General features: G+C 35.1%; 6 protein-coding genes and 3 pseudogenes across 35 annotated transcripts; 4 read left to right on the plus strand and 5 right to left on the minus strand.

Moving 5' to 3' along the window:
* Window positions 1-2,364: 2,364 nt before the first annotated feature.
* On the minus strand, window positions 2,365-78,228 carry BDP1 (B double prime 1, subunit of RNA polymerase III transcription initiation factor IIIB). 9 transcript variants are annotated; one of them, XR_004952410.1, is made up of 41 exons: window positions 77,793-78,227; window positions 75,414-75,690; window positions 73,839-73,948; window positions 72,915-72,974; window positions 71,419-71,547; window positions 70,185-70,318; window positions 69,146-69,240; window positions 63,526-63,580; window positions 60,642-60,782; window positions 58,147-58,425; window positions 56,516-56,663; window positions 53,315-53,473; window positions 50,934-51,093; window positions 49,349-49,440; window positions 48,579-48,762; window positions 47,687-47,820; window positions 42,816-44,160; window positions 41,922-42,106; window positions 41,249-41,471; window positions 39,902-40,080; window positions 38,938-39,148; window positions 37,959-38,086; window positions 34,492-34,690; window positions 33,999-34,189; window positions 32,952-33,339; window positions 29,517-29,639; window positions 22,382-22,418; window positions 21,570-21,662; window positions 20,338-20,563; window positions 19,712-19,863; window positions 18,190-18,340; window positions 17,763-17,943; window positions 15,578-15,641; window positions 15,026-15,212; window positions 14,070-14,274; window positions 11,608-11,647; window positions 10,727-10,994; window positions 8,278-8,521; window positions 4,957-5,089; window positions 3,157-3,227; window positions 2,365-2,922 (listed from the first exon to the last, which is right to left on the minus strand). XR_004952410.1 is itself a non-coding variant. In XM_036225404.1 (40 exons), the coding sequence occupies exons 1-39, from the start codon at window positions 78,002-78,004 to the stop codon at window positions 4,958-4,960; spliced, it is 7,521 nt and encodes a 2,506-aa protein (XP_036081297.1). In that variant the 5' UTR covers window positions 78,005-78,227; the 3' UTR covers window positions 2,365-3,227; window position 4,957. The 9 variants fall into 9 exon arrangements, 7 of the variants coding, with proteins under 7 accessions (XP_036081297.1, XP_036081296.1, XP_036081300.1 ...); XR_004952409.1 differs by having other exon boundaries at window positions 3,157-5,089; XM_036225404.1 differs by having other exon boundaries at window positions 2,365-3,227.
* Window positions 78,229-82,093: 3,865 nt separating this feature from the next.
* On the plus strand, window positions 82,094-86,898 carry SERF1A (small EDRK-rich factor 1A). Its single transcript, XM_016122147.2, has 3 exons — window positions 82,094-82,255; window positions 83,029-83,137; window positions 85,422-86,898. The coding sequence occupies exons 1-3, from the start codon at window positions 82,249-82,251 to the stop codon at window positions 85,492-85,494; spliced, it is 189 nt and encodes a 62-aa protein (XP_015977633.1). The 5' UTR covers window positions 82,094-82,248; the 3' UTR covers window positions 85,495-86,898.
* A 5,432-nt stretch (window positions 86,899-92,330) lies between these two features.
* Window positions 92,331-133,128, plus strand: LOC107498710 (survival motor neuron protein). Of its 4 annotated transcripts, none has more exons than XM_036226220.1 (10): window positions 92,331-92,508; window positions 102,224-102,295; window positions 103,700-103,819; window positions 104,706-104,906; window positions 105,048-105,203; window positions 106,782-106,880; window positions 107,778-107,888; window positions 114,956-115,006; window positions 117,702-117,727; window positions 122,603-133,128. In XM_036226220.1, exons 1-8 carry the CDS (start codon window positions 92,428-92,430, stop codon window positions 115,001-115,003), a joined length of 888 nt encoding a protein of 295 aa, XP_036082113.1. In that variant the 5' UTR covers window positions 92,331-92,427; the 3' UTR covers window positions 115,004-115,006; window positions 117,702-117,727; window positions 122,603-133,128. The 4 variants fall into 4 exon arrangements, with proteins under 4 accessions (XP_036082113.1, XP_015977632.1, XP_015977631.1 ...); XM_016122146.2 differs by lacking the exon at window positions 122,603-133,128 and adding an exon at window positions 119,904-122,072; XM_016122145.2 differs by lacking the exon at window positions 122,603-133,128 and adding an exon at window positions 121,735-122,070.
* Window positions 120,412-164,474, minus strand: LOC107498708 (NLR family apoptosis inhibitory protein). Of its 13 annotated transcripts, none has more exons than XM_016122131.2 (15): window positions 162,835-164,474; window positions 160,472-160,669; window positions 151,732-152,302; window positions 150,585-150,684; window positions 146,543-146,624; window positions 145,566-145,617; window positions 141,133-141,232; window positions 137,808-137,889; window positions 136,791-136,848; window positions 134,575-136,683; window positions 132,312-132,476; window positions 131,005-131,157; window positions 130,581-130,667; window positions 128,544-128,708; window positions 120,412-127,289 (listed from the first exon to the last, which is right to left on the minus strand). In XM_016122131.2, the coding sequence occupies exons 2-15, from the start codon at window positions 160,475-160,477 to the stop codon at window positions 126,925-126,927; spliced, it is 4,095 nt and encodes a 1,364-aa protein (XP_015977617.2). In that variant the 5' UTR covers window positions 160,478-160,669; window positions 162,835-164,474; the 3' UTR covers window positions 120,412-126,924. The 13 variants fall into 13 exon arrangements, with proteins under 13 accessions (XP_015977617.2, XP_036082111.1, XP_015977618.2 ...); XM_036226218.1 differs by adding an exon at window positions 154,222-158,033 and having other exon boundaries at window positions 160,472-164,473; XM_016122132.2 differs by lacking the exons at window positions 160,472-160,669; window positions 162,835-164,474 and adding an exon at window positions 154,222-158,124.
* Window positions 164,413-164,531, plus strand: LOC118607151 (annotated as a pseudogene).
* Window positions 164,532-166,244: 1,713 nt separating this feature from the next.
* LOC107498713 (general transcription factor IIH subunit 2) lies at window positions 166,245-183,945 on the minus strand. 4 transcript variants are annotated; one of them, XM_016122153.2, is made up of 16 exons: window positions 183,862-183,945; window positions 182,224-182,311; window positions 181,542-181,619; window positions 181,174-181,210; window positions 180,878-180,964; window positions 179,769-179,819; window positions 179,388-179,442; window positions 176,255-176,360; window positions 174,985-175,075; window positions 174,735-174,822; window positions 174,159-174,266; window positions 172,320-172,383; window positions 170,597-170,700; window positions 169,957-170,059; window positions 167,889-167,928; window positions 166,245-166,677 (listed from the first exon to the last, which is right to left on the minus strand). In XM_016122153.2, exons 2-16 carry the CDS (start codon window positions 182,277-182,279, stop codon window positions 166,558-166,560), a joined length of 1,188 nt encoding a protein of 395 aa, XP_015977639.2. In that variant the 5' UTR covers window positions 182,280-182,311; window positions 183,862-183,945; the 3' UTR covers window positions 166,245-166,557. The 4 variants fall into 4 exon arrangements, with proteins under 4 accessions (XP_015977639.2, XP_015977641.2, XP_015977640.2 ...); XM_016122155.2 differs by lacking the exon at window positions 183,862-183,945 and adding an exon at window positions 183,464-183,848; XM_016122154.2 differs by lacking the exon at window positions 183,862-183,945 and adding an exon at window positions 183,267-183,848.
* A 5,622-nt stretch (window positions 183,946-189,567) lies between these two features.
* On the minus strand, window positions 189,568-230,498 carry OCLN (occludin). Of its 4 annotated transcripts, none has more exons than XM_016122149.2 (9): window positions 230,274-230,498; window positions 224,310-224,426; window positions 221,771-222,431; window positions 218,914-219,075; window positions 201,083-201,228; window positions 195,265-195,480; window positions 193,412-193,583; window positions 191,041-191,082; window positions 189,568-190,099 (listed from the first exon to the last, which is right to left on the minus strand). In XM_016122149.2, exons 2-9 carry the CDS (start codon window positions 224,357-224,359, stop codon window positions 189,998-190,000), a joined length of 1,551 nt encoding a protein of 516 aa, XP_015977635.1. In that variant the 5' UTR covers window positions 224,360-224,426; window positions 230,274-230,498; the 3' UTR covers window positions 189,568-189,997. The 4 variants fall into 4 exon arrangements, with proteins under 4 accessions (XP_015977635.1, XP_015977636.1, XP_036082114.1 ...); XM_016122150.2 differs by lacking the exon at window positions 230,274-230,498 and adding an exon at window positions 230,102-230,195; XM_036226221.1 differs by lacking the exon at window positions 230,274-230,498 and adding an exon at window positions 230,042-230,064.
* On the minus strand, window positions 200,414-200,532 carry LOC118607353 (annotated as a pseudogene).
* On the plus strand, window positions 203,849-203,962 carry LOC118607174 (annotated as a pseudogene).
* Window positions 230,499-250,916: the final 20,418 nt, after the last annotated feature.

A 250,916-nucleotide genomic window follows, 5' to 3' on the forward strand; every position in this document is an offset into this window, starting at 1 on the left:
TACAACTTAGAGATACGATTATAATGTACTTAAATAACTTTGCCTCTAACAAATCTAGGCTTCCTCACAATCCCTCACTCACTGGACAATGAGGAAAAAAATGAACTTTATCTAGTCCATTTGTCTTTGATCCATTTTGAGTTAATTTTTGTATTTTTATAAGGGTCCAACTTTATTCTTTTGTATGTGGACAGCCGATTCCCTTAACAATCGTTGAGAAGACTGTCCTTTCCCCATTGAAGTGTCTTTGCACCCTTGTCAAAAATCATTGGACCATAGTATATGCAACAGTTTATTTCTGGGCTCTCTAGTCTATTCCATCAGTCCATGTCTGTCTTTACCAGTACCACAGTTTCGATTACTGTAGTTGTGTAGTAAGTTTTAAAATCAGTGTGTTTTCCAACTTGATTCTTCTTTTTTGAGTGTTTTGTTTTGTTTTTGGCTATTCAGTGTGCTTTGAGATTCCACATTAATTTTAGGGTGGGTTTTTCTATTTCTGCAAAAAAAGTTGTTAGAAAGCTAAAATTCTTATGTACCATAACAATAAGTCAATAATGTCATGACATTCATTAATTAGAGATAGAATACAGTATTTAGAAAAATGTAATACCAGAAGAAACTTGACTTTTTAAGCCATATGTAATACTTAATTTTTAAAAACATGAAACAATGCATACAAAGAGGTTAGTACAGTGCCTAGCATAATAAACGGTAGCTTGTTGTTTTAAAGTGACAGGTTTTTAAATATCTGGGCAGGGGGAATGAAGGTAAAATAATAAAGTCAGCGTGATTTTAGTACCTGAAATGTGTCATATGAAGTATTTTACCATGCTACAGGTTGGCCTGTCGGGAGCCATTTTGAGGCACTTTAGAAGTCCCGTAGCTGACAGCCATGGAGCAGCTGCTGAGACTGCTTAAACAATGGTTCTAGGAAGCAGGGTGTGGAGTTAAACATTACTGATCCTGGCGGGGAGGTTAGCCTCCTAAAGAAATCTTCCTAAAATAGTGGAATGTTTTACAGCCCAGAAAAGAATAGGAACTTATGTAAATGTGAGCATTCCTATGGTAATGTACATTGTGCTTTGCCATTGTACTCTGTACCTTATTATTGTACCCTGTGCTTTGCTATTGTATCCAAAAACTTATATAAAGGCTGTGCTAAATAAAGACGGGGCTGCAGCAATGACTGTATGCTCTCCCGAAGCGCTTTCCTATCTTCTTTTTTCTTAGGCTTCACCCCGCTCTTTCAGGTACTGATTAACTTTAGCCGGCTGGCTCCGGCATTGGCCCCAAATTAAGCTTTGCACTGCAAAAGAAAACTTGAGTCACACAGCCTATATAAAAAAATTGAACAGAAGCCCAATTATTCCTGGCACTGAGGCAAAACAGAAATATCTACTATAGATTCCTCTAAGTAAGATACTGAACGGCACAATAATATGTACAACTATAGCAAAATAAACAATTTCTTTAGGCTTTTAGACTATTTTAATAATGTTCCTAAACATGAGCAGACAAAACAATGTAACCCATATTCATAGCTTTCTAATGATCTGACAAATCCAAGAAATGACTAGAGTACCCTTTAGTAAAGTTTCCAGAAGTATTTTTCTCAGCTAAATTTTTTGACTGAGATTTTGCCAATATCCACTTCAGAAGTCTAAGTTTACATTATCTAGGACTAAAGTTTCCCATTTCCTCTACAGAAAAAATAAAGTGGGAAGAAAGCAAAAGAGGTTGCATTCTTATATCCAAAAATTCATTCCATAAGGAATAAAAAAAAAAAGTAAACAACTCTTCACATGTCCCAAATGTGGGGGAAAGTTTATTCTTTATTCAAAAACATATCCTTCACAGCATGCATATAAGAAAAAAGATTACTTCTCCCAGTTATACACTCAGCCCTTAGTATCCACAGATTCCATCTCTGCAGATTCAACCAACCTCAGATTCAAGCAACTGTGAATGCAATATATTTGAAAAAAAAATTATGTTGTTGCTGATGTGTAGTACGTAGTTAGGCCTAAAATGGTTGCATTGTATTGAACATGTACAATTTTTCTTGTCATTACTCCCTAAGCAATATAGTATAACAACTATTTACATAGTATTTACTATGCATTAAAAATTATAAGTAATCTAGAAATGATTTAAAGTGTATAGGAGGATGTACATAGGTTATATGCAAATACTATGTGATTTTATATTAAGACTTGAGCATCTTCAAATATTGGTACCCGCAGGTGGTTCTGAAAGATTCCAAAGGATGAGTCTCATATGTTTTTAAGGAAGGAAGAAAGTAAGTAAAAGCTGTAGTTGAAAAATTATTAGTTTTGCTTAAATAACATTGAGGACACACGAAAATAATATAAAATAACTTTTATTTACATAATTTTTATCTATAGAACATAACTGCTTTCTTTAGAACAAGAAAAGTTACAAATGACAGATATTGCTTTTTAGTCACAGACTTCTTCAAGCAAGATAGTATACATGGTCACTTCTATTTCAAATAACATGGTGATAAACAGTGGATATTCATATTTTTATCTGTGCCTCAATCATTTACTAATAATTAAGCTTTTAAACCATCATGTTGATATTTGCTAAGATATAAGCATTTAGGAGGAAAAGTCAAGAAAAGACAAAGACCTCTGATCATCTCTCCTTTTAAGATTTATATAATACAAATTCTTCTCAACATCATCATTACATAAATTAGATTAAATACAGATGTGACAAAATCTTTCCACCTTGTAAGGTAAATACACTGATTATGTTTTTCTTTTCCCAAGATCAGTTTTAAGGATATAACAGTAGGGTCATTTAGCTGGATGACTTGATTCTCTAATACAATGAATGCCCAAAGATAAAATTATTCTTTATACAATAAGAAGTTACATCTTCCGTAAAATTAATTCACTGTAGATGAACAAGAGACAGACGTTAATGAAGTTAAAAAATATTATACAGGAACAAAACAATAGTTTAATTGTGGCAACCTAACATTCAAATTAACATTAATCAAATAAAAGAAACCTTTTTAGAATACGCGATCTTTAAAATTTTATAAAAACGGCATTAAAATAGCAATGTGATTTATGATTTACTACCATGATTTTTGTATTATGTTAATCACATGAAATAAATACATACCTATAGAGAATTTCTGCTCAGATTTATAGATCCTCCTTATGACAAAAAAATTAAACTGTAAATTTCAGTTTCTGTAAGGAAATGAAGAAGTGCTCTAATATCAATTGTTTTAATAAATTAGGATTACTGCTGTACTTCTTCCTGATTCATATCCTATTTTACTAATGAACTTGAAAACTGGCCACCATTTTTTTCTCTTACAGAAACACAATTATCTAGCCATTAAAATATTTCCCCAACTGAAACACTGATCCTTTCATAATATAATTAACACAGTTTTTAATTGTGAGGCACAACTTATAACTTCAATGACAAATATCTCATAGATAAAGACATCAGCACCGTAAGGTAAAAAAAAGTATTGTCTAATGTAGGGGTCAAACTAAAAGCTCAATCTGACCGTGCCCATCATTTAGGTATCACCTGTGGCTGTTTTCAACTGTAATGGCAAATAAAGTATTTATTGCCACAGAGGCCATCTGTCTCACAAACTCAAAAATATTTTGTGGAAAATGTTTCTGACTCCCAACCTACTATATTATCAACCCAGGAGGCTTTTCAAGTACAAGAATAAATCTCTGTGACAAGTTTAATTTGAACCACCAAAGATTTCCTTGGGTGGGTAACAGAATTACACATACAAATCACAATATCAAAAACAACTCTTAAATTCATATTGATAACTGACTTAATAAGTTCTTATTATCTTATTTTCTATTTTTAACATCACAATTATATTCTGTGCTTAAAGGCCTAAGTGTTCCTCAAGTAGAATTTAATAGAGGGAAAAGCTATCAAGATATTTTGCATTTTAAAAAAGGAATGTGTATGTATGAGTATGTATATGTCTGTGTTAAAAGAGAAAGAGTTTTGTATGGAAATGTGTCTCTTAAATGAAGTTAAGGGTTTTTTTCCCATACAAATAAATCCTGAGATTATTATCCAAGAAATAAGAAAAAAATTTCACAGTACAAAATCAATATACTAAACTATGAGAAAAAGTATTCAAAACACATACACTATCCAAATGCTTTCAGTTATATCAATTTAAATATCTTTAAAATTAAAGAGGGAAAGGAGACAAATTTGTTAATGCCTTCTTTACCTATAATTTGAGGGATGAAATAATTAAAACTGAATATTCTTTTAAATAAAAAATTTAAAAATAAATAGCTTCTTGATGTTTTATCTTTATAAATAATAAGTTTAAATACTAGTTCTTCAATTAGGACTAATGTTACATCAACATGAAATAGAAAAATACATATTTTTCACTCAAACAGCTGATAGAAAAGTTTTTAACTTTTACTAACTTTTTCTAAAGTGGAGTTTCACAATTTGCTTTCATATACTTTAAAGGCAACTGAAAAGGCCTTAACCATCAAAAACAAAATCCAAACAAATAGAAAAAAACCCTCACAAAAGTAGATCACTAAATGTTAAATACAATCCATCTCCAAATGTATCGGCACTATGATTTATAAAGACATTTATCCACACACAACGTTCCAAAATGTCCACCTGTGTTCAGCACAAGAAGAGTCAAAATGTAAACAAGAGTTGCTATTTCTGTCTGAGAAAGCAGTCTTAATTGCTTGTATCTCCAAAATGCTGAATTAGCCAGAATGAAAGGAATCTCAGTAATATTTTCCACTGATTATAAAAGCTTCAAACCAAGCTCATTAAATAACTGAAATCGACCTAAAAAAAAAATAGACAGTGATGCTTTTTTCTTAATACTGTTTTGTTAATATAATCTACTCTGGAAATCCTGGACTTAACAAAGGAAAGAAAAAAGACCTTATTTTGTTTCATCTACTTCGATGAAGATATCACTAAAGAAGTATTCAGAGACTGTGGTTGGCTCCTCTTCAAGTACCTGGTTTTGAACATTTCTACATTCTTCTTTCGGGAAGGAACAATCACAAGAAACCTAAAAAGGTAATAAAAATAAGTGTGCAATATAACATTTATAAATTTGGTAACATTTATAAATTTGGTGGTGGCAGTCTAAATTGATATCTGTCTGAGAAGCAACATAGCCTAAATATTAAGAGCTTTAAATATGTTCATACCCAATAATTTCATTTCTGTGCTATTATAGTAAGGAAATACTCCTAAACATAATAAGTTTTATAAATAAGAAAACCTTTGTAGCATTAGTTACAATAATAAAATTGGAATAAACAAATATATACTAGACATGATCAGGTTAATTACACATACAAATTAGGTATATATATATGATCTATTACATCACCTAAATTTCCATGAAATTTTAATAAAACAATACATGAAAACATTAATAACAAATATAAAAAGACAGACCCATGAGACAGAACAGTACCCAAAGGAAACATTATAAATGAAAACAATCCTATCAAAAATTAGCACACATAAATCTTCAAAAAAAATTAAGATAGCACGGTATTGGCACAGGAACAGACACACATATGTATCAATGAAACAGAAGATTAGAAATAGCCCCAACACACATGTATCTGATGAAAGTGACGTTTCAAAAAGAAAATGAGAAAAGTTGGATTATTCAGTAAATGATGTTGGACAACTCAGTACAACCATCTCAGAAAAAAAAAGTCAGACCTGTACCTCACCAAAATAAATTACAGGTAAATCAAAAGATTAAAATTCAAAATATTTTTAAGAAATCTACTATAAAATACTATGGGAACATTTTTATAACCCTGGAGTAGGAGTGTCTTTTTAAATGGCACGAAAGCCAGAAGCCATAAAAGAAAAGGTTGGTATGTTCATCTAAGTAAAAATAAAAAACTGGTCCATACAAAATTAAAGACAAATGACATACAGGGAAAAAATATTTGCAACCTAGATTAAAAAGGGTTTTCTTTAATGAGTTTCTATAAATCAATATGAAAAAAGATAATAACCCAATTTTTTAAAAAATCCAATGATATGAAAAGATAGTTCACAGAAAAAGTATAAATGATTCAAATACATTGACATAGCATATAAAAAGGAATAACCGAAATGCCTACCAATGTGAGACCAGTATCACTTAATGGTACATCCTTAATAGTACATCCAAACAATGAAATATTATGTCATCATTAAAAATAAAGATGGTGCTCTTGGACACGCCTGTACACAAATATTCACAGCAGCTTTATTCACAATAACCAAAAATTCAAAACAACTCAGATGTCCTTCAATGGGTAATGGATAAACAAAACTGGTACATCGATACTATGGAATACTATTCAGCAATAAAAAGAAATAAACCATACAATTCTCTAGGGAACTATGTTGAGTGAAAAGAAGCCAATTCTGAATGTATGATTCCATTTACACAACTGTATATAAAACGCCATCTACATCACTTTCTTGGAATGACAAATTTAATGGGAGAACAGGTTGCCAGAAGTGAAGGAGATATTGGGGATGAGAGGGAAGTGGGGGTGTCTACAGAAGCGCAACACAAAGGATCCCATGGTGACAGAACTGTTCTGTATCTTTACTGTAGCAATGTCAGTAACCTGATTGTGATGTTGTTCCATAGGTTTACAAGATACTACCATTGGGGAAAACTGTATAAAGGATGCAGCACAAGGATTTCTCTGAATTGTTTCTAACAATTGCATGCGAATCTACAATGATCTCAAAATAAAGTTTAATATAAATTTAAAAAGAAAAAAAGCAAGAGAGAGAAGCAGGAAGCTCTTTGTCTACTGTTCTGCAAAGATCTCTGAAACATACTCTCAGATGAAAAAGCATGGAAGAGAATAGTATGCTTGTTATTGATACGTAAAAAAGAAGAAAAATGTTTGTATTTGTGTATACATAACATATGTCTGGAAAAGTAAACCAAAGACTGATAATACTATAAACCTGTGGAAAGGAAGAACTAGGAAGCTAAAAAACGGATGTGGGAAGCTTTTTACTGTAAACTCTTTTTTATAGATTATGAATTTTAAAATGTAGAATATATTATTCAAAAACTAACAATTTGAGAATAACATTTAGCTTAGATTCTTGCCTCACACTATATACCAAAGTCAATAACTATGAACAGAATGAATTTTAAAACTGATTACTAAAAATTTTATGCTTCTGGAGAAAAACTTCATAATCATAAAAGCAATTTAAGAAATTACAAAGAAAAAAGTAATAAATTAGACTAAACATTTAAAATGCATGCATATCACAAAATCTCCAAAATTTTAAAAAGTAAATAAACTTAGAAAAATGACTTGAAGCAAAAAAAGAAAGGCATTTTTTTAACAAAGATCTCATACAAATTAGCAAGAAAACACAAAATCAGCAAAAGATAGGAACAAAAAAGGAAAAAACCAAGTCTCTAATAACTAAAGAAATGCAAATTTAACAAATAAAAATGACATATCTACCCTCTACCATTATACCAAACAAGAAAAGATTTACTTTGAAGAGTTAATATCTAATGCTGGCAAGGATGTGATTAAAGTGGCACTGCAACACAGCTAGTAATTACAACACTGTCCTCCAAAGTAAGCTAGCAATAATAACAGACTCATAAAATATTGGTCTCAGAAGATAATACTAAAACATAATTTAAATATTTTTAAAATTCTAAAAATAAATTTTAAAAGAGTTCTCCTTCAAGTCTCATGCTACCCAATAGAGGGTCACCAGCCTTTTCTTTGTTAAGCTCATAAGCCTCCCCAATATTATTCTTAAGTTTTTGAAACAGGTTCACAGATTTTTCCATACCGGTACTTTTTACACAGACAGCTTCAGAATGCAGAGAAATAAAACATGCAAACTAATTCTAATTTTATTGTTCCTTGAATTCTTATGGGGGTCAGGCCATTTCTCCTAAAGCAGGTCCTGCTTTGTTTTGCTTCCAGGTCAAAAGGGTCTTTGCTTCATAGAAATGGCAATTAAGTGTCATATCACTTAAGGGTAGTTCAATGGCTTTGTACTAAACTAGTTGTAACTTTCTAATTCAACACTATTTTCTTCCAGCATGGTGAGCTATGATGGAGAGGACATGGATAGTTGCTCTGCAATAATTCCTGACATCCAAATGCCATGTTCTTTCTAGTTGAGTCTCATATCTAACCCCTTCTATAACAAATAATAAAATAACTAGTTATCACATACCTGAGCTGAACTGTCAATATTCTCAGAATGAGTATTAACAACACTTGGAGATGGAAGTAGATCAGAGGACTCTTGAAATTTTTTATGGCTTGCATAGGGTAGACCAGATCTTTTCAAATTCTGTCTTGATACAGATAAAAGAGGTTTTACGCGTTTCTTACTATGAACTGGAATAGGTTCATCAGACTCCAAAGTATTCTTTGAGCATATCAAAGACAAAAACCCCAGGGGTCTTCTGCCAGGTCTAGAAATGCAAACATAAAGATAATCAAAAATATCCAAGGAAGACACTTCTTTTTTAAAAATTATTAGTTTTTAAAATTACAGTCAACATACCATGTTTCAGGTGTTACAGCATAGTCATTACACATTTATATAACTTACAAAGTGATCTCCACAATAAGTCTAGTACCCACCTGACACCATACAGTTATTACAATATTGACTCTATTCTCTATGCTACACTTTACATTCCTATGACTATTTTGTACCTGTCAATGTGTACTTCTTAATCTCATCCCCTTTTTTACCACCCCCCAACTCCCCTCTCATCTGACAACCATCAGTTTGTTCTCTGTATCTGTGAGTCTCTTTCTGTTTTGTCTATTCATTTATTTTGTTCTTCGGATTCCATAGAGAGGTGAAATTATATATGGTATTTGTCTTTCTCTGTCTTACTTCATCTAGTATAATACCCTCTAGGTCCATCCATGTTGTCACAAATGGTAGATTCCATTTTTTATGGCCAAGAAATATTCCATTGAATACATGTACCACATCTTTATCCAAACATCTATCAATAGACACTTAGGTTGCTTCCATATCTTGGCTATTGTAAATAATGCTGCAATGAACATAGGGATGCATCTATCTTTTCAAATTAGTGTTTTGAATTTCTTCGAATAAATACCCAGAAACAGAATTGCTGGTTCACAAAGTAGTTCTATTTTTAATTTTTTAAGGAACCACCATACTGTTTTCCATAGTGGCTACACAAACAGTACACAACGGTTCCCTTTTAGGAAGACACATTCTTAAAACCAATTTCTCTCCATTAACCCTAAAATGGCACGCATGATGTCACATTATTGGTATCAGCACATGTACTAAATACTGATACCACTATGCCATGACATATATTTGTGATCTAAGTCAAAGCTTACACTAAAGCAGTACTTCTCAAGCTTAAAAGTGCACAGAGATCACAGGGAAGCTTATTAAAATGATGATTCTGACTGGGTGTGAGTGGGGCCTGCATTCTATAACAAGTTCTTAATGATGTCCATGCTGTTGCTCCAAGGACTTTGAATGGCAAGGTTCTAAAGCAGAGTTCAGTAAACTATGGTCTATAGATTAAATGCAATCCATCCCGATTCCATAAACAGGTTTCATTGGAATACAACCATTCTCATCTGTTTAAATATGATTGCTTCTGCACAAAAAAATGCAGTGTTGAGTAGTTCCAACGGAGACATACGGGCCAAAAAATCTAAAATATGATCTTTCACCAAAACATTTGCGGACTGTTGTTCTAAAACACTGCTTCCCAAACAGTTTTAACCCAAAACTCCATGATGTTTCCCTCGTTGTATTTTTAGCGCATCTTTAGACCAAAAAAGATATTGCTGAGCTTTATTTTCAGTAATTTATATAATAAAAACAGGTTTATTAAATATGCTTTTCCAAGGTACACATGTCCTTGCCCTACTTTCCTCTGAGTGGAGGTTAGTGCATGTTCTCCCCTTCTTAAATCACCAACACCATGTTAATGATTTAAATGTTGCTAACAATAATTATCTATAACCCAGAGGCTTGCTTCTGGAATATGAGGAAAATGATGTGCGAGAAGCTGGCTTTGGGCTCAAATTCCACATTTACTCTAATAGAAAGAAAGCCATGGTTTACCTCTTTGGTATGCCACAAGGGAGAAAAATGCACATATTAATTGGGACTTCAATAAAACAACATCCAGGGCTACTTCTGAATATTAGCCCTATGTCAAACTATCTACATCTGCACTGGCAGCTACTGTATGGGAGAATAAATAATTACCAAAATAATATCCATGGACAATCTGAAAAGGAAAGTATACATTACTAAATTCTAAAGATATTCAATCTAAAAAGTCAAAGTTTCAGTACTTAAAGTTAAGCTCTTATATGGAATGTGTATTTATCTGGAACAGTCCTACAGAAGTGTCGGCCATTATTCTATTTCTCCACCTTTACATTAACAACAGAGAGAAATGTTTCTAAAATGTCATCCTTAGTACCGAATAAGTTATTTTATATATATATATTATATTTTATATGTACATATACACACTATATTATATATACACACACATATATATACATGTGTGTGTATATATATATATGTCCCACATAGGTTATATTCATCTACTGAGAGAGAAATAGATAGAGAAACATTAAAGATTTTCTCATGATACCTGGAGAGAGGAGTTTTTGAAGATGAAGTGATGCTATCCATCTGTTCAGCCTTAGAAGCTGCACAAGTTCTTTCTTCCGTATCAGACATAATCATCTCATCCTGAGGTAACTGAGGTGTATTCTTTTCTATATGTGTATCTATTATTTTATCAAGAGATTTAGATCCTATACTCTGAAGAATTGGTGCAAGTTGCTCTTTCTGAGGTTCTGAAGTTATATGTGTGCTTTCTGAGGTAGGGAAGATATCTTGTCCCTTGTAAGACTTCCCTTAAAAAAAAAAAAAAAAGAAAATGAATGATAAGCACACAAACCAAAATTAACACATCCAATTGTACTGCAATATTTGAAGGAAAAAGCCCACAATACTATCATAAACATGCCCTAATAACAGGAAGTTAAATTATAAAAAAGTTACCTAGACCCTTAAAAATATTATAACCGCTTAAAAGCTATAACAGCTTCTGCATTCAGATACAAAATAGTTATATCAGTATATTTTCACCTAAAAAATCTTTCTCTATAAATATTTCTTCAACTAACAAAATGAAAGAGTGATCACTTTCTAATTTCAGGGTACCACTAAGGACCTATAAAAACTCCTTTACACCCAGCGTTCTATTTCCTAAAATGTAGCTATTGAGCTTTTATAGGAAATCTTGTTGACATATAGTGTTCTATTAATTACAGGAAGAAAGTAGCATCTATGGCTCCCAAAGTGCTAAATCCAAGATGTCAGCAAGGAAGAAAAATAATAATAAAAGCATGATTCTTAGAGAAAAGTGAACAAGATTCTACTTCAATCCCAAATTTAAACAAAATGCATAAAAATTATCAAGGGTACTCAGGAAAATGTAATCACATGAAAATGTACTTCACTCACCTCTTTCCTCAAAAACCTTTATTAATTCCTTTGAACATACCTGTTTTAAGGAAATTTACAAAAAAAAAATTAGAAATTCATTTATCTAATAAAATTAATTTTATTTCCTTTCTTTTTTAAGTAAAGAAAACATGTATTTTCCAGGAAGCTCTGGGGTCAGACATGTCTTACGGGAATTCTACCAAACATTTATAGAAAAGACATTGTTACCATTATTTAAACTATTTTAGAACAAAAGACAGAAAGCTTCCAAATACCTTTTATAAATCAAGCCTAAAACTGATACCAACTGAACAGTCTCACACCAGTACAAAAAATATCAAATGAAATACTAAAGGCATAACTTAGCAGTACATCAAAAGACTAATATATCATGATCCAGTAGAGTTTGATTCAGGAATGCAAAATGATTCAATATTATAAAATCTACCAATATAATTCAATAGATCTGAAAAGAAAATTGCCTTCTATTTCCAGGAAAAGTGTACAATAATATTCATTCTTGAAAAAACTTAAAATTGGCTAGACAGACATTTTCTTAAAACCATAAAATATAACTACTGTAAACCAAAAGCCAGCAACCCACTTCAAAAACACTAGAAATATTCCCATTAAAGTCAAGAGTAAGACTATTTTCTGACATTTTTTTGAGTTACATTAGTCAATATAATTAGAAAAAAAGAAATAAAAGGTATAAAAACAAGAAGAGAAAAATTAAAATTTTTGCATATGATTGTTTAAATAAACCAAGACAATCAACTGAAGAATTACTGCACATGAGGAAAATTCAGTAAGCTCTCTAGATAGAAAAGAAATGACAATAGCAACAACAAAAAAAACATAAAGTTCATATAATAAACTAATAAGAAATGTACCAGATTTATATAAAGAACAGCTTAAAATACCACTGAGACACACAGAAGACTTAGACAAATGGAAAGACACACCATGTTTTTGGATAATAAAATTCAACCTCACAATTATGGCACCAATTTTCCCTATGTTAGTCTGTCAAGTAGTATGCTCCTAATACAAATACCAACAGGATTTTTTTTTTAAGTTCAGGAGCTAATTCTAAAATTGATATGACCTTTAGAACATATAAGCAATTAGGAGAAATTTCAAAAGAGAAGAAAATTGTATGGGGGGTGAGACTATCAAAGACATTAAAGTATTTAAAAGCTACAATTAAAACAATGCAATACTGACTCCAGAATAAATAGGTAAATTAGTGTAGGAGAAATTAAAGTTCAGAAATATACCCAAATACATATGGGAATTTAATATCTGATAAAACTGAAGTTTTAAATGCATGAGGAAAAGTTGAATTATTCAATAAATGGTACTAGGACAACTACATAGGCATCTGGGGAAAATTAAGTTGGTTCTACTCTTCCTAACACCAAAATATATTATAAACAAAGCAGTAATGCCATCTAGAAGAATTTATATTAAATCTCGATGCAGATTTTCAATGTATAACATCACCAGAAGCCATACATACAAAGACTGATAAATCTGATCACAGGAAAACAAAAAAATGTTTGCATGTCTATCTGAATGCAGTACATGTGCATACTAGAATTTAAAATTATAACTAACATTTCTAAGCAATTTTTAGTTAAAATATGAAAACAAGGTTTAGAAAACAAAATCACAAATAAGCCCAGCAGACATTATACTTTTTGTATATATATTTAGTCACACTGATGTGTATCATTTTTTAAATGATATATTAAAAACTGATGACCTAATTTACATATAGTAATGTACTATGATCTTTTTTCCATGTCATTAAATGTTTTTAAAACAAAACAATGTCTGCATGGAATGCTAATAAATTGTTGAAACTGGGAGATTAGTACATAGGGATACATTATACTACCTCTTTAAATGTTTGAAAATGTTCATATTAAAAAGTTAACAAAGCATGAGAAAATCACATAAAGTAGAGCCAAAAGACAAATAACCAACTGGGAAAAAAATATTTGCAACTCACATTACATACATACAGGATAAGACCAGAGACAGAAACGAGCCAAATAAATCGAGGGCCTCAGAGGTTCTGGTTTTATTCCTTGTAGCAATGAGAAGCTTTAAGCATTACGGTAATGGTGGTGGTGATATTACTATCACCATTTTATACAACAGGACACTCAATCAGAGAGGTAAAGTATCTTGCATAAGGGCCCACAGCAGTTAAGTGGTACAGGCCAAGATCCAGATTTGTATGATGTGTTCAGTCTTATTTTTAGCTAATGACATAGAGCTGGGAATGAGTTTCCTGATTAATGTCCATCAATTTCACCAAGAACAGGTAGAAGTAGAAATATAAAAAGTTTAACCTGGATTATCTATGGTGAAAAGTGCCAGTACTAGCTTTATATAAAGAATCTAAAGGAAATCCCAGAAAATAGATCTGTTGTAATATATCCATCTTACTTGCTAAATGAGTCTCTTACCTCAGAGATGTATTTTTGACAATTTTCTCTTGAAGTGAGTGAACTTTTTTTGGCAGAAGGACCATGGTCACTTCCGTCAAGCCTACAATGAAATCTCTTCCTAGATATAAGATCCAAATTAGCAGGAGGCTTTTCAGAATCATCTCTTCCAGAATTAGATAAACACACAGCATCCTGACCAACTGAAGTTACTGGAAAACTCGTACTGCATAGAAAATACATACATATTAAATCAGTAGATTAGAAGTTACCTAATGAGGTTAAAGATTCACTTATTCCAATGAATACTACCAAAAAAACTGAAAGTAACATATACATGGCCATGGCCACAAAAAATGTTAGTTTTGACCTCCATTCATACTTAAAGACTCACAATTTCCCTAATACTGAATTAAATCTGAAGTATAAAAAATGTTTTCCTTGTTTGCAAAGTTAAATTTTGATCTAAAACGTCTTCCTAATATAAAAGGCTTTAATTTCTAAAGCTGTTTAATAGACAATTAAGCATCTTAACCAATGACTGTTAAAATTCAGCTTGAGAATTCTACAGTAAATAATTAAAATGAGTATCAAGAATATGCAGAAATGTTACCTCTCTGTACTATTTTTGCAACTTTCTGTGAATGTATATTCATTTCAGAATTTTAAATATATATATCAGTGTTTACAAAGTAACCATACTGTTAATAGATGTCATTTTGTGATCCAGATTGCTAAGTTTTCTCAGATTGCAAAATACTTAATATACAAGTTTCATACAAAAGTATAACACTATACATTTAAATAGCATCTTTATCACATAAAAAATAAACAACTTTTTCTCTAATTTACCATATAATTATTACATATCTCCAGGACAATTACAAATAATGTCGGCTAATGCCTCCTTCAATCGGTACTATTAGATTTATAAGGCACCTTTCCTCCTAGCAAAAATAGTTGAGCTCATTCATTACCTCATGTCACCCTTTTCTTCTGTATTCACTGATTTGACCAATATGGGTGCTGGCAGTAAAGGGTTTGGTATTAACTGTGTAACGGTATCAGTAAATTCTTCCACTGCATTGGTTGGAATTTCCACCAGAGTTAAAATGAATGCTTGTTCATCCTCACCATCATGATGTACATTAGCAACTAGATTCACTATCAAAGTTTAAAAGTTAGTAATGAAAAGCTGAACCATGAAAAAACAAAAATCATTCATTTATTTCATTTCTTAAAAGTCTCATGACAACTTATCACCAATAAAAACCTGAATTACAGCAGAAAGAAAAGTAATTTCATAAAGGATAATGATGATTCACTATGAAGATTTATAATTTTGAGGAACAAAATTTACACATTAAATACTTCAAATTCTTATTAACTTAAGGGCATCACAGACCCCACCCCAAAATAAAACTATTTTTGTTTTTCCCAATCAAATGGCAGGGGAAGGGAGGGGAGTAAAAACCATACTATTAGGTTCTATGATACTTTACATACTTTATTGAAGCAGATTATCATACCTGTTAAATCTTGAGGATTGATTACATTCTCTTGTTGGACTTCTGGAATACTAGCTGGTGTACACTGCCATAAAAAAATTAAAATGAAAGAGTGAGGTTGACCAAATCTCACTTTTAAAAAGGTTTCCTGACAAATTGACACAGTGCTTCAAAAGTCAACAATTTATGTAAGCACATGCAATTTTTCAAGTGTTCTGAAAAACTTCTGGTGGCACAAAATTTGTTATTAAATAAACACAAACAGGAATTCAAACTAACTTCTTCAATATGTGCAGTCTATGAAATTATTTTTGAAGTAACAAAAAAGAGAGATCCAAACCCCTCAATCTTCTCTCTATCCTCATCATAGCAGCCATTGTACTATTAGTGGTGACGTCTGAATGGAGGCAAACTGGTCTCCTTACCTCCAGCATGGCTCCTTTCAATCTGTTTTCCATAAAACCATAAACACTGTTTTCTCTAAAATACAATTCTGATTATGATTCTCTACTGTTTATGATCTTAAAACTTCCATTTTGCAACCAACAATGATTTACTCAGTCAAAAACATCATGAATGCATACTAAAACTACCAGGTACAAGGCTGCTAGGTCTCATTTAATGAAGTTACTGAATGGAAAAGATGCTGTTATAATGGAGGTATTATCCTAGCCAAGTGATCAGTCAGAATCATCAATAATGGGACAAATTGCTATTATGTGTTTCCTGATATAAAATGTGATGAATAAACACCGCCACGTATATAGTAATCTTGCCAAAAAAATGTTTTACCTGAATCTAATAATGAGGAAACATTTAAAAAATCCAGATTATGACTAGCCTGGACTCTTAAAATGTCAAGTTTACAAAAGAGGAAAAAGGGCAAGAGAACTACCCTAGATTAAAAAAGAGTAAGAAGAAATGGCAACTAAATGCAATAGAAGTGTTGACTGAAACTGTATTATTATATAATACTATTAAGTCAATGTTAGTATAATAACACTAAGTGTGACAAGAGTACTGCCATTTCTCTGTATGAGAACATCCTTGTTTTTATCAGATACAAGCTGGAGTATTTGTGGATGAAAGCTCACATCTGTAACTTGACGTTCAAATGGTTTAGTTTTTAAAAAGTATCTAACTATACATATGGAGAGCAAGAGAGACAGAGACCAGGAGTGGAAAATATAAGCAAATGAGGCAAAATTCATGTAAAAGATATATCAGAGTTCTATGTAAGATTCCTGCAACTTTTCCCCAAGTTTGTAATTATTTCAAAATAAAAAGCAAAAATAAAGGTTAGGGGTTGGGGAAAATGCCATAACTTTGGATATTGTCCAAACACTTCGGTGAGTCATAAAAATTCGTTTTATGATCTGTCTCCAGGCTACCTATCTAACTTCATATTTAACCAATTTCTCCAATTATATTCCATTCATACCTACCTGTAGTCCCTGAACATGTCATGTTGTTTCATACTTGTTCTTAATACATGTTCCTCTCTCTTTTAAAAAAAATATTAATGCCTGGATCCTAGTCCTTTCAGAGACTGATTTCACTGAATTAATTGCATTGAGGACCACTCCTTGAGTCCTGTGAAACTTTTTTAAATTAATTTATTTATTTTAATTAGTTTCAAGTATGTGAAACTCTCTTTTATAGTGCCTATCAGGCTGAGTTTAACCATTCATGTATTCATCTGTTTCTCACAACTTTGATTCCATATCTCACAGTGTTGAATATGTAGTAATAACATCTCAACAAACATTTGCTCTGTGAATTAATTTCTTAGATCCAGGGGCTGAGAAGCAAGAGGGAAAATCTCTGTGTACAAAACACTTCCTTTTTCAAAGTTTTTACAACAAAGCTAGGTATTGGCTATATTATCTCTATGCTCCAGAAACTAAAAACTCAATAGAAATTCTACCACAGTACATTCTCACAAAGGCAAAACTATAAAGGTTAAAAACAGATCCATGGTTGCCAGGGGTTGGAGGTGGGAAGAGGGGGTGACTTAAAAGGGGCACTGAAGAATTCTGGAGGTGATGGAACAGTTCATGTATTAGTTACATGACAGTACATGTTTCTCAAAACTTGCAGAATCGTATATTAAAATGGGTGAAGTTTACACTTTATATTATACCTTACTTTTTAAAAAATAAGGAACAAACACCTAGTCGCCACTTGCTATATTTTATTCTTTTACCTCTGGCACATAAAGGGTAAGCACACTGTCTCCATTAGAGTCCTTTCTCAGGGGCTCTCCAACAGAACTCTCACCAAGACCCGTATCCAAACCTAGTGTGTGGGGCCTTATCTCGGAGGAAACAATTGGAGCAACTGACAACAGCTGAACCTCTTGAGATTCCCTTTCTTGATCTTTCTTTCTGAAAAAGAAATTAGTATGTATTAGTTTTAGCATGTATATGAAATCAAGCGGACAACCACAGAATCAGTGTTTAGAGCTAGATATGTCAAAGTTCATCTAAAGTTCAACTAATTCAATGTTTTTTTTTTAAGTTTTATGTTGTATTTAATGCAACAGAACCTGTTTTTCTATCAAATTCTTACAGCTTATGGTTATAGTTGAAACTAAATAGAAACCAAATCCCAGAATTGCTTTCCTCTTTTACCTTTCAGTTAGGCTTGCTTCCTGCAAAGAAATACAGGTCTCTTCAATACCATGTACATATGCCGATCTGCTCCGCTCTGTATTCTCTGCTGTTGTAACTGATCCAGGGTTTTTATCTTCTAATTCTGTTGCTTCAGAAGCATTTTTTGTTTCTAAAATAAAAAACGCATTTAAGATACAGTACAGCTAAAATCTCCACATTAGAAACACCTTCTCTGTTCAAAGATCACTATTTAGTGGCTCTTCCAAATCTTTCTTAATCCCAAAAGCGAGCCTACCCACAGGGCAAAAGGGTGGCCCTGGCCAATGAGATTTCTGAATAGTAAAACAGATGACTAATGAATCCTGCACTGTTCATGTTTCACTCTCAGCTGTCACAATAACTGTATCTCCACTTTGTGGTAATAGCAACATAATTAGCAACCCACATACAAAAAAAGTTTTAGGGGTGAGTACACATGAGGTCTGGCTAATTCCACCTTGGGAAAAGTGTCAGGGAGGAGCTGTTCTATAAAGAATGATGTCAGAAAGGGGAAGAAAATGACTTCTATTTGGAAAAAGTAACTTAAGCCTGAATAATGAGAGAGCTTCTGGAGTAGTGCTCAAACCAGAGTAGGTAATGAATTAACTAACTGAACGAAAGGCTGGTTGAAAGAGAAATCCCAGAAAATAAGAATCCCCAAACAGAGAAAAGAAGATGCTAACTATCCAGGTCTTCTACACATAGGGTTTAATACAATCTTGGTGAGTACACTAAACACCAGTGAAGTGTACACTTTAAAATGGTGAACTGTCTTTGGGTGGTAAACACACAATAGAATGTTAAATTATAATGTACACCTGAAAATTATATAATTGTATTAACCAATGTTACCCCAATAAACTTAAAATAAATACATAAATAATAAAATAAAATGGGTGAATCGTATGGTATATGAATTATCTCACTAAAACATTTTTAAAAGTGCTGAACTGTTTATAGTATGCATATATTATTTCTTTCTGAAAGGAATATACATGCATGTATATATATACATATGTAGATAAACACACACATATACCCTTATTTACACGTTTATATGTATAATACATTTCTAGATGTCTATAACAAAAACTGTTAAGAGCAGTTTACCACTAGAGGTGGGATTAGGGGGCTGAGAGGGAAGAAGTGACTTTTTAAAATTTCATGCCTTTTGGGTACTGTCTTATTTTTTGCCACATGCATGTATGCCTAAGAGATATGTGCTTGAGTAATCATGTTTATCCACAGACACACACAGAGAAAAATATCTATGAAAAGAAAGTCTGATCAAGTAAATATAGCAAAATGGTAGTAATCACTGAAACCAGTTGGTGAATTTTTATAGGTATTTATTTTATAGCTTATTCTACTTTTCATATGTTTGAAATTTTTTAATAGTAAATTAAAATAAGTTTAGCAACTGAATATTCCATTTGAAGTGCTAATGCACTTTCCTGTGTCAAAGTAATTTTGTATCTTGCAAGGCAATAATAAAATTTACCTCTTTGAATTTCTACTTCTTCTTTAGTTACAAAGAAACTGGGAACTTCCTGATGAGCATCGAAGCTGTTGGTCTCTAAAATCTTCCTAAGATTTGGCTTAGGCTTGGCAAATCTATTTCCCAAATTATTGGTCACTTCACAAGTTGTATTTCTGCAAATAGAGAGAATGAAAAAAGAGAAATTTGTCAGCCTGTAAGAATCCTCTCTCACACTGATTCATTCTGTCTAGCAGTGACAGAGTTATGTCACCACAGGTGCCATGCTGAGCTCATTTCTAAATGCTAAAATTACATAGTAGTAACTTTATTAAGTCTTGAAAAAGGAAGAGAATCTGGACCATGTTTTTAAAACAAAGGCAACATTTACATAAAACTATTTCAATAAAACTTCAAAGACATATATATTGCATAATTTTAATATGCAAACCATTAACTAAAATCGAAATTAGCCAATCATTACATTAAAGGGTGAGAAATCAGCACTGTCTACTTTACATTTATATAAGCATTATGTAAAGCTATCAACTATGTTGATGGTTGGTTTAAATACATTTATTAACTGAATACTGTACTTTAGTTTTTAGTAAAACTCAAAAGAAATAATAGTTTAATAAAGCAAAATAAACCTGGTTGATACAGTGTTTCCCTTTACTTTCTCCTTTAAACCAATTTCTTCTTTAGGACTCTGCTCCTCCAATACAATCTTGTTTTCTTCTAATGATGGAGGTGTACTACTGTCAAGCGAAGAAAGCTCCTGACTTTCATGAACAATTTTATAATTTACATCATCTGGGCTAAAAGGAATATGGCTTTTATCCTCTGAAGGAACATCAGGAAATACACATACTGCTACTGTAGAAAAAAATGGAAAATTAAAATTGACCAAATACAGATGTCCAAATAAAATAAATCTTTTAACATTCAGCTATTATAAAATTATATATTGTTTTTAAAGTTTGCCCCTTTTTGGCTCCAAATTTAATTTTGTGATCTCGTATTTCATGCCAGCGATTTGACTCTATTCTAAGCTTACTAATTCTTACTGATTGAAATTTTTGTGCTATTATAAGTAAAAATAAATCTTTTTATTTTCGGTAACTACATAACCTCAAATGAATTTCAAGATAGGATTGCCTTCATTTACAGTTTTTAAAATCTAGAGGTTTGTGACAGGCTCCAATGCAACATTCTGCCATTGAGAAAGGAGCCCCATAGAGAAGATAAATCAGAGTTTCCTAATAAATATATAGTTATAGGCCTGAAAGTCTAACACCTATAATAAATGGCAGGCCAATTCATCACCAGTCAAAATAATTAACAGAAATATACTTAACATAATTATGCATTTACTATACTTAAAGTAGACGTTACTTAGATAGTAAAAACCATAGCTTCTCTTGAAAATTAAAACTCTGGGTTAACACATCTTTTGGCTTAGTCCATACTAACAGTACTGTCTAAAGCAAATGATCTTAATGACTGCTATTGCCCCTTCATACTGTCTATGTCATGTAACTGTGTTGCTAAAGAAACATATATAAAGTCATCAGTGACCAATGAGCTTAGTTAACCAATGATGTTTATGATGACAAAGGTAAAGGAATCACTAGATTAACTATTCCACAAACACAAGTTATTCTTTATAAAACAAGTACACTATCTTGAAATGGTGGCCACTACATCTAAAGGGGCTAAGTTGGATAAATCAACACAAACATATTATCTTTTCTGGAAAAACGACAAAGTGATACAATCTTCAAATGTAAAAGACAGGTATTATTACTAAAATGTGGATATAATTTCTTCAAAGTTAGATTTTAAAAGTTTCTTTTCCTGAAGACTTATCTTGCATTCTTACCATCACTTTGTTCTGAACTGATCTCTGACTGTAACACTAGATCTCCCATTGTAAGTAAAGTTATGGCAGCTTCTGTGCTTCCGTCATTGGTACCTTGTGAGAAAATATATTAACATTAAAACAGTAGAGTGAATCTGGAAATTTAAGTTTGTTTACATAGAAAAGGTTTTTAATTCAAGTACTTATTCTCTTGCAACAAGTTTCAATATCCTCTGTACACTAATCTCTTACAAAGGTAATGTTTTATTCAGCTTACATACTACGAATAAAGAAATAATGACCTATTGGCTTTTATTCACTGAAAATGCCTCCATCCCATTTAAATAACTTACTACCTGCAAAGAAAAATGCGTCTGTGTAGATCGGAGAAAAAAATACTTTATATTAAACATTTAACTCATTTTATTTTTAATTTTTATTGTCTTGATTCACTTTCTAAAGTAACATTTCAGGAGGAGGTAGATGAGATAAAAGGGGTCAAATATGTGGTGACAGAAAGGAATCTAACTATGGGCAGTGAACACACAATGCAACAATATATACATAACTTTCTGTTGAACTGTACACTTGAAATTTACTGGATTTCATTAACCAATGTCACCATAATAAATAAAGAAATAATAAATAATAAAATAAACAAAAAATAAAGTAACATTCCCAGAACCCACATTTCTCCTAGAGATCACATTCACAGTTCAATCTTTTTGGGTCAACTCTCCAGCAAAATGACTCATTTACTAACTACCACCACTACTAAGACATCATGCTAGTGTTAACCAAGTAGTTTTAACAGTGTCCCTATTAACAGTTACCTGTTTCATCACGGGATTGTTCACCTGTGGTCATCTCCTGAAAGAGTTGAAAAGCAATATATTACATATTTCCCCAAATACATATTCTGTAGCTCAAAAGGCACTGTTTCACAGGTCTTTTTATGCTTTTGATTACAATGAAGTGGAAACTGGTTTTTTCCCCCTTAAATTACAATTATTCATAAAATTTTATAAACAAGGACAGAAACAATTTAAAGCCAAATTCTTTTGTCTCTTGGTTCATTTTTTTAACTTTGCCTTGTATTATATGCAAATTTTACCTCCGATCACATTGCAATGCATATACCATTGTCACTTTACTTCTGTATTTTCATAATTCAACTTCAGTCGTATCTGCCACTAGTTCCAACCCAGTGTAAACCAAAGTCTAAAGACTACCACAAAGTTTTTATACTACTAGGAGGCTTAAAACTTAAATGAATTTTAATAAATTAAGAAATTACAGGATCAGTGTCTAGCCTGACAGCATGAGGCGTTCTGCTGACCCTCTCCCCACTGAAACTGGTAAAATTTATTTAAAAATAACTATTTAAGCTTCTGGAAACAGCCCTAAGGGCAAATGAGTAAGAAACATCTATTTAGAAAACCAATGAAAACTCAAGAACAAAGGTAAAAGTCCGTGGTATTTGAACTAACACTTCTCCTCCTTCCTCCCAGCTCAGCAAGGCAGAGACTCCACCTCAAACTGCTACAACCAAGAAAACAGGGCCTCTTCTCCCTGCAGGTCTCAGTTGGAGGGCTTTCTTCCTAGGAGGACCAAGATTTCAGCTACTGACACAAGAACCTGGTATCATATTCATAATAAATAACAGACCAATATCTATTATGAATATGAACACAAAAAATCAATAAAATACTATCAAATCAAATCCAGTAACAAATAAAATTACATATCAGTAAGATTTATCCCAGGGATGCAATTTTTTGGTTTAACATCCAAAATTTAAGTAATTTAATACATCATATCAATAAAAAACCAAAAATCACATGATTATCTCAACAGATGCAGAAAAAGCATGAGACAAATTTCAATACCCTTTCATGACAAAATACACAAACTAGAAACAGAATGGAACTTTTGTGATCTGATAAAGGGCATCTATGAAAAAATCATAGCTAACATCAAACTTACATCAAGCTAACATCAAGACTGAATGCTTTCCCCTAAGACCAGGAATGAGACAAGAATGTCCACTCTTGTCACTTGTATTAAACACTGTACTGGAAGGTCTAGGCAGGATAATTAGGCAAGCAAATGAAATAAAGGCTATCCAGACTGGAAAGTGTTACAAATGGAATTGTGACCCCTAGAAAGATGTGTTGAAGTCTTAACCCCCAGTGCCATGAACGTGACATAGGGTCTTTGTCAACATAATCAAATTAAGATGAAGCCTTATAGGATTAGGGTTGACCCCAATCCAGTATGACTCATGTCCATATAAGAGGAAAAGAAACTAAAACATACAAACAGGGAGAACACCATGTGGTAATGGAGGCAAAGGTTGGAATTGTGCTGCCAAAACCCAAGGAATGACAAGGACTGCCAGCAACTGCCAGAAGGTAAGAGAAAGGAATAGGATGGTTTCTTCCTCAAGCCTCCATGAGGAGCCATCACTGATGGCACCTTAATTTTAGAATTCTGGCCTCTAGAAATGAAAGAATAACTTTCTGTGGTTTTAAGCCACCCAGTTTGTAGTACTTTGGTACAGCAGCCCTAGGAAACTTAACCAAAAAAACAGAAGTAGCTCTATTCACATATGCCATGAGCATATATGTAGAAAAACCTAAGGAATCCACTAAAAAGCTAATTAGTTCAGTTATCAGAACTAATAATTGAATTCAGTAAAGTTGCAGTATATAACACAATTATACTAAATTCAATTGTATTGCTATACACTTGTAAAACAATCCAAAAATGAAATTAAGAAAACAGTTCCATTCATAATAGCATCAAAAACAATGTACTTGAAAATAAATGTAATAAAGAAATTGAAAGCCTTATAGTCTGAAAACTACAAAACATTGTTGAAAGAAATCAAAGATCTAAATAAATGGGAAAATATTCCATGTGCATGGATTGGAAGACTCAACAATAAGATGGCAATAGATACTCCCCAGCCCCTCAAAAAAACAAAAAAAACCCTGACCTACAGATTCAGTAAAATCCCAAACAGAATTCTAGTTGCTGTCTTTATAGAAATTGACATACTGATTTAAAAATGCATATGAAATTGCAAGGGATCCACAATAACCAAAACAATTCTGTAAACAAGTATAAAGTAAGATGACTTACACTTCCCAATTCCAAAACTTACTACAAAGTAACAGTAATCAAAAGAGCATCACCAGCACAAAGATAGATACATAAATCAATGGAATAGAACTGAGAATCCAGAAATAAATACATACATCTGCGGCCAACTGATTTTCAACAAGAATACAAGACCATTCAGTGGAGAAAGAATAGTCTTTTCGAAGGTGTGACAATTGGATAGTCATATGCAAAAGAATGAAGTAGAACTCTAACCTTAGAACATATATAAAAATTTACTTACAATGGATTGAAGACCGAAATGTAAAACTATAGTTAAAACTACAAAACTTTTATAAGAAAAATAGAAGTAAATTTTTAGAATCTTGACTTTGACAAAGAAGGCTTTGTATCAAGAAAATGAACAACCCACAGGATGGAGAAGTATTTACAATTCATATATCTGAAAGGGACTTGTATCAGAATACAGTAGTCTCCACTTATCCACAATTTAACTTTCCATGGTTTCAGTTTCCTGTGGTCAACGGCAGTCCAAAAATATTAAATGGAAAATTCCGGAAATAAACAATTCATAAGTTTTAAATTGCACCTCATTCTCTGTAACATAATGAACTCTTAAGCTATCTTGACTCTAACCTACCTAGTACATAAATCATCATTTTGTCTAGTAGTACATCCACACTGTACATACAGTACAATAAGATATTCTGAAAGATACCACAAATAACTTTTATTACAGTAAACTGCCATAATTGTCCTACTTTATTATTGTTGCTGTTAATCTCTTATTATGTCTAATTTATAAATCAAATTTTACCATAGGTATGTACATATAGACACAAATATGGTATTTATAGGGTTTGGTAGTAATAATGGTTTCAGGCATCAAGTGGAGGAGGGGGTCCTGGAATGCATCCTCTGTATATAAGAGGGGACTACTGTATATCAAAAAAATTCATACAACTCAATAATAAAAAGACACACACCAATAATTTTGTTTTTAATTGGCAAAGGCTCTGAATAGAAATTTCTCCAAAGATTTAACCCATTTCCTGTTTGTCCCAAGAATGCTTGCCAGCGGCGTTTGTGGCTATAGCATTTACCCTGATATAAATCGCAGACTACAATCCTAACATTACCCCAAAAGTTTGCCACAAAATATCTTGCTTTATTATTTTCATATTGCTCTATTATATCAATAGTCTTTGGAAACAAATCACACCATTCTATTTATAGCATTCTGTTTTTAGTAGTGGTATTTTCATTTACAAAATAGAGTAATCCTTGATCGCTAAAAATGTCAAATCCTAGATGTTCCGCTTTCTGTTGTTCCATGCTTTGAAATTTAACCACATGAAGATAAATTATGAACTAGAGATCATCATATATATTTCTGTTACACTAGGATTAGAGACAAGTTGTTTAAGAATTACTCCAAAAACAGTTTTTATATTTTCTTTTCACACTGAAAATCATAAGATTTGCTTCAGCCTCAAAGAGCATGTTTACGTAAAATTAACGTTTGCAGCAAGCTGCACTTTTTTAATAAATGGGTTAACAATGTCCAATAAGTATATGAAAAGATGCTTGACATCATTAATCATTAGGGAATACAAAGCAAAACCATAATGAAGTACCTTTTCACATCCACTAGAATGGTCAGATCCAAAAAGTCAAGTAACAAATGTTGGCATGTGAAGAAACTGGAACCCTCTCATACACTGCTGGTGGGAATGTAAAATGCTGTAGCAGCTTTGGAAAAGTTTACTAGTTCCTCAAATGATTAAACACAGAGTCATCATATGACACAGCAATTGCACTCCTAGGAATGTACCCAAGAGAAATGAAAACATATGTCCGTACAGAAACTTGTGTACAAATGTTTATAGTAGCATCAAGTACAATAGTCAAAAGATGGAAACGACCTAAACATCCATGAACAAGTGAACAAAATGTGGTCTATCCATATGTACTATTATTTGTTCACAAAAAAGAATGAAGTACTGATACATGCCACAAGATGAACCTTGAAAACATTACGCAAAAAGGCAAACAAAAAAGACCGTATCACATGAGTCCATTTAGATTAAATGTCCAGAATAGACAAATCTATAAAGACAGAAAGTAGACTATTGGTTGGCTAGGCATGCGGAGAGTTAGAAGGGAATGGAGAGCAACAGCTGAACTGCTAATGGGCATGTTTCTTTTTGAGGTAATAAAAAGAACTGTGATGATGTTTGCACATATCTGTAAATATACTAAAAACCATTTAATTGTACACTTTTAATGCATTAATTTTAAGGTGCGTGACTTGTATCTTAATAAAGCTATTCTAAAAATGTTGTAAAAATAAATACCAATCAAATAAGGAAGAATATCAAGTAAAATATAACTAAATATATTCCAAAAAATTTATATTAGTTAATGCAACAGAATTTTAACATGTCCCTGAGGATAAAGACAGAGACACACACACACACACACACACAAATCAATTCTTTTCAAGTCAAATATAAAACCTATAGATTATTCATTAGTTTCTATTATTCACTCTTACAGCTTCTGACATGATAGAAATTAGCTAAGAACTGCTTGTTAACCTCAAGCTTTCAAAATAAACACCATCCTTTGAAACTAAGTAAAAAATTAAAACTAGAACATATATGCAGGAGTTTATTTCTGGGCTCTCAATTCGGTTCCATTTGTCTGTGTCTGTTTTTCTACCAATACCATGCTATTTTGATAATTATTGCTTTGTAGTATAATTTGAAGTCAGGCAGTATGCTACCTCCAGCCTTGTTCTTTTTTCTCAAGATTGCTTTGGCTATTTGGGGTCTTCTGTGATTCCATACAACTCTGATGATTTTTTGTTGTTGTTGTTCTATTTCTTTAAAAAATTCCATTGGGATTTTGATGGAGACTGCATTAAATCCACATATTGCTTCAGATAATATGGCCATTTTAATTACTATATTCAGTCTTCCATGAACATAGATATCTTTCCATTTCTTTATGTCTTTTTTAATTCCTTTTAAATAGTTTTCAGTATATAGGTCCTTCACATGCTTTGTTAAGTTTATTCCTAGGTATTTTATTCTTTTTGTTGCAATTGAAAAATTGCTTTTTTCATTTTTCTGGAATTCCATTGTTAGTGTATAGGAACGCTATGGATTTTTGTATGTTGATTTTGTATCTACAACTTTACTGTATTTGTTTATTGTTTCCAATAGTTTTTTGGTGAAGTCTTAGGGTTTTCTATATAGAGAATCATGTCGACTTTTTCATTCCCAATTTGGATACCTTTTCTTTCTTTTTCTTGCCTGATGCTCTAAGCTAGGACTTCTAACACTATATTGAATAAGAGTGGTGAGAGTGGACAACCTTGTCTTGTTCCTGATCTTACAGGGAAGGTTTCTAGTTTTTCACTATTACGTACAATATCAGCTGAGGGTTTGTCAAATACAGTCTTTATGTTGTTGAGGTACTTTCCTTCTATACTCATTTTAAGTATTTTAATCATAAATAGAAGCTATATCTTGTCAAATGTTTTTTCTGCATCTATTGATATATGATTTTTACCCTTTATTTTGTGTATGTGGTATATTGCATTAATTGATTTGTGTATGTTGGACCATCCTTTGTGCCTCTGAAACAAGCCCCACTTGACTGTGATGTACAATATTTTTAATGTATTCAATTTACTAGTATTTTGTTTAGGATTTTTACAACTGTATTCATCAGAGATACTGGTCTATGGTTTTCTTTTTTTTGTGCTATCCTTAGCAGGTTTTGGGATTAGGGTAATGTTGGCCTCATAAAATGAGTTAAGAGTATTGTCTCTTTTTCAATTTCTTGGAAGAGTTTGAGAACAGGTATTAAATCACCTCTGGACGTTTGGTAGAATGCACTAGTAAAGCCATCTAGTCCTGGACTTTTACTTTTGGGGAGGTTTTTGATGGTCGTTTCAATTTCCTTACTATTGATCAGTCTATTTAGACTTTCCAGTTCCTCATGATTCAGTCTAGGAAGGATATATATTTCTAAGAACTTGTCCACTGTAAGAATGGGTATTATCAACAAAAGAAGTAATAACAAGTGTTGGAGAGGTTGTGGGCAAAAAGGAACCTTCATCCACTGCTGGTAGAAATGTAAATTAGTACAGCCACTATGGAAAACAGTATGGAAGTTCCTCAAAAAATTAAGAATAGATTTACCATATGACCCAGCAATCCCTCTTCCAGATATCTACCCCCCAAATTTGAAAACATTTATTCGGAAAGATATATAAACCCCCATGTCCACTGCAACATTATTCTTGGTTGCCAAGACATGGAAACCAAAATGCCCTTCAATCGATGACTGGATAAAAAAAAGATGTAGTATATCTATACAATGAAATATTACTCAGCCATAAGGAAAGATGAAATATTGCCATTTGCAATAATATGAATCTTGAGATTCTCTTGCTAAACGAAATAAGTCAGAGAGAAAAAGTTGAGAACAATATGATTTCCCTTATATGTAGGGTATAAAACTGAAAGCAACAAATTAACAAGACAAACAGACTCATGAACACGGACAACAGTTTTAGTGGTTACCAGAGGGAAAGGGGGGAGGAGGAAGGTAAATAAGGGTAAAGGGGGCCAACTATATGGTGATGAAAGGAGATTCAACTTTGGGTGGTGAACACACAGTGCAGTATACAGATATTGAACTGTATACTTGAAACCTATAATTTTATTAACCAATATCACCCCCAGATATAATTTAAAAGAAAAAAAAATACCAAAAACCAGCAAAGATCCATTTATTTAAAAAAAAAAAATTAAAATGGATACTTACAACTGATAATGCATTCAAATTTTCTTCTTGTTTCATTTCCTGAGTGGTCACATCTGTGTTTGAGAACTGATGTTCATCAACAGTTATAAATCCTATATCTGGGACATTCACAGTTATTTCAAGCTGTCAAAATAAGAAATCTCATTTCATTTTGGCATACTACATACAGCAAAACAAGTAAAATAAAATGTTCAACTGAAGAAATAATCCATTCATACACGATTGAATAACTGAAATAGTTATTCTTAAATTGATTTGACATCGATTTGGCAAAAGTAAAACATTTAAGGTTTTTCAGGGATCTATGATTCTTATAACCAGTAAGCAAAATTTCCAAGGCTAATATTCTTAGTACCTAGCTTTTCACTTTCCATTATTCACACTTTTATCCCTACTTTCCCATAATTTCTCTTATCAGTCTGTTAACATTTATGGAGTACTTCTTAAAAACTAAAGGGCTACAGGTTCAAGGATACAAAGCTAAATGAGACAAGTTTGGTCTGTGCCCTCAAGGGACTCACAATCTAAGAAAAACAGATATATAATCAACTAATTATAAATTGTCCTAAGTACTATACTAGAGATGAGTTAAAAACATTTAAACAGATTATATGTACACCCCCACCACGGTCAGGGAAATGGTTCTGTAATTAGTGGTCCTCATTAAAACTGACTGGAGTGGGATTTCAACATATTTCCACTTTACATGGACTGTGTTTCCTCAGTTTGCATGAAGTCCAGAAGAGAAAAGAAAAATGAAGATTATATATTGATACTTAATGCCAATCACATCTTTTTAAATCTTCTCTCCTTTAATTTAAAAATTACTGTTATTTTGAAAATTATCCCTTTAGTCCAGGATTCTATACTTATTGTTGTTCACAGGGAAAAATACTGACTTTCATTGATCAGGGGAATAAATATTTCTAGAGGGTGGCCAAACTGGGACATGACACCTACTGTTGATTATTTTAAATGAGAACTGTTATAGCTAAGTAGTACATAAACGAATACAGAACGCCTAATGTGTACTGTTGTTTTATTCTTTGACTTTACATTTCTGTTACTTCTTTTTTAAGTTGGTTCACTGAGCACCATACAGTTTCAAAGCTTTATTTTTAAACAGCATTACTGAGACAGAATTTACATATCATAAAATGCACTCATTTAATGTAATTCAATGCTTTTTAGATTATGCACAAATATGTACAACCATCACCAGACACTTTTAGAACATTTTCATCACTTCAAAAAATGACACTCATACCCATTAGTTACACACACTCAACCCTTCATCTCTAAATCCCTGAGTAACCACTAATCTACTTTCTATCTCCAGAGATTGTCTTATTTTGGTCATTTCATATGAATAGAATCACATAATATGTGATTTTTCCTAACTGGCTTCTTTCACTTAGCACAATGTTTTCAAAGTTTCAAGGTCAATAATTTATATCAATAATTTTATCAATAATTTATATCCCTTTATCATTTAATAATATACCATTGTATTTCAATGCTTTGTAAAGGGAACATCTTCTAACATATAAATAATTTCTCTGCCTTAGTACTCTGGCTATAAGAAATATAATTTAAGTTTTCCTTACTCAATTATTATGATTAACGCTCTTTAAGAAGGCATTCTGTTAATTCAGGAATAAATCCTGAAACTCGATTTTCAGAAAATTCTGATATTAGTTTTCACTACCAATCTGCCTTTCGCCCAAAGAAATTTGTAAAATAAAAACATATAGCTAAATGAACTCACATGCAGTGTTAACGAGCTGTCTTTGCACAAAATTAATTTTCCTTCTGCATTTTTAATTTTAACTAAAATGCAAATTCACTATAATTACTTTGAACTTCTGATTACAAGAAACAACTTCATTTTGCATCATATTTACGTAGCTTCAACACTTCTAACTCATTAACTTTAAAATATCTAGCATGTTGTTAACAGTGAATAACTAAGGGTGTGTATGGCCAGTCATTCATAAATGTGAATTTACAGATCCAGTAATCTGTTAATTCTGGATTAACTTGATATTACTTAAATTGTTTTATGTTTCTTACTTATTTTATTATTATCATCAATACCATCTCAGTTAACCCCTAATTCTATTTCAAATGACTCAGAAACTATTATGAAGTTTGCAGTAAAAACTGATTATACTATTCTATAAGCCAAGTAAATTACTGAAAACTGATGCTGAGCAGAGAACTTTAAAGTTACAAAGTTGGAATACCAGACTAAGAGACAAAAGAGTAAGAAGTTTTATAATAAAGTAAGTTGAAGTAATATGTTCCTCTACCACACATCCATTAGGATGGCTATTTTTTAGATTAAAAAAAAAAAAAAACAGGAAAAAAAAAGAAAGAAAGAGACAAGTGTGGGTGAAGATGTGAAGAAATTAGAACCCTTGTACATATTATTGATGGGAATGTACATTGCAGCTGATAATGGGAAACAGTATGGCAGTTACAGAAAAAAATTATAAATAGATTCATAATTTACCATATGACCCAGCAATGCCACTTCTAAGTATACCCCCCAAAAAAATAAAAACAGGAGTTAGAAGAGATATTTGCACACCCATGTTCACAGCAACATTCTTTCCAATAGCCCAAAGGTGGCTGCAACCCATCTATCTATTGACAGAAGAATAAACAAAATGTAGTATGTATACACAAAGGAATATTATTCAGCCTTTAAAAAGGACATTCTGACACATGCGACAATATAGATGAACCTTGAAAACATTATGTGAAGTAAAATAAACTCGTCACAGAAAGAACATATACTATATACTTCTATTTACATGAAGTACCTAAAGGCATAGAGACAAAAGTAGAATGGTGGTTGCACAGCCTAGAGGGGAAGAGATAACAATGGGTACAGAGTTTTAGTTTTGCAAAATGAAGGAAGTTTTGTGGATGGATGGTGATGATGGCATAGCACGACAATATGAATGTACTAAATGTCACTGAACTATACACTTAAATATGGTTAAGATTGTAAATTTTGTTAATTATGTTTCACCATAATTTTTTAAATGTCCCATTTACCTTCTCTACCAACTAGAGATCAACTTCAGCCTACCACAAAGTTACTAGAAAACACCTGCCAAATTTTTTTAATTGATCATAAAGTAGACTAAGCAGCCTCCAGATACAAGTGAAGTCAGATTTCTATCATTATTGTTATACTGCTAACCTTGTGCTGGGTATGGGCCGTATGGGCTAAGTCATTACAATAGATCACACAAGCCTATTTCTACTGGTTCCTTTGGCTATCCACCAGGCCCCAAACAAATTACATTTGGTAGAGATTATTTAGAAAATGAACTCTACAAATTCTAATTACCAAAAGGAGAAAAAATGATCCACTAAAAGAAAAGACAAGATAAAGTTCCAAACATTTCAAAAACAAACTACCTCTTCCATAGTTTCCTCGATCTGAGCAGGAACAGGTTCAGGAGATCTGAGACCCACAGGTACAAACACTGGAGCTTTGTTTACTTCCTCTGGAGCAAGATGATAGCTTTCTTCTTCATAGACAGACTCAAAATCTTCAGCATCATCTTCGTCCTCTTCCTGTGAAGCCCGAAGCGTCACCAGGATGGCCTTGGAAGCTTTAGGTTCCTTCTTAGAGGTCTTACTCCGAATTCGTTTGGATCCACGCCCTTTGGTGACATGTGGTTTGATCTTTCGATACATTCTCTTTTCACTATGATCTATCTCACACCCAGGGGCAGAAGAGACAGCTGTTCTTCGACTCAAAGCAATTTTAGAGTAATTTGATTCTTTTAACAGTTGTGTACAGCTGGATGTTTAATCAAAATAACAATACAGTCACTACATGCACAAAGATATATTTAATGAAAATTAAACTTTCAGAGTAAATATCAGTTCAAGCCATTAAAACAAAAATTCCCACTACTCATTCTGTCAAAAACTTACATTATGAAGAAAAGATAGGAACTTACTATTAGTTTCTCATTCAGAGCTAATTCTTAGTTATCTAGCTACGAATTTTCCATACCAAATTTTTATTTCTGGGTCATTCTTCCCCTTATTATTTAAGTGGAAATGAAATACAGAACTAGAACATTGTTGTTTTTTAGAACTTAGGTTCCCTTCTGCTTTCCTTGAAAACTATGGAAGAAGCGTACCCTTCACTTGTATTTGTGACCCCATTTAAATCAGCACCCTAATTATTTAGGCACTACATATAACTCTTTCGTCAGGCTCATGTCTAATATACTCAGCACTCAGAAATTTTAAATATAGAGAAAAATAATATTCCTAAGATTAAAAAATTAACTTTAGTAAATAAAAATCAAAAGGGGAAAGAAATCTTTCGATAAAAAACAATCTACACAAGCCATCTTTTATTCTATCCGTAAATTAAGTAAGGTAGGACATCCAAAAAGAGTAAGTTTTTATTTCCTATTCTAAAGTATTTGTTACATAAACCTTTACCTTGTTAGTTTACTGAGATACTGCTCTTCAACAACTGAAGACACAGAATTATCCCCTATAGTCTTCTGTCCAACACTTCCTGATGGTCCAACTTCTGACTGAGCACCTTTTTTGGCCAAACCAGCTTCTTTGGAACCTACAAAATCTTTTCTTGCTGAAATCTCAGTAGATGTCAGAAAGTCATCTTTTTCCTTAAATTTAAAAAGAAAAAGCTAATATTACCATGGAAACAACCTCTATAGTAATTCAATTTGGCCATTTAGCCTAAAGCTCTAAGCTTACACACACACACACACACACACACACGCACGCACACACAACTGGTTTCTAAAGTTCTATAATACTGGAAAGTCACTAAATTTTCAGTAATAATACAAAAAACTAATAAAACAAAAAGCAAAACTACATAAAAACTACATTATTTTTTAATGTTCTCCTTCATAATCTTGACAAAATACAGCCCACTGATAAAAATTATATTTTTCAAACTTACTTTATGAAGGAGCTGGGTGTCAGAATCTCCTTTCTGCAGCAAAGTATCTTCTGGCTTCCTTGCCTCGCTCTTATCTATTCCGTCTTTTTCTATACTTGATTCTGCTTTTTTACCATGTGCTCTTCTCAAATTTGGATCAGCTTTTTGGAACTGCCTTTGGAATTGTGCTGGACTAGGAACACACATTTTATGTTCATGTCTAGAATGAAGTATAAATCATGCGGAGAACAAAATTCATAATTCCTTTTTAATGTAACAGCTGTTAAATCAAGTAATTTTTGACACAAACCAATTCTATGTTCAAAGGACTACATATAAATTGGCTATAAAACCAAGCATATAAAATGAAAGCACAAACGCTGATATGAAAGGAAAAACATAAAAGCTTTTATAATTTCCAATTTCTGTACAGCCTGGGGAATAGTTTTACAATAATGTTTTTTACTTTTATTCATTTATTCTGGTTTGTAGTTTCATGCTATTTTAAGTAATTTTCAGAGTAATAACTAGAAACAAACAAACAAAATGCCAGCAGTTGGAAAATGGATTTCCTAATGGCACTCTAAACAAATGCTTCAACTGGGCTCTGAAGCATGAACAAAATATACAATGGTCACAACAAGCATGGTCCTACTGGTTCAAGAGAGGGGTTTACTGACAGCTAGTGTAATAAGGATTTCAATATAGCCCATGTATAGCTGCAAAATCAGAGAAAGACAATGTTTTAACATTGAAGAGAACAGTCATAGCTTCCAAGGCAACCTGAACAGCTGTGATAAGATTTCTTGGGAAGAATAATCAACAAAAATCTGAATTCTGAATTAGGAAGTTTATAACTAATAGGAATCTAGATATTTATGAAGAATAACTGGGTATATAAATATTTATCATGAATTCTCTGAAAGATCTGTATTAAAGACTAATATTAAGTAATATTTCTAATAAATTACCCAGAAGAGAAAGTACTTAGTTACATTTTCAAATGTTCCAACCTGACTAAGCTATCCTGGCAGTGAAACAACAAGGAAGTTCACAGAAATTCTAACAAGGTTATGATGTTAATAGGTACCAGTGTAGGCTAACATATGGGCAGACAAATTATATTTAAGTAGAAGCTATTTACAATCAAGTGTGATTCTACAAAGGTATTAAAGAATAAAATATATTCTTAAGCAGCAATGTGCTACTGAAATCAAAAGGGGAAAGAAAATACTGAATATAAGAGTAAGCTAACTTAAAAACTATACAAAATATAATACTCTAAAGAAAGTATCAGTCATGATACACAAGAATAAATGTCATAAACAGAAAAGGTTGAAAAATGGGTGAGGTGTATTTCCATGTATTAAAGTTAGATCTCTCTCCTTAAAAAATGCAAAGGCTGAGCATAAAATCGTTTGACATATATAAAATTTCTTTCAGAAGCTCTGCCTATATAACTATAGGAATCTGCTAGTCTGAAAATCATAAATCCTGAAAACTTAAATTTAAAATACTAAATTGCTGGACATGGTTCCATAGTGTAGCAGTCAGCACATCTGCTTTACACGCAGAAGGTCACACCCCAGTGGAGCCACAGTCCATGGTCTATGGCCATGCCACCCTGAACAAGCCCAATGTCCAATCTTGGAAGCTAAGCTGGGTTGGGCCTGGTTAGTATTTGGATGGGAGACCACCCAGGAAGCCAGGTGCTGTGAGCATAAATAATAATAAATAATAAAAAATAAAATCTATAAAATACTAAATTGCCAATGTCACTGTGAGCAAGCCATTTAAATCCTCTAAGTCTATTTAGTCAATTATAGATGAGGGCATTATGAAAGGCGGGCCTTGAAGGTTACTGGTCTTTAAAAGCTCACTTAGAGTAAAAAACAAAATCCTTATAAGGGTCCTACTCAGCCTTTAACCTTTCCTTCACCTACTACCCTTCCTTCCTTGTTCCTTCTTTCCCCAGACATCCCCTTGTCTTGTTCCTTCACTTCTTTTACATCTTCTCCCTACTAGTACCCTTTCAATGAACCATTCTCTCATTAAAAAGTAAATACCAGTAAGTAGAGCACAGAGTATTTTTAGGGTAGTAAAAAAAAAAAAAGTAAATACCCAATCATGATACTCTCTACTCCCCCACTTGCTTTATTCTTCTTAACATATTTATTACTGATTTATTCAACTTATTTGTTTATAATCTGTTTCATCAATTAGAATATAACCTCCATAAGAACAAGATGTTTTTTTTTCCCTATACTGTACTATATTGTCAACACCTAGAACAATGCCTGGCACATAGGAAACAATAAAATGTTTGTTAAATGAATGACTATATAAGGTTCTTTTTGGTGGCAATTATGGAATTCTGTAAGGCCAAAAAGAGATTAAATTCTAAATGGACAATAAATCCATAAATAGTAATTAGGAAAAGCCAGAGAGATGGAAATATGTTCACCTTAAATGTTTGGGATTAATGCCTCAGAAAGTGTTCTCTAGAATCATTTTTAGAGATGAATTAGTCAATGGAATCAATCATCAATCTAATCAAATACAGCATTTGTAATACAAACGTACCTATAATGATTCTAGTGAAAATATTTCTAAGCACCAATCACTTTACTTAAACATCCAGTTTAAAGAAATAAAGAAATGGCTTAGTAAGAAAACCTGAAATTAATGTAAAGAAAAATTGGGCCTGTCTTAAAATAAAAACAATATGAATGGCTTTTACATACACACACACACAGAAACAAATGAAATGAGAAATTCAAACTAAAATAATAACCTGGTTACAAAGACAGTGTAGTAAATTAGATGTAGTAAATTAGATGAACTATATCCAGAAAAAAAGAGATTATTTTTTTTAACCTGCCTTATATTATAAAAAAGAATCTATCACATCTTGCTTTAACATCGGTAACAATAAAGCAGATTGCAAGTAATAAAAATGGTAAGGCTGATATACCTTCACTCTTTTAGCATATCCCATTTAAAAGATATCATTCCTACCATTTTGTTTGGGACACAGCTCCAAATAAAGCATATAGTAAGTACTTCACAGCAATTCTTATTTATAAATTTTAGTCAGCGGGTTATAAATTTCTAAAGATATGAAGAACTTATGAACCTCTGTCACCATAAAAGTCTAGTTTTAAAATAAAAATGAGGATAGGATGCTTGCCAAACTTTTCAGAAAATTCACAATTAAGAGATCAGTCATGCAATTCATACAGTATTTGAAGAAGCAGATTTAAAATAGTTTAGTAATTATCCTATCATAAAATTTTCAAGATGTAAAGTTATATAAAATTAATTATGTAAAAACCCAACCTTTATCTTTGGGAAGTTTAATGCTTTTCTGTTTTAAAAGCAAACTCACTTTACCCGAAACTAATATAAAATAATACTGAATGTGAACTTTAATTGAAAAACAAAAATTAGAATAAAAAATAAAACTTTTAAAACGAAAGCAAACTCACCTTATCTTTTCATCTAATACATTAGTTTTGTTAACATGAAGGTTATCTACAAGAACCACATCACTCTGATTTTCATACATTCTGCCTTCTGAACTTTTGGAGAATATAACTTCAGTTTCGGTTCCTGGCTGAAATGACAAAACCATACTAGTATATGTTTTTTAATATTTAAAATATTTCAATCGTTAAAAAAGGTATTTTAAAATTAAAGTTTTTAAAAATGAAGACTCACACTTTGTACGCAACGTTCATGCTCTGTTGTTCAAAGCAAAATTGTCTAATTCAGAAAGTTTCAAAGATTATCACAGTAATAATGTTTAGATAATTCTTTAAAAACTACAATAACCATCTGTTGTAAATCCCAAAAAAGAAAGTCTAATAATTTTTTTTAAAAAAAGGGGGTTTCAAATAATTACTATCATTATAAATCCAGATTTTCATTTGAAAGGACAGAAAAACAGAACTGTTGAAATGGGCATTACATTACTTAACATTTGTTTCTAACATCAAAAGATCAGTAAAAGACTAAATTGTCATTCAAAAGAGAATGTTATGAAGCAATTAAAAATAATGTATCTCTGTATTCTTGTCACTTATTAAGTGATTTTACAAGATAACATGTATAGGATGATTTTAGTATTTAAATTTACTCAAGTATGCACACATGCATGCATGGAGATATATCTGATACGTCAAAAAGGTTTTCAGTGGTTATCTCAGTATAGTGAGATTTGGGGTGGTTATATCATTTTGTACTGATTAAAAATTTTCACAATGAATAGTTTCATTAGTTAGGCAAATATAAATCTATATTCATTTTTTTAAAAATTTAGAATGGTAAATCTGAATCAAAACCAGATACATTCTGTATTCACTGAGTAGAATGTCAGATGTCTATACATTAAGCCAAGTCTGAGCTACCTTCTGATATTTTAATATGCATTAAAAGGCTTGATTTAATTACATAACAATAACTTACCAAAGTCAGGAATTTCTTTTTAGTTTCATCTTTTTGTAGTATTGCTCTTTCTTTCTTAATTATGCCTCTGGTTTCACCTTTTTCTATGATTTGCCTCTGTCCAGTCTTTCTAATATTTGGTCTGGGTCTCTGAAGTCGTCCCTTTACTGGTCGAGCAGTCTGGATAACACTTTCCTTCATCTCTTGTTGAAAAGTGTGTACATTATGAGTCCTAAAAGGGGGGACAGGGAAAAAGAGTTCAGGAAGCTTAACTGTAATAAGATGAAAACTCTGTAAAAATACAAAATTTGAATCTCCTCTCATAAACTCTCCATAAAAATATTTTATACTATTAAAGGAAAACTAATTACTTTCTGATTATAAATATATCTTGTTTTATAAAACAACATAGGTATTTCGATTCTTTAAAGGTAATGAACTTATATGAGGTACCCAAAATATTAAATCCATAAAAAAAAAAAAAAAGTCCAACCATGGGTGCCAGAAACTGGAGGAAGGGGGGAACAAGGAGTTATTGTTTAATGGGTACAGAGTTTCAGTTTGGGGAGATAAAAGTTCTCGAGATGGATGGTGGTGATGGATGCACAACAATGTGAATATACTTAATGCCACTGGACCATACACTTAAAAAATGTTTAAAATGGTAAATTTTATATGTATTTTACAATTTTTAAAAAGGTAAATAATATATATCTCATAAATATGCATTATGTATATTTTAAATGCACTGCTTTGAGTAAGAGCTTAAGAAGCAAACAGTGAATATAAGTAGGCAAGTATTAAAAGGTGTTGAATACAATCTGGTTTTCAATTTTAGGCAGTCTGCCATATGAATGAAAATAAACCAAATACAGTATTCTTTATATTCACCTTTAAAATACATTACCACATCTTAATAAGAATGAAAAATATTTGAAAGAACTCTTGTCTTATTTTATATAATCAAAGGACTATCACTGTTTACCCCATAGAAACAATTAATTCTTTTTCTTGGACTTGTGTAGACTGAGACTCCTCTTTAGATTCACAAGAACTTGAAGGTGAAAAATCCTTTTCAGTCTGTACACATGGTAATATCACAGCCTCCTTCTGCCTGAGACCTGATTTGTCCTCTTCTCTTGATGTCATTAGGGAAGTCACATGCTAGAAGATAGATAAAAAAATTTCATTGATGGTTGATACAAGCATAAGGAAATAGGAACGTTCATATACTATTAGAAGCATAAATGAGCATAGTTTGTAGGGGACAACAGGACAGATCTATTAAAATTTTTAATTCCCAGCAATTCTACTTCTAGAAATGTATCATAAAAATACTCCATAAGTATCTAGAAAATTATATACAATATTATTTATTATAGCAATATTACTGCCTCCTAAAAAAAAAAAGCAAGAAAAGAAAAAACAAAAAGTTGGAAAAAGACAAATAAATTATAATTTCCTTATAATGCAACAGTACAAAGCCAAGATAAATTTCTATATACTGATCCAAAAAGATGTTCACAATATCGTGTTAAGTGAAGAAATGAGAAGATATGTCATTTTTGTAAAATCATGTAAATACTCTCACATTATAATTTTTACAAATAGATATCTATACAGGAAAGTCTATGTGGATATATTCAAAACTGCTCCATGATTAACTTGGAAGGGAGACATGGGACCTTATAAAGGATTTTCCCTTTTTAGATTATATAATTTTTCCGATTCAAAATTTTTATAATCAGAAAAAATAATCAATAAAAAGTGATTTACCTTTCTTAAATATAAGATTAGGAGAAAAAAGTACATTGTTCAAGCACAATAAGAACTCAACTTTTTTAAGATATAAATTTTAATTCAAAAAAGTACTTTATATGTTTAGAACACTCAATTTATGAGTGTTATTAGTGTTAACATTTTATTTCAACACTTTTGACGCTACATCACACAATCTTAATCTGTTATGGACCAAATAAATAAAATATTCCTTTAAATCATATAAACCTTTTTATTTCATCTTCACAATAGAGTGAAATAAAAAAGACTGTCACTCTCGTTTTTCCTATAAAGTAACTGGCTGCATCATTTGGCTATGGTCACATAGCAAATAAACCAGAACCCAGGCCTCTTAAATTTCTTCCCATGACACACTTGCCCATCAAGAGAGATGTAAGATTCTTACACATGGTACAATGAGGCACATTAAGTACAGCTGCAACAATATCACATGCAATAAAAATTATATGAAGAAATAGTTGTGAAATATTAATTCTAGGTATTTAAGTAAAAATAACTAAAATAAAAAACTTCCTTCTTAAATATTACTCACATGCTGATACGGAAGAGTATTCATTTGTTCATCATCCTGTTGTATCACAATAGTCTCTGTTTTATCCATTTCCAATTTCTTCCCAGATACGTAGTTTTCTGCTTCCATGGTCTCTCTCTTTAAAGCTGCTCTTGATAAGTTTGGCTTTGGTCTTTTTAATCGACTTCTCACAAAAGGTGCTGGCTTAACTTCAAATAGCTTCTGTTCTTGAGGAAGACATGTGCTTTTGGAACAAGGATTATCGAGCTTTAGAATGAGCTGAAGGGGCAGTGAGAGCAGTCTTGTGACAACCTTAGAAATTAGCAGTAAACATTTAATTCTAATTCTTAAAAGGAAAACAAATCAGACTACTTGGTAGATCCTGAAAAACATTAGTACAATCCAGATATAAGCCTAGAAATTATGTCATCTTTGCACAAAGAATACACAGGTCTGTCAAACCTGTATCGACTTAGAGGAGTTTGTGTTACATATAATTCTGTATGTTAGCAGCTCTCACAATCGACTGTCGGAATAACCTCTATCCTCTCTCCCAGTCTTCTCAAAACCAGCTTAAAATCTCTAACATTATGCTATTGACATTACGTCTTAAAACCTCACTTAATTCAACATAATCTGCAAATATAACTTCATATGCCTTTTCTTTAAAGCGCACAGACCTATATACTTGTACCTTAAATTCACATCTGAAAATTGCTCTGGAACATCTGGCGATCGTGTCCCCTGGTCTTCTGTTTTATCATGCTCAGAAGTCTGAGAAGTCTTCAAAAGACTCAACTGACTTGATACTTCCTTTTCAGAATTTCTTTTTACTTCTACAAATGTATGCACCATGGAAAGTCCTTCACTGCTAATGTTCTGGAAGAACAGTCACAATAAATCAGCACATATATGAGATTCCTTAAGCATTTTTATCTACTGCAAACAAAACCTACTACATTCTAAATATGTTTCCTTAAAAATCTGGAAGTTTTTTAATTTTAAAATAAAATAAAATTTAATTAAATAAAATTTAATTTTAAACATTAAAACACAAAATTCAAGAAACTTTTTATCAAACCACAAATGCCATGATCGCCTTTCCAAAGGAAAAAAAAATTAGAATAAAAAAGTCCCTGAAAATGTTAGAATAGCATGACTTCAAGTAACTGAAAACTTTTTATAAAAAGAACTTTTAAAAGTGGAGTAAAGTGGGGTGGGGCAGGAAAAAAAAGAGAAAAACCAGTAGACATGGTCAAAAAAATAATACCAAATATATATTCATACTATAGTAAGCATAAATCAGTTCAATTTTCTATATTCCCTTTATCTAACAAAATAACTTCAAATTGACAGTAAAAATAGTAACTTTTCCACAATAAGAAAATTTTTTTAATTATTATTATTATTTTTAATATATAGTTTCTTTAAGGTCCTGAAACACAGAATTTAGGGCTGGGTAAGAATTTAGGCTTTACAGATTTTAAACACCATTGGAAGACTTAAGGGCAATAATCATGGAATTATTCTGATAATGTTTCTCTGAAGGAATATTCAAAAAAATGTTAAAGGACAAAAAAATACATACTTTAATATTTAGTGAAGGCATAGTGCTGCAGTCGCCACTATCGCTCTGCATTAAATCTGTCATAGTTTGTCTTGAGGTCTCTGTCTCCTTTGGTACATTTTCCCTTACAGAAATGTCATGTTTTCTGGTGTTCTTCAAATCTGCTACCATTTTCTCCGTAGCATTCATCTCTTCTGATCCACTTTTCAAGGAAATTTTTCTTCCGGTTTCTTTCAAATCTGCCTTCGTTTCCTCAACGACTGTCATCTTCCCTGATACCTTTTCCATCAGGGAAATGTCTATTTTCCCAATTTCTTTCAAATTAATCTCACTTTCTCCTAAGGCACGGATCCCCACTAGTACTTTTTCCCTTGGAGAAATTTCTTTTTCAATTTTTTTCAAATCTGTCTCTGTTTTACTTACAGTTTTAACCTCTGGGGCCTTTTCTTGTGTGGATATTTTTCTTCTTTCAGTTTCTTCCAAATTTGTCTCTCTTTCCTCAGTAGCATCAGTCACCTCTGGTATCTTCTCCTTTGGAGAAACCTCCCTTCCAGTTTCTTTCAAACCTAGCTCCAAGTCTTCTACGGTGTTGACCCCCTCTGGAGCATTTTTCTGTAGAGATATTTCTCTTCTCGTTTCTTCCAAATTTGCCTCTCTTTCCTCAGTAGCATCGGTCACCTCTAGTAACTTCTCCCTTGGAGAAACCTCCCTTCCAGTTTTGTTCAAACCTAGCTCCAAGTCTCCTACAGTGTTGACCTCCTCTAGGGCATTTTTTTGTAGGGATATTTCTCTTCTGGTTTCTTCCAAATCTATTTCTCTTTCCTCGGTGGCATTAGTCACCTGTGATATCTTCTCCCTTGGGGAAATTCCCCTTCTCGTTTCTTTCAAATCTATCTCCAAGTCACTTACAGTGTTGACCTCCTCTGGGGCATTTTTTTGTAGGGATATTTCTTTTCTTCTGGTTTCTTCCAAATTTGCCTCTCTTTCCTCAGTGGCATGAGATACCTCTAAAATCTTCTCCCTTGGGGAAATCTCTCTTCCAGGTTCCTTCAAATCTGTCTCCATTTCCACAGTGATGTCCATCATTTCTAGTACCTTCTCCTTAGGAGAGATGTCTCTTCTTCCTGTTTCCTTTAACTCTGACACCATTTCCTTAGTAGTATTAGGCTCTACTAGTACCTTCTCCTTTAGTGAGGATTCCAGTCTTGCTGCTGTCTCTTCCCCAGAGGCAAGAATCTCCTCTGGTACATCTTCATTTGAAAAAATGTCTTTTCTTCCAGGTTCTCTTCCTATATTTGGCTTTAGTTTCTGAAATTGATTCTTTAGAACTGGAACTTGTTTATCTGTTTTATTATCCTTTTGAATACTATTTTTAAAAAAAGAAAGACACAATTAAAATTTAAACCGGACTGTTAGAGATGATTGGGCAATCACTCCTAAAACACCAGAAACAAACAAACAAACAAACAAACAAAGGGTGCCCCAGGAATATCAGGGCAAAATTTAAAAATTAAAAGAGAGAAAAAAAAATTCATCTTTTGTAATTATGGTAAAATTTTAAAACAATTAAATATATCTATTTATATAGAGACATGTTTAAAGAGAAACCGATCAGTAAGGTCAATTAGAGTAGCCGCCAACTGATCCTGAATAGTTTCTTCCTAACTGTCATCTACACCATCCTTGACAAATAATGGCTGAGAAAGACTCTAGTCCTTTACATTGGAGCTGTCCCAATTTGTGTATACTATTTCTATACCTTGTTCCTACTATCCTTTACAAAGACGTATATACCTCGCCATAAGGGTTAAGGAACTCATTTATGTGGCCAGGTTTGATTGGCATCTCAAACAGCTGGATGGAGGCATGATCTGAATAAGATAGAGCCTTATGACTAAGAACTAGGTCCATGCCTCCTCACTTTTTGAAAACAATTAAAAATGAGATTTCCTATCTAGACATTCTAAGAGCTGTGATTTCATAATACAAATTGGGAATAAAAGGAAAGATTAAATAAACAGTATTTCACAGTTTCCTAAATATTATTAGGCACACAACAATCACATCTAGAATAAGCACATCATTCTCCAGAAAAACAGCAGCACTTAGTGTTTTATCACAGTACAAGATGGCAAAACCGATAAAAATACATAAATGAATGAAAGAACTATTAGTAATTGGTTAAGAATGGTCATTAATCTCAGGCAAAAGCTAGATCAAATGAAACACTAGATTTATTCAGCAATATTAGTCTAAAGAAGTGTATACACTTAAAAGCTTTTTAAAAAAAAAGATCAAAAACTATGCTATTGCTTGTTTGAACTTGTCTATCTTTCTTCATTGAACCAAGTTTTTCATAATGCAATTTTTGATAATACAAAGCAGGTCCTTAGCAACAAGACTGCTTTTCAAAATGTATTTGTTTATATAACTGAGGTGTTTTATATCTATCAGTAATTGATAATGTTCAATGTAAAATCAATAAAGGAAATTTAATTTGATTAGTCATCAGTGGATTTCATTGTTTTCTGACTTATGATACTTTTCATCTCTATCCAAAAATATCTAGCTTTTAGTGAGGTTTCTGTGCTAGCAATATTGGTTTGATTATCACGGGAAATAAAAGGTCTTTATAAAGCCACATTTTAAACACTATTCTTAAAACATACAAATGTTTTAATCAAAGGCTTTATTAATAATTTTGTTATTTCAATATCAATTCAGATTTTAAGACACAGATATGCAATGTTATAATTATATTCTATGTGCTTAGATTGTCTCTAAGTAACAAAAGGACTTTGACAAGTTTAACTTTTACAAAGAAATAATAAACACATTAAACTTAGAGTTCATGAAAAATCAATCAACAAATAGTTCAAATCACCTATTACATGTCAAGAAGGCATATGCTAGGAACTGGGAATACAATGAACAAGACAGCTTCTCACAGAGCTTTTATCAGCTGCATAATTACCTGAAATTATCTGAGATTAGAAATCAGATATCTAATTGAACTAGATTATTTCTCAACTTAAAACACGTAATAGATCCATAACTCTCTTCTCAGATCACAGAATTTAAGGAAAAAAGCAAAGAAAAAAAGATCACAATTGGAGAAGACAGGAGCAGGTATCTATGTGCACAAAACTATAAATTTTCACCCTGGTCCACACATGTGTTTTCCTAAAATATAGTTAAAGTATGAAATAAAATATTTATAAATCTCCATAAAATAATTCACTCATCATGACACTAACCTCAAAATATTTATATGAAGGACAAAGGATGCAAAATTAGCCTACAGGGTTAAGCTTCAAAACATATTTGCTAATTTAATCAAGTAAGATGTTTAAGCATTCTTTATCTGAGTCTCTTTATTTTCTCTTCACTTACACAGCTTCATGAACAGTTCACAATGGAAAGAGGGGAAAACTGCCTATTAGATATAAAAAGGCGTATGATATGACAAAACACAGAATCTTAGAATCGTTTTGAAGAATGTTAGAGATTCAAAGACCAGAAAGATCACATGATAAAACAGAAAGGACAATGCCTTGGAAAGGAAAAGTTGTTGAGATCAAACTGGTTATTAGTTATAAACAACATCCTCGGGATTTTAAAACCCAATGACCACTTAGGGAAAGTGCTGATTTTCTACCAAGCCACATGAACTATTAAATGGAGTCTGGCTTAAACTGAAAAATATATATATAAACAAAAAACCCAAACTGTCACATATCTGTAACTAATATCTGTATTAGAAATGTGTAACAAGTAATGTTGTATAGGATTCTACTCAGAGATTCTGTGGCAGAACAGTAAAATAGTTTGGGGATGGGGAAAGTGGGTGTATGGAGGAAAGTAAGAAGCAAAAGAACAGAGCAATAAATAAAGGAATTTTTCTGTCTTCTAATAAAGATCTTTAAAATAGTTTAGAAAGCCTAGATTTCACTCTCAGGTTAGGTACTATTTAAACAGCCTAATACAGCTGTAAGAAAGTACAGACTAAGCCAGATTCTAAATGTAAAGACTGAAAAAATATTGGGGTAGCTCCATAATGTAGTGGTTAGCATATCTGCTTCACACGCAGAAGGTCCTGGGTTCGCGCCCCAGGTGAAGCCATGGACCATATGCTGGAGGTGCCAGGCCCCCCGAGTGCACCGGGGATGCCAGGCCCCAGTTGTCCCCGGTGCACCCCGTGAGCATGTGGGAGCAGACGCCTGCCTTCAGAGATCCAGTTCTTAAAAAAAGGGAAATGGCAACATCCATAGGTCAGAGCTGGAAGTGAGGTAAGGGGATTAAAGAGGGGGAAAATATATATATATATTAATAATTGCTGAAACAAGACAATAGGTATATGGGAATCCATTATTCTGTTTAAATGTACTTTTGTATGTATTAAATATTCCCAAAAGAAAAAAAACTTTTAAGTATACTAATAATTTCATTACTCTAGTTTGGTACCCTCCACAGGGGAAATAACAAATATGAAGAGCTTTGGCCATGAGAAGTATGGATTTTTATATATGCGTTTTACAAAAAATTTATGTAAACCTTGAATACAGGCAATATGTTAGCAATCTAATCCCAAAGAAACAAATAATAAATAGTGTTTTCAAATCTGGACACAGACATCTAATTTAATATGCATGTTAAGTGATAATGCAATCCATGTTAACTCAAGGTCTATGAGTAGCTCTTCAATTCACCCATAACTGAGAAATTATCATTAAGGCTATGAGATAATCACCTTGAAAAATGAAATTATTTTTATAAATATTACATAACTTGATATACAGAAAACAGATCAATTCTGACTTTTTTAAATGACTGACAATTTTTAAAACTTCATATAAAATTCAAAAATTATATAATCAGTGAGGCTTACTTACCTTAGACATTCATTAAGAGTGTTGGGCTCATCCGCCTGCACATTTTGGAAAAAAGTATCTTTTTTTTCAGATTGTGATGTGATATCTCCACACTCAAAATTTTTACACGACTGATCTTCTACTTGTTCAGAAGTCTTAATAACAAACATATTTTTAAAAGTTTTAAGTTTCAAAATGAAACAACCATTTGTAAAAGATTTCATTTTGTCCAATTTGAGTGGTAAGAAAATAAACATTTCAAAATTATAAAATGATATTCAAGGCACATTAAAAATTTTTTAGTTATCTTTGAAAATTTCACAAGCCACTACACATTTAACCTCATCTTAAAGCCTCCATCCATATTCTTCCCAATTAGAAAACAAGTAATTGCTTCAATCTCATCTGTAAGAGTAATCCCCTAGGTGCTATCTTTCTGAATCTTCTTATTATAACAACATTATAGACCTTGGGAACTATAACAAAAAAATTCAAATCTCAAATTATGCCAACTTATCACGGAGATTAGTTATTATGTAAATAATCTAAAATCCATAATCTTTGTTCTGAGAATTATATTTTAGTAAGGCGTTGTTAACATTTTATGTAAGCCAGTATAAAAATTCACAGTTATTATTTTCAAAAGGGAAGTGTAATTCAAACGCCTGCTGAGTAATGAGGGGAAAGAAAGTCCAAATATGAGGGAAGAATGAAGGTAAAAACTGATGATTCATCACATAAATGCTCAAAATACAGAGAGCTGAGAGTTAAATGGCTTTACAATTAGCAAAGCTGCTGGCTATGAGAGATCTTGGCCTTATATTTAATGAACAATGTTCAAAACTGTATAGTACTACTGTTTAAAAAGGAGTTTTATGTACTTAAAAAAAAATTGGGAGGAATCGGTACTTACACAGAATTCATTTTCATCCTTTTCAACATTGGCCCCAATTTCTTCCTGTGATGTAAGAATTTCTCTTCTTTCAGCAGTTTTACCTACATTTGGCTTTGGCCTTTGAAATCGGCCCCTCATTAGTCGTGCAGATCTGAAAGCCTTTGGTTGATCATCTTCCTGCAGACATATTTTTTCACTCAAACTAGAACAATTACAAAGGGTAAAACTGATGGTTATTCTGAATCACATACTTACTTGTTTTCAATATTCCCTTCTCCCAGGTAGGAATAAGAAAACCATTTATAACAAAATAATTCACAAGTGTCCTCAAGAACCTCTTCTAAGATAATCATAGTTCTATACCTTAATTCTTTGGAACAGACATAAACCTGGAGGCCTGAGTATAAAAAAATTTTTTTAAATCAAATTTTCATCACAAAATTGGAAATATCTGCAAGTGACAAGCATGTAATACTATTCCCCATTCAAGATACTACTGTGTAATATACACCTCCAGGGGATGGAAACAGATTATGGCATAAATGCACTGTGCAAAACCACTGGTTCAGATTCATACTGAACCAAGACCTATTCTAGATCTCCACTGAAAGTTAAATATCCCATTTTGAAACCCCTTGCTATGAATAAAATTATCCAGAAAAATTTAGCTTAACCATAAATTTATCTCAGAAGACTTTGCTAACAAGCTGAAGGAGAAATATAATTGCTAACTCAATTGCTAACTAATTCCCCTAAGAATCACTATTTTTATTCTACTTGCTACTTACTTAGATACAGAATTAGCTTCTGAGTGCTCTCTCTGTGTATTCTCCATTCCAGAAACATCAAATGTATTCACTTTATCCTTTTCCATGTGAGTCTATGAATTCAATTTTTCACATTTAATCTACTTAACATAAAAAAGTTCAAACTTTGTAATAATCAATGAAAATTAAAACAATAAAATCTTTTGTACTTTCAAGTAGAAGAGAATTTTTAAATCATACATACAGATGAAAGTATTCTAAAACATATAATCTCATAGATTACTGACAACAACACAAATAGGTATATCCTTTCTGGAAAGCCTTTTGCCAATATGAATTAAGAGCCTTAAAAATGTTCATATTCTTTGATCCAGTAAGATGATTTCTAAGTCTCTACTCTAAGAAAATATCTAGGCAAAGATTTAAGTACAATGATGTCCACTGAAACTTTATGTAAAATAGCAAACACTGTAAACAGACAAAATATTCAATAATTAGTAAATGGTACAATAAATTCAGTTAAACTCATTGACAGAATATTATAGTCTCTAAAAACCATGTTTTCCAAAAATGTTAAGTACCAAAGAAAGATAAAACTGACGACTAAATCTTGTAAAAGCTAAAAGGATTATATGTAAAAATGCTGACTGCATCTGGATAATGAAATTATAAGCAGTTTTTTTAATTTTTACTTGAATCTTGTATTTTCCCAACTTTCTAGTAAGATTAAAATACTCTAATTATACAAAGTATGATAAAAACATACTTCACATAAGAAAAAAGGCAGGTTAACATTTTTAAAAAATATTTTAGCAAAAGTTAAAAATTTATAATACTGTTGTCCTGGTAGGAATATAAGGAAACATGAAGATTCATTTAATGCTGTAGCAGTGCAAAGAAATTCATTTTTTTGACTGTCAGTTTGACAGTGTTTAACAAGAGCCATAAAAATATTAAAAATACCTTGATCGATTCCACCACCTCTGAAAATTTATCCTTTGCCTTATCATCAAGAAAACCCTATTTACAAAATTGTTTGCTTTTATTTCAAGAGTTAAAAAAAAAAAAAAAAGGAAATAACCTAAATATCCACCACTGGAAAAATGGTGAGGTTAAAAAATTAACAATATGTTAACCTGATGCAACAATTAAAAAAGATCAACTAACCCCCAAAAAGTATAAATGAATAGAGAAAGAAGTTTTAAATTTTATATGTTATGATTAAAATGACACAATGTTTACATATATAAAAAGAAAATTTATAAATGACAAACAGAGGAATGTGAGTATCTGTGCTTAAATGAAAGAACTGTGGATAAAATTTTATGTATAGCTAATTTAAAAAATATTTTAAATAAAAATTTTACATATTTAAAGAAGAGATAGATATGTCATTACCAAGTATGTTTGAAATTTGTCCTATGTCCTAAAAAACTGCATAAACAAGAGACTAGTAAGACAAATTTAATATTAATGTGTATGTTCCTATATCTTTGGTTTTAGTATTGATAACATTACTTGGTAATTAAAGCTAAGCATTTTTATTCCCAACTATTTAGGGAAAATTTTTAAAATTTTAATTTCCATAAAGTCTCTTACTACATACCTTTTCAACTGAAGTTTCTAGATGTAAACTCTTGCTCTCTGCACATGCTTTAGCTTGTGGAAGTACTGATTTCTTCCCAAGAGCCCTTGATAAATTGGGTTTAGGCCTCTGGAGTCGTCCTCTCACCATTGGTTTAATATTTTCTGTTTGATCGGTTTCCCTAAAAAATTAGCATTATTTAAATTGCACCATCATGAAGGCATATTAAATTAAATGTGGAAAAATTCTTTAAAAATCCACTTGGAGCCAGAAAAGAACTCTTAAGTTTACTTATGATAGGTAAGAGTAGCAAAGAAAAGTGAAAAAGAACAATGAGAGGGTAATTAACTCGTTCTATCATATATTAAAAATATAGTACTTAACATCAATAATTAAACACTGTAGTATTGATATAAGCATATAAATGAACACAAAGGAAAACTGAGAAATAGACACGATTTTAGTATACAACAAAGGTAACATTACAAAACAATGAGGATGAAATACAAAATGATAGTCTTAAAAATAAATATTAAATAAATGGTGATGAAAAAACTGGTAATAATGTGGAATTTGCTCCATTCCTTGCACTATACTCAAAATATATTCCAAATAAATAAGATTTAAATTAAACCGTAAAGAAATCATGTATGTATTATTTTATAATCTTGAAGCGGATAAGACCTTCTAAAATTTGACTAAAAGCTCAGGAGCCATAAAAGAAAAGAAAAAAACTGAGAAAACTAACAACGTAAAAATTTTACATAACCAAAACCTAGCTAAGTCAGTAGTTAACTGCAAACCAAGAAAGCATGTTTTGCAACTCATACAACAGCCTAACCTCCCTAAAATATAAAGAACTCCTACAAAATATCATTAATAACTCATTAAAAAACTGGATAAAGGATATGTACGACTCAAAATAAATAAATAAAAACAGGTTTAAATGTCAAGAGATGCTCAATTTCATTCCTAATAAGTACAAATTAAAATTAGAGAAGAGATAGTGCAAGACATTAAGAATCAGAGAATCTAAGTAAAAATTATATACAGCTATTCGGTTCTATTCTTTTTACTTTTCTTTAGATTAGAAAATATTAAAATAAAAAACTAAACAAAATAAAAGAATTATATACTCCTGCCAAAAACGGAGGAATGCTATACTGATACGTTATTTTCTAATCTATCAAGAACTGGCAAAATTCCAAGTGTGGTAACACTGTTGGTAAGGGAGACAGGTGCTTTCTTACATTGTTGGTGGGAACATAAACTAGTATAACTTTATGGAGAGTATTTTGGTAGTATTTATCAAAATCATAAATGTATAAATGTATACACACTCATACACATACATATATATCCTTGAAGCAAGTATTTCCATTTTTAGGAACTTACCCTACAAATATACTCGCATACTGATGAAAGGATGGAGGTGTAAGATTTAAGTATTGTTTGTAAAAACAACCTATATAGCCATCAATAGGTCACTGAGGATATAAACTGTGATTCTTCCATACAACAGAACACTATGCAGCTATAAAATGAATAAGGTCTTTATGTAAAGATATGAAGACATAAAACAAAAAAGTGCAAAATGATATGAATAGGATGCAACCATTAGGTATTTAAAAGAACAAAAACCTAAATATATGTTTACATTAGCTTTAAAATTCTTTTTAAAAATCTATAAAAGAACATAAAAAATATCACCGGTTACTGGTTAGAGTGAATGGAGACATAGTAGGAGTGATACTTCACTCAATATCTTTTTATACTTTTAGACATTTGAACCATAAAAATGTTGCCTAGTCCAAAAACTAATGTAAATTTTTATTTAAAAAATAAGGCGGACTCTCAATGCGACTTTGCTTATTGGAAAATAAATAATAATTCATAAACTGAAGTTTTTAAGCCAAATGTGGAATTATAAGAGAGACAAAAAAGAAGTCTAAATTTTTGAGATATCTCTTCAAAAGGAAATTCTTGCGGTCCTTTTATTCGGTTTTCAGTGAAGGTATTAATTTAACCACTATCTGCATGCTAAAAAACATAATAATTTCTTAAAAGTCATCAATATCAAAATCTACTGCTTTGACAACAGGCATGAAAAATAACTCAAACCAAGTAAAAATAAAATCTTATAGAAAGTATTTAGGCTTCTAAATTATTTTAGAATTTCATAAGTTACCACTTTGCTAAAACTCCTATCACTATCATACATCTGATATGAAAGAGACTCTTTATGTACTGTGGTCACATTCAAACCACAATACAATTACATATTAAATGGTCTACAGCTCCTTTCTAATCCCTAAAGGAAGCAATGTTATTATCATTTCTTAATAAGAAATTACTGACATTTTAAAAATAAATTTTAAAATCCTACCATGTTAAATACTTACAGTGATTTAGTTTTTAAGTCAACAGTTCTTTCTTCTGTGCAACTAGTCTCAGCATTATTCACCTCACACAATGCTCTAATTCCGACTTCCGATGAATGCAAATCCGAAGTGCTTGATTCTGAAATCTCAGTTGCTACTGACATGGCATCTAGCTGACTACTAAGGAAATGAAAACATATCAGGGAAAATGAATTCTTAATAATGCATATTTTATACTAATTATTTTAAAAGACTTTTAAATACTGTATACAAAATGAACACGTTGGAATATAATCCTTCATATCATGGAATAATCGAAATGGATATTTTAGCTTTTCTATGATCCTTCTTATACAATGTTATTAAAAACTGTTCCTTCAAAGAAAGTAGCCACCACAAATTAACAAGCTTAGGAAAGTGCTCGAAAAGTCACTAAAGAAAAAACTCTTAATTATATGGGGTTCACAAATCAAATATATGTGTAAAATCATAATATTTAAGAATTATCTTTCATTAAGATGTTATACAGGCAGTCCTTGCTTTGCATAGATGTTTACTATGTAAACTAAAAGTTCTGTACATCGAGGACATCATTCCAATAGGCACAAGTTTCAGCTAGCACAGTACCATGCAAAGAGAGAACTGTTGTATTATGAAGTATTTCAACTAGCAATAATATAAACTATGGCCATCTACCAACTAACATTCAGTTTCAACACATATTCACATTTAGCAAACTTTTTTTTTCCACTCATTTTTTTCTACTGAATTTCCCCAACTGATTAGTAAGAGCTCTTTGTTCTTTTTTGGTTAGATGTTACTTTCTTTATGGAATCTTTTATCAATGGAAGTATTTAGTTTTACTGCAAATTTATTAATTTTATCTTTTAAAGTCTGTGCTTCTTGTGTCTTAAAAAATTCCTGACATTGCGAAGATATTTTCACACATTTTCTTCTGGAAGTTTTAAAGATTTGTTTTATACAAATGTAATCTTTAATCTATCAGGAAGTTGGTGTATGGGGTGAAATAGGGATCTAACATTATATTTTTCATATCTCAGTACCATTTAATGAATAGGTAGTTCAGTCTTCGCCCACTAATTTCTAATGCTATCTCTGCCATATATCAAATTTCAAATCTCTTCTTACACTTTGCATTCAGTTTCTCTGAGTCAACTTATCTGTCCCTGTACCAGTACCATACTGCTTTAAGTTACTTCAGCTTTAGAAGTCGTAATACATTTCTTCTCCAGAGTTGTTTTTCAAAATTGTCTTTGCCATTAACAATCCCTTGCTCTTGTTTATACAACTTTAAAATAGAATCAGCTTGCTGTTTTATAAAACCGGTTGAGATTTCAACTGTCATTACAGGGTTCTTTCCCTCAAATTAGAAAAAGTAATCAGTATTGTTTTGTGTGTAATTTATGAAATGAGTTTTATCTCTGAAGTCACAATTTAGAAGTCTGCCACCTAGGAAGTTAAAATTTGGACATCCATAGCTCAGCTTCAAAGAAAATATAAACATTCTGAACTGTATGAATAAATTGGCACATGTGTATATGTATATTGTTCTACATGAGACTAAATAACTAGCTTATAACCCAGTAATTCCATTTCTGGGTATTTATCGGAAAAAAACCAAAACACTAATTCGAAAAGATATATGCACCCTTATGTTCACTGCAGCGTGCAGCGCTATTTATAATAGCCAAGATAATGGGAGCAACCTAAACATCTATCAATAGATGACTGGATAAAGATGATGTGGTACATATGTACAGTGAAATATTATTCAGCTATAAAAAAATGAAATATTACCACTTGCAATGACATGGATGGACTAACTGAAGTAAGTCAGACAGAGAAAAACATACTATATGATTTCACTTGTATGTAGAATCTAAGGAACAAAATAAATGAATAAAAATGAAAACAGATTCACAGATACAGAGAATGAACTGGTGACTGGCAGAGTGGGAGGACAGGGTTGAAAAAGGTAAAGGGATTGAGAAGCACAAATTGGTAGTTACAAAATAGTCATGGGGAAGTGAAGTACTGCACGGAAAATAGTCAATAATACTGTAATAACTATGTATGGTGTCAGATGGGTACTAGACTAATCGAGGATTACTTCATAAATTATATAAATATCTAATCACTATGCTGTATACCTGTAAACTAATTTAAATTAATACTGTCAACTCTACTTGAAAAATAAAAAATTTTAAAAAGTGATATATACGTAGAATGGAATATTGTTCATCCATTAAAAAAGAGGAGGACATAGTTCCATAGTGTAGCAGTTAACACGTCTGCTTTACAAGCAGAAGGTCCCGGGTTCACGCCCCAGTGGAGCCATGGTCCACGATCTAAGACCATGCCACCCTGAACGAGCCCGATGTCTGATCTCAGAAGCTAATAAGCAGTGTCGGGCCTGGTTAGTACTTGAATAGAAGACCACCTAGGAAGACCAGGTGCTGTAGACATAAATAATAATAACTTTAAAAAAAGAGAGAGAAGGAAATCCTGTCATATGCTACATGGATGAACCTTAAAAACATTAGAATAGGTGAAATAAACCAGTTACAGAGAGACAAATATTGCATGATTCCACTTATATGAGGTGGCTAAAGTAATCAAATCATAGAAACAAAGTATAATGGTGGTTGCCAGGGGCTGAGCTAAGAAGAAAACAAGGAGTTGCTCTTCAATGGATACAGAATTTTAGTCACCCAATATGAAAAAACTCTAGATAGCTGCTGTACAATGTTGTGCTTATAGTTAACAATACTGTACTGTATATTTGAAAATGTGTTAGGAGAGATCTCATGTTACATATTTTTCACAATTTAAAAAGAACAACCAAAAAAACTCAGCAGGATATATAGCACACTCAAAATGCTAAAAACTGACAGCAAAGAGAAAATCTTTAAAGAAAATGATAAACCCATGCAAACACTATCACAAGAAAGCTGTAGTGGCAAAGTAAGCATCAGAACAAAGGGCAATACCAGAATATCACACAAATGATAAAAGAGTGATTTCATCAAGATACAACAATCTTAGATATGAAAGCACCTAACAGAGCTTGAAAATACATAAGGAAAAACAAATGTAACTGAAAAGAGAAACAAGCCAATTCACAATTACAGTTGAAGACTTGACACTCCTCTCTCAGTAACTGACAGCAGATGCAGACAAGTCAGGACAGACATAAAATACCTTGATGAAAAGATAGGGTCAGTTTTTTCCTCAACTTCATCACTAGATGATAAATCCTCAATGTCACGTATATTCTGTACATTGGAAAGCTTCTGTTCCTTATTACCTTCATCTTTATTTATCTCTGGCCTTGAAGACTGACAATTATCTATGAACACAAAATGCATATTATTCTAAAAAGTGATAGCTAAAACATCTATATTTTAAATCAAAAATGAATTTACATAACACTATCTTTTTTTATAAATCAGTAATCCATTCAACATTCAAGTTCCTATAGGTAAGGGGCAGTTATTTTTAGAACAGTAACGAAAAATCAACTTACAACCGTATTTTGAGGATCAGCCAAATTTTCTGAGTTTGTAGCATCCTCCTTTTATCTTGCTTAAATTTAAGTGATTAAATCAACTTGTATATATGTCTAGTTAGGAAACTTAAAATGCATTTGGCTATTCTTCTCCTTCAGAAGTGTCATAATTAATAACACAGTACTAGCTATGATTTATTGAGTACACATTAAGTGACAGAAACTCTGTCCATCAGATGAACATCTAATTTAATACTCAAAACAAGGCTATTAAAAGGTAATATTAACCTCATCACATAGAAAAAGAATCTGAGTTCAGAGATCTTAAGTGACTTGCCCAAGGCTATACTTAGCAAATTAAGAGATGGAATCTAAACCAAAGTCTGCTTGACTTCCAATTTCTTAATTATTGAGCAAATCTGCTTAAATGTAATGTTTTTAATAACAAGCCCAAAAGAGCATAATATTGTGATGCCTATATATTATACTATTCTACCTACCAAGACTCATTTATTAAAGTGATATTGGTGAAGCTGAACTATATGAAATTTAAATTCTATAAAAAGGCTGTTCTGGTCTGCTACTATCCTTTTCTCCTCTCTTAACTTGAGTATCTGCTTTAAGTCATCTATATATGAACTCTAAAAGAAAGAGACCAAGACTTTCCTAAACTCTTAGCCCTCTTTCCCTAGCAACTCATAAGTATCAATATGTTTGCATTCTAAGTTTAAAAAATGAAAAATAGGAGGAATACTTAATCCAGGAACTCTTTTATAGAAATTAAACAACTTATGTGAGTTCCCAAAGGTGCTCTGAAAAGGTAACAATAAAACCTGTGATTTCATAACAGATATAAGCAATATACAGTTAACTACACTAAGTACCCACTTAACATTGACAGGTTCTTGGAACTTAGGTGAAATGACATAACGAAATCAATTTTACCACAGGCTAATTGATATAAACAAAAGTTAAGCTCCTACAGCACCTCATCACTTTATAACAAAATGTTGAATGAAATGTTATTCAAGAACCTGCAGCATACAGATGTGACTTCTAATCATTGTTAATGGGAGTACAAAGGAGGTAACACATCTTAAAGACAAACTTCTGAAAAAATTTCCCCATTTCACTGTTTCTTTTACAATAAACACCCTTTTCTACTAATTAAAAATAAAAGGGTTAACACAGTACGTAAATACAGAATCAATAAAAAAGCATTATTAATTGCTACTATCCAGAAGGTAGGTATTTGTCACACACCATATTATTATATATATTTTCTCAGTAATACAGGGACTATTAAAATATGTAAGAAACTCACTTTTCTGTTTTTCTCCTTTAGAAGCACCTGGTTGAACAACTGCATTTTCAGGAAGATTTTTTACTTCTTGTTTACCAGCTTCATCCTGATTCTTCCTTCTCCTCTTCTTTTGAGTTAGGTCTGGTTCTAATGCAATCTGTTCTGAATCCTGTCCTGATAAAGTCAGAGACTGTTGTTCAACTGTCTGAGCATCCTTTTGAGTTTCTTCTGTGTCTGAAATTTTAGCACTCATAGACTCATCTGGATCATCACTCACTCCTTCACTGGCAACTTTTTTCACTGAAAAATTACAGAAATAGTTATAAACATATAAAAAAACTTTCAGAAAAATTTTTAAACATTGAGAAGATAAATACTCGAGGATGTCCTCTGTAGCATTACTTATATGAGCAAAATTTTGAAGACAGCATAAAATGTCCAAAAGAGAAAAACTAAGTTATGCTATAAAAAATTCATGCAGTAAATAACAAGGCAGACTTATATGTAGTGATGTAACAGATTCCAAAAAATATTGTTGCGTAAAAAAAAAAAAATTGAGTTGCAGAAAATATATAGTATAATTTTATTTTTATAAAATAAAAACAAGTACATGCACACACGCGCACGTGCACACATGCATGCAAGCATAGAAAGACATTTAGTAATAGTCATCCCCAGGAAATCTGAAGATTTTGATTTGAAAACAGGGTAAGTGAGGGGGTCCAAGAATTTCACTTCCTATATCATTTGTTTTTCAATAAACAATCTTTTAACAAATATTTTAAAACAATTTTTAGTGCCTTTTCTTTAAAGCTGTATTGAGTCAACTCTATCAAAAGATAAAAACAAAAACAGAGATTACCATGGAAAGAGCATCCAATCCAAAAGCAAACTTAACTTCATACCCATGGTTGATTAGATATCTCTAAAAATAACTAATCTTTAAAAATAATAAAAATGTCCTTTACTTTTGTTTAAAAAAAAAAGTCAAAACAAGATTTTAAAACTGAGAAAATACTATTTATTCTCTACTGAATAATCATCAGTAATTTTTAAATTCTGAGACTTGTAATCATATATTTAAAAATTTCTCACATACAATAGTGAGTTACTTGTGCTATCACTTATAACATGATAATCACAAGATTAATATATCAATTTTAATCTCTTAGGGTTATGTATAGTAGGTATAAAAAAGTTGATTCAAGAGTAGAGTAATTTTTCAGTTACAAATACTACTTTTAAAAAGATATAGATACCATACTCCAGGAAATTCTAGATTGGCTCTGTACAGAGTGAGTTAACATAATACAGACTGTCCTTTGAAAGGTCTGCTTTAAAAAGCTGGCCCTTTGGCTGTGTCTGGGAACTCGGGTTTGGAGAGAGTTCTAATCAGTCTGACAAAAATGGCTCACTGTACCTAAATGGTACAATGTGGTTTATGCTGAATAACAGCTTTCCTTCTGGGAGTCTTAAATTCTAGTACATGCCAGGCAGAGGGTGTCTACATGACTAGCCACCTTGGGCACTGAGTTTCTAACAAGCTTCCCTAGTAGACAACTTTTTACATATCTCATCACAACTTTGTGATGGCAAGCACATTCTCTGTGACTCCAATGGGAAAACTCATAAAAGCTTGTCCTGGGTTCCTCTAGACTTATACCCATGTGCCTTTCCCCTTTGCTGATTTTGCTTTGTATCCTTTCACTGTAATAAATCTCAGCTGATATTACAACTGTATGCCAAATCCTTTAAGTCCTCCTAGCAAATAATCGAACCTAGGGCTGGTCTTATGGACCCACAACACAGGCTCTCCTTGTCCTAGATTTGAGTCCTGCCTCTGCCACTACTAACACTGTGAGACCTTAGGAAGAGAATTAAGATCTGCAGGGATATTTCTGGGTGATTAAAACAAACAGACAGGGGCTGGGATGTAGACTAGCTAACATATAAGGATCCCTGTAGTTTCCAGAATCTTTACATTATGTGATTATAGCTAAACATTGTCCTGATAAATTAAAAGAGTTCAAATAGTCAAGAAAATATAAGCCTAAAAATAGAAATACCTATATATCAATAATTTTCTTCCTCATACAAGTCAACATTTAACCTTCAGAAATAAGTTATGCTCAAGCAATACAATTTAGTCACAACTTCAAAGTATTAGATTCCTTCCGTTTTCTTAAATATTAAAAATTTGCGCCAGATTTTTACAGATAAAAATAATAGTAAGTAACCAAACATGACATTCCAAAATTCTGATGTTCTTTTATTAGCTACAACTATGTTCTAGATGCAAGAGACTTGTCAAATAGCCCAGCCACAACAATTATAAAATTTAAAAGGGAGCTGATGTTTTATGTCAGATAACTGGAAGATTAAAGAAAAATCAATTCCTTCCAACTTGATGGCCCGATGATTTCAACTATCTGAACTACACATGAATGCTCAAATACTTGAGACAATATTAATATTGCAAGTCTATCAAGTAAGATAAAACACTTTAAAATAAATACCTTTTACATTTTTCTGTGGTTTAGAGGATTTCTCCTTTAAAATCTGATTTTTAATGGATTTTTGTTTTCTTTTCTCTTCTTCAGCAAGAACTTTCTGAAGCAAATGAGCAAAAAAATCGAAGTCAAAAGGGCGCTTTTCCTCTGTTTAAAAAAAAAAAAGAACCTTCAAATTTTTATTTTAAAAAAGGACAAAACTTTCAAGCTTTTTAAAAAAAGTATCATAACATCAAAAGCAAGTGGGCATATCAGCAGAATGGATAAACAGCTCTAGTAACTATAGTACAGTCATACAAGTACAGTCATACAATAGACAACTGAGCAATAAGAAGAAACAAACTATTTTAGTCTTTAAAAAAAGGAACTACTGATAAAAGCAACAATACAGGTGAAATCTCAAAAACACAATGAATAAAAGAAGCCAGACACAAAAGAGTACATACTGTATGATTCCATGAATAAGACATTCTGAAAGAAGCTAATCTACAATGATTCAAATAAAAACAATGGTGGTCCTGGGTCAGAAAGGGAAATAATGGGCCTTTCTGGAATGATGAAAATGTTCCATATCTTGTTTAGGGTAATCGTTACACCACTGTTGTTAAAAGTCAAACTACAAATTACACTGTGTGTAAACTATAAACCAACTTTTAAAAAAGCTTAGGACCAAGAACTCCTCAAAAGCCTCTGTACCGCCATATGCTCTCTCTTTACCACAACCCTTTCATTATTAACTCTACTCTTCCAAATAGCAGCAAAGAGGGAAGCAAATGAGTATTAATCAGGACCACTCTCACTAAACACCCATCAAGAACACTATTATCAGAAAGAGCAATCTGTGAACAAATCAGGAACAAAACCACTACAGGACTTAAATCCTTGCCTAAAGTCTACTCTAAAATATAGTGAATAAATACAAACGGTGCTCTATATACATAAGCTCCAAGATGGTTTGATTACAGGATGATCACAAGAAGGCCTCAAAAAAGAGGTATATGCCAAAACAAAAACAAATCAGCCTTAAGAAACCCTGCCCAAATCTGGGATTCCTAAAGGCCATTTGATTGTAGACCCAGCCTTTATCTGTTCTGACCCTCCACAATGATGATTCTAAAACACACAGCACTAAAATAATCTGTAAAAGGTTCTCAGAGGGATTCAAAATTTAAGTTCTAAAAAACACCATTTAGGTCTTTTTTTTTTTTTTACTTTTCACTACTACAAAGCACTAAAATCAATTAATTTTAAAGGTATCTACTATAATGGTTTTAACAATGGTTCTGCACCCCACAAAGATGGTTTACAGATTTATAAATTCTTTTCTGATTATAATGAGTAAAATATAATGAAAAATTTCAGGACACAACTCTAAAATGGAGAAGGTTGAGAACCACAATCTTCCAGATCTTCCAAGAGCCATTTCTGGAAGTGGTTTCCTTGAGGACTCAATATAACATTGGGTATAGAGTCCACTCATCTACCTTAGCGTTTACTCAGAAAATAAACATATATGCTAAACGACCTAAATCCTCTTTTCAGATTTTTTTTTTTTGTCTACATCTGCACTACCCTGAACAGAAGCTAAGCAGGGTCGGGCCTGGTTAGTACTTGGATGGGAAACCACCTAGGAAGATTAGGTTCTGTAGGTGTAAAAAATAAAAAAAATAAGGGATTGTAAGATGACAAGATTCTTGCAATCTGTGAGGTCAATCAAGGGTTGCCTCACCTAAAAATTTTATAAGAAATAAAAATATAAACAGATGTTCTTTTTCTAAGATTAGTACTATGACAAATAGACAGTGAATATATGTTAATCATGAAACATTGATAATTATCTTCCAAACACATAGTAACTACTTTAAACAGGACATTTAATTCTGTTTTTCTTTACAGATACCTTGATGTCTTTCTCTGAACTTGAGAAGAAAAAAAATGTTAATTTTAATGAGGTTATCAGAACCTGAAAGGTATACACCATTCCTTCAAATCAGGTCTAAATTCAAATGTCATCTCTTCAGACAGGACTTCCCTGACCACCCAATCTAAATATGTCCACCTAACTCCCTCTTTTTTCTTTTTCTGAAAAATTAATCACTATCTGAAATTATCATGCTTACAAACCATATTCGCTCCCCCACCCAATTAGACTCAAGGCTCTAAAAGCAAGATTCTCATCTGATCTGTTCACTATTATATCCTCAATGCCTAAACAGTGACTAACACATTGCAGGTGCTTAGTAATATTGATTAAATAACTGAATGACGACTGGAAGTAATCATCTATAGCAGAGGTCCTGAACTCCCAGGCCGTGGACTGGTAGCAGCAGTCCACGACCTGTTAGGAACCGGAATGCACAGCAGGAGGTGAGCAGGAGGTGAGCATCAGGTGAGCAAGTGAAGCTTCATCTGTATTAGCAGCCACTCCCCAACTCTACATCACTGCCCTCAGCTCCACCTCAGATCATCAGGCATTAGATTCTCATTGGAGCACCACTCCCTAGTGCCAGATAGGTTGGGGACTGCTGATCTATAGTGCCAGATAGGTTGGGGACTGCTGATCTATAGTGTATCTTCCAGCAACAATTAACTTCTTCTTGAATACAGTTCCCTCAGAATGATGAGCACTTAGAAATGGTATGTTTATCCATCTGTAACTTCTTGGACTCAGAACTCGGCTCACTTGCTTCTTACTGTTTTAGCTAATCCCTGACTATAAATCTGTATCAGCTGCCAGACCCACAAGGCTAAAAAAAGTTTCCAATCTTATTCTTCCTGAGATAATATAAAGGCAAAACAAATCTAAAACACGATGAAACCAAAGACAGAAGATTAGTAACTTTTTAGGATCTCTAAATGATCTGCTGTAAAAAAAGCTCTTAATACTTACGGAATGCTTTGTCTATTCTCCATCCATTTGTTTTCTCTTCCCGTTTAAATTTATTCTGTTAACAAAACAGAAAAACTTATAGTAATTTTCTCCCATTAAACAAGTGAGGATTATGTTTAAAAAAAAAAAAAAAGCATTAAAATGAACCTCTTATAGTAACATCATTCCCAAATAAATGTCTTTGCCAATAGGTAAGTTACTTTCATTTTTAGCTTTTTAAAAATAGGCATGAAAGATTTATACAGAGCTTCCTGATCCTCTCTGTGATTAATAACATGAATCGGCAACAGAAATTGGATTTACAAAGGACAGAAAAAATAAAGTCCACTAGCATGGAAATACAACAAACCTATAGTTAATTACGCTGACCAGTATTAACTCTCTAACAACTTACATATTCATACCAAGTTCAATCTCTTACATTATTATTCTAATTTGTTTTAATGACATGAAGATGAGACTGAAATGGAACAACTAAGCAAAATTTTGAAGCAGGATAAGTTTATCTTGGGAACCTTCTTTACATTAAGGTACATTTCTTCATACCCCATTCCCAGTTCCACTCCAGATTAATGCCATTACGATGGAGATACCAGGATTTTAAGATTCAATCCATCCTAAGGTCATAAAGATATCTGAAGGCATAAGTTTGTCTAATTATGTATATACCTCTAGGAGAGGGAAAAATCAGTTAATCTCTCCCTTCTACAGATCAGTGGTCTAAAGCTTTTATTAAGAACATAAAAATTAAACTTTTTATTGAATAGGAAAAAGCACATAAAAGAAAGGAACTAAGTAGTTACTTCATGGCCCCCTTCTTTCCTCCACAAGAACCTAACCTTGAATTTTAAAGCAATTATTTTCTTATATTTCCTTACTGTTTATCATTCAAGGGTATGTCCTTAGGCTTTGTAGTTTACGCTTGCCCATTTTTAAAAAATTTCATATGACTTTAACATCTTTTAAACTACAGATTACTCCTCATTTTCATTCATTTTTCTTCATAAAACTTATCACCAAGTAATACAAAATTTCAAGGATAACCATCTTTCTCTCTTAAAAGACCATATTATTCTTTAAACATCTCAGAAGTTAACAAAAGTTACATCCATAAAAAGTGACAGGCTATAATCACTAAATTAAACATCCTGAGAGAAATGCCAATAGGCTTTATGCATCATCCAGTTGTAAAATATTGCCACATCATATCTTACCTAACCAGGAATAGAATTCAGAACAATTTAAACGTTTGTTGAGGAATGTTTATTACATTAGGTAACTGTAAGTCAAATTTCATGATCACAAATTAAATACTATATTCTCAACCTTTCACCCTGACAACGTTAACTGGTTACGGGTTTGTCCCACATAATCCAACCACACTGTAAATTAACAGTGAACAAAAGAAACGCATCGACTATTTCCAAGCACTGGACAATAGGCTGAACAAGATGGACTATAAGCCCACAATTCCAGAGAGAAGGGAAACAAACAAGATGTACCATCATCCACCCTGGCTCTTTGCCAGAGCTAAATTTCCTAACCAATGAAAGGGAGACCAAGGCCAAAGAGAATACAGAGATCCTACTGAGCTTAGGAGCAGAGAATCCACAGGGGCAGGGTACTAAAGAGAAGACAGCTATTTAAAAGGGAGCCTCACAAGCCTAGTGGAAGCACCCCATGGCTTGGTCTATAAAGTACCTAATTGCATATGCCCAGAGTATGAGGCCTAGTAAAGAATAGTTACCACAGGAGCAAAAGCAGAAGGAAGATACTAGAAGTCACAAAACACAGTAGGATGACAGATTTCTAGCCTACGTGAATGAAAAGACTTTGTTAAATAAAAACTCAGACATTTACCAGACATCAGTAAAGCCATCACTTAGAAATACAGACCACACACAAGAATGAACTTTCTCAATCAAGGTTCTAGCATGAGAATTAAGCCCTAAGGGCCTAAGGCACCCACTATATGTAATCAATTACCTTCTCCAAGGAAGGTCATATTAGTACATGATCATCCTTGGAGAAACTAGAAAACAGCAACTCCATTTATTTTCTGTTGTTCAGATGAGAAATGCAGAGTACGGATCAGTCTAGATCTGCCTTAATGAAGCTTAAAACCAAGCCTTGAGAGGAATGAGGAGAGTTAGCAGTGCATTCACTGCCTTCTATAACAAAAGTCAACACTCTTTAAAGAAAAAAACAAAACATAATCCAGACACTGTACACACATCATCTATAATGGCCAACACACACACACACACACACACGAAAAGATAGAAAAATGTGATGCACAGTCAAGGAAATAAAAAAAGTCAGATCCCAACATGACCCTGATATTTAAAGTAAGTAGACAAGAAAGTTAAAGTACCTATTAAAAACATGTTCGAGGATTTAAAGAAAAATACAAAATGACCAGATAGGTAAATCTCAGCAGAGAAATGGAAACTAAGAAAAAATAACCAAGTAGAAATTACAGAAATAAAAAATATAATATTGAAATTAAACATTCACGGAATGGGCTTGACAGCAAACTGAAGATAGCAGAAGACAGGGTCGGTGAACTTATAACATGGTAACAGAAAACAAAAAGACTGAAAGAGAAAAAAAGATTGAAAAAATAATGTGCAGAGCTTTAGTAACCTATAGTACAATGTCATGCAGGAAAATACAAGCAAGCAGAGTCCCAGGAGGAGAGAATAGCAGGAAAAATATTTTTTAAAAACCACCCCTAAGCGAATCATAATTATACTGCTTAAAACCAAAGTTAAATAAAATCTCAAAACAGTCACAGAAAAACAATTCATCACATACAAGGGAAGAATGGTATAAATGATGAGTGACTTTTCCTCAGAAACACTGGTTAATGGAATATTTTCAAAACCCTGAAAGGAAAAATTGTCCAAACCAGACTTGTATGTCCAACAAAAATATCCATCAAAAATGAGACTGAAATAAAGACTTTTAGATAAGGAAAACTGAAAACTTTTCAACAAGAGATCTGACTTTGAGACAGATTTAAAATGAAAAACTATCGAAAATGGTAAATATGTAGCTAAATAGTAAAGATTAGTTTATTTTTTCTACCCAATTTCCTCTAAAAACAAAAGACTCTTTAAGCTAAAGTTAAGTTCATTGTAATGTGGGGTTTACAAGGTATGTAGAAGTAAAATATATAGTAGTACAAAGATGGAGAGTAAATGGAATTCTACTTATAAAGAGTTTATTATTTATGAAGTATTAGAGTAAAATGGTACGAGCAAAAATAAAATACTAAAAAAAATAGCTGATTACTCCAAAAGGCATAAGAAAAAGAGGACTAAAAAAACAGATGAAATAAATCGAAAATAGTGAGATAGTGGACTTAAACACAGCCATATTGACTACTACGTTAAACATAAGTGAACTACGTTAAATATAAGTGAACTAAATTATTACGTAGAAATATAAAACAGGTATTTTGTTTTAATTTTATCAAGTGTCAACAAAAGAATACAATGAACATTTTCTCATCTCTCACAGAAACGCAATATATAATAAAATTAAATTAAAAGCAGAGTGTCAGACTGGATAAAAAAAGCATAACCGAAATGTAAATCTAAATCACAATAAGATATCACTTCATACCTGTTAGAATACCTATTATCAAAAAGACAAGAAATAAATGTTGACAAGGAAGTGGAAAAAAGGAAGCCCTTGTATACTGCTGGTGAAAATGTAAACTGGTACAGCCCCCATGGGAAACAGTATGGAGGGTCCTCAAAAAATTAAAAACAGAATTACCATATGGTCCAACAATTCCACTTCTGGGTATTTAGCCGAAGGAAAGGAAAACACTAACTAAAATAGATATCTGTACCCCTATGTCACAAAAGCCAAGACAAGGAAACAACCTAAGTGTCCACTGATAAATGGATAAATTGTGTGTTTGTGTACATACACACACACGTATGCACATTGGAATTATTACTCAACCATAAAAAGGAATGAAATCTTGCCATTTGTAATATGAATGGACCCTAACGGTATTATGCTTAGTGAAATAAGTCAGACGAAGAAAGACAAATACCATATGATCTCTCTTATATTGGAATCTAAAAACAAAAGAAAACAAAACAACAACCAAGCTTGTAGATACAGAGAAGAAAGGTGACTGCCAGAGGTAAGGGGAGGGAAAGGATGAAATGAACCAGAACCAAAAAAAATTGTTTTAAGGAAAAAAGATAAAAGAAATCCTACCCCCCACTGTGATGGTATCAGGAGATGGGGCATCTGGGAAGTAATTGGGTCATGAGGGTGAAGATCTCATGAATGGAATGAGTGCCCTTATAAAAGGAATCTCAGAGAGCTCTTGCTCTGTTTCCACCATGGTAGAATACAATGAGAAGTCTGCAACCAGAAGACAGTCCTCACCAGAACCTGACCATGGTGGTACCCTGATCTTGAACTTTCAGCCCCCAAAGCTGTCAGAAATAAAAGTGTTATTTAAAAAAATAAAAAGTTACAAATCAATATCCCTCATAACAAAGATGCAAAAAATACTCAAGAAAATATAAGAGAATTCAGCAACATATAAATAAAATAATACAGTATGACTAAATGGGATTTATCCCAAAAATCCATTCAAAAACCAATGTAATTCACTATCCCTTTTCACTTTTCTAAACTTTTAAGGGAACAGTCTAAACTATTTTTGAGAGAAATAGTCTAGTGACAAATTTACCATTAACTACTTAGATCAGCTCCTCTAGACAATTTCTAGCCTTCACAGAACATTAACCTTTTTTTCTGCTTATATCAAAGATCAACATTAAAAACATATTAAAAAATATAAATAACTTCTCATTTTTTGTAGAAATATAATGACCAATATACTACACAATGCTCCCCAGGTAAGATTAATCCATGCCTAGTCCGAGGGGAAAAAATAAAAGTCAGTATTTCCTAATGGTTCCTTTAATGAAAGAAAAAGCCCGTAGTTGAATAAAGATTTCACTATAAATTGGACATGTGTTATGGCAACATAGTGAGCACTCAGATGCACTCGACACAGGAAACGTGTAATGAAGGTTCTCAACAAAAGGAACTGTAAAACAGAAAGCTCATCCTTTTAGGCATATTGAAGCACTAATTGACATCACTGCTTTTGTTAATAGTGTCATTGGTTGTCCAATAGTTAAGGTGGCCTAGGAAAGCAACGTTAGATCAGAAAATGAGAACTATGTAACTTAGCATGCTTCTCTTCATGACTTTCTAGGAAATTTAGAAATATATTTTGTGATCAAAAACCTGCCCTTAACCCAAATATAGAGTACATTTATTTTCCTTCTTCATTATCTAACTTTTCTTATATCTTAGTTTCAGAGGCTTTATGGGTACTCTCTCAAATACATTTTAGAAGTGAGCAAGATATAAATGAAAAATATAATACTACTGTTAAGGAAATTGTATTTACATTAGAATTAAGAAATACATTACTTTTGAGCTATAACAAGAAATAGGTTTACTAAAAACATAATAGTGAAAAAAGGTGGACTGAGATTTAAATCAAAGGTTAAAAAAATGTTAGTAATTTTTGGTCACCTTCCAATCAACAAATGTCATGGGTTTACTTTACCTTAATTTCTATCCTTGCTCTGTGAGGAAAAAGTTGTCCAATCATAGAAAAGTCAGTTCCTACCATGCTGATGGCTAAAAAAAACATATCTGTTTCTGTAAAAATAAAAGATTTTGAAAGACTGAAAATCTTCTCAATACTGCAGAGGTGAAAAAATCTTATCTAAGCATATATATATTGAGTTAAAAATAAATTTGACGGTACTTAATAGTTTTGTATTAAAGTCCAGTAAATCTTTAGTCATAAAAATATATCTACAAACGTCAATTTTATTGCAAAGAACCTCATGGATCTAAAAACATCTTCAAACTTTTATACAGAAACATGGTGTAAGAAATATGCATGCTCATATTAAAGCAGCCAGGGAAAGAAAAAAAAAAAGACATCCTGCATACCTGCATACCTGGTCTCTAAATCAGTCATAGCCAGTACAATATTAGCACTACATAAGCAACTTGGATGTGCTTAGTAGTATGTGAAAGAAATTAGCTAGAAAAATATATAAGAAACTTAACAGAAGTAATTTCGAGAGAATAGGAATGGGGAAGTCAGAGAAGTACAGAATGTTTTTGCTATATATTATTCTGTTGTGTTTGAATTTTTTCCCAAAACTGTATTATTTCTATAATAAAAAATAAGCAACAGTATGCAACAAGTATTATATACTTTAATAGCATAATCTTTACTTTTAGAAACTTTACTATGTAATACTATGAAGTAGAATATTATTATAAGCATTACAAACATTATAAATATTGTTAATTTTTCATTAAAGCAATATTTGCTATACAGGCATTTGACAAAAATATTCCCAGCCAAAATGACCATAATGCTAATTTCTAAAAAACATTTTTAAGATAAAGTCAGAGATATAGTTCCATGGTGGAGGCAGGGGGAAAGTACCAATAAAATTAGCTAAAGAGAAACAACATAGTAGTTTGCACTTTATTTACTTAGGGGAGACCTGGTTTAATTCAAAAAATATTTCACTTCAACTTCAAATAAATGACTTACACAATTTAAAATGAAAATTAGTTACCTTTATTTGACCATGGTTTAGAGTAATAGTTTTTCCTAAAGCTTGAATATGTAGTTGTAGAACCACGCTCAAATATGGGGTCATTTTCCTCAACAACACAGGGACCTTTTGTCCTTAAAACTTCTACAGTTAAACTGAAAGAAACACATTTTTAAATAGATCCACACTAAAAACAGGCAGGAAACAAATAGTAAATGATATTTGAATAGTGCCATTTTGAAACTCATCACGGCAGAATCATCAGAAGTATAATATACATTTGAGGTATGCATAGTTTCTAAGAAACCGCTAATTGTTACTTAAAATGTGACTGCCAGGGAGTAAAAATAAATGTCAACTTTTTTAATCTTTAAAAGCAATATAAAATTAAGAAAATATCTTTGGACCACCTAAAAATTATGTTTTACTGACTTCTGCATGTCTCCTTTATTTAATACATATTATAGATCCTACAAGGGATACTAAGAAACTGTTTTACATTCCTGCACACAAAGCAGTTAAATATGCTTTTAACTACTTAATCCAGTAAAATTATCATTACAAAATAATGGAAAACATGGAAAAACAATTACTGACAATATTACATTTATGTTTAATTATCACTGAACTTATATGCTATGATTTTATTAATTAAACTGTCAGAGACTTCCCATCCCTCTTTTTTATTTCCTTACCAAACTATTTTCTTTTAAAAATATATATACATAAATTCGAAAGACAAGTAAATTCCACAATGCCATATTTAAGAAATCTAATATTATGAGAAAATGTACCAGGAAGAGAATTAAACCTCATCATAACAAAACTCAGAAAATGTTAAACCTATATTTCACTATATTTTCATTAGTTATCATCATACACTAGAATATAGTATTAGTTAATAACATGAAAACTTGAATACTGAATTCAAGACTAGGTCAATTTTTGAAATCTATCCTCAGTGGAGGACAGCATGAGATTAGCGCAATAGCTCGTTCCAATTACCAGTAAAGTTATTAAAACAATGGTGGTAGGTTAATGAATCATAGGTCAGGAGTACCATCTTCTCATACAGAACATGAAGCCATAAAAATTGCTAAAAATTAGAAGCGAATCTAACGCATCTATTTACAATATCCATTATGCAAATATAAGCAATGGAATCTAAGTAACAATAACAGATACAAAAACTAAATCTTTCTCATTAGACAAAACACTTTAGTTCTTATGACACCATATCTCTCTCTTTTTTTACCTTTCTTCATCCAAAATTATAGAACCATCTTCTGCCACTTTTACTCGGGGAACCAGCAATGGGCCATCATCCAGCTCTTCTTCTAGTTCTTCATTATCTTCAGCATCAGGAGTACTCTTATCTTCTTGCCTACCAAATGTAAACATAGTTAATTCATATACCCATGAGAAATGCTTCTGACTACTATGAACTTCTAAAGTAAATTACTGCAAATTCAACATTTTATCTATTTCCAATTTTCCCTATAACCTAATTGAAAATACTATGTGTTGTTAAAGATATAGTTATAAGATTTTCTCAAATTTTATCTGGGAGCATTTAATAAGAAGCCTTTACTCTCTTTGAAAATAAAGAGAAATAAATGCTCCTCTTTTCTATCTCAATAGACTATCAGAGTAAACCATCCAGGTATTATAGAGTTAACAAAAAATAACTCTCACATTTACATAGTTTCCAGATCATTTTATTAACTCTTTAGAAGGACCCTTGGGGATTGAGTATTTTCATACCTATTTGAGGCTTGGAGAAGATAAGCAACTTTTGCTGTAGATTACACAATAGTAAGTATACAGCAAGAAGCCAAACACAGTTTTCCAAATAAGGACTCCAAGTCCCACATACTTTCCATTTAATTACACTGTCTCCTTAAGGTTTTATTGAAACAAATATAACTTATAAATCTATGAAAACCTAACTGATTTGTAAAGCTTGAGAATTCTGTTTTAAAACAATGTGAACTTCAAGTAAAATAGTAATCATTACTTAATAAGCCTTGAAGTAATAATCAGAAAATCCCAATATTTCTGCTGTTTCCACAATCCCCCACCTTGAAATACAAGGCTACCATAACTTCCTAAGAGGTCTCTTGGAGGGATTTCTTTGGATACCATCATGACAGTGCAATGTGGACGGCAACAGGGAGCTTGTAAAAAAAATAAAAACTCTCTAGTGGCATCGAAACTACACATTCTACAGGACACCATACATAGAATGCTAAGAAAGGGAAAAGAAGGGGAAAGGGATAAAAGGGGAAGAGAAGGGGAAGGAAAAGGAAGGGTATTATATACATATATACATATTATATACATATACATATTTGCTTAAATAAACACAGGCTAGACCCAGAAAGATACACTAAAAAATTAGTAACATTTGTTGCCTCCAGGGAGAGGAACTAGGTGGCAGAAAGAGAGTTGGAAGACTTTTCTCAGTATACTTTCGTTCTTTTTGAATTGTGTGCCATGTAAATATATTACTATTCTAGAGCAAAACAAAACCCCTTTTAATTCCAAAAGCTTTCGTTTCAAATCCCAATATTTCTGTGGGGCTTTCTTACAGATTTAAATCAGACAGCAATTTTTATTGTTAGCGATTCTATTTAAAATTTCCTATCACATGAAATTTAACTAAAAAAGGAAGTACTACTTGATTTCATTTTTTAAAAAAATGTACCCACACCAGAATATATTCAAAAGAGAGAAAGATAAAATGCTTACTCTCTTGTCTGGATTGGTGTCAATGATTTTTCAGTTTTCTTTTCTTGCTCCAGTGAAGAACTATTAAGCACAAATAACAGAAAACTTTTTAATAAATAGTTAATTTATATTTTGTCAATTCTATGTATAGGCAAGAAGGAAATTATTTTAATTTGCATTTTTTTAAATGATATACCATAACACTACTATTAATGATAGTGTATCTCAACAGTCAATTTTTCAGTTGAAAACTTATTATCAAGTATAAATAATTTGTTAGGCCCTACGTAGGGAACTCTCTTACCCTCTTAATTCCTCAATGAAGGGAGGCTCCCAGTCCAAATCATGAACCAACCTAGTGGCTTGTCAAACAAATCAAAACCTAGGTTTCTGGCCTTTCTTCAACTAGGCCAACGCCCTAGTGAACCTGAAAAAGGCTATACTGAAAATATGCCACTACTCCTACATCCACTGGCTAAACCTTCAACACCACAAATATGAGATTTATCATAAACTCACTGCTTCTCCAGGCTAACTTTGATTAAAGAAGCTTTGTTCTTGGAGGATTTGTTAATCAAGTGCCACTGCATTTAATTAAAAGATAGAGCATAAAAATTAGATCGCCCCTTTAGATCAAGTTATACTATACAAGAAATAAAAATTACACTCATGATTAGAAAAAAGTTTGGTTATTTGTACATCTCTATAATATAAAAAAAGGAAACTTATTTTTAATCTCAGAGGTAAAGGGCATCATTTTTCATCCCAAGAAAACAGTTAATTGAAATACCACTAATTTATGTTGTAAAATTCTATTTAAAAAGACATCAGATGTGCTATAAATTTTGTCAATATGTTTTTGAAAACATGAAACTATACTCTAAAAATGATATTTAAACCACTATGTACTCAAAGAAAAATAAAACAGAAATAAAGTTTACTTACATCATTGGATTGCTATCTGGGAGGTAATATATGAAGTCTCTCATAGTCATCTTTGAACGATCTGGTGGCCTCTGGCTTTCATTTACGGCATATTTGTTTTTCCATTGCTTCTAGATATATATACACACACACAAACACACATGCAAAGATCCACTTTTTTTTTAAAATATAGAATTTCAGATGTACTATATTCAAATATACAGCCCACTTTTGCATTCATTGCAAGTTCCTGAATATTACTCCTACAACAATTATGCCTAATCTTAGGGAAAACCTTATAAATTGAACATTAAAAAGCTGCAGCACATTAAGGAATTTTAAAAACTAAAGTGACTGGGACTGGACAAAAACCCAGTGTATAAAATCATGTTCACTGATGCTTTCTAACTACAATAATTAACTGAGAATTTATAAATACATAGTTTTGGCTTACTCCACAGTGAACTAGAACTATGCCCAAAAGAAATCTAATTAAGCAGATTCTATAAAACAGAGCATTTTTAGAGGCTTAGATTTCAGAGGATAAGGATTCATATCCCATATACTCCACTGATGTTTGCTAAAAAGGAAATAACCTCTTCAAGCTTGTTTCCTCCTATGTAAATTAGTGGTACCCACTTAACACAGTTGCATTAAATGAAATAATGACTATAAAGCAACAAGCTTAGCACCTTCTTCTTAATTAAAAAGAAAAGTGAGCAAATTCTATAAATAATAAAAGCTGACATTTGTTGGGCTTTTACAATTTGTCAGATACTAGTCTAAATGAGTTTTACATGTATTAACTCGTTTAATCCTCACAACCCTCCAATAGACATATACTTTCATTAGTCCTATTTACAGATGAGGAAATAGACATAGAAACATTAATTAAATTGCCTAAAATCATACAGTCAGTAAGGGATAAATCAAAGATTCAAACCAGTATTTATCTCCAGAGCTTACATGCTTCACTACTGTTACATTGCCCTCTCAGAAGAATAATCTTCAAGATTAAAAAGAATATGGACTCTGCTATATGCATACATGCAAATTTTCCCCATTTATAATTTTCCATATTACCAATTTAGAAAATATTATCAATTCATTTTTCCCCAACTATACTTGTCTTCAATCCAATGAATCTAATGTCAATTGGATATCCTCAAAAAAAATGACTGAAAGTATATTTCACAAATTTGCTGTGTGTGTGTGTGAGAAACTTCTATTTGTGATCTTCACCAAAAACAATGACAGATAATAAATAAAATGTATAAAAGTTAATATCATGGAAATAATACCTTAAGTCCACAGTGCTTCTTAATTATTCTGTTAAAAGGGGATACTCGATTAACATGAGAGATGTTATTTGGTTTTACTCCCCCATAAAAATGCTACATAATCTACAGCCATGTCAACCTGAATGTGCCCGATTTCATCTTATCTTGGAAGCTAAGCAGGGTTGGGCTTGGTCCATACTTGGATGGGAGACAACCTAGGAATACCAGGTGCTATAGGCTTTAAAAAATGATGCCTGACTCACATAAAACAGAAATCTACCAGGAAACAGTCAAAATTCTGACTTTTCTCTCTTACCTTCTCTTTTCTTAATTCTTCTTTTAACATTTCTCTCAGTTTCTGGGCTTTATATATTCGGTATCTGTCTGAGCATGGCTGTTTCTCTTTTGTTGGAATGGGGGTTGGCTGTGAATCTTCTTGATTAACAGTAGATAAGGGATGAGGTTCTGAAGGAACACTGATGCTAGGCTTAACCACTGTAGAAGTACTTGATATTCGCTTTCTTCTCTGTGAAACAGTAGAGGAAGATTTATTGGATTCTCCAACATCATTCTCACCATCAGTCTTTTCATCACTGTTGAAATTCAAAAAGAAAAAATAAAGCATCATGGATATTCCTTTAAATATTTTAGTATAAAAAACTATCAGTTAAAAATCCAAAACAGTAAGATCTCATTACTAAAAATATCGATGACTAGAGATATGTTAATTATGACAGAGGTTGCAATAAATATTTTGATTTAGTAAATCTTAATAGATCTGTAATAAAGACTTCATCTTTTCAAACTTCAAATCCTTAATCACATTAGAGCGCATCATTTTATGCTCATGCCAGGTCCCTCAAAAACAACAACAAAAAAATACAAAAAAAAACCTAACTTACAGGAACAAAGCTTAATTACCCAAATTTTAATCACTACATAACTGAGTATTTTTATATTAAGTTTATAATCTACACTGATGTCCTCCAAAACTGATCTAAATTATCAGCATTTAATTATCGACCTGACAGCAGTCAAACTAAACATAAAAAACTTCAAACCTGTATTGCAATATTTGAAGATATACATTTAGCTACATTGATCAAATCAAATTCTATTTGAGGCAGAAATCATTTTTGTCAGGCACACCATTACTCATACAGCTATCGAACTCCTCACTCAGAAAAAGTGCTCAGTCACTCCAAATTAATATTAGATATAGTTCAGATTGGATTTAAATATTACAGGAATGGCCTGAAAGCAAGTTAAGTCAAAAAGAGAGGGGGTATAAGTCAAGAATTAAAAGCAGTCTACTTTTTTCCTATGTTGCAGTTAGTCTAATATAAAAGTGAAAAATGCCTAAACCTATAGTATACTTTTTCCAAAAAGTCTCCAGTTTAAATTCTCATTTCAGGCCTTATAATGTGACATATGCACCATCTGCATTTTGCCCAATTATGTTGAATGCGCAAGGATAAAACAGACTTGATTTTTTTTTTGCAACTAACAAAGACCCGCACACAGAAAACACAATAAAGAAGTATACTCCCTAAATGTCAACTCTAAGAATTAAATATCCTCCAGCTTAAATGTCAAGACTATAGACTCTTAGTAATTTATTAAATTATCAATCAACATGCATTATATATAGTTAAAAGGATCTCTGCAAACTTTAATAGTGATTGGTATTTGTAGCTCTATTTTGGGGAGGAATTTTGAAACAAATTCATGTAAGAAACTTGGAAATTACTTAGCATTGTTAAGCTAGCACTACACCCAGCACCAGTTCACGCTAACCTAGGAAGCAGAGTCAAAAACAAAGGAATAAAATGTTACCTTCAAGTCAGAGCATAAACAGAATTTATACTATCTCACTGTCATTCAATAGGGTTGGCTTTTGATTCCTCACATATATAGTGCAGAAACAGGCAATAACCTGACATGTCCTTAATTACTTTGCTCCATAGCCTTTATTTTAAACAAATAACTTTTTGTAAGCAACTATTCTGCCATATCCTGTGCAATATGGTTTATATCGGTTATCTCTAATCTCCACAATAATTCTCCAAAGTATATAACATTATCCACATTTTACAGATAAGTAAATTCTGCCTGGGCAAAGTCTATCAAATCGTTAAATTCTGTATAAGAATCCTGAATCCAAATGCGATACATGACACATCCTTTTTGTCCAGAAAACATGGTCACTATGTTAAAGGGGCACACCCTCAAATCAAAGCAAATACCCAGACCTTCCTTCCCGCTGACATAAATCAGCAGAACCAAAGCAACACTAGTCTTCTTTTAAAAATAAATGTTTTCGAAATTTAAAAAACTACTTGCCCCGCAAAGTTTTCATTCCAGAAGAATGAAAACTACAGTAATCAAAATTTTCTAATGAATAGTACCACCTGTGGATATTCTTCACTTCAAGACCGTTACATCAGGATTCCTCCCACGACCACTTAAGATATGGTCCCCTCTCCTAGAATCTACATATCATAACAAATTCCACATTTGCCACACCCTGTGATCAGAGAAACAAACTACAGTTTGCAGTGAGTTTATCTGGCCTCAAATGTAAGACTTAGTGCAAGCGAGGTTACTCCTACGGTAAAGTTCATCTGCTCAGCTTCCAATACACAAACCCGGATAGGTGGAGCAGATAAAAATGCTCTCATCTTCAAACATTTACCTCCTCCTGGGAGCCTCTTCTTGGGGCTCCGCTCCCCCGAAATCCACCGAGGGCACATCTGGAGGGTCCGCTGGCTTCGGGGCAGAGGCCGCTGCAGGCTCCGGCGGCCTGGGAGCCTCTTGTCCACGCTGGGGATTGGGGGCAATCGAGGCCCTGGCACCCACGCCAGGCCTAACATTCGGCTTCACGCTAAGGCGTGCCCTGCGGAACATGGCGGAGCCACGGGGCCCGGGGAGGCGGCTCCAAGGCCGCTCTCAGCCCCGAGCCCCGGCCGCTGCCCGGAGAGGGGGTTAGTAACTAAGCCCTTCCCACAAGCCACTAGCCAGCCCAACAGGCAGCTACCGCAGTTTCACGCCTCCGCCGCCTCCTCCTGCCTCCCGCCGCCGCCTCTTCTTCATGACCCTGCTACACTGAGCTTCCCCGGTACACCTTGCTCCCCGCCCTCAGAGGGCGCCTGCACTAATAGCGTCATCAGCGAGTGCCGCGGAATGACGTAAGACGCACACCGCCGAAGCCATGGTAACTGTCAAACTAGAGTCTGAGTTACCTGTGAACCGGAAATAGAGACACGAGGCAGTGAGCTTTCCCCTCTACAGGTGTCCTTAAGAGTTATTGAAAAGCAGAGAAGGAGGTAGTTAACTCCTCGACCCAAAATTTTATGAGAAGTATTAAAATCGCTGGCCAAGCGCTGTTTTGGGCAGAAGTCACCATGCAAGGGTAACACTGACAACCCTGTTCAAAGCCACAACAGCCGCTGCTTCTCTGCCGCCAATAAATAAATAAAATTGCTGGCCGATTTTGTTTTCAGAGGGCCCTGTAGAGCTGTGCCTGTTCACTGCATCCCCAGGGCTTAGCAATTCTAAATTGATTAGAACATAGATTAGAAATCCAGGTTTGAAGAAACTAAAACTAGTTACTTCCTGGGTGGGGTATTGGGTTTCCGAGAAACATGTCATGGGAGGAAGCTCATTCGCTGCATATGGTTGTGTAACTTTTAATGTGACTGTATTACCTGTTCAAAATTATTGTAGTTAAAACTTTTTAAATTAATGTGAGTATTCTTAATTTGCCTCAGGAGGTAGCAATAGAGTAATAAGGCATTCTGGGTTGAGAGGAATGCAAAAAAACAAATAAACAAGATACTTTAAGACTGTATTAAATGCCATAACAGAAATATAAAGGGTAATATAAGAGATTAATAGGAGGCTGGCTTACTTAAGGTAGGATGGTTAGGGAAGGCCTCTATGATAGAAGAAAATGGCCAGAGCTGAGTTTGGCTCTACAGAGTGTGGGCCATGTTTGAACCTGCAATACAAATCTCCTGACTCATCTAGGATCATGCCACCCTGACTGTGCGGATCTCTGTTTGATCTGGGAAGCTAAGCAGGATCAGGCCTGCTTAGTACTTGCATGGGAGACCACATTGGAATACTAGGTGCTGTAGGCATTAAAAAAAAAAAAATCCCCTGACTCATGGAAACATAAAGGCCCGACTGCCTTCTTGGAAGGAGAAAAGGATTCTACAAGAATGGCCTGCTACATTAATAACAAAATGTCAAAGGAATAAAATCTTGAACTTACTTAAGAGATTACTAGGTCAACCAGAAGGAGAAAGAGAGACACATGCTTTTGAGAATAGGAAAGTCAGGCTAAAAGCACGGAAAAGAGATTTCTCCAAGACTAGGAAGAGAATGGAGGTCCATGGGTTCTGTGGGCTTTCTTCAGTATTCTGTGGAAGAAACAGGACCTCAGATACACCTAAAGACACTCAGGAATTTGACAAGCCCTTGCTGAAGTTGTCTCAGGAAACCTGGAGCTGCCAGAACCATATAGCTTTGGACAACATATTCTGGTATAAATTGAAGACACAAGGCCTTTCCCCAAATGTTCCTCTCCACCTTAAGAGTCTAGGGTATTCCCACAATTCTGTAGGTAAGGAAGTCAATGACTAAGATTTAATTTCCCATTAGTAAAGGGATGAGAATGATGCAGGACAGGGCAAAGTCCCCTGACTGGGCAGTGGGGGGGGGGGGGGGGGTGACTCAAGCCCTGCACTGAGACGATTCTTGATGGAGTATAAGAAAGAATTCAAACACATGCCAAAGTTAGAGTCAAAAGAGAAGTTTATTAGAGAAGAAGAAAAGCAAAGAAAAGAGAAAGCAAAGACAAAAAAATACCTAGACAAAAGAAAAAGCCCTGAGTGTTAGGGAATCCAGTTTATATGTCAATCTTTAGTTCCCGTGATACACTTGAAAAGACTTTGTTTACCCATTTTCCTTTGAAATGGACTTATAGTGAGGAAAGATGGGAGTATGTAGCGTGAAAGTCTTGCTGGCAATTCCCAGCCTGTGATCCATAGGTCCTCACAGTTTTAGCCAAAGAGAATGAATGATTTTATTTTGTGTAGAGCACCACTTAAATACTCTGCTTTTCCTGTTTTCCCTTCAGGGTGTGGGGACATGGGTTGTTAGCAATCCCATTGAGCAGAAATCTTCCTTTTTTCTGCAGGTTTCCTCGTGGTCTAGCTGCAGGATTGATCAGAATATTGCAGTCTCTGAATATAGCTTGATTTAACATTTTGGTTCTCTTGCCTCCTCCCTAAATTAGGAACAGAGTGAGATTTGACTTTATTGTTAAATATAAAGTTGTAATGTATTTGTTACACACCTGAATTCGTAAATTCTTAATGGCATCACAGTAATTTTAAAATTCTCTAGATTTTTCTGGCAGATATATCCAACATTCCTCATGTATATGGTGTACATCATGTGTATCCCTACAACTCAAAAACTATATTTTCAGCTGCAAAGAAGCAGCTCAATTAGACTGTAAATTAAGACCACATAAAGAAACAAGAACTCTGCCACTTAACCTTCCAATTTCAAATTCCTTCCCTCTCTCCTTCTTTAGCCAATCTCTTTGTCTCTAAAAGAAGCCTGGCCAGAAAGTCAATCTTTCCCCTCAGCTCAAATTACTCCAGAACAGGTTTGCTAAGTGCAAACACCTGATGTGTAAACTGTATTGAGGAGAGGTGGTGCCTAAAAAGACTAAGCATCAAGGCTCTGAGATTGAAATAATGACAATAATAGCCAACATATTGGGTGCTATTGTATGCTGAGCACTTTATCGCTTCATATATATTAACTCAATTAATGAAGATACAACTACCTCCCCATTTTATTGGCAAGGAAGCTTTAATGCAATGAAATAACGTGCCCAAGCTCACACAGCTATTCATTGGTAGAATTGGGGTTTCAACCCAGACATCTCCAGAACTCTTTGCCACTTTCTCCTACCTTCTCTAAAATAGGCGATTTTTATGAGGTAAAATAAAACTTAGTGAAGTTTGATCATGTATACTTGGGGTCCATTGAAGTACTTTCTATGCTTTTGTATATGTTTGAAATTTTCCAGAATAAAAGCTTTTATAAATAGGGTAATTTTAGGATGTTCAGACTAACTCTACACATTTCTCAGTTTATAACGATTAGTGGAATAGATGAAAAAAATAGGTATCAACCAAATGAGCCATTAAGCATCTTTACAAGTCTGTTTGTAGCAATGGCAGAAGCTCCACAGCTTTAACATAGGTTCCAAGGTTATTCTGGCTTATTCTGAATGCATGGCAAGACCGCATACCCTGACATCTTTCCCCGTCACACAATCCAAGCAGAGCCATTAACCTAACATTCAGAAAGTACCGTCGACCATGGCAGGGGCAGTTTGATAAAATGAGAAATGAATAGACTTTACAGTCCGTCTTAAATCTTTTTCTCACTTCTACCTGTCCCTACCTGTTAGGTCAGTAGATTCTGATGAGTCTCAGTCTCCTCTTGAGTAGTGAGCGCAATGAAGTCCGCCTACCTTCATTGTTCTCGGGTTGGTGTGAGAATAGGAAGGAAATTAGTGAAGGGAGGACCCTGCCTTTCGCAGTTAACCCTCAATCTGTTGTCTGACATTCCTCCTCTCCCTGCCGCTGAAAGGCGTGAAGAAATTAGCGTTCTTTGTCAGAAAGTTAGAATTGTAGTGTTTGTTTTTGTTGTTACCCAACAGTGGAGGATGGTCAAGCCCCAGTGCCCGGTACACAGCGGGGAAAATTCACACATGCCTATTCCTTCCTACGACACAGGACCTGCTTTCTGGACTGTACTAAAGTTGCCTGGCATGAGAGTCCCGGGTGCCGACTGATCGGCAAGCGCAGCGGTCAGCAGGCCTGAGCCCGGGTCGCGCTCCGCCGCGTCCGCCCAACAGCGCCCCCGCAGTCGCTCGCTGGCCACGCCGGCAGCTGTGGTCTGGTCTCAGTGGGCGGGGCGGTGGACTGAGTAGAGGCGTCGCCCCGCGGAGGGTCGGCGCGGCCTCAGCCTTCTAGATCTGCTGGTGGGGACGGCCGCTAAGCGTGCGACGAAGCCGTTGCTTTTCCAAGTCGCTCTCTTCCAGGCTCAGTCCGGTGGTCAGCATGGCCCGTGAGTGTGCGGACGGGTGGGTGATGCTTAGGGGATCGTTGGGCGAAGAACTCAACGGATCACCCGGGCGCGTTTGGCGGGGAGGCGGGGGCTAGCTAGTGTATGCCCGTCGGTCCGGCGGGGCGGAGACCCAGCTTCAATTAGCTGAGAATGGGGGCCGCTGGGCTCCAGTCCGCCTTGAAAGGTCCGACAGGTGTCTGCACCTCTGGTGCGAGTTTACATAGTAAAGAACACCTCTCCAGAGGTGAGGTGTGTGGAGTCAGCCCCGGGAGGGGTTCTGGTTTGGAGGTGGTTTGTAGCTGGTGCTTAAAATCATTAAGGCCTAAGAAAAATTGGGAGCTCCGATTGAGTCTTGTCCATACTTTTGTTTGGCGCTCGCAAGAAATGTTTTCACAAGCATCGGTATTTGCATAACAGTTGGATTGTGATGGGCCAACTTGTGCTAGGTGTGATCTGTGAATCTCTCCACGCACACTCCTCAAAAGCCAGAACTTATTTTGGATACTGGCCCATGTATACAGACGATTGGAATTCCCTTTTTAAGAGATCTGGTATTTACAGCCAGTGAACACCTTGATTGGTATGATAATGCTCTTAAGACCTTAAGTGTTTTCCTGTAAGCTTCCTCCTTGTGGTCAGATCCGGGAACACCATTCAGTGCCAGTACTCTTCTGGCTTATCTATTAAAAAGCAAACGTAAGATACTTCTAAATAAGAGCCTTATAATGGAATAGTTTTGGAGATGGGAAAAGAACATGACTTTCTCTTTGTAGGTGGAAATCAAAGAGAACTTGCCCGCCAGAAAAACATGAAAAAATCTCAGGAAATTAGCAAGGGAAAAAGAAAAGATGACAGCTTGACTACCTCTCAGAGAAAGCAGAGGTCAGTGATACTAATGATGTTCTCAGGTCGCTGAAGTTTTCGTTTTGGGAAATGGAAAGCATTTTTTTTTTTTAATTTTGGTAGAACTAGGCCTAACCTGCAGAAAAGGGTAACAATTGAGTATCTGTTGTGTGCCAGGCATACGAAAACTATATGGGGTAGTTATTATCCCAACCCATGGACGAAGAATTTAAAGCTCAAGCTATAATTTGTCTTTCATAGAATCTCATGCAACTCTACCACAATCATAAGAACTTTATTTAGCAAAAATAATTGAACACCGTCCATATACTCAACTGTTAGGTACTAGAGATACAACATTTCAAAGAATACATTCTACCCAAACTGGTCTGGATGACAGGTGACATTATTATAGTGATAACTGTTATGAAAGAGACACAAAAAAGTAAATAGCTATATTGACTTCTGACTTTCCATTGAGTTGTAAAGAATGCAAGTACACAGCCTCAGTATAAGACTATATGTGAGAAATAATACAAACTACTACAGAAATGCTTTGAAAAACAGCTTAAGTAAAATGCATTGATGTTTTTAAAAAAGTTAAAGTTTAATTTTATTCTAAAATCAAATTTTGTTGTCTACGTGGAACTTGGAAGTCAAGTGAGTAATTAACTACATGTGTTTCAGTATGACTTCTCTGTGGTCTTTAAGCCTGTCTACACAATAGAACCACCTGGGGAAACTTGCCATCTACTCCAGTCTGTGTGCCATACCTAGTCCTGATTTAATTGGCCTGGAGTTGAGCATTAAAACGTGCTGAAGGCAAATTTTATTCTATCTTAAGTTAAACCTGACTTTTAAAAAGCTCCTCAGGTGATTCCGATGTGCAGCCAGAGTTAAGAATCATTATTCAATGAGTGGAAGCCCTTAAATATCATTTTACACCTTCTTTCTATGACATTATTAAAATAATAAGCTTTGCTTTAACTTTGTTTACGCACATTGGGGTAAAAGTGAAAGTGGTACAGATCAGTGACCCTGAAATAGTATTTTTATTAGAGAAGCTAGTCTAGCTAGGTTCAGTAATAACCACTGAATTCCCAATTCTGACAAAGTTCGGTGGTAGGTGTTCTATGTATATTATCTCTATCACAGTCCTGCTCAATCCATAAATAGGAAACCGAGACTCTGAACTTCAGTAACAATACTAAGGTCATAGAACAAGCACAGCAGAGCTTGATTTTAAACAAAACTATCACTATTTTTTATGATACCTCTTTTTTTTTTTTTTTGTAGCTGTCTTGTTTTCCTTCTCATTCCTTGTTTTTGCTATTGGCTCTACAGAAATGTCTTACTGTCATGAACAGAGCTACTTTTCTTGAATGAAAATGTCATACTAAATCTATGCAATAGCAAGATAGGAAAGAGCCTGGACTTTGAAATTGGACAAACCTTGGTTTTCATGTAATTTGGGGCAAATTACTTGGCTCTAAGCCTTTAATTTTTTTTTTTAATCTGAAATGTGGGGATAACTACTCAGAGTTGTAAGACTTAATTGAGAGCCAGTAAATTGCTTGGTACATAGTAGGTGTTGAATACATAGCCATTTAATATATACACACATATATACACACACACTTACATATATATATAAATTTTTTTTTTAATATAGATCTCATGGACCATCTACCCCAGGTAGTCTGCTTGTAGATCACACAATATGGCATGTGGAGTTCAGCCAGAGACAGAAAGGATTAAAAAAATGCTCTGAATATCCTGCTTTTCTTTAGTGTAATACATTTTTAATCACTAGCTTTTGGGCTTTTGGGCTTGCTTCATAACATCTATAACCTAAGCCTAGGTACCAGTTAGGATATCTAGGAGACTTCTTAAATTCCCCTTTTTCAGGAAAAAGTTTAATGAATTAACTTTGTTGACAACAAAGAGTAATCGCCATTATTTCTGCATGTAGCTAGCTAATGTGGGGTGCCTATATATATTTTTATATTATGTGTTATACATATAATACATAACTGTTCCTCAGAACAACCCTGATATGTTTTGCTCTGATTTTGAAAGAGCTTTGATGTTATTTGCCAAGGTCATGATAACAGTGGAGATGGTATTCAAAATAATACCTTACTTCAAAGCCTTTCGGTTCTTTACTTTCTCATGCTGTTCTAGCCATGAAAATGGAAAGACATGAATGTTTGTATCTTCTTTTAAATTGTCTTCTAATATATTGAATGAGTTGTATACAGAAAACAACTGAGAACATAATCAGCTTTTCTGTAAAAATTGATAGCCTTTTCTCCCATTATAGGGACTCTGAGATCATGCAACAAAAGCAAAAGGCAGCTAATGAAAAGAAGTCAATGCAGACAAGAGAAAAATGATGACTATTTGGAAAATGGTGCTACTGCGAACTAGGTGTATCATCAGCTCTATGATCAAGATTTTATAGAGTGAACAGTCATTACACATGTTGTAACATATCCTTATAAAACTATTTTAAACTTTACCTTTCAGCCTGACTTAGTGTGGTGTTTCAGAACCATACTTCAAAGAATAAAATACTAACCATGCATGTGACGTATTGGTGAACACTATTTTTTTATCAGCAATGAGCATATATATAATTTAGTAGAAAAGTGATGTGATCAGATAATATGATCTCATATAAATCTAGAGTCTTTATCATAAACTTTGTTAAAGTAGATCTTTAAAGTAGGCTTTATTGTATAATAAAATTTAAGATACATTTATCTGACTTTACTTTGTAGTCAGCTAGTTTACTTGAAGAATTTACAATAGATAGTACATACGTTGTACTGGAATAGCAACTAAATGAATATAAATTAAATGAGGTCTCAGTAAAAGTTTTACTTATAGCTTTAACATTTTTAGAATAAGTGCCTTTTTTTTTAATAGCCTTATTTTTTAGAGCAGAATTAGTTTTACAACAAAATTGAGATTTCCCATATACCCTCCCTCCTTACTCATGCATAGCCTCTCCTATTATGAACATCCCCCACCACAATGGTAAGTTTATCCTAGTTGATGGACCTACATTGACACATCAGTACATTGTTTACAATAAGATTCACTGTCATAAGTGCCATTTTTTAGTCTGTTCTGAAACTCTTCAAAGACTTGTGACTTAATGATGGTTATTGATTTGGAAATATGTTAACCTAGAGAAACTAAGTTTTGAGACCTTGTTCTATTCTGAAGTAAATATGCATAATTGCAAAGAATAAAAATAACTTTGAGTAGTAAATGAAATAACTGTGAAGTATTATTCAAATACTTGATTTTTTCACTTTATGCAATTCAACAAATTTTTACTAATTATCTAATATGTTTACCACTATGTTAATGGATAGATTTTCTGGAATTCACCTAATACCTTAAGGTTCTGGTAATCTTGTGTTAGGTCACTTACCAAGGGTATTACCCACAAATAGGATAGAATTTTAAGTGTATCTAATACTAAATGAGGCCAACATGAAATATTTAGCCTGAGTTTTTATCTTCATATTAACACAGACTTTCAGTTAAAGTGAAGCTTTGTTCTCTTTCTTGGATTAACTTCAGTCTTCAAAACTTTATATGATGATAGTCACAAGGGCAAAAGGATTACAACAGCTTGAGTTACATTCTAATAAAAAGGATAATAAAGAAGTCTGATTGTACCACAAAAATTCTTTATGGGTTTGATTTCTGTAATTCTGTCTCCAAAATTTCTACACAAAGTGATAAGCTGTAAGTACAAATAAATATGTATGCTTTAAGGCAAATCCTTTATTTGTTTTTAATGAATAATTTCCACGTTTAAAATATCTTGTGTAGTGGAATAACTGGACTTTTTTTACAAGTTAAATCTTGTAAATCTAGGGGAAACTCCAGTTCCAAAAGAACATGGATATTAGGATAAAGAAGATCTCTAGGTTGTAATTAATTATTAAGACTTAAATTCAAATCGAATGTTTTTAATTTTCATGGTATTTACTTGAAGAACTTCATTTTAAAGGGTTTGATTTTTAACTTCACCACTACCAGACATAAAAATTATCTATGTGGAAGAAAATTAAATATAATTGCTGAAATACATTGACACATTAGTTTCTTTTCATGTATATTTAAGCAGTGTAACTAAAATAGCTAAACTTTTAAAGAGGGGAATTGGTTAATTACAAGATATTAAGGGGAAAATACAGGTGAATAATTGTAATCAGTAAAGCTAATTCATATACCCTTTAGATATTTCTTTGACTTGTTGCCAAAGCATGATCAAATTATTTAGATAAAGTAGTGCCAGCTTTACAGTGTAATTTGGAAAATACCAGACTCCATGGAACATTTTTATAGACATTAAAAATACTATTTTGCATCATCCTTAACAGGAGGTAGTGCATTATTATTAGCAATCTTCCTAAGTCCTGAAAATAAAAGGGAGCAACTGCTACTGTCCAAGGTGATACACTGAAGTCAGTTTCATCAGTTAACTTGATTCTTTTTGAATGCCTTTACTATTAGCGGCAGCATGAGAAATTGTTACCCACTTATCAAAGTAGCCTGTTTTTGAAACTGGACTAAAGGGGAGTATTGATTATGACATTTTTCTAACTTTTAAAAATTATATTTTGCTCTTTTCCCCCCCCATGTTTTTATAGATAGGAAAAGTTTACCCACCTCTAGAAGTGGGTAAACTTTTTTTTTGTATAATATTTTCAAGTTCTACCTTGAAAAAGAGCTTTTCTGTTTGTGTTGTAATACTGCCATTAGCTTTGAGTCTACAATCTATTTCAAAACTATTGAACTTCAAAAAGCATTTATATGCCCCACAATGTATACATATATAAATCATCACATTTACACCTTAAATATATTTGATTTTAATTTGTCAATCAGACCTCAATAGAGCTAGTGGGATAAAAACATATCCCAAAAGTGAAAACTCTAATATAAAGTTGACTATCAGATTACGATTTTTACATTTTACCATCTGTGTCAGGGTTTTAGCAGTGATACAAACGAAGCAAAGAGCACGTCAACTTCTTACGGTAAATTTCTAATTGTCTTTGGTGATAGAAGACATATAAATATTAAAATTCGATTAAAAAGTTGAATTATTTTTATGAAATTGTTCTTCATACTTTTCCATTAGATCAAGAGTGAAGAAGAGCAGTTATTAAACTGCATCCTACAGCTTCATCTGCTAACGCACTTGCTATATAGTAATCATATATTGGGATATGTTGTCTTTGCAAATGACCAAGTCGTGAAAATGTCACTGAGTTAAGGACTCAAATGCACTTCCCCATAAACTCCAGAAAGATTTAAAACTACAGGCTTTTCCTTAAAACTTTTTAAAAACAAAACCCTTTACATAGCACTAATTAGCTAATACACATTTAAAGTTCACAGATAGCCTGCCATTGGACCATTTGCCCAGGAAAAATGAGATTTTAAAATTTGTTTATAACAACTTTTATAGAAATATTTTCCATGCCACATATTACTTTATCAGTTGAACATGACTTTGCTTACAGGTATCAGTGTAGGAATAGTCTTGAATATATAGTTTGGTGGAACCTTTCTCAACACTTGTGAGTTTACAAGAAATTGTCTACCAATCTTGCCGAAATCAAGACAATGCTAATGAATACTTTATTTGTATAAATATATATTTCATATCAAGAACTTTTTTTTGGAGGAGGGGTCAAAGTCTCATTTGGCCCTGTACCACTCAGGATGACTATTAGGGGAGCTTGTGAATGGACATTTAATTAGAGTTATGTATTAATGTATCCTTGAGGAAATATAACCGCATCAAAAGTGGTTTCATGATACACTAGAACTTTCGGTTGCAAACAATTTATTAATAACAACAACCATTATTTAAAAGGACGAGAGACTCCAGAGTTCAAGGAAAAGTTGAAGACTGAAGGCTTTGGAAAAGTCAAGAGTTAGAACAGCTCCAAGTACTATAAGACAGTTTTTTCTATAGTGCTGCTATCAGGTTAAAATTCTGACAACCATTTTTAGTCTTTATATCACTTAGAGTGCCTCCAAATGGACTCGTTTGGGTTATGTGACTACCTCTTAACAAGAGGAGGGAAGTTCACGTAAGTTAATAGTATAACCAAAACTATACCCAGTGAGGGATAGGTGCCCCAGCAAACAAATCTGGGGTTTTGTCACAAGAGGGAAGGAAGAATGGATGCTGGGCAGACTAAAATGAAATAAGAGTCTGATATTCTTATTGTAAGTTTAAGACTAAATTTAAAAAGATACATGGTAATGTAAATCATGAAGGTGGTAGGTAAATGTCTGGAGTGTGAGAAGCAACGATGAAGCTTATACTATTTATATTATTTATATCTCTACCAACTTTCAAAGCCAAAAAAAAAAAAATGCAATGCCTGCTCATTATAGAAAAAGTGGAAAAATGCAACCAAAGGGCTAAAATAAATTTAGCAATAAATTAGGCAGTTACTTAGAAAACTAAACATACCTTTACTATATGTCCCAGTAATTACACTCCTGAGCATGTATCCTTGTGAAATGATACTAAATAGCACACAGCTTAAATGTACATTTCGATTGACTTCGACATTTAAATACTCCACCCAGATCAAGATACATAGCTATTTGCAGCACCCTAGCAAGCTCCTTTATGACCACTTTTAGATCATGCCCCCTACCTATCATTAATGTGGGTCAGTTTTATCTGTTTTTACACTTTTATATAAGTGGTATATACTCTTGTGAGTCTGGCTTAATTTGATCAACATTACATCTGTGAGAATCCTCTGTCTTATGTGTAGCAGTAGTTTCTTCTTTTTCACTGCTGTGTAGCAATCTGTCATAACGAATATACCATAATGTAGTCATCCACTCTGCTTTTCATGGACATTTGGATTACTTTTAGTTTGGGGCTATTATTAATCATTCTGCCATACATAGTGTGTGTGTATATATATATATTATATATATAATATATATGTATATGTATATTATATGTATACATGCATGCATATATATGTGTGTATGTGTATATATATAGTGCCATACATAATATATATATGGCAGAATGACTAATAATGTAATATGTTACATATGTTATATATAATGTATATTAATGTATATTAATACGTGTGTGTATATACACATATCTTTTGGTGGTCATAAGCACTTATTGAGTATATATCTAAGACTGGAATTTCCAGGTCATAGGGTGTATAAAATAGTTGTACATTTCTCTCAGTGCTCATGCACACATTTTTAAACATACAAATAACTAAGAGATATAGGGAGTTTCCTAGGGCTGTCATAACAAATCACCACAAACTTGGTGGCTTACAACAACTGAAATGTATTCTCCCACAGTTCTAGAGGCCAAAAGTCTAAAGGCAGGGTGTCAACAGGGCCATACACCCTCTGAAGAGTCTAAGGGAATAATCTTTGCTTAGCTCTTCCAGCTCCTAGTAGCTCCAGGCATTATCTGAGTTGTGGCAGCATAGATCCTATTTCTGCCTTTGTCTTCACATGGCCTTCTTTTCTCTACCTTCTTTATGTCTCTTCTGAGGATTTTGTCATTGGATTTAGGACTTACTCTAATCTACGATGATCTCATCTCAAGATTCTTAATTATATCAGCAAAAATCCTTTTCCCAAATAAGTTCACATTCACAAGTTTCTGGTGTACATATTTTGGGGCCACCATTCAACTTACTACAGAAAGTTTTTTTAAACAAAAATGAAAATCTTAGCTGTAACTTGATACTTTTTATTTAATAGCCATCCCACAAGTCAGTACACATAGAGCTGACCATAGTATGGATGTAATTTATCCATTCATTTCCTTATTCATGGACAATCAGGATGTTTGTAAGCTTTTGCCACTACAAACAATCCTGTAATATATATTGTCCTACTTAACTCCATGTTCTGGTGCTTTTATTTCTATATGAATGGATTCTTAAAGGTAGGATTCCTAGGGTAAAGGTATATATGTTTGTATTTTTAAACATGTTTGTATTTTTCCAACAAGAGGGTAGCCCTTCATAGCCCCATGCCCTTGATAACATCAGATATTATTAATCTCTAATAATTTTGCTGACCCAAATGAAAATTGGTTCTTAGTTTTTAATTTGCAATTCTGTGACTAGATGTTGAGCATATTTTCATGTTTATTGGACATTTGTAAATTTTTTGGTGAACTCCCCTTGTTTTCTGACTTTTGTATTTCATTTAGTCTTCATATGTAGGTACTATTGTTATGTCCATTTTTATAAATTGAGATTTGGGTTAAGGAATCTCCCCCAAGGTCACCAGGTACTAAGTGGCAGGATAACGATATAAACCCAGGCAGACTGAGTACAGAGCTTCTAGAGTTTGGCTTATTTTCATATTTATTGGCCATTTCTGTTTTTTCCTCAATGAATAACTCTTTTACCTTTGTCTGTTTTGCTGCTTTTACTTTTGACAAAGCTTTTTAAAAGATTTTAGGAATATTGGTATTTTCTTGCATACTATCAACTATTGTTTGTCCTTTCATTTTATGTTGCTTTTGCTGGAAGTTTAAATTACATAATCAGATGTCTAGTTTATCAGCGAGGGTGTAATATGTACATGGAAGTCATTTGGCAATTCTAAACGCCTAATGAAGAGTACTGGGAAAGTAAATGGTAAGAACTAAGAATATCATTTGATCTCGTTTAAGTTAAAAAATTTACTAAGAAAGATTTGGAAGAATGGTTATTAACCTAAATGTCAAAGTTGGGAAGTGTCTAAAAGCATAAACTCTACTGCCTGCATTCCAGGCAGCTGTGTAAACACTGTGCCTCAGTTTGTTCACCTTTAAAATAAGAGTCCCTAATTTGTAGGGTTGTTGTCAAAACAAAACAAAACAAAACAAAACAAAACAAAACATAAAACTCTTTTGTGCAATTCAGCTATATTATTATTGGTTACCTCCGGACTGATTTTCATTGTATTCTGTTATCCATATTCACTAAATTGCCCTCAATGAACACTATTTTCTAAAATAAATTTATTATTAAAAACAAAAACACTCTGGTAGAATCACTCTACGAATATATGAAAAAGTGAACTCAAAAAATTGAGAGACTACAGAAAAGAAAAACGAGCGCGATCAGTGAAATCAGGAGGCGACCCCCAGTAGAGAGCGCGCAGTCCTCCACGCCGCGGGCTCGCTTTCCAGGCCACCGTACTCTTCCGCGCCCAGAGACCCCGGGCGGCGGAAGTCGTCATTTTCGGAGGCACGCAGCCCACGCTGCGCACCCTGCGGTAGCCTCGCGATGGCGATGGGGGTCGAAGGCGGTGGTGGAGGTGTCCCGGAGCAGGAGGACTCTGTGCTTTTCCGGCGGGGCGCAGGCCAGGTGAGGCTGCGGCCGGCTCTGCCTCTGGACGAGCGCCCACTTCCCGGCCCCCACGGTCCTTCCCCGGCCGCGGGGCGGGACCTGGCCACTCAGTTTACTGCTGGACTGCGGTCCGTGTGTTTCTACATCTTTCTCCATTTGGGAGCTTCATCCGCAAGCTCCTTCCTCGCGCAGCTTGGGTACCCTGATAGCTTAGAGCCGAGGTCCTAACCAACTTGATTGTATCTTGGTTTGTACACTCCGTCGCGGAGGTGGTGAGGGCAGGCCAGGGCGAAGTAGGGACATTAGGAGTCTACTGAAACGACCCAGACCCAGGTGTCAGCAAAGGAGAGCAAAGTACTCAGATACTTGATATATTTTGAAGTCAGAGGCAATAGGTGTTGGACATGATTCGATAATGGAGGCTTGAGAGAGGAAAGTCAAAGGTAGCTTTAAGACTGTCCTAAACAATTGTAAAAGATGAAGTTACCTTTTACAAATGTACTGAGATGGGGAAAACTTCAGGGAGATCAGGTTTATAAAAGAGAGGATCAGCTTTTGGTTGAAATAGTGGCGAAATCTGATTGGACTGAGGGTTGGAGAGGAGAAAAGGCAACACTTGTAAACAAATAGTTTGAGTTTTATTGTTAAGTAGGCTAATAGAAGGGAGAAGTGAATAAAGAGGATTCTTAATTGCGTGTTTTATTTGTTTTTAAGATGGGAGAAACATAGTTCAGCATGTTAGTGGGCATATAGGAAAGGTCCAGTAAAGATGGAAAAATTGATGCAGGAGAGAGAATTGCTGAAGCAGTGTTCTGGAGTAGATGAGAGGAAATGGATTTGGCCTTTGTTAGGTACATTGACAGTTAATGTGGCGACAGTTATATGGGCACAAATCTGTGAATGGGCAGATATGGTGGAGGGAGATTGTGAAAGTGCTCTTTTGATTGTTTCTGTTTTCTCTGTAAAAGAAGGTCATCAGCTAGGAGTGAGGACGGGCAGGTGTTGGAGGTTTGAGCAGAGACAAGGTAGGAAGTAGGTCTCTAGGACAGTAGATTGAGTGTTGGACTAGTGAAATATAGTGGAAACATTGCTTGGCAACAATAAAGGCCTAATTGAGATTTGTAATCATGAAATTAAAGGAGGATAGGCAGCAATATTATGTTTTTTGCCAGCTAAATTCAATTCAGGTGTGTGAGGACAGGCACAGACTAAACCAATAGTTGAAATTAATAGGGTTGTATAGGCATACTTCATTCTATTAAGCTTCATGTTATTGTGCTCTACAGGTGTTGCATTTTTTTACAAACTTAATACCCTCCACCAGCAAAAAGATTACAACTATCTTTATTGCCATGTTCACTTTAATACGCAGTCTGGAACTGAACTTGCAATATCGCGGAGTTATGCCTATAGTTTTAACAAGTGAATATGAAGAAGAGGGAGAGGTACAAGACAATTATCTTAATAATTGTCTATGGGATTTAAGCTGGCCGAGAAAGGAAGCGAGGACGATAGAACAGTGAGGGGCAATTTAAAAAGCTAGAGGATCAATGTTTTGCTATTCCCAGTGAAGTAAAATGATTGTCATTATTGAGTTACTAGAAGGAATAAGTTTCAGAGCCTAGAAGGTGGTGATTGGAGAGTAGGATTCTTGAAGCTGAATTTATGGAGAGTTTGTTACTGGTTATAATAAAGTCCATAGAAATGAGTAGTTGAGATTGGGTGGTATACAATATCATTGATAGACAAGAGTTTAAAGACCTACAAGGATAGGCTATTGGTAGGATCATCTACAAGGGTTTTTAAATAATCAAGAATTATGACAGTAGTATCAGAGAGAGTACTGAGATATAAATCTTAGGGAATGAGGAGTTGTGCCCAGGTGGCTGTAGAAGATTGCAATAAGGAGGGATAGTAGACTGGAGTCTGGTAACAGGATTTTCAAAACTGGGAGTATTTAGGGAGGAAAGAAGGAGAATAATATGAAAGTGAGAAGCAAGAAAGATTTCTTCCTTTGGTACAGAGATTTGAGGGATATGAAGGAGAAAAACATTTATTTGAGATAGCTGCATGGAAAATGGCATCCTCAAAGAAAGCCAGATTTTAGAGCAAGAAGATGAAGGGAGTATTCAGTGAAGAGGTTAAAAATATTGGGGGTGGGGTGGGAAGCGGGGTTGACGATTACTCAGGAGAGCACAGTGAAAGTGTCAGTAGCTGAGAAGTGGTAGAAAATGGCAGAACATGAGAAATAACTTGAGAAACCTGGGCTATTGGTGGTGACTGAGAAACAGATAAGGCAGTCTTGATGGTCTGTTTTGGTTGCTGTGTAACAAATCACAAAACTTAGTAGCTTAAAACAATTATTATTTCTCATAGTTTCTGTGGGTTAGGAATTTTTGAAGCCTTGCTAGTAGTTATTCAGATCTTTTCATGTGGTTGCATCCATATAGTAGCTCAGGTTGCAGTAGCTGAGGACTGAGCATCTGTGGATTGACAGGTCATTTCTTCATATCATCTCAGGGCTGCTTCATGTGGTCTCAGTGTATGGTCTGGTTTAGATTTCATTATACCCTTTGTAATCCTTCCCTCTCATCTGTCATCTCCTGTCCCTACACAACTGCTGATTCACCATAGGTTAGTCTGCATTTTCTAGAATTTTATAAACTTGGAATCCTTTTTGTCTGGCTTCTGCTCAGCATAGTTATTTTGAGTTTCTTCCATTTCGTTGTGGAGATCATTTGTTCAATCCTTGTTATTGCTGTAGTATTCCATTGCATGAATATACTAAAATATGCTTATCCATTCACTTGTTCATGAACATTTAGGTTGATTCCAGTTTGGGGCTGTTACAAATAGAGCTGCCACGAGTATTAGTGTAGAAGACTTTATATGGACATAATGCTTTCATTTCTCTTGAGTGAATACCTAGGTCATGTATTTTAACTCTTGAAGAAGTTGCCAAACTCTTTCAAAGTGGTTGTACCATTTTACATTTCAATTAGAAGTGTATGAAAGTTCCATTTGCTCTCCATCTTTCCTAACACTTAGTATTGTCAGTCTTGTGTTAAATTTAGACATTCTATTAGATGTGTAGTGGCATCTTGTTTTAATTAACATTTCTCTGGCGACTAGTGATGGTAATCATTTCACCCTATTTTTTCACCTGATTTTAAAACATTTTTGCTTCAAGGTGGTTTTTTCCATATTGTGGATGCTAGTTCAAGAATATTTAATTTCAGTTAGGTGTAGTGTTTTCTTCTCTTTGTGATTATTTGAGAAGGTGTTTTATCTTGTAATAGCTTTGTATAGATATCTTTGTTTTCTGTTCATTTCGAAATGTCTTGTTTTCCTGGTTTGACAATAACGGTTAAGAAGTGAGCAGTTTGGGTTGCTACGTATCTTTTAAGATTACCATCTTCCATTGATACTGTGAAGTGCACTTCTTTTATCAGTAGTACCTTTTGCAGTTGCAGGAGAAATAATGTGTCTTCTAATTTTGTGATTTTGCTTTTAGCATCAAATTCAAACAGTCATCACCAAGACTAATGTCATGGAGCTTACTTCCTGTGTTTTGTTCTAGGAGTTTTATGGTTCCAGGCCTCACATTCAAGTCTTTAATCCATTTTCACTTAAATTTGTGTGTGGTGTGAGATAGTGGTCCATTTTCATTCTTTTGCATTTCCAGTTTCATTCTTTTGCTGTCCAATTTTCCTAGCACCATTTATAGAAGAGACTCACTTTCCCCATTTCTTAGCTCTTTTGTCATAAATTAATTGACTAATTGGGTTTATTTCTGGGCTCAATTCTCTTCCATTGACATGTATCTATTTTACATGCCAGTACTATACTGTTTTGATTACTGTAGGTTTGTAATATAGTTTGAAATCAGAGCATATGATGCCACCAGCTTTGTTTTTCTTGGTTTGGCCTTTTGTGTTTCTTGGTTTGGCTGTTGGGGGCCTTTTGTGGTCCCATACATGTTTTGGAATTTTGATAGGAATTGCATTGACTCTGTAGATTGCTTTGGGTAAGTGGGTATTTTAATAATATTCTTCCTAATGATAATAATAATAATATTCTTCCAACCTGTGGGAATGGAATATCTTTCCATTTATTTTTGTCTTCTTTAATTACTTCATTAATGTCATAGGTTTCAGTGTACAGGTCTTTCACCTCGGTTAAATTTATCTCTAGGTATTTTATTCTTTTTGATGTAATTGTAAATGAGATTGTTTTTTAAATTTCTTTTACTTTTAAATTTCTGATACTTCATTAATAGTGAATAGGAACACAACGGATTTTCATATATTGATTTTGTATCCTGCTACTTTACTGAATTCATTTATTTGTTCTACTAGTTTATTGGTGGAGTCTTTAGGGCTTTCTATATATGTGTTATGTGCAAATAGTGACAGTTTGACTTCTTTGTTTCCAAATAGGATGTCTTTTATTTCTTTTTCTTTGGCTATGACTTTCAATGCTATGCAGAATAAAAGTGGTGAGAATGGGCATTCTTCTCTTGTTCCTTATCTTAGAATAAGATAGCTTTTCACCATTGAGTATGGCGTTAGCTGTGGGCTTGTCGTATGTGGCCTACGTTGAAGTACAATCTCTTTATACCCATTTTCTTGAGAATATTTATTATAAATGAATGAATTTGTCAAATGCTTTTTCTGCATTTATTGAGATGACCATATGATTTTTATTCTTCATTTTGCTAATATGCATAACATTGATTTGCAGATGTTAAACTATCTTTGCATTCCTGATATAAATCCCACTTGGTCATGTTGTATAATCCTTTTAATGTATCGTTGAATTTAGTTTGCTAATAATTTGTTGAGGATCTTTGCATCTATATTCATCACGGATATTAGCCTATTTTCTTTCCTAGCGGGGTCCTTGTTTGGTTTAGTATCAGAGTAATGTTGACCTGGTGAAATGAGTTTGGAAATGTTTCTTCCTCTTCTACTTTTTTGGAAGAGTTTAAGGATTGGTATTAATTCTTATTTGATTGTTTAGTAGAATTCACCAGTGAAGCTATCTGGTCCAGGATTTTTGTTTGTTGGAAGATTTTTGATTAGTAATTCAATCGTATTACTAGTAATTGGTCTGTCTAGTTTTTCAGTTTTTCTACAATTCATTTTTGGTAGGGGTATGTTCCTAGGGATTTACCCATTTCTTCTAGGTTGTCAAATTTGTAGTTTCTTATGAGCCTTTGTATTTCTGTAGTATCAGTTGTGATGTCTCTGCTTTCATTTATTATTATATTTATTTGAGTCATTTTTTTTCTTTGTAAGTCCATCTAAATATTGGTCAATTTTGTTTATCTTCTCAAAGAATCAGTTCTTCAGTTTATTGTTCTTTTGTCTTTTAGTTTTATTTTATTTCCATTCTGATCTTCATTTCCTTCCGTCTAAATTTGGTTTTCATTTTTTATTTTTCTGTGTCCTTGAGGTGTAAATTTAGGTTATTCGAGGTTTTGTTTCTTGATATAGGCATTTACATTATGAACTTCTTGCTTAGAACTGATTTTGCTGTGTCCCACAAGTTTTGGTATATTGTATTTCCATTTTAATTAGTCTCAAAGTATTTTTTATTTCTCTTTTGATTTCTTCTTTGATCCATTAGTTGTTCAATACATGCTTCTTAATCTCCACAAATTTGTGAATTTTAAAATTTTTTTCTTGTAATTTCTGTTTTCATCCATGTGGCCAAAAAAGATGCTTTATATGATTTTAATCTTAAATTCATTAAAACTTGTTTTGTGCTCTGACATATGTTATATCTTAGAGAATGTTCCATATGTACTTGGGAAAAACATGTGTTCTGTTGCATTTGGATGACATGTTTTGTGTATATGTTCTATCCATCTGATATAACGAGTTGTTTAAGGTCGATGTTTCCTTATTCATTTTCTGTCTGGATGGTCTATGCATTGATGAAATTGAAGTATTAAAGTTCCCTACTATTTTTGTTTATATCTGCCTTGATAGCTGTCAATATTTGTCTTAAATAGTTAGGTACTCTTGTGTGCATAAATCTTAGAATATCTTCCTGTTGGATTGACCCCTTTATCCTTTGTCATGTCCTTGTCTCTTATTACAGTCTCTGTATTAAAGTCTATTTTGAATGAAATAAGTACAGGTACCACCATTTTCTTTTGATTTCTGGTTGCATAGAATATCTTTTTCCATTCCTTTACTTTCGTTCTGTGTGTGTTCTTACATCTGAAGTGGTTATCTTATAGGCAGCATATAGATAGATGGGCCTTGTTTTTTTTTTTTTTTTTTTCTTTTTTTACCTGTTTAACCTCTCTGTGTCTTTATATTGGAGAATTTAGTCTTTTTACATTTAAAGTAATTATTGATAGGTATATACTTATTTCCATTTTGTTAATTGTTTTTTGACTTTTTTTTTTTTGTAGTTTCTATACCTTTTCTTGCTCTCTTCCTTTGTGGTTTAATGATTTTCTTTAGTGGCATATTTAGGTTTCTCTATCTTTTGTGTATTTATGATAGGTTTTTACTTTGTGGTTACCATGAGTCTTATAATAATACTTATAACTGTCAATTTTAAGTTGATTTCTTTGATTTGCATGCATTCTAAAGCTCTACATTTGTACTCCTTCCCCACATTTTGTTTTCGATGTCCCATTTTACATTTTTTATCTTTTACGTTCCTTAACTAATGTAGTTACAGTCGTTTTTGTTTTATCTTTTAACCTTCATAGTAGTTTTATCAATGATTAATCCTCCACCTTTACTATGTAAATATCTTCAGATTTATACTTTCATATGTTTTTTGTTCCTAAATTTCACTCTTCCTTTTAGCTTAAAGAAATCCTTTTAACATTTCTTGTAAGGCCGGTTTAGTGATTATGAACTCCTTTAGCTTTTGCTTGTCTATAAAACTTTTTATCTTTCCTTTAATTCCGAATGGTAACTTTGGTGAATAAGAGTACTCATGATTAGAGGTTTTTTCTTTCAGCACTTTTAAGTATATCATGACATTCCTTCTGGCCTACAAAGTTTCTGCTGAAAAATCTTACAGCCTTATGGGAGTTTCCGTATATGTAACAAGTTGTTTTTCTTTTCTTGCTTTTAAAATTCTCTGCTTGTCTTGAACTTCTGACACTTTAAGTATTATATGTTTTGGGTCTCTCTGGGTTCATTTGTTTTGGAACTTTCTAGACTTCCTGGATCTAGATGTCTGTTAGAGAAGTTTTCAACCATTATTTCTTCAAATAAGATTTCTTCTCCTTTCTCTCTTTTTTCTCCTCCTGGGATCCCTATAATAAAATGTTTGTCTTCTTGATGTTCTCCCATAAGTCCTTAAGCTGCCTTCAGCTTTTTTTCATTTTTTTCTTTTTGCTGCTTTGATGGGGTATGTTCCACTGCCTTTTGTTTTAGTTCAGGCTGTTGTTGAACCCCTCTATTATATTTTTCAGTGCAGTCCTTGTATTCTTTAGCTCTGTGATTTCTGTTTGCTACTTTCTTATATTTTCTATCTATTGCAGTTCTCACTGTGTGCATCCATTTTTCTGAGTTTGGTGAGCATCATTATTATTTTGAGCTCTTCGTTAGGTACATCATTTATTTTCATTATCATTAAGGATTTGTTTATGAGGTTTTTATCTTGTTTTTGTTTGTTTGTTTGGAACTTATTCCCCTATTTTTTCATTTTGCTTGACTCTGTGTTGGTTTCTGTGCATTAAACAGCCACCTCTCCCTAAAATCAAGGAGTGGCCTCATTTAGGTGAACCTTAACTTTTAACCTTGCCTCAGGTTTTGATTGTCTCTCTAACCTTTAAGTATGCTCAAAGACTTAGTGTCTCAAGGGGAGGAATCTCAATTAAGGCTGATTGGAAGCCAGACCCTCAGGCAGCAGCTCTTAAAGTATGCAAATATATATTGGCCACTGGGAAGGAAGTGTAAGTCCCCACTGGCCATCAAAACTTTGCATCTTAAAGTTTTCTCTGGGCTCAAGTTGCAGTAATCAGAGTACCAGATGAGTGTATAAGCTCCTTTCTAGAAGATAACAGTGAATTGGAGCAAGGCAGATGGAGAGCACAAAGATTATGTCCACCTGCCTCCACTCCCTGGGAGCATCTCCATAGGTTCCTAGATGTGTGCCAAACCAGAAGCCTGCCCCTTAGGCAGAACTTTCTGGACAAGGAAATAGGCCTTTTCCACAGAAAGACTGGGGGTGTGTTTCAGTCCACTGTCATGCAATGCCCTTGAGATGCTAGCCTACCAAGAGCTATCTCTCCAATTGATATAGTCCTTTGGGACCCAGGAATGCAAGGCCCCCGGCCACCAGACATAGGTAGGCAAGGAGTATTCCCTGGGCAGCAGTACAAAAACTAGGAAACTAGAAGTAAAAACTGGAATGCTAGATGTGTGTAAGAGGTCTGGTGATATTGAGCCTGGCAGAGAGAGAACTCAAAGATGGCATCTGCTGGCTGGAGCACAGCAGAGAGCAAAAAAAGACAGCACCTGTCAGCCCCAGCCCCAGCCCCAGCCCCTGGAGCATATTCTAGCAGACCTCTAGATGTGTATTGAATTAGATGCCTGATCCTTAGGCTAATGGCTTAGGTGCGTGAAGTGTGTTTCTTAATTGGCATCTTCTGCACTGGTCCTGGAGCAGGTGAGCCCAGGCACTCTAGCCCTTTAAGAGCCTGTACCTTGTGGATCTCATGGACCTGAGTCCCCCCTTGGCTTTCAAAGCTAGATATTTTGGGGGCTTACCTCTCAGAAAAGGTTTTAAAAATTAGGGTGCACAGTATGAGGTTTAGAGCCTTTGCTCTTCAGAGAGAAGCTTCAGGCCTTGAACTCCCTCCTGAATGTGGATTGCTGCACCAGGGTTGGGATTCACAGTGAGATTGTGTTTCAGCCTCCTACTGCTTCAGTGTTGGGGTTTTTTTTTGCTTGTCCCGTATGTAGGAAGTCACTCAGCTATTCTTTAGGCTTTTTTTCAGAGAAAATTGTACTCTGCATAGCTATAAATTTAGTATGTTGGTGGGAGTTGTTGAGTTCAGGATCTTCTGTGTCATCATCTTGAACTGGAGAAAATTGATTTATTTCTGTTTAATTAAAACATTTGTATTTCACATTTTAATATTTGATCATACTTGTTTGCTATTCTTTTTTTTTGTTTTGTCTGACAATATGTCTTAAATCCCTGATTAAACTCTCTTGTGAGGAGGTGGCATGATTTCATGCCTCTCAATGATGAGTATTTAGTCGATAGTGGGTGCTCAAAAATGTTTTTAATTGAATTAAATTTAAACTCTACTAAGCATTCATTAAATTTAATTCAAAAATAGGAATGATTTTTAGGTCTTTTCCAGATTAATATCAGATGTTTTCCCACTAAAACTAAATCCTTTATCTTATCCTTGGTTTGTCAAACTAAACCTTTTATATGCTTTTAGAAAAGATTGAAATGTGAGTTACTCTTGAACTGATCCACTATGACTGGTGGATAGGAATTAAATTGTGGAGCATTCACTTCACGGCATGCCTCTTAGAACATTTACATATAACTAACCTAAGGGTAATGTCATGTAATAACTAAGCCAGATATGTTTCTTGTGTTTATTTTTAGGATTTTTAAATACCCACTATTCGTTGAATTTTATGTTCAGATTAAGATGACTCTTGGTACTAGCATACTTTTTTTAATGAAACCTATCCAACCAAACATTCTTTTTATTTTTTACCCCTCCCAGAGTGATGATTCTGACATTTGGGATGACACAGCATTGATAAAAGCGTACGATAAAGCCGTGGCTTCATTTAAGGTATGAAACGCTTAATTCTTTTCCTTATTTCCTCATGTTATTCACTTGGGAGAAAAATGGATGACATACAGTAAAGCATCCATATGATTCAGTTCTAATTTTGAAGATTAAAAGATAATATGGGTTAGTTAAATTAGATATCTTCTTTTAGAAGTTGGTAGGTAGCCTGTCATCCCTTTGACAGAGGCAATTTGAGTTTTAAACATATGTTGCTTTTAGTATGTTTACATTGCTTTGAACTCTGGAAGTCCTCTAATTCAGATAAGTGGACATTCTGAATTATAATTTTCAAATATTTAACCAGCCTTTATTGAAATGATGATAAATAGCAGTAGTGCAGTAATTAATACTTAAAGAGTGTTTACAACATTCTAGGCACTGTTTTAAGTGTTTTACATATGTTAAATTAACTTTATCTTCCCCAAAGCCAGTAAGTTGGGTGTCAAGTCAAGTGTTCCCGTTGGTAGGAAGATACAGTTCTTCTAGAGGGTATATTCTGGTTTTGAGGCCCAAATAAGACTTTCATACAGTTGTCCAACATTATTACTTTACCTACTGTCAGAGACATTTAGTCTTATTGAGCACCATGTGTAAACCATCAATAGTCTAGGCAGAGAGCATGTACTCATACAGAACACCAAGCATAGAGTCCACATCCTTCCCATAGTCATCCTGTAACTTAAGATAAAAAAAGATCAAGCTTGTATACCATCTTTGAAGCTAAGTTTTAAATTTGTCAGTATCATGCTTTCCAGTATACACTGAGACTAGAAGTGTACTAATTCAGGGTTACCAAGAGAGTTCTATAAAATGCAGATTAAAGTGGGGCTTAATGTGGGATGGGATTGGTGATATCATAGGGGGAAGTAGTCCAAATAGAGGAAAAGAACTGATTGGAGGAAAAATTAGTTTACTTTTAGTTTTATTGAGTTTGAGGTAGATATGAAGATATGAAATTGGTAATTGGAAATGTTGAACTAAGAAAAGTCAGAGCTGGATAATAGCTTTGGAAGTGTGTATAGAGATTATAATTGAAGTAATGAGAATAGATCGTTATAATCAGGTAAAGAAGGATGGCCAAATTTTGTTGGGAATGCCCAAGTTTAAGACATGATCAGAGAAGTAATAAAAGCATTGTGGCCCTACATCGTCATCCAAAATGTCATGAGTATCAAGAAGAAGATCAACAGAGTCTGATGTTACAGAAAGGTTGAGAAGGAGGAAGCTTGATTAAAGGGGTCTTCAGAACTGATAATCAGTTATATGATGCCTTTGGGGGCAGTTTCTGTAGCATGTGGGATGGTGAAAAGAGGGACCTAGAGACCAGTTTATAATAACTGAGTTATATTGTTACATTTTCTTTATCATCCTGTAACATGTATATTTCTATTCATATTTCCACAGCATGCTTTGAAGAACGGAGACATTTCTGAAGCTTCAGATAAACCAAAAGGCACACCTAAAAGAAAACCTGCTAAGAAGAATAAAAGCCAAAAAAGGAATACCACAACTCCCTTGAAGCAGGTTATTTTACAACACAGATTTAACTTTAAAGAATTTCTTCATACTGTTTTTATTAAATAGTGTAAAATATCTTTAACTTAAATGATTAGTAGGGTTTTCCATTGACATGTAATAATAAAATTTCTAAAACAACTATTAAACTTTCTATTGTTTAGGAACATGCATGTAAATAGAAGTATAAAGAATTGGGTAGGAATGATAAACACTAAATTCAGGACAGTGTTTACCTTATGTAGGAGGGAGGGGAAAGAAGGCAGTGCTGTTTTGGAGGAGTACCTGAGGGCCTTAAACTGAATTGGCAGTGTTTTATTCTTAAACCGGATAGATGGGTATCCTTTTTGTCCTTTAAAAGCCCTAAAACCATTAATACCCAGGAACCAAAAATTCTAGGTAAAGTCATTTCTGCTATTTAAAACAGTAGACTTAGAAGCTAAGTATTTTGGTGTCTCATTAGTTGCTTTAGTTTCATCATTTCCAATGGAGAAGAGAGCTAATATTTGTTAAGCATTTCCATGTGCCAGGTCAGGATGCTGGACGCTTACACGCATTCCCTTTTTTCTATTCCTCATGACACATCAGTGAGGTAGATTATATTACATATTATATCCACTTAATAGAAATAAAGAGAAAAAGAAACTTGTCCACAATTATAAAAATGGCAGAAGTTATATGCATGATTATATTAATTACAGAATTATATTTATATTGGAATTCAAATTTATGTATTTTTGGCTGCAAGTCTTTTTCACTGTTTTATTATGCCTTCTGGATTAGTTAACTGGAGACTATCCCGTCCACTCCCACTCTACCCCACCTAACACTCTTATTGTTTACCCTCATTAAAAGAAAGGTGTGTGTGTATCTTTCATTTTGTTTTTTTTTATAGTGGAAAGTTGGTGACAAATGTTCTGCCATTTGGTCAGAAGACGGCTGTGTTTACCCAGCTACCATTGCTTCAGTTGATTTTAAGAGAGAAACTTGTGTTGTAGTTTACACTGGATATGGAAATAGAGAGGAGCAAAATCTATCTGATCTACTTTCCCCAACGTCTGAAGTAGCTAATGATACAGAACAGAATGCTCAAGAGGTAAGGATACCAAAGATATAGAATTCTTGAGGGACTAGATGAGAAACAGTATAACTAGCTGTCAGTTTGATCCACTGAGGGATTATGTTTTTCTTAATGATACCCATATAACAAAAATGCATGAATTTTTTCTTTTTAAAGAATGAAAATGAAAGTCAACTTTCAACAGATGAAAGTGAGACCTCCTCTAGGTCTCCTGGAAATAAACCGAATAACATCAAGCCAAAGGCTGCTCCATGGAACTCTTTTCTCCCTCCACCACCCCCTATGCCAGGATCAGGACTGGGACCAGGAAAGGTAACTTCTGCACAGAAAAAGTTTACCAGAGTGTAGTTAATATTGGAACATTTGACCCCTCCAGTAAGAGAATTGTAGCTTTCCCCATGAAACTTTTGTAGCTTTCTGTAAATTTTATAAATACATAATTAAAAATTCTTTGAAAAGGAAATAAGATAGTAATGCAGCATAGTATATAATGAAAGGCTTTTCCAATTACTTTATGTGGTGTTAAACTAATGTAGTGAACTTAAGTTAGAAAGTATATTTTATCAACTGAGTGTTGTACTATAGTTCCCCAAGTCACTTGTATAAGATATATAAAAATTGGAAGAGAATGTAGTATTTGCATTTAATAAGATAAAATCCTAAGGAGCTCCCAGATTGTTTTAGAATAAAATGCAAATGTTTTCACTTATAATTCTTTTGGCTATAAGTAATCAAATTTTAAAAGATTTATGTTTTAAGTTTTATCATGTTAAAACCTAAAGTAAATATATCCCTGTCTAGTTGTTTTGTATAAAGCAGTGATATCTTTACTGGAAGTTATGGTATTCAGTCAATAGTAATTTTAAAACTCAAAAAATCAAGTATGACTTATTAAAACTTGTTATCTGTGAGATCATTCTTGAAGTTTACATTATATTACAGTTTATAGAATGATCAAATCTCTTAATTTACACATATATAGATAGATATGTAGATATATATAGAGAGATACCATGTTTCGTTGGTCTCAGGGGACTGATTTTTCTTGAGTGAGAGGTTTACTAATTTTTACAATACATGCTCTAAGTTAGCCTATGTAACTACTAAAAGGCTATCCATAAAGAGATTATACAAAAAGATGCGCAACATCACTAATTATCAGAGAAATGCAAATTAAAACTACAATAAGATATCACCTTACATCATCAGTAAATCAAGAAACAAGTATTGCTGAGGATGTAGAAAAGGGTACCTGTGCACCGATGGTGGGATTGCGAATTGGCACAGCCGCTGTGCAAAACAGTTTGGAGGTTCCTCAAAAAATTGAGGGGTTGGGTGGCTGAGTGAAAATGGTGAAGGGAGTAAAAAGTACAAATTAGTAAGTATATAATAGTTACAGGCATGAGTACAGGGATGTACAGCGTAGGGAATATAGACAATAAGATGCCGTAATAACTATGTATAGTGCCAGGTGGGTACGAGACTAATCGAGGGGGATACTTTCTATATTATAGAAATGTCTAACTACTGTGCTGTACACTTGAAACTAATATAAAATAGTATCGAATGTCAACTCTAATTGAAAAATAAAAATTATGCAATTTAGTTAATGATTGAAGTATATTGCTAAATTACACTCTCTTGGTTTATTAGGTAATTAAAAATCTTTCTTTTGTTTTACTTCCTGAATGTGCATAGAAATGGAATGAGAAAAATCAAGATTTATTAGTCTATTTGACCTCAGTATTTGGTACATGCAACTCTATTTAATCTAATATGTTAATATAGATATTCTGGGCAGTTATTTTAATTCTTTTGGCATTTAATCTTTTTTCATCCTTTTATATTAAAATGGGTGAATTAATCTTCCTTTGAAATACTTTTTTATAGCCAGGTCTAAAATTCAGTGGCCCACCACCACCGCCACCGCCACCACCACCACCACACTTCCTGTCATGCTGGCTGCCTCCATTTCCTTCTGGACCACCAGTAAGTGCAAAAGAATTTAGATTAAACACTGCTTTTATACGTAGTATGGTAATTAGGAAATACCATTTTAGACCATCCCTTGGGCCAGGTTCTAATGGGTAAAAATTTGAACTAAGCCTTGGGTTTTTTTTTAATGCCCTTCTGCTACCCAGACTCATTCCTCTTATAACCTCAACTCTTACCCCCTGCTTCTTTCTTGGCAGAGTCGCATGTTATTCTATAGGCAGGTAGCTCCTACTTGAAAGGATTTAATTATATTGCACATAAGGATTTGTGTTTTTGCCCTTCCAGATATGCTTAGATGTTAGCTTCTGACGATGTGGACTATCTGGATATCTAATGGTAGACTTTTAGATAACAGCAGTGGGCTAGGTTCAAAGGCACTTTTTGGCAAAGTGTGTGCATTGGGATGGGAGCAGATCAGATGTTCTACCTAAGACTTTTTTCTAAAATGCTGTGTGAGTATTTTTTGAGGAAAACTATCAAAGTATTCATGTTTGGTCTTTTACCCATACCTTCAATAAAGGAACAGAAAAACAGTTCTAATCAAAGCAAAATTCAAACATTTGACATGACTTATTGTCTTTGGACTCTATAATTTTGTTAGTCTTGTGTTGTTACTGGTTGTCTTTCTACAAATGTCAGATTTAAAAAAAAATTTAGAAGCTAAGCATGATCAGGCCTGGTTAATACTTAGTTGGGAGACCACTTAGGAATACCAGGTACTGTAGGCTTTAAAAAATATTTTTTAAAAATTTAAAAAAAATAAAAGTTTAAATACATGACATGGATGTAAGGAAAGATACAACTAACATTTAGCATTCTCTCCATAAAATGGGTCTCCAGACTTCACATTTTTGCTTATTAATTTTAACATATATTTTTCTCCATTTCCAGATAATTCCCCCACCTCCTCCTATATGTCCAGATTCTCTTGATGATGCTGATGCTTTGGGAAGTATGTTAATATCTTGGTACATGAGTGGCTATCATACTGGTTACTATATGGTAAGTGATCACTCAGCATTTTTTCCTAACACTTTGTGGTTCTATGACTTTGTTGTGTTTGTGACTAAAAAGTGGTTTGTCACATTAGGCAGATCATAAGGGATGAAAACTACCTTAAAGTTTAAGAAAAATAACTGTTTAAGGCTTAAATTACTCTTGTATTGTCCCCACTAAGTGTAATTGCAGTGTATTTAAAAAATCTTTCACATTATTAGATTATTTTGATTATATTTTCTAATTTAATGATACTTTCTCAGTTATTTTCCAGTCTCATTAATCTTTCTATTTTGATTGGAAATTAAATGGATTGTAAGAAATGGGGAGGTGGTGTGGGGATGGTAATGCCTTGCCTGAAAAAAGGAAAATAAAAAAATTTAGGTTCTTTTCATACATAGAGGAAAGTCTGGGGTGATAAATGCCAAGACAGACCTTAGGGACTGAAACTTCAAACTTGTCATATGATACATCAATCTGTTGCAGACATGTTTTTTTGTAATTTAGCATGAAATTTTTTAATTTTTATTAAAAAAATTTTTTTTAAGTTTTAGTTTGAGGAAAATAACTCACTTAAAGGCATAGTTTTTAAGTGTCTCATCTGTACATGTCCCCATTAATATTCTTATTTAAAAGTTCCTCTTCAGCTATTTTATAACCATGATATATTTGTAATATATGATGAAGTTCCCCTTTTAATGACCAAAAAAGGTAATGAAAAGTGACAAATTAATGGTTGGTAATTTGTTTTGAGACCAGTCATCTGACTGACTTCCTAAGCTTCTTTCTTTTGCACTTAATATTTTTCTGCACGTTTTTTAAAAATTATGAAATATTTTGAAAAGTAATATGTGTAACATATATAAAGTTTTGACATAGTTTATGTTTATTTTTAAATTTTTTAGACAGGGAAAGATAGAGGAGGGGAATTCATCCATTGCACTATTACCCAGATGCAATGTATTTTGAGTTATTTTCAGTCATATTATGCATAGGTTCATGGTTTTTGTTGTTGTTAATGTAAGCTTTTAATTGAAATATGCATGTAGAAAAGTGCACATGGATGTGAACAGCTTTATGAATTTTCACAAAGTGATAACACTTGTTTAATCACTTTGTGAAAAAGAGCATTATCACAATCCCAAAGCTTCTTATGTCCCCTTCTAATCATTACCAGTCCCTTTCCCAAGGGTAACCACTGTCCTGACTTCTAACATCATAGATTAGGTTTGCCCTATTTTGAACTTTAATATATAGAATCATATATATATATATACTCCTTTGTGGCTGGCTTATTTTGCTCAACATTTTGTGAAGTTAATCTACATTGTTTTATGTAATTGTAGCTGTATCGCATTCCGTCCTGTGATTATACCGTAGTTTGTTTGTTTTAACCATTGGTGGACATTTGGGTTGTTTCTAATTTGCAGTCATTAAAAATAGGGTTGCTATGAATTTTTTCTTAGTAATTGAGCTTTATCGAGATGTAATTCACATGACATACATTTTACTCTCTTAAAGTAGGTCAATGGTTTTGATTTTTAATGTATTCACAATTACATAGCCATCACTACAGTCAATTTTGGAATATTTTCATTACCTAATTTCCTTACCCATCCCCCACACTCCTCCCAAAAAATAACCCTACGTATCCCATTTTCTCCAACCTCCCACACCCTGGACAATGACTAGCCTAGTTTCTATCTCTATGGATTTGCCTATTCTTGGCATTTTGAATAAGTAAAATTATATGTGGTCTTTTGTGTTTGGCTTTATTCACTTAGCATGTTTTCTAGATTCGTCTTAGTTGTAGCATGCATCAGTACTTCATATTTTATTGCTATATAAGATTCAATTATGTATACCGCATTTTATCCCTTTAGCTTGTTTCCACTTTTTCACTGTAATGATTAATACTGCTGTGAATATCCGTGTGCAAGTTTCTGTGTGGATGTATGTTTTCATTTCATACTTAGGAGTAGTATCACTTGGTCATGTGCTATGTAAAAGTTCAGCTTTGGTAGATAACCAAACCAAAGTACAAGTGTTTTTCTTTATTTTAACTTTTTGAAAATATGTAGTTTCAGACTTACAGAAAAGTTGTGAAAATAGTACAAGAATTTCCATGTATCCTTCACCCAGATTCCCCAAATGTCAGCTTTTTACTACTTCAGGTTTTTCACTCATTTCTTATTCAATTCTCCCCCTCACTCCCCGCCTTTTTTCCTTACCCATTCTCTGCATACATGTGTGTATATATATATTCCCGCCCCCCAACCCTGGAACAATTGAGGATCAGTTGCAGACCTGGTGCCCCTTTACATTTAAATACACTATGTGTTTCCTAAAAACAAGAACATTCTTTTGTATAACAGTACAGTTAACAAATTAGGAATTAAAATTGATATAATACTATGATATATAGTCTACTGGCCTTATTCAAATTGTGCCATTTGTCTTAACGAATGTCCTTTACAACAAAAGGAAAAAATTGTGGGGTTTTTTTTGTTTGTTCATTTGTTTAGGATTCAGTCCTGGGTCACATCTTACATTTTGTTGTCATATCTCTTTAGTCATACTGGGTTTATATTTTATATTGTCATCATATACCATTTACATTGTTTTATATCCTTTAAAAATGTATCTGTTAATTTTACATGGCGAATGAATACATTGCCTTGTAAAAATTTACAAATTAAAGACAAAAATCCTGTTGGTGACCAAAGCCAGTCTCAGTTCCCACCCCCCTCCATAGGTCGCCACTGCTATTTGCTATATAGCCTGTCAAATCTATTTCTCTGCATTAAGTATGTATGAGCACTCTTAAGAAATATATTGTTTTGATGTTCATCTTTTTTTGTATAAAGACATACTATAAGAATTTAGTTGTAGTTTGCCTTTCTTACTCGTCAGACTATGTTGGTGACCTATTTAGCTAAAACCATTTAGCTAAATTTAGTGTCCATTTACTTCAACTACGTTTTTCTTCTCTAGCTATCACATTTCTCTTCTCCCATTTGTAGCCAAACTTCTTAAAAGAATTCTCTCCAGTTGTTCTCTCTATTTACTTACCTCACATTGTCTCTTCAGGCCTATCAGTTGGACTTCTGTTTTCCTTACTCTACTGAGATTTCACTTCCAGGCTACTAATTCAGTGGTCGTTTTTTTGCCTTTATCTCGCTTATCAGCAACATTTTTATATATGTGACTGCAGTTTTGAAACATTTTTCTCTTGCCCTCAGTGACACCATAAAATCTACTGGTTTTATGCCATCACCTGCTCCTTTGGGACTCCTTTAACAACTTTTTATCCTCTTCCCAATACAGCAAGCAGTCTTCCTTTAGCTGCAGTTTCACTTTCCACTTTTTCAGTTACCCTCAGTCAACTGCAGTCTGAACTTATAAGTAGAGAATTCCAGAAATAAACAATTTGTAAATTTTAAATTACACATCTGTCCTGAATAGCATGATGAAATCCCCCACCTTCCTGCCAAGACATGAGTCATCCCTTTGTCCAGTGTAGCTGCATGGTAGATGCTCCCCTCCCGTTAGTCGCCTAGTAGCCATCTACATTATCAGATCGACTGACTCAGTATCACAGTGCCGGTGTCCAAGTTACCTAATTTTACTTACTAATGCCACACTCACATAACTTTTATTACAATATATTTTAGTCCTATTTTATTATTAGTCGTTTAACTCATACTGACCTAATTTATATATTAGACTTTATCATAGGTATGTCTATATAGGAAAAAACATAGTATACATAGGATTTGGTACTGTCCACAGTGTCAGGCATCCACTGGGAGTCTTTGAATGTATCCCTTGCTGCTAATGAGAGACTACTGAACCTGAGCGAAATTCCTATGTCCAAGTCAGAGCCCCCTTGCCTTCTCTATAAACTCTCACAAGGTGACCTCATCTGCTCCATGACTTAAAGTGGTATGTTTGCCCTGGTAGTTCTCAGATGTCTAGCTCTGAATTTCAGGTCTTGTTTATTCAGCTGCCTGTTTTGCCTCACCATATGGATGTCTGTTAGATACATCTCATACTAAATGGCAGCCAAAACAAATCTATTAGTGTCATCCCATACAGTCTTTTACATCTATTTCTATACCTTTTACATCTCAGTAAGCAATAACATTGGTGCGCTAGCCTCACCAATTTCTTAAGCCACAAAACTGGAATTAGCCTTATTTTTCTTTGCTTCATTTTCTACATCCAATTTGTAAGAAAGTCCTGTTGACTACTGAGACACAGATCCTGAAGCAATGCACTTTGCTTTCTCTTTACTGCTACTACCCCATTCAAGACATTATCACCTCTTTTTTAATTGAAATCTAATCCACCCTTTTAAAGTATAATCTCAGCAGTTTTAAAATTATATTTACAAAGTTGTACAATCACCACCACTATCTAATACCAGAATATTTTCATCACCCGAAATGAAACTCCATCCCAATTAGCAGTCACTCTCCAATACCCTTTCCTCCCAGACCCTGGCAACCACTAAGCTACTTTTCTATTTCTGTGGATTTGCCTGTTCTGGGCATTTTATATAAATGATATCATATAATATGTGGCCTTTTGTGTCTGGCTTCTTTGACTTGGTATAAATTTCTCAAGGTTCCTCCATGTTGTAGCATGTTTACAGTACTTCATTCCTTTTTATTGCTGAATAACATTCCATTGTTTGGATATACTGAAATTTGTTTATACATTTATCAGTTGATGGACATTGGGTTGTTTTCTCTTTGGAGCTATAATGAATAATTCTAGCACATATGTTTTTAGTTTTGGGGGGGGTTGTATGTAGGAGTAGAATTTGTTGGCTCAAAAGGTTACTCTAGAGGAACTGCCAAACTGTTTTTGGAAATGGCTACATCATTTTACATTTCCACTAGCAGTGTATGAGGGTCCCTATTTCTCCACATCCTCGCCAACATTTATTATTGTCTCCCTCTTTGATTATAGACATCCTTGTGGGTATGAAGTGATGCCGTATTGTGATTTTGATGTGCATTTCCCTAATGACTAAATAATGTTAAGCATCTTTTCATGTGCTTAGCCATTAATATCCTTTGGAGTAATGTCTATTCATATCCTTTGCCTATTTTTTAAATTGGGTTGTTTTTTATTGATGGATTATAATAGCTTATTTTATATTCTGACTAATAAGGCATCATTATCTCCTATCTTACTTCAGTAAATCCCAACTGTTCTTTTTGCTTATAAAATCTCATATCCCACTCTGCCAAATCCATTCTCCATACAGCAGCTTGAGTGATATTTTAAAATGTATAGCATAGTATATCCATCCCTTTAAGACTCTCTGGTAACTTGCAGTCACATTTAGGTTAAAATCCAAAACCCTTATCCTAGTTTGTAAAGTATTACATGATGTGTATCTTGCTGTCTTCTTTACACACATCTTAGTCCACATTCTTCCTTACTCTGTTCTTGCCAATGCCGGCCTCTTTTCTTTCTCATATATAACTGATTTATACCTTCTTCAGGGCCACTAGCTGTTTTTTAATCTGGCAAGTTCTTTCAGATTTCACTTGTCTGTCTTCTTGTCATTCAGGTGTCAATCGAAATGGCACCTTCCTTGTCTAATCTAGAAGTGACATGCCTTCATTCTGTGTCCTGTCACCCCACTTAGATTCTCTATGTGGCACTTGTCATTCCTGGCTTAATTTTCCATACTGGTTTATCTGTATCTGTCCAGCATAATGTAAGCCTCATGAGAGCTTGGATCTTGTTGATCTTGTAACTCTTGAATCTCTGGTCTGGAATATTGCCGGGTTCATAACAAGCCTGATTTAGAATAAGTTCATAGTTTACTGTATGTTGAATGTTAGCTAGCAACAGTTAAAAAATATGAATGTACGAATGTGTTAGAATATATTTGATTTGAACGATGATGTGGGTGAAAATTAGAGTCAGCTAAATTGTATTTATAAACATTCTTATTTCATGTACTTGATTGTCCTATGTTATTAAAATCTAGCAGAATTTTAATAGACATTTAACCCTGGTCCTGACCAACAAAAGACAGATGTTTCTGTTTCTTTCATGAATTCAAGCACCAGTTCTTGGGGAAGCAGCCTTGACCAGAATATTTGCCACAAATTCAGGGCTAACATAGGATTTTTTCCAGAGAAATGATCTTTATATTTAGGAGTACTATTTTTATAGCTGTATAAATTAAAATGTAAACATAACGCTTATATTCAGAAGTATGAAAAAATTGCAGTTTCCTGGACCTTGTATTTTTATCTCTTTGAAATTTTTATCACTAAAAAGAAGCCACTACTCATTGTCAAGTTTTCCAGTAACTTAAGTGTTTTTTAGACACCGTGGCCCTCAGCTAACAGTTCTTAACCATTGCTTCACAAAAACACACGCGATTGACAGCTTATTCCCTGTTCCCACAAGAGCATCCAGATAGATAGGATTTGGGTTCAGCTTTTAACCTCTGCCTTTTTCTTGAGGTCCAAGCAGAATGCAAATGACTAAGAGTAATGTTATTGGAATAACATTACGCTATAACTTTTGTACTCATTAATAACAAATCACTCTTAATAAATCTTATGGCCTCTAAGATATAGATTAGTAGTGAAATGGAAAGCTACTGTATATATAGGGAAAGATAGAAGGCAATGAGGCCAGAAGAGAGAGAGCAGATATTTGGATTAGGTCTGACCAGAAAAACAATACATATGTAAGTATTAATGTTTTTTAATGTCGAAAATGTTTTCGTTTAATGAGTACTAGTCATTAATGGTTTTATCTTACTAAATGTGTATGACAATTGTATATTTTATTTGATGGAAATAAGATACAAGTGAGCTCTTGAACATCATTGGTCTTGGTGGAAGAGGAAAATTTCTTAATTACAGCCAATTATTTACTTTGGGATCAATTTTAAAGCATTGGAAGGCTATAAACATTTTCTGATGATAGTTTGTTAAATAGAATTACTAAAATGTCTTGTGTGAAACAAAATGTTTATTCAAATCTATATAAAATGTGTTTGCTATTTCTTTAAAATTTTTTTTTCATTACAGGGTTTCAAACAAAATCAAAAAGAAGGAAGGTGCTCACATTTTAATTAAGGAGTAAGTCTGCCATCATTATAAAAGTGAATCTTACTTTTGTATAAATGTATAGTTTGTGGAAAACATTTTAAAAATTGTTAAAAAGTAGAAAAGTTAATATAAAATATTAAAGACATTTTGACACCACAACTATTTCATAAATGGTTTCTTTATATCCCCTTTAGAATTCTCATGACATCAAAGTATCATCTCACCAAATACTTGTTGGTTAGGAATGTGGAAAGAAAAACATACTTTTCAATAAAGAGATCCTTAGAATTAGTGATGAATCTTTTCTTCACTGTGGTCAGACAGGCAGACTTGCTTTTTGATTAGTGGTGCAATATGCAATACACTGTGTTACCTGTGAAGTATTCTGGTCAAAAAAAGTGTGACTGGAATTTAATCAAGCCTTTAAGATCTACTTTCCCATTTACCAGAAATACTGGGGATAGAGCAGCAAGTTAAATTAACATCACAAAAGAAATGATCAGATAGCTCCACAATGGGGAATATAACTGGCCTTATTTCTTCAAAAAGTCTTTATCATGAAGGAAAAAATGGCACGGAGTGGGTAACTAGTCTAGATTAAAAATGGCCTAAGAGACACAACAGTAAAATACAGTGTGGCATTCTTGATTGGACCCTGATTCGAAAAGACTTGGGAATGGAGGAAATTTGAATATGGATTGGATTTTAAATGATATTGGATAATTATAGCTAATTTTATGAGCTGTGATAAGGGCTTTATAGTTTATAGAAAAATAAATTCACATACTAAAGTATTTAGAAGTGAAATATAATATTTCAATGTTATTTAATGATTGAACTATGTATATGTATGTATATGAAGCATACATGGCTATAATTAAATCTAAAAAATGGTTTGTGCATCAATGTTTATTGTACTGTTTTTTTCTATTTTCCATATGTTTGCAAAGTACATAATAAAAATGTTCAATATTTTAAAACTAAATTAGTAAAAGCTATGTGTCTATCATTGTACTTCTTTTTCACATATTACACTTTTGGTCCATATTCATCTATATTTTGATATAATGCCATAGCATTTTGTGGGTGCATGTGTGTATTTCCACTTAACATATTTTTAAATGCTTTTATATATTTCTATCAGATTGTTTATATGTTATGCCAGTTATTTCTTTAGTTCAGTAGTTTTGGGCATTCTGAATAACATTACAGTGAATATCTTAATATGTAGTGATTTGATTCTATGCTGTTAATAGCCTTAGGGTAAATTTCTGAGTTATGACTATTTGATGAAAGATTGTGAATGTTATTATGATTCTGGATAGCTGTTTCCATGTTGCCTTGAAAAGCAAATTTTCCGTTTTGATTTTCAAAATGGAAAATGCATTTCTGGGAGGGGTATTTTTTAAATTATATAAATCATCACATTTGAAAGTATAATTAGTCATTTTCATTCACTTGAAGTTTTTCACTAGATCATTCAAATCTAAAAAGGTGCATAGAAAAATTAGGCGGAGGATGAAATGGATTAAAGTGTCTTAGACAGAATATACAAAGCCAGAATCATTAGTACAGTGTGTTTCAAGGCCCAAGGTAATTCACATGTCTTATCACTGTTCCTAATGCCACTTAGCCTTCTTATCCCCCATCCACATAATTTCCTGTCTTTGAATCTGCTCTCTACTTAATTTCTGTTACATAGCTTTTCTTTCTTCTGTCATTAGAGGCAAGGCACTATATCTCATTCTTCATCATGTCTACAGTATTTGGCACAGTTCCTCCACACACACAATAAACACCTTTATTAGATGAGCTAAGACGGCAGAGGAGGATTTATTTGCCTTTTTGGGCCTTGATTTTCCTCAGATGGAACTCCAACTCCTTGCCCTCTGGCATGTAGCCATCTGCTTGGCCACATTGGCCTGGTCTTGAAGCAATGCATGCAAGAAGCTTGCCCTGCTGGAACTGTTCCTCTAGAAGTGGTTTCTGAAAGATTATTGTATCGTGACGGTTAAAACAAAATGTACTATGATATTACACTCTATATCTTGCAAGTATATAAGATTAATAGTTAAATTTTGGGTTATTATGTACTTCTACACGACAATAAATACTTTGGGCTTTTTTTGTTTAACATAGTTCCATAGGATTATTTTGTGTATTGATGATTAATTTCAGATATTGGGCTTCCGTTTCTAAATAGTTCTGTAGATCATCATATGTTGTCATATTGCTTCTGCAAAAGAACAAACTAGTTAATAATGACCTGATTCTTCATACTTATCTAATTGTTAGAGTATCTATGCATTATAGTTTAATTATTTCTTTCTTCATTGTTTCTTTTTATAAAAGTTCTAAAATTTGAACTAATATTCAGTTTAATTCTTTTTTGTGTTTAACTACATTGTTGCTTGTTATATATAGCAATCTGATGGGAAGATATTTTTAAATGAAAATAAGATGCAGAACTATATGTATTATGATATCTGGTATTTCTTTAAATTTGTATTTACACACATGTATGTATTGAATTATCATCTCAGGGCGATACTCAAGTTACCTCTGAAGAGGGATTAGAAGACAAGGGCATGTCAGGGAGACTTCACAATATACCCTTTTGTATTTTTTCTAGTTTTGTGCTGTTTACATTTATTGACAATAAAAAGTATGTAAAATCTGTTAAATCTATCATTGTTATTCTTTTAAACTTTTTTTGTTTTTATAGGTAATTCATACAGTATTCTTTAACAGGTAAGTGCTTTTTCCTCAATATTTCTTATTTGTATTGAGATATATATTTACTCTATATCAGTAAATAAAACTCTTGTTTTACACAGTTGCAGGATATTCTTATACATAGATGTATACCATACTTATAGCTCTTATGGATAGAAGTTTAGGCTGTTTGCAATTGTTTGCTACTTACTATTATAAACTGTATTCTTTTACATTCTTTTTGTAGGATTATCTAAGTAGAATTGGAATCTAGAATTCCAACCTAGAATTAGATTCTAGAAATAGACCTGCTGGATTAAAGAGGTTATCCATTTATAATTTTAATAGATCTTTGCTAAATTGTTCTTAGTAGAGATTGTATTAATTTATATTCTACCAACATTAAGAGTTTATTTCCCACAGTCTAGCCAATAATTTATCAAGCCTTCGGATCTTTTGTCAGTCTAATGGTTGAAAATAGTAGTCTCATTGTATTTATAATTATTTATCTTATTGTGCAGTTCAGTACCTTTTCATATGTTTAAGAGCTTTGTGTCTTTTCTGAAAACTTTATGAACACTACCTTTGCCCACTTTTCAACTGGAATATGTATTTTTCCTTTTTGATTTTTAAGAATTCTTTATAACCATATCTTTGTAATATGAGTTGTACATACTTTTTTCTGGTTTATCATTTTGTTTGACCTTGCTAATAGTAATAGCAGTTGTCATTTTGACAGAAACGATTGCTTTTCATATAATCAGATTCATCACTTTTTATGGCTTTTGGGTTTTCTTCTAATGTTTTTGTTTAACTTTTTTCTCTATCTCTATATGATTATTTCCCTATTATCATTTTAGATATTTGTGTTAACTCTTAAATTTTTGCTGATTAAATTTTATATACAGTAGATTTTCCTTATTCACAGATTCTGTATCTGCAAATTTGCCTGCTTGCTAAAATTTATCTGTAACCCCATAATCAGTGTTTGTGGCACTTTTACTACCATTCATTGACACATGCTGAGAAATGAAAAATTTGAGTCACCTGACACAAATATTCCCAGCTGAGGTTGAGCAATTCTGTTTTCTTGTTTCAGTTCTCATACTATAAATGAGTGTCGTTTTCATAATCTTAGTGCTACATTTTTCACATTTTGAGTTTACTCTTTAAAATGACCCACAAGCATTGTGCCGATGTGCTATCTAGTGTTCCCAAGTGCAAAAAGGCTGTGACATGCCTTACAGAAAAAATACATGTGTTTGATAAGCTTTATTCAGGCATGAGTTATAATGCTGTTGGTCGTTGAGTTCAATGTTAATGAATCGACAATATGTATTAAATCATGTGTCTTTCAACAGAAACACATAAAACAGGTTGATAAAAATGTGACCAGAAGCTTGCAGGAACATAGCCCTATATTTCTTCTAGGAGCAATGGCATAGTGTTCATAAATGCAGTGTTGATGATGACTTTTTAGAACATAACTGCTGTGAATAACGAAAATCAACTGTATTTCTTTTTAAGTCATTTTATAAACAGCATATAGAAGAATAGAGATAGTGAAAATAACTTTGTTAGCATTTTAATAAGAATTCAAATAAAACAAACCCACATTTTTATACCATATTTTCCTGGTTTTGAATTTATACAGTATATATATATGTGTGTGTGTATATATATCCATCCAAAATACATGACATTCTTTGCAGCTAATGGTTCACTAGTTATAATTCATGAACCTGGAATATGTTTATCTGATAAATACTGATTCTAGACTTCAAATGCATCTCTACTGTATTCTAGCTTTGTTATTTCTCTGCTTATTCATGCACTTGCTTCATCAAAATGTAGTACTTTTGAAAACTTCATGGCTCATAATTTTGTTGAATAAACATGTTAGCTATCTTCTTTGTTGCATAACAGCAAAACATTTTAATTTTACATTTATAAACAGCAGTTAGAATGATCAGTCCAGTTATTGTTTTTCATTTCTACATCATCTGTTACCTTCCAGTGACTTTTATATACATCTGTCTTCCACGTTTATCTACTTACAAACCATCAAGTAAATTTTGATACACAAGTATCATAAAAGATTAAAGAATAATGTCACGTGTCCTTTTATCAGTATGAGATGGAATTTTATCAAAATATTATAAAATCCTGTTGATTAACTGGATGATTCTACCATATTTCCTTTTGTTCTCAGAAATATATCAATTCTTGATTTGAGAAAATTTACCCGAGTATGTCATGTCATCTGAAGACCTGAGACTTTGCTTATATGAACAGTTCACCATCATCATTAGTCTAGAGTAGGATCAGAATTTTTTTCTTAATGGGTTAAATAGTGGAAATTTTAGGCCACAGTTTTCCATTCACTGGTCTGAATGTTGCTTTCTTTTTATATTCATCTTCTAATGGTTTAATTATTATGAAGTGACTTCTGTCAATTTTTCTGTTTTCTGTTATGGACAGAAAATGGAAAAATCTGAACACAGACATGACATCTGTGTTCAAGGAACGCTTGGGGGAAGTAGACTACAAGGATGGTATCCTCCAACTTCCATTAAAACTTCTTAAAAGATAATCCAATACTTTGGGCAACAGAATACGATAATTAAAGGATGATGTAATAATGATGCTTTAATATCACTACTCATGGTTTCTTTCATCTTTTTAGATGATTCCATCCTTCCATGTTCTTATTAGTCTTGTTTTTTTTTTTTTAAGAGCATAGTTGGAGGTAGCTGGTGAGTGTATTACATATTGCTGCATGACAGAGTACCCCCAAATTTAGCACCTTTTAACACAAATTTATTGTCTCTAGTTTCTGTAGGTGAGGAATCTATGAGCAGCTTAGCTACATGGTTCTCATGAGGCTGCAGTCAGGTTGTCAGCCTCAAGACTGTAGTCATCTCATGGTTCTACTGGGGCTAGAGGATCTGCTCCCAAGCTCATTAACATGGTTGTCAGGAGGCCTCAGTACCTGCTACTTGAGGCTCCTGGCAGCTTGCTTCCCCAGAGTGAGTGATCCAGTAGAGAATGAGCAACACCATACTGTACACTTATAGAACTTAGTCTCTGAAGCACACATCATTACTTCTACCTTTTCTCAAGAAGTCCATCCCACAGTCAGTCAGAGGAGATTACACAAGGGCATGAATACCAGAAGGCAGGAATCATTGGGGACCATCTTGAAGGCTAGCTATCACAGTGAGTTATAATAAATCCTGGGCTGAAGAATAACAATGTTTCAAGAAGTTAATTTTCTTTGTTCTTTGCCAGACCTCTAATAAACTGAGTTATGAATCCTTATACATAGTTAGGACTGCTTGAAAAAGAAACTCAAACTAAAATTGGGTTCCATGGACCCAGATGACATACCAGGGATTAATTTCTTCTTTCTGCTTTCCTTATAAGTTTTTAAAATTGCTTAACTATTATTTATTAAAATGGATATTTTAAGACCATAAATTTCCATCTGAACAGTGCTTTAATTCTATAGATTCTATTATGTAGAATTACAATTTATGTAGATTTTTTTATAGATTCGATTATGTAGAATTACAATTTTCTAGATAACCTATCAAATTTCTAGATAGGTTTGTTTCCAACTCTAGAAATATTTAATACATGTTTTAATTTCTGGGTAGTTAGGAATATTTTTTAGTTTCATATTGTAGTTGGAAAATGTATGCATTGTTGTAATTACTATCATTTTTAAAACATAGTTTTGATCATTGTTTTGTAATATTTTAAATTCTGTTAAGACTGATTAAATACTAGTGCTTAAATTTTTAAAAAAATATTTTTGTTCATTTACTCTTCCAAATGAATTTCATAATTTGTCTATTTAACATGTCCCATAAAGATCGAAATTAATATTACATTAAGTATGTTCACAGATTTTTATTCTAGTTTTACTTAACCTCGATGAATATATTGCTTTCCATTTTCTCCTCTACGATTTTGTAAGAAAATAAATTTTTAAATTTTGTAATTGTATCTAGACTTTTTTTCTTTCAAATTGGGTGCAGGTCTCTCCCAAGGAGAAGGGTATTTTGATGTGTCCTGGTCGATGTGAGCAAAGTTTTCATCATTTTCTTCATGAACGCTTGATTGGCACAGTCATCTGCATTTCATCTTGTTACATGTGACTCATGCTTAAATAATCAGCCAGATATTTCTAGGGAATAATCACTTTGAATAACTGAACAATGGAAAAGTAAGTGATTAAAACAAACTCAAGGTCACGTATAGTTCAGAAAAGTCAATCTATCAATATTGCGATTGAGCACATTAGTATACTGTAACTTTCTTAGTATGTTAAGCCCTTTATTAATGCCTTTAAAAATAAATGTTAATTTTTTTTACATCTTGACTATCTGAATATTTTTCTTTGGAATGTATGTGGTGAGGTGGAGTCTGTAGAAAGAAAATTACTCAGGCTTATTTGGGTAAGGGGATAGTACTATAAAAATACAACCAGTTGGAAAACAGTGTTGCAGATAATCCAAAATTAGAAAACAAAGCATAGCTGAAGGTCAGTGTCACAGGGACTGGACCTGGCTAGTCAGGAACCAAGGCTGTGTTTTTTTCTTGGAAATCATATGGTCATTCTCCTCTCCGCACTTTTTTTTTTGTCTGTCTGCCTCTCTCCATGGACCCTTCCACATCCTCCTCATGAACGCTGCCTAACGTCATTGCCCACACCATTTATTCTTTATCTCTAAGTTGCAGTTTCATCTGTCTATTTGGCTGTATCTGTATCTCTGAGTTCATATTCTCAGGAGAGGTAGGAGACTGTTGTTTTAGTTTAGTCCGAGGACTATGGCATCTGGGATTCCTTCTCGTCCATTTAGCTGCAGGAGACGAGGATGATATGCTAAATGCTATTTCTTTCAGATGTTTTATGTGGGAAAACCAAATATGCCTAGCATATCAGTAGCTACCCAGCACATACTTGTTGAATAAATGAATGCCCAATGCGTGGTAAGTAAGCTTCACAGAATGAGATGTTCTGTGATTTAAGCTTTCTTGTACAGGTAAGTGGAATTTTACCATCTTTCTTGACAATCAGCCAATATTTTATATATTTAGCATATTTTAATTGCCTAAGTATGTGCCAGGTTAAATTTAGTTGTGAAACCCGCTTATTTGATTTCTAAGATAGTTTTGGATATTACCTCCCTTAATATCTAATGCAGCTGAAGAGTGGTTGTAGGTTCAGGAAAATCTTTTCAGTAAGTCTTTAACTTTGTGTGCTAGGCGCTATTCTAGGTGCTTGGGAGACAGCAGTGAACAAAACAGATGAAAGTTCCTGCTTACAGTAGTAGGAACCAGCTAGGGGTAAGGAAATGAACTTTCTAAGGAGGTAGATAGTGACAGATGCTGTAGAGAAAAGTGAAGCAGGGAAAGGGGTTAGGCAGAATGACATTGAAAATGGGGCTGCTTTTTGAGAAAGATCAGAAAACTCATCGAGGTGACATTTGAGCAGATACCTGAAGGAAATTAGAGCTATTTACGTTAGTAGAGGAAGAACCTTCCAAGCAAAGGAAATGACAGGTGTAAAGGCTCTAAGACAAGAGCACGTTTAGCATGTTCAGGAAACAGCAAAGAAACCAGCCTGTGGCTGAATGGAAGTGAGCAAGGAGGAGAGATTAAAGAGATGGAGATAAGTGGGGTAGCCAGGGGTCATTTGTAGGCCATTGTCTTTATTCACTTTGAGCTAGGGATCCACTGGAGGGTTTCGAACCGAAGGTGCAGATGGTCTGATTTATAAAAAGAGATTTTTGACTGTTAACGTTGAAAATAGTTCATAAAGTTTCAAGGGAGGAAGCAGGGCAACTAGTTAAGACCAGTGGGTAGTAGTGGTTGGATATGAGTATATTTTGCAAACGGAACTCAAGATTTGCCAGTAGGTAATGTGTGAAGTGTGAAAGTGAGGAGTCAGGACTGTGCCCAGAGTTTTTGGCCTAAGCAAGTGGAAGAATAAAGTTGGAATTTGATGAGATGGAGAAGTCTGAATAAAGAGCGCTTTGGTGGAAAGGAAGGACAGGGGTTGGGTTTGGACATATGAATTCATGATGCCCTGTAATAGCTGGATATGAGTAAAGAGTTGAGAGATCTGGGGTAGAGATGAAAATTTAGAAGTTAGCATAGACATTGAATTTAAAGCCATTCAACAAGATGAGATAGCCAAGGAATTACATTTAAATAAATATGTCAGAGAACTTTGGGGTTCTCCTAATGTTTAGAGATCAGATATGGGAAGCAGCAAAGGAAACAACTCTCAGTGAGTTAGGAAGGAACCCAAGAGGGATGCCCTGGAAACCAAATGAATGGAGTGTTGGAGAGAAAGTGATGGATCACATCAAAGCTACTGATAGGTCAGATGCTCCAAACAAGTCAAATGGGATGAGGACTGAGAAGTATTCATTGAAGTTAACAATGGTTATTGGTAACTCTCATAAGAGCCGTTTTGGTGGAATTAAGGAAGTTAAAGCCTGGTGGGGGGAAATATAAGAAAGGAAAGAAACAGTTGAAGACAATGCATACAAACAACTCTTACAAGGAATTTTGTTGTATTTGGATATTAGTAAAATATTTGATATAGCTTTTTTAGAAAGTTATTTTCGTGTATACATATGTAAATGTTTAAATTTTTTAACCATTTATTTGGGTTCTGGTTTAAAAATTTTGAAAAAAAGTGTAGTTAGAACAAAAAGATGCAGGGAATGTTTAGAGAATAGGTTGATGATATAGGGCATGTTACTCGTGTGGGCACAGGGGAAAGATTTAGGGATTAGAGAGGGTTCAGAAATGTGATCAGAATGAAAGAAGTTTAGAAACATAAAGGTGTCGGGGCAATGAGGGTTGCCATAGGAGTCCTAAAGAGGAATAATATAGATATTTTATTTTTTAAGCCTTTAAAAACCATTCTTAGCTCATAAACTGTATAGGCTATGGCCATACTTTGGTGACCCCAGCTTTATACTAGAGGCCCTTAGCAGAAGCTATGGACAAATCATTTGCAGGGAGTCCTGATGGTTTTTAAAGTATTTTTAGTAGTACATGCAAGTGGTACAGAATTTAAATTGTACAAAAAGATATGCAGGAGAATAAAGCAAACCTTCTTCCCTCCCGTGTCCACTAGCTATCCTGGTCTCCTTCCGGAAGTCAGTCAACATTACCAGTTTCTTATATGTCATTTAAGAAGTTCTGTGAATGCTTGAACATGCACGGGCATATAAACAATCAGTCTTAAGATATTTAAGTTCTTCTTTGTTTACATCTGAACTATTAAGTAGTACTTGTACCAGTTATCAAACTATTGCCTCACATGTCAAAATCCAACGTTCATCGCCTACTCTGCAATGATGAATCTGTACCCCGTAGATACCTCACCCTCTGTCAGCAGGCACAGTGTGAAGCTTTGTCAGTAGAGAGTGCTGGTGAGCACTAGCAGAACAAGGGACTTCTTTTCCTGCTTCCAGTGTGCCCCTCTAGCAGATCCCTGCAGCACATGGTTTTTTATGGCACCCAGCTCCAACTGGGCACACCTCATGCAGTGCCTGGCTAGTGGCTAGCAGCACACTGTACCCTCACACGAATGGCTTCCCCTGACACACCCAAGGTACCTTCTCAGCTAAGGTAACGCCCCAAGCTAACATCTCCTCAGGCTGCAACTCTGCAAGCCTCTGTCATCCATGGCTGTGCCCTTTCCATTGGAGGTCTGTGTCTCAGCTCGGGAGTTCATTTTTTGGGTGCTCAGTCTGAGCCTAGGGTGAAGAGGCTACAGGCTGTTCCTTATATCTGCTTAGCAGTCTCTTAATTCCTGTTACAGTTAATAACTTTATAGTAAACATTATCCATTCAAATTACTATGTAGTTTCTGTCCCCTGATTGGACTATAATACTTTAAACCTTTCTGATTATAAAAGTATTACACATAAAATCAGATAACCCATCTTGCCCTTCTAGTAATCGCTCCTTCCCAAGGTAGCTTCTCAATATTGCAATGCTAAACTAGTTTCATATTTTATTTTAAATATAAAAAGAGTACAGGTACTTGTAAAACAAAAAACAGAAAAGGAAAAAGTAGAAAGAATGCTGTCCAGTCCCCTTCCTAGAGTTAACCACTATTAACATTTTCTTGTGCATTCTTTCAAAAATTCTTAATGCATCTAGAAATGAGTGTATTTTTTTAACAAATGGGATCATACCATATATACTGTCTGTATATTTCATACACGGGGTGGGAGGGAAGGATTGGCTTTTTCCTTGGTAAAAATGAAAAAACATTGTATCAAATTTTACCTAATTTTTAACTTATACCAGCATCATATATTGGGAATGGTCATCTGCTTAATTGGTAGACGTGAAATTCTGGACACAGATATAGATGTTAGACATCCACATTAAAAGTAATACCTTGAGCCATATGAAGTTACTGCAGAGACAGAATTCGTTCTCCCCAAGCAAAGTGGGTTTATAAGAAAATTCTAAGGTCATTATAGCATATGTTAAACTCTCAAACATGGTTATCTAAGAAAACATTGACTCAATTTTCTAGAGAACACAAATTTAGCTAATCTCTAGTAATGCTAAATTCTATTCTGCATTTTTTGCTTAGACGGTAATGTTGGAACAAAAGCCTCTGGAATAAAAAAGCATTTTTCCCTAAATCCTATTTGTTCTTCACATTGGCAGTGGATAAGTGGAAGGTATAAGTGAACTCTACTATACCAGTTCAATATACAAAACAGGTCCTACAAGGATTAAGGAGTACCTCTTTGCCCACAAACGATTCAGCTGAAGTTAAAGTGAATTCTTACATTTAACTATGAAGCTGATTAAACCCTTAAGTTAGTCATTTGATATATAACTTGATTACTACTTGCATATTGTTGCTTTAAGATAGATTGGTCTACTTCCCCCAACCCTCTTCCTGTTTGTTACTCTTTACCATAGTTAGCATGGAAACAGTGCTGATCCTGGATGATAAAGGGCTGATCTTTAATTGAGGATGATCATTCAGGGACTTCAGAGGTAACGGTAATAATCAATTTCTTAAGCTCAGTGATAGGCAAGCAGAGTTGTTTTTCTTACATGCCTTACATATTTTACATTCTTTTGAATGCAATATTTAAAATGTTTTTGGATAATTAGGTTTTTAGAATCGTTGACAAAAATTTTCTAGATTGAGCAGTTTTAAGCTAAATCTTCTATTTTTGAATAATTGGAGAGAATGGCAGTACCCATTTCCAGTGAATAATTAAATATTTAGATTGAGGATGTTTTTCTTTCATGGAAGTAAGCAGTGTGATGTCTTCTTCATCCAGTAGCCAACTTAACATGTTAAGTCTGATGAGGCTTGGGAGCCGTAAGATACATTGACTCAAAGACTTGACTGTTGTGGCCTGAGCTTTGATACATTCTGTGAAATGCCTGGAAATAGTCAACTCTTGCAAGTTTGGCAGGTTGTCCAGTGCTTTAAAGAAATTTCTGTATCCTTCCTCTGTAATCTTGTGATTGATTGAAAGATTTAAGTCCTCAAGTTTCTGGAAACCTCCATTGATTGCTATCTTGGCTATAAAGGCAAAAAACATTTATGAGAATGGAATCATAAACTTTTTTTAAAAAAAATAATGGTAGACTAGGTTATTTGAACACTACCACCACTGAACATAGAAAATCCCCAATAAAATATTTTTTAAATAGCTCCTTAAAAATCCCAAAGAGCTGACAGTAACAGCTCAGCCAAAACCCAAGCGAAAAGCAGAAACCAGAGAAATAAAATTATGCCCTAAAGCAGCAGTCCCTAACCTTTTTGGCACCAGGGACTGGTGCTCTTATGAGACTCTAATGCCTGATCTGAGGTAGAGCTAAGGTGGTGATACTAGGGCTGGGAAGTAGCTGCAAATACAGGTGAAGCTTCATTTGCTCACCCACTGCTCATTTGCTGTGCAGTGCAATTCCTAACAGGCCATGAACTGGTATTGGTCCATGTCCTGGGGGTTGGAGACCCCTGCCTTAGAGCAGTGAAGCTACTTTTGCTGTGAGAGTTGTCATTCTGTGCAAATTTGGACTTTTGGTCTCACAGGAGGACAAATGTCAAAGTGCAGCATGTCTAAGAAGCAGACTGTTACAAAGGACATTAGAGATTGTGGCAACTACATCCCTCCTTTAACAAAAAATAGGATATGACTTTCTCAGACCATGTCTTCTCACTGCTGCTATTCACCTTTTGCCCAGAAGGGCTCCTCCTGTTACTGAGGGCTCTGAAGGATATGACAGCCCAGCATACAGTAAGTCCTCAATTAGGTTGACTTTACTTTGGAAGTGGATATCTAGCACAGTTTTTGCTCTATTTTTAATGGCTAAATTTTTTTCCTAGTTTAGGCAAATGTTAGGTTTGGTTTCTGGAATCCATGACTGTAGCATGACTACCTTTAGAGACAGGTACTGAGAAAATTAAAATTCATTGAGTTGTACACTTGTGATTTGTGTACTTTTCTGTATGTGAATTAACAATTAAAAAAAAATACTTTAAAAAGAAGTATATGGAAGGTATGTCACCAAGCATCTGAAATGCTAGGTGCCAAGAATACAGACTTGGGGGTCTGTGTAGTCTCAAATGGGAGACCATCTTTTACTTCCAAATCTGACCACAGTGAACCTAAATCCACAGGACATAGAGGGAACAATAAGATAGTGAAATTGAGGAAGCAGATTGAAAAGTTTTAAAGAGACAAAAGTTTTTATAGACATTTTGCAGCAAAGAACTTGAGTAATATAACCGGCTTTCATGTAGGCTGAAACATTTTGTTTGCGGTTAACTCACCAATTTCCATGATACTGTCATCATTCAAAGTCTGGAAAAATGAGAGAACGCGGAGACATTGAAGATGCTGACACTGCTGGATGATCAGTTTGGCCACTTGATGAATCCCATCCCCAGTAGGAAGGATCAGTTCTTCCAGGTTACTAAGAGAGCTTAAAGTACAGGCTATTGGAAGAGGGAAAAGAAGCTGTTTTCCATACTATATTCCCAAACAACGGTAATCTACAGCCTCCAAATCATGCACAGTCCAGAATGCCCCATGTAGCAAAGAGGCTGTTCCTCTTCCTATCCAAAGGCAAGAGAAAGGGTTCAGCCTACACCTTAATCTTCATTGCTACCTCTGGGCCACCATTCCTCTACCCTACCCCAGTCAGTCTTTTCTGCACTAGAATCCAGAATGCCTATCACATACCATTTCTTCTTTTAGACCAAAGCTTCCGTGGGCCTCCAGGATACTCTCTTAGCTCCTCAATGCCTTCAGCCCCCTTCCTTTCAATCCCACCTGTGCTGCTATTTCAGTGATTTCTACGTCTGCCTCCCAGCATTAAAACCTCACAGTCGACCACTCTCCTAGCTTTCCCTTTCACTTTGATCTCTCCTTTGCCGCAATATTATGGATCACTTGATGCCTAGAAAGCTATTTGAGGCCTCACACCTGAAAATGTTTTGAACACTTTCTTTCATAAAACAATGTTCCAGGCTTATCTTTTACTTTCCCCATCCCAATTCTTATATCCTCCGTTTCTCCAAGAACCTTGGTTCCTTTTAGGGAAGCCAGTATTTAGAAGTCAAGGCCTAAGCGTTTGGTGTGCTCATTGCTATTAAGGTGCTTTCTAGTCTCTCAGTTGACTGAACTGAGAAGTATGTATATATGTGTGTGTATGGATATATATAGAGAGAAATGGATATCTATATATTTGTATATATTGCTCTGTGTGAATAGGTTAAAAACCATGAGTCTACACCAATATTTCAAGTTCTAATTTAATACCTCAAAATTCTTTCTAGCCTCCCCTTTCAATGTTCATAAATTCTTTAACAGTGAGGAAACTTGGCTCTCATTATACTCAGTGTGCTTGCTTAATGAACCTGTTGTATATAACAACCTCCTTGGTTGTTCAGCCTTTGTGCTCCTCCCCCACCCACGTTGCTACCTCTAAAGGAAGAAAAGACAGGAAAAGGAAGAGATCCCGGTGATCCTTAAGCATGTCAAAGTTTGAGAAGCACTACTGCTCAACAGTCCTTATCTTCACTGAAACCCAAAATGCTTATGCCAAGCCCCATGCCACCAAAGATTTTGAGTTTTGGCTCTCCCATAAATGGAATCAAACCAATCAGAAATTGCCTGAGCAGCACTAATTAGGCAATCATCCTGATAGACCCCTGCCATCGCCTACGGAGAAGTAACCTTGCAATAATCAACCTACTTTTTTACCTAGTATGAATTCCTGTCCCTCCTCCCTTCTGCCTATAAAAGTCATTCTGTACAGCTTCTCAGAGCTCCTTTCTGCTAGAAAGGAGAGGGAAGCTGCCCAATTCAAATCCATTTTTGCTCAAGTAAATGCTTAAAGCTTTTAATATGCCTCAGTTTATCTTAACATCTGTCAATTTTTTTCTATGAGCATCTGTTACTTTTGTAATCGAAAAATAAAATAGGCTCTTTCTGTAATTTTTTTAAATCCAAGTTTTTATATACTGAGTTTTCTTAACCTTAAAGATGGTTTTCTTTATATCTCAGAAGTCTTTTAAACACAGACTTAACATGTTTAAATGGATACCTGATAATGAAATCACATTGTCCAGTAATAACACATATGGGTTCTAAGAAATAAGGTACTCTGAGCACATTGCTTTGAATGAGATCAAATGAGATCAAGGCATTTGGAGAGTGAAAGCTCAGCCACACTGTCCCTTCTAATTAGCTAGGGAAGCTAATATATAACATGATTTATTGTAACTAATTGTAAAATAGGAGATGAAGGATTTTGTGGAGAAGAGAATAAAGAATAAGTAAAAGGCAGTGTTTTGCAAACATACCAAATTTTTCAGATATTTCCTTATCAGGAAATTGTTGGAAATGAAGATTTAATATCTTCAGAGAAATAAAATTTGGCAAAATGAGGACTGTAAAAGGGAAAACAAAAATCTAGTTATGTCAGCTATACCTAGATTGTATTAAAGAATATTTTTTAAGTGACAAAAATTAATACAATAATTCAGATTGAATTAATTAGCATGACTAAGTAGATAAAACAAATCTTTGCTCAGGAAATAATTCTGATAACAGAAATATTTAAACTTCTAGAAACAAATGTAACATTTGATAATTCATTTAAGATCAGATATCATAGTAGTTTTCTGACATCAACTGCATATTTAAAATTTGGATTTTTTAAAAAAGTGCTTAAAATGACTGTCCACAGAAGCATCCTAAACAAAATTGTATGATTACAGTTCTTACCAAATGGAATGGCTTCAAAAAATGCTCCAGAAAGCTTAATTTCTTTGAGTTTCTTGCAGGAAGCAAGTACAGTCATGAGAGACTCAAAATCCGAAAAAAAATTACATTTTAGGTGGAAAACATGAAGGTTTGGAGAATTCTGAATTAATTTAACTGTAAAATATCAATGATTTAAGAAATTAGAGAAGATTGCAAATTTCTATCAGGATTAGCCACATAATTATTTTGGTTCAACAATACTGAATTAAAGCACCATGATGTAATGATCCAAGAATCAGGCCACTTTGAGCGTAAGTACAGGGTCTGCAATGAACTAGCGAGCTATATGAACTTGGACATGTAGTTACTGACCCTTTTTGAGGATTAATTTTCTCTTCTGTAAAATAAGGGCACTGCATCAGTAAAGTCACCTTCAGCTTTAATATCCTAACATCTCTAAGTGTGCACATGACATTTACACAATAGGAATACTATACAAAGAAACATAAAAGCAATGACAATTCTGAAACAAAACCTAATTTGATGCAAAAATTGCTGACAAATGCAAGAAAATTACCACTAGCAGTTTCAGTGAATTCTATTGCATGCAACTCTGCATGCCAATTCCATAGAATTTACATTTCTTCAGTCCTTAGTGTTCAGTCTATTAAACTAAGGAATTGATGATGCCTAAGTCATTTTGCTAAATGATATATTTAAGAAAGATGGCTGCACAAGTTGCTCATCAACCAACCATGAAGATAGGCTGGTGAGAAAAACAGGGACATGCTTCCTGTTGCTACCAATCAGCATATTTCCTTCTACTTAATTGGGCAGATCTGTAAGTTACAATGTAAAAACAACTTAAAATAACTACAAATTATTTTGGAAAGCCAGTATACCAGTGGTTAAGAGCACACACTTAGTAGTAGTCAGAATTCCTGTGTTTGAATCACAAATCTACCATTTCATTAGCTGGGTGTCCTCAAGCAAATTACTTAACCTCGTTATATCTCAATTTCCCCAGCTGTAAAGTGGGAATAATGGTACCTTACCTCATAGAATGGATATGAAGATTAAATGATATGAAGTTAATGGATATGAAGATTAATATTGGTAAAGTACCTGGAACAATACCTAGCATGTAGTAAAGGCTCAATAATTACAAATAGCTCTCTGCATTCTAAATGAAAATGCTATTCAATTTACCATGGATACAGGCTACACACACAGATCCACAGAAGCTTTAACTCTTAAGTGAATTATTGGTCAAGAACTTTTTCCAAGTGATATAAAAACAAGTAAATCAAAGTGCCATGCTTACTTACCTAGTTTGGAAGGACCAACCTCAGCTGAAATTTGGATCACTAATTTCTCCATATGGTGGAGATTTAGGAATTCTTCAGGAATGACTGAAAAAACATTTTGTTTATCCAGATTCACAGACAATTCTTTCAGACACAGGAACTTGTCCAGATTAGGAAAGAGTTGATCTAGAAAGCAACACACAGTTTTTTAATTATTAATTCAATTCATTAATCAATTCATTAAGCATTTTCATATTTTCAAATGAAAGCCTTTCATATACCCAAAAACATTTTCTAGAAACGACATATTTGAAGATACTGCTATGTGCGGTATTTACTTGGATACCTGTGTATGTGGGGAGACTTGTACTACTCTCTGGATTCACAAGAATAAGACATCACCTCAACAAGTGGTGCTGGGATAACTGGACTAACAAATGCAAAAGAATGAAGTTGGACCCTACCTCCCAGCACCATGTATAAAATTAACTCAAAATGGATCAACAACCTAAATGTAAGGGCTAAACCATACAACTCTCAGAAGAAAACATAGAGATCAAATCTTCATGACCTTGGATTTGTCAATGGATTCTTAGATATGCTACCAAAAGCACTAGCAAAAAATAAATAAATAAATTGGACTTCATCAAAATTTAAAGCTTATATTCACTGAAGGACATCAATGAGACATTGAAAAGAATCTACAGAAAAGGAGAAAATATTTTCAAACTGTACATCAAATAAGGATTTAATATCCAGAATATAAAAAGAACAAAAGTCAACACAATTTAAACATGACTTTATAGACATGTCTCAAAAAAAAAAAAAAACACAAACAGCTAATAAGCACATGAAAACATGTTCAACATCATTAGTTATTAGGGAAATACAAATCAAAACCACAATGAAATACTACTTCGACCTACTAGGATGACTATGATTAAATAGACAATAAGCATTGATGAGGATGTGGAGAAATTGAAGTTCCTGCACATTGCTCATGGAAATGTAAAATGGTACAGCCACTGTGGAAAACAGTTTGGAAGTACCTCAAAATTAAATAGAATTACCAGTATATGATCTGGCAATTCTACTTCTGGGTATATTTCTAAAAGAATTGAAAGCAAGATCTCAAAGAGGTATCTGTACATCAATACTCATAGCAGCATTACTTAAAAGAGCTAGAAGAAAAAGGGGGGGAGGGAAAAAAATTAAAATTTTTTTAAATAAAAAAGGGAAAAGTTTCTGTAAAAGAATAAAGTACAATTATGCATTAATATACTCATTAAAACTTATTGAAAAATTTTAAAATAGAAACAATGCAAGTGTCTATTAATAGATGAATGGATAAACATATGTATACACAGTGGAATACTATTCAGCAATAAAAGAAATGAAGTTCTGATTTGTACTATAACATAAAAGAATCTTGAAAATGTATTAAGCAAAATAAGCCAGACACAAAAGGCCAAAATATTGTATGATCCCACTTATATGAAATACACAGAATAGACAACAAAGTAGAATAGACATTATGAGTAGCTGGGGAGAGGAAGGAGTTATTGTTTAATTGGTACAGAGTTTGTTTGGGATGATGAAAAATGTTTTATGTATATTTCACTATAATAAAAAGCATTAAAAATAACAAATTTTTTATGAATTTGATGATAAACAACCCACAGATTCAAAAAATGTTCAGTGAACCTCAAGCAACATGTATACGAAGCACAGCACCTAGTCATATAACAACCTGTTGAAAAACCAAAGCCATACTATAAACAATTAGAAAACGAAAAAATAAATGTCATTTATACAAGTATCAAAAAATAGAATTACCTAGGAATAAATTTAATGAAAATATAAACCTACACTGAAAACTCTCAAACATTTCTTGGAAAGGTGAAAGAAGACACAAATAAATGGGAGAGTTTTCCCCTTTATTTATTTCCCAGAGAGTATAAATCCTTCCTTGCATTAAACAGGTAGTGAGGGTAATTCTCAAGCACCATCTTTACATATAAATCATTCTTTTACTAATAAAATTCGTGAGAGCTTATTAGCATTCATTAGTTAATATTTTTACCCGAGCTGTTTGAAAATCATTCTATGTAAAGGCCTTTCACCAATTCTTATTGCTGACAAAAATAAATTAGTGAAGGTTTATATCTGTTCTATCAGCAAGTATTTATGGTTTCATGATTTCAGAAGTTTTATCCATCTAAAACTAAGAGTGAGCAAATAAAATTACCATCAGAATAGCCAGCTAAAATATACTCAAGTATACCTTGTTCATGGCTTGTCTCTGAGACTGCAAGAGATTCCAGGGAAGTCAGATTGAGAAGCAATTCCTGTTCTTCTGCACTCAGCTCAGATTTGTCTATGGAGCACTTGGTGAAAGAGGCCTTATACTGCTCAAGAGCTGGGCGGAGGCTTTCCATAAAGCCCCTGCTTTTATTTAAATGAAGTTCAATGTGCTGTGAAGCTGAGAAGACTACCATCAGAACCCTGAGCATCTCCTGGTCCACACCATCACTATCAGCCACATGGACTTCCAGAAGGGGAATCTTGTACTGCTTTGGAGAAAGTTTCCAGTAGCCAGTGCTGATGTCTGGTGGTGCTTTAAGTTGCATATCCAGAAATCTCATTATGTTTTCCTCTTTTTCAGCTAAATTCTGATCCCATTCTTTCATAGGTTCAAAAGCAGAAGCACAGTCCTGATCTATAGTTGGTGCCTGTGATTTGTCAAGACATGTTTCCAGGACTGAAAAATCTGTTCTGGGACACCTTATTTTTCCTCTTATGGAGAGTCGTATGCTCCTCAACAATAACAGGCTTTCTGGGTGGTCAAAAAAATACTGTAATGAAAGTATATCCAAAGTCAGGGTTCTCCCTTGAAGGAATTGCAAAATAAGTGGAGAACATGCAGCAACAGTGTTGCTTCGATAGGCAATGTTTAAGGCAAGAGCCAGTACTTGTTTTGAAACCACTGAAGAGTAATGAGATTGACAAGACATCCTAATTAATTGCACTAACTCTAAACTTTCCCGGTGGTGCTTCAGGTTATCTTCATTTTCAGATATATTCTTCAGTGACTCGTTATTATCCACCAAATGAAGCAAATGAGATACAATTTTGGGCCCCGCCTTTGTTGAAGGATAGCAGGAGACATACTGCAAAAAAGTGTTATAATAAAAGGGACTTACAGTTATCATGGATGACTTAATTTGTTTCAAATAATAAAGCCCCAAATCTTGATCTTCTTGCCTATCTGAATCCAAGAGTGCAATCAGACTCATTCCAGCAAGACATTCTTGGAATGTAGGATCTAAAAACTGATAGACTGGTCTCAGTCTCTGGGCTGTGAATTTACTCATCAGGTACATGGTTAGATCTTCATCTTCATCAACCCCTGCTTCTATAAGGTCATCGTCACTAAATTCAAAGCAAGATGAAAAAAGCCCTTTCAAAGCCAGCTGACCACAGGAGGACACAGCTGCTTTGAGAAGTTCAGCCGAAGTTTTGTGCTTTAAGAAAAGGCATTCCATATAGGACTTGAAAACGGCCACACTATCAAAGGACTGGTCAAAAGGATCCTGAAACCAGGCAGCACAGACTGCTGCTGCAAAAAGTGGAGTTTTCTGTATTCCCTGTAAACTTGAATTAAACCCAAAGTGAATCATAAACTTTCGCAGACGAGTCATATTGTGTGGAAAAAACTTCCGTAACACATAGATGGTATTATAGAAGGGAAACACCTCGATCTTTAGAATTGTATCTAGGTATTGGCGGATGTCCCTGGCCCTGTTTGTACGGACAGCAATCAATAAACAGGTCCTCGATGAGTGGTTTTTTTGAATCAGCTTTTCTATGACTTGAGGGACTGAGCACATTTCTTTGTAGTCATCCAAAAGGAATAACACCTGATTTTTTAGCTGCCGGATGATATTCCTCAGGCACATTTCAGTAACAGATCCTTCTGTCTCTAGGAGTTGGTTGCAAATGATGTCGGCCAGTCCCTGGTCCAGTCTGGTAGAGCTAAGGGAGACATAGAAAACCAGCTGGAACCTGTTTAACAAGGAACAGCATCCTGATGCCCATAAAAGAGCTGTTTTCTTCAGGAGGACTGTCTTTCCACTACCAGCTTCACCCTCCACGCACATGACAGAGTTCAAGTTGGCAAAGACCTCAGGCAACACCACAGGCTCTTGCACAGGACTACTAACGTGTTTTGAAGCAAGGGACAAATCACAACCCAACAGATGGTCAGTGGCTAAACTGGAAGAGACCTCAAGCAAAGACATGCGGCAGAAACTGGCATTGGTGTAGGCTTCTCTCAGTCGCTCACTCAGCCTCTTTGCCTCCTGAAACCACTGGGCTTCAACCTGGACCATCTCTGAGGATAGGAAAAAGGAGGCACAATTGTAAATACTCTCTTTTAAAGTCCCCTACATACAAAAAGTATACATACCTATATCCCATATGCTGCTTCAAAATCCTTACCTGGCACTGTAGAACTAACTGCTGCTGAATCTTCACGATTGCTTCCACTTGTGGTTTCCTTTGAAAACAAAATCCTCTTAAGTCAAAGTTTGTATATGGTGGGGCATCATGTTATAGCTAGAGAACAAATATCTAAACACAATCCACCCTCAAATATTTATGCCAGTTGAAGGGAACAGTGCTACAAACATGAAACGATACATGATCTGCAAGTGTGTGCTCCTAGGTGATACACATACAGTTCATTCCATGGATGAGTTAAGCAGTGATAATGTCCAGGTAGGTAATCAGAATCATAGCATCTAGAGCAAGAAAACCCTCCAGAAATCATTAGATGCAGCATTTGACCTTAGTTCTTAATATTTTTAATATTACATACCTGAGAAAGTTAGGTTTCTTCCTTAAAAAATAAGCTATTTCTATATCTCCAAGGCTTTTTTCCTTCAATTTTATTTTTCAGGTCACAAATATAAAACTTGAATCAAATAAATAGCAAGTTACTTTGTTTTTTTTCTGTGCAAGGACAAACGTAATATACCTAACATACAGCCTCTAATAAGATACCTGTGTATAAAATTGATAGTGGCTTATATCCCAGAGAACTTTGAAAGATTCCTCAGATTAAAGGGGTCAACCTGTTATCTTGGTTTATGATTTGGCCAGTTATTTGCTATTGTAGAAGAAACGTATCTTTCCAGCCCTGAAAATGGCCAAGTAGCAAGTTAGACCTTACTCTCCTCCAAATGAATGTCATAGATGGAATCCAGGTATCCTGGATGCCTCTAAGATTGAAAGAGCCTGGCCTCAAAGTAGAAGGGATTGATTGACTCTATGTTTCACAAAGCAAGCTAGGTAGTCTGTCTTAATTGTTTACTGTAGTATCCCCACCTGCACCTAGCACATCATAATTGCTTAATAGATATTTTCAGAATTTATTATTTATGATGAGCAATTCCTGTTCAAAAACAGTTTTCAATCATGTACTGCTAAAATAAATAATGTAGTACTGTTCATTACCGTTAATTCAGAAAGTTCACCATAGCTCTGAAGGTCTGGAATCACTTCTGCAGAGGCCATCATATTCTGGAGAAACTGACAACTAAGCATAAAAGTTAAAAGTTACAGGCAAGTAAGCATTACCCTATAAAAATAGTTATAGGTGAGTAAGCATTTGCATTAGGTTTTCGAAAACTATTAGGGTTTTAATGGCAAAAAAAATAAATATAAAATTAATATTTCTAGTGATTTTCTCTTGTCAATGTCATCAAGACATTTGGACTCTGACTCTCAGCAATAGAAATGTAAATGATTTATAAAGGAATGGGGATAACCAGTGAATTTGGTGGAAGGAGTACATATTTAACATTCATGAAACAACGAAGATGAACCTAAGGAAACAAAAACAAGAAAACTCCATCTATGGATTCTGGAACACACACAAAAAGACAGTAGAAAAACTGGTGAAGTTCAAAGAAAGTCTGGAGTTAATAGTAGTGTATCAATGTTGGTTTCTTAATTTTGACAAATGTACCATGATAATGTAAAAGATGTTAGTATTAGAGGAATCTGGGTGAGAATATAAGAACTCTATTATCTTTGTACCTTTTCTCTAAATCTAAAATTATTCCCAAATAAAAAGTTTATTTAAAAAAAAAACTTCCATCCATATGAAGACTAAAGAATGGCCAAACATATTCTGCAAAAACTATTTGCCAGACATCATGAAACTGGGACATAAAAAACCCTTTAAATTCAGATATGATGTCTGCCTGAAGAACTAAGGGAGAAAATTCTGAAGAGCTCTGCCCAAAATGATTCTCTTGGATAGGTGAGAACTATAAATATGAGGAGGTAAATGGGAAACTAAGAACAACCCAATGGCTTGCACTCATTGCCGTCGCATAGTCACAGGAAAGCAGGCAGTAAAGCAAGAGCAGGCCTGTTCTTAGTTTTCCACGTGGCTTGGAGATGAGTCGAGGAATAGAAGAGTAGCTGCAGGAAAATAGCAAATAGGACTTTTAATATTTCTGTCAAAGATCACTATGCAGATAGACCCATCAAGAAAAAGGACTCTGAAGGAAAGTAAAATATAGACTTTTTCATACAAACAAAGCAGTTATTTGCCAGCAGACCTGCACTACAAGAAATGTTGAAGTTCTTCAGTTAAAAGGAAAATGGTAACAGAAGAAACTCTACTTGGTTCTATCCAAAAAAATGAAGAGCACCAGGGATGGTAACTAAGTAGGTAAATATAAAAGACATTTTTCTGTTTTTAAAATATATTTAAAAGATATGTTTGAAGCAAAGGTATAATACTATATTGTTAGATTTATAATATATACGAAAGTAAAATACATGACTAGGACAAAGGATAAAAGGGGAGAAATAGAAGTATACTGTTACATAGTTCATACATTACATGTCAAGTATTATTTGAAGATGACTGTGCTGTTAAACATACATATTACAAATTCTAAAGCAGGCACTAAAAAAGACAAAGATGTACAGCTAATACAATAACAGAGATAAAATGGAATACTAAAAACTACTCAAACTCATAGAAATCAGTACAAAAAGAAAAGGGAACAAAGAAGCTATGAGGCAAATAGCAAAGTAGTACATTTAAGTCCAACCATTTCAATAATTACATTAAATATACATATTCTAAACATTCCCATTACAAAGCAGATATTGTCAGACTTCAAAAAGGAAGATCCAACTGTGTTGCCTATTTTATTATTTCATAAAATAATACACACTATAGCAGTGAAAACAAGCAAACTGCAACTCTACACGTAATTATGATTGAGTCTCAAAAACAATGTGGAGCAAAATATGCCAATCACAGAACCACCATGCAATATGCTTCCATTTATTTGCACTTCAAGAACAGGCAAAGTTCAGTATGTTTAAGGATACATATGTAGTCAGAAAAACCATAAAGAGAAGCAAAGGAATAATTAACCTAAAATTTAGGATAATGTTTACCTCTAGATTGGAGGGATAGAATATCAGAATTGGGGGGGGGGTGTATATATGTATATATGTGTGTATGTATGTGTATATATGTTATATATATATATATATTTATTTATTTATATACAGAGATAGGTGCATTATATATAAGCTAGAAACATGTATCTCTTGTGCAGTCTTTCCCAGGGAACTGCGGAGGTTCCCTGGTATTCCACCAAAATGAGTGAATAAACCGAAAAGAGGGTGACATTAGATCCAGGATGCAGGAACTATAACACGAGAAAGAGGCAATAGGAGTCCCTAGGATTATCATGAAGAAAGATCTCAGGATCCTAGGATGACTACAGGATAAGTACTTCATGTTGGAGAGAATCCTTCAAGAAAATGAAAATGATGGGATGTCTTATAGGTCCAAATGACTGGAGAGGAGATTTAAACATCTGGGAGAATTTGAAGATGAACTGGTGCTAAAGATTTAAAAAAAAAAAAAGACTAAATGGCTATTAAAAAAATACTTTTTTTAAAGTAGTGATAAGGATATGAAGAAATGAATATATAAATTGAAATATACATTATATATTTTATTTATAATATATAACATTAAATATAAAATTATATAAAAATTTAAATACAAATAAATTGAAATATATATTACTCAGCTATAAAAAAAAGAATGAAGTACTGACACATGCTGCATCATGGATGAACCTCAAAACATTATGCTAAGTGACAGAAGCCAGATATGAAAAATCATATCGTATGCTTCTGTTTACATGAAATTTCCAGAACAGGTAAATCTATAGAGACGGAAAGCAGATTGTTAGCTTTAAGGAGCTAGAATGCAGTGGGCACAGAGATAGGAAGTGACCACTCAAGGGTACAGAGTTTTCCTTTGGGGTAATGAAGATGTCTGGAATTAGATAGAGGGGGTGTTTGCACAACATTGTGAATGCCACTGGATTATGCACTTTAAATTGGTTAATGTATGAATTTTATTTTAAAAACAGTACTAAGCAAACATTAATGAACAAGACAATTATTACTTTCTACAAAAATTGAAACTTGTAGAGGGAAAATATTAATTTATCACAGGTTCAGCTTTGCATAGCATTTATGGAGTCATAAGTAAACATATAACAATATTGTTCTAATCAAAACTATGCTATAACTATAATGAGAAGAAGGCTAAATGGAAAGTGTGTCATGAGAGTACAGTGAAAAAAGAGATAAAGACTATGGTATGAATCAGAAGGGTGGGCAAAGATTTAATCAGAAAATAAAATGAGGAAGAAAATGAAAAAACGAGGAACAAATTGTTAAAGTACATCCAAATTCACAGACATTAAACATTCATTCTACTACTTACTTAGGAAAATATTTGGTGTGATCTCCTAATGGGTCACCACCTTCCTCGCACTTTTCCAAACATTCTCCACAGGAAAAACGCTGGACAATGTCCTTTATACCTAGAAGGAAATTCGATCAGTACCACTGGCATGTGTATTCATCGAGTGACACAGTTAACCACTAGGTCTTTGGCAAAACCCTACTTGCATTTCCAATCAGATTTTGTGAAAAAGTCACAAGTTGGGTCATCAGCGAGGCAGTATTCTATACAGGACCAATGCTGTGAGTCATGAATGCTCCTATGTATCATGCACTTTGAGGAACATCTTCCTGACCCATCCTCCTACGGAGCAAGAGATTTGCAAATCAGAGTATAGAATTAAAAATCCATGAAGGAAGAGATTTTTGTCTGTTTTGCTCACCAGTGAATCTCATGGACCTAGAAGAACACCTAGCTCTTTTTAGGCACTCAATAAGTATTTGAGGAATAAATCAGAAAGAATATATTTGGAGCTCAGGAAAAAAATATGAACAGCAGCCCTTAGGTAAGTTCATGAAGAATCAAATGTCTCTACTACATTAGCACCAGGTTTATTCCACCAGAAATAGCATCAAGTCTCCTTATGAGACTATTTCTGTGGACGGAAATTAGCATGTGGATGTATCAAAGGATTAAACTAGAAATGGGGCATCCCTCATCTTCTTTCCACTCTTGGAGCCCTGTAGGCATGGCCAAGCGAGGGCATCCCCTTTGTGTCTGGACAAAAATATGCGGTCCTAGAGCTTGCAAGACTGTAAAAGGGTCAGATGACTAAGATTTGTGGGGAAAGGTGGAGGTTCAAAAAGGAATAGTGTAAGAACACTGGACAGCAGGTCTTCGAGGGAGGCTGGCAAGAGGAAGACAGAACAGAATAGGGAGAAAGAGTGGGACACTGTCTTTCCACATGCTTAAGACTGTGGGGCACTGAGATTTTTTTGTACCATTGGTATGTTTCTGTTAAAGTAATCCCTACATTCCCCTATACTATACTGCTCTGTGACATCTACTTGACTTCTTAGTAAAGGGTCTGCATGGGCCCTCAGTGTGTGTTTGGTCTGAAGGTCAATAAAGGTATCAAGGAAGGGCACGATATCCTTTCTGATCACCTTACTGTACCTCAGGCAAAGACCTGAGAGGAACCAACCTATTCTTTGTGGATTTAAGAGTAGAATTTCCTGAACCAGCAGCTAAAGAGAATACTATGAACTGATGGAAGATTCTACATGCTTAGAAATCATTTTTAAAAGTATTTTCTGATTTTCTCTTCCCAGTAGTGTATGTCAAAGACTGCTTATCCACATTCCCAGTATCTTTCATCCTTTTATAATACCAAACCCCAATTTTTAGCTGGGTATACTGCCAGCCAGGAAAAAAAATTAAATGTCTCAGCTTCTCTTATAACCAAGTATGGCCATCAGACTACTAAGTTTTGGTTAAAGAGATATAAGCAAAAGGGTCATGTGACAGTTTTCAGGGGCAGGGATGGGATTGGGTGGGGGTGGGGAAGAGAGTAATGTATAGATAGTAAGACATAATTATCCCAAATAGAATACAGTTTCCTGCCCCCTCTATCCAAAAGCAGAGCATTCCTATGAAACATTTCATAAGCTGAAATGGCAGAAAGTGAAGAAGCAATTACCTTAGGACAGGGATCCCCAACCCCTGGGCTGTGGACCAGTACTGCCAGTTAGGAACTGGGCTGCACAGCAGGAGATGAGTGGTGGGTGAGCTAATGAAGCTTCATCTGTATTTGCAGCCGCTCCCCAGCGCTAGCATCACCGCCTCAGCTCCACCTCAGATCATCAGGCATTAGATTATCATAGGAGTATGGGTCCCTGGTGCCGAAAAGGTTGGGGACCACTGCCTTAGGACACCTCTTGCTAACAAATACACAAAATAAACTGAGATAAAGCACAGATGTTCACTGACAGTTCAAAGCTATGGGGGCTTAATGCTGAGATGTGGAGTGCAGTTCCCAGGGAAGGGGCTTGGTGGCGCCACTCTCACTGCTCCGGTGTGTGCTGCCTCTACAATGGTTCACCGCAAAACAAACGCTGTACACTGTTTTTGCTTTTCGCCTTGTTTGGCAAAAGCGAAAATCCTCTTCAGATTTGGTTAGCAAAAACAGGTAGAGGCATACCTTGTGTTATTGAGCTTCACAGGTGTTGCATTTTTAAAAATTTACTTTATGTACTGAAGGCAAGACCCTCCCCATCTGCAAAAGGATTATAGCTCAGTTTATTGTGGTGGTCTGGAACCGAACCCACAATATCCAAGGTATGCTTGTACTGATGTATGTCTCTCATAAAAACAAAGTGGTGAAAAGCAGACTTTGGAAAGCGGAGGATACGTGTACCTGTTAGGAGTTTCTCTGCCTAAGGGAGATGTGGAAAACTGGGAGAGGGTTTCTGATACAGCAAGGGAAAGGGATATTTAAGGAAAGATTAAAGGAGTGGAGATTGTTGAGACTAGATAAACCCAAGCTCAGGATCATGAAGGGTATAGGGTTTAAATGAGCAGCAAGGCAAGAGCTTGCACAAACTACTGGCTCACCTGTATAAAAAGGCCTCCTTTGGCCAGAGAGCTACAACTTCCATAGGAGATGCCTGGGGCCAGTTCTTAAAAGCCTAGTCCGGGTTCTTCATTAGCAAAGATGCCGTCAGTGCAATAAGCTTGAATAAAAGCCGGTAAGACCAGCAAGTTTTGATATTACAAACATCAGTGTTCAGGTTATCTCTTCACATTTATAGATAGAATGGGATGTTTGGAGTTTGCTTCAGTGTTATTGGAGGAGGGGTAAAAAGGAAGAAAGGGGTTTAGATGAGGCAAGATTGACCTTGTGTTAAATTATTGAAGCAGAATGGGTGATATAGGGTGGTTGTATACTATTGTCTTATTTCTCCACATGTTCAAAATTTTCTATAATAAAACCTTTAAAAATTATCTCTTCACTATCAGAATAAAACCAGAAAAAAGCTAGAGGATATTCCATTTCTCCCCAAGTTAGTGTCAAGATTTGAAAGAGCCAAATTTTCCTTGCAGTTTCCTTAAGAGCAGATTTATTTCTTGCCCTTTGAGGTGTCCACTCTGTGCAATAGTCTCCATTAGACTTCCCATCTTGGATTGGGCCCTGGGATTTGATTCCTGTCATCTGCACCCTACAGGGACTTGAAAATTAAACTTATGTTAACTTGGTTGTGCAAACTTTCTAAAAACGAATGCTTGCTTCACTGTTCCACTTAACACCAGGATTCTTGCCGTCACTTCATTTTTAATCTATGTATACTTAACATATTAGAAAACCCTCAGTCTTCTCTTCCTGTGTCTCCTTTACTATCACACTGCTACGATCCTCGCACACTTCTGACACCAGATGTGTGCGGCTTTCCCCCCACCAAAAAATTCTGACATCAGCTGGGTTGGGTGTTCTACAATTTAATCATTCTGACACTCTCTACCTGGAGATGACCTCAGATCCTACAGGTTAAGGGCTCAGTCCTGCAAGACTGCACCCAGTCCATTCACTGGAGTAGTTCACAGAACTCAGAAATACTTATGTTTGCTAGTTTATTAAAGGATACAGACGAATGGCCAAATGAAGAGACACATAGAGTGAGACCTGGGAGGGTCCCAAGAGCAGGAGCTTTTGTCCCCATGGAATCGGGTATGTAATCCTCGCAATGTGGATATTTTCATTTACCTAGAAGGTCCCTGAACCCTGTACTACTGGGATTTTTATGGAGGCTTCATCATGTAGGCATGATTGATCATTAACTCCATTTCCAGCCTGTCTCTCCTCTCTGGAGTTTGGGGGCCATGACTGACAATTCCAAGCTTCTAATCATGGCTTAGTCTTTCAAGTGACCAGCCCCAATCCAGGAGTGCCCCTCCCCCCAGAGTTTCTTCCTTAGGACAAAAGATGCTCTTATCACTTAGGAATTTACAAAGGTTTTAAAGGCCCTGCATCAGGGACGGTGTCAAAAACTAAATATTAGTATAAAAGATGCTCCTACTGCTCTTATCACTTTAAAAACTACAAGTATTTTAGGAGCTCTGTGCCAGAAACTAGGAGTAGAGATCATATATATTTTTTCTATTACCTCACACTTAATTTCTTAACAGATACTGATCTATGTTTTCAAAACTATTTTATCCAGAAATTTTAATTGTTTTAGGGGAAGTGTCAGTCAAGGACCCAACCCTGCTATATTTCCCTGTGCTTATTTATGCTAAAAAAGTCACTCTAGAAGACCAGAAATCTTATGAAGATGGTTTAAAAAACAAACAAACAGAACTATAGCACCATGAAAATGAGGAGAAAAAATGGAAGGGACTTTTTAAAAAGGGTGAAGACCAAAGAAAAACAAAAGAAATAAACAAGCAAAGCTTTTGGAATATGTCTGAGTCTTTACCTGATGCCATAGGTAAATTTGTCTTTATCCAGGAATTCACAAAATGTTCTCCCTGAAGAAAATTAAAATTCAAGTTATCAACTTTGTTTGACTTAGAGTATATACCTATCTATGAATGAAAATCGAAAGCCCCACACAGTGAAGAGTTTCATTGGATTGAGTGGTAGAATTGTTGAAGATTATTCCTTTAATTTTTATTTCTATTAATGTTGGAATTTTTATGCAGTGCAAAAAAACCAAAAAAACAAAAAAAACAAAAACCTGTTTCTTTATACCTAACAGAAAACCTTCTGCGGTCACTGTTTCCAGAACTCCAGCTCCAAAGTGGATTTACATGTAACTATCACAGATGTACTTTGACTAATGACAAAGTATGAGATACAGGAAAGACTCAGAAGGATGTTAGGCATTGAGCAACAGATCCTTCTCTGGTAATTGCATCTGGGTTTCTTTCTGAGGAAACACTTCTCCCCTACTTTGAGACCATGTTCTCTCTTAAAGGTTTTTATCTTACGAATGTTAGCCAATAAATTCCCTTCTTTGCTTAAGCAGTTTGCGTTTTCCATTATGGGCCACTAGGAAATCATTACTAATAGAGGATAAAGTAACCAGCTAGGAGGCAGCAACTCGAGGCCCACTGTGAATGCTGGTGCCATGGTCCCAATATCTTACACAGCATTCAGATGGGGGCAGCCAAGGGAGGTTAGGGAAGATGGCCTCAGTCAAAGAGGTGAAGACTTTCAGGAAGGCAAACAGACCAATTGAAAACCAGCCCTGGAAAAAGGAATTTTAAGGGCTCTAGTTTAGCAAGAGAACATTATTTTCTTCATTCTGTCAGATGCGAAGTAGGGAAAGGAAATAAGAGAATAAGAGTAGAGTCCATGACAAAAAAAAAGATTGCCCATCCTTTTTCTGATTCAGATAATATTAGGTAATCAAAAAATAACTTGAGGGGAAAAAATGCTGTTGTAAATTACCATCACACCAACAAATCCCTTGTAGCTCTGAATATACTGGGCAATTTCCTCTGAGGATTTCTTACTTTGAAGAAATTCACATCTATAATTAAAAAACATAATTAAAATTACCCCTGATAGAGATGTCTTATAGTTCTATTATTGTTTACACAATGAACATTTGTTAAAACTTACTGAATTGTACACTTAAAATTGGTGAATTTTATTAAACTTCAAATAAAACTTTTAAAAAATTTATCCCAAAACTCATTTATGAGGATTACATTATTCTCATATAATTATTAACTTCTATCAGTGACAACATAAATAATTTAAAATTAAATCTTCAGATTATTTCTTTCTCTTGAAACAATAATACAATCAAAGAGACTGATTTATATAGGCTGGAGGTTTTTGTTTGTTAAATTAAACTATGGTGACTGAATCCAGTTCCTGTCCTTATATGAAAGTTACTGGCACTAAGGGTAATTATATAAATAACATATTTCAGCTACTAAACAAAGTATATCACCACTCCTTAAACAATGAAAGTTAACAAATTTTGAATTCTTAAAAAAGACCTTATTGAATACCATTTTAAAATCTCATTCCTTTCCACAAAAGAGAAGCAATTTTTAAATTAATTTGAAAAAGTTCTTCTAATTCAAATTTAAGTTATTTTTCTAGTAGTATTGTAGTAACAAGTGGGCTGGGAATCAAGAGGCCAGAATGTTAGGCCCAGTTCTGCCACTAACAGGGATGTGATCAGTCTTGTCCTTGTTCTCTTGTAATCACGTGAGAAAATGAACTCCATCAGATGGTTCATATATTTCTCTGGAATCACCATTCTATAAACAGCCAGGATGTGGAGGAGACACTGTTTTATGATATGATCACTGTCTGTCCTGCAAGATGGACCTGGGCCAGAATGGAGGTTGCTTTCCACAGACCCCCATCCCCTCAGAGACTCCCTGTTCATTCTGACATAAATCAGTACCCCTGTCTTGCCTCCTGCAATGTGCTGATTCCTGAAACAGGTTTGTCGTCCTGACCTGGTTAAACATATAATTTCTGTACCTGGTAGCATTCACATACTAGTGTCTGTGACTAGCCCCGCACCCCTTCACCCTATTCTCTGGCACCTGCCAAAAGGCATGGGGATCCATTTCATCTTGCATCTGCCTCTGATATGACTCATATGTAAGTTTCCCTCAATAAACACTATTAGTTACCTGACTCTCGGAGTAGCCAGCCACTTTCTTTGGTGGTCCCAAATATCCCTCCACTTACGGAGACAGATTTTCAGTCTCCAGGCTTTTCTCTGGGCCTGTGTATACTAATACAAGGTCCCCATTCAGCATGTGCCCACCATCTCCCTGGGTTTGCCTTAAATCTGCACATAACCCACCTAGAACACAATGGTTAGGGCGGGGTACCCTGCCCGCATGCTTAATGTGAATTGAGGAGGGACTCAATACATGGTACTTAATTTTATTTAAAAATTATAATAAAATCAGCTTAAAAAGTGTGAGAATACTCATTTTGTCCATACTTTATAAAAGATGTAACAAAGCCGCTCTATAAAATTGAAGTCCAAGCAGCTCGAGTTGGAGCAACCAGCAAGAAATTCAGGGATTCTTAGTTCTAATTCCAGCTCTGAAATTTATTGGCTGAGCATGTGTTCAAAATGATAGAGGAAAAGTTAAACAGTCGATCAGCTTCACATAATACATGGTAGTTTTACTAGGCATTTGCTCCATATAACTTTATAATTTTTACCACAAGCTATATATAAGCTATATATTATACAAGCTATATATTATAGGCTATATATTAAGCTGTATATTATAATCTGCACTTTTACACATGAGACTCAGAGTAACTTGTCTAGGGGCTGGTAGTAAGGAAGCGGCTCTGTGTCTTCTGAGCTGCTGCACTCTGCCCTGCCCTTCATATCAGCAGCCCTTACCTCCTTCACTCTCTGTGGCTGATGACTGGACTGGTATCTTCTCTCCTATGCTTCTTACCTTTCCCTCAGCCCTATGTCAAAGAAGGTATACCAGGGCCACTCCAGACAGGATGTGCCACTTAGTTGGTACTAGTCATATGATGGTCTATGTGAATGGTGTGTCACTGGAAGTTGTCCAACGTATAATCCAATGACACTACACATAGTGACCCTAAGTATAAGTGAAGACTGAACTGAGGCCATCGCTGAGACAGGTACCCAAGAGCAATAAATATTGAGCCAGAGATGACACTCATCTGATACATACCCATAAGGTACATGTCAACACTAAGAATGATTGGTGGGTCTGTTCTGATTGGTCAAGGAGCCAGAGTGACATTCAAAATATTTAATAATCTGGCTTCACGAATCCCTATAACTATCTCATCTGCTTGTCAGGAAGAGTTTTCTCTCCCTCCCTTCCTCCCCATCTCTATCTCTCTACCTCTTTCTCCTCTCCTTCTTTGTTCCCTTCTCCACCTCCCCCACCATCACTTTTTCTTTTCTACTACAAAATACACGTTTGTTCCCCAAAATTTAAACGAAATAGAAGTGAACCAAATAAAATATGAAAATCCTTTCCACCTTATCTTCTAACAAATCCAAATCCAAATGCATCTATTGTTTAGTTTATATCTCTTCATACCTTTTTAAATATATTTTGAAACAACTCCATATATAGGTTGAGTGGTTTTACACATTTTTAAAGGGCTTACGGTAACACATTATTTTGCATATTTCTTTTTTCACTTAAAAGATCATAGACATCCTTCCATTTCCATTGTGAGCATGGCCGTCTCTGTGCAAGATAACTTATAAATAACTGCCCAGTTGTTTTGTGGTTGACCTATGATTCAACCAACAACTTCTTTGCATTAGTAAGTGTAGTAAGCGTATGGCAAATATTCGTTAAAAGAAAGAGTATGAACCTGATCACACCACAAGATCCAAGTATTAGGTTAGAGGAAATAGAGGAAGTAGAGAAACATGTTATCGCAACAGAAACACATTCAGCCAAAGCTAGAGTGTAGGGAATTATACAGATTACATGGCTTCTTTAATGAGTACATGACAAGAAAAAGATGGGGAAGGAAGAAAGCTATAAATTAAAAATATCGAGACATATCTGCTAAATGTAATATATGGACTTTGGATACCAATTCAAATTAACCATTTGAAAGGGAGGTGGGAGGATGTGGACATTTGAACACTGACTCAGATATTTGATAATATGTGTTGAGGAATTACTGTTAATCCTTTTCAGGGGAGAGAATGATATCGTGGTTATGTTTCTTAAAGATATTCTTACATTTTAGAGTTATATACTAAAATATCACCAAATGACATTATATGATGTCTGGGATAGACTTTAATATAATCTAGTTATTATTATTATTTCCTGAGAAAAGGCGGGTGAGAGATGGATATGTTTTGGCCATATGTTGATAAGCATTTATTGTACTATTCTATCTTTGTATGAAATTTTCCATAATGGATGTTTAAAAAATCGTTAAGGAAATGAATCTGTATTTGAAAGGTACAAAGTTATGTAAAACACTAGTGAATATAGCATTAAAAATAATTAAAATACACTTCATTTTTTAAGCAGGAAACTAAAGATCATCGTGACGATCAAAACGGAGTTTTTGAAATAAAACATTTTCATTTGGTATATAATCAACAGTACATAAAACCATTTGTAATAACATCTTAAACATTGTTTTACTTTCCAACTTCTTTTATACACCATTTTACATCCTCCCTATGCAAATTATTCTTATTTATTAAGGCACATCCTGAAACTTCTACTTGGCAAAATATGTTCTAGTATTTGGGATAATAAACAACATTTAAATTATTTTACAATTATATAATTCAAAAATGTTCACAATGTAATGAGCCCTTTCTTGCTTGAATAAATGCTTAATTCTGGAATGTTCTGGTTTTGGGTAGGAAAAAAAAATCAAAACTGAAAGTGCTATTCTAGGAAGGTGACTCTTGTCTTTAGTTTTGTTTTGTCTTAAAACAAAAAAAGAGAGAGAGTTATCTACTTACTTGGGGAACCATTTGGCATGTTCCTTCCAAGGATCGTCCCCTTCTTCCCAGTTTCCTAAACATCCACCACAGGCAAAACACTGCACAGTGTCCTGCTTGCCTACCATATGAAGGAAAACATTTGATTATCCAGGAATGGCACCAAGGGGCAGTCCAGAAGATGTGTGTCTGCGAGCTGACTGCTCTGTGCATGAGTAAGATGTGCTGCAACATGTCTGCCACTCACACTCTCATCTGGCTGAATCTCCATCCACAGCCCCACTGCCCTCAATGACCATTTTCTAAGCCTGAGATGCTACCCATCAGTCATGGCCATACTTTACTTACAGAACTCTAAGCTATTTAACTCAATATGCCTGCAAGGTGTTCCCAGAGCTGGTGTTTTGTTCTTCGAGCTCTCAGAATTGAAGTAGTGGGGAAGTAAAGATACCTCAGCACAGTTAGAAAACCTAAGCTGTAGCTTCACTGTGAAATTTATACAGAAACTAAGACACGTTTTTTAAACTCTTCGAGCCTCAATGAACTCAACTGTGAAATGGGGGAAGAGCAAGTTTGTTGGATCAGAATTAGTGCTTAATCTGTGTCTAGCATCAAGTAAGTGTTTAGTAAATGATACCTGTTATAGTTATTACAATTCTAATTCACCTCTGTCATAGCAATTATGGTATGGCTAGGACAATTCAAAGTACAATTTTCTGAAATGTAGTTTGCTCTATCATTAGAGTTAGCCCTAATATTAAAACCAACCAGCCAACCAACCAACAAAAAAATACCCCTTGAATATTGCAGCAATTAAAAGAATCAAAGAAAGATCATATAAGAGCAGCAAAAGAAAGGTGGGTGAGACTTGGGATCATACTGACCTCAATTTATTTTCAGGAACTTAAGAATGCAGTCAGTATTGTCTATGGTCCAAATTTAAGGAAAAATAACTGCTTATTTTACATATATTTGGCAAATTAACACACCGTATGAAACAAAATAAAGCTAAAGTAAAATTACTGAAGTTGAATTTTAATAAAATATATCTTATACCTACTGCAACGCATTTAACAAGTGAAGAAAGATTCACAAAATACTGCAACTGAACTATGGAACCTAAACTTAAAACTCCAGAGAAACACTTCAGGAAATGAATTCAAATTACCTGTAAAGACAAAGCCAGCCGCCGAGAGCTCCCTTGGGGATACTTTGTGGACATAAAATGGCCAATCCTCGAAGGATTCAAGTCTGGCCTTATCTTCTTGGTACTTTGCTTTGTCTCCTCTCAGCTTTTTCTCTGGATTCTTAACTCTTATATCGTACTTGGCAATGTTACCAACATCTTTGCCCAAAAGGAACTCGCAATCTGGATGAAAGCTTTTGTGGTCTTCTATGGGGAGTCTCTGGAGGCTGGTACCAAACAGTATTAAGCCACAGCAGAAGCACTGAATCCCAGATCGTACACCGGTGAAATAAAACCCAGCCGCTGCCATCTCCTGTGGTGTCCATGAGCTGTAGGACTTATAGGTCACAAAAGTCTTTAACCTTTTTGCTTCACTGCGCATTTCTGAATTAAAGCCTTTCTGCATTTTTTCTCGTTCCTCTTGTTCCTCTTCTTCCATTTTCTTTGTAAATTGAACTGCATCTAGGCCTAGATAATTAGACAGCTCCAGGAGGGAAGTATAATCAGACTGGGAAATCTTCTCTTTAGTGGCTGTCTTCTGAGTGGCCATTTTCTGAAAAGGGAAAGAAGAGTAGGTTAATGAACACTTCCTCTTGTTTTACTAGCCCTGAGATTTTTTTCAACCCTTTTATTCTTACTGTTTCCTTTCTTCTGAATAATACTAATCTTTATTCATCATTCAGCCCAATTGAAAGCAAATATGCTAGTAGGTCTGCGATAGCATCTCTCACGTCATCCTGCCCTCCCATCGGTAAGGGCATATGGAATCCAAGCAGTTGGAGGCCTTCTCATCACAGCATCGATCATCACTTAAATCAAAGATATAAAATAGGGAATACCTCAGTATCATCACATAACAAGTCCAAAGATGCTTGCTTGCACCCTCAACATTCTAAGAACCTCAGAAATATTCCATTTAATACCCACAGGTGGAGTTGGATGGTTCCGCTTTACAAGGTGTGTTTTATGTGTCCCCACCTTTATCCAGCTCAGCTCATCTGCAATTTGCCAGTCTACCCACAGTTCTGCAAAAGTTGTAGCTAATACAAGATCTTGATTAAGACCAAGCATGTTCCTCATTTGGCAGTACCTACTGCAAGGAAAAGAACTCCTTTGTCAATAATGCATTAAATCCATTTCAGCAGTTTCTTCAAGGAGCTCCTGTATCAGTCCACAGGGTTACTTAGCTTTTTGGCTGAGTAGCTTCTTTGTTTCAGTTCTCTTGATGCCCTCTCCCAGTAGAGCCTCTTTAGTGGTTATCATTTATCAGATGAGTGTCTCACTCTGACCAAAAGAAATATCTATCCACCTCACCTTTGGCCTCATTCCTACCCTTTACAGGAGAAACCAGGCAAAGCTTGATGGTCTTGGCAGCCTAGGGCTCCTTCTTACTTTCATTTTTGCCAAAGCAGCCAGAACCAGTCGAAGCACAGTATCCCTGGCTGACTTCCCCTGTATCTGAATTTCTGTTTTAATCTACTTAGCTATTTCCTTTGGCTCTGGACTGACCGCCTTCTAATTCCATTGCTGTGCTTGTCCTCCCATCAATTGCTACAGTACTTGAGTAAATTGAAACCAGGGATTCCTTAGCAGCCAGCCTGGTTCTATATCTTTCTTCCATTTTTCATCTTTCTTTCTCCCAAAGCCTTAGCCATCATTTAAATTATAAAGCCAAAAACTTTCAGTTATCTCATTCACCGTGCTATCTTCAGCAATTACACAAGGTTGGATAATTGAAAAACCGACAGGACTCTTCGTATTATACTTACATAAGACTTTAATAAGGGTAAAGTATAAAAAACAAAAATAAAAATAAACAGGCAAACATCAAAGAGGTCTCTGATCCCAGGCCTATTTCCTGGGGGCCTTTCTCAGTTGCGCAGGCTGTGCTGCATTTTAGATAATTAACCACCTAAATAGGTGCAAGATACTTTAGTCTTGGGGAAACCACGATCTCTTCTGAGAAGGGGTCTTTTATACCCCTCTGGTCAATGTGGACAAAACTAGGATGCATGACCAGTCTTTAAATCAGAAATAAGCTGGTACAGGCTGTCCGTCCCCTGGTCTGTCTCAGACCCTAGCACAGGAGTACATTAATCACCTATTAGTGCATTCCATTCAGGTTTGGCTGAGAGAGCACCATGGCTCCAGTCCTCCTTGGAGATAAATAAGCACAGGGTTGCAAAAAGCCAGCTGGGATCAATTTTGATGGTTCAGTGGTCAATTCTGCTAATTGCAAGGCTATGTCTGGGGCAGAGAGAAGATCTCCAAGATCTCCCTTTCCAGATTTGATGTCCTTTGACTACAAGTGCTAAGAGTGCCAGTGAGGCAACAGTGTCTTGGAGCTAAGTCTGTGTGACTCCAGTGCTTGTCCTCTTGCTTCCAAAGAGAGAAACAAGAATAAAAGAAATACGAGGGCCATAAGTTAGGTGTGGAAGAAAGCACCGTTGCCAGAAAAGGTAATTTACTTACCTAGAGGTTGTCCACAGTCCCAGTCAAGTGGAAGGAAAATGCCCCATGGAAGAATGTGTGGCTCAAGTACAAATGAGTTTGTCCTTTAATAGGAAGCCATGAAAAAACATTTGAAGAGCTGAAACTCAAAACAAGTTTCAGTTCTCTGAGAAATGACCAGTAAATGTTCTAGGGTATTGAGTCAAGCAAGCTTAGTCAGGACACAAGAGGAATTACGAAACCTACCAAGTCCCATAACAGGAAGTATTTTATTCTCAACAGTTAAGATTGGTTAATGGTTATGGAGCTAGTATAAGTTTTGTCTTTGATGGTGACAGTATCTATCTTTCTGACTATCTTTTAGGATTATCTCTTTTATCCTTGCGGTTATAAAATTTCGAAATGTGTGTAAGTGTGGGTCTTTCTACATTGTAGTGGGCACTCAGTCTGAACACATGGCTGTCCCATCGGCCCTGGGAAATTATCTTCTATAATTTCTTTGATAATTTCCTACTGTCTACTATTCTTATTTTACTCTGTCTGGCATTCCCATTATTTAGATGGAGATTTAATTGATCACCTAAATTCTTATCTTTTTTTCCCCCTCATATATTCCTTAGTGCTTTTGCTCTGTTTTGGGGGAGATTTCCTCCATCTTCCAACTCTGCATTAGTAACTCTTAATTTCAGTGAATATACTTGTAATTTCCCACAGCTCTTCTTGTTCTCTGATCCTTAATTTCATGACATCTAATTTTTTTAACCAATGTAATCTTTCTGAATATCTGCTACGATATTGTCAAATGACAAAATTAAAATAATCGAATAATGAGTTTGATGTTCTTGACTCAAGGAAAAACAGCCCATGCACCAGGAAAACACAGAGCCTCACAAACACTGTCTCCCAGCGACTTGGAGCAAGAGCAGGTTACAGAGAAGGGGCGTCTTGTAAATGGCATGATTGGCTAAGGGTAGGGGATTTCCTTATAAGGCCACAGTCCTATTTTCTAGAGGAAGGTAAACTAGCTAAAGCTGAGCTGGAGAATTGGGATTGGTGTAGCGTTTCCATTGGTGTCTCAGTTTTGTGACTTGGGCTGGGTCATTGTGGTGGCTTCCATTTTGTGGGTCCTGGTAAACAAATTAACTTAATCAATGCTAACGCTTAGTTCATCTGTTTCCTGAATTATTTGTTTCTTCAAAGGCTGTTGTCATTTACTTTTTTTTCCCCCCACATTACCAGCTTTCCTCAAATGAATACTGATTCTTGGTTTTCGATTTATGTTTAAGAATTAGGCAATTTAAAAGCTGATTGGTCAAAATTATGGTTAAAAATCTAATTAAAAGCCACATGAACCTAAACCATTTACTTTATGAAGACCAGACTGGGAAGCCAAGATTTACCCTGGAGAAGCCCTAAATGTTAGAGGAACATCTCAGAAAATGATTTCAAATTACCTATAAAGACAGAGCTAGCAGCTGAAAGCTCACCTGGGATGTTCCTTAAGCATAAAATGACCCATTCTTGAAAGATTCTGTTTTGGGATGCCCAGTGCCCACACTGGCTCCTTCAAGTCAGCTGAAACAGTTTATTCAAATTTTTTTTAAAGAGAAGAATCATATAAATTTTTGCCTTAGGGTTAACACCTATCAAATAATCTGATTGTGGGGTAGAAGGAGCCAACTGTTCCATTATCAGCTTTCCTCAAATGAATACTGATCCCTGGTTTTCAATTTATGTTTAAAAATTAGGCAATTTAAAAGCTGATTGGTCAAAATTATGGTTAAAAATTTCGAAAGTTGGGGGGGAAGGGGGTGACTCCGTAGTGTAGTGGTTAGCATATTTGCTTTACATGCAGAAGATCCTGGGTTCCCACCCCAGGTGAAGCCACGGACAAGACCCCGCACCCCAGGTGGAGCCACGGACAAGACCCAGTCGCGGGGAGATGCCCTGCCCCGCCTCCGCCCCTCCACTCCTCCAACCGGCCCTCAGACATCCAGCTCTTAAAAAAAAAAGGGGGAGATGGCAACATCCATAGCTCAAGGGTGGAATTGTGTATGTGTGTGTGTGGGAGGGGCATTAAAGAGGGGAAAATTTTTCTTCAGAAATATTCTATGTGCCAATGGTCCCCTCTTGCTTTCTTATTTTTTCTGGGTTTATACTTTTAAAAATCATTTCAATAATATTGTGTAATTATTACCAATAAGAACTAAAATTTATTTAAATGACTAATTGCCAGGCACTTTAGATATGTCCACTTAATCCCTTTAACAGTCCATACGAAGGAGATATTGTTATTATTTCCATTTCACAGATGCAGAAACTCATGCACATAGGGGTTCAGATTAATCAGTCTTGCTAGAGTCTGCACTTTTAACCACTGTTACACTGCCATAAGGCTAGATTTTAAGGAAAGGCAAACCCAGGTATCCCAGAAAGCATAGTTGAACAAATTGCTGTTAGTAAGGCTTCTTTCTAGCTGTTACCAGGAGCACTGGTGTGCGAACTCCTCTGGTGAATTCCAACAAGGCCATTTACCCAGCCAAGAAGCAATCATTGCTAAATAGTTGACCAGCTATTCACCAGCCCCTCCTAAATTTTATGTGTATATAATGTTACAAAGACAGTGTTCTTTTGAAGCACTTTCCATGGTGCATCCAGCTGCTCCTAGATCCATAATTCTTTTTACAGCAAGTCCAGAGGGCAGGGGAATCTCTCTACACTGCTGACCCTTCTATCTGCCAATAAACCTTACTTTTTACCAATGTGTCCATCTTGGTCCAACACACATTACATTTACTGTAGCGCCTTGTCGATTTTGTTGCCCTTATGATTTGCATGTTTTTTTACTATTCTGTTTTTCTAAATATTGATGATGTATAGGACACATGCTGGTCTATTTTTTAACGTATGATTATAAATCCTGTTGGATTTTCTAAGTAGATATTTGTATTATCAGAATATTGACAGTTTTGTCTTTTATGGTCTTTTCATTTTCTTATCTTGTTGCATTGATTATACCCTTTAATATAATGTTGCTTAATAACAGGAATAATTGATATCCTATATATTCTTGACTTCAGCAGAAATTTTGACCACTAAATATGGTGTTGTAGATTTCCGGTGGAGACCTTTTATCAGTTGAAAGAACTCCTTTGACTCCTAGTGACACTGAAAACTTCTGCATAGCCTTAATTGGAAAAGTATCCAAATATCGCCTCTATATGGCAGGAAGGGGAAATAATTCTCAAAGGAAGGCAATTAAAGGTAGCCGAAAACAAAAATGCAAACATACACTCACAAATATCCACTACCCAATCTGAAGAGGATTCGATGTTTTCAGTTTTAAAGTAATACTCTTTTCAATGACTTTTTTCAACCAAAAGCACATACACAGAGAGTAGTATTTAAGTTTAGCCATTCTAGGGTATATGTACGTTATCTCACCATGGTTTTAATTTAATGTTTTGCTGGATATTGTGGGGTTAATTCAGAACATAGCCTCTCCACGTACTCAGAAGACGAGACGCCTGCTTGGTCTGCAGTCATAAGGAAGGCAGTAGAGAAAGGGCTCTTGGCAATGCCTGCTCCCAAGGACACTTTCTGCTGCTCCCATGGACTTGTCGACTCCTGTAAGCAGGTCTTGTAACCAAGCAGCACAGGTGGCTGCTCCCACAATGAGATAACTTCTCCCTCTGCCTTTGTGTATAAAATGTTGCTTGCTCTTTGTCAGCAGCAGCTTTTTCTTGCAGCTCCAACCAACTGCTATCTGAGCTCCCCTGCCTCATGGCATGTCCTCCTGGTGGTTTTTTTCGGAATATCCAAGGCTGGAGCTCCTGCATTACAAATAGTCATATATCTTCTTTGGCAAAATGATCAAATCTTTTGCCCATTTAAAAAATGGATTGTTTACCTTATTATTATTGAATTGCAAGAATTCTTTATATATTTTGGATACCAGTCCTTAGATGTTTGCATTGCAAACATTTTCTCTCAGCTCGTGAATTGTCTTTTTGTTTTCTTAATAGTGTCTTTCAAGGCAGATGTTTTAAATTTTGGTGCAGTCTGATTTTAATTTTTTCTTTTATGATAGATGCTTTTTGTGTCCTAAGAAATCATGGCCTATTCTATGTTGCAAAAATGTTCTAAAAATTAACATTTGAATTATAGAATACCAGCTGTTGGGTAAGGGTGTGGGAGTGTAAAATGGGGCAATTCCTTGGAAAAAAACATGAACTGGGCAGTGTCATGTAAGTTAATTATACACTTGCCATTCAACCTAGTAATTCTATTCCTACATATTTACTGAAGGAAAAATGAAAATATATGAACAATGATTTATAAAGGAATGTTCATAGTAGTTCTATTTAAAACAACCAAAAAGCCAGAAACCACCTCAGTATCCATTGAGAATAAACAAATAATAAAGTATCCATGCGATGGAATACTAGTAGGCAGTATGAAGGAACAAACTATTGATACACACATGGATGAATCCCCAGAACATCATGCTAGGCAAAAGAAGCCATATGCACTGTATGATTCAATCTGTAAGAAAGTGTATAACAGGCAAATCTAATCTACAATGATAGAAAACAGATTAGTGGTACCCAGTGCTTGAAGTCCTGGGGAGTAATGAGCACAAAGGGGCCAGATGGGTGTGATGAAAACTTTCCCTTTCGATCATGGAGGTCGTTGCATGGGTGTGTATATACATTTGCTAAAAGGCTAAACCTCCCACTTAAAATGGGAACATTTTATTGTATGTTAATTATAACTCAATAAATTTGATTAAAAAATTTTAAGTTCATATACAAATCTTTAAACATTAATGTTTAAAGACAATCTAAAGAATGAAAAAGCAATTCCATGTTTGGGACTTATTTACTGTAAAGTTACCTAAGTTAATTTTTTCTTTTTAAGTTTAGTAGAATTCTATTATCAGGACCTGTTTTTAAGTTACCTATGTATCTCTATAATAAGATTAGAGGCAGGGGTTCTCACACTTTAGCACTTATCATAATCACCTGGTGGATTTGTTTAAACATTGCTAGGCCCACCCCCAGAGTTTCTGATTCAATAGGTATATGACAGGGATTGAGTTTGCATTTCTAACTTGTTTCCAGATGATGTTGATGCTACAAGTCCAGTCATTACCCTTAGAATCATTAACTATAGAGATCCTTAAAAGATCTCTCTTCCTCCAAAGAACCAATTCTCAATACCCAAAATCTGAACTGAATGACCTCCTAAGTGGGCTATGTCCCAGGAAAGCCTGACACCTGAAAATTAAAAGATTATCTGCCCTGATGATAAGGAATAGAGGAGGGATTGGCCAGGCCAGTTTGTAAACTGGTGAACTGCAGATAAGTTTTATTTAGCCTTTGTGGTTCTTAAAAATTAGATGCAGACATTTAAAACTTAGAAGAACTTACTTAAAAATCCAGTTTTCCATATTCTCTTTAATTATCAAAACATATGACACCAGAGGACCTACATTCTTAGAAAGGAAAAAATGGTGGGAGCTGAGAAATGGTTACCTCCTTTTAAAATCCCTCCCCCCTTCATTTTTTTTTTTTAACATTTATTTGTAAAGATATATATACTCCTATGTTCACTGCTGCATTATTCACAGTGACCAAGACGTGGAAAAAACCTAAGTGTCCTTCAATGGATGACTGGATAAAGAAGATGTGATATACACACACACTACTCAGCCAAAAGGAAAGATGAAATACTACCATCTGTGACAACATGGATGGATCTTGAGAATATCATGCAAAGTGAAATAAGTCATGCAGAAGCAAACAAGAACCATATGATTTCAATCATATGTGGGCTATAAAACAGAAAGAAAAAAAAAAAAGCAAAAAACTCACACAGACAACAGTATAGTGGTTAACAGAGAGGAAAATGGGTGGGACAAGGCAGAAGAGGGTAAAAAGGAGGTCAAATGCACAGTGACAAAAGAAAGCTTGATTTTGGCTGGTGAACACACAATGCAATATACAGATGATGCATTAGTGAATTGTACACTTGAAAATTATGTAATCTTATTGGCCAGCGTCACTCCTAATACATTTAATTCAAAAAAATTTAATTTTTTTTAACAAGGTAACAAAAGCACATGTATAAAATTCAAAGGTACAAAAGAATGCAGTGAAAACTGCATCTCTTTTCTATCCCTGAGCCCAGAATCTAGAGGCTGCCTCTTTTAAGAGGAATGCGGATTTTCCAGGTGCCACCACTCTGCGGTAACTAGGCTTCCACTTACTTGCATTATCTGCCTGGCCCCTTAGGCATTTGAGTTTGCATCCAAGCCCATTTTACAGCTTCTCTTCTGCATTCCCATAGCATTTGGCAAAGTATTCACATTTTCACACTGACTTCTTTATAGATCCGCCTTCTAGGCTGGGAAGTTCACAGATCCATGAGGTTAATGCTTGTGTCCTATATCCTATTGCTTAGGATCCTGTTAGATAGCAGGTATACAAGGTTTGTTGAGTTAATAAATGAAAAAATTGTGTATTATTTCCAGGGTCCTGGCCTGAGGTGTGACACAAATAGCAATTTAGTCAGGTGAAATAAAAAATTTAAATCCCATAAGGACCCCATCAGAGCCCCCCACTCCATCTTTTAACAGGTTTTCCCAGAATAGAATTAGGGAACGTAGAAAGAGAATAATGAATCTTCTATTTTTAAAGAAAAGGACCCTAGAAGGGTATAAGGACACTCCCAAACCTGCTTCCCAGAAGCATGACAACCTCCTATACCCCTTCTTCCTTACTCTAGGCCCCATGAACCCAAACTTCTTGCCCTTTCTCCTAAACTCTGCCTCCAATTAAAGGCCTTGCAATTCTACCACTCTACTTCCTGAAAACTGGCTGTATCTTTCTTTGCCACCATTTATAAAACCAGTTTAATGTAGGGAAGAGGCAAGAGAATTAAAATGTTAATAAAGCCATAATCAGAGACTGCAATATGCTGATCAGCCCTCCAGCCAGGCCAGGAGGACAGCTTCAGAACAAAGGAAGATTTTTGCTGGGATTGCTAACGACCCATTCTCCACACCTGTGAAGGGGAAACAGGAACCAGCAGGCCTTTCTCTACACATTCTTACATTTTCAAGCTATGTACTCTTCCCATTCCTCACTGTATGTCCATGTCAAAGGAAATGGGAACTGAAGAATGACAAACTGATTCCCTGAACACTCAGGGTCCCTCTCAGTGCCTTTACTCTCTCTCTCACTGTCCTTCTCACTCTCTATCTCTGAGAGAGACCATACTTTGTGGAGTGTTCTCTCTTGTCTAATAAACTTTCCTTTTGACACTAACTTTGGCATGTGTGTTAAATTCTTTCTACACTCTCTGCCAACCAAAGGACTCTCTTCTTCTCATAGTACAGAACTTGGTCTCCCCCGCCCTTAGGGAAATTTGCCCTGTCCTGCATCAGTTTCATGTTATGAATTTGCCAATCATTACAGAGATACAGACAGCTGAATCTATTTGACCACAGACATAAGGAAGTTAAAAAATATTGCAAAATCTTACAAAATGATTATGGTTCTTCTTTCCTGCCATTCTAAGCAGAAGTCCTGCTGTCCCCTCACTGTTGTGACATGTGTTTTGATTATGACATGTATTCAGGTATACAGTGGGTCACAGTTAGTCCCCAAATACAGGACTTATATGCTTTAAATCTAAACACTTTCCTTTAGCCTTGTGGAGGAGAGACTATTCCAAGACACAATCGTTGCCTGACCCATGAGCTGGCCCTAGGCTAGAAGGGGTAGATTGCTTCCCACTAACCCCACTTGGAAACTGATCATAACCAATGCTCATTCTGACATAAACCAGTAGTCTTTCCCTGCCTCCCACTATGTGCTGGTTTCTGGAACAGGTCATTGTCCTGATCTGGTCACATGTAAAGCATTTACCTGTACCCAAGACGAGTCATATACCAGCACTGGTAACTATCCTGCTTTGTTCTATATAATTCTTGGGTGCCTTCCAAGCAGTACAAGTCCATTTCATCTTGTAGCTACCCAAAACACTCCTGGTATGTAGTTCTCTTACAAACTGTACTAATTATCATACGGGAGTGGCCAGCCTCTTTCTTCTGTCTTTACCTGTCCTAAGTTTATGGAGGTAGATTTCCAATCCCAGGGCCTTCCCTGAGTCAGCATGTACTAAGCCTCCAAATAGTACTGCCATCTTCACCTTGTATAGATAGTTATTCTCAAGGGCAAAGAGGTCACGACAAAATAGAAACAGTGCATACTGCCACATATAGGCCGCAACAAAATAGAAACACTTCACACACTGCTACATATAGGTAGAAAATGCACTGTTTGAACTGACCCAAATAAATAAGAAATTTTATTACAGTTCCTCTCCAAACTCCAGCTCCATACTCACTACCTTATCTGATGAACATGATTGCTTTTGTATTATTAATCAGGCCCACACTAACAGCTAACATTAACTACATTATTTTAATTTGCTTCATCACAACTTCCAATGGTTTCTAGTATGTTCATAGAGTTGAATGATCGTCACGACAATCAATTTTAGAACATGTTCATTTCACCCATCAACGTTCACTCATCTCCCCAGGTGTCCATAGTGTTCACTTACAATTTTTATTTTTATAAAGTCCACAGCGATGTCTGCTCTTTCATTCCTGATCTTAGTAATTTGAGTTTTCTTTTTTTCCTGTTGGTCAATCTAGCTAAAGATTTGTTGATTTTGTTGAACCAACTTTCGGTTTCATTGATTTCCTGTTGTTTTCCAGTTATCTTTTCTCTAATACAAAAATATAGTCTATTCTTCCTTCTTCCTCACATAATAGGGAGCATATTATATTCCTTGAATACTAGTGTATTCTAAAGGATGTACTTCAGGTGACGATCTTAAATAGATCTATGATGTAAGAAATGAAGAGTCAAAACAGTGGTAAATGTTATTAAATCTTAAACATTGACTAAAACAAGTATCAAGGTCCTGTGAAACAAAAAAGAAATATACAACAATAATAACATATAAATGAGAAAGGAGGTAAATGAGGCTAAACGTATTATCTGTGGAAGGGTAAAGGTAGATATTAACTTTAGATTTTGATGTTATGGAAGTATTGGACACAAACTCCTAATGCCTCCTCAGATTCCCTTGGCTGCTTTCTTTTTTCCAAGGTGTTGCTTGCCTCCCATTCCACACTGCTGCCACCGTTGCCCAGCTTCCTGAGCTGGCTAGAGTCCAAATTGAAGTACACCGAGCCTACCTGATCTGAGGTGCCCCTCTACCTTGCAGAGCTGGCTGCAACAGCACACCACTGAGCACAAGATCTGGCTTCCTGAGCAGTTGCCAAAGGACCAGAGGACACAGCCCTGTGTAGCAAACCTTAACCAATGGGAATGTGAGATGGAAGAAGCAGCTATATTACTCCTACTTTCCTTCCTTCAGTGAACTGCTCAGAGGGGCAGTTTCTCCTTATAAACTTTCTGGACAAGTCCCACACTCAAAGTGAACACACTTGCTGGGAGACTCCTATGAATCTTCACAGCTTGTCACTAAGCCTGGCCACTGTGGTAACACACCGTGTCGATTTTTCCTTGCCTCTATTTCCTTTTTCTTCCCCACCCTCATTCCCCTGGATCCGCACCTCCCATGTAAAGGAACAACACTTTCATCTTTGCCTCAGGTTCTACTTTCTAGAGGACCCAAGTTAAGAAAATATTTTATAATTTCTAGGGTAACTATTAAAATAACAAAAATTAGAGTATATAATTTTCCAACTAGTTGAGGAAAAACAAAGAATAGTAGAAAACAATCAATCCAAAAAAGGCAAATAAGAGAAAAAATAAAGATGGAAAAGTTGAAACAGCATACAATGAGATGATAGATTTAAACCCAAATATATCATTAGGAACATTAAATATAAATGGAGAAGATAGACAGTCCACATAAAAAGGAGCATGAAGTAAAATGTGTGTACTTAAAAGTATTTAAAATAAATCTAGTTTTATAATGAAATGTTAAGTTTTCTATTAAATCAAATAGCAGAACTCAGAAAAGATATACTATTCAAAAAGATCTCTAAGTTAAACAGTTTCCGTCACTATTGTAATATACTGTGGAGTTCCATGAAGGAAATTAAAGGCCAGAACTAATAGTTTTAGATCACTATTTCTATTTCTTTAATCTTAAATGAGACAGGTCTATGGCCACGCCACCTTGAACGTGCCTGATCTCGTATGATCTCAGAAGCTAAACAGGGTCGGGCCTGGTTAGTACTTGGATTGGAGACCATCTAGGAATACCTGGTGCTGTAGGCATTTAAACAAACAAACAAACAAATAAACAAACAACTTTAAACAAGACAGGATTTTCTTTATAATTGTGAAAAAGGAATTTCCTCCTTAAGCCTAACAAACATATCCACCTTAACCTTATCAAGTATGCAGGTAAAATAATGCACTGAATATTCTTTTTTATACAGTAGTGAAGGTGTGTCTCTAATATATTTCTAGTAACTTTTCATGAGGTGACTACTCGTGGCCTTTCTTCTACGTCAGGTAGGGGGAAATAGAATACTCCAATCATGTTAAAGGCATCTCCTATAAGCCACTGATACCTCTGTTGACAGAGAAGGAAGAAGACAGCAATTACCTTGTTACCTAGAGCTGAAATCTGTTGCCACATAAAGAACCATTTGGGTCTAGGTTCAAAGAATATGATTCCTGGGAGAAAGGTCTGTAACTTTGGTCACATTATGTTCTGGGTGTGTGTGCATATTCCTGGGCTCCATCCAAGATTTATTGAATAGACTCTCTCCAGATTGGGATTAAATTGTTCTGATAATGTACTTCTCTAAGGATTGTTATTTAAAACATCATGAATCATAGTGAAACTCAATCTAGAGTGACTAGTTTACACATTTAAAATAAACATACCGGTGCTATGGAAGCCTGATTCACACTCAACAGGGTATACCCTGAAAAGAGTTATGCCTATAATAGTATATCTGCATTTAAATAGACCTGAAATAGACCTAATCATACTTTCTCACCTAAGTTTTTCTGATGACCCAGAGTGAAAAAGTTGAAGAGGATTAAGTTAAATAGTCCCTGGGTATGAACCTGAGTGATGCTAACAGGGATGGACACAACTTTCATCAGCTTGAACTATAAGGTAAACCAGCTTCAGATATCAAACAACCAAAATGATAGTATTAAGACATACTCCATTACATAAAATACTTACCAATTAGAGGAAGCTTTAAAGCAATAGGTTCAGCATATGAGAGTGAACAGATTAATAAGACCTTTTCCTTCGCTCCACATAAATCTCACCTTCACTTAAGTTTTCTAGCTCTGTTATCATGGTAACTAATAAAAAGGAATGTCAACTACATGTTTAGGCAACTTTGCTTATGGTAAAAATGACCCCTGATTACTAAATTGTTTCTAAATTGAATGTACTATAAATAATCTGATGGAAACCTCATGCTTCAGGCTTTCCTGAGTGTGATGACTCTTGAAACTGACATGTTCCTTATGGGGGGACCTGGAAGTTGTGCTTACGGAACTGTTATGAGATCTTGGCTCCTTGAGGCCTTTGGAGGATCTCATCGTCGTGTACCTAAAATGTGCTGGCTGAACTGCTACAAAGATTTCCACTGCTAATGAGACTGTCTGATGCTGCTCTGCTGGCAGCCTGTTCTTCCTGTTTAATATCCTTTTGAGTAAGTTGGTGCCATGTATAGCCATGGTAATCTTGTGAGTTTGAATGTTTAAGCCTAAAAAGACCTCTGTCAGTCTTAGCCACAAATAATTTCAGGTGTATTAACTTTATAATTATATTCTGATTATTTAGTCAACCCAAAAAAGATCCCTTGGGTGGGTATAGCAGCATACAATTTCACGTGTATCAATTTCATAATTATTAATTTTCATCCTACACTAAATTTACTTATACTTAATTTTCTTTTCACACTAAAAATGAACAAAAATAAATCGCCGAAATTCTGTATTTAATTATAAAAAATGAAGTTATCACATTAATTTAATCATTATAAGTAATTTAAATACAATAATGTGTTACAACTTTGAAAACATTATAATGCAAAATAACAAAAAACAAAATTAATTGACAGAAGGACTATTGAATTCCAGGTATTTCTGTGACAAGCCACAGATTTTAATTCAATAAAATACTACATTTTCTTAGCAAAAAGTTCTTCGATCAGATGTTCCTTTTGAACTGTTTTTCATGTTTTAACTGGAGCTTCTTCTAAAAAATCATTTTATTTACCGTTGCGACTTTCTTTTTAACACATACAATGTGTACTATATGCTAGAATCAAATACCTGAAGGAGTTGGAATATTATGAATACAGCCAGGACAACAGTGGAGAGAGTCATGAATAAAAACATCACAGTCCACACAGAAAACATTTTGGCACACAGAGCAAACATAGACCTGTAATGAAAAGAAGAAAAGCAAATTTAAAAAGTAGTTTCCAAAAGGTAAGTAGACTATATAGCTAGAAGACACTCAAGTTGCTCTGTTCTTTTATATCTCTTATCGGTTTTTTCTTACTCATCTTTGTTACTTCTAATTTACTATCTACTCTCAAATCTAAGATAATTTTTTCCAAAAAAAAAAAATATATATATATTGCTTAGAAATGAGAGAATAGCTTTGTTTCGCAGACCTTAAAGTTTCTTATATTATAGGACACTCTCAATTACTTCATTTTAAGTAATTATTTGGGGGAAAACACATAAACCTGAAATTGGTGCCAGTTCTGAATGCTTAGGTCATCTGATTCAATTAAAAAGAGACACACAAAAATGTAACAAAGATTTAGTCATTTCTAGGGAATGACCTCACAGTTGCGAAAGTTATATTCCCATTTTAATTAAACCATTAAAAAATATGACAAAAGACACATAAAAAGAAAAACTCATTATTCTATTAGTATTAATAAGTATGTAGATACTTGTGTCTGGGGTAAAATTTCCAGGGCAGCATCATACACAGATGCAAAAATCATTACATCTTAAACAGCATAGAAATAAAGATGTGTTCTTAAAAACTGTCAAATAATTCAAAAAGTAGTTCTAATGAGAATGAAACTACTGACATGAAGAAAGCATGTAAACTTTATAAAACTGTTTTATGAATAAATAAACAATCCTTCCAACTAATATTTTATGTAGTTCATAGTTTTAAATATGAACATGTAACTAAATTAAAAAATTAAAACTAGATCTATCTTATTTGCATTTTTTTATAAGTTTATACATTCAAATTGGCCCCCTTCGAAAATTTTTAAATATTTCCTCATTCGCAAAATGGAGGCATAATCTTTAGTCTTGTGGCCACCTTAAATGGTAACTTTGAAATGGGTTAAACAGTATAATACAGAGAAGGAACTTTTAACACTTCCAAACTAAACGCAGTTTAGCTTGCAAACTCAAGGCAGCTTAAAGTACTAAAATATCTTTGTAGCAAACTTAGAATGCAGAATTACTAAATAACTGTTTAAACTACTGTCCTCCCATTTTATCTCCACTCACTGTTATTATACATGAGCCCATATTCAATAATCTACTGAAAATTTATAATACTATTTCTTCAATTATTTATTGTATAATACTTAATATTTGGAAAACACATGAACTTACATGTTGGTCTTTCAATTCCCCCTGACATCCATAACAATATCTGAAAAAGTTTAAAAATCATTTTGCTTAGTTTACTCATTAAAATAGCTCTGCAAATTCTCAATAAAAAATCCTTTAATTAATAAGTAATTTTATTTAAAATTAATTTAAACATGACTTTTCAGAGTTAAGAATACCAGTAATTTAAAAAAATTCCACAGTCAGCTTAAACTCTTACTTTAAAAAAATTTAATTTTTTCCCCTCCTCTTTATTCCCTCCCCCCGCTTCCACCTCTGACCCATGGATGTTGCTGTTTCTCCTTAAGAACTGGATCTCTTGAAGGTGAGGCGTCCCCTCCCACACACTCCTGGCATGCACCTGGGGCCTGGTGTACCGGGGTATGGTCCATGACTCCACCTGGGGCGTGAACCCAAGACATTCTGGGTGCAAAGCAGATGTGCTAACCACTACACTATGGAGCCACCCCTAATTTTATTTTCATCAAGGTTAAATATAAACATACTTTCTCAGCTGGGATTCTGCAAGGAAATCCAACCCTACAGAAAATGATTTGAGTGACTATTTTTCAGCTCTCCCAAAGATAAGATAGCTGGTACAATTCTAGATGGAAAGAAGTTAACTTGTACATAATGGATGCATATGGACTTAATCTTCAAGGAATGGTTTAAAAAGTTAAAAGTTCTCAAAACTTATTCCAAAAAATAGCAGTTCCCTCCCTACCCATCTCTCCCACTTTATTTCCAGTTCCCCAGAGCTCTTTCAAACATTTAACTGTTGGCTAGTTATGCTTGTTAGTGCTACGTCTTGTTTTTTTATAGGAGTTGGCCATGAACCTCTCACTACAGGAGATGAGAATTTAATTCTCTTTCAACTCTCCTGAGCCAATAGCATGTACAGATGTAACTAATGTCATTCTCAATTTATGCAGTTAAATCATTTTGGATAGAATAATATTAAATGTTTAATTTATTATGACTACATAAACATTCAGCTGAGCCATGTTTTCTTTAAAACATTTTTTCCTAGTTAATAATTACAGTTATTCACAAGCTTAGTTTTCTACATAATTACCATTAATTCAGTCCCAACCTTTCCCTATGAAGTTTAAATATCCTCTCATCATGTTCAACTACATTAGAAATTTTATAGTTTTTGACTTGTGACATATCTCCTGGAGCATTCTGACCTTCTTTAAACTGGACTGTTTACATATTTGACACACAAGCGCTATTCTGGGCTTTTCCCTTATCATAACCCTAGGGCTTTCTTTGGCCACTTTTGAATTAGACAGATATCCCTATTCTTTCATTCATTCTCTTTCTCAGTTTCTTTGAAGCATCTCTTCCATGGCTTACCCAAAAAGTATCCTTTTGAGACCTTTTAAGACTGAAAATGTCTTAATTCTACCTACATTTAATTGATAGCTTAGCTGGGTATACTATTTAGGTTAGTAATAGTTTTCACCACAAATTTTGAAGGAAATTGCTCCCTGTCAGCATCCAGTGTTGCTGATGAAAAACCAAATAATTTTAATTCCAGATTATGTTTAGGGTTAGTACTTTGCTACATATTCTGAAATTTCCCAATGATATACTTTAGTGTGGGTCTGTTTTCCTTCAATAATATCAGGCATCTGACATTCCCTTTCAATCCAGAAAAATTCACAGTGGAAAATGCCCTTGAACTATTTCTCTTCTTACTCTTCATTTGACCTTTAATTTCTCATATTATTTTATCTAACCTTCTGGATAAATCCTCTAGTTCTACATCACGGAAATCAGCAAATGCTAAAAATCAGGGCCTTTTTTTTTTTCTTTTTGGGGAGCTGATTTACCGGTATACCACCACTTTTACACAGTAGATATAGAGAAATTAATAGATTTCTGAAGAGCCAGATCTGTTAAATAATGAGTCATTTCAGTAATAACCAAGACATTTTTACATCTTATTTTCTATATTAGAAGTAATATTGCCCACATTAATACAATTATCTTTTCAAATGTAGTAATGATGTATATTTAAACATTACTACTGATAACAGATATAAGTTTATCAAAATTTATATACCTTTCTCCATTATGTTCTTCGTTGGGAATTTCTTGAAAAGCATCCAAAGGAAATAAATGATGGTAAGACCGTGCCAAATGGGGAGCAGAAACCAAAGTAAGACCTAACACAAAAAGGAGAGACATGTTCAAACTTTATAACAACAATGGCTGAATTGTTAAATGATATAACTTAGGCTAAATTGTTTTCAAGTTTTTTTTAGGACTGCAGGTATTTATTTCTTCAGTTTACCTATGGCCATTAAAGGAGATTCCAAGATGGTATCTCAGTTCTGTCACCAAGTGTGTGACCTCTCTTTGCCTATTGCTTACTTATAAATAAAATAAAATTCTATATTAATTTCTTATTCTCTTTATATGTATTTATTTTATGAAGTTAAGAGCTATGAAAATGTCTACTAGATCTGCTGCAATGCCTTTAAAGAACTTTTTTTTTTTTTCAAAGAAGCAGGAAACTCTTCTAGAATGCTATGTTTATTCTTAGAAATGGAGTACTGGGCACTTGGTGATAAAAGTAATCTATTTCTCTTCTTAAATCTGAAAACACAAGCAGAGCTTAATATTTACATTATTTTACTAGCAGTATAGGTAAGAAGTTATTAAAGACTAGTTTACTGAATAATAAACAGTTGGTTTCTTACCACAGATTTTACATTCAACAGGAAGTTCACAGTACTTTGCCCGACACTGTGGACAGAAATAGCCTCCTAACGTAAGTCCTGGCTCAGTATTGCTATCTAAATGCCTGTGGGGAGAAAAATATTCCTTTAAAAATGTGATATATAAAGATGTCAACAGTTAGAGAAAAAGAAAGTATGCTACCTTGATTTTAAAATCTTGAAGTTGTTTCACAGCTCACTTATGGTCATTCTTTTTTCTCTCTGCATTTTTGCTTTGAATGACTTCCATTAGTGTCAATGAATTCACTAAACTTTTCTTCTTCAGTGACTAATATGCTGTTAATTTTTCATCTCAGACATTGTCTTCATCATCTCTAGAAATATGATTGGGGTCTTTTTTTTATCTTCCATATCTCTTATCATGCTCATGTTCTCCTCTACTTTCCTGAACATATGGAATGTGTGTGTGTGTATATATATATACACACACATACACATAATAGCTGTTTTAACAGTTATTTAACAGCTATATATATATATATATACACACACACACACATATACATAATAGCTGTTTTAACACTTTGTCTATTAACTCTATCAACTGTGTTATTTCTAGATACGTTTCTGTTCTATGATTTTTCTCCTTGTTATGGGTATTTCTGACCTCTTTACATGTCTGATAATTTTTGGCTGCCAGACACTGAGAATTTTGCTTTCTTTTGGGTGCTGGATTTTTCTGTATTCCCTTAAATAGGTTAGGGCTTTTCCTGGATTATACTTAAGTAACTTAAAAATAGTGTGATCTGTTCAAAATGTGCTTTTAAGTTTGTTAGGATGTCCAGACCAGCTATTATTCTAGGGTTAATCTGGTTCCATTCTTGTGGACTCCGTTCAGAGACTGTTGTGTTAAGAGGTCTTTCCAAACAGACTGGTGGGACCATGAGCTATACCCTGTCCTGTGTGAGCTCTAGGGGCTGTTCTGTGTTCTCCTTTCCTTTCCCCGGTCTTGGTAGTTCCCTCGCAGGAATGTGCTGATCAATACTCAGCTAATAACTAATGGGGAAGTCTCTGCAGATCTCGAGAGCTCTATTTGCAGCTCTTTACTCTCTAGTACTCTCCCCTGCAAAATAACAGCCATCTGCCTCCCCAAATGCTGAACTTTGTTTCTTCAACTAAGCAAGACTTCTAGGCTTTGTGTGAGTTTTCCCTCCCTGCACTGCAGCTTGGAAATTCTCTCTGGACAGTGAGCTGCAATCATAGGGTCTACCTCATTTGTTTCTCTTCTTTTAGGGATTATTATCTGAACTGCCTATTGTCCAATGTCTGAAAACTATTTGTATATATTTTGTCTGGTTTTCTGGCAGGAGGTAGGCAGTTAAATCCAGTCCTTAATATACCTTTACAGCTGGCACACTTTTACAGTAGTATTAATTGTGATCATTAAAGAATTATTTTCTTAAATTTAATTTTGCTTTATAATTATGTAAAATGTAAAGTTCCAAAGTTAATTGCCACCCTCTTCTTAGATGTAGCATGCTATACACTTTTCTCTACCTTGTTTTACTTAGTAATATTTCCTAAAGATTACTCCACAACAGTAGTCTCACTTCTTTTTATAGCTATATAAAAGGTAATATTTTACAAAGCCATTACATTTCAAGCCATCTTTTTCATTTAAAACTTATAGTAAGGAATTCGATGTAACAGTATCATCACTGACAGTTTCAAGGTTTTTACTTACGCCATGCTGAAAGAGGGTTTTGCATCTTGATCAGACAGAGAAGCAATGGTATGCTGAGGAAATCCTTCATAGAAGAAAATGTATTACTTTCTTTTTCTAAGCAAATGACAAAATTCTAGGGCTAGGAACCTAAAAATGTTCCTACCACAGGGCCTACAAAGTTATACAAAAGTTCTTTCCTGTCTTTTATTTATTACTATACAGTCAAACTGACTGTATTTCCAGATTATAAGAAAAATTAAAAGTGGAGGAAATGGGAGAAAGGTCTGTATATACATATGGTCTCAGATGCAAAATTCCATATCTATATTTTATAATTTAATAACAATACATACTGCTTTTTCAAAAGAAAATGTTTGTAATTTTGAAATAGTTCCTGATATAATGAAAGAGTCTGTTACACAGTGTCTTTTCACTTTATATAAGTATATACACTTATGTTAAAATTCTGCAATGCCCAAGCCCAGGGAGTTTGTTTTCTATATATATTTTTAAATTTGAAGACTAGTCCAAGAAAAGCAGAAACCATAAAAAAAGATTTCATTACATAAAAATTTAAATCTATCACTATATCAAAACAAATAAAAGGCAAATGACCAACTGAAAAAAATATTTACATCAGGTGACAGAAATGGGTTGATATTCCTAAATGGTTCTGACAAGTCAATCTGAAGAATAAATTATTATAAGTGTAAATAATAATTTTAAAATGGCTAGGAAATGTATCAGTAAATCAAAAAAAAAAAGATTAGCCAACATAATATCTAAGATGTATTGAGTGTTTATGTCAAGCATTATTCTAAATGCTGCATCTGTATTTAATCCCAGTAACACACAGTGAGACAGATACTAATATAATTTTATAGATGAGGAAATAGGAAAGAGCAGCTGACCAGTATTATAAACAGCCCAAAACTAGGTAGAAAAGCATTCCACTTCACTGACAGTTTAAAAAAATGCACATTGAACAAGGAGATTCTTTTTAAACAGTTATATCTTTTTCAATTATAAATTTAAATGTTCATCATAAAATTTTTGGAAAATAAAAACAAAAAAAAATTTTAAATGATGCAAACCCATCATTCTCCTTCTCCCCAAAAATATCACGTTGAGCAGTTTGATGTACCTCCTAGCAACCTTGTGTCTTTGCAGTGTATGTTACAAATTTTGATCAAATAGTACAGAGGATTTTATAGCTTATTTTGTAAATTTCCTAATACAACAAGGATTTTTCTATAAATATAGTATCTTTCTACCTTTCTAGCCTTAAAAATAAAGTCAGTAGTGTTCTGAGTGATAAGACTACAAGCAGATTTAACTTTTTTACTTCATAATTTTCCAAATTGCTTCGACAGCATAATTTTCTCTAATTATAAAAATTCTTAAGTGTTAAAATAACTTGTACAAATGGAAACAGAAAGTCTAGTTTGAGCCAAAATATATTTTTTAATGTGTATTTTATTTTTTTATTTTTATCTTTTTAAAAACTTTAAAATATTTTAGTAAGTGCAGGAATGAAGAGAAATACAAATGAAAGTGTGGTGAAGGGAGCCAATTGTTCTCTCCAGGGCAACTGGGAAAGGCTCCATTCACATAAGAAATTAGAGATAAGTAGAGACCCCTAGGAGCTGTTACTGTGAAAATTCATTACTTTGTAGCTTATTCTCCCCTTAGTTTTATTGCCCTGATTTAACATATTATTTAAGTCTGATTATTTGGAAAGGTGAAATGGAAAAAAAAAAGAAGAAGAGAAAGTGAGAGAGGAATGGAGGGAAGAAAGAAGGAAGGAAAGAATGAAGGTTAATGTGTATTTTAAAATAACACAAAATAAACACTTACCCATACGAATAAGTGAGCATTCAGAACTTGAGCTAGCAGGAGGAGGACTAACATGATGTGTTAGCAATTCTTTGTAATGGCTTTCATCTAAAATAACATGGTATGTGCCTAATAAGATGAAAAGTAAAAGAAAACAAAATCAGCTTTCCAGACATAAGAATGAATTATACTTTTATGTAATTCTGTAAAAGTTTTACTATCTGAAAATATACATTTTCAAAATAAATATTTAAGTTAAATTATCATTTTCAGAAATCTTATTTAAAATCTTTAAATTGACATCTCTACAAATAACTATAATTACGATTTAAAGCTAAGTTATAAAATTTCACATAGAGGGAAATTTCTAGCTTTTCAAGAGTTATAAAGCTTCCTCTGAACACTGAAATAACTAATGAAAATTCCTTGCATTTTGAGATAATATCTTATAAAATCAAAGATATATTTAAGATGACTACCCATATTTTAGACTTCAGGACATGCACTGATTTAAGTTTAATGGCTTTCCTAATTTAATCAATAAATTGTTACTTCTTACATAATTATGAGTAAATATTGAAGATTCTAGATACATACCACCAGTTTCACGAGCAAGTACAGTGCAAACCCGAACCTCTGCAGATAATCCAATAACAGACACTCTAATTTTAGCTGCCTTTAGTGTCTTCATAGAATCCAAGTAAAAAGACAGTTTTGCAGGAAGAAATAAAACATTGAACAATTAATATATTTGAAAAATACAATGCTCTGAAAACTAGTAACAAATTCACTAAAAAATTTTCTTTAGCATTGTAAAAAAAATTGATTATTAAATTATTGATTCTACCTTGATTAGATCATAGATATTAGATGGATCGCAAGTTGTGAGGCTGCTGAAGATAATTAGGACTTCTCTACTTGTATGTCCAGGCATGTGTCTAAAGAAAGATAAAATACTCTCCAATTAGGTATAACAAATTACTTTTGTGAAAAATTTACTCAAAAAGAATAGTACACATGGTTTATACATTTAGACTATAGAATATCTCATTTGTTTCAATATTGCAAAGGAATCAATTGTGAATATTCTAAACATCTTAATGTAAAGTTTTCTAAAATTAGCTGTACATAAAAAAATTCATTGACTCATTTATTTATTCAATAAATGTCTACTGAATACTCTTTTAAGTTCTGGGACAGAGTGATAAACAAGACCAATATGGTTCCTGACATCGTGACACTTACATTCTAGTAGATTTGTTTCAAAGTCTAAACTGTACATTGGAAAGTATGACAAAATCATATGGATCAACTTTAAGGGTACATTCATGTGGCTTGACAATAGTAACATAATTTTTTTAAAGACTATAATTTAACCTCATGGTGCTTCAGAGTCATAAAAATCATAAACATTGATTTTCATGTACCATTTAATTAAATGGTGGCTTATTTTAAGACGTGCTAAGCTGTTTTCCCCTAAATAGATATTTCTATGCTTTTAGGAGCAATTTTATCAGTTATTTATAGCTTTCCTGCTTATACCTTCATTGTTAGGCTCTGAACTTTCACTTTGGGATGCTGCTATCGTGGCCTAATACAAAAACAGAAAAGTATCTATTATATAAGGGTATAAAAATCTGAGTCAGCACAGACTAGCCAGGGCCAAAATATATGAGCTTTAATTATATTGACTACTTCCTCTAGGGTCTTAATTATATTCCACAAAGTTGAACTTGCTGGAAAAGAGTGCTATTAATTTATAGATTATAAAGTAAATTAATAAAAGTCAATATATGTACAAACACAATTATAAATTCCACAGGCAATCAATTTTCAATAAACTATTTTGTCATCACCATATTTCTTTTGTACTACTAATATTGCTATTATATTTTTTATTATATTTTTCTAAAACCTTTAAGGACAATTAAAATGTAAAATAAAAATTACTGACACCACACTAAACATCCTAAATGACATTAGATATTTATCTTAATAGCAACTTCTTATAGCTGGGTTTATAGAGGTGCATATTAACATATGCATCTTTTTATTTCAATTTAACTCATTCGAAAAACTTTGAAATCAATTAGAAATAATAAATGTAAAACACTAACTTCAGAGTTTGCATAGCCATGCTTAAAGAGTTATAAAGAGATGGCTCTCCATGGCAGGCCATATCTATAGCTTTCTTCAAAGATGTTATGTGTTTCCTAGGGTTTCCTAAAATAGAAATGGAATAATTTACTTTTAATGAAATTTTATATATACATTATGTAAATTTATGTCTCACAAAATTTACAAATCTACAATGTTAAAAAATAGAATTGCTTCAATTTATATTTTTAGCAACTTGCACTTTTATCAGAGATGTTTGTTATATAATGTCTCTCACTTCATACTAAAAAATAGAATATATTAAGTCCTCATTTAACGTCATTGATAGATTCTGTGACTTTATGTGAAACGATGTATAACAAGACCATTTTTACCATAGGCTAAATGATGTAAACAAGAGTTCCTACAGCATCTCATCAACTTTATAACAAAACATTGAACTTGACATTATTTAAAGACCTGCTGTACAAATAATCTTTTTATCTATTAGCACACATTTTAAATAATATTAACCCAGAATGTTTAACATTTTACTTTTAATATATTCCTATTACATCGAGACGAATATATTTTCACACTTTAACATTTCTGAAATCACAGTGTTTTATCATTATTGGCAGCATTTGTGACACAGCTGTCATTGCCTGCTCATGTGTGAACCTATGAATGGCTACTGATATGTTATTGCTTCAGCTGAATTATGTTCATTGTTTGTGCTATTCATGTTGAGTTTAACTGCGATTGAAAGTGTTTGTAGCAAGGTTATTAATACAAAGGATTAAATCTGTGTAGAAAGACACAGAACAGAGCAATAAGATGTAAATTTACTATCAGAGAAGCAAAATTTCATTGATAGAAGGCCTGAAATTCTATATTTTTCTTCAGGAGCAAGACACAAGAGCTTTATAAGACCTAAGAAAGGAAGTGTTCCACAAATAGACAAAGCTGTATTATCTTCTGTTATGGAAATAACATCTGAAAAGGTTATCTATCTTCTGTCAAGCAGGGTGTTTCCTTCTTGATGGCTCATAAACTAAAGGTATCTCACAAATGACAGAATCTGAAAATCAATGAAATATGGCATTCTTTGGATATTTTCTCCTTTTTCAGCACTGTCATATTAATAATTAAAACATCATTAAATTGATTTTTTCATATAGTATAATTCATCAAACTACCTACATACTGTTAAACATTTGTTTTTTCCAGTTTGTCACGATTACACTTAATACCACAAAGAGCATATAAGTAGAGTGAGGTTTTTTTCTTCTTTTATAACATTTCCTTAGCTCCAAGGAACAATCATTTTTATGGCTCTTTTACCAAAAATGTTAAACTAATTAACCAGACTATCAGCACTGTAAGTGCCAGTTCCTCCATGATTCTGCAAGTAATATATTGTTTTTGAAACATCATTTTGATAAATTGAAATATATAAAATGATAAAATGTTGTTGGGTGGTTTGTTTCTGATCACTTGTTTCGCTAACATTTTTTTAGTAGTTATTTAGTTTCTCTTTTTATTCTAGTATAAAATTATCTGTCTTCTTTGTCCATTCATCTACTTGGAGATTTTGAGTGTTCTTACTTATCTAAGTTTTAAAATATTAACCATTTGCCAAATTTAATATATATTGCAAGTATCTATTCTTGGAATCATAAAATTTTAGAAATGAAAAGTACCTCAATAAATTCAAATCTCTCATTTCATGAGTAGGAAGCAATCCAAATAAGTTAAATGATTTGCCCAAAGTCATATGCCTACATGATGCGGGACCAGCACTCAAACCTAGATCTCCCAGCTCTCTATCTGCTTCTCTACAATACAGACAAATATTTTTTTCATCTCCCATTGTGTTGTGAATATGGGAAAGAAAAGCATATTACATTACTGTCAGTGTGGTTTATAGCAGTGATTCTGATCAGATGGTGAAAGGGTGCCTTCAAGAGACTTATCTGAATCTCCAGAGGATACTTAATTATACATACAGCTTCCCTGGCACCCACAGAAAACTATTATTAATTTGGGGGAAGGGGCAGGAGGGTTAGCCCTATATCCTTTGCTTGGGGAAAACATCCTTTCCCCACTGTATAATAATCCACCTAAGATCATGTGGTTCAGGTGAATTTTACCTTACTTCCATCCTGCTCCAGGCACAGGCATATAATCCAAGTCTACCAACAAAATACTTCATTCCCCTGGCCACTCTGACTGTTCACGGATGGGAAGATCATAAAGAATCAATAAGACTCCTCTGTGGGACCTGTGCTAAAGCTACAGACTACAAAGATTAGGCAGACTTGGGGCTGTTATTAGACATCTTTTCACTTCACAGAAAACCTCTCAGAGAATAAAGCCAGACAGAGCTAGGACCCCTGGAAAGAACTATTTGTGAAATCAGCCCACCTCTGAACATGAGCCAAAAACTTCCCTTTTGTGCCTAAGCTAACTTGAGATTTTTTTTTATTGGTTGTTCGCAACTGAGTTTCTTAGATCACTCCAGGCTAACATACATTTCACTCCTTACTGCCATAGTGAAAACTATTAATGATGAAAGTATGTCATTCCCTTATGCATATTGATGGGGAGGGATGAAAGGCTGAGAATGGCATTTAAGTGATAATGTATTTCACAGAAAATTAAATAAAATTAGCAATGTAAATTTGGAACAACATATATATCAAAGCACATAAAACCTACCATTATCTTTTAAGAGAATAAAATTCAGTTAGGCATGCCATGCAAACAGAAAAACTGGATCATTAACAATAACTACTATTCACTTTTTTATATTCTTTGCTCTTTAGAGATTTAACTCTTAAAAAATTAATTTTAAGATTAAGGGATTTTCTGAATGTTACAATAACTTTATCTTAATATTTTTGAGATAGAAATAGGCCTTAAATAAACACATTTGCTTTCACTGTAATACTCTTCACCACTGTGCAGAACTAAACTGAAAAGAAGTTCACCTTAGATACTGAGAGTTTAATGGAAGGTTTATTAGGTGTTTCACATAAAGAACATACAGGAAGGCTTCATTTTACCTACTAGGCAACCTTATGAACAAGGATACAAGCTTTGGTAAATTAAACAAAGTCCTTGAGTCCTGTAAAGGTATTTTATGCGTACCTGATAGTTCTGTCAGTTTTTCAGCTCTTTTGCTCTTTGTTACAATTATTCCAATCTCGAAATAAAAACAAAAATGATTATTAATTATTATTGAACGAATTATTTCTTAATGAGAATGTACTAAAACAAATTAGTAATTAATAAAAAAAATAAGTAACATGAGAAACTTTTTCTGCTTTTGATATAAATTTAACTGAGTTCACTGTATATAATTTAACTTTTAGTGTTATCTTGCTTTTCTCTGACAAGTGTACGAAAAACTGGTATGCAATCTGAATCACTTAATAATTCATAGACTATATACCCAATGTTTTAAAAACAAATTATATTTGGCAGTAATACCAGGAATCTAATTCTGAATTCCATCGATTATCTACATACCTGACTAATAGGATTTTGATCAAAATATTCCTCTATGAAGTACTCCAACAACTGTTTAAAAAAACAAAAAAGGAAATACTAGATAAGAGCAAAATAACCATAGAGAACATGTTTTGGGAAACCTATTTGTCAGGCACCACTTCTCAAGATTTTTAAGCTTACAGAGTTTCAAAAAGTGTTCAGTAGTAAAAATATAAATTTAAAAAATGATAAATTTTAAAATATTAAATAAAAATTAAAATATTAAATAAACCTGAATTTGAAATAAGTGATGAGATTGGTTTAAGCGAGGCCTTAAAAGATGGAACCTTTTAGATATGTAAGACAGACACAATCTAAAAAAGGAAAAGATCCAATGAACACAGAAAAGGAGAATGAGCAGAATTGAGGATGGGTTCTGATAAAAGTAGGAATAATCTGTATCTATAAACTAAGAAGATTGATTCAAGTAACTCAAAAGAAAATGAAGACGATTCAATAAAGAAAAAAAATAACTGACAAAGCAAGATCCTGACCTGGGGTGGGAAGGCAGAAATTAAGGGCATAAATGCAGTGGTCCTCCCCTACCTTCAAGGGATACATTCCAAGACTTCGCATGGATGTCTTAAACCACAGATAGTACTAAACTATATATATACTATTTTTTCCTATACGTACATACCAATGATAAAGTTTAATTTATAAATTAGGTACGTAAGAGAATAACAAAAACAAATGATAAAATAGAACAATTATAACAATATATTATAGTAAAAGTTATGTGAACATTGTCTCTCTCTCTCTAAATATCTTATTGTACTGCACATAGAGAGAGGATACACTGGACAAAGGGATGATTCATGTCCCAGGTGGGACTGGGCAGGACACAGTGGGACAGCGTGAGATTTCATCATCCTACCCAGAATGACATGCAATTTAAAACTTATGAATTATTTCTGGAATTTTCTATTTAATATTTTCAGACTAGGATTGACCACGGGTAACTGAAACTATTTTGGTGTATCAGTTCCCTAAATGATCTGCAGCAGTTCTAGTTAGCTACAGTTTGTATCAACAACAACAACAAAAAGAGATAGAGAGATCATATTCTTTAAAAATTTTTCTTTGACCTTTAAAGTACATGTAAGTCTATTTGGCTTTAAATCTTGGTCTTCCATTGTTCTTGATCCATCTACTACCACATAAAGATGGCGCATCTACAAGAAAAAAATACAAATAAAGTCAATTTTCAAATACATTTTTGACCAAGTAGTAAAAACAGCGTTTAGTATTCATATATTCTACACATATATTTTTAACATTGTCTTGAAAGGGTTTGTTGTTTTACTACTGTTTACTCTATCACAATGAAATGTTTCTCAGCCCCAAATTAGTTCTGTACCAGTAAAGGAGACAAATAACATACCATTCCAAGTCGAACTTGTCCATGGTGCTCAAACACTCTGTTAAAATTATGCAAAGATTTTAATGGAATACCATATACTATCCAAAAAATTAATGCAACTTTTTAACTAACCTGCATTTTTTCACTGAAACAAATTATTAACTATGCGATCCATACAATTAATTATAGGCATTTTGGACAGTTCATGAAGACCCATTTCCCTGCTGAGGCACTAGGTAGCTGGTTTATTCCCCCTATTCAGAAGGTTACAGGTCAGTTTCCTTGAAACACAGCTGAAATTAAGTACTGAGGAGTGGGTATAGGTGGACAGAAAGGCTTGAAGGAACACATTTTACTTTTTATAGCACTCTTACAAAGAGTTTACATACCTTTTTCTCTTTGCTTTGAAGAGAATGTCTTCTATTGTAGCTTTAAGTGATCCTGATTCATCTTCTTTAAGAATCTCCCTATAAGTAGTAATTACTTGTTTAAAAATATAAGCTAAAAATTTATTAACCCACAAGAAATGAAAACATGTCCAAAGATTTGCAGGTAAAATGTTCACAGGTACATTACTCATAATGGCGCAAAACTGTAAAAATGGCCATCGGCTAGTGAATGGGTGAATAAAACCATGTCTTAACCATGTAATAGAATATTATTCAGCAATAAAAAGGAATCAGTTACTGATACATGCTACAACATGGATGAACCTCAAAAATAGCATGTTAAGTGAAAGAAGCCAGACACGACTGACCATACATTGTATGATTACACTTATACAAAATGTCCAGAAAAGGCAAAGCTAGAGACAAAGTAGATTAGCGGTTGCCTAGGACTAGAGGGAGGTAGAAATGTAATTAATTGTAATTGGGCATAAGGTATCTTACTGGAGTGGTGAAAATGTTCTAAAACTAATTTATGGTAATGCCCAAATCAATAAATGTTCTAAAAATCACTGTATTACACACTGGAAACAGGTGAATTTTAACATGTATAAACTAAACTTCAATAAAGTTGTAAAAAAAAAAAAGTCTCAAAGGAAAGAGAAAGTAATAATGCCCTACTCACCATGTTCTTTCATAGCCTCCTTCCCATCGCTTAGTTCTTTCAGGTTCTTCATCCATTTTTTCTTAAATGTATTATATTATTCAGTATCCTATAAAAATCATTAGATTGTGAATTTTCTAAAGATGTTTGTCACCAAATGCATACAATTTGACAAGAGAGGAAAGTAAACATACAAAGTAAAAACAACTCAGATTCCAAGGTCATCTTATTCTTTGCAATTTATTCAATGATTGTTGTTTGGTGAAAATACTTTATAAAATCCTCATGGAACTCTTTTTCCCATTCCAAGTAGAAATGTTTATGCACAAATCTGGAACCAACAGAAGCATCTTTTCATAATTTTTTAAAAAAACAAAGATGCATTATAGATGTGTCACAGGACAGAATCATAGAATTTTGGGAAGTGGGTATGGGTATAGATGAAACAAGGGTAGCCACAACTTATGATTATTATAGCTGTGTAATAGATACATGAATCATTGCACTACCTCTGCACCTGCAACACCTGGTGTTGGAAGAGATTCGTTTCAGAAAATCTGGTGATCCACTTTAATATCCTGAAGGAGAAATGACTTAATTCTAACATCTGTGCTATTTCAATATGCTACCTATGTTGGTGCCTTGTAGGTTTAATGATTGCAGTAACATGGTATAGTGACTAAAATAAACATTTTGATTCTCCATGCAACTGTTTTTGTATTGAATGTCAAAAACCAGAAGCTAACGTTTTCAACTCAAATTCTTAAAAACGTGCCTGCCATTCATGACATGAATATTTAAACTGTATTTTATTTTTAGTTTATTCGAATTCTCTGAAAGTTCAGAAACAAAGTTAGAAGTAATCAGGAGAAACTACAAGCGGGAATACTTCTGGCTCACTGCATACAAGAACTTCTCAATTAGAACTACCTGCAACGGGAAATTAAATGGATAGAACAGAGGCATTAAGCTCTCCATAACTACAGATGTTCGAAGGGAAGCTGGATGTTTACAATGCATGCCGTTAATAGAAAAGGGATTTATGATCCTGGAGAACGACGTACTTGATGACATCTTAGGTCAGCATCTCCAACGGCCTATGACTTTCATCTTCTAACAAATATCGCCGATGTTTCCTGGGAATCCAACCCCAGAAAGGCCATTTCCCCCAGCGTAAGCCAACTGGTGTGATTCCTGTCACATGAGCTTAGAATGCCACATTCACACAAATGAGACCGCAATTTAAGAAGCTTTTCCTTACATCTTATCCTGCCAAGTGCTACGAGACAGGCAAAGGTGATTACCGTCCTGTTTTTTAGGTGTGGAACTCGAGGCTCAAAGGCTAATAACTCTCTTGAGGCTACACAGAGGGAGTCCGGTCACGAACTCGAACCTAAGATCACAATTCCCAAAACTCGCGCTGACTTAGGGAAGGAAGAAGAGCCACTGCTGACTTGTGTAGCCCAAATACTCTTCCACGCTGCTTCCCAAACAAAAACTGCCCTCCTCCAAACGCTCCCTCACAGCCTCATTCCCAATGAGGCTGGTCGGGGCCATTCAGCTTCCGCCCCGGGAAGCAAAGGCCCTTCCTTGACGCGGTGCTCCCCACGCAACCACACCACGCCTAGGTTGCGCGCAGACTTCTATACGCGGACTCACCGGTCCTTCCCGAAGACGCTCTGCCGGAAACTGCTCTGCCCGGAAGCTGCTCTGCCCGGAAGCTCCGCCCAACCTGCGCCAAAGAGTCCCCGAAGTCTTCCACTGTGAGCGGTGGTGACGCAGAAACGTTCCGGCTGCTTTGAGTGGAGGTTGTGGCAGCCGGGCGTTCCGGGGTGGAGCCATCTCCGCAGTTGACTTAAAAGTCTGGGAGGGACCTCCTGCCCTCACTTTTAGCGCACAAAAAGGCGGTGGAAGTGCTGTTCGCTCTTGGAACGTCGGGAGCCGGGTAGCTGTCGACCCAAGATTTGAGAAGCGTGGTTTTTATCTATGAAAGATTGTCGTGAAGAACTCTGACCACAGCAGCTAGGCCAGAACTTTGCTGCACCACGTTTTCTGGGATGCCCCTTCTGCTCCTGCTATTCTTGCAACCGATATTTATTGAGATTGATACGTACATTGGGCTTGATACGGTTCTAGGGACTGAGGGAATAGCAATGGAAAACGTGACAAAGAGTCCTTGGCCTCATGGAGTTTCCTTCTATTATGGAGACAATTATTAATAAAAACATACTGTATCAAATGGTGATAGTGCCATAAAAAAAAAAAAAAACATGGAAGGGGGAAAGGGTTGCAGTTTAAAATAGCATGGTCAGAGGAGTCCACACTAAGACAGTTGAGCCATGATCAGAATGAGGGAAAGCCTTAATGTTGATAACGAGGGAACATCTCCCCAGGCAAAGAGAGCTGCAAGTCCAAAGCCGCACAGTGGAAACTCATTTGGTGTGTTTGAGGGACTGCATGAGAAAGCAGTTAATGAGCGGTGGCAACCGAAATCAAGAGAGGTGGGAGGCTCTGAGTACCGTGAGAACTTTGAAGGGATGTTGATGGCTTGAACTAGTGTAGTGTGGCAGTGCAGCTAGTAAGAAGTGATTGGATTCTCAGGCTTGATAAAGTATGTCTTATGAACAAGGAACCAATGACTCCAAAAATTTTTAGGCAAGCAACTGGAAGGTTGGAGTTGCAATTGCTGAGAGTGTACGGAGTAAGATCAGTTCAATTTTGAAAAAGTTGTTTGAGATCCCTGCTAATACATGTGGAATTAAATACTAGCATTTCCCACGCTTGACAAATGAAGAGACAAGTCACCCCCAGAACACTGGAAAAAAAGTCCAGGAGTGGACGAGTAGAAAGGAACTGCAGGATCTGGAGCCTCTGCTTCCCCATCAGCATAGGCTTCCCCTCTGTTGTCTATATTTTTGGCTTTATTGGCACCCAAATCTTCCCATGTGTTCTGCCCCCTCAAAAACATAAGACAGAAGCCATCCTGCACAGTGGTGGAAAGAACAGACCTGAATTTAAAATCAGGCTCTGCCAGCACTAGCTGCACGACCTCAAGCAAGTGACAATACAAGTCTGAGCTATAAAGTGGGGATACCTCCACCTACCTTACAGAGTTTATACATCTCAGTGGTAACTCCATAACCAGCTTTTATTTTTCCCCAAAGACAGGTTTTATTGTTTAGTTTTAGTGTTGTCTTTAAAAGGAAGAGGAGGGGAAATTAGCATTGCTCATTCTTTCCCAGTGCCACTTGCCTCCCATCTTTCTCCCTGACATCTTTGTCTCCTTTATAGGACTCACGCACAAACACATTTTCCTTTCCCTTCCATTCTCCCTTCCATCCCTCCACAAATTCCACACTTTCTCCTTTTACTTCTTTCCTTCTGTTGTTTGGCTATCCTATTTCTAGATGGGATGCATTCCTAAAGGACAAACAGCCACAAACCTAAGCTCCAAGTTTCTCACTTATGTTTACTACCAATCAGTCTAGGAACTTTTCTTCTTTTTAACAGAAAACCAGAAAAAGGACAGAGGACTCCCCAATATATGTAAAGCATATAATGTAAAGCATATTTGTGGAGAGGAGGCTGAGTCATTCAGACTTTCCCCCACTGTAAAGTTTTCTCTGTATAGATTTTAGTCATAGATCTTGACTGAACTAGGAATGGTACTAAAGCAAACCAAAATGTGCATAAATCCATGGTAATCCCTTGCCATAATTATGACTGACACAATATTCTAATTGTGTATAAAGGGTTAGAATAAAGAAATGATCTAACCTAGTCAAATGTTTCAACATGTAAAACTAAGGGATGACTATAAGAATGGAACAATTTGTTCTTTGCCCATGGGTAGATGAACATCAACCATGGATTTAGGAAATTTATGAACAGCTCAGTCAGTCAATCAAGCTGAAGTTCAAAAGTGTGCAACTTCAAAGACTGGTAGAAGTGAACCTGCTTATTGCAACACCTTTAGATGGAATTCAAATTATTCAAGACTCATTAAAAACTTCCAAAATTGCTTTTAACAGTAATAATCCTTATCTTGATTTGCAAACTCTATTCTTTTAAAGTATTTGTTCATTATCTATGAATAGTCACAATGCCAAGCCTAATGTAGTTATGTCTAGAATTCAGAATTTATACCCTAAAGCTGCATCCCAGCACAAAGCATATGGCGATTGGGATGACACATAAAATTTTAAGACACAATTTGCTTTTTAAAGTTACTTAGAGTTACCTTCCGGCTTTGCGAAAGGTGTAACTGGCCACGTTTATTATTTACTTTCTGACAAGGACTGGTCTAAGTCACATATTAACTACCTTCATAACAACTATATTAAGTACATATATCCCTCTTACAAATAAGCAAACTAAGATAGAGGAAGACTGAGTAATTTGTCCAAGGTCGCAAAGCAAGTAACTGCTGGAGGGCAAAGCAAGGACAACACATGCAGGAAAGAACTAGCAGGTCCTGTGGCAGCAACTGGAAATTTTTTGGAGACACCCTTTCACATTTCGTTGCAGTCACATACACTCAAAAAATCACTTATGTGTCCATGTTCTTTTTCTAACTCCAAAGTGGCATTATTTTAACATAGTGTTTTCTAAAAACTACCAGTTGCTTGGGCATTTTTATTCCTGAAAACTATTCCCATTAGAAGACATATTAACAATATGAAACACAGGAATGAGATAGTCCTCCATCTAATTTATTTGTGCTTTCACACAAGAGAGGTTACATGGTGAATGGCAGAACCATGAACTGCCATGAGATTTTGAATTCTGATTCCTCCAGCTAAGTCTTTAAAAATGTCCAGTTGAGATACTTCCAATCCCAATGCTGAAGAAGGGAGAATGTGTTTGTGTTAGGAACTCCTGCATGCCAACTGTAGCTAAGATCTCTGGAGCCATGATTAAAGAACTCTCCTGCCCTGACCCTGCTTTACACACGTATACCCCATTCAAGTCATTACAGATACCTCAGGTATTTCATATGAAGCATTTCATGTAATTAAAAGTATTTATAATGCACTCAAAATAGGATATCTTATTCATTGGACAGAGCAATCCTATCTTACCCAACTCATTAATTTATTAACAAGATCAAGCTAGAATGGGAGCATAGAACCTAATATTCAAACAGACTAAGATTCCTAGTTTAGTCACTTGCTATGCAGTATGTAACAATGAACCAGTTAATCCATCAGATGATTAGTTTCCTTAACTGTAAAATGAGAGGAATCATTGCATGTCAATACACTGTTGTAAGAATTCAGTGATATTTCATGTATATATGTGTATGCATATAAAATGTAACTTTTCCTATAAATACTAAAATACTTGAATTTATTTCAAAAAATAAAAAGCATATATGCCAAAATTAACACCTGTTATTTCTGGGTATTGGGTATGTGTATGTTTATAGTTTTCTGTATTTCTTCAAATTTTTCAAAATAAAATATTGGACTTATCTACTTTTCATATAGAATCACACATGTAAGGAAATCATTTTAAGCAGTGAATCTTTATCAAATGGACCACGTTTTCACAACAAAATCTTAGAACAATGATATGCATAAACAGCACAATGTAGACAGGTCAGAGATGGAAGAGATCTCTGAAGTCTAATCTTATTTTCTAGACTAGGAAACTGCTTGAATGGCTTTTTAAAGTTATATCCACCTAGTTAATGCCAACCTTGGATTCTGGCTCCTGAAGTGGTCTTTAGTAACATTTGTAAAATGATTTTTTTATTTTTTTTTATTTTAAAGTCCAATTTTACAGCAAAATTTTACAATGCAAACTTATGCTATTTGATTTTCTGCACTCAGTTGAGTGGTTTTGTCAGAACAGTGGCAAGCTTGTCTTCATGAATTACATGTACTGACTTCCAAGAACTAAGAATTAAAATTTAACAGGCACAAAAATCAGTTAGGCTGCTTGAGAGACTTCTTACCTTTTGGTGTGAATCCAAATGGTGTGAAGAGCAGCAACTACTTATTACTTTTTGTCATAAGTATGTATAGCACATGGAAAATTAAGAATTTCTTCAATTTGAAGAAATAAATCAGTGTTATAAAACATTATTTAAAAGTTTATCTTTGGAAAAGGATTTGGACTTGTATATTAAAAATTATATACTTGTAGATGAAAAAGTGGTTCTGTAATAAATCTGACAAGTCCAATGGTCATCATAAATTCCCAACCAGGCAGGTCATGGTGGGTAGTCACATACCAGGCATATAACTTCTCTAGTAAAAGGTTCATCTCTGACTTAAGCGTTTAGGTCAACAAACCCACCTTCATGTAATTTTCCTTATGTTTCCTCCTTAATTCTAAATGTATAAAAGAAATTGTAAAGCTGTCATTCTTGGAGCATTTGAGATCTTGTTCCCTGGCAAGTTGTCAGTTTGGCTCAAATAAACTTATATATAATTCTCTTTGGGTTTGTATGTCCCTTATGTTGACATACTTAAATCTCTGAATTGCACACTAATGATTAAAGATTATTCTTCAATAATTTTCATAAAAGAAGAATTCTAAACTAGGGGAATAATCAATTGACTTGGCTAGCGTTATGCCCAGTATTATCAGCTAATTTTACTTAACTAATAAAAATGTCAATTAAAAAAAGTGCTAAAATTTAAGGGCACAAATTGAAATAATTTGGTGTTGCATGGTATTGCATTTCCTACTTCTAGACAATTTCTACTTCGGCTTTCTTATAGCTAAAGGACTGGGAAACAAGCAACCAGCACAGCATCCAAAATAGTTGAAAACAGAAACATAAAACTGCTGAGTGTAGTTTTGCACAGCTTAAAATTAACAGTATTAATTACATCAAACAGGTATATTATAGAAAGAACACACTTGGTTTAATACCTTATAAAATATGTACAGAACTTGAACATTCCTGTAAGATACATTTCAAGTCACAAGTGAATTATACATGTAATTGGATATTCTGATATAATGAAATAGCCTAGTTATTTTTTTTTTAAAAAAAGCATGTAAACCAAAAAAGAGTAAAAAGTATTTTAAAATATACAACAAAATTCTAACCAATAGGTTTAAATTTTGATTTTTAAAAAGCAAATATATATTTACAATCTTTAAATTTCAATTTGTTACTTTTACATGATCTTTATTACTGAGATAACATAAAACAATAAAAAGCTCTTTTAATCATTTATATAGAGAAAAAAATCATTAGGGAGGTTGGTAAAATGCAATATCCATAGTAGTTAAAATATGAAAGGCCAGAAACTTAAAAAATGGAGTCATAAAATAGACTTAACCAAAACTATAAGCTAGAAAATAAACAGTTTCATGTCATTGCAGGGACCAAGTTTCCTTATCTGGAAAAAAAAAAAAAAAAGATTATAAATAACAGTTATCTGAAGGGAGAATTCTGGGAGGACTAAGTGAAATCACTGACTGGAACTAATGAAGCACTAAGACATAACTGCCTAAGGTGTGAAGAAAGTTCACAGCACAATCCACTCAGGGACCTTCCTTAAAGGTTTAAAAACCTCAAACAATTCTTAATAAGAAACCAATGTTTAAAGCATAAAATCCTTAATTACAGTGTTTATCTCAGTTGATTATGAAAAGCTATTTATAAAATGCTTCAAATACTGATGATAATAAACCGATGATATTAAATCTACCAAAACTTTGTAATAATCACAAAGGTCTGGCCTCCTGGGTTAGAGTCCAAAGTCATTTTGCCTTCTGAGAACATTGCAGAGATGTCAGATACTTCTTAATCTCTCAATGTGGCATCTGCCTTCTAGGTTTTCCGTCTATCATAATCTCCAACCATCTTCTTGATGTGTGACAATTTACTCTTCAAATGCTTGCAGTAATTCCTCTTATTTTTATAATCTGCAGACTAAAAAGGGGAAAAAAAACAGGTAAATTTAACAAAATAAAAAGTTATGTGTTAGCTGCTGGGAAGGCAGAGGTAAACAAAAAAAAAAAAAAAAGGGAATAGAAGTCATAGCATTGTTGGGCATGTTAAATGAATATACACAAAGCACCGGGCAGTATCTCAAACCAGAAAAGCAGCTGATTCTCTTTGTTCAATCATATCTTCAAACCTGAGTTTTACAAAAGATACACCAATTTCTAATAATTTGTAAAGTGACCAAGGAAACTTACTAACCTTTTTGCTAACAAATCATCTAAAAAAAAATTAGTAAAACAAAGTGGTGATATCATTTCACCTGGGAACGGGGAACTGCATATATGGAGAATGAGACAGGAAACTTTACTATATATGCTTTTAAACTTTTGCATTTAAAATCATGATGTTTTTGTAATTTTTTTAAAAAAAACAAAAAATGTTTTAAGTCAAGAAAGACTGGTAATGGCAAGTGCTGGTAAGGATATGGAGCATGAGAAATTCACACTGCTTGGTGGGAATGCAAATGGGCACAGACCAGGAAAACTGTGTGACAGTACCTACCCAAGGCTGAACACACGTTTACCCAGTAAGTCTGGTATTTCACGCCTAACAAATGTGTACACAAAATTCAGCAAGCTACACTTTATCTTAATAGAAACCCTTGGCCTCATAGCATGCGAGGAACTAGTAACTCATGGTTAGCATACTTTTCAACCACATAAAAGTTTTTAAAAATCAGTATTGGTTGTAGCTGCAAACAACTGAAATTAAGGTTCTAACTTCTCAGTAATAGTTTATCTTCTAGTTATTGGGTCTTTTGTCTTTAATCAGTGCATGTGTGACAAGGTATTCATAATCATTCTAAAGGTTAAATAAAAAACATATAAAAATTTTTCCTTAAAGAATTGTACAGCTGGGATACTTACTCCCTTAACTTGCTTCAGTCTATTATATTCATCAGCGGCAGCCTATTAATGAGAAACACAAGGGAATATGTTTAATGAGGCATTTTCTCTTTCCAAAATAATAGGCTGATGCTTTATTTTGAAGCTAAAACTTCCAAAAATACAGGAAATTAAAATAACGAAGTCTTAAAGCTCTTAAAACTATTATGGTCAGCAGGAGGCCTGAAGAAATCCAGTGAAGAGAAACTGATGATATATTTCTTACATTCCATTCGCATAGGCAGGTAACTATTTTTATTTGTTCTACTGCCTCTCATCTCTCAAGTCCAAGTGCCATGCTGACCCTGAGGGGTCTTTTGTAAAGCATAGCTCTGATCAGGTTATAATCCATCATAAAACTTGTCAGACCTCCCGGTAAACTCCTCTACTAATCTAGCTTCCAGTATTAGCATCCATCATTTGCAATTTCTTTAAAAAAAATTAAGCACCTTAATGCTTCCAGATTTCTATCACAATCTCCTTATGGCTGTATGTATGCACCCCACCCCGATTCTGTCTGGAGAACCTGTAATGTTACCTCTCAGTGAAGCCTCTTCTAGACTCTTCAGGCCTTCAGCAGACCTTATTCCTTCTCTGAGTAGTTACAGTACCTTCTACACATAACATGAATATGGCATTAGTCGTAGTGTCTAAATTGTTTAGATGTCAGTTTCTCTCTCAGAATATGAGCTCTTTGAGGGCTGACACAGGATTTTATTTATTTTTCTCAGAACTTCCTCATCATTAAGGACACAATAAAAGTCAATAAATGTTCACTGAATTGAGAAAGTTTTATGACAACACCAAACAAAAGCCATAAAAGAAAACAATAGTTAAATCAAGCTATATAAGGAGCAAATACTTCAAAACTGAAAAAGCAGATCACCCCAATGAAAAATGGCAAAAGGTACTTCATGAAGTGAATATAAAGTTCTAATGCAGATATAATGTGATTTTTAAAAGTTTATACTAATAGCTAAGACACAAGGCAGTAATTTTTCGGGCACTAAGTATTAGTGAGATGTGGGTCAGATGAGCCCTCTAGAGCATTATTAGTGGAAATGCAGTTGATATAATCTTTCCAGAGGGGAGTTTTGCAAGAAAAATTTAAATGTATATAACCTCTCACTCAGCAATTTCACATTCTGGAATTTGTTTTAGCTAGATAAGCAGACAAGTGCACAAAGATTGAGAGGTTCACCAGCATATTACTGGCACTACTAGGGGTGGTGTGTAAGACAAGAAACAAACATACCTAAAGTCTGTTCACAGAGGACAACACTTAAATAAGTTATGGCACAACCATAAAATAAAAAATTGTGTAGCTATTTTTAATACATAAAAATATTTTTTTCAGTAAGTAGATCTTTATTATTGACATAAACAATAACCATAAGCTATATAAGCTATTGTTGAGTAAAAAAGCGAGCCATAAGCAGTGCCGGAAAGCATTTAAAAAGAAAAACCTCCCACAATAATGGGGTATATCAAAGGGACAAAATGAAAGAGTTCTCAGTGGTCAAAGCTGTAACAACTTGAACAACAAAATAGAGTACGTAGAATTAATTATAGCCCAAAGTATAAAATAGACATCTGTAAGTCCATACTGATATAAATGACTGACTAAATAAATAAATAAATAAATGGGAAGAAGTGACACATCTATCATGCAGAAGAACTCCAAATAATTTGTGCAGTACACTGCCTTTAGAGAGCTGGAGCATAATCCCCCATTCCTTCAGTGTAATCTGTGCAGAGTGACTTCCTTCCATAGAATACAGTGTGGAAAGGGGGATTAAAAAGAAAGAGTCACTTTACACGGACAAACACTACCTCAGCCAGGGGATCAAGGGAAAAAGAACCCAGACCATAAACTATTTTTGAGTATAAAAAAAAAAAAGCAGGAAAGATATAAGTAAAACACATGATTTTTTATCAAACACTGTGTGTCTAGGTGTACTTTTCACACAGGGGCTATTTTAACAACTAATATTTTGGTAACAACCAGGTGGTAGAAGTTAGGGCAATTTATTTTTCTGTTTGCAATTCTAGATTGTTTGAATTTTTTACAGAAAAAAATGAACCATGTGTATAAACAGAAAAAGTAATAAAGCTATTTTCTTTTAAATAGGAAGAGATATGTACAGGGATTGCTTTGTAATTCTTAACTACACTACTACACTCTTCAATTTGGAAAGGCTTTCATCCAAGACTCAATTTCAATGATTCTTCAACGAAATTACAGTTTGATAATTACTAGCAAAATCTGTATCAATGTTGGTATAAAGGATACTGTATCTCCATAGATCAAATAAAATTATGTGTAATATATAATTATCAAGTTTTAATTTACCATGTACTCTTCACTTTCTTCTCTATAGTCATCCAGTTCTTTATCCAGACGAGAGAGTTCTTTATTGATCTCATCAAGTTCTGCTTGTAAGAGCTTGTATTCCTGCAGGCCAGTGTCAAAATTTCTCTTATAGAGTTGTCTTTGTTGATCTGAAGTGATAGGTGGATATTCCCTAAAAATTGAGTGAAAAAAATGATTATTTATGCATCCTTAGCTGACATAAAATCCAGTGTTTCTTCCTCAAAGATAATAAATAAAGCTGGTGGGATGTGGAGAATGACATGTTCTTGTTTTCTTTTTGTAGCTTCTGGGGAGATGAAAATGGGATGCAAGTAAGTTCTCGTAACAGGGATTATACTTTACATGTCACTGCTCGTGTTCTTTCAAAAACTATGCCTCCATAATTTTTAACTTTAAAAATAATGTAGAAAATCTTGTATAAAATTTAAGGTTCAAGTCACAGGAACTCATTCTGAATATACAACATGACAATGGAATACTTATGTGTAATGTCTTAAAACTGGAATTCTGGAACACAAAGTACAATGTCATCACGGCAGTGGCAGAGCAGCCAACCGGCAGCTGGCTATTTCCTGCTACCATCTATAGTCTTCAGACTGTTTTGGGGTAATTGTTTTTGTGGGAGAGAGGTCTTGGTCTTGTTTTTCCTAAGTAGAAATAGCTTATTTTAAGTCCTTTGATTATAAAAGTGGACATTAAAATGTACACGCGTAAAAATGCATGCACATTGTATAAGTAATCTGGCGGTGTGTTAAACTATGAAAAATATACCCTAAAACTCTGTGTCACATTTATCTCTTAATACTCGAGCTATCATTTACATATAAAGGTAATACTATTCACCAATAATCCACCGAGGAATTACTCTGAATTGTTTCCCAAAACTAAGGAATTTCATGGCAATGTGAAATTTCAAATTTTAGATCTAAGTCAGTCTAAGATCTTCATTTTACAGAGGGGAGAAATTAAAGGATTTGTTCAAAAGGGAAACAGGAATTCAGGACTTCTTAAAGTTTCCATTTAAATTTTCTAAGATAGGAGTTGGGCAAATATTTTACGGATAGCTAACCTAGGCTGAAATCTCTTGATGGGGAGAGGGGAAGATGCAGTAATGAGAAGCACCAGTGAGCAGGAGGTTTCCGACTATACGTGCACCACCCATTCCTCCTAACACCTTGAGAAGCAATGTTTTGATTACCCACCATTCACACCACCAATGTTTCCGATTTGTTTCCCATTCCTCAGAATACTTGATAAAAAAGGCTACACATCGAACACAAGTATAGTTGGTGACGGACTATATAACACTGACACACAAAGGAACTTAACCTTGGCCAGAACACTAAATTGTTAGCTCTTGTTTACAGAACTGCTTACCAAAGTCCTTTGGATGAAACCTTAAAAGAACCTCTGGTCTCATTGTGAAAACTTAACTTAAAAGTAAATTCCAAAGGAAAGCCATAGTACCAGTTTGGGAATTTTATAATCAGCACACAAAGTTCCTCTATACTTGTATTTTATTTATTCGAAAGACCTTTCTTGAGTGATTATTGGTAAAAGTGAGAGCCCTGGAGAAGTTTATCAGCCTTTTAGTAGGGGATGTTGAAAGTATGTTTAAGACATGGTTACAGCCAAACATCTCTCTTCCATGTCGATCCTTATTACAAGAGTACTAAGAAAAAAACATAATGAAAAACTGTCTCCAGTCCCGGTTGGCAAAGAATGGGATTATACCATCTGCCCCAGTTTAGCAGGCAACAACTGTAAAACCTGGTTGGCCCACACTAATATCAAATGTTCATGTGGCTCCAGAGAAAGAGGCGACATGGTACCTGATCCAGTCCTCCTCCAGCTCATCACAGGACTCGCCGCCAGTTGTGTAGTCTGTTTCATAGTGGTCTTGCTCTGGTCTCCTTGACTTTCCTGCTCTTCTCTTTGTGGGAGGCCTTTTTGAAGGTGTTTCCAAGTTACCACTGCTGCTGTAATGAGGCTGCCTGAAGTCATCCACAGGTGAAGTCACTGGAAGCTCCTGAACCACTTCGGGTACCCTAATAAAACAGGAATTATTTTTCGATGATCACTAGGTACACGACAAGCTTTTGCCAAAGCACTGCAATCACCAAGGGCAGCAACAATAAGCATTAGGAGACATCGACGTGTGGGTGCATTTACTCAGGCAGTACATATGCTCAGCAGCGAGCAGACCCCTCGTGTCCTAGTGTCCTGCATTCAGTGTAGCACCAGCTCACATCCTCTGACACACACGAGGGGCTTTAAGGTCTACATAAGAGGAGCCCATTTGTAAATGTGCTAAGTAAAATGGAGCTAAGATTTCACTTTAGGAAGTTCAGGCTGTTCTGGAAGATGTGTTTACCTGACCCAGGGACATACTCCACAAAAGGCTGTCCGGAAAAGAATGGTCACAATTCTTTTCTACAGGTTCTTCCAGTTCCATGGAATGCTGAGTGGGGAAAGGAATGCACAGACATCGCTACCTTTGGAAGCAGACTCTCAGAGACAAGCTCTTTGTAATATTAAATGTAGACTCCTATAGATCAATTCTCTTCTCACGATATAATCTCGAAAAACTACAAAACCTAAAAACTTTAGCTCAAGAATGAAAATCCCCGAAACTAAAAAGCTTTATATTGTAAAGATGAAAGAGCTCATTAAGACTTTTTTTTAAATTGCTATGTTAATCCTGAAGCCACACAAAATAAATGGAATGGAAGGGTTCCCATCACCCTTATTTGCCTAATGCAATTGTTCAATATTGCATCAGATTTTTAATTGCCACAAGCTTATAAACAAAACCTAACATGGAATAAAATACCAAGAGCTGTGGCAACTGTATACCACCTCTGAGTAACAGAAATGCAAAGCTTAACTTTCCCCCAGAGCAGAGCTGGAGAAAGTCAAGAAGAGAAAGGAAAGAAAGACAAAGAAAATGCCTGAGACTTTCCAATACCAGCCTTGCTATTCAAATCAACGACGACAGACATCTGTTGATTTTTTTTTATTCTTTCAACTTACCGCAATTGTAATCTTAAGCTTTCTCTACAAGGTTTACTTTCTTTTCTATGTGATCCAGAACTGCTTGGTTCTAACTGTTGTCAAAGTCTTAGATTTCTAATCACATTTATTAATTTCCTGTAGACTCCTAAAACTCTGTGTATGTGTGAGTGTAAATGGGGGTGGTGGTGGTATTTATTTCTTTCTAAATTTATGCAGGTTAACACTGACTTTCTGTGCTATGTTAATGATACTTCTAAAGGAGGGAAAATGTGCCTTTCTCTGTGGGTCAATAATTAAACAAGTTCCTAGACACTCTGCCAAAATTGCAGGTACTAATGCATGCTTCTTGCTTTGAGGTGACAGACCAAACATTTAGAACACAGTGGGTTTATTTGAGGGGGTAGGGGCCAGAGGGGGAGGGAGCTAAAGGGCAAAAGAAATTAGAAAAAAAGAAAACATTAAAGCAGGCTTCCTCCCATATTTTTATTAGATATTGATATTATTAATCTTTACCATTGATTTTCCACCTCCCCTCTTTCCCATGCCCTTTGAAATACTAAACAGTAACATACCCGATATGACAAAAAAGCTAAAAACAAAATGCGTAGCAAGAAAAATATAAATAAATTTAAGAGATAGGGACTATGTACACTCGCAATAATCTTCAAACTTACTTTTAGATATAAGTCCTATTAGATTGAAATCCCCATAACCCACTGTATACTTTCCTCAGTATCCAACTCAGTCTCCCAGGTTAGTTAGTCCCTTTGCAGCTTTTGGATTTGTTTTCTATTCATTTGTTTTATTCTCAGGTAAACACCCTCGCACGCCTTTGCTGCTCTTATTCTGCCCTGACTCTCAGGATAGTTATTGTGCACTTTCTCCCACTCCTGTTAGTTTGCAACCTCCATGAGAACATTGACTTGGTATTCCCAGGACACCTGGCCCAGAACTGTGTACATGGCAGGTGTTCAAGGTAATTACTGAATTGAAAACACAGCCACAAGAATCCTCTTTTCTGATGACACCCAGTATCAGTGAGGGAAGAAAAACAATGTATGAGCAACATCAGTGTCATGACTGTCAGAATGGTGTCCATTATATCCATGGTATTTTAGAACTGCCACAGTTTGGGAGTGGAGCGGAGAAATAACAAGCCTTGTCAAGCAGAGAATTCCATCTTAAAGGCCCCGAGGGTGACAGTGACCCAAAAAAAGGCCAATCAGAGTCTTTCCAATAGGTGATATGTAAGCTTTGGGAAGGTAAATTCTATTTTCTGAACCCTGGACTGGAAGATCAACCTAGCTTGGGGAATGGGCATGACCATGCTGTTACAAAAGAAGCTGTACTGAGAATAAAGACAACGTAGCATAAGAGCCCTGATATCTTCTGAGTCCCTGGATCAGGCTATGCCTGGGCCTTATCTGAACCGGTGAATTCCTACAACTTGCACAACAGTCCTAAAAGATTACCCTAGCAGCCTATTTGCTACTACCAAACAATGGTCTCATTTGGCACTCTAAGGTGTCATCTTGCCTGGAAAGATGTCTGCAAGTGTCAAAACTCAACTTCCTTGATTTATTAATATTAATTCACCCTGGGTGTAGACAGGATAGAGGGAGTATACCTAACAGAGCTCTCACAAATTTACTAAAAAGGGTGAAAAGTCAACCCTCTTCAGCTAAATTTTGCTGTCTCCTAATGCAGGATAAATTCTAACTGCCTTGAAATTCTAAAGTATAGGGCATTAGGATGAGCGAAAGGAGCCAGACACAAGAGTAATTACCATATGACCCCATTTTATAAGAACCTCAGTAACAAGCAGAACTAATAAATGGTTGACAAGCATCAAAATGGAGGGGGGTATCGATGAAGAAAGGGCATGCCAAAACTTCTGGAATGCTTGAAATGTCTCTTTTGGAGTGGTGGAGGTTCCTTTGGTGTTCTCATGTGAAAACTCATCAGGCTATATATTCAGGATTAGTGCTCTTTACTGCATGCATGGTATGCTTTTGGGGAAAATAAATCTTACTCCTGAGATATCTTATCCTTAACATGGACCTCAGACATAATGTTCCCATTCTAATTCCTTCTCTACTATAATAGCAAGGAGAGGTCCTCATGGGTCTAGTAACCCTGTGGGTTACTGGAACCTTCAAGAAAAGTCTGAGGAAATGTGATTTAATGTGCATTCCTACCTCATCTGAGTGGATGCACTCTGAATCCTCCATAGCACTCATACTCTGTCATGGACAATACTTGACAATTTTTATTACTCTCCAGAGGCTGCAAGCATCACATCAGGTGCTGTGGGAGATACTGTATCCCTCAACACCATTCCCCTCCTCCCCTTCTTCTCAGTTCTAAAATTAAGCATCACATTTGCATTTCTGAGACCTTCAAAAAAGTTCTGGGGTATAGGTTGGGAGTATAAATTGGTACTTTTGACACATCTATCAAAATGAAATACTCCATTTTCTTTAGCCCAGCAATGATTTTGATATTTTTTCTTCCAGATACCTTCACGTATGTGCAAAGTGATAAATGTACAAGTTTATTCCCTACAGTGGTTTGTAATTGTAAAACGGGAAAAACCATGCATTGATATGGGATTAATAAAAAAAAGTATTGATGGAATATTATGCAGCTATAAAGCAGATCAATAAACTTTTTGTATACCGATATAAACAATCCTCCAAGATACACTGTTAATAATGCATTTAATATGCTAGTATTTTTAAAGGAATAAAAACAATAACTATATTTGGCCAGCATATTTATTTAAAAACAAGCTCTGGAAGGATATAAAAGAAACCGGTAACAATAGCTGCCTCTAAAGGAGAGGAACTACGTACTTTCGCCCCTTTTAAATTTTACATTATCAATGTATTGCCTTAGTCAAGAAAAAAATTAGATTTCTAAATTGTTTGAAATGAATTTGTGAAAATATGGAGGATAACGCAGACTGCCAGTCTGTTTCAAAATTCCTTTTCAGGGTAATAATAAAATCTATTGTCTTCAAACCAATTCCACAGTTAACTCAGCTGCTGGTGTCATCTAATGGGGTTCCAGGCACTCAAATTGTGTACTCAGAGTGGACCTCTATATGACCCGGCCCACAAAATGAGGGTGCAGGGTTGGAGATAAAACTTTTGAGGTAACAAAAAAAGGTTTCCAGCAGAAAACTTTTACACCTTGAACTTAGAACGATCAAACTAGCTAAAGAGAAAGTTTCTTTTTTTAGTCTATCAAGAAATTTGGAGTTCTAGAATTATATATAGCAACACTAATTTATAATCCTTAGGTAAAAATTCCATCCAGTCCTCAACAACACCTCCAACATCCTTCTCTCACTAGTCATTAGGCTTTAGGGCAAACTAAAACCACAAAGGGGATACCATTTCAATAACTACAATGGCATGTACCCTAGGCCAGAAATTCACCGTGAGGATTTTTACAATATATATAAAACAGAACCTAGAGGCTTTATCAGCAATAGGGAGGATCTAGCACAGCCAAGGAGATGTCAGAATTCCTGAATTCAAATGAAGTCTAGTTGAATAAAAATGTATGTGGATAGGATAGATGAGTTGAGCAATAAGCAATCTTCTCTTTCTACTGAGGAAAGAGTAAAAATAGGAAAAATGTAAGATGAAGTCAATTTAACCAAGCTGCTAAATTATTTAACATTATGAAGCTTGAGGTATGAAAAAATGATTCTTTTTCTTGCCTTAACTAGCCTGGGAACTTAAACTTTTGAACTTTCCAGTCTTAAGCCAATACTTAGTTCATTGTGGTTCAATGTCTGGATGTAACAACGAACCTTCGGATAATCCTCTGACCACCCCCTAAAGGACTCAGGACATGACCAGACCTCCAGGTGCACACACAGGACTGATTATTCTCAAGGATGTGACTTTTACTGTAAGAACTTTTAACTTTTCTTTCTTTTTTTTCCCTCCCTTCCACCTACAGCACCTGGTCTTGCTAGGTGGTCTCCCATCCAAGTACCAACCAGGCCCAACTCTGCTTAGCTTCCGAGATCAGACAAGATCAGGCACATTCAGGATGGCATGGCCGTAGACAAACTTTTCTTCCTTATTTGGAACATTTCTAGGTTTTTGCCTAGCTGTGTTTCCAGTCTGCAAACTCTGAAACCCTTGAGTAAATTTTCATCATTTACTTCCAGCCAAAGCCTCCCAACTCTTCATACTTAATCAACACTATTAATAGATCTAATAATAATAGGCAAAGGGAGAGACCGAAAAACGCCCTTAGCTATTCTATCAGTCAGCAACATCCTTTCACCTATACCTAAACACAAAGCCAGAAGTAGGAAACAGAACCATATTCTCAGAATGAAAGAGCCTAACCTACCCTTTATTTATTATATCATCAAGAGAAAAGCATTTTCAGCTTAGAAGGGGAAGAGGACCCCACCAACTCATAGCTCCACCCTCCTTATCTTCCAAGTAACCCTAGGTGTCTATGTACAATGCAAAGATCAGTCTCCAGGCTTTATGTTAACTGTTGGAAATCTTTTTTAAGGCAATGACACAACACAGCAACTGGCTTATAAACACATGCACATATTCATTTTTTAGACTCACTCTATCAGAAGAAAATGCTACTTACGGTGTTGATTTATAGGAAGACTCTGGATACAACCGCTTGTCATTCACTTTACCATTGGAAGAGTAGGCCGTGGGGCTGTACACCCTCTCCACATAGTCAGAAGGGGGAGGAGGCATGTCTTGTGTGCCCGCGGAAACGTTTTTAACCTAAAGAAACAGCCCCAAGAGACATAGGTATTATTTAACCTGTAATTTAAAGGGAGAAGAAATAAAAGAAAAAAAAATAAAATGATCTAATATTTATTGGGCTCATTAAATCTATTAACCTGTAATGACTGCCTTGTTATTATTAGTGTTAACAGTCAACTTGGTATTTTTACAAACACATACATGGTGCTATTAGTTTAACAAGTCTGGAAGGAATTTCAAAGAAAAAAAAAATCCCAATTACCTGATTCTCATCCTGATGTGATTGGTAAAATAATTACCCATGGTAATTGCTCTTCTCCCATATTAGGAAGATTAATCTCATTTTATTTAGGCTAGGTCTGTGTTAGGATGAGAATTTTAATATCTAGCAAGTTCTGAGGTAGCTGTTGTTATGAGCACCATACTTGAAATACCACTTTGCTAAGGCAAAGTACTTTGGTTCTTAATGCATTCACCCTAAACTGGAATGTTAAAACCACAGAAGAAATTAAGTAGCTCAAACTGATCTCTGCTATAGTTCTTTCATGGGATTTGTTCACTCTCCTTACCATACACAGTCACAACATCGTTGCCTTCCCTCTCTACTTTCCTACTCTGTTCTGATATAAAAGTGAACTTGTCCTAAGAAGGAACATGTATTAGAAATTATTCTTTGCTAACATGAAAAGTTTCTCACAGAACCTTTGGGAGAAAAATTTAAAAATAGTAAGCCAATTAGAGTCTCAACATTGTTAGATTCACGAAATAGATCCAACACTCTTTAAATTTCACCTAAAAATCTTTACAGTATCTATTACTCGACAATTAATTGAAAAAAAACTGCTAATCTCAGATAAGTCACTGAATTGTTGTTTCAAAGTAAAGAAATAAAATAAAGTGTGGGGGAAAATTAAAAATAACTCCACAAATTATTTCTGTGAAAAAGAGCAACTTTTCAAAAACAGTGAGGGTGGGACTGGTACAGCTTGATGATGAGGGCGATGGCGTCAGATTACCTAGGCTTACTCCGGATCTGCCAACTACAAGCTCTAGAGAGCCTCAGTCAGCTCATCTGCAAGAAATAGGGAAGCTACCTACTTCGTAAAGTTGTTTTGACAATTAAATGAGATGACAAGGTATCACATTTAGCACAGTGTCTTTAATGAACATATTAAAAATTCAGAAGATGCTGGATTCTGGAATTAAAACCATTGAATCTAAACAAAGAATTTTTAAAGTATTTGAACGTGACAGCAGACTTTTAATTGGATTATTTTGCTATTATGAATCCTTGCAATTAGGTTCAGCATCAATACAGTGTATTTTCCTGCAATGCACACACTTTACGTCTTGTTTTCGGTGACGCATGGCATTACAAAGAGGACCTGCTCCTTTCCTATCACTGCAATATCACATACCAAGGATATTTATTTACCCACCCCTCTAAGTACATAGAGGCCTTTTTGATTGTTTAATATTCCCCTGAGTCAGAAAGGAATGGAATCATTTCCTCCCGAAAGTGGAGTTTGGCAGCAACTGGGAAACCAGTGGGTGGGTTGCCAGGGAGTGTGCTTAGATCCCACCACAGGGGGGACGGGTGGGAACCATTCTTAGCTCCCACTGAATTCCTTAGGAGTTGACACCATTGTCAAGCTGCACAGGCAAATGCTCTGCCAAGCCAAAGGCCTAATCTTATTCTGGAGATTTCATTGGCGTTTAAAAAGTCTTCCTTTTCTTAAAAACCCACTTAACATATTTCACCAGGTTCTCTCCTCTTCGCAACTTTAGCAGAGTTTGCAAAGCTCAAAGATTTCCTCTGGTAAACTGGAAACCAAAACTTTGCAAAAAAGGTACCTGGGTGTCCTTGTAGCGACATTACTGTTTGGAATGGAATGTCCTCTCTCCTTTCTTTGCCAGCTAATCCTTAATTAGGCTTCAAGTCTTGGCTCACTACCAAGTAGTGGTAGTGCCACCACCTCCTGAAGGCCTTCCACATGTGGGTGAGGCACCTACCTGTCCTCCTATCTCCCCAAGCACCTGTGCATACACCTCCCACCAAAGCACTCATGCACTGAGGAGCAATTGTTTACACACAGTGTGATGGCTTGCTGCCATAGCTCTAACTGCAGTTAAGAACAGTACACTGTTCTTAAAGCCACCACTGTCTGCCTGCTTACAATGTGCCCAATTCTGACCTGATAGATCATTTAGTAGGCACCACCTTCCAGGTAAATAGTATTATTCCCTTTTCAGAAATGAGGAAGCTATGGCTCACAGAGCTAGACCACTTTCTCAAGGACCTACATCTAGTAAATAGTAACGTGGGATTTACATTAAATACAGGACTCACTCGAAGGCGTGTGCTACAACCTACCACCTCTCCCTGGGCCCCCAAAGCCCAGCACAGTGCTTGGCACAAATCAGGAAACCAGAGTTTACTGCACAAAGGTTACCTCTGTACATTACCTGCAATTGACTTCTAACATCCAAACATCTTATCAAATGAGCTGCTTTAAGCTGACCTTTATCTCTTAGAATCAGCAGAACTAGACTAGCTTGCTCACTGACTTCACCCTCCAGCACAGGTCTTTTGTTACTTAAACCTTTTTCATAGATACACACAAAAAATCCTGAGGCAGTGCTTGCTTTGGCAGAATATATACTAATACTGGAACAATACAAAGAAGATTAATTATTAGCAGGGCCCCTGCAAAAGGATGACATGCACATTTGTGATGATTTCACACTTGTAAAAAAAAAAAAAAAATCCCAGACAGACTCAAAGATGAATAAGAAATAACCTATGTCCTTAAAAAGAGCTTAAGAGTCTAGAGGCAGAGGCAAAGCATATTTGTAAAATAAGGAGTGAGGTCATTTTCTTTTCCTTTTTGTGTGTCACTTTAAAAAGCTAAAATATTACTTTATTGAACAGTACCAGTGCAATGTAATGATAAACCTGCTGCCTCGAAAGGACAGTAGAAGTGGGGGGGGGGGGGGGCCAGTGAGGGTGACCTGGTATTAGTAACTTATACACAGAGTCCTCAATCTATGTCACCTATTATAAGAAAAGGGATTTCTGTTATTATTGATAGGATCTCCAGCTAGCCCACAAAACTGGATGATGTAGCTAATGTTCTTTTAAAAAACACACAAACAAAACCTCCACCATTTTAATTACTATAACACATAAAATGTGTTTCAAGATTTAGAACCTGAGAAAAACTAAGCTGAATTCTAAACAGCAAATGGTGAACAATATTCTTCAAGTGTCTTGAGAACAGCTCTAAGAAATTAGGGGCAGAAGCGAAAGCACAAATTAAGGAAATTTGTCTACTAAGTTTGAGAGTCAATCATTCCAGAAACCAAATGCTGGAATTGTTGATCTCCAGCAGAGGAGACCCTGGGTGGCTGCTCTAGTGCTCCTACCCCCAGGGCCTTCACAGAGGAGGGTGCTGCAGGCAGCAGAAATCCACACAGCTGGGCCCAACCCGGTTCGTTTATCTGGGATCTGCGTGAGAAGTTTCCCTTCTTAGTGGCTGGCACCCATACCCCATATGCAGAACATAAGACGGCAGGAGAAAAGATGGACATGCTGAGGAGCAATACACCTAGGCAACCAAAGAATGACTCAGACTCACTCTTGAGACTAAATTCAAAAAGAATAAGCACCCGCACAGACCTTGTTTAAGAAATATGAATAATTTAGGGCAAGACACAGGAAAAGATTCCTATTCCAATAAAGAAAAGAACTAAAGTGTTTCCGAAATGTCAAAATGAAATGCAATTTGTGGTCAAGATGGAGAACTAAAATATTGTATGCCAACTGTAATTGAAAAAATTTTTAATTATTATAAAAAGTGAAATGAATTCAAGTGAAATAATTTCAAAAGGTCTTCATGGGGGGGTAATTATGAGGATAAAATTTTATTCAAAATTTAATTACACTCATTAGAAGTGTTCTGATTATATCACTTGTGAAAAAATCTTTTGTAACATCTAACACTCCTTTGAGAGCTAATGAAAACATCCTAGATCCCTGTAGGGTGCCACAAGAAGAACAAAGAGGGTGCCTCTAGAGCAGCTCTCCTTCAACATCTGTTATCATTGTGCCTTCCTCACCTGGGACCAAGGTGGATCTACACAATCCTGGGTGTGAATGCTACTGACTCATGAGCAGCCTCCTACCCCGACCCCTGTAAGTCAGAGATGGAATAAAAAGGTCAAGCCTGTTTTAGGTCCGTTTGAAAGAAAACCTTCTCTCTCCCAAAACAGAGTTTGAAGAAGATGCTTCTCTCCATGCAAAACAATTTCATATGTTATTTGGAAATAGGACCAGCAAAAAGGAGCAATGACGGCCATTCCCTATTTTGGTCCTTTCTTCATTCCTGGTTCACATAAGGGAAAGAGTCAGGCTAGACCTGCATCCAACTGGTGCAGCAATTTGACAAAATGTTATCTACCTCTAAGAATGAAAGAGAAGTTCATCTGTTGAGTATCATGCGCCAGGCAAAAACTGACCTTGTTTGTTCCTCACCACTGCCCAGGTAGATAGAATTATCTCCATTTTCACATGAGGAAATCGAATCTCTATAACTGAATTAATTTGCTCATGGTCACGCAGAAGGTGATGTGGTAGCAAGGGGATTTGAATCCTGGTCTACCTGGCTGCGAAGCTCAGCTTTTTCTCACATAACAAACTGCCACCTCAGTAATTTAAATATGACTTCTGGTACCCATCTTGTCTGGGTACTACCTACTCCCCATAACAAAGGGAATCATTCCCATTGCATTAACTCCTCACCACACCCTAACAAGATGTGACGTATATCTATCTATTTTGAAGAATTTTACTTGCCTATTAGACTTAATGTTGTAAAAGCAACTTATGACACAAAATTACAGGAATATGTGCTTCAGTCACCAGGCACCTTTGTTTAAGTAAGAGTGTAGGAGCCCGCCCTCAAAAGGGAAACAGAAGGGCTTTTCCTGCTTGGAAATTAAAGTGGAGAAAGGACATCAGACATGCGGGAGGAGGAGCACCTTAATCTCAAAGTACCATCTCCGGTTTTACAACCTGGTTCCACCTTCGCTACCCTTGCACTACAAGCTCTCAGAACAGTAAGTGGTCCAACTTGTTTTTCCTGTTTCCTGATGTTTTACACTCACAGATGCTTTTCTGACATAAGCCTCAAAATTGCCTATGGAAAGTTCCCTCAGACTTTTCTCTCTCCCCTTAGTCGCTTGCAAGCGGATTTTTCCAAAATGTACTAATCCCACAAATGAAGAGATCATAGACTAGGTTTGAGCAAGTCAAAGAAAGAAAAAGTTCTCATCGGAACTTGTAGCAAGCTTATAAGCTTACAAGAGGAAAATTAAGTTAAAATGAAATCAATTAAATGTACTTATATTTTGGGTACTATTACCCCAGTTCCCTTATTCAAGCTCATCATTGCAAATGCTAACAACTATTACTCTAGCTAAAATTAATTGGGCATTAATAAATTATGTGTGAGCCCTGAATGACATAAGCCCTTTAGTCATTACATCATTACATCATCAGCATAACTTATTTCCCCCATTTATACCTGAGGAACCTATTAAATAAACGAAGTGATTATCTTGACCAGAGTCTAAGGAAACCAAAGGCTACCCAAGGCTGACCACAAAGGACAATCAAGGACCCTGTCCCTTTCTCTACACCCAGCCAGCCCATGCTCACCGGCTCCTACCTTGGCGGATAAATGCTGGGAACAATGCTACCTAAATGTTACAATCACAGTGTCAAAGCCTTGGAAACTCCCAGAAATAAAACTCCCTGGATAACAAAATTAGCTTTTCGATTTAAAAATAGGATCTCATTGAACAAATTTCATTTACTACTTGGTAACAATAGAGAAAGAAGTTTATGGCATTTTCTCTTCAAACTTAGACTGTTCCTGTTTCTGACATAATTATGTGGCAATAACAAGAAAAGGTGCAAATTAGAAGACAATGTAGAAAATACTCATTGAGAACTGGTATGATCTGTACTAGAGACAGGCACTTCACATGTATATTATCTCATTTAATTTGTTCGCTTTAATAACTAAGTACAGTTGACTTTTGAGCAACACAGTGGGCAGGGGTGCCAGACCCCTGCCCCCCATCAGAATTCCACGTATAACTTAAGTCAACATTCCACATATAACTTAAGTCCACCATCCACATACGTGGATTCCCAACAGCAGATCAAAAACATACTATTTTCACAATTCTATTGGCAAAGAAAACTGAGGCTCAGAGGGTCTCAGAAGGAAAACACATACGAACACCAAAAAGCACAAGCTCCAATGGCAAATATAATACTTGTCCCCCTGATTAGTGTATCAGGTTAGAGACAAATTACTGAAGTCATCTGCAAACCTCAGTTTCTCCTGCTATAAGAAATAAACCCACACTGCAGTTAGGACAATAATAATTAGGCAGCTGGCCTATAATGGTTACTTAGAAAACAGTAGTTCCTATATTTCCACCCTTTCTTGTAATTTTTTAAAAAATCTTTGTTACCAAAATTAAGACGTGAAACTCAAACCCAAGTCAGCCTGATGATGTCCAACACTGAAAAGTGTACTTAGAAGGCAGTCTGAACTGCTAGTCCTGACTCACAAGCTACCTATCACCCACAAGCCACCACCTTTTCAGCGTGTCTGCCTTGCAGGTCTTCAGCTTCCTTCAAGTGAGTTCACCGAGGTAGGCTGAAGCACCTCACCCTAAAGTCCCATGTGGCTCTAAGATTCTGCTTTTTTTTTTTTTTTTTTTTAAACTTTATCAAAGCCAAAGTTTATTCATGGGAGCTCCTGAAACTGAAGTTATTAACTTCCAGTTCCTATTTCACCAGAATACTGTGGGTAGTGATAAAAACGAATCTCAAGTACACATGTTTTATAATCAGCTCTTTAATATTTACCATAGGTGTGATTTTCCAAAGCCATACCCTAGTTATAAGTATTTACTCTAGAGGAAATGAATAGGTATGTCTTGATATTTATATTTCTGACCTTCTGAGAATGCAGGTGGGAGAAGAGAGACTTAAACACAAACATTAACACAAAATCCTTATCTTCATGGGCTAAAGTCCTTCCCAACTTAGCTGGGGCACCTATGGCTGAATGGACCCGCCTCAGACATTCTCAGCGTGCTGGGAGGACACAGCTATTCAGATCACAGTCCCTTGCCCTTGGAGCTTAAGGAGGGGCAGGCAGGGACTGAGCAGCACGACACTCTCCTGGGAGAAGCTGGGAGAGTGCTGAGGGACACTGAGGTGAAACGGGCACATTCGAAGCTTCTCAGAAACTCATTCTAAGCTATTTAAATTGCACTTTGAATTTAAACCTGGTCGGATAACCATGGGCATGTAAAATAAGGAGGCAATTACAATTAATTCATGGAGTGCGTGCTCATGTACAGTATCCCCCTTCTTCTGTGGCCCCACTTTCCGCAATTTTGGTTACCTGCAGTCACTGCAGTCTGAAAATATGAAATGGAAAATTCTAGATATAAACAAGTCATGTTTTAAATTGCACGTCATTCTGTGTGATGAAATCTCACGCCATTCCACTCCATCCTACCTAGGACATGAATCAACCCTTTGTCTAGCATATCCACCTCACTTCATCTCATCCCACAGGTATTGTATCATCTCACATCATCACAAGGTGAGTACAGTACAATAAGTTATTTTGAGAGACCACATTCATATAACTTTTTTTACAGCATATTGTTATAATTGTTCTATTTTTACTTGTTGCTAATCTCTTATTGTGACTAATTTATAAATTAAACTTTATCATAGGTAAACATGTATAGGAAAATACATAGTATATATAGGGTTCAGTATTATCTGTGAGTTCAGGCATCCAGTGGGAGTTGTGGAACATATCCCCTGCAAATAAAGGGGAGACTATTGCAGTACACGCTGTTTCTCTAGAAACCATCTCCATACCCTACACAGTAACTGCCATATGCCACGTTCTAGGAGGAGGGCCCTGCCCCTGGACACAGAAGATTAGTGTAAGGATATTCTCTACAATGAAATGTTATTAGAAAAGGTATGTAGAACCAGAATTTCATACATCACTGATGGTTGTATAAGTTGGTACAAACCCTATAAAGGGAAATTTCTCAATATCTATCAAAGTTATATAGATGTATATACCCTTTGACTCAGTAACACTACTCTGGGAAATCTAGCTTATAGAAGTACACATGTATAGACATACACAAGGTATACAAATTAAAAAAAAAAATCATTTCATTGTTTGTAAGATTAAACAGCAAATGTATCCATTGATGAGACACTGGTTACATAAACCATGGTACAACCATACAACTAAGGAGCTATGAAGTGGTAAGGAACAATCACCAAGATGCACCGTAAAGTAAAAGGCCCAGGTGAGGCAAAACAGTATGATCAGTATTCTAACTTTTGTCTAAAAGAGCATGAAGTCTATTTTTTTTTTTCGTATTATTGCCACAAAGTAAAACAATAAAAGGAATAAGAAACTAAGGAGAGTACCTACGAGAATGGGAAAGGACGGGGAAAGAGACCTAGAAGTGGGCACACGGGAAAACAAGGACAGCACAAAGAGATTTCTCTAAAAAACTTCTTTAAAAAAAATTGTAATTCTGACCATGGGCTTTTTAAAAAGGGGTGATTAGGAAACCTTTAATCTTGCCAAAAATACAAAAATAAAAACATAGTGTCATAATGACAGATGCAACAACATAAATAAATCTCATAAACACTCTGTGGAACAGACACAAAAGCATTTAGCACATAATTCCATTTATATGAAGTTTAAGAACTAGCAAAGCTAGTTGATGTAATAGAAATAAGAGGAGTAACGACTGTCTTAGGGGATACTGACCGAGAAGAGGGATGAGGAAACCATGGACACTGGAATGCTCTATAATTTTGATCTGGGTGATGGTTACATGGGCATATATGTGTAAAAATGCACAGTGATGTTCACAGCAGCATTATACACAGTGGCCAGGACATGGGAGCAACCATAGTGTCCTACAATAGATGACTGGATAAAGAAGCTGTGGCACATATATACAATGGTTATTACTCAGCCATAAGAAGAGATGAAATACTGCCATTTGCGACAACATGGATGGACCTCGAGATAATCATGCTAAGCAAAATAAGCCAGAAAGAAAAGTTGAAAATCACGTATCACTTATATGTGGAATATAAACCTAAAAGCAATAAATGAATAGGACAAACAAACAGAGACTCATGGACATGGACTATAGACTAGTGGTTACCAGAAGGTAGGGGGGCAGGGTGGAAAGGAGAGGTAGATGGGGTAAAGGGGGTCAAATATGTGGTGACAGAAAGAAATCTAACTATGGGAGGTGAACAGTATAAATATATATATGCCTTACTGTTAAAGTGTACAGTTGAAACTTACTGGATTTCGTTAACCAATGTCACCATAAAAAAAAATTAATTAACGAAAACATTCACCTAGCTAAACAATTGGTACACTTAATGCACTTTACTCTGTGTGTACAGATATACATTATATTCCATAAAATTTTAACAGTATCAAAAATGTTTTTGAGGAATATTTAATGACCTGATAAAAAGCCTATATCATGTTAAATCAAAAAAGGTGAAATTTTATACTGACAAGGAACAATATTTTACTCCTGACTTAGAATAAGAAGAAAGAAGGAAAAGGATTAAAGAAAATACACCAAAGTGGTAACTCCAGGTAGAAGAATTTTCTTTATATTTCACTGTATTTTCAAAATCCTCTAAGCTACCAATTGGATTGAGTGATTGATTGATTAAATAAATACACACACACACACACACACAGTCATGCTCTGCATAACAACATTCTATCAATGAGGGATTACGCAACAGTGGTCCCATAAGCTTTTAATGGAGCTGAAAATTCTCCATTGCCTAGTGACTTTAACACTTGTAACACTGTAGCGAAATGCAACACAAGTTTTTGGTAATGTTGGTATTAACAGACCTACTGTACTGTCGGTCCTATAAAAGTATGGCACATACAATTATGAACAGTACCTAATACTTTACAGTGTTAATAAGCAACTATGTTAATGGTTTATTTACTATACTATACTTTTTATCATTATTTTATAGTGCATTTTCTACTTAGAAAAAAAGTACGCTATGCTACATAGGCAGCAACTTCACATCTCATGTTTACTGTAGTCCTTGATTGCATTTTCTCTTGTGCTCGATTTAATCTTGTGTTGCTTTGTACAGTAACCTGCTTACATACATCCTAGGAGCAATAGGCAATACCATATAGCCTGGGTGTGTAGTAAGCTATACTATCTAGGTTTGTGTGTAAGTACACTCTACGATGTTCGCAATGATGAAATCACCTAACGATGCATTTCTCAGAATGTGTCCCTGTCACTCGGCAATTCATGATTGTATTTTCATTCAAAAAAGGACCAATTAGATCAAGATCAACAGTGTGTCACAACATAACACAACACAAACCTGGCCTCCTAGTCTAGAGCTGCTCCGGCCCAGTGGGCCAGCACCCCAGGTGCAATGAGCACCTGTCCAGTTCCAACCAGCCTGTCAAAACTGCCCAGCACACACAGCCTTGACAGAAATCACTTCTACACAAGGTCACGGTTTTGAAACTGGGATCAACAGCTGTTTTGTCTAATTCATATAAACAAAACTAAGGAAGTAAAACAAAATGAAAAGATCAAATACTCTCTCTCAAATGAAGGAACAAGGAAAATGCCCAGGAAAAAAAAGAAAAACAAGGAAATGAGGATAAATAATTTGCCTGATAAAGAATTCAAAGAAACAATCATAAGAATGCTCCCCAAACTTGAAAGTGGAATAGAAGAACTTAGGGAAAACATCAACAAAAAGTTATAATGTATAATAAAAAACCAAGCAAACTGAACAATACAATAATTGAAATGAAAAATACAGAAGGAATCGATAGCAGATTAGCTAATACAGAAAAATGAGTCAATGATCTAGCAGTCAGATTAGTGGAAATCAACGAATCAAAACAGCAACAAGATAATTTTTAAAAATGAGCATAGTGAAAGGGCCCTCTGGGACAAAAGGAAGCACGCGAAGATTCAAATTATAGAGGTCTCAGACAGAGCATAAAGAGAAAAAGGAACAGAAATTGTACTCAAAGAAATAATGGCTGAAAATTCCCCTAACTTGGGAAACAGAAACATAGGTCCAGGAAGCACAGATAGTTCCAAACAAGATGAACCCAGAGAGACTCACACCAAGATATATTGTAATTAAAATGGCAAACATTAAAGGTAAAGAGACAATTTTAAAGGCAGTATGAATAAAACAACTAGTCACAAAGGAAAATCCCTAAGACTATATCAGCTGATCTCTCAGCAGAAACTTAAAAGGCCAGAAGGGAATATTAGGACATCTTTTAAATGCTGAAAGAAACCTACAACCTAGAATAACTTACCCTGCAAGGTTATCATTCAGAACTGAAGACAAGATAAAGAGTTCCTGAAAAAACAAAAACTAAAGGAGTTCATCACCATTAAACCAGCTTTAAAAGAAATGTTAAAGGGTCTTCTTTAAGCAGAAAAGGCAAGGCAGTAACCAGAAATGAGAAAATATGAGAAAGGAAAAAAATCTCACAGGTAAAGTCAAATATTTAATAAATACAGAGAATCAGACATTTAAAAAGCTACTAGGAAGATCAAAAGACAAAAGTACCAAAGTCAACTTCAAAAACTAGTTAGGAAGAAATTCATAGTAATACAATAATAGTAGGAAATTTTAATATCCCATTAATATCAATGAATAGATCAGGACGGAAAATTAATAAGGACATAATGGCCTTAAATGTCACATTAGATCAGATTAAACTAAGAGACATTAATTAATTAACATTTATTTTGCAAAACCTGCAGGATACCTTTTTTTTCCCCAAGTGCACATGGAATATTCTCAAGTATAGACCACATACTAGGCTATAAAACAAGCTTCAAAAATTACAAGAAGATTAAAATCATATCAGGCATCTTTTCCGACCATAATGGCATGAAACTAGAAATCAATTATGGGCAGAAAGTAAAAAAACACAAATATGTGGAGACTAAACAGCATGCTACTAAACAACCAAGGGAGAAAGGGAAAAAGGGAGAAAGGAAGGGAGGAAGGAAGGGAGGGAAGAAAGGAAGGAAAAGAAGGAATCGAACCAGGAATCAAAAACTATCTTGAAACAAATAAGAATGAAAACACAACTTTTCAAAATTTATGGAATGCAGCAAAAGCAGTTCTATGAGAGAAGTTCATGGTCAACTGCAAGAAACAAAAAAATCACAATTAAACAGTTTAACTCTACACCTAAAGAAACTAGAAAAAGCAAGCAGAAGGAAGGAAATAATTAATCAGAGCTGAAATAAACAAAGTACAAATTTTAAAAAATAGAAAAGGTTAATGAAACTAAGACCTAGTTCTTTGAAATGATAAACAAAACTAATAAACCTTTAGCCAAACTCATCAAAAAAAAAAAAAAAAGAGCCCAAATAAATAAAATAAAGAATGAAAGAGAAGTTACAACAGACAACCACAGAACTACAAAGAGTCATTAAAGAATACAACTGTATGCCAACAAATTCAACAATCTAGAAGAGATGGACATGTTTTTAGAAGCATATAACCTTCTAAAATTGAACCAAGAAGAAATAGAAAAATCTAAACAGATCAATTACTGGCAATGAAAATGAAGCACTAATCGAAAAACTCACAAATAAAAGTCCAGGGACCAGACAGGTTCACAGGTGAATTCTAACAAACGTTTAGAGAAGAATTAATACCTATTTCTTAAAGTTTTTTTTAAATTGATGAGAAAAAAAGCTTTCTAACTCATTCTACAAAGCCAGCATTACCCAGATACCAAACCCAGACAAAAACGTTACAGAAAAGAAAATTACAGGACAATATTCTTGAACACGATGCAAAACTTCTGAACAAAATATTAAGAAACTAGACAGCACATTAAAAAGATTATACACCATAACCAGCAGGATTTATCCAGGGATGCGTGGATGGTTCAACATCCATAAATCAAACGTGATTCATCACATTAACAAAATGAAGGATAAAAATCATATGATCAGCTGATTAGATGAAGAAGTAGCATTTGATGAAATTTAACATTCTTTTACTATAAAAACTCTCAACAAAGTGAAAACATACTTCAACATAATAAAGGCTATATATGACAAACACACAGCTAACACCATATTCAATGGTAAAAAGCTGAACTCTTTTCCTCTAAGATCAGGAACAAAAACAAAGATGCCTGCTATCGCTTCTATTTAAAATGGTATCGAAAGTTCTAGCCACAGCAATCCAACAAGAAAAAAAAAAAAAAAGCAAGAAGTTAAAAAAAAAGGAAGAAGTAAGACTGTCACTATTTTCAGGTGACATGATACTATACATAGAAAATCCAAAGACTCCGTCAAAAACTATTAGAACTAATAAATAAATTCAGTAAAGCTGCAGGGTACAAAAAATCAACGTACAGAAATCTGTTGTATTTCTATACATCAATAACAATCAGGAGAAATTAAGAAAATCCTGTTTACAATTGCATTAAAAAGCATAAAATACCTAGGAATTTAACCAAAAAGGTGAAAGACCTGTACTTTGAAAACTCTAAGATATTGAAGAAAGAAATTGAAGAAGATATAAATAAATGGAAGTATATACCTTGCACATGAATTGGAAGAATTGATATCGTTAAAATGACCTTACTGCCTAAAGAAATCTACAGATTCAATGCGATCCTCATTAAAATACCAATGGCATTCTTCTCAGAACTAGAACTAATCCCAAAATTTATATGAAACCATAAGACTCCTAACAGCCAAAGAAACCTTGAGAAAGAACAAAGTGTGAGGTATCATGCTCCCCAATTTAAAACTATACTACAAAGCTATGACTATCAAAACAGTATGCTATTGGCATAAAAACAGACATATAGGTCAGTGGAACAAAACAGAGGGCCCAGAAATAAATCCTCACTTACATGGTTAATTAATCTACAAAAAGGAGGCCATGATACACAATGGGGTAGATACAGTCTCTTCAATAAGTGTGCTGGAAAACTAGAAAGACATGCAAAAAAAATGAGATTGGACCATTTTTTTACACCATATACAAAAATAAACTAAAAATGAATTAGACTTGAATGCAAGACCTGAAGCCAAAAAACTCCTAGACGAAAACATAGGCAGTAAATTCTTTGACACTGGTCTTAGTAACATCCTTTGGATATGTTTCCTCAGGCAAGGACAACAAAAGACAAAATAAGCAAATGGGACTACATCAAACTAAAAAGGTTCTGCACAGCCAAGGAGACCATCAGTGAAACAAAAAGGCAACCTACTGAATGGGAGATGTTCACAAACGATATATCTGATAAAGGGTTAATATTCAAAATATGTAAAAAACTTAGACAACTTAACATTTAAATTAAAAAAACAAAATCACTATAAATTGGTGTAGCCACTATGGAAACAGTATGAAGATTCCTCAAAAAATTAAAAAATCGGCAGAGGACCTGAATAGACATATATCCCAAAAGGACATACACATGGCCATACAGATGAAAAGTTGCTCAACATTACTAATTGTCACGGAAATGCATATCAAAAATATAATAACACCTCTCACCTGCAAAAGTGGTTATCACCAAAAATATCAACAAATAATAAGTGTTATCAAGGATGTGGAGAAGAGAGAACACTTGTACACTGTTGGTGGAGCTGTAAATTGATGTAGCTGCTATGGAAATAGTATGACAATTCCTCAAAAAATTAAAAATAGAGCTGCCATATGACCTAACAGTACCATTTCTGAGTATCCGAAGAAAACAAAGACACTAATTCGAAAAGTTATATGTACCCCTATGTTCACTGCAGTATTACTTACAATAGCCAAGGTATGGAAGCAACCTAGGTGTCCATAGATAGATGAGTGGGTAAAGATGTAGTATACATAAAGGAATATTACTCAGCGCTAAAAAAGAATGAAATCTTGCCATTGTATCAACATGTATGGACCTAGAGTGTATTATGCTAAGTGAAATAAGAAAAAGACAAATATCACGATTTCACTTACATGTGGAATATAAAGAAACAAAAAGAATGGATAAACGAAACAAAATAGAATCAGACTTACAGATATAGATAACAAGCTGGTAGTTGCCAAAGGTGAAGGGGGTAAGGAATGGGTGAAAAAGAAAAAAAAATATATAGAATAATTGTGAATATTGAGTCATTTTTAAAAAATGCACATTTTCTCACCAATAATATAGATAATATGGAAGGGCTGAAATTGGCTTAAAGAATTATCTTTTGAGGTGCCTTTGCTGGGAGGCAGAAAAAAATCCAAGAAAGGCAGTTAAGATTTAATAAAATGATGACTATTTATACCTACCCTAATGTGTAGGGAAGATATACATTATAATTGAGTAGCTAATTAATTGTTCCTTTAGAAAGTTTTTCTTTTCCCCCCTAAACAACCCATTATTAGATATATGGGGAGTTTCTTGTCTTAGAGCTCCACAATTAGAATTTAAATTTTAATCCTCAGTACGAATAATTAATTCTAGATAATCTTCCATTATTTTATGTGAAGATTATTTTTATGTTAATTTCTAATGATTGAAAGGAAGAATAATCACTAATCTACTCCACTATCAGGCACTTTAGATGCAGCATCAAACATTTCTACGTAGGCAGTTAAATTATCAGAGTAAAATTGATTTAAGCAGAATATCGGATAAGGGCAGAGAGACTAGAATAATAGTCTGCACCTGGCTATGGAAATAAATTAAGGAAAGAATGAAAATGTGATATCGAGTTCAGCAAAGCAAATTTGGGCAGGTGAGCAGAGAATGAAAGGAAAGGCAAATACATGTGGCTAGAACCACCTCCAAGCAGCTTATTCCAAATACTAGTCTTCCTTAGACATTTCGGTTGAGGAAACCAAGAGAAAGATAAAAGAAATTGGCAAGGAATTAAGTACTGTATAAAATATCAGTATGCTCAAAAAAAAAAAATCACACATCTGCAATTCAACAGCTGATACTTTATGTTTCATGTGACAAAACATTGCCACTACAGAGAAAATATTAAGCGTCTCATCAAGTAACCTAGTCTGGCTATTAAATTTCCAGGAATTAAGTGAGGAAGCATTATAAAAATAACACTTTTTAAAAAGTTAAGTCCTTTCAGCTTCATCATCATCATCACCTCCATAAGTTATTATGACTATCGTTTGCCAAATTATCAAAAGCACCTCGATCTGATTAAACCTTCAATACAGTAAAATTAGATGAGAGCCCAAAGTTCACCGGAACTCTAATGTTACTAGCACTGGTCTCTCTTGAATCAGTTTTTTTTTTTTTTTTCAGGCTCTCGAAACCTTAAGTAAACAAATCCAATAGCCAGTGAAAACTGACACACCCAGAAACTCTCCGCAAAACATTTACTTCATAGTTCACAACAGACTGCCCTATTCTATCTCTGGGTGGCCTTGCCTGGAGCGAAAGGTAAAAAATAAAAATAAAAATAAAAACCACTCCCTAACACCTTCACATTTTATGGGTGGAAAGAAAAAATGAGACAGAAAAAGGAACAAGCAGGCTTCAAAGAGAGGGCAGGCACAGAGGAACTATCATCTCCATGGCATATATATACCACGCCTTCTGACTCTCCTGAGACTTTCATTTTTGCTTATCTCTACTTCTAGAATTCTTCAAACATCAGATGTTTAGGAAGCTAGAGCTAAACTGTCTTTTATTCCCTCGAGTCGGAAAAAAAAAAAAAAAAAACCCTACCCTGGAACCAATGTCCAGGATTCTCAACCTTCATGGCCAGAAGTCAATTTGCTCAAAGGCACCTATGATGGCAGCTTCTGAGGTTGCTCTCAATAGCATCCTAACAGAGAATTTGTGAAAAACAAAGTCTCACTCCAAACATCTCTAAAGACAGGTTAGGTATCAGTAACATGCACTGGAGAGATATTTTTAGAAAGGGACTTGGACCTTCAGCAAATCACATCATAAGGAATCCTCCCACCAGTAGAATTAACAATATACACAAAAAAGGAAACTGCTCTAACCTCTCTCAGCCTCACTGAAGTATTTCATAGGTAAATTTTAGTGTGGAATTAGTCACCGTGATTTGCCAGGTTGCTCTCCACGTAAAGAGTCTAAGGGTCTACCACCGGCTACCACTCCAAAACCAGCCTTTGCCATTCTTGACCCAAGAAAGTACCCTGGACAACGTTTTCCTCCAAATGATAAGCAGGAAAATAAGCAAGAAAGGAAGGGAAAGGGAACAAGTGTTTAGTTTGTAAAGGCTAAGCTCTCTCCACATAATTCTTTTAGAAGCAATTTATTTTCAGTGCCTAGATCCACTTCTTGAAAATGGAAATCTGATTTTTACCTTGTAGTAAAATAATTTTCACTTATCTCACCTTCTTAAAGTTCTGAGTAAAACCTGAGGCCATAGCTCTTGCAACACGGACAATAATTCCAAGAACAAAGTTTCACAAAGTACTAAAAGTCAAGTTTAGAATTTTAATAAAGTTTAGGATTTTAATAAAAGACTGGATGATTGCTGACTTTTTTTAATACTTACCCACTCTTCGACATTAGGGGGCTGCTCATCATAAATACGTTCCTTGTCCCACAAAATGTTAGACTTGTCATACTGGTCCATCTTTCTTCGAGTTCTCACAGCAAAGAAAATTATTAAAGCAAAAGCCACAATAACCATGAACCCCAGTACAATGGCAATGGCCTAAAAGAGATTAAAGATATTGACATAGTTAGATTTTAATTGCTGACTTTATCCCAATTCACCCTCTACAAGTACTAATCCACCCTCTACAAAGACTTTATTAAATATCTGTGACTTAACTGATATAAAACTGACACAAATAGTTATATTTTAGAAATATGAAACCTAGCCCATACCAATTGGGCTAAGACTAGCAAAACACACATACTTTGATTCAATCCTCAGAATATGCTTCTGTTATGTACTATCACCATCCCCATTTTAGAATTATAGAAAACTACTCCAAAGCTTAAACACCAAGGGGCCATATTTTATAGGGGCTCCGCCTTACCATAAACTATGCAGACATGATCTAAGCAAGCTATAAATTTAAGAAAATGGACTAATGATTCATTTCGTCTGGCAGGTTTCTCTGTTTTAGAAGTCTTTCATGTACTTACTAGAAAGGGACCTCTGATAAGGAAACTCTCCCCTTGACAGTTCTCCCAGTGCCTGATAAGTATGCTAAGTGGTACACTGGCCCAGAGGCACTTGGAGTTGAGGTGGGTACCAGGACTCTGCCTCTGCCCTGAATATCTGCTAATGGGTAACAGGAGGCTTCCTCTGTAGCTAACAGTGATATCCTTTTTCAAAGAATACAAGTTTTAGGTAGTCAGAGGACTAAGGAATGGGGGTGTAGTAAGATAATTATCACTGGTACATCTGAATGTCAACTACAAACACCCTAAAAACTTTCATTTGCACGGAAAACATTTCAGTCTTCAAAACAGAGTGACTCATTCAGGTAAAAGAATAAGATTTCCAGACTGGGAATGAGGAGAAAAAAAAGCAAGGAAAAAAATTAGTAATCCAGAAACATTTTCTTAATATAATTAGAGGGTGACTCATGGTTACTGAAGGCAGGGTTCTCTACCCCACCTGCCCATTTGAGTCACCTGGATAGCTTTTTAAATTACCAACTTAACACTGAAAATCACAAAACATTTTTGAGAGAAATTAAAGACAACCTAAGTAAATGGAAAGACATCTATGTTCACGTATCAGAAGACTTAATGTAAAGATGACAATACTCCCCAAATTGAACTATAGATTCAAGGCAATCCTTCAAAATCCTAGCTTGTTTTTGCAGAAATTCACGAGCTGACCTCAAAATTCGTATAAAAACACAAGGGATCCAGAAACTAGCCAAAACAATCTTGAAAAAGAACAAAGTTGGAAGACTCCCACTTCCTGATTTCAAAATATACTACAAAGCTACAGTAATCAAGATGGTGTGGTCCTGGTAAAGGATATAAATATAGATTAACAGAATCAACTGAGAACCTAGAAATGAATCCTGACATTTATGGTCATTTTTGACCAGGGCATGAAAACAAATTAATGATGAAACAGTCTTTCCGAAAAAAAAAAAAATACCAGTACAATGGGATATCGACAAAGAATGTTGTACTCCTCCTTCCTTATTCCATGCCCCCCCAAAAAACCTCAAAATAGATCACAGACCTAACTGTAAAAGCTAAAATTAAAAGTCTTAAAAGAAAACACGGAAGTAAATCTTCATGACTTTGAACTAGGTAAAGTGTTCTTAGATATGACACTGAAAGCACAAGCAACAAAAGAAAAATCAAAGGCTTTTGTGCAAAGAACATAAAAAGAGAATGCCAAAATAAGAGAAAATACTTGCAAATCATATATCTGTAAGGGACTTGTATCTAGATATATAATTATTATAGCTCAATAATAAAAGTAGCCCAATTAAAAATTGAACATAGATTCTAACTAGCCATTTCTCCAAAGAAGATATATGTGCAAGAAAACATGCTCAACATCAGTAGCTGTCAGGGAAATGCAAATCAAAACCAAAATGAGGTACCGCTTCATATTCATTATCATGGCGAAAATCAGACAAATAAAAACAATGTTGATGAAGATGTGGAGAAATTGGAATGCTATCTATTTCTGGTAAATGTAAAGTGGTATAACTACTGTGGGAAGGAGTCTGGCAGCGATTCTATCCCTAGGTATATAGTCAAATCAAGAGAAATTAAAACACAGGTTCACACAAAAACTTGTACACAAATGTTGAGAGCATTATTCATAACAGCCAATGCAGAAATAGTCCAAGTGTCCATTAACCGATGGAGAAATAAAATTTGGTATATCTACAATGGAATATTATGCAGCAATAAAAAGGAATAAAGTACTGGTATGTGGTACAACATGGAAAACCTTGAAAACATTATGCTAAATGAAAGGAGACAGTCATAAAAGACTGCATATGTTTTGTATTTATAAGAAATATACAGAATAAACAAATCTATAGAACAGGATTAGTGGTTACCTAGGTTTGAGGAGGGTTAGGAAAATGAGGAGTGATTGCTAATGGGTATGAGTTAGTGAAATGTTCTTTGGGGAATAGTGAAAATGTTCTACAATCGACTGTGGTGATGGCTGCACAATTCATGAATATACTAAAAATCAATAAACTGTACTTTAAATGGATAAATTACGTGGTATGTTAATTGCATCTTAATAACAACACCCAGTCCTTCTCCCAGATTCTGATTTAAATAGAAGTGGGGTCTTGGCATTGATATTTTTTTAAAGTTCCCAATGTGATTCTATTAAGCATCCCAAGTTCAGAGCCTGTGACCCAAGGAGAGACGGGGTGGGAAAAAAACAAAACTCCCCATACCTCCTGAGGATCCACCACACAGTAGTGATATAAATATTGATCCACGTAGAGTCCAGAAGCTGCAGGTGTATAAAACTGGTTGCAGAGAGCAACAATTTGTGAGCCGTATAAAGACCCAGAACTCTGGGCAGCTGGGTTGACTCCCATTATGTAGACGATTGTGGCAATAAACACCAGGAAGCCCAGGATAGCACTCACTATTATCACCGTCAGGTAATACCATCTTGTTCTAGATATTTCAGACCTTATAACACTGGTAACAAATATCACCAATGCAGCAATGAAACAAAAGGCAGCCATAGCCAGTAGGAAGCCCTTTGCCGCTCTTGGATCTGTATAGCCTCCATAGCCATAACCGTAGCCATAACCATAGCCATTTCCATAACTTCCAAAGCCACTTCCTCCATAAGGGTAGCCTATACCAGTGGTCCCATAGGCTCTGTCCCAGGCAAGTGTGGAGGCAACACAGGCAAATATGGCAATGCACATCACGATGATAAGCATAGATAGAATCCGAATCACTCCTGGAGGAGAGGTCCATTTGTAGAAATGAAGAATTTCATCTTCTGGGTAGAAAGAATATGCCGTGTGAGACAGCATTGGTCGAACATGCATCTCTCCACCATACATGTCATTACTTGGTGCATAATGATTGGGTTTGCTGAAATGCACATGAAAATAACTTCAAGTTAGCACTTTTTGGAGATAAACAGAAAATACATATAAAGTACTTAGAATAATTTAAACAAACCATCGGCAAATAAAACTATTGTTAGTACTGCCCCACTGCAAAGAGGAAATCTGTGTCCCTCCAAAATTCAAATGTCAACATTGTAAGCCCCAATGTGATGGCATTAGGAGGTGGGGCCTTCGAGAGGTAATTAGGTTCTGAGGTGGAGCCCTCATGAATGGGAATAATGTCCTTATGCAAAAGGCCCCAGAGAGCTCTCTTGCCTCTTCTGCCATGTGAAAATACAACTAGAAGTCGGCAGTCTACAACCCAGAAGACGGCCTTCACATTACGTATGTGTGGGGCAAGGAGGCACATGAGAAATCTCTCTACCTCACTCTCAATTTTGCTGCAAACCTAAAACTGTTCTGAAAAATAAAGGCTTAAGAAAATGTAAACTATGTCATGAATCAGTGTTTACATCAATCATGAGTTGAAATTATAATATTTTGGATATATTGGGTTAAGTGAAACATTATTAAAATTAATTTATTTTTAATATGGTTATAAGAAAACATAAAATTACATATATGGCTCACATTGTATTTCAATAACACTGCTCTAAAGCAAAAAAAAAAAAGTTTAAAAGCAAGTAAAACTAAACTGTATTGTTCAGGATGTATAAAGCTATAAAATAATAGAGAAAAACAAGGAATGACCATATGTCAGAACAGTGGTTTCCAAGGAAAAGAGAGGATACAAGGGAGGACTTTCAGGTGTTCTGTTTCTTGATCTAGGTGATGATTTTACTTTGTCTTTATTCATCATCTCATATACACGTTCTGTGTCCTTTTTTATTTGCATATTATATTTCACCACTGTTTACAAAAGCAACACAAAATAAGTATCAGACTTAAGATACACTACTCGATGACTATATTCTCTAACATATTTTAAGGACCACATTGTCATAAACAACTGGATCCCTACCAAGTTCAGGTATTAGTCAGGAGGCTATACAATATGAACGCAACCCCAACTACAGTTACCAGAGTTAAAGCAACAAACTATTTTAAAAAAGGAAATCCTTACTAATGTTTGATAGCAAATTCAAAATATAAGAATTCACTGTTAAATCCCCAAATGACTAAGGATGCCAAGAATCTTCAACTTTGCTTCTTGCTTTAGATAATGGCAGAAATCACTCTTAAATCACATTATGCTAAGTGAAAAAAGTCACAAAAGACCACATATTGTATGATTCCATTTATATGAAATGTCCAGAATGGACAAATCTAGAACAGAAGTAGATTGGTGGTTGCTGAGTCCTAGGGGGAGTGAGGAATAACTGCTAATGGCTGGGGGGATTCTTTGGGGAGGGAGTCATGAAAATGTTCTAAAATTGTGGTGATGCTTCCACAACTTTGTGACCATATTAAAACCACTGAACTGTCCAGTCTAAATGAGTGAATTGTATGGTGTGTGGACTATATCTCAATAAAAGCACTATTTAAAAAACTGATGTTATGTTGTCAATGGTCATCTAAACAAGACATTAATATGAAAGTCTCATATCAACTGTGAAAAACAAAAAGGAGTAAATATATACACAAATATAAGCCTTTACCATGTTGAAGCAAACATTTGATACAGGTGACGATAGTTGCCTTTGCAGGAAAAAACTTGCAGGAAAAAACTGTCATCCTGAAAGTTATAGGTAAGAGGGAAACTCATTTTTCACTAAATATACATATTTTATTTTTAGAAGTGAACAAATAATAGATAAAAGTTTCAACAACAGATACGTATTTTTTTTTATTTTTTACATGCGACAGACTATTTAAAAAAGAAAACTAAAGAATTACTTACAATTCGTCAGGTCTATATGGAGGTGGACTTTCAAAAGGCCTTGAGGACATGGCTGATATCAACAGTCACTCAATCTTCAAGATGAGAAACGTCCCGTAACTCCCAAGATAAGCCAATCTAAGCAATGTAAGTAGGGTAATGACATTACTACTGAGCTCAGAGTTTCCTTGCAGCACTAAGAAAACTAACGATACCTATCTCAAGTAACCTCTCATGCCACAGTTATTTTTCTTGTCCTTTCCACTGCTATGTTTACACATTGGACCATTAATTCTTTTAGCACAGGAAATTCCTGAGCCAGCCTGGTAGCCCTCACAGCACCTAGCATCATGTTCTGCACATTGCTGGCATACAAATATGGTTTAAACTTGAATTCTAAGTTGTAGTAATAAAAATTTCACAAAGCTTTTACAGCATAGGTAAAAACAGTATTGTTTCAAATTGCTTTTGAAAGTTCATATAAAATTAAATGTATATGAAAGCACGTATCTAGAGTCCAGCAGCACATACTAGCGCCTCGGTGTTAACTACAGCATAATCTGGTTTAAAAGTTTGCTGTTATCATTACAAATGATTGCAAGATACATCTATGGATGGCGAGATTATGGACATTTTCCCCTTCTGTTTTTCCAAGTCTTCAAAACTGAGCATAATTTCTACGAAACGGGGAAAAATATTAAACACACTGTATTAAAGAGTCCTCCTCTCTAAGAGAAAAGTAGAATGATTTTGTTCTAAAATTCTTCAAAGCGTAAATCCCTAAACATCTGAGAGGCAAGTTCACTCAATGAATAACATAAGTATTCATTAAGTGCCTCCATTATAGCGCAAGAACCTGTGCAAGTATGAGACACAGTTCTCCGGAAGGTCACACACAAAGAAAACAGCTACTACAACAAGCATTTTTAGGGCTGAAATACATGATAAAGTGCAGTATGGAGATACCCAAAGACTTAAAAAGCAAAAGGTGGAAGCTGGGGGAAGGGAGGGAAGGAAGAAGGGAGGTAGGACACTTGAGCAAGACCTCTGAGTATATTACAGTGTCTAGCATTTTTTCTTTTTCAAATAAGGTATGTGCAGTCATACATCACTGTTAGGAACAGTGAATCAATTCAAACTTTTTAAAATTTGTTCTTTAAAATTGATGGCAACTATCTTCCATGTCCTTAGGGACAATTTCAAATGTCTCAGAACAAAATACTGTCCAAATGTATATTAGGTAAAACCTCAAAGACAAAAATATATTGAACATTAGAAACAGCAACACGATTAGTGAAATTTTTTCAAACACAGTGAGGGAAGACTTCTTTATATTCTTTTGTTTCTAAAATCATTTTATTAAGCTATAACACAGAGAAGTCCACAAACCATAGGTGTACATAGCCCTATAACTAGTACCTGAATATACAAATAAATGAGCAATTTAGGCCAAAATATTATGGTGCTAGAAAAATAAAAATCCAGATTGTCTTTCTAATTGACATTCAGAAAAATATTAAGAAAAACTGAATTTAAACACTATTCAATGCAGGACCCTACTTTAAAGCTGAATGTCAAGTACTTGCAAATTGACCTGAGACTAACCTTATTCCTTCTATACCTATGGCTCACTCATTCAAGATGATGCCAATGTTGGTTTTTGAAAATTCTAAATTAATCCAGACTCGGGCTGTAGTTTCAGTTTAGTCAAAAACAAACAAAACAAAACAAAACAAACAAAAAAGACAACAAAATCTCTTCAAACTGCTATTTCCTAAATTCAGAGTTTAGTTGTCATGTCTCCTCACCAGCAGAAATTTTAAATTGTGAAGCAAATAATTTTGGAAAGCTCATAAGTCATGCCACACCAACTTCATTTCCTCTTTTGAGGTTACCAGACCGGTATATGAAGGAAATACAAAGAGAATCCTGAGAATCTTGAGTGCAACCTTGTGTACAGACAGTGTTAGGCAGATTCCTAAAGGGCTGAACAATGGAACCTAATTAGGACAAAAGAATGGACCATTTCCACCTGGAGGGAGGTCTCTAGTAGTGACCACAAAGTGGATGGGACAAGCTTATGCAGATTTGCAGCTAATGAACCGCTGGGTATGAGTACATCGACCCTGATCGAATCCTCTGTAAGGTCAAAATGATGGGTTAAAACAAACCTAGAGGCCTGACATAAGTTCCTCATCTTCTCTGAGTCTCACTACCCTTCTCTGCTAAATGCAGGAATAATCTTGACATCTGAGCTAGGATAAACTAAGTAAGACAATAAAATAAAGATAAGCAAATGTATTCACAGCAAGGTGGTTATCCTGAAGGTGAGAAATTTCACCTTTAGAAAATTAGTATACTATATGATTTTTCAAATACTAGTGGCATGAATAAAATCATTTTTAAAATGTAAACTCAATTAAAAAATAGTATATGTACTAAGAGAGATTTGACTTAATAACTGTTCATTTTAAAAAGTGCATTTCCTTGGTGAGTATTTCAACAAAAGCTAACACACTATTCCAAACTCAGGCAGTATTCACAGAGATAGTGCTTAGATCTAGGAATGATATAGTTATTATAAGGCAAACCTCTGCCCAACCTTGGAATTTGTGCATCATGTTCCAAGTAGGTGCCTCTCCAGGAGGGTGATAAAATTATTAAAGATCTAAAATAAAAATAAAAATAAAATAAAATAAAATAACATGTCTTAAATGATTGGAAAAATAGGAAATGTTTGCCCTGGAGAACTCAACTTAGAAGGACCATTATGGCAGCCTTCAAATATCTCAAGAGCTGTGTTGGTAGTCCTAGAAAGGGTTCTTTGTGGGGAAAATATGGAGTCAGATTTCCATTCAATGCTAGAAATATCTCCCTCACCTTCACCTCACATGCCCTCCCAAAATAACTATTTGATTTCATGCCATTTATGCAAAGTTTAAGCTATATGATACTTTGGGGGGACTGGATAGGAGGTCTCTTTCAAGGCAGTTGGTAACTGCTTTATGCCACAAGCCAAAGGAGAAAAGAGAACCAAGAACAGACTGTTGTCCAATGCCCAGCACAGCAAATCATGGTAGTGATAGGGACATAAATCAAATAACTAATTAAGAGTCAGGGGCAAAAGGGACGCAGCAGACTCTAGCTGAATATGTTAGCTGAAAGCCAGCTAAAGTTAACATATAATAAAAGTTCTCCCTTTGAGTTTCTCTGGAATTCTCTCCCTTTCACTAGTCCCTATGGCCTCATATATAAGTTTTCTGTGTCCTGCTTGATGTGAAGGTAAAATTTTTCCTGTTTTCTTCTAAAGATAAAGTTATAATTATTGCTCTTTCGAAGAGATAAAATATTAAATTTAATCTCATAAATTAACCATCTTTAAGCTTCCCAGGTACCTCCCAGAGGGAAGTTTTTTTTAGTTGCATTTTGAGGCTTACTTGATTAGAATATTTAGTGGGCTTTTTTAATCCACATTACTATTTATGAAAATATTAGAGTAAAAAGACCATGCAGATTTTTGTTAGACCTTTCATTTTAGACTCTAGGCTTGGAGCTGTTCTATAACTTAGTTACTTTTCTGAATCTGAATGTGGTATGTATCACCTAAGAATCTTACTGAAATAATTCTGATGCAGAGGTGGAGCCTGGAATTCTGCTTTTCTAAGAAGGTTATAGGTGATGCTCATATGGTTATGGTTTTGTGTATTTGACCCTTTTCTCTACTTTGCTCTCAGACTGTAAGCTCTTAACTACTTTTGTTGAACTTGAACTTTAGACAGGAAACTCACAAAATCAAGGCCCTTCTTGGATTGAAACCTTTCACTAGGCAATGATTCTCAAAATATATGGTGTGCTTAAAAATTACCTGGAGGGTTTATTTAAAATGACATTTCTGACACAGAGCTCATCTATTTCAAACTTTGCCTAATTTCGAAATTTTAGACCTTTATTAATGATGTGCCTATAACCTAAATAGAATCATTTAATATCAGGCACAACTTTAAAAACTTTTAAAAGGCAAATTAATTATTGGTGTATGTGATTGAAAAGGAACCACTGCCCGTAAATATATTTTTTACTTTTTAACAGTTTGCTTTAAAGAATAATTTTGGGGCATAGCATTTTCAGACTTTTCCATTTCGTCTTAGCTCAGTTTATTAGGAGAGCTTTTGACCTCTACCGGTGTTTACTTGCCTTTGAAATGTAGTTCTAACAAGGTCTACCTTTTGGAGTGGTTGATTAAATGATATAACGTACCGAATGCTTTTAGCAGAGGAGTCACTGCCCGTCATTCCCCTAAAGAGCTCTAAATCTTGCTATCCTCCACTCCATCATCTAACAAGGGAGGCACCTACTAACTAAATGCAAAGCTACAAAAAAGAAAAAATGGTGTTTTGTCTGAGGAGATATCTATTATTGTGGCTAAACCATTTAAAATATTTATTTAAAAAAAAAAAAAACATCGGAAAGAGAAAAAGAAAGGTCCATACTAGCAATGCAAAAGAAAAACTGTTACACTTGGAAATGCATAGTTTGAGAAATCTATCTTTAGATTTAAACTAATCTAGAAAGAGCTAGTTTTCAATCACAGCAAGAATCACCAACAGTGCCTTAAAGGGGAGGGTTTCTCTTTTCCAAGGATCCCAAAAATACACCTGCTGTGCGCAAGGGCACTAACCTGGAAGGCTGCCTCCTCCCCGCCCCGAGTCATTTCCCAGATGCGCACTTTGCCCAGCTAGCTTCATGGCTGGCCTGAGGATGCCGTGGCTTCTCCTCTGGCTCAGTCGCTTCACCTGGGACACGAACGGCTCCGGGTGACTCTTCCAGCCTCAAGATGCAGAGGCCATTTTGGCCCTTCAACCCACCTCTCCAAGCACACTTCTTCCTACGCAGACAACAAGTCTGAGAGACACGGAGGTCTCAAAACCCAGCGGCCCCGCGAAGGGCAGGTCCCAGGGTCCGTGCGCCCCCGCCGCGTCTAGGTGCACCCCCGGCAGGGCGCGCTGGTCGAGCAGGGGCCGCCCCGAGGAATTTCGGTCACGGCTGAGAATCAGAGCGTGAGCAGATTCCCTCGAAATACAGCCTCCCCAAAATTAAATCCCCGCCCACCGCCAGCTCAAATCTACGCGGGCTCACCCAACTCGCACTAAATGGACTCAAAATAGCGGGTCGGCCCACAATTGGCACTCCAGGAATACAGTATTTCACGGATTTAACCTGGCCACCCCCTCTCCCCGGGATTACCCAAAAGGGTGGGGTGGGGCAGAAATAATGAAGTCCCTCAGGATCTAAGCCACCCCGGCCCGCGAGCGGCCCTCCTCTAGCCTTGGGGCTTAGGACCCCCGAGGAGTCGGAGCCGCGCCCCTCTCGCTGAAAACCCCTCAGAACTGCACCGGAGAGCAGAGCGCAGGATTCTCACTGTCCATGAACTTTCCCGCCTCCCAGAAAAAGTGAAAGGTTGACTGAGCTGCTTGGGCACACGAATCCTTAAGAGTTTCCGTGAAATGAGCTAATCGGCGCCTCCAAGTGGCCCCTGGCACCCGGAGGCAGCTTTCAAGTTAGCCCAGGGCTGGTCTCTCCGCGGACCCGCGCCTCTCTGACTCCCGCGAGTCCCAGCCCAGGGGCGAAACCGCCACCGAAACCAGCGCCGGGCACCCTCCCCCCGCGCCTCCCCTACCAGACAGAGTGGCTGCGGTCCCCCTGCGGGGACTCGGCGCGTACCGTGCGCCCTGGGCGTCACGTCCAGCTCTCACCTACTCACTGCAGCCCGACCTGACCCATCAAGGACCGCGGGAGGCAAGGAGCGCTCTCACCTGGCGGGCGCACCTGACGCTGTGCGAGCTGCCAGTCAAGCAGTCCAGACAGAGCTAAGGACTCAGCTCTCCTCCTCCTCACCCCCAACCCAGGCCGCCCTCCCCCCGAGCATGCGCACCGACGCCAGGCCCGGCTGCGCGAGGTGCGCGGCCCCGCGCCCGCAAGTCTCACCTGCTGCGCTCCGCACTGGCTCCTGGGTGCTCTAGCCAGCTCTCCCGGGAGTTCCGCGGCGTCCTCCGGAGGAAGGAGAAAGAGGTAGGTGGACGCTGGCCAGGAGGTGTGGTGTGGCCGCCTCCTCCTTCAGTGACCCATTCACCTGAAACTCGGATGGGAGGGGGAAGGGAGCGGTGGAGAAGGAGGCGGGAGAAACCGGCTCTGCCCCGCACACCCTTGCAGCGCTTGGAGTTAAAGGAGAAGCTCCGCCTTTCGGCAGCAGGGGCGGGGACCAAGCGCAGAGGAAAGGCTCGGGTTCCGGGAGGCAAGGGGGGCTGCAGGTGGTACTGGACCACCCTGGGGCGCCCTCGGTGCTTCGCGGGTTTCTGGTAGAACAGTGGACTGAGGTCTAGAGGGAACTGTTCTCCTCCTGAAGAGGACCCAAGGGTGCTCAGCTCTTTGGCAAGAAAAGCACGTCTTTACACAACACCTATCCTGCTCTGAAAATGTAATTAAAATTTTGTTAGAAGCACCCAGATGTGGAGGTTTTCAAAAGTGATGCGTAAATTTAAGAACTGTTGCTGAATCTCTGGATCGAGAAAACAAGATCCTTACTGGGAGTAGTTAAATTGGAAGTGAAATACTGTAGATATTGGTGTCAGTAAATTTGCCATCAAAATTAAGTGCATGCTGCGGTATACACTATTACCACTTCAGGGGCCCCTCCCCCAACTTAATCCTGCTATGATGGAGAATCTGCTCTTGGGGAGATTTAAACTTTTAATAGTCTCTTTGGCTTTAAAGAAGGAAGGAAGGAAGGAAGGAAGGAAGGAAGGAAGGAAGGAAGGAAGGAAGGGAGGGAGGGAGGGAGGAAGGAAGGAAGGAAGGAAACAAGAAAACCAGTTCTGTATGCCTTATTCTATTTTTGAGCTGGAAATTGTGTCCACTTAGGAAAATTCGTTGTCTACACTTCACGATGTGTACACTTTTACATATTTTTGTTCAATTTCAATATTTTTTTAAAATCGTAGTCCAGAATGTGGCAATTTTAGTTCTTGCTATTTAATTGTATGCATTGCAGGCTAGAGTTTAGGTTTCTTTAATCCTGCTTCACTTTGTATTACAATGCAGAATGTCAGCATTGCCAATAAGTTTCTGTCCAATCCCATCCACTTCCCTGCCTTTAATTAATTGGTTATAGATGTGACTCTCCCATACAGTAAATATTAAAGGCAAAATTCAATATTTAAGGAAGTAGAAGCATTATATAAGTATAAAGTATTTTAAATGATGAGAGTCTTAATTAGGTCATTAATCTGGTATTGTTTTTGTGGGAGTCATTGCTACAATTATTTTATGACTATGTAGTTTTTGAATGATGCAGTTTAAATTGGTGTTGTTAACACTGGGGAAGTCAAATTAATCCTCTTAATGTACCCTGTCAGATTACCAAAATCTCCAAACATTCCACCCGGTTTATAATTAAACAAAGGAACATTTCCTAATACTCTCAGATTTATAAACACGTCTATTATTTTATAAAGTACTTTGACATGTTCTGAAGAGAATTTAGAGTTTTCCACTCACTTTTTAAAACTGAACTGTTTTGTATACCATAAAATTTGCTCTTAATTTTAAAGTGTATATACAATTTAGTGGGTTTTAGTATATTCACAAGGATGTACAACTATCATCACTATCTAATTCCAGAATGTTTTCACCCTAAAAAGAAACCCTGCGTCCATTAGCAGTCACTCCTGGTTTTCCTTGCCTCCAGACCCTGGCAACCACTAACCTACTTTCTATCTGTATTGATTTGCTCGTTTTGGACATTTTGTGTGAATAAATAACAAAATGTGTGGCTTTTTATGTCTGGCTTCTCTCACCAAGCATAATGTTTTCAAGGTTCATTCTTGTTATAGTACCTACCAGTACCTCTTCCTTTTTATGGCCGAATAAGATTCCATTGCATGGATACACTACATTTTGTTTAAACCTTCATCACTTGATAGACACTTGGGTTTTTTCCATTTTTTAGCTATTATGAATAATGGTGGTATGAATATTTTGTACAAGTTTTGTGTAGACATGTTTTTAATTCTCGTTTTATCATTTTAAGAGACTAATACATATCATATTATTTTCCTTATTCCCATGCATATCATATTATTTTCCTTATTCCCACACCAGACCTAAATCCAAAGGTGTGTTGTGTTAGACTGAAAAGTTAGTTACCATATTTTATTTACTTTCCTTATTCATTCAACAAACAATTTTTTGAGTGCCTACCATGTACACAATAGTGAACAAAACCCAAAATCTCTGTCTTAGAGAAGCTTATTGTCCTGCTGAATTCATGCGTGTGGAATAATAGAATTGATTAAGTCAAACCATATGAAATTGGAAATAATTGATATTTTAAACCAGAAAATGGCAATTTCATGTGGTCCAACTTAGTACTAAGCTAAATTTCTATTGGAATATGGCATGTCATTTTTATTCCGCTCAGATTAATTTTCCAAATGATGCTCACAACATTGAAAAATGTAAAAACTGTGTTCTTTTAACTATTGCCTAATGTTGTGCATATTAGGTAGTAGTTGAAAATGTTCCAAAAGAAAATCCAGACTCAAAACCTAAATGCATCATTCTTCAATAGCAAACAAAATTTGTTGAATGCCATACTCAATGTAATCATGTTACATAATCATAAATTATAGCAAAATTTTAATTATTTAATCAAATATTCCTTCTTGGTAACACACAGTGGTATTATGGACCACAATCCACTATAGAACATTATTTGACGAAAATCTTCACAACTCCAAGTAAATATTATTCTCAGGGGAACTATGATTAGAAATTTGTTGATTTTAACTGCAGTCAAGTGAATGGTAAAATCATAATAAAAAAATTTCTCTTCAGTTTTATATGTAAAGGAGAAAGTTAAGAGCTCAGAATTTGGTGTCAGAAACTTAGGTTCAAATCTCATGTTGCCACTTATTAGCGAGATAGATTAATCCTTGAGGGAAGTTAAAGTACATTAGCCTTATTTTCTCCACTGTAAATTTGGGATAATAATAAATAGTACTCTCTTTCTAATATTGTTGTGAGGCACATGGACCATTTACCAAGAGACTATATATGCTGGTTCACAAAACCAGTCTCGATAAATTGAACAAGTCATTGCTGTATCCCACCTGCCTGAAACAATGCCTTTCACAGAATAATTCCACAAATATTTGTTGAATGAGTGAATAAATACAACCCTGGTTCTCGAGTCCAACATGCCCGTGGAGTCCTGTCCTTCTCTCACAGTCTGCTGCCATTGTCTAAACAGCATATTCCTTAATAGCATTTCAGGGTTTACGTCTCTAGTACTAGGTTTTAGATGAGAAAAGAAAAGGGATTAGAACATTTCCACTCTGTCTCACCTGCTTAATGAATGAATTCAAGGATTGGTATTTTTTCAAGGGCAACTCAGTTTGGAGTTGCCGAAGGCCTGACTGGAAGGGCCTCTAATTACCCCACCTAGTCACAACGTGGGAGGCTCCTCGTCCACAAAGGGCAATTTCCCAGGACAGATTTATGGAGGAATTTAAGAGGAAGTCACCAGGAAGGCAATTTCTGAGAGGATGAGTAAAGCTCTATTTTAGTTCCTATGAATTAAGCAAGATCCTCCAGAAGGGAGCCAAGGTTAAAGCAGTGTCAGTCCCTGAACTGGTAATTCAACAGGTGGAACAATAGTACTAGTAATCTCCCTCATTACTCAGGGCAACCACGTGCCAGGTGCTATATTAAGTGCTTTTTGGACTTTTATTTCTTTATTTTTACAACAATCCTTTGATGTGATATTATTTTCCTTATTTCTGGGACAGTAAAGCCCCCAAACCTTTAATCATTTACTCAAGATATCTGCTAAGTTGTAGAGTCTGGATTCAAACACAGGTCATCCAATTCCAGAATTAACGTTCTTAACAGCCTTGCTGCTTTTTGTCTTTTAAAAAATAACCAGACTCCTTTAAACTACCCATGACAAGATAGCAGAGTGCAGCCGTAGAAAAAATTTTCCTAAAAAAAATCGGGGTATAGTGAAGTATTATGGATGAGAATGAACCAATTAGAGCAACTCCCAACAACATAGTGAGCTTTCAAACATAATATGAAACAGAATAAATGAGACCCCCGCCCCCAAATACAGCATGATTCCATGTATATAAAGTTCAAAACTAAACTACATAATTTGGGGATTCTGTACATAAGTGGCAAAATTACAAAGAAAAGCAAAGAAATTATTATCTTAAAAGTTAAGATAGTGGTTACCTCTAGGAGGAAAAGAGAGGATAAGTATGGGAAGAGAAGGGTAGAGATGCTTTTGGGGTGCTGGCAATATTTTGGTTTTTTTTACCTGGATGCAGGTTTGAGTTTTATATTTTATAATAAAAATTTTATTTAAAAAAATAGAATTTTGAGATTCTTTAAAGGTGGTTGGAGACCTATGTCTAGTTTTGTTTTGTGAATAACATTCCTCAAATGCCAGAAGAAAACAGCTTTATAGGATCAGAGTAAGTTGAGAGAATCACCTGAGGAGAGAAGAAGGGTTTTTATGTGGGACAGAATATTGCAATACTTATTCAGTCAAAAAATATTTACTCAGTACCTGATATGTCCCTGATCTATTTAAGCCCTGAAGATGCAGTGGGCTCAAAACAGACAGGCCCCTCCTAGAGATTTATACTCTAGAGAAAACACACAACAAAGACAACAAAACAGAAAATGAACAAGATAATTTCAGATAGCGATGAATGACCTGAAGAAAAAAGAAACGATAAAGGGACAGAGAGGATTGGGAAAGGCAGTGGGGGAGGAGCTGACACTGGTAGAGTGGTCACTCGTGGCTGCACTTAAGAAGTGACATTTGAGCTGAGACTTTAATGATGAGAAGAAGCCAGCCATGCAAGGATCTGGGCCAAGAACACCCTAAGGCAAAATCTAGGACCATTTTGGAGATTCAAAGTACAGGAGGCCAGAAGAAGGGACGTGTATGGGAGATGAAGTCTGAGGAAGGCAGCGGTCAGCTCTTGGATGCTGTGCCACCTGAGTGTATGTTTTTGTCTAACAGCAACAGGAAGGTTGTGGAGGGTTTTAGACATATCATAGTGATGAATTTATGTTCTGAATTTTGAGGTATTTTAGGTGTCAACCTAAGCATTTTCCTGTTTTTTAAAAATATTTTTTGTAATACTTGAGTATTTAACTTTAATGTTTGTAGCTTCTGAACAGAAAGCATTAAACCTGAGAAAGAGAGCCAAGGTGATCTGAAACCCAAAGATAGGATCTTTGAGAAATGTGAATGGCTCCTACTCATCTTCCTACGTGAATCTTAATTAGAAAGGTTGGTCTCTGTGCCTGAGAGTTACCAGATGTGGGGGACTAGAAAGGGAGATGGCCAGAGAAGCTCTATCACAGCCTGTGATCATTCTATTTTTCATGCTTTTTTCTATATTTTTCTCAATGAACAAGCATATATTATGTTTGACAATTAGGAAAAAGATATTTTTACTTTTTCCTAACTTACTATGTTGGAAAATTGAAATCTATAGAAAAGCTGACAAAATAGCACAACAAACTATACCTTTCCCCTAAATTCACCAATTGTTAACATTGTCTACATTTGCTTGCTTTCTCTCACATACATATACATATAAGAAATGTATACAGTGCATAGTATATTCTTTTTGCTCAACCATTTATACTGTTATACTTTTTTTGGTTCAACCATTTAAATGTAATTTGCAAACATGATGACATATCATCCCTACATACTTCAATATGTATCTCCTAAGAACCAAGACAGTCTCCTATATAACCACTGTCTTACTTTCTGCTGCTATAACTGAATACCATAGCCTGAGTGGCTTATACACAACAGAAGTTTATTTCTCACAGTTCTGGAGGATGGAAATCTAATATCAGGGCAGCAGCATGGTCAGGTTCTGGTGAGAACCCTCTTCTGGGCTGCAGATGGTGATTTTCTCCTTATATGGTGGAGAGGGCAAGAGAGCTCTCTGGGGTCTCTTTTATAAGGGTGCTGTTCCCGTTCATAAGGACTCCATCCTCATGACTTAATCACCTCTCAAAAAGCCACACCTCCTAATATTGTGACATTGGGGGCTGGATTTCAACATATGAATTTGGAGGGCAGGAATAGGGCGAGGGGAAAACAAACAAGCAGTCTATAACAACTACCATACCATTATTATAAACCCCAAAATGAACATTAATACATAATCTTATATAATACACAGGACATATTCACATTGCGCCAATTGTCCCCAAAGTGTCTTTTAGGTTTTTTTTTTTTAAATCCAGGAGCCAGTCATAGATCATTCCTTGCATTTTATTGTCATGTCTTTTTAGTCTCCTTAACTCTTGAACAGTCCTGTTGCCATTTTTGACCTTTATCACATTACATTTTTAATAGGAATCTGGTCCAGTTGCCCTGTCAAATGTCTCACAGTCTGGGTTTGTATGTCCTCTCCACCCCCGCTATTACGTTTAGAAGAAACACCATTGGCAAGAATATTATATAGGTGATGTTGCGGACTTCATACTGCATCACATCAGGAGGCAGACGCTACAGATCAGGTTGTCCTGGGATGAGCGACGCTAAGTTTGAATCAAGTGGTACCCTCCGGATCTCCCTTTTCCCTTTATAATTAATCAGCATTTCCATGGCGTGACACTTTGATTCTGTGTGACCGACTATCTTATTCCCCAGCAACCTTTCAACCCATGAAAACTTTTAGTGTCCATTGTTAACTTTTGCCTGACTCAAGTATTGCATCTGTGGGCACATAAGGGGTTTTTTCTAACACTATCAAATATCAGTATCAAAACTATCTAGTGCTATGAAGAAAAAAGGGCAAGAATTTTTAAGTGTGAGAAAAAGAAAGTGGAAAACATTGTTATTTATTAAAATATTGACTTTACGTTAAAAAAAATTCCTTTTGATGATACAATTTCTTTCTGTTTTGCCTTTAAGGAGTCAACTGATCCTCTCACCTGCATAATATATATATTGTTTATTTACAAAGGAGGGTAGGTGATGTGGGGAGGAACTAAAGTGTACTTTTGTACAGCATTCTCCCCTTACATAGTCTAGGAGATGAGGTGTACACTCATAAAAATAAAACATAATAAAAGGACAGATAAGTGCTGGATGAGTGGCAGAGATAAGAATGCTCTCGTCTGACTAAGTGAAACTGCTCACCTGGCTGCCCACATGAACCTCTCACTCTTGTCCCTGTGACTTGTCTGCCCTTCGCACTAATTCCTCTACTCCAAATGTTCTCCTTCTACCTTTTGTTTGCAGATTTACATACTAAAATATTGTCAGTGCTTCAAGACTGACCTACTTCTATTCAATTACAAACAACAAACTTTCTTTAATTTCTCTTCTTTAAGAAGTGGCGTCTCCCACTTCTGCACATATTCCAAAAACAATTTATCTAAATCTTTTGACTAATGGTACATCACTTTCTAACTTGGATTACACCTGTGTGTGGTACCTCCTCCCAGACTCTACACTCCCCCTCTGATTTGCCTGGGCTCACCGTGCACCCCTCCTTCTGGCACTTTGCACTTCTGTTACTTTGAGTAAATGAGCAATCGTCAGTGCTTCAATAAACTATCCCTAAGGTATATTGGAGTTGGATTATGCTGGTAATAATCTTGATCAGAAACTCTACTCTTGCCCTCTGTGCTTATTTTTTTCAAACATGTTCTATACAAGTAGTAGGTTAACAAGGAAGTTTTCTTTACTCCCTTCCTCTAGACAGAGGGGGGAAAAACAACAGGAAACCATTCCACAGCAAACAATGAAGATGAATATCAAATATTTGTTCCTTTCTATATGAGAGAAGTTATGCACAATACTAGGTCATAGCAGCACTTGAAAGAATCAAAGTTGCTTTGAGCTTTAAGAATTTCCAGTGAAACGCTTTGCCTGTTTTTATCTAAATAAAGTGAAGTTAAGATATAGCCTTTTAATAGAGTGTTTCCAAGTTCCACAATCCTCATCTGGAGGCTATGCTTATTATCAAACTTGTGATCCAGGAACCTGGTCCCAGGCTGCAACCAGATAACTTGCTTCCTTAACTGTACTTCCATGTATGTTGTACACTGTAAGAAAAGAAAGAGAAGGTACTGTTTATTGAGTAACTTCTAGGTCACCACAATATCACAAGTTAAACATTATCTCCATTTTGTAGATAAGAAAACTGAGTTTCATGTTTGATAAAAACTTGCTGCACATTACACAACCAGAAAGGATAAAACTGGTATTTAAAAACACATGTCTTTCTGATCCCCGAAACATGACATCATTGACTATAGTTATATAGATGCCTGCCTACTCAATGAAACGGAGAGGTCCTTGGGTCCACCTTACCTACCTCAGTGCATGAATTCGGAACACGATCGAATATCTCCCAGTTTCCATTACCCCTTCCTTCTTATTTCACAAAATCTAAATTATTCTTATATTCACCCTCTCTAGGCAGTCAGGAGCTTCAGGAGAAGCTGACCCCACCCCAACTATAGTACCTATGAAGTAGATATAGTAGATAGATGTCACCCAGGAGACTGGAGGCTCATGGAGTTTACCTATCTTGCCAGAGATTACAAGTAACAGAGCTAAGATTCAAACAACAGTTTGACTCTACATCCCACGTTACTTCCAGTATTCTACAATACCATTAAGGAACTATCTCTATGATAGTGTTCGCACATCAAAGTATTGTCAAACACCCAGGCAAGTATTAGCTTTAGAAACAATATGTGAGGTTTCGTTTGGCAGATTCCACAACTCAATACATCAATAGTCCAAATAGTGATGACAGTCATCCATTATATATACACCCATAATTAGGTTGAAAGATAGAGGCAGCCTACTACCACTGTGGCCTTCTAGGGACAAAACCATGTTAGGCCTTCTAAGAAATAGTGAATGCATTACTAAAATATCTCTTTCCTCTTTCCTTTTCCTTTGACATCGGTCCTGGCAACAAGAAAGAAAAGAAGAGGAAGATTTCCTAAGGGAACTGGACTAGAAGCCAGGAGACCCAGTTATGAACTCAGCTCTATCTGAAACTAGCTGTGTAACTTTAAGCAAGTCATTTAATCTCTCTTTACTATTAATAATAAAATAACATCTGTGAAAATGTTTTGGAAATATAAAGTGCTGTAAGTAGTTATTCATTCAATATTTAATACTAAGCTGCTTCTATGTGCTTGGTCTTAGGGGAATACAAGAATAATTAAGGCACGGTCTATGCTGTGCACATCTGCTGTTTTTGCAGGTCTAGCTTTTCTCAAGAGCACACAGTTTTAGAAACACAAACAAAAGACAACAACAACAAAAAGAACTCATTGCTTTTCCTTTGAAGACTTGTCCATTTCTCCAGTTGATGAAATCCGATGGGGTTGTCAGTCACAATGCTATAGCTCCACATTAGTGGGTATGAGAGCCAGGCGAGCTAATTAGATATGGTGATTCGCTCAAAGATGGACACATGACCCAAATCAAGGCCTATCAGATGCTTTTCAGAGATATGGCAGAGGGTTGCTGGAAGAGAGTCTCTCCTGTAGTTCTTAGATACAACCATGCTGCATACTGGAGCTGAGCCATCTTCCTCAGGTACACAGAGGAAGTATAAATATGGGAACATGAGACCTATGTGCTATGAGAAGAAGCAGAAAAGACAGGGAAGTGGACTGAGAGGGAGCCCTGAAGCCAAGTGAATTCCTGGACTTTTTAGTTCTCTAACTCAATAAATTCTGTTTCATGCGTAAACTGGTTTCAGTTCAGTTTCTGTCACTTGTAACCAAGAGTTCTCACTAATACAGTCTCAGTCCTCAAAGATTTCATATCTTATAGACTATATAATCGGTTACTGAATAATCAAAGAATAGGGGGCATTTAAAAAACATATCGGCTAATTCTAAAACATACCAGCTAAGTTTAAGTAATTTGTAATGCCCCCGGTACCCTAGAATCTCACAGCTGGAAGCCAAATTTCCAGTGAACCATTCCCCCTCTCCTATCTCAGCGTAGTTGGTGGTTAGCAACAGTTGTATTATACCCAAATCTGTTATTTCGTTTGTTCCTGTTGCTGTATATGTGCATATATATATATATATATATATATATATAATTTAAATATATACACTGATAAGATATAATGAAGAGATGTTTCTATAAAAAGTGAGTTATTAAAAGACTCAATGAAGATGTTATTTAAAAACATTTGTCAAGTTAGATATTGTAGAAACAACTGCAAAAGATCGGAAGAAAAGATACAAAAACCTGGAAGGTTTCTATATTCAGATTGCTTTCTAATTACGCTTAATTTCTCACTCTAAAGAAACTGAAACTAATGGTTAATAATGTTGTAATAAATATGTAAGGAGAAGAGGGGTACTAGATTTAGTGGGGTGATCGCTTTGTGAGTTATGTGGATCTCTGATCACTGTGCTATACAACTGTAACTGGTATATTATTGTATGCCAACTATAATTGAAAAGAACCTCATTGAATTTTACAATGTAAATATAAGCAACTAATTGTCTATTATATTTCTATAAAGTCAGAAAAAAACCCTAAAACTAGAAATCATAGTTTAAGAAAATGAGAAAATATTTGAAAATAATGAGAAATGATGAGAAACTTCATACTTAATGAAAAGGTCTTGATCCTACATCAAACTATTGGCAAATGAATATACATTATATGGTTTAGATGAAAAGCTATTACAAGCTATCTATATGTCACTGTTTGAGCCTCAGCTTTAATCCACTCTTCTCCGTTGACATTCAAATTACCGATCCCAGTTATGTCAGGTAAAAGAGCAACCGTTTGTTGACTTCAAAACTGTTTTAACTTGAACAATAGGAGGTACATTCTTAGGGGATGGAATATTCATTTTAATCATTATGACTCTATGGAAACCAAAAAATTAATTTTCAAGACAATGAACTTTAAGATAATACAGTAGGTGACAGTACACTTAATATGAACTATGTATTTACCTTTATTTTTAATTCCATTTTGCCTATAAGCCATGTAATTTTGACATTGTATAAATCTTTATATTTTCAGAATTGAGCAGAATACCTGGCACCTAAGAGGTAAAAGCATTAGAATATTTAAAGAAATTCAGCTAGGGTAAAATGAGCATCCTAGAAATAAAGAACATATATAAAAGCCTTCTTCTGGACGTAGACAGACAGCCTCTTGCCCACCCCACCCTTACACCACTGAGATGAGGGTGTAAGGTAGACCATGGAGAGTACTGAATATGCTAGAATTTTTTATTTCATGGTGTAGGCATGGAGAGAAAGGTTTTGAAGGAAGCTGCACAAACAAACCTGTGTTAAGACAAAAAACTTCTGGTGACTATGGAGAGAATGGATTGGGGGAGACTGAGGCTTGAGATTGATGATTGAGATTACTATTGTGTGGTCCTTCTAAAACCTGGCATTTTCCTGACCTTCAAAACCCTTAGGATTCTGAATAACATAAAACTTAGTTTGCCCTGCCCTCCGCCATCTGGGTCTACGCCTTCTTTGGGACTCATCTCCAGTTCAGTCAATCTCACCTTCTTGGAGCTTCTTTATACACCTTGTTCTGTAAACTCAGCTCAGCATTCAGCTCCAACCCTACTACCTTATCCAAACAATTTCTGGCCATTCAGGCCTATTGTAGCCTCTCCAAACCCCGCTTCCCAGAATTCCTGGCTATCGTCTGTCAATTCAGAGATAACTTATATAAAAATGATTTGGAAGGATAAGGACTCTATAAATGTTCAAGTATAGTATCTCCTGAATTGTTATTTCAAAATAAATGTACTCCCCCAGCCTCGGCTCAGTGGAAAACTCCTGAAGGGTCAGAAAATGCTTTTTAGACTTCTTTGAAGTCTAAAGAGCACTATACTTACTAATACCAGTGCCTTTCATAATTCTCAAACCCTGCCTAGCTCTCACATTCTTTCAAGCTCGGCACAAGAGAGCTGTGCTTTTACTGGGAAAATCTAGGCCACTTACATCTTTCTCAAAGGGTGTTCGAAGTCAACCCTCTTCTTCCATCCTTCACTCCCTCCCCTCACCCCACATAACACACCCTCTGGGGATTAGCTTTTGTTCTCTGAGTGCACCTCCTAAGGGGCTGTCCACTAATCCAAACTGGAATTCCTTCCCTTGGTTCCTATGTTCAAAAATGCAGTTCTTTTTTTCTTTATAAGGAGCAAATTTTTATGTAACACTAAGGACGATTAATAAACTTCTATGAAAGTTATTAAGGGTAACTCATCTGCTCTTCATAAACCAGAGGTACTGGCCCTTAAGTTTACACAGGAATTGGTTCAGCATTGTACTGAGAAGTTGCCAGCAATTTTGCAAAGTTCCCACTGTGTAAATATCCAGATAGTTGGAATTCCTCCATTTTCCAGCTCAAAGGCTGTGTTAAGGGTGCATTATCAATGTGGACTCAAGTTGGTCTTTACATATTAGGTTGGCTTAGTCTTTCTTTTAAATGTCAATTATTGTTAGTTTAGCTTCATTATTATCAATTTTGTGTTTTACTTTGCTAGTCATGTAGTTTTTATGATGCTTATTTTCATCAATAGGAGTTTTTGGCCATATTTTTCAAGGAATTAGACTTTAAGATGTGTATGGTTTAATATTCTAATAGAACTGGAGCTTCATTTACTGTTGTATCTCTAGCAGCTAGTGTAGCCTGACACACAGTAAAATGGTCAATAAATTTGTTGAATAAATGAATGGGAGGCCTCTGAACACAAGGATTTTGAGAGATATATAAGATGTAAAACCTGGTAATGAATTGGATGTTGGGGAGAATAAAGGATTTGCACAATTTCTGAGAGAAAAACAGAGGCTGTTCTTCCACACGAATGTTTTATTCAAATGTAAGTGGGGCTCCTCTTACCTGACCTTCATAATTTAAAACCTCACTGGGAAGACAATTCCAAAATCTAGAAGCAAGCTTCAGGAAGAACAATAGATCGACTCCACTTCCGTTCTTTAATTTAGGGAAGGAATTAATTTCTCTGACACCTCTTTCACCTCTTTTCTTTCAGTATTCCCATAGGATTAAGACAGAGTCACTTTCTAGTAAAGAGCATCCCAGAGTGGGTAGGGAAGAGAGAAGGTTAAGTCAGTTATTATAAGTTAGCCGAAAATAAAGATTTCATGAGGAAAAGATAAAGGAGAGTGGCTGGGTTCGCAGGTCATGTCCATAGAAACTGAGAGTCACAAACCAGAGCCACAGACTCTTCACCCTTCCCTTCATCCTGGATTAAAGTGATAAAATAATAAACTTTAATAAATAAAAGTGTAGGGCTTCAATTGATCTGGTTCTGCTCTCAAAGTTACTAAGGGTTATGATGCCACATCCTGTCTTTATCTTTGGGGACTGGTCTTAGCCATCCACAGATGTTAAAACTTGTGAAGAAAAGGAAGTAACACCCCTCAGGTCTTTTGAACTGGTAGGCCATACCCTCCAGCTGGCTCCACTCCAGTCCCTCAGAAAAGAAAAGACAGACTTTCAAAGCTGGCAAAATAACAAAGTTTGGATTATTAAATGGAAACAAAAACAAATACTTAAAAACCTTTTTTCTACTTCTTAGCTTCCTCCAGGCAAAGATTTAATAAGAAAATATTTATCCTCTGTCCTCTCCCATTTTTCTATAAGAAAAAAAAACCCATAACATTTTTCTCTCAATTAAATTGTATATTTTATACAATATAATAGAGTAATTTAAATCTATATATTATATATAATATTTACTATTTTTAAATATATATAATTTAGGTCCCTTTTAAAAAAGCTATTTTATAGATTAATAAAACTCCAACATTTTATTTATGTATTCATAATTTAAAGTACTAATTAGCTGGTTTTGGTAGAATTTTTAAATAGCTTTCTCTCATCTTGTTTGGAATATATGTTCAATAATTATAATAAAATAAGTAGATAAAAGATGTTCTATAAAATTAAAAATAAGTAGATAAAAAATGTTCTATAAAATTAGTTATAACCAATTTTTATGTTACTGTTTTGAGAAGGTCAATTTTGGTTAGCATGGTGCTTCAGTTATTTGTAATATTTATGTAACTATCTCAAAACTTAAATGCTAAGATCTTATTTTCAGCCTAAAGTTTTAAACTAGTCTACAAACAAGACAAAGGTTACAGCATGAAAGTAAATATTTAGTTTGTCTCTTAAAATAACTTTGTCAGCTGCAATATTCCCATAAAATAGTGTTTCTAAAACCAGCTTTGGAAGTAAAAAGCATAATTGGGTGGTTTGTTTTAATTTTAAAACCTTGGCCCCAAATATTTACTTCTGAATAAACTACTTTCATATTCTCTAAATCAATGTTTGTGTCTAAAAGCCCATTCTCTCAATGTCTCTGAAGGCGCTCTTCCCCAAAGTACTCCTAATTTCATTCCTATGTCTCATTATATGTTCACCAAGTATATACTCTCTTTTCTTCAGAATCTTTTTACCTAGAAGACCCCTAATGATTCACTGGAACACTCCTCCCTCTACTATAAGCCAAAAACACCTCTGAAACTTGGTCCTTCCATTTCCCAGCAGTTTATGGACACGCATGCTTGGAATAGAGAAGACAGTTTTGGATACCAAGGCACACAGAAAACAGAGGTCTGAAATGAGTCTTGTCTTTTGTTGCTTGACATTGATTTTTTTTGTGTGACATATTGTTTTTAACTAATTTGGCCAGCCCAGCCAGCGGTCCAGTAGTAACATCTATTGACAAGTACACTCCACCATCACTAAACTCCCATTGGATTATGTTATTTCATATTATTTTTGCTTCTGAAGATAATCTAGTTCAGATTATTTTCTGGAGTCTGTATTTATAAGTCTTCTGATAAACAAACAGATGAATTTAGTTCCAAACTAAATCAAATCCAGAATATAAAAACAACACTTGCAATTCAACAACTAAAAAAATAACTCAATTAAAAAATGGGCAAAGGACTTGAATAGACATTTTTCCACAGAAGATATATGCATGACCAATAAGCACATGAAAAGATGCTCAACATAACTCATGATTAGGGAAACACAAATTAAAATCATGAGATATCACTTTATACCCATAAGGTGACTTTAAAAAAAGACAGAGAAAATGTGTTGGCAAAAATGTGGAAAATTTGTCTTCCTGAACTCCTTGCTGCCAGGTTGTGGGTAAGAATTCTATTTTTATATACGGTCCGATGATTTTCTGTGTATCAGTTTCTCACAATGTATGCATATTCGTAAGTATACTGAAATGAACATATGTGTTCATAGATATCTTTGCACATATCTATGAATTTGTCCTTGGGATGAACTCCTAGAAGTGAGATTGCCAAGTCAGAAGGTATTGTTTTTTTAAAGGACTGTATTAAATTTTGACATTTTGGCAATGGATATTTTCATGTTTACCAGCTTCCACTCTCAACAGCTGTGATCAAGAATGTTTCTCTCTCATATTCAGCCAGATGATTTCAATGTGAAAATAGTTCATCTGTTATCCAAGTAATAATAATAACCAGCCAAAGCAACCAACATGAGTTTGTTGAGTATCAGCAACGTGTTCCCCTCTGCTGAGGGGTGTGGAAGATAGCGATGATGTCAAAGACTTGGTTTCTGCCCTCCTGCAGCTTACAGTCCAGACGGGGGATGGAAAATGAAAACATGAAAGAGATCTTGAGCTGCCATTTCATATGTAAATTGAGAGAGTTCGATGATACCTCCTTGAACTTCCTAATTATATATTTATAGAATTCTATATATTTCTATATATTTATGGAACTAGAATACTGAATGGTGGCCTCTGCAGCTCTGACTACAAATAGTGCAGTAGAAAAAGGATGAAGATGTGAAAGGTGAGGAATTAAATAAGCTGGAGGTTCAGTGGGAGGAATCCAGGCCACGAGTTTCAATAGAAACCCTGTTAAGACTGATGTCCTGTCGGTAGAAATGAGCATTGCTTATGTGGGAAACTTGAGGATCTGCCTCTGGGCCCCAGTTTCCTCAAATATAAAATGGGATAAGACTAGCACTTACATCATAAAGTCGATGTTGCTTGGTATTCAGTGAGTTAACACAGATTTGTTTTAAAGTTTAAACAAACCACCCAATGAATGTCTTCCTCCAGATCCATTCTCCCCATTTCTCCACCCTGACCCAAGGGGTTGACCTATATCATCAGACTCCTTGTCTCTGCCTTCTGGCTGGGTTCAGCTAATGGGAGATAACAGCAGGAGGAGATGAAGGAGGTTGGAGTATTTGTTCCCTGGGTATCCCTGTGGAGTGGATGTAATACACATTCCTGAACCCCACTCCAGAGAGGGAAATAGGAATTTAAGTTAGTAACAGTATCCCAGGTGATTCTGCTAACCAGGTCCACCACTTCAAGGACCCAAGCAGAGGCACAAAAATAACAGTCACCGTCTCTACTCTGGCAGTTTAGAATTAAAGGCAGTGGGCTTCAGGGAAAGAGAAAGAAAAACAATCCTTGCTTGACGTAAATTACCATTGCTTTTTGCCTGTTTTGGGGCTTTATAAAAATGAGATTATTTAGTACGTTTTCTTGACTGGCTTTTGTTCCATATCATGTCATATTTTGCAGGTGGCAGTTGTTCATTTTTATTGCTCTGTAACATTCGTTATACCACAAAATGGGGAAGGGCTGGTGTTTTCCCCGTATTACTAACGAACAGCATTTCCCTCACCTGTCACATATCCTTCAGCCTCCTATCCTAGCACAAGCAAAGAGAATTCATTAACATAAATACAACAACCTTAGAAAAGCATATTTTATAAATAATTTGTGAAGTTTGCTATGATACTGTGCACTAAGATATAGTTGAAAGAGCGTTACATGTTTTAGCTCTTGTAATCTTCACAGATAGGTAATATTATTATTTCCATTTTATAATAAGAAACTTGAGGCTCAGAGAGGTGAAGTAACTTGCCTAAGTTTATACAGCTAGTATGTGGCATTGCCAGAATTTGGCCCCAGGCAGTCTGGTTCCAGAGCCAGTACTCCTAACCACTCTACTAGATAGCTTCTACAAAAAAGTTCTTGGGTATATAGACACCAGCGACATCTATGAAAGAAAACATGGTTAGTTCTCATGAGTAGTACAAAGCATCTGCTCTGCATATGGGAGGGGCTCATTTGTGTTCAACTTACATCACAAAATGGAGATGGGAAGACCAGGTAGGTGGCTATTCCAGCCAAGATGTGAGCTGCTGAGGACTTAAATGTCACAAAGATGAAGAGGAATTTCTACAGTCCAATCATTCAGTACCAATTTCTCATCATGAAAAAAGAAGAAAATCAAGGAGAAACCTGTAAGGAAACAGTACACTTACCGAAGTGACTCATTAAGAATTAGTCACTGACATAAGGTGTGTTGACATCAGACACCTTCAACAACATTCTTGCAGTGTGTAATCTCTCCATATTCTCTGATTTCAAACCCTTAATCCTAAGGGCTTCTAAGAAAATCTTGGATGTCACCACTAATTATATGAAAAGCACAGACCATGTCCACCACACTGTTGCATTTGGATGGTTGAATCACGTGGCAGGCACCTTCCCAATGTTTGCAAAGGTAGTTCTGCATAGCTTCCTCCCATGGTTTAACTCGGTTCGCCCTTAGGCAATAACAATCCCTAGAGTGCCCTTGACTATTAACAACATTGGCAGGCTTCCTGCTGACAAACAAGATTTAAACAGGGAAAGGCTGCTGTTTTTCACACATTACTGAGTATTTCCTTCACCTGTCACATATCCTTCAGCCTCCTGCCCTATGCACAAAGGGAATTCACAGGTGTGAATACAATGTTAGAATAAAAGTACTGGCACAGGTATAATCTTCAGGTTCTTTCTTGTAGACCTTTCTATTTTTGGACTGCTTATAGAGGAAAAGGGGAAGAAAATGGTTATAATCGGCCATCTCAGACGAGGGGTTTGGTTCAAAGTCACAAACACATGCAATCTTGGGTTTCAAATATGAGTCATTAAACCAGCAGTTCTAAGATTGCTGTGTTGCCCTGGCCATAACTTTGTAAATTTTTCTAAGACCACTAAGACCCTAAGCAGTTCTCAATTTATGAAAGGACTGTGTTGCTAAATTTACATTGTTTTAAATTGGAAACATACTTTTCTTCAAACATATATATGGTTGTTAAAAATTGAGGTATTACATATATACAGTAAAAGGCATTAATTTTAAATATTCAACTTGATTAATTCTTACACCCATATATATGCCCAGGAAACCAACCAGAACAAGATAAAGCACCCTGAAGTTTCCCTCATGCCCTTTCCCAGCCAATAACCACTTCTGAGAGATAACCTCTATTCTGAATTCTACCACCAGAAATTATATTTTTAAAATAACTTTTTTTATTGATATAGAACAGACATATGTTAAGTATATAAAGTGAACTGATCTTAAGAGGAAAGTGAAATAAATATTTACATATGTATATGCCCATGTGACTACCAATCAGAGCAGTTATGTAGAACATTTTCACACCCCAGAAAGTTCCTTCTTACCCCTTCCCTGTTAATGCTGGCTCTCCCAAAGTAATCCCTGTTCTTAGATCACCATTGCTTAATTTTGGCTGTTTGGGGTCTTTATATAAATAAAATTGTGCCGTATACAATCGTGTCTGGGTTTTACTCATCATTGTGTCATTTTTTGTAATAGCAATTCATCTTTTTATTATTATTATTATTGCTCTGTAATGACTTAGCCACAATTTATTTGTTCTACTACTCTACTGTTGATGGACATCTGGCTTGATGCCAGTTTGGGGCCACTACGAATAACATTTCTAGGAATATTCTTGTACATGCCTTTTGGTAAACATCTGTACTCATTTCAATAAGAGGTAGAGGAGTATATGAGCATATAATAGGAGAATTTGACCTAATCTGGGAAGGCCAGGAAATTACTCTATTGCATTGCTTTTGGGTAATGATGTTTTCTGAATCCCACACCTGGAGACCAGGGACACACCTCCTCTGTCTAGAACATTAGTGGGGACCTTCCTACCTTTCCTCTAAGGCTTGGAAGCATTAAAGTTAAGGATGTTCTGGCTTTGGCTGCCATTTGTATATCTGGCTTATTCATAACTGAGTGAGGTAAATCCCTGTCTACACTCAAATTTAGGATAACTACTATTCTGTGATTGATATTTGTTTTCTTTTTGGCTTGTCAGCATATACATCCCTTCATACTTCTGGTGAACTCTCAAGTGATAAATCTCATTTAAATGTTTTTAAAGAATATCTGAGAGGCTGCACCAATGTGTAACAGAGCAGCTCTCCTATAATAGAAAATCTGAGGGTAGTCACAGGTAGGAGGGATGGTTCAGCCCAGCAGGAGAAGGTAGTGTTTTGAACTCATCACAATCAAGACTCCAGCCTATCTGCTGAAGCTCACAAGGCCTTTGCTATCCCAGGCTTCTTTTTGACCAGGACCTGGCAAGTGACCTTGGTTCCATTAGTCCACTTCTCATCATCTGAATCATGAGGGCTCCAGCATCCTAGGATGGCAGGGTTGGTGGTGGATCTGGTACAGAAGAGGGCAGCAGGAACAGGAGAGCCCATCTCACCAGATGGGGATTTTAGGTGTGATTTTGGATATTATTCCTGCTGCAAAGCCTCCAGTTCAGTTTTCCAGCCCTCCCAGCAATTCTGGAAGCTAGATAGGAGGTGGTAATAAATTCTTCTTAAATCGCACAGCTCTGACTTCTGTGGTTTATAAACTAAGAATCCTGACTGCTAAATTCTACCAAAATTCTTCCCAAAATGATTATAAATAATGTTTTAATTAATAACAAAAAGTTTTGTTTTATGTAAAAAGAGCCACCTAATATGCTACTTACAATTCAAACTGTCTAGGTAAATATCTATTATGGGTCTAATACCTTGTAGTATTTCCTCCGAAGCAAGTAAATGGTAGGGTTATCCATTAAACAAATTATTTTACAGGGCAAACAGAACGGAGTCTTTAAATATACCTGGAAGTGGGGTGTATGATAAGCTCCTTAAATCTGGGGACCTTGCATCCCTCTTTATAGAGAACAAAGTAAGGTGCCAAATCTGTATCCTGTTAGTTGGAAAATGCGTCCTTGTTCCCCAGCCTTATTTCCCTCCTTTTTCACTGACATATGACGTTGTGGCTTCTGTTAAGTCAATCAGTTGAAATGGAAAAGCACATGTGATGTGAATGTGTCGGTGTCACTGTGTAGCCAGCAAGCTGTACTAGAATATGCGGATCTCCAAAGAAGCCCTGATATTCAATAAGTGCACTCATTAGCAGTACAAATTACTAATAATGAACTGTTCTTCTGCTAATGAGAAGTTCTTACTGATAACATCAGAATAAAGAACGCAGAATTAAATGTAGGGACTTTAATAGAGGTTAACAGTTTACAATATTATTTTAGGTAATTTTATCTCATCTGATCCCATTGCTCAGAGAAGTTAAGTGACTTGCCTCGAAGCCACATGGCTTGAACCTAGACCTAACTCCCATTCTTTG

The sequence above is a fragment of the Rousettus aegyptiacus genome, unplaced genomic scaffold (assembly GCF_014176215.1).
Source record: "Rousettus aegyptiacus isolate mRouAeg1 unplaced genomic scaffold, mRouAeg1.p scaffold_m13_p_8, whole genome shotgun sequence".
Lineage (NCBI taxonomy): Eukaryota > Metazoa > Chordata > Mammalia > Chiroptera > Pteropodidae > Rousettus > Rousettus aegyptiacus.

Coding starts and splice junctions, on each gene's coding strand:
- BDP1 (XM_036225404.1), bottom strand. CDS start 78,004: ATGTTCCGCAGGGCACGCCTTAGCGTGAAGCCGAATGTTAGGCCTGGC. Junction 42,107..42,815: donor TGCCTTCACTAAATATTAAA/GTATGTATTTTT, acceptor CTGTTCTTCCAG/AACATTAGCAGTGAAGGACT. Junction 14,275..15,025: donor GAAGAAAAGGGTGACATGAG/GTAATGAATGAG, acceptor TTTTCTATGCAG/TACGAGTTTTCCAGTAACTT.
- SERF1A (XM_016122147.2), top strand. Junction 83,138..85,421: donor ACCTCTCAGAGAAAGCAGAG/GTCAGTGATACT, acceptor CTCCCATTATAG/GGACTCTGAGATCATGCAAC.
- LOC107498710 (XM_036226220.1), top strand. CDS start 92,428: ATGGCGATGGGGGTCGAAGGCGGTGGTGGAGGTGTCCCGGAGCAGGAG. Junction 103,820..104,705: donor CCACAACTCCCTTGAAGCAG/GTTATTTTACAA, acceptor TTTTTTTTATAG/TGGAAAGTTGGTGACAAATG. Junction 107,889..114,955: donor ATCATACTGGTTACTATATG/GTAAGTGATCAC, acceptor TTTTCATTACAG/GGTTTCAAACAAAATCAAAA.
- LOC107498708 (XM_016122130.2), bottom strand. Junction 130,668..131,004: donor TTTTGAAGCCATTCCATTTG/GTAAGAACTGTA, acceptor TCCCTTTTACAG/TCCTCATTTTGCCAAATTTT. Junction 128,709..130,580: donor GGAAATATCTGAAAAATTTG/GTATGTTTGCAA, acceptor CTCTTCCAATAG/CCTGTACTTTAAGCTCTCTT.
- LOC107498713 (XM_016122153.2), bottom strand. CDS start 182,279: ATGGATGAAGAACCTGAAAGAACTAAGCGATGGGAAGGAGGCTATGAA. Junction 175,076..176,254: donor ATGGCTATGCAAACTCTGAA/GTTAGTGTTTTA, acceptor ATCTTTCTTTAG/ACACATGCCTGGACATACAA. Junction 166,678..167,888: donor GGGAATTGAAAGACCAACAT/GTAAGTTCATGT, acceptor TTTTCATTACAG/GTCTATGTTTGCTCTGTGTG.
- OCLN (XM_016122149.2), bottom strand. CDS start 224,359: ATGTCCTCAAGGCCTTTTGAAAGTCCACCTCCATATAGACCTGACGAA. Junction 222,432..224,309: donor CCATATAGACCTGACGAATT/GTAAGTAATTCT, acceptor TGTGCATTTCAG/CAAACCCAATCATTATGCAC. Junction 201,229..218,913: donor CCCCTAATGTCGAAGAGTGG/GTAAGTATTAAA, acceptor CTGTTTCTTTAG/GTTAAAAACGTTTCCGCGGG.